This window comes from Eupeodes corollae, chromosome 2, assembly GCF_945859685.1.
Source record: "Eupeodes corollae chromosome 2, idEupCoro1.1, whole genome shotgun sequence".
Lineage (NCBI taxonomy): Eukaryota > Metazoa > Arthropoda > Insecta > Diptera > Syrphidae > Eupeodes > Eupeodes corollae.
Window position 1 is genome coordinate 34,386,730 of NC_079148.1, and position 263,712 is coordinate 34,650,441.

Genomic DNA, 263,712 nt, shown 5'->3' on the forward strand with positions numbered 1-263,712 from the left:
CTATGTTGAATGGATCATCCTGCCTGACTGAGGAATTCAGTTCGCCATTATACAGTCTGCAGAAGTGGTCCTCCCATATTCTCAGCATTGACTGCGGTTCCACTATGATATTTCCACTTTCGTCTTTGCAGCCTTCGGTTCTAGGTTTATGTACCTGTGGATTTCATTTCACCTGTTCGTAAAACTTTCGAACTTCATTCCTGCTTTTAAATCTCTCAACATCTTCGACCGCACGATTCTCATGCCCTCTCTTTTTCCTTCTGAGAAGTCGGCGTTCCTCTCACCTCTTCTGCTCATAGAGCTCATGAGCAGCTCTCGTCCTTTTATGCAGCTCCGCTTTGCGTGCCTGATGTTGTTTGGCTGTATTAGCCTGCCAACATTCCTCATCAAACCAGGGGTTCCTAGTTGGTGGGTGTTTGAAACCAAGCATATCAGAGGCTGCTTCTCTGATTGCATCTTGGCAAATGTTGCCACTGGTTTTCGAAACATTGTGTTGGCGGCAGAGAACTTCGAGAGAGGTTACTTGTAACCCGGTCGGAAAAGGATTTGGCGATCTCTGGCGATTGTAGCCGTTCGACGTTGTATCTTCTCCCAGCAACTCCCTGTTTTGCCTTGGGTCTGGAAATCCAAAGTGCTACCTTGGCTACAATGAGGTAGTGGTCCGAGTCGATGTTAGCTCCTCGGAAAGTTCGTACATCCATGATGCTGGAAGCGTGTCTGGCGTCGATCGCAATATGGTCAATCTGGTTGACTTTAGATTGATCTGGAGAAGTCTAAGTTCCTTTGTGGATGTTGAGGTGATGAAAACGCGTACTGGCTACCATGACGTTTCGCCCCGCAGCAAAATCTATGAGCCTGAATCCGTTGTCGGAAGTGTTGTCGTGTAGGCTGTTCTTCCCGATTATTCCACCAAACATGTCTTCCCGTCCTAACTTGGCATTAAAATCGCCCAGCACTACTTTAATACCGTACCTAGGACACTGCTCATATGTTTTGTTGTCGTCTTTCTCTTCTGTGGGACGTGTGCGCATATCAGGCTAATGTTGTCAAGTTTAGCCTTGATGCGTATGGTCACCAGGCGCTCAGTGATGCATTTATAGCTCAAGACTTCTTGCCTAAGTCTGGCTCCAATGACGAAGCCGCATCCAAATAAGCGCTGTTGGTTTTCGTGGTAGCAGTCATAGTAAATATCGTAGTTTTGCATCCTCTTTTTGCCGGCCCACCCCATCGTATTTCTTGGATGGCGGTGATGTCTTTTTTATAGCGGTCTAGAGCCTCCACTAATTTTTCGGCAGCTCGTGGTCTGTTAACGGACCAAACATTACACGTGCATATCCGAAGTTCGTTGTACCTAATCCGTTTGCGTTGGTTGCCAACAGTAAATCCGTCCGTATCCGAGGCTTGTTGGTGCTTCGCAACTATGAAAGCTTTTACGTGGCCAGGAAGTTACCCCGACGCACAACCCCCAACTTGGAGGGCCATTTCCTAAGTATAACTTCAAGGATGGGGAGCCGGATAAAACCGCTCCTTATAGGCCTGGGCTCCGAATAAGTCGAAGAAGCCCTATAAGGTGTTCACTAAGTAGTTCAACCTTACTGGAACTATAGACGCCACCGTTGATTCCATCTCGGGAATTCCTCCGCTGCCGTCTGGATAAGGAGAGGTGCCTTAGTGGAAACACCTCTCCCCACCTCTCTCGTTTGCTATAGCGCAATTATTTTGTGAAAAAGAATATACAAATTGTCTTTTAATCCAAGATCCAACCTTTTTTGTAATAAATATGTAAGTTTTCGATTTCGGGAAACAACCACCAAAAATATGAACTTTTTGTATTTTTTCACATTTTAGACGATTATATTAAATGCTTTAATCTGACTTCCTTAAAGAGGGCGAAACATGTAACCGCTTGAATTTTAACGGTTTTTAAAGATTTTTTTAATCGGGATGGAATGAATTAATAAAAAAATTTATTTTCTTATTGCTGTCATAAAAAAATATGCATAAACACTAACGGACAATTGCATCAAATTGTGGACATTCTCACTTTGCCACCGGTTATTTGAACAAATGAACAAAATTAATTTGTAAATGTTTAAAAATAATCTATCTTTTGGTTACACCAACAAAAAATCAAAACAGTCAATAAATCGTCAATTGACAAAACTCGGAACACTCGGATTTTTTCCCATTTTTCAATAGTCTTTTGGTAAAAATTTTTAATTTTTTAAATTTTGTTTGCAATGTTATAGACTTTACTAGAAGCTTATACTATGAAGTAGATGTGTTGTAAATTTCATTATATAATAGGTTCAGGAGTTATCCTGCCCGCTAATTCAAAAACAGTTAATTTGAGAAAAACTCGTTTAAGGTTTTGACAAACAGGAACTGTGTTAAGTACTTTACAATTGTTTATACCAAGAATTAAAAAAACAAAAAGTTTTCTGAGTATATGCTAACCTTGATCGATCATTCAATTGACCACGACAATGCCGCAAAAGCACCGATCTATACCGGATCACTTAAACACATTTTTGATCGAAAATTGTTGATAATCTGTAAATCGCATGTCTAGTTGCCAAACGCAATATAAACAAAAATAGATAGTCTTTCTTACCTTATACATCAATCTTTAAATACGTATGTATATAACTTCCGTAATCTATAAATAAGTATGTATACAACTTCCGTATAAATAAATAGATACACATAATATGGTATTCTTTTCAAAATTTATTGTATATTTTGTAAAATTTACTTACCAAAAGCTTACAAATTGCCTTGTTTTCCCAAAAGGACATAATATTCACAACCTTAAGTCCATCATTTGGAATATACTCTTCTTCTTATATTCTCCTCTTTTATCCTTTTTCTTTTTCTTGTATGCTATGTAATACTTTATAACATTATTAATTCACATCCCAGCACGTTTCGAAATATGATGATTGCCTTATTTGGGTTTAATTTTACCCTTCTCTTATGGCAGAAGAACAATATGTACTATAAAACAGTGCTGTGCTAGAAAATGTTGGTCAAATAATCAACTTGTCAACAGAGCTTGTATTTGATAAATTATAAACGTTTAAACATTGAAATATGGCATTCTGATCCCCTGCAACCTCCCTTTTTGAGTTCACTATAGCATTATATAAGCGTCTGCAAGCAACCACCCAAAATTTTGTGTAAATACAAATTTTTGAGCTTTATGATATTTCTAAATTTGGGCGTTTAGACATTGAAAGTTGGTTCGGGTGATTGACAATTTATTTGGGCTTTGTGACGTTTTCTTAGTGATATTATTACGACTTTCTCTTGTTGTGCTTTATGTCATTTTATGATTTGAGTTAAATGTCCTTGGGTGATAAGACATAAGAAACGATGGAAATTATAATCATCGTATTGCACAAAATAAAACCCCTATGTCATAAGACCCTAATTCAAAATTAAAAATTCTTGTGGGAAAAATGACAACTAGTTTGAAATTCATTTGGGCGTTACGACATTTGCTTTAACTTTATGGAGTTTTTTTAAGTTTGGGCTTTGTGATCCATTTTGGGTTTTATGACATTTTGGTTTTATGGTTCTGGGTAAAAAGGCCTTACGACTTTTACAATTGGAGCTACAACAATAAGTTTTTTCTTAATAAAGTGGAAAAAACTTTGAAAATTCCAGTTCTTTGAAAAAACTACAGGTTTTCATGTTTTATCTGGTTTGAAGTTTTTAAAAGCCCCTATAATTGTAGGCATAATATATTTTTTTTTAATTCTTTAGGTTCAAAAATGTTTCTGAAATTAATTTGTTTTTTTTTTACATATTTTTACTTTTTAAAAAGAACTAAAAAAAAAACCAATAAGTCTTTATAATAAGCATGCTGACTCTGAATTTTGGCACACGCTTCAAATTAATCAAAATTCTCCCTTATATCATTTATGAAACAACAAAGCAAATTGGCAGCAACGTCAACTGTTATTGTTTCTTCTTGAAGGCTCTTGCTGGTTTTATGAATTCTTTCTTATATTGTGCTAAAAATTTCTGTTAAAATGAGGATGAGGAACTACAGTTTTGACATCTGCTTGTATCTGGAGCTTGCTCTGGATCTCTAGAGATAGATGTCATGGCTTCAGTAATTTGTTGATAGCCAATCGCGTTAACTGCATCAGCTCATGCAGATCATCTTGTTTCGGAAAGGCTTTCCAGAACTCTATGTGAATCTAAACATACATTCAATTTTTTCCAGCTATGATGGGTAGAAGCAGAATAAAAGTTGTATATTTCTTGAACTACTTGAAAGAAACTTATTTCCTCCTGCACACAACCAGCCGCATGAAAGTTTACTAAGATGAGAGAATTTGCTACACAAGGTACAGAGGTAGCAAATTCACACTTCTCCTTTAATCTTGCTTGCAAACCAGGATATTTCTCGACATATCTTATGTCTTCTTTGAAATATCATGATATTTTAGAAATGTCAAGATTGTGTCAGCCAAATATTCAGATTTATATTTTGCCGATCTAGTTTCACCTAAAATTTTCATTAGGACTTGTTTTCCCATTATACCAAAGAATTCGCCAAACTTGCTCCCGGGAATGGAAAAATGTTTCCCATAGAATTCCCAATACGGCTGAATTGCTGATAAATAAAAAGTGTATCCTTTATCCGAGTTCTTACCCGCCCTGCCCTGCCTAAAGACGCCACTGTCAACAACCTTTTTGAAATCTTAAATTTGATAAAAATAACCACTGATAGTAAGTTAATTTTTTTTTGAAAAGCTTCTATTTTGGGAATAAATAAATAAATTATTTTGTGTCCTCTAACTTCAGTCTTATTTTAATATTTTTAATAAAAATGTACGAATTGTTTGCAACTTAAAGGCAAAAAGTTAGTTTCCACCTTCATCTTTTTACCAAGTTTTAAAAAATTGTGATTGTGATTTTCAAAAACCTAATTTTAATATATGTATTTTTATAGAAAATATTTTAACTCCGAATCAACAGAAAAAAGATTCTGTACGGAGACTTTTTGGACTATGTTTATTTATTATATATCTAAGCAAAGAAACAAAATTCACTCAAGCGTATCAAAATAGACACATGCATTTATGGGCCTTTTTGTCTCAAAAAAATTAAAAAGTAAGGCTTCGATCGGATTGCTCCTTCTCTGTAGTGCACAAACCGATTGCCTGGTGACTCAGTGGGCATTACGTGTAAAAATACCACCATTGAAAAATTACATGGTTTTGCAATGTTCTGCGCACAGTACTGTTTTAGTTTTCTACACCCAGCTTCAAACTCTTTCATATATAATGCGATACAGAAACCAGTTGCCTATAAAATGATTTCTTTTTTATTTTGTGGAGAGGGAAAAAGACCATCAAGACCTAGGATACTACGTATAAGAACCACAAAAAGAAGTGCGATAATACTGATGAGATATATATGGTATGCTCCTAAATTTACTCATACATTGTCCAACAAAAGCCTCCTTCAGAGCTGCAGTCAATTTCCTTTCGAAACGTAACCAACCCAGACAAAAACCCAAACATTCTCCAAAATATTATTTCACATTTTCAACGTCATAATTCCTTGCAAACGATCATGTGACATTGAATCTTTTATCATAATATTTATTCTTGGGTTTCCATATCCATTTCCCGGGATGGATGTTAATGTCGTTGTAGTCGTAGTGGTAGTCGGAGTCGGAGTAGTCCTTGTGGTTATATGAAAAAGGACCATCGTGTGCCATGTAAAATACTTCCGGTTCCCTTCTATAATACTCGAATATACTAGCTAAGCGGATGGAGATCCATTTTAGCCGACTTTACTCGTAGTTGAATAAACAATCACGTTCCTTTGTATATCAGTAATAAACTCTTTGTGTTCTTGTGTTGTCAAATCAAGGACAACAAAATAACAACAACAAAAATATAGGGTACAAGCCAAAAGACTAGCTGTCTTACTTTTTATACATCTTCTTCCTTTTTTTTAACGGTATTTTTGACGTATGTGTGCTGTGTACTGTTTTTTTTTTTGTCTTCTTACTTACTTTCCTTTTTTTGGAAAACGGGAAGGACGGGAACTTAATAGGGAAGGCTGATGGTGGAGTCATGGTTTCTGACATTTGTCAAAAAGATTAATGGCTTCTTCAACTCATATACGATATGAGCTCTGAGCACACTAAAAGAATGTGACTTTCGCAAACATCATACAACATACATTATACACATCCTTTTATTGAAGGCAATGCTAAAAGTAAAAGTTAGGAACACAAAAATTCCTTAGGTTTTAATGGGCTTTTGAAATTTTTCCACATCCACATCCATTCCTTGGTTTTCTCTTTTTTCGAGTTTTTTGTTTATGGGGAGGGGGCGGAGGTAAAAATGATGAATAGAAATTGCTATTTGGCACTGTGCTTTTATTTCTTTTCCTGTATAATGATGTGTGTAGAATTAACTGGAATGATATGGCTTGACGGAAACATTTATTATTGTTTATGCGCGCTAACGGTAATTCATATTCTGGACGTTGTTTTGCAATTTGTGTCAGATCATTGATTGAATTATTATTGCTATAGAGTAATTGACTTTGTTGGTATAATGTGTGTTTTTTGTTTTCTTTGTTGGCCCAGAAATTACTAACAAGAATCACTTACACGTGTAGCCGAGGTGTTAAAATCAATTTATTCAGAATATTTTAGTGATAAAAGAAAAATGTTTGAGAAAGCAATCTAACATCCCAAACAACTTGTCAAATCTGTTTTTATCTAGAAGCTGATTTTACTGATAGCTTTAACAATGAGACTGAACGTATAAAATCTGAATTGGAAAAGTCAATCAAGTCAAAACCAACGAAATCTCTCGGGAAAAAGTCATAAGATCAAAATTCTTTAAGAACGTGGTGCTTCAAACTGCTAGCACCAAAGATATGTAAACGATAACCGATATCCTTTGATCTACAATGAACGAAATAATAGACATAGACGAAAAGTAGTTTCGACAGGATTGTAATATTTTCCACATTGTGAAAAAAATAATAACAATTTTGCAAAAAAAATTAATTTATTAAGAGGATACAATAATTTTGTTAGAAATCTTGTGATTTTACAGCTATAAACTGATTTCTATCTATGGCATTGCTCCATAACCGATTCAAGACGTTAAAAATGGGAAGTTATGATGGACATGTGTTTCAAATGTGCGAATTTGTCATGTAACATTTATTAGAAAGGATATTGTCTGCAACTGTAGCCGTGGGTGATATTGTTGTCCACTATAAGGACATACATACCTATTTCTTACAATTGAATGAAAATAAATATTCGGTTACTATATGAAAATGAAATACTCTTATTGGAAAACAAGGAAAGGGTGGTTGAATTTTAAATACCGATGTTGAATGTGAATCACACCTAAACGTCAAGTTTTGTTTGTTGCACTTCATTTGACATTTCTCAATTTTAGACCAACTCATTTTGAATCATGGAAATATACACAATCGCCCAAACCGTTAAAGTTATGAAGGCAGAGCACTTCGTTATTTTTCTGTCATTTTAATCGCCAAAATGTGCGTACAATCCGAAAAATTGTACAATTTGAGCAAACCGTCCACCTCAACTCTTCGTCGTGCCCAACAATTGCACCTCTCGTGTTCTTTATTGATGAGCATTATGCATAAGGACTTTCATTTACACGCTTACAAGGAGCAACTGACTCAAGAAATAAAATCTCTTGACCATTTGAAGAGTCGCGTTGTCAATGGTCAGAATGATGGCAAGAAATGGCAATAGTTAATTTTCAAAGAAGATCATCTTTAGTGATGAGGCACATTTCCCTGTTTTGCTCCATAAACAATTGACCAAAACCAAAATTTTCATAATAAAAAGAGTAGACAGTAATTTCCTAAATAATGTGTGTTTTATTAGAAACTAATATCCGCCCTAAAAATTTAACCACCTTTTATATGGTTTACTTAAGTCAACGATCCCAGCTAGTAAGCTCAATGTTATGTTTTAAGACTTACTTACAGGGTTGAATGCTGTTGTGGAGAGATATCAACAATCTGCATTTGTATTTGAGCTTGCTAATTCCACTGAAGTCCAGGCAGTTTTGTCATCAACTAAACACTTAGCAGGAACACGGATTTACATTAACAAGGATCTCACTGCATATGAACAATTGTTTTAAATTACTTTCTATGAAGTAGCAAATTGGCCAAAATATACTTGACATTAAAAACCTTGGTGTTATTTTTGATGTAAAATTAATTTTCGTGACATTTGTTTTATATATTGTCTCTAAATCTACTTCTATGTTAGTTTTTTTAAAAATAGATTCTGCTAATTTTAAGTAACCTTTAATTTTGAAAGCAATTTATTGTTTAATGGATCGTACTCTGTTGCGAGTATTGTTCAGTTATTTAAAGTTCTGACACACAAAAACTAATTAATAGGATTAAAATTATTCAAACAAATTTTCTTCGATTTACTTTGATTTATAATAATAATAATTAGGTGGCGCTACAGTCCGTAGAGAAATAGAAATAAAAAAACTAATATTAAGATCTTTTTTTATTTTTACTTAAAACTACTTAAAATAAGGTCCTTAATTTAAAACTTAAAGTTAACTTAAGCTACCTATCCTACCTATAAACTACTTAAATCTAGAACAACCACAGCAGCAAATCTAACTATCTAACATTTTTGTTTTTCATATTTCTATGTCTTGTCTTGATGACACAGCCCTACTGAACCGAAGGAGCTCTGCTCCGCCTTGTGCCATTACGTCCCCATTGTACAGGAGTCGTCTATCCACGGTTCGTCGCCTGACGTGGTAGATTAGCAGAACTGCCAATCTATCCTTTATCAGACCGCATCTGTCTCAAAAGAGGAATGCCTCTGTTGGTCGAAGACATAGCTCTTGCAATGTGACCTCGAACGAGTTTTATCACGAAATTGTATATTCTGTTGATTCGAGCCCCGTTGTATAGGACCTCGTTCGAATAGTAATGCACGTAAGAAGATTCGGCTGATCGATACAAGCCAGTACCGCGTCGTAAACACTGCCGCTCGAACACCCAAAACTTCTCCATCTGGGAATGAACAACGTCGAACCACACAGGACAAACATAAACGGTCATTGGCCGTATGAGGGCTATGTAGCAAATTACCTTCACTCTGCGGTTAAGCTGACTGCTAAAAACCAGCCGTATCGTCAGAGTGAAAGCTCCTCTGGCCCTGGTCAGAGCAGCATTTATATGTCAGTCGAAATATAAATACTGATCTAACCAGATACCGCGGTACTTCACAACTTTTTTTTGGTCGCTAATGGCTGCCCGTGAAGATCAACGATGACCATCTTGCGCCAATTCTTGCACATATCCCTCGTGACCCCAGCCAACAGAGTCTGGAACAGAATTGTCTCCGACTTCTGGACATTTATTTTCAGTTTCCAGTCGTCGCAATATCGCTGAATCTTGTAGAAATTACGCTGCAAGAGAATTCTAATAACCTCAACCTTTCGGGCCGTTCTGTACGCAATTAGATCGTCGGCGTACGCAATTGCCTTTGTAAGACTACCTATCAGATCGCTGGTGTAAATGCTGAAGAGAATTGGCGAATTCACCGCTCCCCGTTGAAGACCATTTTTAATTGAGAATGTTGTGGTAGAAGTTACATTGCCACTTTTGACAGCAAACTTTCTACCGTTGAGCATACACAAAGTAAAAAGAACAACGACCTGCTTATGCCAAGCCTGCTACCAGAACAGCACCTGTGCATTGTTGTTTTGATTTATTCCATAGGATATCAGAAACGAGTTTAGACACAGCATGAATTGTGTCATGACCCGCCTGGAACCCGAACTGTTTATCTGGAATAATTTTGTTGTCCGCAGCCCACTTAGTTAGAGCCCTATTAATGATTTTTTCGAAAACTTTGCTGATGCTGGGAAGAAGACTTATCGACCAAAGATTTGACAGGTTGGAGTTGTCCTTTCCCTTTTTCGGGAGAGGATGAACCACAACGGTCACAGCATTATTCAGTGCATTGTTGAAGAGTATGGTGTAAATGTCAATTGTTCCCATCGGTAAATGTCTTAGTACAACGTTGGATATACCATCGACACCTGCTGACTTTTTGTATTTTATTGAATTGAAGATGAGCTGAAGCTCAACCTTCGCCACTTACAAGGGATTTGGTCCCGTTTGCTCGGCCATAATGGCATTTGCCAAGGAATCGTCATTGAAGCGCATGAAACCGCAGTTCTCAGAACCGCCGTTGTGTCATATCATTTTGAAGGTAAAAGTGATTAAATAGGGCTCTGTTTTCCAGGTCGTGGTTGGGGCGAATGCTAACATTCACCTTGTACACTTGCTGGAAAGCAGCTCCCACCGCCTCCACTTTTTCCTTCGGATCTTTAATTATATAAAAGTTATCGTCAAAAATGCTTCTTCTGGATGTATTGGCGCTGTCCTGAGTACGTCCCTGTTCTCTTCAGTTCTTTGGAGTTTAAGACTCGGAAGGTCATTATCGTTTTTTTTCCTGAATATCTTGTTGATTTTAGGGAACATACTAGGGTAACTTGAATTAACTGACCGGATCTTGCGGTCCCAGTACTTGTTATTTGATAACCTGTAGTTCTCCTTAATCAACAGATTGACATTTTTTATTGATGTCTTCAGTTTCCTAACCTCCAATTCGTGTGGGTATGTAAGTCGTCTGTACAAGTTTTTGAGTTTTATCAGTAAGACACTCTTGTGCCTTCGTAGTGCGACAATATTCGCGTTTGTGTAAGCTTCCATTTGGTCCCGTTCTTTGTTCTTTGGTATTGTCCGTCCCGTCGTTAGTTTTATTGTTTCGTCCATTTGTTGTAAATGTTAGTCAATTTCTGTAATTGTCAGGTTTCTGTTGTTTGGTGGGGCTATGTCACTCGAACGAAGTTCTCTCGCTAGGGCGTTGGTGAAATGAGGCCAACGCATGTAATTGTAAGAATGCGTTGCAACGTTTTCCTGCATTACGGCAGCAAGTCCGCAGTGATCACTGTCGTACACCAGTGTCTGTTTCGAGGGTGATTACCCAATTTGTCTGTAATTGTCAGTCTGGTGTCGTACAGCAAAAGGTCCAGAAAGGAGCTGCTTCTTGGATACGATGGCTTTTCCGTAACCAGCAGGTTGACGCCATATTCAACGCTGGAAAAATTCATCAAATTAAAAAGATGAAATTGTTTTTTTCCAAGCTCAGTTTCAGTTCCTTAAAAAGAATCTCGAGTTCTGAAGCAAAGTAAGTAAGCTGCGGAGCTCCAGCCGCATAAGCTGCAATCATATACATCCTCTTCCCTTGAGTGAGAAAGATTCATACAACGCAAACTTCTAGCGTCTTGATCTTTCGCAATTCATTGTTGTATATGACTTTATAATTAATGCCTTTTGGTATGAAGAGAGCGACACCGCCCCTTAAGTGGAGTCGGGCCGGTCTCTTCTTACATATTGTAATTTTTATGAGTCAGTTTGTGTTTGTGGTTTAGCTTAGTTTCGGTAGCCATAAACACATCGGGACTGTAGTCTGTCAACAATTGGAACATATTGGCTCGTCGTTTAATCCTAATCAGTGAATTTACATTCACAGCTAGGACTTTTAGGTGCGTCTCCGGCAGCGCCCCTATTATGGTCTAAATTGATCTACCATTTTGCCTCGCTCCTTTAGTAAATCCCACTAACCACTTCTTTCCTATAGCTTTTAAAAAGCACCCTTTATTTTTGCTCAAACTCATACATATCTATTTTAAATACTATTTTTATATTTTTATCAATATATTCCAAATGTATTGATCTTATGACCTTAAGACTACAATTTCGAATAAAGTTTTGCATTTTCAATAAAGAACCTTTTTGGCGCATAAATACTTTAACGTTCTTTTCTATTTTATGTATTCCAGATGAAGGCCTATAACTAATGAGGATTTTTGGAAAAATAAGTAAGATACTGAAAAGCCTCAAAAAGGCTAATGTATTATTTGTTTTGGAATTTGGAATTTGTATCACAGAAATTTGACATGATAGATCGATTTTGAAGTCGAACTCTAAGTAAAGCCACTAAAAACCTCAGAAAATAAATTCTTTACCATGTTGACCATTACAAAATACTGTCGATTATAAATAAAAACCTATTAGAAAAACTAAAAATTGTTTTTCTTTCATCTTGAGAAAAAAAAACAATGACTTTGCCTTTGGGTAATTTTTATTTCTAAAACAATTATTGCTTTAAAAATGCATGTCTTATGTGATTGTTTAGAAAATAATTTTTTAAGCATAGTAAATTAAATTAACTCGTTAACGCAGACAGAAAAAAGAATCGATGTCAGCTGTAATAGGTACTTTCCAATCCCTTTTGCAGAAAAACGTTGGAATAATCGAATCTCAACGTCATCAAAACTTTATTCAAATTAATTATTTCACAATCGGTAGACATTCCTATATTCACACAGTGCTGGACAGAGAATTACCACACATTTTTATACCTACTTTGGGGGCTTTAATAAAGGGCCAATACATTAGTCATTTATAAAATTGCGAGGCGTCTTGATACTTGTTCTTTTAGTATTATGTCTGCATAGTCTTGCTGTGTTATTGGGTCAAATTGGACCCTTAAACGATTCTTCCCGCTTATTTAAAGTCAATACACAATTGGGTATTAATGCTCTGTCCAATACTGTATATACAGAATAAGGTAAGGATAAAGAAAGAAAGATAGTTGAATGAATTCACTAATTCCAACACTACATCCTGGACAAAATACTTGTTACATTCTTAAAACAAAAGAAGAGGAAAAATGTAAATAAAAGACAATACCCTACCACATCATAGAATTAACATATAGTTCATATGAGAACCTTTTAAAGAAGTTGAAGGGTCGTTCTCCCCATATACTTAAAACATATGTACATACATATATTTATGTATGAAAAGAAATAAAGTGTACCCGCCTTTGACATCTAAATGTAAAATTATACTGCAGAATTTCTACCACATGTCACCGAATGGAAAATGGGTTTCCGTTGTAAAGTTTCATTTTCTTTCTTGTCTTTGTTTTTACAAATTTCTATTTAACAGTGGCATAGTATGAATTATTTTGAATGGAATGAATTTCTTAAGTTGGCACAAAAGTTCAACCAAACTTCTGTAGGAATAAAGATGTTTATTTTCCCAAAATGAAGTTGACATTTGCACAAAATTATGACGTCGTTTGATTGGTTGGTAGGAAACGTGGTGTTCCATAGAGCGATATGGATGGAGAAAATTGGGACGTTTAGTTGAACTTTATTTTACCAGAGTGGTAAGTAAGGCTCATGGTTTGGAAAATAAGTAAGGGTTAGGACTTATCAAGTACTTAATTTTGTAAGCATTCAAAAATTGTACTTCTTTGCGAAACTTGCATTTGGATAATCTCCATTTTGCTCACTTAAGTACCATATGTGAAATTTTTTTGGTGAAGATCATTCTCTACGCCACTGCCATCTACCCTATAAAATTATTCAAGGACGAAGTGTAAAAATTTTAAATTAAACCCGTTATTTGCCACATGCAACATTTATAAATGTCATAACTGGTTGAGTTAATCCAAATTCAGTTTCATAAGAAAGGACTGTGAAATGGCCATCACATACACAGAACACACTTATAATTACACAGGACCCTCACCCTCACCCTCTTTCCTCGCCCGCCCCCTCCTGAGTATTCTAAATGAGTGCGAATATTTAAACGTTTGTATTTACATGGTGGTGGTTACAGTACCCGCATTGTTTGTCATAGTGATGGTGTGGATTGCAACAAAAAAAAAGAGGGAAAGAAAATAAAAGTTTTTTGGCTGATTAGAATTTCATAAGTTTGACATGTACCTACAATTAATTTGGTTAAAAGCTGTAGTATGTGCAGTGCATTCATGTAATGTCCTTTTCACGTTTCAGGACATAATAACTTGTCACATATCTAACATTGAAAGTGTTGTTTTTTTTTTTTCAATTTTACATTGAAATTGGTTGTTCGAGAGGGTTTAAATAAATTATGGTATTTAGTTGGTGGAATTATTAAGAAGAAAATTACAAATAAACAGTCATATAATAAAAATTATTGCTACCCTCATTTGTTTCTGTTTTTTATTTTAATTTTATAGCTTTAGATTTAGAATTGATTTTATTCATAATTAATAAAATTAATATAACATTTTAATATAGAACAAAATCATTAGACATCGCTATGAGCCGTCTGCCGAATTGACTATTTATATACCATCCTGTTGCCTACATTACAGATGACTGGAAGATCTGCTCTGTGCTCTGTAAATAGTTCAGGTTTAGAATTTCAGCTTGTAGTCTGACCATCATAGATATTTCCCTGACATTAAGCTTATCACGGAAGTAGTTTAACTGCTGCAAATTGTGGTTAAGTTGGCAGTAGACAGTACGATGTAAGGAGTTTGAAGCTTCATCCCTGTACTTGGTTCTAGCTGCTTCATCTACCTTGAAAATATATTGGTACATGTCCATTTTTAATTTGGAAAGGTTCTCGACATTACAAATCAAATTAATTCCACAATTTTCTGCCAATTCAAGCCATTCGCGATACCATCCTTTCCTTGAATTGATAGCCTTAAAAGCTAATTATGTAATTCACTTGCAGTTTTAATGTTTTCGCAAAAAGTGGAGAAATTCCCGTTTCTAGCATTATGACATAGTTCGGTGTGTTGCCTTACAAATAGAATGCTCGTTAATGAAGAAGCAATAGCTTTTCAACCATCTCATAATATTTACTTCCCCAAGTTTGTACAACGTAAAGCTTAATGGATTCTGCTACCGTTTCAAAAATTTTGTATTTGCTACTATGAGCCACACATTCGTTCGTGAAACATCTTTTCTATGTGAGGTTTATCGCCATTTTCCCTTTATTAAGCTTTTTACTAAAGCATTGTATATATATTTCTTATAGTACTCCTATGGAACGAACATTTTTATTTCATCTCCACGCCGTTTATGGCGCTGCGTGTATCAAAATGCTTGGTAGGAAATCAAAAATGAGGAGAAAATTACTAAAGAAAGAATGAGAAAAGTAAATTTGTTTAGGTTCCATAAGCATTAATATGTTCGAGGGAGATAGCCAAAGTACAAATTTCAAACCAAAAAGGAATAATATTTGTTTACATTTTTGTTTTGCTTTCACGCGTGAATGTAGAGGAGATGTGCATATGTATTCATATGCTTGTAGCTATGTATACTTTAACGTTGTAGGTATTTTGAATTTAAAAATTGTCGTTAGATTTTAAATTTTCAATTTTCAATTTTTGTGAAAAATGAAATGTTGCCATATTTGGCATATGATGCATTGAAGATTTTAAATATATTCAGTTATTTTGTTGTTGTTATTCTTGCGTATTATTTGTTATTTGTACGCATCAAGTATAAACACAATCAAAAATTAAAATTTATTCAAAACTTGCATGATTTTTGTTTTTTAACGGCTAAATAGGGTGTACTGAATTGAATTTTAAAATTTTATATAAAAACATTCAAATAAATAAATACAATATAATATAAAACTAGGTTCAAAAATTAACCTTACAGATATCAATGCCTTAATTTGAAAGATATAAGCCTAATATATATAAGATATCGTGATTTTGACAGAATGGAAGTGTTTCTTGTGTGGCGATATCATTATGATAACATTAATTGCTTCTATGGAACTCTTCGATTCATATAGTAAAGAATATTTTACTTTTTTCGGTTTTAATCTTTTAAGAGATTTTCTTTTAAAAGATACAAACATACTTGTAAGTGCATTGTATGCCGAGTTTGCACCTTCTTTCAAGAGTTTTTTTTCGGCGGGCATTTTAATTAGCATGTCTAGGAATTTAGCAACAAAAACTTCTCAAAAATTGATATCTTATCAGAACAAATAGCCCATTTGACTCTAGTATATGGGATCTTACTAAAGAATTCGTAGATAGTTGGAGGTTTAACTGCAAGTACTGACGAAATCAAAATTATTACCGAAAAGCTAATCAAGAAAAAAAATCTTTTTGAAAACAAAAAAGTCCCTTTTAAAGTGAAGGGAGATTTTGTACCTGTTATCTTTTTGGCAACACTGGTTTAAACAGCTGACGCACGTTTCGTGTTTTGTTTCACTGTCAAACATCTTCAGTTTGGTCTATAATTGCACCATAAATCGTCTTACAAACGATCAACGCTTGCAATTTGTTGAATTAAAATATTGGAAATTGGACTAAGCGATTGGACCCCTTGAGGCGCGGTCAAGTTCAACATCTGCATGAAATAATATTCAAAAATTAAATTATATGGACCGTACTATCCATTCAAATAAAGATTTCATGCATTTTTCCGAATTGTATGTGTTTGTTTTTAACTTTCATTCTTTCATATGACTTAAAAATTCACCCTTTATAAATATAAACATATAGAATTATACATATAAAACGAACAAACTGAAGGAATTACGTGAAACTACATTTTTGGTATACAAAAGATAAAATATAATTTTTTTTTGATTTAAGAGTCATATCAAAAATAAAGACAATTATCAGGAACACCCTATTGAATTGGAAAACAAATATATTATATTCACTACCTACCCCAAAAAAATACTCTTGCAGTACTGTTTTGCGTTGTTATTGTTTCTCTTATAAATACTTTATTTCTATTTCTTGCCAAAGCATAACCGTAAAAACTTTCCTCTTCAAGTATAATATGCATACACACATATAATGTCAAAACATTGTTGCTATTATCTCCCTCGATCTCCTACTACATTTGGATATGTTCTTCTCTATTTTCTATTCTTTAATTAATGTTGAATTTTCTCTCATTCTCAACTATTGAGGGGTATAAAAAAAGGGATCAAATTCAATCATCTCCACGCCTCTCAGATGTCGCTTCGATCGTTCCTCTTCATGAGAGTACTATAGAAAATATATATACAATGACTAAAGTGTTTCTCCATACTTAAGTTCTTCGTGAAGGTAACTCCTAGGTACTTAAACTCTTAAACTCCACTTCAATCAATTCTCCATTGAATTTCCACATTTCGTTTGCGCAATTTCTCCCTTCATGTTTTTTGAAGTTCATCACTTTCGACTTCTTTAAATTGACAATTAATCACCAACGTTTGGAATATTCGTGTATCCGATTAATCATTAGTTGAAGTGATTCTGGAGTATATGCGAGCAGTACAATATCGTCTGCAAATAGCAGAGCTTTAATCAGCGTCCCCGCATAAACAATACCTCCGGGCAACCAGTCGATTAGATCCCATATGAAAATTGCAAATAAAAGCGGGCTTAGTGTGCAACTTTGCCTAACCCCTGATGTAAATTGGAACCAATCAGACGTTTCTTCACCATTCCACACAGCAGCTCGAGTGTCTTCATATATGTTTTCTATTAGTCTGCCAAACTTCAGAGACATTCCTTTTTCGAACAGCTTATAGATTAGCGATTTACGATCCACAGTATCGAACGCAGCTTTGAAGTCAATGAAGAACACGTTGAGTTTTTTGTCTTGGTCTAAGAATGAATCTACAATAATCCTCAGCACAAATAAATGATCAACAGTTGAATTCCCTTGTCTAAAGCCGGCTTGAAATTCTTTTAATTGTTTATTTTCTTTTATCCATGTTGACAGTCTTCGTTGCATTATTGCGGTTAATATTTTTTATAGGATGCATTAAGAAACGAAATTGACCGATAGTTTGCTGGATCCGATGCACATCCTTTTTTGTTTATAGGAAAAATCAGTGCTTCCTTGAACTGAAGCGATATCACCCCTGTGTCTAAAACATTATTGAACAAGAGAGCTCAACTTTCAAAAAGGACGCTATTCGAATATTTAAAGAAGTTTCCATGCCAATTGCCAAAATTCAGCCGCGAATTTCGCCAGTTTTTTGGCTTCCATTTCAAAATATTTTTAACTTCCCATAAGAAGTTAGATTTGTTAAATTGAAAATTTTGACATTTCTCGACGTTTGAAGGTCCCTAGAGTCGAAATAAAAGATTTTTAGAAACATGTCTGAGATGAAAAAAAGGTGAACATTTTGGTTAACCCTAAATATCTTACGAACCAAAAATGCTAGAGACTTGAATTAAATTTTATATGATATATTGTAACGTGATATCAAAGAAGTATATTATTTGAAAAATAATCCATTTAACGGTTTTTTTATGAATCAAAAAGGCTGAAAAAAAATGTATCACCTTCAAAATTTTACGACTGAAAAATGATTTCATCTCCAAACCAATTTTGTACAGCGAAAAATAATGTATTTGACATGTGATAAAATTTTGAGAAAAGTCGAAACATTACATTACTCAAAGTTGGTCAAAATTGAAAAATTGAAAATTCAAACATCTTTTCAAAAACTTGAAATTTAGGCTTCAAATTTATTTTACCTTATAAGAAACACTGTTTTTAACATTCTGAAAAATGTTGAGAAAATTCGAATTGACAGTTTTTGTACAAAAAATTAAAACCCCAAAAAAAAAAATTCAACAAAAGTTGGTAAAAATTGATTTCGACTCAAATATCTTTTCAAAAATTATAGATATTGGCTTTAGACTACTTTAATCTTTCATAAAATATTGTTGTTAACATTCAGTAAAATTTTGAAAAAAATCGAATTGACAGTTTTTGTACAAAAAATGAAAAACCTACAAAAAATTTAACAAAAGTTTGTAAAAATTGATTTTTGACTCATTTATCTTTTCATTGTAGATATTTTCTTGAAACTACTTTTGTCTTTTAAAAAATATTGTTGTTAACATACAGTATAATTTTGGAAAAAATCGAATTGACAGTTTTATACAAAAAATAAAACTCTAAAAAAACAATACTAAAAGTTGGTAAAAATTTACTTTCGACTCAAATAGCTTTTCAAAAATTAAAAATATTGGCTTCAAACTTATTTTATTTCACAGAAAATATTGTTTTCGATATTCAGTAATTTTTATATAAAAATCCAACAGTCCGTTTTTTCATAAAAATAAAATCTACAAAAAACAGTACGAAAATTTGGTAAAAATTGATACGAGTTCATATAGACAAACTTTTAAGCAAGACAAATCGACAGACGGGATGGGAAGTTATCAGTGTGGGTCGCATCCCAGCCTCTTTTTTTAACTAAATTTAGATTCGACTTTATTAACAAAAACCATAATGAAATATTAATGAACAAATAAAATTCAACGAAAGTGGATAAAAAGACACTGAAATCGTCCTACACAAACTCTTGTCACTTTTAATCAAATCACCATCATCGTCGTCGTCGCATCATCATCATCATCATAAGCAGCTCAACAAAATATAAAATATGATTGTGTATTCCCTCAGCAGCAGCAATAGAATTGAGCAAACCGTCAACTTATTGTCTTATTAATTAAGTTGAAACTTATATTCTTTTAAGTTCCAAGGGTTTTTTATTTTCAATCCAATTATGAATTAAAAAAAAAACAACCCCACCTGAAAAACAAACCTTTTTTTCTTGTTCTCACCTCACCACTTTCATCATAATACCAAATAAAATTCATTATTCCCATAAGAATAATAATTTATACGTTAACTAGATATATATGTATGAGTACCCATCATCACAATGTGCTAATAGATTCCTACACTTTTTTACACCTCTTGGCCATATTCATAGTTGCGGAGCGGCGGCGGCGGGTGGTGAGTTAGTTTTTTAAAATTTGTTTTTAGTGTTTCCGGTAAAAGGTAAAACTTTTATTTTTCTTATTCCTTTTTTTATAAAAGAGTCTCTCAGTCACGTATATCAAGGTAAGTTTTATTCAAAGCACTATGTATACTCCTTTAAGGCAAAGTCTAGAGAATAACTTTGAAAGTTTTCTTCTTTTGGTCTTAATGTTATGTATTTTTACTTGGAAGACAAATACTATTTTATCAGCATCATTTTAGAATTTAAGCAAAAGAAGAAATAGAAAAGAATCAAGAAAAAACAAAAGATACGAAAATAAACTTATTTATAGTAATTTAATATTATTCATAGAACATTTTTCAAGTAAGATATTCAACGAGGATATTCAGTAGTAAAGGATATTCCATTTCTTTGCTAGGATATATACTTTTAAAAACAGGAACAAAACCACAAGCATTTACTTTATATATGAGTGTATGTGTGGTTAAGTGTATTTTATATACGTACATATTACTTTCCGTTTGTCTGTTGGCTGTGGCGTTACCTACCCTTATTCTTATGCAGGAAAAGAAGCTACAAACAACTTTGTTCAGGTGCAGAGGAAAAGTTAACGGACTTTTTCAATATATAATGATGTTGACAAGAAACTTTTCATCAAGTTTCAAGTTCTGCATTCGTAAACATAAATTGAACTCACATTATACTCGTACATATTTTAATCAATCTTGATCGAAGGCGAAGAGACACAAAAATAATTTATCGAGACGGGAAACATCATTCAGGAGTTACTACGTAGTTTGCCTTATAGCTACAACTTTTCAGACATTAAAGCGAATTTATACAAACTTTAAGTTTTTTAGAGTTGTGATGGAGAATTAAGTTTATAGGGTAAATGGAGTTTTTTTTCACTGCGTAGAGAAAAGACAATAAATAAAATAAATCAATAAAAAGTTGAAACTATTTATAGAATATAATGACGTTCAAATCTCAATGACATTAGATTATTAAAATACGCTTGTTACTTGGAATATGAATAAGACACCAAGTTTCTAAAAAGTAAAACCACGCCATAAATAAAACTCAGGAATTTTTGTAACTCATGTTATTTTGTAACCAGGCTTATTTTTAAACCAAGAATATTTTGAAGCCAATTAAAGTTTTTGAAGCCGGTTATTTTAAAGCCCAGGCTATTTTTTGAGACACCACCTTTATAGTATACATACATAGCTTGTTTTTGAACCTAAGTTTTTTCTTAACCCAATAAACCTGGTTATTTTAAAACTCATGTTATTTTGTAACCCGGGATATTTTTTAACCCAGATTGTCTCATAACCCACTTTTATTTTGTCACGCAGTATATTTTTTTAGCTAGGTTTTTTGTTAAGTTAGATTGTCTTATAATACGAGCCAAGCTATTTTTTAACCAAGGATATTTTGTATCCCTATTAAATTTTCAATCCAAGTTTTTTTGTGACCCATGCACTTTCAATTGGCCAACTTGGTTTCCAAGAAAGGAGCAGCTGGAAATAAGAATCGCATTAAACAATGACCTAATAATACTGGTTGCATTATTGGATCTTACAAGTCTTTTTTTGTATATTCTGCGTGTAGTTAAGGGACTATGAATACCATTATAATGATTATACACAGTATGAGCAATCATAAAAGGAGGATAGGATTATAAAGGAGATATGCACGATGCACATTGGTTTTGAAGTCGGAACTTTTCAGTCTAGTAAAGCATTCCACATTCGTATAGTGCAGCTAAAGAAAGAATCCCTGTACTTTACAGAGAGCCCGAAATTGGGCAAAAGGGTACTAAACCGATGAGCACTCCTAGAAATACGGCTTTTACGTTTGAATTGTTTGAGGGAAGATTGCAACTGTTTATTTCACTAGACTAGAAATAAATATAACAAATTAAGAAAGTTAGATGCTTCAGACAAAAGATCATTTATAAGAATAAGAAAGAGAGCCGGAGACAAAATGGAACCCTGGGGCATACCAAGGCCATTGTGGCTTTTAAAATTAAACCCGTCCAATACTAGTTGAATTGAATGGGAATTGAAGAGATTCATCCACACAAAATGCATGCATTTCTGAAAAGAAAGCTTAATGCTAAATTCTATTAACTGCATGGCCCTTTGCAGTAAAATTGTATGCTCTGGAGATACCAAAGAATAAGTCAAAATTTTCCTTTCTCCATCTTGACACGAAAAATAGGCTTAGATCGCTATAACTTAGGAACTTATAATAATAGATATGTTTGTCAGTACTTTTTTGCAGTTAGCCTTTTTGACTGATGTCACTTTATTTATAAAGGAAACTATTAATAACTGCATTATTTTGCGTTGTGAGATTGTGGCGTGGTATCCAAGATCGTACGGTTTAACACCGATATATTGTTAACTTCTCATAGGAAGTTATTGTAATGGGTCCGATTTTTCAAATTGAAAATTTTTACATTTCTCGACTTTTCAAGGTCCCTAGGGTCGAAATAAAAGATTTTTAGAAAGATGTCTGTGCGTGCGTGTGTACGAACGTTCGTACGTCCATACGTCTGTAAGTCCGTACGTTCAAGACGTTTTTTTCGTCGTCCATCATAGCTCAAGAACCAGAAGAGATATCGATTTCAAATAAATTTTGTTATACAGATAACAAGGCTGAAAGATGCGGAAAGGGCTCTCAAGAAAATTGCGTGGGTGGTTTTTGTTTACCATAGCAGTTTGAAAAAAGGTGAAAATTTGGTTAACCCTAAATATCTTACGAACCGAAAACGCTAGAGACTTGAATTAAATTGTTTCTTATATATTGTAACGTGTTATCAAAGAAGTATGTTTTTTGAAAAAAATCCATTTAAAGTTTTTTTTTATAAATCAAAAAAACTGAAAAAAAAAATTTACGACTTAAAAATGATTTCATCTCCAAAACAATTTTGTGCAACGAAGAATAATGTATTTGACATCTGATAAAATTTTGAGAAAAAAAGTTTTTTTATAAAAAGTAAAAATCTAAAAAAAACATTACTCAAAGTTCGTAAAATTGAATATCGATTCAAATATCTTTTCAAAAACTTGAAATTTAGGCTTCAAACTTATTTTATCTTATAAGAAATATTGTTTTCAACATTCTGAAAAATGTTGAGAAAAATCGAATTGACAGTTTTTTTTTACAAAAAATAAAAACCTAAAAAAAATTAATAAAAGCTGGTAAAAATGTATTTTCGACTCAAATATCTTTTCAAAACTTTGAGATATTGGCTTTAATTTACTATTAGCTTTCAAAAAATATTGCTGTCAACATTCAGTAAAATTTTGAAAAAAAACGAAGTGTCAGTTTTTTTACAAAAAATTAAAAACCGACAAAAAAATAACAAAAGTTGGTAAAATATTTAAAATATTTTCTTCAAACTTTTTTTATTTCACAGAAAATATTGTTACCGATATTCGAAATCCAACAGCCCGTTTTTTCAAAAACTCAAGTATTAAAAGAATTAAGAAAGATATTGCCTTCAAATCTTTTTTATCTGACACTAAATGTTTTGTTATAAATATACTGATAAACAGTAAAAAAAATCCACCGACTGGAACGGATGGAAATTTATCAGTGTGGGTCCAGCTTTTGTTTAAGAAATGGATTAATTTATTATTTCTGGAAAATTAAAATTATATCGACGATTGTAAACGTACCTCCTGAACCATTCTTGACCAATTCAAAAATAGATTTTTACATTGAAGGAAGCCAAGTTAAGTTAATTTCATAAAAATCAATCGGGCCATTTTTGATCAACTTCAATTTCATAATTTTTAACCATTTTTTTTTGAACGAGACTACACTCTTGTTTTCACTTTAAAACCTTAATTTAAAATTTTTAGCTCAATAGACCCTTAGGCTGTAGAGGCGAGAATACGCGAATAAATAGAAGGAATTGCTGGACACACTTTTTTTTAGGCTTTTATATCATCTTAATGTCGCGTTTAATCAAAATCTCAAAGTCGAAAATTTGCAGAATCGTTTGAAAATCTTAATCTTATCTTAATCTTAATCTTATAATATAATATATATATATATATATATATATATATATATATATTTATATATATATATAGATATATATATATATATTATATATATACGTATATAATTCTTCTGTGAGTGTGTATGTCTCTGAACTTCTCTTAAACGGCTGGACCGATTTTGATGAAATTTTTTGTGTGTGTTCAAGGGGATCTGAGAATGGTTTAGATTCACAATTTTGTCCGTTGGACAATGTTTTTTTAATTTATTAGTAGTTGTTGTTTTAATCGAAAGTGAGAGATTACGATACATAAAGCTGAGGAGTACATTCATTACGTGACGCCGTAATCGGCAACGTAGATACAAGGAATGACATCAACAATATTGGTACCGCATATATCCTCCCGTCATCATACGCTGGTAGCCCGCGTCATATGCAGGAATATATTCAAGATGCCATGACTTACGTACGTGCATACGGCCGACCTGATCTTTTTATCACATTTACGAGTAATCCAAACTGGGAAGAAATCAAAAGTTTACTGTTGCCAGGTCAAACATCGATGCACCGTCATGATGTCACTGCACGTGTCTTTAAACAAAAATTAAAATCTGTGATGAATTTGATTACACATTACTCGGTATTTGGTGAAACGCGTTGTTGGCTTTACTCTGTTGAATGGCAAAAACGAGGTTTACCTCATGCGCATATTTTAATTTGATTGGTGGATAAAATACGCGAAGAAGAAATTGACAAAATTATTTCAGCGGAAATTCCAGATCCGAATGTTGATCCAGAATTGTTTAACATTGTTACTACAAATATGATCCATGGTCCATGTGGCACTCTAAACATGATGCCGCCATGTATGGATAATGGAAAATGTACAAAACGTTTTTCAAAACCATGTGAAACTGATACTATCGCCAATATGGACGGTTATCCATCTTATCGACGAAGAGACGTAGACAATGGCGGTCAATCATATGAATTGCGTCTGTCAAATGGTGGAAGAGTAGATATTGATAATAATCGATGGGTAGTTCCATATTCGCCATTGCTGTGCAAAACCTACAAAGCGCACATAAACGTTGAACTATGCTGTTCGGTGAAGTCTATCAAATACATTTGTAAGTATGTTCACAAGGGTAGTGATAATGCTATATTTGCTGTTCAAAATGTTAACGACAACGACGAAATAACACGTTATCAAATGGGTCGATACATAAGTAGCAACGAAGCTATTTGGCGCATTTTTACGTTCCCTATACATGAAAGGGATCCTACATACATTTGACTGTACATCTTGAAAACAGACAGCGTGTTTACTTTACAGAAGAAACTGCACTGCAACAGGCTTTGACGGCTCCAAAAACAACTCTTACTTAATTTTTTAACCTTTGTAGTCGAGAAGATGCTGTTGGTCAATTCGCTATTACGTTGATGTACACTGATGTTCCTAAATTTTTTACATGGAATAAACAATCAAAGAATTGGGAACCGCGGAAACGAGGCATTCCAGTACCAGGGTTCGCTGATATATTTATGACAAAAACTTTAGGTCGATTATATGCAGTTTATCCTAAGCAACGCGAATGTTTTTTTTTTGCGTTTATTACTGGTTAACGTCCCTGGACCGACGTCCTTCCAATATTTGCGAAAAGTCAATGGTACTTCATACGACTCTTTCTTCGATGCGTGTCGTGAGTAACATTTATTGGAGGATGATAACAATTGGGATATCACACTTGCAGATGCAGCACTGAGCTCATCTCCACAACAAATTCGTCAATTTCTTTCAATAATATTAACAACGTGTTCTCCGTCTGATGCATCTGCTCTGTGGAACAAATATAAAGACTCAATGAGTGAGGATATTTTGCATCGGACTAGAATTACTAATCAAAATCTTAATATTGAATTCCCCGCCGAAATATACAACGAGTCATTAATAATGATTGAGGATATTTGTATTCTTATTTCAAACATGCCGCTCATCCATTTTGGAATGCCAGCGCCAAATCGAACAGCAGTAGACATCATCAACAGCGATGTTCAACGTGAACACCAGTTCGATAAGACTTCTTTGGCTACTTTTGTTGCGGAAAATCAACAATTGCTTACTGCTGAACAACGAAATGTATATGATCAAATTAACGTTTCAACTGCTGATACTTGCGCGGATTCGATCTCAAAATCATATTGCATTTGCCATTGCTTCATCAGGCATTGCAGCAACGTTACTTGATTATGGACGGACTGCGCATTCAGCACTTAAATTACCTTTGAACGTTCATACAAATCCCGAAGCAATGTGTAACATAAAGAAGCATTCAGGCATGGCTGAATGGCATCTGGGATGAATGTTCAATGGCCCACAAGCATTCGCTTGAAGCTCTCGACACGTCTCTGAAAGATATCAAAAATAATGCTCGGCTTTTCAGTGGTGCTTTACTGCTGCTGTCAGGTGATTTCAGACAAACATTACCAGTCATTCCACGCGCAACATATGCAGACGAAATAAACGCATGTTTGAAAGAATCTTATCTATGGCCAAGTGTCACTAAATTATGCCCTACTATTAATATGCGCGTTCGACTTCAAAATGATCCATTAGCGTCAGGATTCTCTGAACAATTGTTAGACATTGGCAACGGTAAAATTCAATTGTATGAAGATATACAATACATTCGACTTCCAGAGAATTTTTGCAACATGGTGGCTATCAAAGATGAGTTAATAACAAGTAACTTTCAAGATTTAAGACATAATTATACTAATCATGAATGGCTGCGAGAGCGAGCTATTTTAGCCGCAAAAAATTTAGATGTTGACGCCATCAATTTTAAAATACAACAGTCATTGACTGGTGATGAAATTACATTTAAATCGATTGACACTGTTGTTGATCCTGACGAAGTTGTCAACTATCCTGTAGAGTATCTAAATTCACTAGATTTACCTGGAATGCCACCACATAATTTGCGACCGAAAATTGGCTCACCTATAATTTTGCTTCGAAATTTAAATGCCCCAAAATTGTGTAATGGCACTTGATTAGTTCTAAAAAAATCATGGGCAACATTCTTGAAGCCCCTATTTTGAGTGGAAAATTTCAAGGTAAAGTTGTACTTTTACCAAGGATCCCAATGATTCCTTCAGATTCACATATACCTTTCAAACGCTTACAATTTCCAATCCGCTTGGCATATGCTATGACTATAAATAAGTCACAAGGCCAAACAATGACAATTTTTGGCTTAGATTTAGAAAACCCATCGAATTTATTTATTTATTCACCTCAGGGTTTAACCAAAAATATTGTACATCCAATGGCATTACGATAAATAAGGTTTTTGTAAATAAAAACATATATTTTTAAAATAAAATAGTTTGAGTGTAAGCTTTTTTACCTTTAATTAAAACAAGTTGAAGATTTCATTATACATACTCACACGCTATCGATTAGTCTAATTGTAATAAATTTACATGTAATGATGTTAGATATTGTCATAACATTTGAATAATAATTTTCATCAAAATGATCCAGAATGTTTTAGCTTATTAAAAAATGTTTGAAATTTTCAAATTAAAGACGTGTAGACATGACAACGTCTGTCGGGTCCGCTAGTTTGTATATTAAAAAAATAGACTTACATGAATGTATTGACCGAAACGCAATTCCAATACTCATTCTTAAAGGAAAATCATAACTCACTGTCCCAGATACGTCAATTTTTTTCTATAACGTAGCCGCCGAGAAGATAATGCGAAATAATAAAATAATTGTCCAACTAAAGCTGCCTAAGCTTTGAAGCAGTAATTGAGTCCCATGAACTTTATCAGCAAATAATCCGAGATCATTGTGCATAGTTTTTGTCAGGCTAGTTCATGAACTTTTGAAATCGATGTCGATTTGATATTCGTGAATAGCTTACAACAGCAACTTTCTCGTCCATACATTCATAACTAATAACTTATTGGAAATAATGTTTTAATAGGGTTAAACATTGTTTAACGATTCAATTTGTCCCGCGAAAGGTATTCTGTCAATTACAATCAGGAAATAGCTGCCAGTGTAAAAATAAAAATGCAGATTGAATAAAAATCACCAATGATGTTCTTTCAAATTCTTAATAAATGGTTCCCTTCAACTTGTTTCTCAAAAACAAATGTATACAAACCAAACATTGGAAAAAACGTGAAATTGTTTACATTTTCCCCACATTAACCCAACCTGCTATTATTTACTTTCATTTATAATGAATCCATTATTTGTATAAGAAAAACAAAAAAAAGAAATATTAATCGAAAACAAACTACAAAATAAGAGTATATCCTTGTTTCACAAAGCATCAAGAAAGCTAATTGTCCCATTTTCTTGCTATCCCATAGTATTCTGATCCTCGACCATAATGAAATTTCTGCTTCACCGCGCGGGCCCATCCGATTATATTCATTACTATTTTAACATTGTATACAATAGTTCCTTGTTAACTTTTTGCAACGAAGAGACGACATCTTTGGTATCCTCTTGTCGTTGTCTTCGTCTTCGTCGGTGTCGTCGTCACCATCATCCTGATCCTCTTCATCGTCATCTTAACTTTAAAGTGGATTTTCTTGCATTAAATGAAAATATTCAAGGAAACCTCTATATTTTCCAAAGAGAATTTTATACTTTCTCAGGCGTAGTATTCGTCCTTCTGTACACATTGTTGGTATAGTTCTTGTCTGCTTCAAAAAAAGAATATAAAACATGAAAAAACTCAATTCTTAGAACTTAATCTCCTTCAAGGTGCAACGTTAAAAACTAATGCAACCTTGAGATGGCCATTGGATTGTATACCAGAGAAAAAAAAAGCAAAGAAAATATGTTGGTCTGGACTTTTTGGCTCATTTATAATGGAAAAAAATATCCCAGACAAGAAACATTTCTTAATGTGAACTAGAAACTGGTCCGAAAACTACAACGACAACAAGACCATAACAATGGCGGTGAAACTATATACTATATAAAATTGAAGGTACATTCATAGTTGCAAGTTACAAAATAGAAACAATTTTATTGGCAAATTTTTGGTTGGTTTCAATGAAAAGAAGGGAAAATAATAATTGGGATTTTTGTACAATCATAGAAATAATTGAATTTCATCATTTCTAAGTAGAACCTTATTCCAGTATAGATTTTGTAAATATTTTTAAAGAAGGTTAATGCAGGTAACACATTTACAAAAATTTAAAGAAGAAAACAAATTTTAATTTAGTTCTTTTTGGATGTAGAGGTTTCGCTGTGAGAAATTCCGAAAATGCTGAATTTCGGTATTTATACGTTTTTAATACTAACTGAAAAATCATGTCAATAGTAAAGAGTGTCTTTTTTATTTGTTCGGTTTTCAAAAAGAAATAACACGCATATATTACAATGTTTTGGCTAAGAATGTAACTTTATTATACAAATAAGGGTTTGAAATCATATTTAAAAAATATTCTCGGGCAAGCTGGCTCAAACAATTTCTAGTTCAGATTCACAATTTTTGAGCGCTTTTTGCATGGGGTCACTTTGATGATGTATGCTATAAATAAAGAGCTGAATATTCTTTTTCAAGGCTTCAATCGTCTCGGGCTTATTTTCCTATACAAGCAACTTCACATAATTCCGAAAAAAAGAGGCTGGGATGCGACCCACACTGATAACTTACGTATCAATTTTTACCAAATTTGCGTACAACTTTTTGTAGATTTAATTTTGTATGAAAAAACGGACTGTTGGATTTTTATATAAAAATTACTGAATATCGAAAACAATATTTTCTGTGAAATAAAATAAGTTTGAGGCCAATATTTTTAATTTTTGAAAAGCTATTTGAGTAGAAGTACCCGTGGCATGATGGTTGGACTGTCATGTCAGAGGTCTTGGGTTTGATCCCTGCCCATGCCATCTAAAGTCTTTTAACGGGTACTGCTTCTTGCGAGGAATTGACAAATTCTCCAAGAGTAATTCTTGTCTTGAAAAAGTGCTCAAAGTAGCCGTTCGGATTCGGCATATAAACTGTAGGTCCCCTCCATTCCTGACAACATTACTCGCACACATGAATGGTTGAGAGTTGTAAGTCACTATGCCCAAGTTCGCAAAGGACTGTTGCGCCACCTAATTTTTTTTTTTTTTTTATTTGAGTGGAAAGTAAATTTTTATCAAGTTTTAGTATTTTTTTTTTAGAGTTTTATTTTTTGTGAGAAATCTGTCAATTCGATTTTTTTCAAAATTTTATCGAATGTTGAAAACAATATTTCTTATAAGATAAAATTAGTTTGAAGCCAATATTTTAAAGTTTTGAAAAGATATTTAAGTCGAAAATCAATTTTTAAGAACTTTTGTTAAATTTTTTAGGTTTTTAATTTTTTGTACAAAAACTGTCAATTCGATTTTTTCATAATTTTACTCAATGTTTACAACAATATTTTTTGAAAGATAAAAGAAGTTTAAAGCCAATATCTACAATTTTTGAAAAGATATTTGAGTCGAAATTTTGTAAAAAAAACTTTCAATTCGATTTTTCTCAAACTTTGTCCTAATGTTAAAAAAAAAATATTTTTTATAAGTAAAAATTAGTACGAAGCTATTATCTTAAGTTTTTGAAAAGATATTTGTGTCGAAAATCATTTTTTACCAACTTTTGTTATTTTTTTTCGGTTTTTAATTTTTTGTAAAAAAACTGTCATTTCGATTTCTTTCAAAATTTTACTGAATGTTGACAATAATATTTTTTGAAAGATAAAAGTAAATTAAAGCCAATATCTCAAAGTTTTGAAAAGATATTTGAGTCGAAAATCAATTTATACCAACTTTTATACATTTTTTTTTAGGTTTTTATGTTTTGTATTAAAACTGTCAATTCGATTTTTCTCAAAATTTTTCCTTATTTTGAAAACAATATTTCGTATAAGTAAAAATTAGTTAGAAGCTATTATCTCAAATTTTGAAAAGATATTTGAGAAGAAATTCATTCGCATATATTACAATGTTTTGGCTAAGAATGTAACTTTATTATACAAATAAGGGTTTGAAATCATATTTAAAAAATATTCTCGGGCAAGCTGGCTCAAACAATTTCTAGTTCAGATTCACAATTTTTGAGCGCTTTTTGCATGGGGTCACTTTGATGATGTATGCTATAAATAAAGAGCTGAATATTCTTTTTCAAGGCTTCAATCGTCTCGGGCTTATTTTCCTATACAAGCAACTTCACATAATTCCGAAAAAAAGAGGCTGGGATGCGACCCACACTGATAACTTACGTATCAATTTTTACCAAATTTGCGTACAACTTTTTGTAGATTTAATTTTGTATGAAAAAACGGACTGTTGGATTTTTATATAAAAATTACTGAATATCGAAAACAATATTTTCTGTGAAATAAAATAAGTTTGAGGCCAATATTTTTAATTTTTGAAAAGCTATTTGAGTAGAAGTACCCGTGGCATGATGGTTGGACTGTCATGTCAGAGGTCTTGGGTTTGATCCCTGCCCATGCCATCTAAAGTCTTTTAACGGGTACTGCTTCTTGCGAGGAATTGACAAATTCTCCAAGAGTAATTCTTGTCTTGAAAAAGTGCTCAAAGTAGCCGTTCGGATTCGGCATATAAACTGTAGGTCCCCTCCATTCCTGACAACATTACTCGCACACATGAATGGTTGAGAGTTGTAAGTCACTATGCCCAAGTTCGCAAAGGACTGTTGCGCCACCTAATTTTTTTTTTTTTTTTATTTGAGTGGAAAGTAAATTTTTATCAAGTTTTAGTATTTTTTTTTTAGAGTTTTATTTTTTGTGAGAAATCTGTCAATTCGATTTTTTTCAAAATTTTATCGAATGTTGAAAACAATATTTCTTATAAGATAAAATTAGTTTGAAGCCAATATTTTAAAGTTTTGAAAAGATATTTAAGTCGAAAATCAATTTTTAAGAACTTTTGTTAAATTTTTTAGGTTTTTAATTTTTTGTACAAAAACTGTCAATTCGATTTTTTCATAATTTTACTCAATGTTTACAACAATATTTTTTGAAAGATAAAAGAAGTTTAAAGCCAATATCTACAATTTTTGAAAAGATATTTGAGTCGAAATTTTGTAAAAAAAACTTTCAATTCGATTTTTCTCAAACTTTGTCCTAATGTTAAAAAAAAAATATTTTTTATAAGTAAAAATTAGTACGAAGCTATTATCTTAAGTTTTTGAAAAGATATTTGTGTCGAAAATCATTTTTTACCAACTTTTGTTATTTTTTTTCGGTTTTTAATTTTTTGTAAAAAAACTGTCATTTCGATTTCTTTCAAAATTTTACTGAATGTTGACAATAATATTTTTTGAAAGATAAAAGTAAATTAAAGCCAATATCTCAAAGTTTTGAAAAGATATTTGAGTCGAAAATCAATTTATACCAACTTTTATACATTTTTTTTTAGGTTTTTATGTTTTGTATTAAAACTGTCAATTCGATTTTTCTCAAAATTTTTCCTTATTTTGAAAACAATATTTCGTATAAGTAAAAATTAGTTAGAAGCTATTATCTCAAATTTTGAAAAGATATTTGAGAAGAAATTCATTTTTACAAACTTTTGTTAATTTTTTTTTAGGTTTTTAATTTTTTGTAAAAAAACAGTCAATTCCATGTTTTTCAAAATTTACTGAATGTTGAAAACAATATTTTGTGAAATTAATAGTAAATTAAAGCCAATATTTCAAAGTTTTGAAAAGATATTTGAGTCGAAAATCAATTTTTACCAACTTTTATTAATTTTGTTTAGGTTTTTATTTTTTGTAAAAAAACTGTCAATTCGATTTTTCTCAAAATTTTATCAAGTGTCAAAAACATTATTCTTCGTTGCACAAAATTGTTTTGGAGATGAAATCATATTTTAGTCGTAAGATTTTGAAGGTGACACATTTTTTTCAAAAAAATATTCTTCTTTGATATTACGTTACAATATATTAAATAAAATTTAATTCAAATCTCAAGCGTTTTTGGTTCGGAAGATATTTAGGGTTAGCTAAAATTTTCACCTTTTTTCAAACTGCTATGGTAAAAAAACCACCCACACAATTTTCTTGAGAGCCCTTTCTGCATTTTTCTGCTTCATTATATGTATAACAAAGTTTATTTGAAATCGATATCTCTTCTGGTTCTTGAGCTATGGACGACGAAGAAAACGCGCACGCACAGACGTCTTTCTAAAAATCTTTTATTTCGACTCAAGGGACCTTGAAACGTCAAGAAATGTCAACATTTTCAATTTGACAATAACTTCCTCTGGGAAGTTAATAAATGATTTTAAGTTCCTGAGGTTATTGGTTCGAGAGATAATTGGGATCAAAGGCTGATTAAAAAAAAATGTGTAGAACGTATGGGCTTGCCTAAGTACAACTATACGTACACACGTGCACACAAACATATTTTTTAAAACCTCTCATTTAGGTTCTAGAGAGATTGTAACGTTGAGTAATGTCAACAGTTTAGATTCGACAAATCAGACCGATTACAATAACTTCTAATGGGAAGTGCATTAAATATGATGTATAAACTGTTTACTTATTAACTCTAAATAACTGCGTAGCAAAATTATTTCTAAAAAAATAAAAAAAATATGTGTAGAGAAAATAAATAAAAAGAACCGCTTTTTACTATTTTCGAAAAGAAATTAAGATACAAATTTTTCTTTTAAATTCAAAGACATTAGACATTTTCGTTTTTGAAAATAAACTTATTTTGCAGGTATTTTTGTAAATCTTAGAATTATTCTTAAACCATAGTTCCAAATCGTTTTTTTTTTAGTTGCATAATGACCCAATTATTACGGATTATTGTTTTGCCAACAATGCGGCGGAAACGTTCAAAGCTAATAAAAGCACAAACGTTTAAAAAATATAGGAACTAGAGCCCAAATCCATCGTAAAAAGTCTTGGAAAAATGGAGTGATAGAAAGAGCTACTGCAAGAAAGAAAATGTCAACTTTTTTTTTTTATCAAAACTATTGTTAACTTTACTGCACATTTAATATGGCTCCGTTTAATTACTCGACAAAAAATAAACCCCGAAAAAATTAAAAAGCCCACCAAATTTCGACTTTAATACATAATGAAATTAATATTAAAATTAGAAAATAAATAAATTCCCAAAAACCACAAAAATGAGTAACCAAAAAATAAAGAAATATTTCCTCAAAAAGGATTGACAACATGAAATAAGACTAACTTATTTTACCAAGGAAAAGCACCCAGCTTAACGGTGAGTACAACAGTAAGATTATTTCATCATAAATAACTCCTCAAATTATAAACGAAATTAATAACCAAAAAAGCATGAATGCTTGGGATTTATTTCATATGAAAGAACCCCTGCCTCCTGTATTTTGAGGAAATTGTTTTAAAAATTCTATATTTTGAACCTTATTTTTGTTCGAATAGAGTTCTTTATAGTCTAGTCTTTAACTTGTTGAAGATGTTTTTTAATATTATTAAATATCTTTATCTATTATAATTTTGTTTCATTAATAAGAATTACTTGAAAGAGCAATCGCCTTTTACTCAAGCAATTATTCTCTTAAGGAACTTAACATTTTGAAAATCTTAAGTCACTTTTTTTTTCAATCCGCTCAAAGTTTTATATTTATGACTTCTTAAAATATGTTTCATATTAAAATTAAATCATAATTCAAAACTTAAACATTATTTTTTTTTCATTTAAGTTTTTGTTAACTTAACTTAAATCAAACATCTTCGGGCTAGTAACTTTAATTTTGCAATTTTCGGTCTCATCAAGAAACAATTTCTTCCTTGACAGAACCCCTGTCTTGTCTCTTTGCCTTTTACCAAAATTATGAACTTTAAAACTCATTCGTACTAACTTCACAAAATAGGGTAAATAATCATTTTATTTTCCTTTAAAAAAATGTAAGAAGTGGTTGAAGATTCTGAAAATAAATTAGTGCAGCTGCAGTTAATTGGAATAAAGACGTTATCCTCTCAAAATCTACAATCCCATTAAGCTTAGAGTCAAATTGTCAATTATATGATTTGTTCTTAGCTCAATAAAAACCTTTAAAATTTGTCAAGTGTTATAACCACACATTGAAGAAATAGTCCTAAGTAAGATTGTAAGGTGTTGTAAGCCCTCAAACTTAAAACATGCGACTGTCTCCTTCAAATTCCTCATATAGATTTTGAAATAATAGGGTAAGTCGTTTTTCTTTAAAATGTGGAACTATGTTGTTTCTAATCATACCTTATGATAATCCAGTACATCGAAACAATTTGTGAGTTTCTATTTCTAAACGGTTTCAACAGACGACGCACCCGCATTTTCATACCAATGAATTGACCTACATTTTAAAATATAAGATCCAATGATACTCAAGAAACTAATAATAAATGTAAAGTCTACCCTATATTCATATATGAATGAATGCAAACGAATCTTTCTATACAGATGACACACCCGCATATAACTTTATTTATTGTTGCAGCAGCGTTGGTACATAGAAAGCAGATAGTTTCCCCCAAGGACCTTACACAGTCATCATCCGTCTGTCGTCCATTCCCCTAAATCTTACCCATACCCAACACCACCGTCATGTTCAAATTATCTGTTAGGAAAACTTTTCACACAAAACTAACGCAGCAGTACCCAACCTTCACTATTTGAAATTCAATCCCTAAAATGCAGGAACGTAAAACTTTCTCATTCGCTGTTTTGTAGCAGTTAAACACCATCAAGAAGTAAAAAATTCAAGGCAATGTAATTTCTAACCGTTTTTTTTTCTTTTAAATTAGTTTTTATAGTTTTAAAATAAATAAATTAACAGACACCGAAAAACCTTAACTTAATGCAATAGAGCTTTAAGGACCCATTCTTTCCCTGTTCTTTTTTTGTTCATACCTTCAATGAATGCGGATTTAAGTATAAGTATGTACTGTTTATGTGTATGTGCACTTCCGGTTACCTTACAAAAAAAAATCTCTAATTTTTTTATTTGACTTTTGCTTTTTATAATGAAATGTAACTAAAAAGCATACCACCCTTTCAGTTGAATCCACGCGGAAAAGTTTATATGTACTATGTACATACTCGTATATTTGAGTATTTAACTTCAACTTCAGAACACACCTATTTTAAATGGAAAACATCTGTGTGGGCACTGTATGTCTACGTACATATGTTACAAAGTACGTATGTGTACATATGTTTGTAGGTATGTAATAAGTTAGAATATGGGGCATGGTGGCCCATAATAAATTTTAGTAGCAACACATTCCCGGCAATATTGCAAAGTAAGGACTGTGTCAGTCGTGTGATTTTATATAAAGCAAGTAAGACGTTGTTTATGTGGCTGAGAGGGCATCAAACAGAGTTGACATTTTATAATTATTTTCTGCAAAATATTTTTAAATTTTTTAATTGTTAGAAATAATAGATATTGAAATCCAGCCTTCAATTGGGTATAAAATGTTTATAAACATTTTTTAAGGAACATGGAACAAATTTTAAAAGAGTGGATCAATAAGTCACAAGTCTGTCTAAACACCATCTTTGAAAAGACGGCACACACATTTCTTAGATAGATCTTTCGAAAAGGTTTGATGTGGCAGCCATTTTATAAAGACGAGAATTTAAGTTGGAATGGAAAAAAGTAAACTTCGAGTAAAACAAAAGCTTAAAAAGTAGTTTTAGGACTCTTCGCCATAAATTTGAAGCATTCATTTACTAGTTTACTTAGTTCCACTTAACCCTTAGATCATTCAATTGAGTTCATAACTTCAGAAAATGTTGATAAACTTCATTTTGTCATAAAATTTACATTAAACAAAAGGGTTATAACTGCCCTTAACATGTTTAAACACATTGCGAGCCTAAGCTAAACGGAATGATTTAAGAGGTGATACTGATATATATTTGGTCTCAAAGATTTGAATATCAAAATGGAAGGAAAGAACGGAGTTCGGTAAGTTATTCCATATTAATGTTGTGTGGCTAAAAAAGAATCTCTATACTTGGCAGTACGTCCGAAATTGATATCAGAATTTTTAGGAGTTTGGGTATTGAAAGAATTTATTTAAAGTGTGTAATGAACCTGGCTTTTTCATCGATAATAAATAGAAAAAGGTAAGAAACATTGCGGATGTGTTCAAAGGCTTAAATAGTTTCGCTTATAGTCGAATCGACTATCATTGATATTTTAGGAGTTACGATGTCTTTTTCTGCCATGTTTTTATGCCAAATGTGTTAGACCGATTGTTAGGTAGGTAGCTAGATATGGCAGTCGCAAGCAGTCCTTGCTGGGCGACTCAATTAGTCCTGGAAAATACTGTTTTGATTCTATAAGCACGTTAGACCTGAGGATTGAAAACAGATAATTCATAATGGATTTTATAATGACATTTTAGCAATGCTAGAGCCATTTCGTCCAATTCAGAAATTAAATCATATCTTTGATTTTTATTTTGGGAAGTTAGATAGTTAAGGAATGCCCTTCCGAGAGTTGACATTCTAGAACTGGTCAGGGTAGCATTTACATAGAGAGTGAATCATAGTTAAGCTTTCATGTTGGTTTCCGCAAGTACGGCAATGTGTATTGTTTGTTGCTGCATCTTCTTCTATCCGCCAAAGGTCAATACATATTGTAGTGGCTCTGACTTTTTCAAGCCTCACTCTTGGATTTTTTTAATAAGTAGGCCATATCTTAATAGATACTATCCGTTAGCCTCGCAGGTAGAACCACCTGCGGTGAGATTCTGTCAGAAAAATTAAAAAGATTTCGACCGTCATAAACTTAAAAAGAATGTTTACTCTTTACTAAAGTGATCCATTAGCCAGTTCATTTAAATCAATATTATTAAGCCCTGAAACCTAAATAAGGCATGAAGATTGATTTTTAGGCTGCGTAGCTCTTTTCGAAATTGTTGAAATAGTATAGAGCCAAATTGTGAAGCCCTAAATCCAAATAAATGCACATCATGATGAAACGAGATTAAAATTGTAGTTGATCCTGAATTTTGTTGAAAATGGGCTCCTTTGGTCTTTTTGGTTTGGAAATGCAAATCAAAAAATATTTCATTCTTTCTCCCAACGTTTCAAAAGAAACCCATGATAAGTGATTATTGAAAGCATAGAAGTACGATTTATTAACTTCCCATAGGAAGTTATTGTAATGGGTCCGATTTGTCAAATTGAAAATTTTGACATTTCTCGACGTTTCAAGGTCCCTAGAGTCGAAATTAAAGATTTTTAGAAAGATGTCTGTGCGTGCGTATGTACGCACGTTCGTACGTCCGTACGTCCGTACGTTCGCGACGTTTTTTTCGTTGTCCATAGCTCAAGAACCAGAAGAGATATCGACTCTAAATAAATTTTGTTATACAGACAATAAGGCAGAAAGATGCAGAAAGGGCTCTCAAGAAAATTGCGTGGGTGGTTTTTTTACCATAGCAGTTTAAAAAAAAGGTGAAAATTTTGGTTAACCCTAAATATCTTACGAACCAAAAACGCTAGACACTTAAATTAAATTTTATATAATATATTGTAACGTGATGTCAAAGAAGTATATTTTTTGAAAAAAATCTATCAAACAGTTTTTTTTTCTAAATCAAAAAAACTGAAACAAAAAAATTGTCACCTCCTAAATTTAACGACTAACATATGATTTCATCTCCAAAACAATTTTGAGCAACGGAGAATAATGTTTTAAAAATCTGATAAAATTTTGAGAAAAATCGAATTGACAGTTTTTTTTATAAAAAATAAAAATCTAAAAAAACATTACTCAAAGTTCGTAAAAATTAAATATCGATTCAAATATCTTTTAAAAAACTTAAAATTTAGGCTTCAATCTTATTTTATCTTATAAGAATTATTGTTTTCAACATTCAATAAAATTTTGAGAAAAATCGAATTGACAGTTTTTTTACAAAAAATAAAAACCTAAAAAAAAATTAATAAAAGTTGGTAAAATTTGATTTTCGACTCAAATATCTTTTCAAAAATTGTAGATATTGACTTTTTACTACTTTTATCTTTCAAAAAATATTGTTGTTAACATTAGTAAAATTTTGAAAAAAATCGAATTTACAATTTTTGTACAAAAAATTAAATACCTAAAGAAAAATTTAACAAAAGTTGGTAAAAATTGATTTTCGACTCAAATATCTTTTCAAATCTATAAAATATTGGCTTTAAACTAATTTTATCTTATAGAAAATATTGTTTTCAACATTCGATAGAATTTTGAAAAAAATCGAATTGACAGTTTTTGTACAAAAAATTAAATACCTAAAAAAAAATTTAACAAAAGTTGGTAAACATTGATTTTCGACTCAAATATATTTTCAAATCTATAAAATATTGGCTTCAAACTTATTTTATTTTACAGAAAATATTGTTTTCAATATTCAGTGATTTTTATATAAAAACAGTCCGTTTTTTCATAAAAAATAAAATCTATAAAAAATAGTACGCAAATTTGGTAAAATCGATACGAGTACATATATACAAACTTTTAAGCAAGACAAATCGACAGACTGGATGGGAAGTTATCAGTGTGGGTCGCATCCCAGCCTCTTTTTTAATAATAAATAATACATATACATTAAGCACATACAATGATTGACATAGTTAGAAATATGGTTGATATAAATCAGCCGTTCGGATTCGGCTTAAAATTGTAGGCCCCTCCATCAGTGATAAATGTACTCGAACACAGAAATTGTCGAGAGTTGTAAGTCACTAGGCCCTAGTTCTCAAAGGACTGTTGAGCAACCCAATTTATTAACTTCCCATAGGACGTTTGAAGGTCGCTAGAGTCGAAATAAAAGATTTGTGTGTGTACGTACGTTAGCGCCGTTTTTTCGTCGTCCATAGCCCAAGACCCAGAAGAGATATCGATTTCAAATAAATTTCGTTATGCAGATAATAAGGCAGGAAGATGCAAAAAGGGCTCTCAACAAAATTGCGTGAGTGGTTTTTTTTACCATAGCAGTTTGAAAAAAAGGTGAAAATTTTGGTTAACCCTAAATATCTTACGAACCAAAAACGCTAGAGACTTGACTTAAATTGTATATACTATATTGTAACGTGATACCAAACAGGTATATTTTCTGGAAAAAATCAATATAACGGTTTTTTTATAAATCAATAAAACTGAAAAAAAAATTGTCATCTCCAAAATTTTACGACTGAAATATGATTTCATCTCTAAAACAATTTTGTGCTACGAAGAATAATGTTTTTGACATATGATAAAATGTTGAGAAAAATCGAATTGACAGTTTTTTTACAAAAAATAAAAACCTAAAAAAAATGTATAAAAGTTGATAAAAATTGATTTTCGACTTAAATATCTCTTCAAAAATTTTTAATATTGGCTTCAAACTATAAATTTGGTAAAATTTAAAAAAAAAATCGAATTGACAGTTTTTTTTACAAAAAACAAAAACCAAAAAAAAATGTATAAAAGTTGGTAAAAATTGATTTTCGACTCAAATATCTTTTCAAAACTTTGAGATATTGGCTTTAATTTACTTTTATCTTTCAAAAAATCTTGTTGTGAACCTTCAGTTAAAGTTTGAAAAAATCGATTTGACATTTTTTGTACTAAAAATTAAAAACCGAAAAAAAAATTAACCAAAGTTGGTAAAAATTTATTTTCGACTCAAATATATTTTCAAAAATGTGAAATATTGGCTTCAAACTTATTTTATTTCACAGAAAATATTTTTTTCGATATTCAGTAATTTTTATATAAAAATCCAACAGTCCGTTTTTTCATAAAAAATAAAATCTACAAAAAATAGTACGCGAATTTTGGTAAAAATTGGTACGAGTACATATGTATAGACAAACTTTTAAGCAAGACAAATCGACAGACGGGATGGAAAGTTATCAGTGTGGGTCGCATCACAGCCTCTTTTTTTATTTAAATCAGAAACAATAAAGGTCCGAAATGGCTATCTTGGGAGATTCCAGAAATACGAACATAAATATACAAATTACAGGTCGTAGAGAAATAGGTCCTAGTGAGTTACAACTCTCAAGTACTTTTATGTGCGAGTAATTGCAGGGATGAAGGAGACCTACAATTTATATGCCGAATCCGAACGGCTAGTTTTAAGAAAGCACTTTTTCATGACAAGAATTATTCTTGGAGAATTTGTTAATTCCTCTCAAGAGGCAGTACCAGTGAATAAAACTTTTTGAATGCGTGATTTAGACTATGAAACGCTTTTGTGTAATCAGTGAAGACTCTCTCTAAGGAAAGAATTGTTGAAGTATATACAGGGCTTTTCAACAGGGACACTACAGAAGTAGAGCAACAACAACTTGAAAATGATTCTCATTTTTCATTGAAGAATCATCTTCAGCAAAGTGGCTCATTTCTGTCTGAAAACCTTTATTAATAAACAAAATATGCGGTATTGGTCATCATTGTATCTCGAACAAATTACGCCATTACGGTTTGCTGTGGTTTAAGGGCCGTCGGCGATGTCAATGGACCGATTTTATTCCGTGATGATCAAGACCGGCACGTTACTGTGAATGGGGATCGCTACAGTTTAATGATAACCGAATATTTTTATCCCCCGATTGGATGATATCGAGTTGGAGGACTTGTGGTTCCACAAAGACGGTGCGGCGGGCCCCACAAACCACACCACGAATGTCACAATCAATTTATTGGAAATCAATTTTGGAGAACGTGTTATCTTACGAAACGTTTCAGTCGCTTGGTTGCCTTGGTCGTACGATCTAACGCTGTTAGACTATGGGGATATGTCAAGTCTATGCCAACAAACCAGTGACGATCGATAAACTCCAAACGAATATCGGACGTAAATTTATAGAAGTATCGGCCGATTTATGCTTGAAAACCGTCGAAAATTGGGTTCAGCGTCTGGGCTTCCTATTTGGGTAACTTTCCATCAAATTACCTTCAATGTCATATACTCATACATAAGTTTCCACAAGTTCAAACCCACCATGGTTATCCTGAACAATAAATCGGGTTATGAGCTATAAACTTTCAACTCATCGAAGTGGGTCAAAAGTCCACGTCTAAGTGCGTTTCGCATTTTCATGTTTATACTTTAATATTCCAGAATTAATTGCGCATCTTGAGTTATTCTACCGATAACTTAACTATAGACAGAATAACAGCTTAAAAAATTAATTAAGGTAAATTGAAGGGTTTAAAAAGATTAAGTTAATTTTGTAATTTGTGAGGAAGCATAGTAAACAACATACATTTTAAAAGAATGTAACATGTGGTAAACTTGGTAATACAAAATCTTGCAAATTTTTGAACATTTATTTATTCCGTTTACTAAGTTTTTGAGTTAAAGTGTCATCTCTAAATCAACCCAAAAAAAAAACAACAAAAAACAAACGCAGAAGTATTTAAGTGCAGGGTGTAACCAAAGATATAAATTCGGGAATGAAAAGGCACCCTTTTTCGCGAAAATAAATATAAGTACATATGTGTGTATGTTTATGTGTGTTTGTGTGTGTGTATAAACGTTAATGATTATTTGTAATCTGCAGTCGTTGTCTGTTTATACCTCCTTTTGTTATACAGTTCTTGTTGTTGTTGTTGATTTTACTTAACTTTGTTTTTTTTGTTGTTTTGTTTTATTATTTAAAAGTGTAAAAGTGTATAGAAAAGTTTATTGTTGCCAGCAATAAACTTGTCATGAAGGACATTAACCTATACGAAGAGCGGAAACGGAAGTAATGTAGAGGTATGGAGTCTGCCAAGGCAGTGATGGTGTATAGTACAGTAAGTTGGTTGAAGAGCAGAGGAAATGCCCGCATGTGTTTCTGAAAAGATTTCGACAAACTGATAATTATTCTCTTGTATTTTGCATATGTGTATGTTTTTGTTGGGGGGGTAAAGCTTTTCTATTAAACACAGGGAGGGTAGGTATACTAGATACCCCCAAATTAAAGTTAGGGAGAGCAGCATGTCTCTATTCATTGTTTATGCAGTCACTTTAGACAGAGAGAAGGACTTTAGAGCTGCTGCTGCTGCTTCTGCTGTTGGTGCTCCTGCAATTGTTTGTTATAACAATTCTAAGGGTGTTTTTTGGAGGGGCACACAAAAGTACCTACACTACATCACTACTTATACCAACTTGTTTGCCTTGTGTGTGTCCTTAAAATTTTGAGAAATACTACGTAACAGTAAACAAAATAGAAATGGATATTAAATAGGGGCTTTCGGTATAAAGCAGACTCATTTACAGTTGTTGTTTGGCATTTAAATTAAATGCATTATACATACATTCATTTATTTTGTATGGCATAACGCATAATGTATGAGCACACACAAACAAGTATACCAAAAACCAACATACTTACATAGCTCTAGCATACATATGCACACTTATAGATAGATAGGAAGGAAAGCCTTTACTTGTCATGTTAGTTACACTTTCTGTGCATTGTTTTCAAAAATGTCATTAAGGATGCCCCTTGGAGAATCGAAAGTGGTCAACTGTGGTGTTTGCTTATAAAGTTGCACTTTAAAATGATTACTGCTGCATCAACCAACTTATAGTTTATGTAGGTATATGTAAGGATACCGTTCTTTGTGTGTGTTGAATACATATGAACAAACGACAATCTTTTATGAATTAAATTTGGGTTTTTTTGTTTTTTTTGTTGTTGTTTTTTTGTCATCGTAGAAGACTAAAGTTCCAATTATTACAGTTACATATAATGCTTCTGGAGGAGCTCTGATGGTAGACGAAGAAGAAATTTTAATTACTGTGGAATATGGATGCGCTTTTGTATCTTCCTAACCTAACCTTTGTACTAACAAGGTATTTATAAATACCAGTACCTGTCTTAATAGTTTTGAAAATATGGAAAATAATCTTTATGTGGGGTTAAAGATGTGAATTTTAAAAGAAAATATTTACTAAAATGGTTGTTGGGGATTTTGTTTTCATTTTACTGTCGCAAAATATTACGATGAGATTATTCTTTGAGAATTAATTTGAAATTTAAAAAATTACCTTGGTCATGTTCATTGTACACGATATTATATAATTTTTGATTTTTTTTATTGAAATTCCAAGAGAAGTTTTAGTTAATTTCAGTAATTAATGTAAAATCATAAAAATTTATGTTTTGACGGAAATTGGTTTTACCTTTAAATTGCCACAGAAATTTACTGTAATGGCTCACAATTGTCAAATTAAAACTTTTGACATTTTTCGACTACAAATGAAAGTTAATGATTATTAGAATTTTTATTACGTTTGGAATATCCTTTTAATTCCTTAATATCCCAAGAACCTGCAGGTAAATTGAGTTCAATTTGATTTTGAGAACTAGGGCCTAGTGACTTACAACTCTCAACCATTCCTGTGTGCGAGTACTACTGTCAGGGATGGAAGGGACCAACAGTTTTAAGCCGAATCCGAACGGCAAATTTGAGAAAGCACTTTTCATGACAAGAATTACTCTTGGAGAATTCGTCAATTCCTCGCAAGAGGCAGTACCCGTGAAAAAACTTTAGGTGGCATATGCAGGGATCGAACCTAAGACCTCTCGCATGACAGTCCAACGCACTAACCATCATGCCAAGGGTACTACAGTATGATTGTGTTAAAATGTGAAAAACCGAAAGATTTGGTTGAAATATCTCACAAATTAAGGTGAACTCAAAAAAATTTAACCAGCAGTTTTTTTACAGATCTAATTTTTGTTAAAAAGGATTATTATCGACAAAATGATTGATTACAAAAGAGAATTAGTTATTTTTTTACAAACAATTTGAATACTAGAAATAATAAATTGGTAAAAATTGATCATCGACTCAAATACATTGAGAGCAAATACGGGTGTTGACTTCACACGTATTGCATTTTATTCAAAAAAAAAATATATATAATGGCAAACAGCATAAGCCATTGGATCAGTTGAATTCAAATCTCAAAGTTAGGATAGTTTCTCGATAGATTTTTATAAAATTACTTGCTGACCCGACAAACGTTGATTTGTCATATAAAGAATTTCTAGAGGATATTTTGATAGAAATAAATAACTTATTGCAAGATTGTAAGGATGTGGTATATAAGTGGGAGAGCTATAGAGCACTGTAAACGGTGCAAAATATTAATATAACAAATCACCAAACAATTATTTTTAATTTATTAAAATTAATTCCTTAAAATTATATAGGTACATATCGCTAATTATGACTATACTACAAAAAACAGTATCAATCATCAATGCAACAGAGCCCAAAATATTTTTTGTGATCCCATCTTTCGCCAATACAAAAAAATGGATGGTTTTTAAAATCGAGAGTACACAGGCATCGTTTGGCCTTGAAGATTTTTGATAGTTATTGCAAGTGCCAATCTAATTGTTATTTGAAGGCGTTTGAATTGAATTGTCAAAGCTGTGGATATGATAGGGATTCGCAGTAATAATGTACTTTCGCCTCAGAATTTACCACTTAGCATTATGGTTTCGATAACTTTTTTCATTTATTTTTTAATTATTATTCGTGAGCCGTCGCACAACCGTAGTGGGTTCAAATTACGAAAAAAAAATGACTGAAGATCCAACCTTCACTTGTAAATTATGCGGTGGCATGCCTGAGTTCCAAAACTCAGTTGGATAATTTACAGCTTCGGTAAAATCACAAACTGTGTCAATATATTTGTCCTTAGTTAGGAGCAATCACCAATAACTTACCTATAAGATATAGTCGGAAGAAAGCATGCCCGATGAATGGAACCTCAGTATCGTTTGCCCGATCCTAAAAAAGGAGACCCTCTAAACTGCACCAACTATTAACATCGCCTATAAAATCGTCTCAGCCGTAATATGTGAACGTCTAAAGCCCATCGTCAACAACCTGATAGGTTGTGGATCAGTGTGGTTTTAGACCAGGAAAGTCCACAGTTGATCAAATATCTGCAAAAAAAACGGCAGATCCTGCAAAAAACCCAAGAACACCAAATCGATCAATGCTTAAAAGAATAGTGCAGAGCTCACACGTTAACACTAGAGACACTATCTTTCAAAAGTCTGTCCAATTACTGGCGTATTCTGATGACATTGACTTAATCGGAAGAACTCAGCGTGATGTCAATGTGGCTTTTGTGAATATTGAGGCAGAGGCGGCAAAAATGGGTTTAACGGGTAATGAGGGCAAAAAAAGTACATGCTGTCGTCAAGAAAGGACATACAACACCGACGTCTTGGTCAAAACGTCACCATCGACAGACGTAACTTTGAGGTAGTCAAGGACTTCGTCTACCTAGGCTCCGCTGTAAACGCAAAAAACAACACCAGCACTGAGATCAAACGCAGAATAACTCTTGCTAACCGCTGTTTCTTTGGAATAAGAAAGCAATTGAGTGGTAAAGTCCTCCCTCGAGGCACCAAAGTGTTGCTATTTAAGACTCGTATCATCCCCGTTCTGCAATACGGTGCAGAAGCAAGGACTATGACAAAAGAGGATGAAAGCACCTTGGGTCGCTTCCAGAGAAAAGTTCTTCGTGTGATCAACGGTCCCATATGTATCGAAGAGGAGTGGAGGAGAAGATGGAACGACAAGCTATACGGCTGTACAGCGACGTATAGACTTAGCCAGAAGGGTAAAAGTCCAACGACTAAGATGGATCACGTAGAGCACATGGAAACCAATGCTCCGAATCCACACCCACAGGACAGCGCAGTAGAGGAAGACCGCCGATCAGGTGGCGCGCATAAGTGGAAGGTGACCTCTCCCAACTTGGAGCGCGAAACTAGAGACATCCAGCTAGGGACCGAGCTAGATGGAGAAGATTGTTGGGTGAGGCCCTAGTTCACACAGGACTGTAGCGCCCCCTTACGTAAGTACGTCAGTCTCATCAGTCAGATTAACAGAGTGCCGTCAAATAGTCTGTCGTTTTTCCTTTATATCTTTCATTGTCCTGTTCAACCCCTCAAACGATTGTTTGTGTTCCATAGTGCATTCATCCCAGATAATAATTTTACACTGTTTCAGCATTTTGGCCATGGATGGTTTTTTGCTTATATTGCACTCGGCGTCTGGGTTATTTTGAATATTTAGTGGCAGTTTAAATACTGACTGAGCTGTTCTGCCTTCATCCAATAAAGTTGCTGCAATGCCAGAAGATGCAACAGCCAATGCAATACCATTATTTGATCGTAAATTCTAAGTTGGAACACAAATGAACACCTAAATCGTTAAATGTGGAGAAGCGATAGAGCTTTTGCTGTGATATATAATAATCAAAATAGTCAAATACGCTACTGATTAGTTTTTTTTAGTAAAAGTTATTATCTCGCATTTTAAAAGGTCCGTAAAGCTGGAAACACCACAATCGAATTCCGAAATTCTAATGATGAGGTGATTTAGGGCTCTTTTTGGGCTAATTTAGTGCTCTAATCACGACTTGGTTCAAAAATCCCTTCCTCCTCAAACTTGTGGTGTTCCCAGCTTGACATCAAGCTGGAAACACCACACCTTTAGGTTCATAATTTCAAAAAACTGATGATGAGGGAATTTAGGGCTCTTTTTGGGCTCCTAAGTTAACGAAACTCCAAATTAGTATCTCCACCCCTTACAACCTAAAATGAGTCGCAAAGTTGAAGTGTTTGGAGACTTTCTAAACCAAACAAAATTTAAAAAAACTAATGATGGGGTCATTAAGTGCTATTTTTGGGCTCCTTACTTCTCGGAACTCCATATTGTTTTTTTAAGCCCATATCCCCAAACTTAAGTTTTAAGGCTTAAACTTTTGGAGACTTTCTCAGCCAAACACAATATTCAAAATCTAATGATGGGGTAATTTAGGGCTCTTTTTGTGTTAATTTATTACTCTTATCCCGAGTTTATTCAAAAATCCCTTCGCCCTTAAAATTAATTTCAAAAGTTCAAACATTTTTTTAATGCATTACCCTGACAAAGTTTGAACAATTTTTAAAACTTAAAATTAAATTTCTGTGGGGAAATTCTATACCCGACGTTTTGAAAAAATGCAAAATGATACCAACTATTAAAGATAAGATAATTTGCAAGCAGAAATACCAGTTTTGTGTTTTTATTCCCACTGGTTTGTGTTTTACAAAGGAAAAATCAATTTGTGATGACATCACTCCCAGCAAACTGAACTCCACAGGCTTAACTCATTTATAGGTATTTACTCTTATTTTATTTTGGAGATTTGTATATCAACCAATTATATTTAAACAAAGCCTCAACAAAGATCAAGAATTTTTTTTGAAATCAAAGTAACCTTCATCGCAATTCAAAATTTAACTAATCAATTTAGAATTTACGCATATTGAGATATGCGTAAATATTATGCGTTTTGAGATATGCGTAAATTGTGCACAAAATTCCTATCACAATATGAGTAAATTCACAATTGATTAGTTAAATTTTGAATTGCGATTACGGTTACTTTGATTTCCAAAAGAAATTCTTGATCTGATTGGTTGAAAGGCTTTGTTTAAATATAATTGGTTGATATACAAATCTCCAAAATAAAATAAGAGTAAATACCTATAAATGAGTTAAGCCTTTGGTTCAGTTTGCTGGGAGTGACGTCATCACAAAGTGATTTTTCCTTTGTAAAAAACAAACCAGTGGGAATAAAAACACGAAACTGGTATTTTCGTTTGCAAAATATCTTATCTTTAACGGAATGTTATTATTTTAATTTTTTTTTCAAAACGTCGGGTACAGAATTTCCCCACAGAAATTTTATTTTGAGTCAGGGTAGTGCAATAAGAAATGTTTGAACTTTTGAAATTAATTTTAAGGGCGAAGGGATTTCTTAGACAAACCGGGATAGAAGCACTTAACTAGAATAAAATGAGTCCTAAATTACCCCATCCTTAGATTTTTAAAATTGTGTTTGGTTGAGAAAGTCTCCAAAAATTTTAGGTTTACGACTTAATTTTGGGGATATGGGCTTAAAAAAACAATTTACAGTTTCGCGAACTAAGGAGCCCAAAAATAGCACTTAATTACCCATCATTAGTTTTTTAAAATTTTGTTTGGTTTAGAAAGCCTCCAAAAACTTCAACTTTGTGACTCATTTTAGGGGATAAGGGGTGGAGAGACTAATTTAGAGTTTTGCTAACTTAGGAGTCCAAAAAGAGCCCTAAATTCACTCATCATCAGTTTTTTGAAATTATGAACCTAAAGGTGTGGTGTTTTCAGCTTGACGTCAAGCTGGGAACACCACAAGTTTGAGGGGGAAGGGACTTTTGAACCAAGTCGGGATTAGAGTACTAAATTAGCCCAAAAAGAGCCCTAAATCACCTCATCATTAGAATTTCGAAATTCGATTGTGGTGTTTCCAGCTTTACGGACCTCATTTAGGGTTGAGGGCAAGGCTATTTTTCCCACACCTAAAAGTGAAAGTATCAATGTCGGCTTGTAAAAGAATACGATCATGGGTGGACTTTATTATTTTAAAAATCTTCATGTTGTCAGCAAAAATGAGAAGTTAACTTAAGCGTACATCGTTAATAGACGAGATGAACAGAAAAGGGCCAAGAGGGTTTCCCTGGGGAACACCAGATTGAACAACAAAAGGTTCAGAATGACAATTTCTAAATTTTACCCCGTAGGATCTGTTTTCAAGGTATGATTTAATCCAAGCTAAGAAAAATGGTGGAAAACCAAGAGCTTTAAGTTTAAAGAAAACAATTCCGTGGTTAAGTTGGCCAAAAGCTTTAGAAAAGTCAGTGTATACACAGTCAACTTTATAGCCTTGTTCTCAATCGTTTGAACATATGTTTGAGAATGTGAGGAGATTAGTAACGATTGATCTTTTTTCACAAAACCAAGTTGCTGTTCGCAAATGAGATTCTTACTAAAAAATCTACACTTTCATAAACAATTTAGGAATGCAATAAAACTTTGCAATGGGCCTGTAGTTTGTTCTATCCGCCTTGTTACCTTTCTTGACAATTGGTGTTAGAAATGGCTTCTTTCATATACTGGGAAATTTTCCTGTTTTTAGAGAAATTTTAAACAATTTTGTAATACTATCGGAGGAATACCATCGGGACTGGCTGAACAGTCATCATTCAACGCAGATAAAAGATCAAGGACCGTACTCTGTATCACAGATATGTGACTACAGCTAGTTTGCGAAAAGGTGTAAAGATTATGAAAATATACTTCATCAACTTCTTGAGGGCTAGTTCCGAAAGCGTTACAGATATCAGCAGTTTTAACATCCACAAAAAGGTGTGATTGAACCTTCGAAAACGACGCACGATGAAACAACTGTCACCGTCAATACGCAGCGTTATGGACATATGATAACTGACTTTTTTTTACCTGCTATTAAAGAATACGACATAGAAAATATGTGCTTTCCACCACATGATACGCACCACAAAACTCGAGCGAATTCGGCTATATTGAAAGAGACATTTCATGGACCTGTTATTTCTCGTCGTGCAACAGTTCGCTTGGTGATCATTTAAATGATATTTATATATTTATTATGTATTTTATATACTTTTACTTCTGAAACCGCAAAATGTATAACCCTGTATTATATGATTATCTTAAGGACGCATTTTAGTCTAAGCCCGTGTGAAGATTGCTTAATTTTTTTTAAATATTCACTCGTTTAAAAAGTGTTAAAGTGATTGCCTATAAATGCTAATATTATTTTAAAAACAATTACCTTTTTGTGCGTATCCTTTTTATTAATTTTCTCTATTGACTCATCAATTTCTGAAAATAAAAATATATTCGTGTGTTAGAATTGAAAGAGGCACACATTAAAATGAATCTTTTAAAAAATCTATTAAAAATGTACAAAGCATGTACTTTTAAATGCGCTGTAATGCAACTCCTCAAAATAAATCTTCCGGGTTTTCTTTTCTTTTCTAAAATTTTACTCATAGATCAAGGAGAAAGAAGCAGACACTTCTCCTGCACTAGACTCATGTAGGTGAGTCTGATGGAATTTTTATATGTTCAGTGCAAATATATCAAAACTGTTTATATAGCTATTAAAACGCAACATTACATGCTTTTGTTCTCAAGCGACTCTCTATAAAACCATTAACCCCATTTTACTCCATTTCATTTTAAAAACAAAGAAAAGCCAAACGTACATATGTTCGTATGTACATATCACAAAATGTAATACAAACAGACACCTTAAATGATTCTTTGACCCTTTTGCACAAAAAATATTTTCACACATTATTTCTGTCTGAAAGGGTTGAAATTGAAAGTACGAGAAGGTACCACTACCAGTACATACATATATCTGCCATTAGAATCCTATTTCATTGACTCACATAAACGCCATTCACTTAGGAATCATTTCACCGTGAGAACAAACAATCTTTAAGGATCATCATATATTCATCTTGATGTGTGTGACGTGTGCTGTGGTTAAGCAGGGAATCTCTTTGATCTCGATCGTCATCATCATCGTCATCGTCGGTCGTCACCATCATCGTCAGAAGCATCTTTTGCTCAACTGAGTTACTTTTATACTAACTCAGCCGTTCCCAACAAGCAGCACATACTCTTTGGATTCCTTGGTACTTACTCTCTATGATTTAAAAATAAAAGGATTTTCTTTCTTATATTTTTATTTTCGGAAAATAGTTGACATTTCTGGAATTCCCTTTGCTCTATCAGTGTGCATGGAAAAATCAAAAAAAAAAAGGAAAAACACATTTGAAGAAAAGGAAATCCATTTAAGAAATCTTTTTACCTACAAAACAAACCAAATAATTCTAGAAAAATGAACACAAAAAAGAATAACACGAAAGATAACAAAGAAAAATAAAATTATAAAAAAATAAAATAAAAAAAAAAACAAAAAACCAGGAAGCGGTAAAGGAATGTAAGGATCAAACAAAAGCCAGAAAAGCAAACAAGAGAAAATTTCGTCCTGTGTGCCAAACCAAACCAAAACAAACCAAACGAAGGCAGTGCGATACATAAGTAATCCAAATAAAAATCTTTCGTTTTATGTCTTTTCTTTTCTTATTTTTTGGTTCGCATAAAATTCAGATAATACTTCTGGTGCTGGAGCCGTAACCATAGCCAGCCAACGGGCCACCCTCGTCGTCGTCGTCGGAGTATCATCATACTCCATCTTCTTCTCATCATCCATCTGCATAATACCAAACCAAACGAAACCTAACCAACACACAGAGTTGGATAAACTTAAAGGAAGTTGCAATGAGGAGTAAAGTCCGCTGTCCCGTTGTGCCATGTGCAGTTTTCTTCTATCATGATGCAGCTGGGATATGTATGCTTATGCATGCAGGCGGACAGACCAACAGAACGGAATGGAACAGACCAGACTAACGATTCTATGAATGGACGAACTGACACACGACACAGAGTCAGACTTTGTCCATTGACATTCACTAAGGAAGGGTTTAAGGCGCTTTATCATTTTGAAGGGAAACACGAGCTTATATTTGCTTTGCTTGTAAAACATTTGAGTGAGGGCATTATCAATGAGATTCTCATTACCGAAATACACGTCTCTTCCCTAAGTAGGTTGAAGCCTGAACTTATTAAAGTGAATTTCAAAAAATTCAGTTTTTCAAGGAAGTAAAGAAGGATTAGCTTTTAAAAAATTGTACCTTTTATGGTTATAGAGTTCACCCTTAACAGTCATAAAAACATGTTTCCAAAATAACATAATTGTAACAAATAAATGTTATGTAACCAAAATGGTTTTTTTTCAAGCTTGATTATTAAAAGTACACTGTGGCGTATGTGGAACATTTTTTTTTTTTAATTTTTCTAAGAACAAAATCTGTGTTATTTTGGAATTCGTAGTTTCGTATTGTTTTTTTTTCGTTGGAAAAATGGTTTCATTATTTAACATTTATTAATATTTGATGTGATACAAACATTTTTTGAATGAATATAAATTCTAGGAATCCAAAAACATAATTGAGAAAGGTATTATTTGCTTCCAGGTAAAAGAAGAAATTTGTTCATTGTTGTTGAATTAAAGTTAACAGTTATATCGTTACCGAATTATTTATGAGAAAATGTTACACATACGCCAAAGTATATTTTGTATAGTTTTTGGCTTCATAATAAGTTTTTGTGAATGTTTTTGGGGGTAAACTCAAATTTCAGGAAATGATAGTTGTTTTGTTTTTTTTTATTTTTTGAAGGAAATGGAATTCGGATGAAAAATCAGTCTGATTTTGTTTCTCTAAAATCTGATTATTTTAAGGAATACGGAGAAAAATTGAAACAGGATGTTTTGAATTGTCTTCTCGGTCTATAGTCATGTTGCGTGGAGAGATATAAAATGGAAACTTTAAATTCTGTTGGGATTTTCTAAAGTTACAGGTTTGTACGAATAAGCTAAGATCCATTTTTAACCAAAATAATGCGCTAATAGTCTTAAAAAATTATGTGTGTCGAATTTGTATCACCTAAAGAAGTCTTGAAGGTTACAATGATTTTCAAACTAATAAAAAGAAAGGTGTTGTTGGTTCTTTCTTGATGTCAGCATGTACTTTGTTTTAACCTCGTTAACAGCTCAACACAGGTGTAGTACCCGTGGCATGATGGTTAGTGCGTTGTACTGTCATGCAATTGGTCTTGGGTTCAATCCCTGCCTGTGCCACCTTACTTAAAAAAAAAAAAAAATAATTTTCGCGGGTACTGCCTCTTGCGAGGAATTGACAAATCCTTCAAGAGTAATCCTTGTCATGAAAAAGTGCTTTCTCAAACTAGCCGTTCGGATTCGGCCTAAAATTGTAGGTCCCTTCCATTCCTGACAACAGTGCTCGCACACAGGAATGGTTGAGAGTTGTAAGTCACTAGGCCCTGGTTCACAACGAACTGTTGCGCCACCCCATTTTGAACAGCTCAACAGATTTTTGACGCATCTGCTTCAAAGCTCACAAAAGCTCCATCGAACATCAGGCTGAGGTCTTTCTATCATGTCAATTTCATCAGCATATGTCAGTAACTTCAAAAACTTTTGAAATATAGTTGCTCTAATGCTGACAATGTTGCAAAAATCGCATGACGTCGCTTCATGATCGCATCATCGAAAGGTTGCTGTTGTTTCCAAGCTTATTGAGCTCGATTTCTGAACTTTCATCCTGCGTAAACGGACGAGTGGGGCAGTGATTCCAAAACTAGATATGACTCTTAACCGATCGTCAATGTAGATGCTGTCATATGTGGCCTTGAAATCGACGAAGAGATGGTGCGTCGATTTGATGTTTTTGTTTTTTTTTTCCCAAGATCTGCCGAAATTGATCGACTGGACTTCCCTGGTCTAAGACCACACCGATAAGGACCTATCAGGTTGTTGTCGATGAGCTTAAAACGAACACATATTATGGCGACGATGATTTTGTGACCTATGACAAGGAGACTGAATTATCTGTAGTTGGTGCAGTTTAGAGGGTGTCCCTTTTTCAGCATCAGGAAAACAATACTTAAGTTCTATTCATAGGGCAGGCTTTTTTTCGAACAAATTGTAAAGATAAGTTGGTGCATGTTCCTAACCAACTTATGTGCAGCTGATCCAGCGGCTTAGCTAGACTTTATCTCAGATATGACAATCTTCCCTTCTTTTTAGCCGGGAAGACGGATTTCGTTGATTTCATCCAGATCTTCAACTTTGATTGCGATAAACTATGATTCGCTCACTTGCGTCTTTGCAGCTTTCGTTTCAAGGTGTTTGCACTTGTGAGTTTTGTTTCTCCTGTGCTAGGATCCTACTAAGAATTACTCATGCGAACCGCTATTTCTTTGGGCCAAGAGAGCAATTGAATAGTAAAACCCTCTTTCGAGCAACACTCCGTCCGGGTCTCCCCGTCTCCGTCTCTGGGTCGTCTCGAAAAAAAAGTTATTGGCGTGATCTCTGGTTATGTAGTAAGTTTACTCAGGACTAAAGCGTCGAAGATGTTTACGCACAGTCATTTATTTAAATATGAAGGGCTTAAAGAGAGACCTTGTGTTATTTGTGGTTTAAGATCTCTAAGTCAACATTATATTTATTTTAATAGTTATGCATTCAGCTTTTCATTTAAATTGTTCGATCAACAATTGTTGTACATATGTCCAAACAGGTGCACACCTTATTAAAAGGGCGCCATTAATTCCATTGCCAGGGGTATTCGCTCAGGATCAAGACGGATCTGAATAAACGAGTACTCAAAAGCAAATATTCAGGAAGGCATATAAGTAAACGGAGGATAAGTTATTTCTTTTGGGAAATGGACTTGGCCACAGGCGATTTTTCCATTTTACATCTTATGTATGTCCTATCCTGTGTCCTGTTCTGACCCAAGTTCCCAGACCTACTTCATCGTTTATGCAAAAAGGACTAAGCTGAGACGTCCCCATCTCTTTACCTCTGCAACTATAAAACTTGCATAAAATGCATAAATAAACTTACCTACCTACTTGTAATAGTAAAAGGGTATGTGAAGGGGGGTGGGGTGGCAGGGGCTTAGGGATAATATACATACCATGCGCTAGATAGGTAGGTATTTCGTCTTAACTGCAGCCAATGCTGCATCCCTGCACTACTGCAACGAACCATTCGGATGAAAATTGGGGGGCGTTATGTCCGTGGTGCACCATCACCACCTTCACTGCCATCGCACAGCTCCGCACCGCACCAGACCGCCGTATACTGAATCAATCAATACAAAATTACAAGGATGTGGGTGGGTGGATAGTCTTTCCGGTCCAATAGATGGAAACATTCCACAAATAGCAATTGCAACAACAACTGCACCACTAAAAGAAGGAGCAACAAAAACAACAACAACAAGAACAACAAAAAAAGAAGATCGGAAATAAAAATTTAAATTACTTGAAAGAAATTTCTCTTTTGATTTCATCCTGACATTTGCTTGGTGCTCCGAGTCTGAGACCGACCCGACCACTCTTATCGTTCTTAACTTTGTTGTTCTTTTTATGTTGTTGTTTTCGTAAATCAAATAAGATAGGTAGAGGAACCGTTCATCGTCCTAGTCCTCGTCCTAGTCAACGACGCCATCTTCTCTGGTCGTTCATGTGTATATGAAATGCATATAAATATATACGTTAACACATACAAAAATCAATGAATCGATTTGTAAGGAGACGGAAAAAACTGCTGCGGATGCAGTGAAAGAAAGGAATCAAAGAATGTGCATCATTGGAGCAATGTATTAAAAAATCGTTTTCAGACATCACTTATTGCAATGTATGAATATTTTGTATAGGGTGTTCCACTAAAAGCTATTTTTGAGTTTTCTTATTTTGTATTGATTTGACATTCTGAGATGATTTTTGATGTGCAAAAAGAAATTTTTACAATTTTACATAAATATTGTTGACTTAAGTTAACCACATTAAAGCTCACAACTCTGATTTTCAAAAGATTCTATACAAGAAAAGATGACTTTTTATTTACATATTGCAATTTAACTTTCTTAGTTCTGAATTTACTTTGTTTTTGTTGTTGTGTGATTGAGGACAAATCGTAACATAACACATTGTATTTAAAAACACCCTGTACTGTATATTGTTACATTTGGAAATATTGGGATGTGAAGAAGGAAATCAATATATAAAAAAGAAAAACAATTTAAAGAACCAAGCGAGCAAGGTATTCATGTGGAAAATTCTAATAGATTTTATTTTGTTTCTTTTTTATTTTTTCATGCAATTTTACTAAATTAAGTTTTTTTCCATTTATTCTTGTGTTTTTTGTATTTTATGTTTTTATCTATTCAAGTGCATACAAATTGTCTACGGAATTGATATAAATAAAAAGAATTTTGCAGTGTGGGAATTAAGGATTTCTATTTTGCTCAGAGTCTTTAAAAGGTTTTTATTTTAAGCCACTTTAGAATTATTTAAAGATCTTTACAGTTTAGCTAAAAATTTTGATTTAAGATTGTTCTCTTTTGAAATGCAGTAAGCTGGTCAAAAGTAATACAAATAACTTAAAACTTGAAAATTGACAACTTTTTAGAACCTTAAAAAACTTACGTCTTGAAAGGAAATGTTTTTCAAAGTAGTGTTAATGAGAAATTGGTATGATACCTTAATTTTAAAAAAAATCATTTTAACAATTTAGATCATCAAAATGCTCTACACGGACTTAAAAGAAAAATCGTTTTACTATTCGAGTTCAAACCTTTTTAATTGAAATTGTTTTAAAATTAAGAGAAAATTTAACAAAAATCAAATATGAATTTTCAATATTAGATAAAATATTGCTAAAAATATGAATTTCAAATTATGGCCTTTTAGAGAAAGCTCAAAATAATACAATTTGTTTTAACTAAATTTGTTGGAGTCTATTTTAAGACAGGAATTTTTGTATACAAAGTAAAATACTATTTTTTCTCCCATGCAATACAAAATGCCAAAACGTAGATTTGAAAGAAACAAAAATCAGCAGGTGTTTTTTTTTTTTAAAAAATTGAAAAAAAAAATCAACATTTCGGTCAGTTGCAAATATCAGACGAACAAGTATTCATCTTTTGACTTCATTAGTTACTTAAATTATATATATAGTCAAACTTCTTTATAACGATTTTCCTTATAACGTAATTCTCTCTATAGCGAATTTTAGTTTGTTCCCCTTCCCCTTAAGAAATATCATATACGAATTAGGTTCTTTGTAACAAAATTCTCTATAGTGTAATTTTCTTTATAAGTAACTTATTTTGTGGCCCGAAAGCAAACTTGTTTCTTTATAACAAAATGTCAATTTTCAAATTTGAAAACAAAGTTTGCTAAGGTTTGTATCTTGTATGCCTTATTTTAAAACGAACTCCCCGTTTTGGAAAAAATGTTCTTAAAGTGAATGTGTTACGCATATCAACAGGACAGTTGTTTGAGTGCGCTTTTTAAATTCGAGAATTGTTGCCAAATGTCGAAGCACAAAGCTATTTCGCTATCAGAGAAGTTATCGATGATTGAAAAAGTTAAAAGGGAAAAAAGAAAAAAGGATTTTGCAGGCAAAACACTTGCAGGGTTAAAAATTTGTTAATACAGTTTACCTTCTCTGAGGACTTGTAGCAATCATATAATTCACAGTAGCTCTATGTAGCTCATATTATATGGATTCGCGATTTATTCGAGAAAATATGCGTCAAAACAATGGTCATCTTCTGATGAGCCCAACCATTACATCGGGGCGAAACGCATATATGAACACCATGCTGGTTTATTTTTGTATTCATTTTCATGATTCTAAATCATATTTATTAAATGAGCTTTGAGCTCCTGGGTCAGTTGAATATTGTACGGTCCAAGTCCTGACCCGAAATTCGCCAAGTTAAAGTCTGCGAAAGGCCGAGTTCTTGTGCACGGCGATGAATAGACTGCCTCGAGTTCTGCTGGTGCTGTTGCTGTACCGTGGCAATGTTCTCTGCCGATCTTGCGTTCTTTTAACGTGCCTTCTCAAATTGGACCACCAAACGTTGAAGAGTCGACTGTCAAGGGCCACCACGTCTACCGTAAATGTGCTCATTATTATTATTATTATTATTATTATTATTAAAACTTTATTGAAAACATAAATTAATTATATTAACAATAATTAAATAGATATAGCGCAAGCTACCAGGGCTTTTAGCTTTATGAAAAAAGTTAAGTTTAAATAAATTGATCTAGATTGAGTTTTATCAGAATTGTATGGACAAGTTTAATGTTGATTGGTGAGGATGATAAAAGTTGTTGTAGAGGTTTTCCGGAAACGTTTATGCAGGTTCTGTTTATGAATGCACATTTTAACATGTGTGTGACAGTGAATGTAGGTTTTTGTTCACAAAAAGTGCAGCAAGGGGCGGGTTGTTTGGTGATTAGATGCTCATGAGTGATCTGGGTGTGTCCCATTCTGAGTCTTATGAATTTTTTGAGCATTTTTATCAATGATGATGGGCGTGTTAAGTTTAACTGCGTCTCTGATAGCTTTTTGGAGGGCTGAAAGGTATTTTGGTGTTCTTTTTCGTTTTAATATTTTTGTAGTATCGTCATGAATCGGTGTAGGGAACGGAGAGTTGACCTTTTTAAGGATTTGCCAGGTGAGAAATTCGGTTTTTGCAGTTAGATTAGGAAGACCGGCTTCGACTAGGATGTTCTTTATGGGGTTTGTGCGGAAAGCTCCAATGCTGTTTCTTATGGCTGCATGATATGGTGTTGAAATGAGTTGCAAGGTTGATTTGGCGCATTTTCCATAAATTGGGAGGCCATAGTCGATTTTGGAAAGAATAATAGAACGAATAATAGAAATAATGGTATTTAAATTACAATTACTTTTTTTAGAGTTCAAGTACTTAATTATGTTTACTCTGGTAGTTAGGCTTTTTTTAATATAAGTACAGTGGTCCTTAAAACTATATTTGGAATTAAATAAAATACCTAATATTTTACAATTACTGACATTTTTTATAGGAATATTATTAAGGCTAACTCCTACTATACATTTTTGGCATTTATATTATCCACTTCACATTTTGAAGTGGATATTTTGGATCCAGATATATTACCCCAATTTGACAAGTTAGTAATTATTATTGAGAATATTGTTGCTAAAACTGTTAGATCTTTACATTTTGAAAACAATATAAGGTCATCTGCATATAGTACATGATTTATGTCTGAATAATTTTGAACAATTTTGTTTATCTCGTTAAAAGCAATTATAAAGTTTTTTAAACTGTGGATGCTGGAATAAATGTTGTTAGTTTTTATTCTGAATTTGCGATTTGAGAGAAAAGCCTTAACATAGTTTAAAATTTTTGGCCCAATTTTCCATTCGATTAATTGTTTTAGAATGACATGTAGGCCAATTCTATCAAAGGCCTGTTCAAAATCAGTTGCCAAGATCTAAGCGTGGTTTTTTTCAGAAAGGGTTGAGGATATGAAAAAGTCCAGGTGAATAAGTGAGTCGGTGGTACTTCTATCTTTTTTAAAAGCAAGTTGATTTTTGTCAATAAATTTGTTTTTTTCGATGAGCCAAAAGATTCGTTTCGAAACAATTTTTTCCAAAATCTTTGATGCAAAGGGAAGAAGGGATATGGGACGGTAACCTGATAAGGTGGAGTGGTCTTTGTTTGGTTTTGGTATAGGTATAATGGTTGCAACTTTCCATGCTTGAGGGATAGTACCATTGTTAAAGATGATATTGTACAAAGACAGAAGCTTAGATCTGAGACAAGAGGGCGATTTTTTAAGCATTTCATAAGAAATCTTGTCGAAGCCAGGAGTTTTTCCTTTTGCGGAGAACAAACAGCTTTCGAGTTCAACAATAGTAATAGAAGTTTCGATTAAACTAGCTGATTTTCTTAAAGCCTTGAATGCTGTTTGTTTTCTTTGTCGCAGGCTGTTGAGATTTAGATTCCACCAGGGGACTGTTTTATTATGTAGTTGTGGTGTGATTTGGGGAATACTGAGGTTAGCTGCGTAGCGGATTGACTTGGTGATAGAAGCAGCTTCTTTGTTTACCTCATTAATATAATCTAAGTGAATTTTGCCTTGTGATCTCGAAATTGGAACCGATCCCATTTTGCTAGCTCTGTCAAGAATTTAGGTTGGGCTTTTGGAAGTTTGGGATTAGTCTCCATTGATAGAGTTGTAAGAATATGGAAATGGTCGCTGCCGTACAAGTCATCGGAGACCTTCCAGACTAATTTTGGTATGAGATGTGGGGACGATAGGGTTAGGTCAACGTGAGTAAAAGAACCATGTGTAGAAAGACCATCATTAAGGATAGTGAGATTTTTGTTAGCTATAAAGTTTTCAACTAACTTACCTCGGCTATTTAGTGTCGGAGATCCTCAAGAAGGGCTCCAAGAATTGAAATCACCGGTTAGGATAATTGGTGTTGAGATGTTGGTTATAATGTTTTCAAGATCAGTGGAATCAAATTTTTGGTTAGGTGGAATATAAAGTGAAACGATTGTTAATTTATGCCTTTAGATAGGTTGAGGTTAGAATTCAGTTTAATATTAACGGGACAAACGCTATCTAAAACTTTCGAATTAATAAATTTATCCGCTATGTTTTGGTCTCTTGTTAGGATAAGGATGGAACCGTCTCTTAATTGGGATATTTTTTCGTAATGCGTGCTGATGGAGTCAATAAGTTTTTTAAGGATAAGCACACTGATTTTGGTTAAGGGCTTGGAATCATCTTTGGGAGTTATGTGTACAAAGCGGGGATTTTTAAAAATTAATTTAGTTGGTAAGGAGGGGAATTCTCTAAACAAGCTGTTCGATGGCTTATTTCTTTTTGGAGGAGGAGGCGGCGGGTCAGGAGGATCGAAAAGCGTAAGTTCATCGAGGAGACCGAACCGGTTACCCGGACGGAATGGCTTCGGTTACCGGTTACCCGGACGGAATGGTTTCGGAGCCATCCTTAGATGAGGTTAAATACTTTAGGAAATTTGTATTGTGGTTATCTATATGTGTAAAAAGTTTATGAATGGGAATGAAAAGGAAAGGATGTTAGTAACGAAAGCGCAAAAGTAAAAGAATCACGAGAGTTCGCTATTTACTCTGAAGAAAACAGGTCTGTACGGTTGGAAGGTCAGCCGATGACTGTAAAGGTGCTCAATTCGCGCAACATTTTCGTTAACGAACACTCAATTTGATAAAAAAAAACTTTTATCATTTGAACGTGCTGTTCAATTGTGTTACTTGCTTTTATGATTTGGCATAAACAACATAATATTTAAGAAAGGATTGAATAAATGTCACCAAAAAAATGGACGCCACGAGGCGCCAAAATCTACCCGTGCCAATTTAAAAACCCTATACATATTGCATACAAAATCGCCAAGAACGTAACAATCGAGGAAAGAAAGAACCCTTGAAAATAAATAAAACAATTTTTAGCTTTAAAAACATTTTTATTTCAAAGCCTCTGGTTCCCGAGAGGTATATTTTTTGATGGAAAAATTTGATGTTGGTTTGTAGGATTAATGTTACGGAAGTTTGCGAGCGCGCTTCATTTAACGCGCGCCTTTTATGCCTTCCGAAGTCTCCACGAAAATTCCCTTATGAATCCTGTAGTCGTCTTCTTTGCAATAAACAGGTGTCTCTTTCTATCTCAACTATTCGGCCGTTCCCCTTCATCTGACACTTCGTAGAAACGTTGTTTATGTTTCTGATAAGTTCAGAAAAAAAGATCTGTTTATGTTGTTTATTTTTATGGTGGACTAAGTCATTTTCGCAACAATATATTCGAGGTTCCGAATTTCTTCGAAATATAACAACTGTCATTGAATATATTTTTAAATTCTTACGAATTCTTTATAAGATCATAGCGAGTAGAATAAAATTTGTTTAAATTTAAATCAAGTATTTCAGAATTCATTTTATGCCAATGGACCTACATATATGCACATTTTTGTGTATGAAACAAGATTTTGAAACTTACATAAATGTCAAAATTATAGTTCTCAGAAATGTAAACAAAATTTCTCATTCAAATTTTCCAACTTCTGCTGTCATAAATCTGAGTAAAGAATATATGTATGATTCGATTTCTCAAGAATTGTACAACTCAGGAAAGATGAACAGAAATGTAAAATCTAATCTGATTGCTAAGTAAGAATGAATATTGAATTGTGTTTATGTTTCCGTTTTAGAAAATTCTCAGAATTCTTAGAGATATTAACTGGCTAAAGTAATCGAAATAGGAAGTTTAATATTAGAGATATTTTGTTTAAAAATTTCAGACTTTCATATTTGAAGACTGTACAAAGTTTTTAAATCGTAAAAGTTATAATTTAAAAACATTTTTTTGTGATTCACTTTAAAAGTTAACTTTCACTTTCAATACGTGTTAACTTAAATTAAGTCTTTAAGAATCAACTTTTGTTGATAATAATTTTAAAAAACTCTTTTTATTTTTATTGATATGTAGGAATCTTACGTCAAATTTCCTCAATTAATTAATTAAAATAATTTTATTCTACCTCAACTTTGAGAAGAAAAAACAGAGAAACAGACAAAACAATTCTGAAGTGTTATAAAAACTTCAGTATTGTTTATAATGTTATACATAATATTTATTATATTTATCTTTCATCAATGAAAGACTAATTTAAAAATCGGTAGGTTTTAACTTTTGTTTTAGAGATTAGGTAAAATTTAAAAAAATTTCGTTTCTTATGCATTTTCTGCCTTCTATTTACAACACCTTCTATTGAAAACACCTTGAGTTATTCATTAAAAAACTGCTGGTTATTGTTGTTTCAATGTTTTTATCTTTGAACACTCTCAGACTAAATCTGCATGGGTACCTTTAAGCCATTTCGCACCTCGACTCCATTCTTTATCTTACACACTTAACGCATTCAAACTTTTTTGATTAATTTATTTTATGTTGTTTCAAAGCATTTTATCTATTGAAAACCTAACCAACCTTCATAACGACACTATATATTTCGATTTCAACACTCTCACCTTCCCTAGCTGAACTGAATGAAGGTCTAGACAAAAAACCTTCCCTCCGTGACTCGCGGAAAAAAAATAAACCTATACAAAAATATAAAATCCCATCTTCCTACAACACAATCAAATTTTCACTCAAAATTTGAGTGCAAACTACCACCAACCCAACCCCACTACTACTAATAGATTGTCAGTTGTGCGTCGGTATGGCAGTGCACAGAAACCCTGAAAGCTCACTCAATTTTATTTTGATATTATAAAAGTTAACTGTATCTCTTCCTCAAATTTAGTCTAAACTCGCACGTCAAATCGAACGGTTCATATTCACGCAAGGATTCTCGAACTCGTATATGCGAATCCTTTGACACTCAAATAACAAAATCAAAGCTCAATTCACGGGATTTATCGGTTAAACAGGAACAGGATAACAAACACGAAACGAAACCGAAATACCGCATAACCTTCCTATCGGAGTTTTGTTGGTTTCCTTTTTTTTTTTTAAAAAAAAGAATCAACGCACGGAAACCGTTATACGGGTGGTGCCGTTTTTTTTTGTCAAAGTGGAGCACATACTCAAAACACAAATACCTTCTTAAGTGTGTAGTCGAATCATAATTAATAATAATGATAATAATCCTTAACTAACGGAATCGGGTTCCATTTGCTTTTGGCGGCATTGAATTATGGCCATAGATATCATATTGTCTTTCTTTCCGAAACCAACAAAGTGTTATTCTTTTGGCTCCGTAACCCTGTACGAGTGTGTGTGCACCTCCTACGCCCCTTCTTAGCCCCTATTTGGTATAATATTTAGTATGTTTATATACGACTCCTCTCATTAGGGCAAATAGTGCATTAAATAAGCAAAACAAAAGCAGTGAAGTGAATCTAAATGTGAATATGTTTTGTTCTCGGTATTCTCGGTGTTGTTGTTGTTTTCGTTTTCGTTATCTTTGTCATAGTCCATGGCGTTGTCATATCTGTGTTTAGTGGAGGTGAAATAAGTAGACCGGGCGGGTTGTAAGATTCAAGTACATACATACCTTCACATAAGCCCATAGAATAAGGGAAGAGCCTTAATTATAATCACAGAAAAGAATAAGAGTGCAAAGGCAACAACGGAGAAGGCCTAAAGTGTCTTTGTTCATCATATGAGTATCTATAAGAAAAAGAAGTGTGCGGGCCTAGATTGTTAGAGAAAGAAGCATCTAGTACAAGTGCAATTCTTTTAAGTGTGACCAAAGGTGCAGATTGTGTGTCTCGTCTCGTCGCGCCGTTCTGCTCTGTTATATACCATCCTACCTACTACCTTACCACCCTGGATAGCCCTCTATGCCAACTCCTATAACCTTTTCCTTCAGTTCGACTTCGATGCGAGCTATAATTACAGCTACAGCTACAATAGCTACATGGTCTTGAAGCTATACGGGCTTTAATTCGAACAACAACGATTCGTGTCTTGTCTTCCATGGATAGATAGATAGGCATACAGGGGTAGAACGTGGAAAGTGCTTGTGCTGTTTAGTGTGCCATTCGACGACAACGAGCTACGCTAGCGCCGACTATACGACGACGTGATTCGAATGTTGTTGTCTTGTGAATCTTTGAGTTTGCCTTGCCTTTGCCTTCGCCTTTGAGTTTGCCTTTGCCTTTGCCTTGTCTTGTCTTGGTTTGAATGAAATCAGTTTTAAGGATCAAATCTCATGAATTGTAATTGTGTTGTTGGGAATAATATTATTTGTGCGTTTGTTGTGTTGTTTGTTGCTATTTTTTTTTTTTGTAATATAGCCGCAGCAGCCGAGCCGTCTCGGGCTGCCATATTGATTAAGGATTAACCGAGGATTTATATTTGTTTGGATTTTCATCCCCCCTCTAAACCCTATATCATGTGTGTTGGAGTCGGATTCATCGGAGTTGTTGGTGTGGAAGAGAAAAGGGTAAGTGACATGTTATCATAAGGACGATAGACAGGTTATATTTTTTTTCGTAGAAGTTCCACCCCATGCGACCTTTTACCCTTCTTATTTTTGAAATCCTTACAATCCTGGTGATCTTTTTTTTTTTGTTCTTGCTAATTTGTGCCCTTTCTCTATGACATTATTGATAAGCTTTATTTATGGTGTGTCAATTATTGACTGTCATTAAGGGATTTAACGATAGTGTTGTGTTTCATTTGAATGATTTTCGAATAAATAATTCTATCACATATTCTACACATCAAACTTACATATTTGTGGATATTATTATGGGATATGCATGCGCGAATGTGATTGTATAGAAATGATAAAAGTGCCTTTGAGTCTATAATAAGTCCATTGGTAATTATACTAAATACCTAATACAATTTTTGATGAAGCTTTTTCACATAATAACTATGAAATAGTGTCACGGTTGATATTCATGGATATGTGTACATTTTGACTCTATGCATATTTTGAAAGGACTAACCTACGCTATGGTGACAAAACAAACCCAAGTACATATGTTTGACGTACTTATGGCAGTATTAAATTTGAAATTAAGTGGATTTATGGTTAAGTTGATTTCGATGTTTATGGGCGGATTATTTTATTGCACACTTATTAATGAGCTATATTTAGATAGATACGTTTGTATGACACATGAGGTTTATGAAATATTAGAGTTAGAAATGATAATTTGAAAAATTACTGACATGTAATAAAGTTTTAGAATTCGAATTGTTGTGTTTTGTAATTGACGTATTCAGGTGACACAACTAGAATTTTTAAATACGTATTTTTGTTGAATTGGTTGTTTTTTGAGTCATTAAGATGTTTTTTTTTGTTTTAATTTTTCGCCAACATAATTCATGCATTAAGAGAATTGAACATGTTATTTGAATATTAGATTTTCGAGTAAATGTATAATTAACAACTAAAATTCCATAGAAGTAAACACAAACTTTTACTATAAGTAAAGGTCCATCTTCCAGTATTAATGAAATGTCACATATCTATGCTTAAATCTAACATATTATTGAAGATACAATTAAGGTTGGAAACTTCTCAAAACAACTAAATTATTTAAGACAAAATAACCAAAACTTTGTTTAGGTTTTTTGGTGATAAATTGATTTAGGTCTACGTTACGTAGGTCTGTCTATATAAAGAAAATGACAGATAGGTGCGTTAAGGAAAAAGGAAGTGTTATGAAGGTATACATACGTAATTTCATTAAAACTAATGTAGTAAGTTTTTGAAATTTGATGAATAAGATTGTTAATTATTGAGGTAGTAGGTACTTATTAATACCTGTGGCAATGTTAATTAATGAGAAAATGGGTACTTATTAATGCCTGCCTGTGGCAATTAACTGGTCCCAGCCAAGCTCTAAAATGTTAATATATTTTATGAGCCAAGCTCTAAAATGTTAATATATTTTATGAGCTTTATACACAAGTTATATGCAAACTTTTTAATAGACTTAATTTTTAAAGGCGAAATAAGGTTTTTTTGTAAAATAATATTCAAAAGGGTTTATAAACAAATGTTATACCCCAACACAAATTTTAGATGATTAAGAAATTGTAAAAACCGATTTTCTACACACTATCTCACAATTCAGAATCGGATCAAATCTTCTACTTTGGGGAAACAATTGCAAAATTTAAAAATGCCAGAAAGTTCAGCAACAAAGAAAAATTAACTTGATTTTTTTTGGAATATTAGAAGTCTTAGAACTCGCCAAGCAAGTAATTGAAAGAAAGTTCAGGAGCATAACCAAAACTATTGTACAAGAAATCAAACATTGTATTTTGTTTCAAATTTCTGGAAACACCAGACAATAGTAAACTTCACGGCTTAAGCAGTATAAAGTTATGAAGGTGAGCTGCGCTGTTAAGTTCTTCTTGTTTCTAACCAAATCTAAAAAATTATGTTGAATTTTGATTTTGTTGAAGACAAATTAAACAAAATTATTGTTAAACATAGATTTATGTTTTTTCAGTAAGGAAATGAAAACTCCCTGATGTTTTGTTTTCCGGCAGACAATTTTATTTTCAAAACATTTTTTTTTTGAAATATTTAAAAGAAAACGAAAAATCTTCCTCACAAAACAAAATTTTGAGAAATTTATAATTTGGTTAAGACGCAGTGATTGAACATTTTTGAAAAAAGGCAGATGAAAAATATGTTCTTTTCGATAAATCATAAGTAGACTTCGAGGGGCAATTTTTAAGCTGAAAATATTTTATCTTTGAATGTTAAAAAATGCGATATGGAATTTTGATAAACAAAAACAAACCAAATTTAAAAATCAAGAAACGAAATAATTAAATTTATTATCAATTAATGTTATTCAAATGGATTAATAACTTCTTCGAAACTTAAAAACAAAGTAAAGTATGTTTTTTTGTCAAAGAAGTCAAATCAAGAAAACAATTTTTAGAGATAATAGATAACTTATCAAAAATCTATCGGTTCGTTTTTGAGCAAATTCAAATGTTTGATTTTTGACCAATCAGTTGTAAAGTGAGTTGTTGTTTTCAGTCTCTAAAAAAAATGAAAAGACACCTAACGTAAAACTTTGACTTTGACCAGCTATTTAGACTGTAGGAGCAAATACAGACAGACGGACAGAACCGGGGGACCCACTTTTCTACCATCGTAATGTCATGTTTGATTAAAATCTCGGTTAAGGTATTTTTTACGATTCCTATGTATCTCAAGTAAAAGGCCAACATTTTGGACGGCCCTAAATGTCAACAACGCTATCAAATTGAATTTAGTGGTCGGCTATTTTGACAGAGTGAATATTTTGTTATTTTGATATTTAAACATTTTTTTGGCAAAACTGAAATAGGAATTGTATATTAGGCAAAAAATGGATAATTTGATAATGGCATAATTATTTTGACAGCTTTATTTTAACTTAAAAAAAAAACTAAAACTAAATTATTAATAAATTAGTAGAAAATGAAGCCTTCTTTAGCATCTATGACTTTTTAAAGTCGTTTTGGAACTGATTCTACAAGTTTCTGGAGCATTTCTTAACAATGATAGTCTCATTCCTCCTGCGACTCATGATGATGGGATTTATATAATCCCATACATTTTCTATGACATTTAAGTCAGGGCTTTGGGGTGGCCAGTTGATTGTTTCCAACCAAATGTCATTCAGAAACTTAGTGAATATTTTGCCTTTGTGGCAAAGGGCATTATCTTGTTGAAAAATGAAAGAGTTTCCAATGAGTCTATCACCAAATGGAAATGGTGATCCATGAAACTCAAGGAACTTTCATCGGTCAATACAAATTTGTTCCAGAAGCTAAGAAGCTTATTTACATATTCCCTTGCGAATTTCAATCTTTTTAATTTGTTCTTAGGAGTTATAAATGGTATCTTTCTTACGGTATACGTCCCAAAATTATATTCTTTGAGACGTCTGCTGATTGTTCTTTCACTAACGGAACTTTTTTGGAGGGATTTCATTTCAAGCTTCAAGCTTTTAGGGGTTAATGCAGGATTTTTGGTGAATTCTCTCAAAATGAGCCTGCCTTCTTTTAGAGTAGTTTTTCCTTTTCTACTCTTCCGTGGTAGATTTTGTACATTTAGTTCTTTTATGTTTGTTTATTTGGTAGTGTACGGTTTGTCTTAATAAATTCAGTTCTCTGTTTATTTGTTTAATAGACATTAATTAAATTTAATTAAATTTTGCGACAATAGATGCTCTAACCTCAATACTTAGTTCTGCCGTTTTAACCATTTTTGCACAAATCGGACCTTTATTGAATTCAACTTTTTGACAAATGCTTTAAATTTGTAAAAAAAAATGTTTTAACTTACCAAGCCTACAGAAGAACATCCGTCAAAATAGTTTTGTCGCTCAGAAAATCGAACTTTAAATACAAAAAGAGCAGACTTGCAGTTTGACCATCACGTGATCTATTGTAACATACTTATTAACTTGTTATCGATTTGCTCACTTCAAACTTTAACCATCTGTCAAAATTGTTCTGCCGACCTCTGTAGAATAGTTGTAGAGGTAACAATATAAATATGGTTTTGAAATTTGGTAAAATGCTTAAAAAACTTCAAAATAAAGGGTGATTTTTTTGAGGTTAGGATTTTCATGCATTAGTATTTGACAGATCACGCGGGATTTCAGACATGGTGTCAAAGAGAAAGATTCTCAGTATGCTTTGACATTTCATCATGAATAGACTTACTAACGAGCAACGCTTGCAAATCATTGAATTTTATTACCAAAATCAGTGTTCGGTTCGAAATGTGTTTCGCGCTTTACGTCCGATTTATGGTCTACATAATCGACCAAGTGAGCAAACAATTAATGCGGTTGTAGCCAAGTTTCGCACTCAGTTTACTTTTTTGGACATTAAACAAACCACACGAATGCGTACAGTGCGTACAGAAGAGAATATTGCGTCTGTTTCTGAGAGTGTTGCTGAAGACCGTGAAATGTCGATTCGTCGCCGTTCGCAGCAATTGGGTTTGTGTTATTCGACCACATGGAAGATTTTACGCAAAGATCTTGGTGTAAAACCGTATAAAATACAGCTCGTGCAAGAACTGAAGCCGAACGATCTGCCACAACTTCGAATTTTCAGTGAATGGGCCCTAGAAAAGTTGGCAGAAAATCCGCTTTTTTATCGACAAATTTTGTTCAGCGATGAGGCTCATTTCTGGTTGAATGGCTACGTAAATAAGCAAAATTGCCGCATTTGGAATGAAGAGCAACCAGAAGCCGTTCAAGAACTGCCCATGCATCCCGAAAAATGCACTGTTTGGTGTGGTTTGTACGCTGGTGGAATCATTGGACCGTATTTTTTCAAAGATGCTGTTGGACGCAACGTTACGGTAAATGGCGATCGCTATCGTTCAATGCTAACAAACTTTTTCTTGCCAAAAATGGAAGAACTGAACTTGGTTGACATGTGGTTTCAACAAGATGGCGCTACATGCCACACAGCTCGCGACTCTATGGCCATTTTGAGGGAAAACTTCGGAGAACAATTCACCAAGCCACCAAGATCATGCGATTTGATGCCTTTAGACTATTTTTTTGTGGGGCTACGTCAAGTCTAAAGTATACACAAATAAGCCAGCAACTATTCCAGCTTTGGAAGACAACATTTCCGAAGAAATTCGGGCTATTCCGGCCGAAATGCTCGAAAAAGTTACCCAAAATTGGACTTTCCGAATGGACCACCTAAGACGCAGCCGCGGTCAACATTTAAATGAAATTATCTTCAAAAAGTAAATATCATGGACCAATCTAACGTTTCAAATAAAGAATCGATGAGATTTTGCAAATTTTATGGTTTTTTTTTTTTAAAGTTCTCAAGCTCTTAAAAAATCACCTTTTAGATATCCATACCCAATGTTTTTCTTTTGAAGTTTGCTTTAGAGCTATGCATCTAATTCTTAAGAGGTATTAAGTTCTTATTCAAAGAATATTATATTTTTATCGATTGTAAGTTTTTATCAATTGCAAAAAATGTAATCAATAAATTAAAACGACTAAGGAAGTTTTCTTTATAAGATGACAATGTTTATCTATCAATTAATTAATGACATAAGAAATCTTTAAATTTTCTCATAATGTTCCTTCAAATATACGAAGTGCTTTTAAGCAAAGTTCATGTACGTGGGGAGTATTTTCTTGGAAGTCATTATCTAGGTATAAATTGAGGGCTCCGGCATAAGCCAAATATTCAATATGTACATAAAAAGATGGATAATTCTGTTTAAATTACCTGAAGGGTTTTAAATTTACTTAGAACTAATTAGGATAATTGAAAGCTCTATTGCTTCAGTGGTATGTTAATATTCAAACAAAAAAATAAACATTTTGGTATGAATAATTTTAACTTGGAGTGGAATAAATTTTAGAAGGAAGTGAGGAAGTATATACCACTTAAGTAAGTTCCAATGAAAAAAAAAGTTAATACATTGATAATTTCAAAATCTAGGATTTCTAAAAATTTATTTGGCTCAAATTATGTTAGACTCAAATTTAGAAAAATGTTTCTAAATTGTGTTATTTGAAAAACTCTATTTGTAAGTTTTTTTTAAGGAATTTTGAAAATGGAAAATATTAGACTTTAGTAAAAATAAATTGTGTAGCTCTTTATGGATTTTTAAATACCTACAAAATTTTGTTGTCTATCAATTGGTCAGCAGTCTTAGTTGATGGGTTGATTTTATGATTTTCAAGACCAAAAGAAAAGTCTTGTTCTCAAGATTTCATTGGTTAGAAAAACGAAAAATAATTATATCTTAAATTTAATTCTATGTTCCTTAAAACATGTTTAAAAATACAATGTTTTTGATAATCAATACAACCGTGTTAATCGTTGAAATCAGCGTTAAAAAAAGAAGCGCTTTGAATAATATTTGAATTATACTTTATAATTTTTTGTTGTTTGGTGTAATAAAATAAAAGAAAATAAATATCGTTTCCCATTTATTTAAAATCTTACGTTTAAAACAAATTTCTTGTTGCTCATAGAAGTTCTAGACGGAGTCAAACATTTTCATTGAATTGAATTTTCAAATCGTTTTTATTAAAAGTTGAAGGCAAAATTGATTTGTTTCTTGCTCTTCTAAGTTCAAGCCAACAATTTGACTCGTATATTCACTTCAAGGTATATGTAAAGTTCAAAAGTTCAAATAAAGTTAATTTAAAATTCAAACATTTTTCTTCTGATAAAATTCTCAATTTAAAAAAAATAACTTTTTCATCTTATTCTTTACAAAAAACCACCAAAAATATTCACAACAAAATACAAAACTTGCCAAACTCAACCCAACCCCCAATAATTTCCAAACAAAAACGAAATGAACCAAAGTTAGTGGTTTGAGTAATTCCTTCGCCTCCGTACTGCGATTCACGAATTTCTTAAAGCCAGCCGCCACAAGTTGTAACACCACATCCGATTTCCATCTCTTCATCAAGCCTGTTTCCATAATTTGCAAAATAAAATGGTCGAGAATTTCCTTGAGGGGGGAATGACGTGGCATTAGGTAGATGAGAAAATATTCGGGAAATACTGCTTCGGGAGCAATACGAAACATGGGTTCATCAAATCTCGAATGAAACTCAAGGAACAACTTGGCTTCGTCGATGTTCAGAATGTAGGCAATGCTTTTGTTTTTCATTGGCAGGAGGTGGGCATAGAGGGTGTCATAGTCGACTGGCAGGATTATGTTCTCGAGACTTGCACTGTAGGGAACTTTGTCTCTTAGCCAGGTCCACTTCGATTGTGAAATCATCACACTTATATTGTTGTCTACCAAATCCTGAATGGTATCGTACTGTTTGATTGGAATGTAAGCTGTGAGGTAGGACGTAAAGTAGATGACGTAGATGTTTCCGACTATGAAGGCGAATAGTGAAACCTGTGCATGAAGTCGATAGGCAGAAGTTATCGGCCTCTCAGGGGATAGATTTAGAATGTTCAGAAATATCTGAGTGAAGCTATTCCATATGTCCACCTGCAACTTGGCGCCGAGTTTCCAGATGATATCGAAAGCAGTGATATAGATCAAAGTCAACCCAATGCATATCCAAACTATCCCATCAAATGGCCTGAGAAAGTATTCGTCCGGCTGGACAAACCCATTGATGGCCACCATGATCCTATACTCTTCAATTTTCCCAAAATAGCAACTGTACTCGGCCACAATGCTTTCGGTGTTATTAACTAAGGGTAGGATTAAACTGAAAACATTTATACTTAGGTCGATTTGACCTTTGGACACGGCTCTAATTAATTCCCAAAAATGGAATTTCGTTGTATTTTGCATGGGGATTTCTTTGTAAATTGCGTTATGTTTTCGAAGGAAGTGCATAAACATCTGTCCACTGAAGCCTCCTATTTGCTCGTGTCCTTTTGTGTCAGGATACACAAAAGTAAGTGGAAACATTCGTATCAAATTACTTCGGATGGTGAATCCATTAAAATCTCGCAAAACATTCGGCAAAGTTAACTTGGGTAAAAGCTGAATTTTGGTGTCAACCGATGCGTGAGGTGAGTAAAAGTAGGAAATGTCATCGTCTGATGTACTGCCGTAAATTCTTTTGAAACTTTTTTCATGCAAATAGGTAAACCATCGCTCCATGTTTGTATAGTTGTCTACGGAAACTATCACATGTTGTCGAGATTCTAAACTTTCAATAAATTTCTCAAAAAACGATAGAAGTCGGGTTTGGGAGTCATTGTGGAGACATTTCATTACCAAAATCACCTCGTCATACTTGACATTTTTATTTCTCACTGTCAAATCTGTCAAAATCATTAATGGTATAGAGGGATGAGTATTTGAAAATTCACTTATGAAATTGTCATTTTTCCCGATAAAGAAAACCGTTTTTGAATCGTTTCGATTGAACACCTTTTCTATTAACACGGTTAAACCGGAATCGATTGCAGACACTTTTAAATTTACAAAACTTAGAAGCACGAGATAATATTTCCAAAAAATCATTATTATGCGTCTCTCTTGGAGAGTTATTAACTTCAAACTAAGGCTTGAGACATAAGGCTTCTACGTTATATTAAGTAATTTACTGATGTTTTAATATGCATGATTGGATGTTTGCTTGGTTTTTAAATTATTTTTAAAACAATCAATTAAAATGGAAATTGTATCAACAAAAAAAGTGCACAGGATATAATTAAAAATATTTAAAAGCTTTTTTTCCGATTGAATAAACAGAGTATTATGAAAAGTTACATGGAAAAATAAACAAATCCCCATAAAATATATATACATATGCATGTATGTGCATTTAATAAATGTTCAATTAAATTTGATTCAATTAAAAAAAATCCAAGAAGAATGTAAGAGGCTTATCCAAATAAAATTATGTTTCCTTGAAATATTTTTAATTTAATAAAAAGTAACTTAAATTTTGTTTAGTTCTTAAATTATTTTTCTTCAAAATCAATAAATAAAACAAAAATAAAATCAAAATAATATTGAGATTCCCAGAGGAATTTATTGTATTCGGTGTGATTTTTTAATTTTTAATTAGTTTGAAAATAACAATATTGAAAGTATTAAGAAACTAAAACCTATATGATAAATACTACTCAAAACTTTAAAAAAAAATTGAGTTTATTCTACACAAAATATTATTCTCCGTGTAAAGTAATTTAAAAAAAATGCAAGTGTCATTTTTTTATAACAAATACTTTTTTCAAGCAAAATATTTTACTAAAAATTGGTTAAAATTGGTTTTCAAATAAAATATAAAATGTTGATGCTAACTTGTAGTTAAATTTTGAGAAAAATTCAATGGAGAACCATTTTTATAAAAACAAAAACATAAAAGAGGCTGGGATGCGCCCCACACTGATAACTTCCATCCCGTCTGTCGATTTGTCTTGCTTAAAAGTTTGTCTATATGTACTCGTACCAATTTTTACCAAATTTGCGTACTATTTTTTGTAGATTTAATTTATTATGAAAAAACAGACTGTTGGATTTTTATATACAAATTACTGAATATCGAAAACAATATTTTCTCTGAAATAAAATAAGTTTGAAGCCAATATGTTTAATTTTTGAAAAGCTATTTGAGTCGAAAATCAATTTTTACCAACTTTTGTTAATTTTTTTTTAGGTTTTTAATTTTTTATACAAAAACTGTCAATTCGATTTTTTTCAAAATTTTACTGAATGTTAACAACAATATTTTTTAAAGATGAAAGTAGTTTTAAGCCAATATCTACAATTTTTGAAAAGATATTTGAGTGGAAAATCAATTTTTACCAACTTTTATACATTTTTTTAGGTTTTATTTTTTTGTGGAAAAACTGTCAATTCGATTTTTCTCAAAATTTGTCCTAATGTTGAAAACAATATTTCTTATAAATAAAAATTAGTAAGAAGGTAGTATTTCAAATTTTTGAAAAGATATTTGAGTCAAAAATCATTTTTTACCAACTTTTGTTAATTTTTTTTTTGGTTTTTAAGTTTTTTGTAGAAAACTATAAGTTCGATTTTTTTCAAAATTTTACTGAATGTTGACAACAATATTTTTTTGAAAGATTAAAGTAAATTAAAGCCAATATCTCAAAGTTTTGAAAAGATATTTGAGTCGAAAATAAATTTTTATCAACTTTTATTAATTTTTCTTAGGTTTTTATTTTTTGTAAAAAAACTGTCAATTCGATTTTTCTCAAACTTTTATCAGATGTCAAAAACATTATTCTTCGTTGCACAAAATTGTTTTGTAGATGAAATCATATTTAAGTCGTAACATTTTTTAGGTAACAAATTTTTTTTTCAGTGTTTTTGATTTATAAACGAACCGTTAATGGATTTTTTTTTTCAAAAAATATACTTCTTTGGAACCACGTTACAGTTTATTATATAAAATTTAATTCAAGTCTTGCGTTTTTGGTTCGTAAGATATTTAGGGTTAACCAAAATGCTCACCTTTTTTCAAACTGCTATGGTAAAAAAACCACTCACGCAATTTTCTTGAAAGCCCTTTCGGCATCTTTCTGCCTTATTATCTGTATAACAAAATTTATTTGAAATCGATATCTTTTCTGGTTCTTAAGCTATGGACGTCGAAAAAAACGTAGCGAACGTACGGACGTACGAACGTACGTACACACGCATGCAATGACATCTTTCTAAAAATCTTTTATTACGACTCTAGGGACTTTGAAACGTCGAGAAATGTCAAAATTTTCAATTTGACAAATCGGACCCATTACAAAAACTTTCTATGGGAAGTTGAAAATGGCTTTCGACTCAAGTGTTTTAAGAACAAAACATTTTAAGATTTGACTTTGAATTGTTTGCATCTAACACAAATGTGGATATTAATGTTGGGTAAGACTTAGAAATATCGAGAACAAATGAAAAGTAATCAGGGTCGCATCCCAGCCTCTTTTTATTTTTTAAAATGTATGTTTACACAGAGTTATATTTCAATAATGTCATTTGTAATAAAAATTAAAATAAATAATTAATTTAGGTTTCAAAGCAGCACTTGATAAGGTCAACAGATATGCTTTGATGTATAAGCTCTCATTACTTTTGATTGCCAATTTTTGGAGTCATCAAACGCCTTTGTATAGGATTGATCTGAGTTTTCAGATTAGTTTGAAACAACTACGGGTGTTCCACAACCCTACACTTTGAGCCCAATAATGTTTGCTTTGTTTATCGACGTTACTTGTGATGAACATCCAGGAGGAATACTTTTTGCCGATTTCCAAGTGAGAGTTTTGTCATACGCGGATGATTTAATTGTAATAGCTGAAAATAATTTCACTCTGCAGCTACAAATAAAAAGATTGAACATTTATGAAAGAAATTACAATCAGCATCTCTCTAAAGCATTGTTAACATCCTCCAGGAACACCTATAAGAACCTTGATCACCAACTATTTCAATAATGAATTATCGATCAAAGCTAAAAAATATATCTTTAAAGCACGAGTTGAAATTTTAAATCTTAACTGTGTGCCTCTTCGAGCTGATCTTCCACAAATTTGTAATTTTTGTAACAAAAGAGAAATAGAAGATATTATTTTATTGCGGTATGCCCGTTATTACAGGAATTTGTCGATTATATTAAAATAAAAGCCATCTCACTGTAAACAGACTTCATGAGTCCACCCTACATAATTTTTGTAAGCACGCCCTTCATATCCGAAATAGTTTCCCAAAGTAAAGCCTAATCATTTGATTAGTTACCATTATTTAAAACTTTCTAATTTTATGTTTCAAATCACTTTAAAATTGTAAACTTTTTATGTTTCAAATCATACTAAAATTGACATCTTTTTTGTGTTCCAAATCATATCAAAATTGTTAATGACTGATTATCAAGTTATTTCTTTTCCTTAACTAATTTATTTACTTCCCATAGGAAGTTATTGTAATGGGTCCGATTTGTCAAATTGAAAATTTTGACATCTATCGACGTTTCAAGATCCCTAGAGTCGAAATAAAAAATTTTTAGAAAATTTGAAATATCTTACGAACCAAAAACGCTAGTGACTTGAGTTATATTTTATATAATATATTATATCGTGATATCAAAGAAGTACATTTTTTGAAAAAAAAAAATCCATTTAACGGTTTTTTTTATAAATAAAAAAAACTGAAAAAAAATTGTCACCTCCAACATTTTACTTAAAAATGATTTCATCTCCAAAACCATTTTGTGCAACGAAGAATAATGTTTTTGACATCTGATAAAATTTTGAGAAAAATCGAATTGACAGTTTTCTTACAAAATAAAGAACTCAAAAAAAAAAAAAACAATACTAAAACTTGGTAAAAATTTACTTTCGACTCAAATAGCTTTTCAAAAATTTAAAACATTGGCTTCAAACTTATTTTATTTCACAGAAAAAAATTGTTTTCGAAATTCAGTAATTTTTATTTAAAAATCCAACAGTCCGTTTTTCATAAAAAAATAAAATCCACAAAAAATAGTACGCAAATTTGTTAAAAATTGATACGAGTACATATAGACAAACTTTTAAGCAAGACAAATCGGCAGACGGGATATGAAGTTATCAGTGTGGGTCGCATCCCAGCCTCTTTTTTTGTGTTTCAAATCACTTTAAAATTGTTAACTTTTTATGTTTCAAATCATATTGAAATTGATATCTTTTTTGTGTTCCAAAGCATATCAAAATTGTTGATAATAGATTATCAAATTATTTCTCTTTCTTAACGAATTTGTTTTAGTATATGAATCCAACCAAATTGTTGTTTTATTACTATTGTTTTTTTTCTCAAATTTTTACATTTTTTAAATTATAAATTAATTATTTAGTTCAATAATTTTACATTTAATATTTTCCTTTTCAGGCAGAATTTCCAGGTCCTTATTTTTAAGTAAGAATTATTGTTAAACTTTAATAAGAAAAAATAAAGAATTTATCTATCTTTCTATTTAAAGAAATCGTTCAAAACTTAAAATAACATTATTTAAAATTATAAATACAATATAAATAGAAAATTTTGAAAAATTTTAGCAATTCTCTAAAATACATAATTTATCTTAATTCATGTTTCAAAGAAAGTATTTTCGTCCTTAAGTTTTCAAATTTTTTCAGTAAACAAATTTTCAGAATGACAAACTAAATTTGATTCCAATTGGTTGGTTGCATGCATTGGGTGGAATATCATTGTTATTCAGCTTAACTATTTGATTTGTACGACTTTTTTACGTTTTTATTGTTTTAATGTTTTCGGCCTTATCTGACAAATTTTTAGAAACAATTCCAAAGAATGTTTTTATAAATATAGCAGATTCCCGAAAAAAAAATCAATTTTTCGAAAAATTATTTGTGGTAGAATTTATTTCAAGAAATAAAATCGTTCCAAATGCAATAAGCCCAAAAATTTAAAAATATGGACTGTACCTTCCACTTGTGCTCTTATTCTGTGTCATTTAAGGATGCTATAAATTTTATATTGAAACTTAATAATTAAATATATGAATTTACATCTCAATTAAATCACCACAAATTAAAATAAAAAAAACAAATACTCTGCCTACATACATTACAATATGTTTGTGTATCTTTAATAAACCAAAAGATGTTTTATGGTCAATTATGGTAATTAAATATATTTACTCAAGATAAATTTAATCCTTTCGATAAGAGTTTGAGACCCACACATACAATTATATTTTTTGTATTATAATACCATACAAAAGGAGTTGAATAAAACCTTTGCACACATTGAATGACCCTTAACTCAAGAAGCATTTATATTTCAAAATTAATTACATAAGTACATTGCTTTTAAGTGCTATTAAAGGATACTGAAAAGTTGTGCATTCTATCTTATATATACATACATGCATTGTTTTATCTAGATTCTACCCAGGACTTTCTCTTTTAAATTGCAATGGCTTGAAAATTAAAGCTTAATATACTCTTACAATTTTCGGATTATTAAACTATTCCAAAATGTTTCAAGGTTTTTTAAAAGACATTAAAAAAAATGAAAAGAATTTAATAAAGAAAACATGACTCAATTTCTTATTGAGGTGGAAAAAACAAATATTGCGGTGCGGCCTTAAAAGAGAAATGCAAATATTTGTGTATACATATATTTTTTGTTAAAGCTTGTGGGATTCAAAAATAACGTTATTCAGATGAATGTCCTGATTTTTAATATATTGACAAAAGCTTAACAAAACATGTTTGTTGACTTTTCTTAACGTAACCGTTGAAATGTTGACAGAATATTGTAGAATAAAGGCTTTCAGCACTTCCAAGTCCGGGGGTTAAGTTTTATACCTTTTGAACTTCAAAACCGACATAAATCGACAATACAATTTAATTGGTTGCGTATAATTTGCTTAAATAAGAATTTCGGTGGAAGAATGCCAAGTCGTCTTGCTTTAAGCAAGTTCGTCTTAGTTTCATCCTTCGACCCAATTTCGGCCGCCGAACTTCGTTTTAATACTCCCTATGTATCGTTTGTCGTTAATTGTTCCATCCAAAAAAAAGAACCGATGACGCCCACACCACATTTGGTGAATATAAAGGCAGTGCTTGAATTACGTAGAGGTTCTCCTCACACCTATAACGAAGATGTAAAATAATTCTTTCGTTTTCTAAGCATTTATATTTAGTTATCGAACAAAAATTAAAGGTGTTAAATCACGATATTTCGGCCGTCAATTGTTATACACAAATAACAAAATCAGAAAATTTGTCTTCCAATAATGCAAACTGGACCCATGGCTGAAAATTTTGTACCATTTTTGTAGTGAATTTCAAAAATTAATTGAGATTTTAAAATGTCAAAAGTTGCAACTACTCAAATAGATGGCTGTTCAAAATGAAACCTTGGATTAAAAAACCCAAAAATATATAAAATATTGTTACTTTTAGCATGGTCAAACCTTAATTGACATTCAACTTTTATCCGTTTCCAATGTCAGAAGCTAAGGCCCTTCCATGGTAAAACTTAAATCTGGACATTTTTGGTGTAAGAACTCATTTTCGAAAATCAATTTTTATCAACTTTTATACATTTTTTTTAGGTTTTAACTTTTTGTAAGAAAAAATTTGTCCCAATGTTGAAAACAATATTTCTTATAAGTAAAAATTAATACGAAGCTATTATCTCAAATTTTTAAAAGATATTTGAGTCGAAAATCAATTTTTACCAACTTTTGTTAATTTTTTTTTAGGTTTTTAATTTTTTGTACAAAAACTGTCAATTCGATTTTTTTAAAAAATTTACTGAATGTTGAAAACAATATTTCTTATAAGATAAAATAAGATCTAAGCCTAAATTTCAAAATTTTGAAAAGATATTTGAATCGATATTCAATTTTTACCAACTTTGAGCAATTTTTTTTTAAGTTTTTATTTTTTATAAAAAAAAACTGTCAATTAGATTTTTTTCATAATTTAATCAGATGTCACAAACATTATTCTTCGTTGCAAAAAATGGTTTTGGAGATGAAATCATATTTTAGTCGTAAAATTTTGAAGGTGACACATTTTTTTTCAGTTTTTTTGATTTACAAAAAAACCGTTAGATGGATTTTCTTCAAAAAATATACTTTTTTTCATATACGATACAATATATATATAAAATTTAATTCAATTCTCTAGCGTTTTTGGTTCGTAAGATATTTAGGGTTAACCAAAATGTTCACCTTTGTAAAACAACCACGCACGCAATTTTCTTGAGAGCCCTTTCTTCATCTTTCTGCCTTATTATCTGTAAAACTAAATTTATTTGAAATCGATATCTCTTCTGGTTCTTGAGCTATGGACGAAAAAAAAACGTCGCGAACGTATGGACGTACGGACCTTCGAACGTACGTACACATGCACGCACAGACGTCTTTCTAAAAATCTTTTATTTCGACCCTAGGCACCTTGAAACGTCGAGAAATGTCAAAAGTTTCAATTTGACAAGTCGGACCCATTACAATAACTTCCTATATGAAGTTAATAATGAAATAAATAGCTCTTGAAATTAATTCAAAATAAAAGGTATTTTGACAATTGGATCTTAAAAAAACCATAGAGACTTTCGAGATGGACGTAGTGGTCAAAAATCAATCAAGTCTCAGTCTGAAATAAATTTTTAAGTGACCGAAGCCGTGAAAATAGTTTTGAATTTTCAAATAAGCTTTTTAACCTAGAAGTCGATCAAAAAATTGTACGCTTGCTTTTGGTCCCTTTATTTATTTTACAAAAGTTTTTGTCAAAAACTTAATCCAACCAGATTAAAATTTTTAATCATAAAAGCTGAAAAACAGTTATGGACATTTTTTTAATATACCAATTTTATATACATAAAAGTAGATTAAATGCACTAATTATTGGTCTGTTAAATTAATATTTCACTTTTTCCTTAAACTTTTAGCTATTTTATCCTAAGCTGCTTTACCAAGCCAAAAGCTTAACCAAAAAAGAAACGACACATTTATAATTTCAGCACAAAAAAATACGTGCAAATATTTTATAATCAATTTTTTAACTTTTTTGATTTTCAACCAAATTGTAAATATTGATTGGTTTTTCAACAACCTACATGTTTCAATTATCTGCTAAATTTAAACCAAAAAAAAGGTAAATGGAAAACATCATTATTTAACAAAAGCACCTTAAAATAACAAAGTTAACAATATACAATATAGTATTAACCCATATATTAAATATACTGAAATACCTACCCACACCTATATCTATACTCGTAAACAAAGCAATGTGGGCGTTGCAGATAAACTAAACCTAGGTTCTCGGTATATAGTTAAAGGCATAGGCACCTGTATTGAATATGAAAAACATCAAAAGCCCGTATGTGACATTTAACGACCATTCAAATTTCCTGTCATGCATTCAAATTAGTTTGGTAATCTACGAATTATTATTATTATTATAATATGGAATGTCTATACCTAGCTATACGCATGTATTACATCCCCTTTTCCCGCCTGCAAATAATATATGTAGGTTTACTTATACCCAATACTTACCTAACTTAAAAAGGGAAAAAAATCAAAGGAATAAATTGTTTATTCAGCTCTGACACCCTACAAAATACACATATTATGTTCATACCTACACCTTACCTATAGATACATAGGTTTATATCTTAACTTATGGTAGCATGTGTACACTTAGTTAAGATAGACATAGGTATAATATGCCTAAGGACAATGAATACCCTTTAGCAATTTAAAGCCACAAGTAAGGTTATGATTTATTTGTTTTGATTAAATTCAATATAGGGGCAAGGATGTGCTTTTGCTATAAATTTATCGTTCCCCTTAATACCTGATGCTGATGTACCTACCTACCTATCTACCTACCTACTTACATAAAATCAACAACAACAACAAAAACAAAAATAAACAGAAAAAGCACTTAAACTTTTGCAACTACAATATACCGATGCCAATGCCGAAGTTGAAGCTGAAGCTGAACCTAAAGCATTGATGCCGAGAGGAGGAAATTTTGAAGGGCTGCTGTGATTTATAGATTCTAAAATCCTCAATCCTCAATCCAAAGGAACATTATTTTGAAGGACATGCTCAAAAGGAAATCAACAAAGTACATGGGGTTGTAAGTATAGGTATATAGGAAGGTTAAAGGTATACTTACGAACCTACCTACTTCCTTTTGTTTTACCAACTTATTATATAGTGATGGAGTCCTTGAGAACATCAAGCCAGAGTCAAGATGTTTGTAAACTTTCTTCCTGGTTCTTTTTTCCCTTAACGCAGACCATAACCTATATTTGGCCGTTATATTATTCTGACACAAAGTAGATAGGTAGGTGTTGGTATATGTGTGTTCCCAATGGCATTGCATAACAAAAACAAAAACAAAATAAAAATAATAGCACCTACGTTGTTTATGTTTAATTTCGAACCTTTTTACACCTAACAAGACTGTATCATAGGAGTACAACCCATCACCACCTTCCACGACGACCATCACCATTACCATCCAGGACCAAAACGAGGGCCAGTACCAGTAAAACAAGAAGTTCCTATACAGTATGTGACCATTGGTTTTATGGCTTGAAGGGAATATTACTTACAGCCCTATATTTTGTGTCTTATTGTGAGCTCCAATTTTTATGGCGGCTTTTAACAATTCCATGCCCTTTGTGGGTTCAATTTAATTAAGTAACATTCACAGTCCAATTCTTACTTTCTTCCTATTTTTGTTATTTCTTGATATCCCTAACACATATTATATAGTCGTCCTGAGGCAGTGATGGTGATGATTCCCATAACACGCGCAGTTTATTATCACACATTTTCGGTCAGGTTTTGTGTGTGATATCCTAAAAAAAGACACAAAAACAACGACAAGAAAAGGTTATTCGCCTTTTGTTTTCATGTCCAAAGCAACAAAGCAACAAAGCAAAGCAAAAAAACAAGAAGAATTTCTTCCATCACGCTTAACTATTTCATAGCATGATAAGGCTTTGACGTTTGACCATGAAGTTAAATATGCGCCCTTAATTCATAGCCCCAAAATTGACCGACCCAATACACATAACAACACATAACACGAGTATGAATTGCTAAAACAAATATAATTAAAGCCCAAACTTTTGAATATTTCTGGAATGTTTTTTGGGTGCTTTTCTTTTTTATTTCCATTTTTATTTAGGTATTTGTCATCATCACCGTCATCAATAAATGAAATTAAATTCCATTTTCTTTTGATAGAAAACACAAAATAAAAACCCCATCATGAAATCATCCACCATCATTCTTGCCTACCCTTCCCTTCGTGTTGATGTCCCATGATTTCCGTTTTCCGATTAGGAAAATCAACTCTCAACAGACTTTCATTGACTATTAGATGTTTTTTTTTTTTTTGGAAAAATATAAAGTTAGGTAAGGACTACATATATATATTTATACAGATGTGACCAATAACGAAAATTCTACAGGAAATGAAGTCCTGGCGTTTTCCGTAGAATCTAGAATGACGAAGCCTGTTCGAGGTCCTGATGGTGCCAAAATTTTCAATGGGCACAAAAAGTATTTTAGTTAAAATAAATTAAAAATAGATTTGTGATATTCAAAAAATCTATTTATTTAGAATTTTCAAAATGAGATTTAAATTGTTTGATTTTAAATTTTAAATTTAAGCAAGGATATCAGATCCAGATTGGAAGAGAAATTTAATAGTTATCAGGATAATTTAATAATCTGATCGAAATTGGAGTAAATTATTCTTGGTATTAGTGATGTTTTCGAGAGAATCTATAGTTTGGAGTCGAAAATCCGCAGACATTTCGGCACGTAACCAAATTTAAACGAAATTTCGATTTATAGAAAAGATAGATAAACAGTGGATAATTTTGTTCATATTTGTTTTTGAGACAACAGCTATGATCCTTGTCCAAAGTATAACGTTGTTGTATGTAACCAAGTGATACAGTGTTGTATAGAATGATAGTGAGGGGATATTAGAATTTTGGGAAAATCACGATTGTTTCAGAATCCCTACGAGATGGTTTTCCATCTGCTGTCACACAACTAAATTTATTTATTTTATCTGTCAGGTCACGTTAGCCATTTAATGAAAAGTGGACGGAGTGGCTCCAAAGTTGTTTTGTTTTTGTTGGGTTTTGTCTTTTTGATAGCCAGATTGTTGGAATATGGTTAAAGGTTATATGGTTAATGTGTACTCAGTTCAAAGCTTTAAGGACATGACTTATTTCGTGAATTTAATATTATGTGGAAGAATATGCCAAAATAAATAATTTTCAAATTTTAAATTGTATATTTCTGAATCGAGAAAGAAGACAAAATAACGAGTTAATTGAAAAAAAAATACCTTTTATGTATTTGTTCCTATGATGGTTCTTGAAATTCTTGATTCCTCCTGAATTTAATTAATGATTAGTGGTCCTTGAAAACTTCCAGAAAAAACTAACAAAATAAATTTACCATCTTTTTTCACAGTATTGGCTTTATTAAGTTATTTTTTCACAACGATTTCATAAATAAATAAAAGAGGATGGCATGCGACCCACACAGACTTTTAGTCGAAAACCAATTTTAGTTGCATTTCTTGAAAGTTTTTATTTCTTATTATAAACAAATACAAATTGGATGAATGAAATGAATTTGAAGTCAATAATTTTGGTTCACGAGATATCGAAAACCGAACATCAATTATAACCTATTTTGCGTACTTCGTAGATTTTAAGATTTATAAAAAATGTAAACAACAATATTTTCTGTGAGATAAAAATAGTTTGAAGCCAATATTTTTAAATTTTGAACTGATATTTGAGTGAAAAGTACATTTTTACCCAGTGTAAAAAAAAATTGTTAATTCAATTTTTCTAAAAAAATTAACGAATGTTAAAAACAAATACTTCTTTTAAAATAAAATAAGTTTGAAGTCATAATTTAAAATTTTTGAAAAGATATTTGAATCGAAAATTACTTAAACCTCAATTTTTACTAACTTTTAGTAATGTTTTGTTAAGGTTCTTATTTTTTCTAAGACAAAAATATTTTTTTAAATTTTGGAAAATATATTTGAGTCGAAAAACAATTTTTCCAACTTTTATTAATTTTTTTTAGTTCTTTATTTTTTGGTACAAATACTTTCAATTTGACTTTTTTTAAAAGATAACATTTGTTGAAACCCATGATCTCAATTTTTTGAAAAGATATTTGAGTCGAAAATCTATTTTTAACAATTTTGAGTAAAGTTCTTTTAGGTTTTTATTTTTTATAAAAAAAATTGTCAAATCATTTTTTGTTCGTAAAATTTTCAACGTGACAATTTTTTTTTTAATTTTCTTAACTTTAAATTTGATTTTAATTCAACTCTTCAGTGTTATTAAGTTAACCAAATCGTTCACCTTTATTCTAAATTAGAAAAGAGGCTGGGATGCGACCCACACTGATAACTTCCAATCCCGTCTGTCGATTCGTCTTGCTTAAAAGTTTGTCTATATGTACTAGTATCAATTTTTACCAAAGTTGCGAACTATTTTTTGTAGATTGTATTTTTTATGAAAAAACGAACTGTTGGATTTTTATATAAAAATTACTGAATATCGAAAACAGTGTTTTCTGTGAAATAAAATAACCTTGAAGCCAATATTTTTAATTTTCGAATGTTGAAAACAATATTTCTCATAAGATAAAATTAGTTTAAAGCCAATATCTACAATTTTTAAAAAGATGTTTGAGTGGAAAATCAATTCTTACCAACTTTTGTTAATGTTGTTTCGATTTTTATTTTTTTGTTTTTTTTTTTTTTTGTAAGGGTACCAGCCACGAACAGAAGAAGCCTGTAAAGACGATCAGGGCAACATCGTAGTAGAACCGCAGTCGATGCTGAGAATATGGAAAGATTACTTCTCCAAATTATATAACGGCGATGACGAACCGAATTCCGCTGTAAGGGAGATAGAACCACTCAACCTCGGCGACGCAGATCAACAATTCCGCCTACCCGACCTTGACGAAGTGAAGATAGCTATATCTAAACTTAAGTCAAACAAAGCTGCTGGAGCTGACGGCATCACCGCCGAACTATTCAAAGCAGCAGGCGATGGCTTGGTAGGGAGCATGCACCAACTCATCTGCAAAATTTGGTCGGAAGCAAGCATGCCCGATGAGTGGAATCTCAGCATAGTGTGCCCGATACATAAGAAAGGAGACCCTCTAAACTGCGCCAACTACAGAGCCATCAGTCTCCTTAACATTGCGTATAAGATCCTCTCTGCCGTATTATGTGAACGTCTGAAGCCATTCGTCAACAACCTGATTGGTCCCTATCAGTGTGGCTTCAGACCAGGAAAGTCCACTATTGACCAAATATTCACACTACGACAGATCTTGGAAAAAACCCAGGAGCTTCAAATCGATACCCACCATCTCTTTATCGATTTCCCTTTATAGGGAAAAGCTCTACCGAGCAATGTCTAGTTTTGGCATCCCTGTCAAACTTATCCGTTTGTGCAGAATGACGATGAAGAATGCACGCTGCTCTATCAAGGTCGGAAAAGATCTCACCGATGCATTTGATGTCAAAAAAGGTTTTAGGCAAGGCGATGCACTGTCATGCGACTTCTTCAACATCGTTCTGGAAAGAATTGTGCAAAACTCTACCTTCAAGACTAGAGGCACAATGATCCAAAGATCCATCCAATTACTCGGATACGCAGATGATATTGACATAATTGGAAGATCAGAGCGTGATGTCAGTTTGAGCATTGCGACGGAAGCGAAGAAGATGGGTTTAGTGGTCAATGAGGGCAAGACCAAGTATATGCTGTCATCAAAAAAGGACATTGAACAACGACGTCTTGGACAAAACGTTACCATGGTCAGCTATAACTTCGAGGTAGTTAAGGAGTTTGACTACCTAGGCACCGCTATTAACACAGACAACGACACCAGCGCTGAAATCAAACGAAGAATAACTCTTGCAAATCGCTGCTTCTTTGGACTTAGAAGGCAATTGAAAAGTAAAGTCCTCTCTCTAGCATCTTAAACCACCATCTATAAGACACTCATCATCCCGGTTCTCATTTATGGCGCTGAGGCCTGAACCCTGTCAAAGGAAGATGAGAGCGTCTTAGGATGCTTCGAGAGAAAAATTCTTCGGGTGATTTTTGCTCCCTCACGCATAGATGGAGAATGGAGGAGAAGATATAACGACGAACTGTACGTTCTGTACAGCGACACTGACCTTGTTAGCAGAATTAAAGTCCAACGGCTTAGATGGCTAGGTCATGTAGAGCGGATGGACATCAACGCTCCAGCCCGGAAGGTCTTCTAATCCAATCCCGAGGGACGGCGCAGTAGAGGAAGACCGCGACTCAGGTGGCGCACGCAGGTGGGAGAGGACCTCAACCAACTTGGCGTGCGAAACTGGAGACAGCTAGCTAGGGACCGAGCTGGCTGGAGACGCTTGGTGGTTGAGGCCCAGGTCCGCCCCGGACTGTAGCGCCACCTTAAATCAAATCAAAAAAAAAAAATCATTTTTTTTTTTTTTTTGTAAAAAAACTGTCAATTCGATTTTTTTCAAAATTTAACTGAATGTTGACAACAATATTTTTTTAAAGATAAAAATAAATTTAATCCAATATCTCAAAGTTTTGAAAAGAGATTTGAGTCGAAAATCATTTTTTACCAACTTTTGCAAATTTGTTTTCGGTTTTTAATTTTTTGTAAAAAACTGTCAATTCGATTTTTCGCAACATTTTTCAGAATGTTTAAAACAATATTTCTTATAAGATGAAATAAGATTGAAGCCGAATTTCAAGTTTTTGAAAAGATATTTGAATCGATATTCAATTTTTACCTATTTTAAGTAATGTTTTTTTGGATTTTTATTTTTTATAAAAAAAATTGTCAATCCGCTTTTTCTCAAAATTTTATCAAATGTCAAAAACATTATTCTTCGTTCCAAAAAATTATTTTGGAGATGAAATCATATTTAAGTCGTAAAATTTTCTAGGTGACTTATTTTTTTTCTGTTTTTTTAATTTACAAGAAAACCGTTAAATGGATTTTTTTTTCAAAAAATATACTTCCTTGATTTCACATTACAATATATTATATAAAATTTAATTCAAGTCTCTAGCATTTTTGGTTCGTAATATATTTAGGGTTAGCCAAAATTTGCACCTTTTTTTCAAACTGCTATGGTAAAAAACCAACCACGAAATTTTCTCGAGAGCCCTTTCTGCTTAATTATCTGTATAGCAAAATTTATTTTAAATCGATATCTCTTTTGGTTCTTGAGCTATTAACACTACGGAAAAACGTTGCGAACGTTCGAAAGTACACACACATTTTGTATATGTCCTGTCGTACATTTTTTCAAGAAAATCATTTCGTATAAAACATTAACTTTAATTTTCCCCTATATAAAAATCTTTTAGACAATTCTAGAGACTTAATAACTAAAAATTTTGAATCGTAACTAAAGTTTTTAAACCTTAAATAAATATTTTGAAAATTTCGTAGTTGGAAGGAAAACAGCTAATATAAAGCCGTAACCAAAATTTAAAAAAAATGTAAGCTCCAACAAACACAGAAATTCTTTAGAAGTATTTTTTAAGATCCTAGTATTTATAGTTTTCCTAACAGAGAGTTATCAACTTAAAAAAAGTCATCAAACAAATAGCTTCACTTGATTTTTGTTCCTAATCATTTATTTTAAAAATTTTAGTTTCCTTAAAAATATTTGAGATGAGATATGGTACTGTTGATGTTAAACTTTATGTTTCAAAATTTGTGCCACTTTAAAAATTTAAATATTTTAAAAAAGAACCAAGTTTTCACAAGGAAGATTTTGTATAAAAACATTATGTTATGTATACTTTCTTTCCTAAGTCGTAAACAGAATTATCAAAGATATATATTTTCTAAAAATTATATCTTAAAATGTTTTTTGAAGCCTATAAGATCCATAAAACATACCAATGGTATAATATTATTATCAGTTCTATACCTTATTTCAACACTTATGTAGTTTAAACTTAAGCACCAATTGGTATACAAAACAGACAGAATTTTATATTGTTCATTCAACACTCATCTCTCATCCCAAAGCTTGAAGTGAAAACAGATGTTCCTATAATAAAAACATTTATTTATCTTAAAACAAAATAATAACGTTTTTTGTGAAATTGCTTATAAACTTAGTTGTTCGTTGAAATTCAAATTATAATAATTGCAAAACCATCAACTCAAAATAAAAACTCCTAATATGTTAGCAAACAAAGTTATAATATTTATCTTCAAATAAAAATTTCCTATTCATGTATGTAAATTTTGTCAAAGAAATTCCAAAAGTATGGATATTTTCAAAGTTTGAATTTATATACGAGTATATGCGACGCCATGCGATGTGTATTATATTCGATTGAATCACAAACACTCATATGAATGAATTAACTCATCGCCCAAATCTATATTTCGAGTGTATGTTATTATCCTTTTTGCATGCTTCAAAATGTTATATAAAACTCAAAGTAGGTATGTATGTATATGTATACAGGGGTGTAGTATAGTAAAAACCCCTTCGTTATATATTTTCTCCTTAAATCGTTGACAGAACATTCTTTGTGTCTGGAGTTTATAATATTATTTTTCCAACCGAAAGAGTCTTTCTGTTATATTTTTGTTGTTGTTGTTGTTGTTGTAAAAATTTGAACCATTTTATTTTCCATTTAAATAGAAATGTGTTCCTTGTTATACAAACATAAACACAAACAGTATAAAAGCCACATCATCATACTCATCTCACAGTCACACACAAAAAATGTGTCCATACAAAATATATCCTTTAAACTTATATCCTTTTACGTTTAGATATGTAGATTTTTCATACATATGTACATTTATATGTTTAGATAAATCGTCTATTTAAATTGAGTGTTTGTATTCAACTTAACTCTTTCCTTAAAATTTTCTTTTCATATTTTCTTTATCGATTTATCTTTCAAAAGGATCTCTTCTCTATCTTCTTCTTTGTATGTGTGTTTGTATATTGTGTCTCACCTGGCATTTTATTTTCTTTATTTTCCAATATAAACGGATCGTTTTTACATCAAGCTCTACAATGGAGGATGTGATTTTCTTATTTCTTATTTTCGTTTTTAAAATTTTTGTTTGTCACTTTTTTTTTTGCATGAAATCCAAGTCAAATTGATTTACCAAGAAAAATGTATTGAATTTGTTGGTTTTTTGCATTTTCTACTTGTTGAATCGAAATAAAAAGTCACACTGCAAGTATTGTCAATAAATTGCATATTTTACATCTCAAGAAACACGTAAAGGTTAACCAATTCAAGAAATGGAAACATTGATTGAGTACGTAAAACTAAGTGATAAAGTTTGGTACTCAAATGCAATAGCAAAATTTTGTTATCCAATTCTGGAAACGGACGAATTCGGGAATAAAATGCATCTCAATACGAAAACTGATTCCAATGTTTTTCTTTTTTAATATTACGTCTGGTAGAGATACAATAGATATAAAATGAAGTGTTCGTGACTTCATTAAACTAAGAACGTGGTTAAATGTGATAGTAGTCTTAATATTTGGAAGCCCTAATACGTTCGTACCCACAGAGGATCGTTTCATACTCAACTCCAAATATTTTAAGTTGGTGTATTTTTATAATACCACAATGGCCCACTTTCTAGAAAAGTGAAAGTAAGATAATTTTGTCTCAAACAATTTGGAAGTTATAGGGCACCGAGGGCATTATAATAACATTTTTGGTAAAAGTAACTACCAAGAAGTTAATTATATGGTAATAGTAGAAACAATTTTAATGCATGCTTGATTTTTTTAAAACAAAAAGGAAACAGTTTTAAAAAGATTTATACTTAAATATTTTTAATGCTATTATATAATTAATTCGACTGGAATAAATTAATTCAAACCTTACTCATTTAAGTTCATTTTTTTTTTAAACAATTGCAAAATGAAAATATAAAGATATCAAAGTGTAAAGATTTAACTTTATGAACAAATATTTTTACTTTAAGAAAATATCCTCTTTACATTCCGCATGAATTTTCATGATATATTTGTTTGACTTTGAAATTAAAAAATATGTGTTATGGATGAATTTGAGTATTTCGTATTCAAATCATCTAAATGGTGGTGGGGGTATTTTATGTACATAACTAATTATTCATATCACTCTTAAACACAAACCTTACTAATTGATGGACCGGTCACAATGAAACTCGATAAGTTTTTCAAAAATGAATTGACCTTGTTTTTCCCTAAGTTTAATTTAAACATTTCATTTGAGATACCCTTTATCTTATACAATTGTATATTTTAGACGTTAAAAAAATGCGTGTTGACATAGTTCTGTAATTTCGAAACTTTTTTTAACTCCCCATAGAAAGTTATTGTAATCGGTCCGATTTGTCAAATTGAAAATTTTGACATTTCTCGAAGTTTCAAGGTCCCTAGAGTCGAAATAAAAGATTTTTCTAAAGATGTCTGTGCGTGCGTGTGTACGTAGTTTCGTACGTTCGCGACGTTTTTTCGTAGTCTTAATAGAACCAGAAAAGGTATTGACTTCAAATAAATTTTTTATACAGAGAATAATACAAAAAGATGCAAAAAGGGCTCTCAAGAAAATTTCGTGGGTGTTTTTTTTACCATAGCAATTTGAAAAAAAGGTGAAAATTTTGGTTAACCCTAAATATCTCACGAACCAAAAACGTTAGAGACTTAAATGAAATTTAATATAATATATGGTAACGTGATTTCAAAGAAGTATATATTTTTTGTAAAAAAAAATCCTTTTAACGGTTTTTTTTATAAATCAAAAAAAAAACTGAAGAAAAAAATTTTGTCACCTCCAAAATTTAACGACTCCAAAGCAATTTTGTGCAACGAAGAGTATTGTTTTTGACATCTGACAACATTTTGAGAAAAATCGAATTGACAGTTTTTTTTTTTATAACAAATAAAAATCTAAAAAAAAACATTACTCAAAGTTGGTAAAAATTGAATATCGATTCAAATATCTTTGCAAAAAGTTGAAATTTAGGCTTCAAACTTATTTTATCTTATAAGAAATATTGTTTTCAACATTCTGAAAAATGTAGACAAAAATCGAATTGACAGTTTTTTTACAAAATATTAAAAACCGAACAAAAATTAACAAAAGTTTGTAGAAAATGATTTTCGACTCAAATATCTTTTCAAAACCTTAAGATATTTGCTTTAATTTACTTTTATCTTTCAAACAAATATTGTTGTCAACATTCAGTAAAATTTTGAAAAAAATCGAATTGACAGTTTTTCACAAAAAATTAAAAACCGAAAAAAATAACAAAAGTTGGTAAAAAATGTTTTTCGCCTAAAATATCTTTTCAAAAATTTGAGATAATAGCTTCTTACTAATTTTTACTTTTAAGAAATATTTTTTACAAAAAATAAAACTTTAAAAAAAAAACAATACTAAAACTTGGTAAAAATTTACTTTCGACTTAAATAGCTTTTCAAAAATTAAAAATATTGGCTTCAAACTTATTTTATTTCACAGAAAATATTGTTTTCGATATTCAGAAATTTGTATATAAAAATCCAACGGTCCGTTTTTCATAAAAATAGAATCTACAAAAAATAGTACGCAAATTTGGCAAAAATTGATACGAGTATATAAGACAAACTTTTAAGCAAGAGAAATCGACAGACGGGATGGGAAGTAATCAGTGTGGGTGGCATCCCGGACACTTTTTTAGATTTTTTCTTTGAAACAAATATTCAAGTTTTCCCATCGAACTGTTATATTTCCGATATTGAGTCACTCAAGCTGTTCTATCATTTAACTTAAAGATCAGGGTTTTTTGTGTTTTACTAAAATTATGAAAGCTTGATGGACAAAAGATCGGAAACTATAGTACTTCGTTGGTCAGCTTGAATTTTTGTAAGTTTTTGACTAAAATATCTCGGGAGACATACATAAAGTGAAATCAAACTTATTTTAGTATATGAGAAGTATTCTTTTAAAAGTTAAGTTATTTAAAAAAAAATGCAATTCCCAGCAATTTGTCCAAAAAAACTAAAACATATAGCAAAGAAAAATTTTGACATTATCTAATGCAAAATGTTGTTAATAATATATTGTAAAACTCTTAGAATATCGACGTAGGGAAAAGAGTGGCAAGTTAGCACTGTGAATCGCATTCTAGTCAATTTATTTTCTATATACCATTGTGAAACCTCTACTTCCTTGACTATGTTGTATAAGGCAATCTAAATTAGACGATTCATTTGTGATATGTTGCTATGAGGATTATTTTTTAGTCTTGTGTTTTAAGAAATCCCTTACGTCAAAGACGTCAAACGACATGTTAGCAGTTTCACATCTCTTCCATGTGAGATAACCATAATCTTCCATTTGTAAGAATTTTTTTTTTCGCTTTGTTTTGAAATTACTTGCCATTGTTATGATACCTGCATAATATGTTAATTAACTTATTCAGGATCAAATAAATAAATCGTTAGCAAACCTCATTGCTTACATTGTGTTTGAATACTTAAGTTATGACACAAAATTGATCGAGTTCATTTCTATGAAACAAGGGATTCCTACGATTTTTTTTTTTATAATAAGCGCACACTCAAGGGGATATATTACCCTTATTATATAGACACAGTGTGAGCACTAGGAAAAGGAGAGAGGGGTTGAAAGGAGATGTCGGTGCACATTGGTTTTGAATTCCTGAATATTGCAATAGCTGGGAAAGACAGAGTGTGGCAAGGCATTCCACATTCGCATAGTACGGTTAAATAATGAATCTCTGTACTTGACAGTACGACTGAAGATGGGCTCGAGGGTATATTGATGAGCATTCCTAGAAGCGCGAGTATTACGGTTGAACTGTTTATGGGAGAAATGCAGCTGGCTATTTGTCTAGAGCATAAACCATTAAAATAACGGTAAAACAGGGTGAGACAAGAAACATTTCGACGATGTTCAAGTGATGTAAATGATCGTATGATGGTAATATCACCAATCAATCTAAATGCTCTACGTTCAATACTATCCAAGAGGCTTAAGTAAGTTGCAGGAGCACCAGCCCAGATATGGGAGTTATACTCAAGCTTTGGACGTATAAAAGCCTTGTAAATAACAGCCAGATCAGACTTCTTGTACCGCCTTAGAAAACCCAAACATCTTTCTTTCCTGATCACTTTAACGGATAGTTTGTTATTACACTCAGACGTTTTTAGAAAGATGCAAATAAGTGCGAAACAAGAAATTTTCTGCCGGAAAAATTTAAGTGGAGCAAAGACCTTATATTTAAATTAAATGAAGGAATGATTGAATGAGTCTAGCTTGTTTTTTTAAGCTTTGGAATGTTTCCCCCGTTGAAACGAAGTCATAGCCAACTTTTCTGGCCCTCAAAATTGTATTATTTTATGTCGTTTTCAATAAAAAGCAGGTTAAAAGTTTCTTCATTCATGCTTTTATAATTTAAAGAGGATGGTTTATCATTTGATTTTAGTTATTTTGTCAAGAAAATGAAGGATTCTCTCCAGATTTTAATCCAATTCCTATTTTTACATTATTCGGAATTATTATGCGTATTCATGATGTCAATAATCATTGCTGTAGTAAAAAATGCAGTTTTCTTTAATTATTTTCACACTTTGACTTTGTGGATGAGAACAAAAAATTAAAGAGAAGTGTCAAAAACATGCAACCGAAAAAAATTCTAGTGTAATAATGCGGGATTGACGGGATGTGTGTTCACAAGAAAATATGCGAAACACGCAGCATGCAGGAAGTCTGAGTGTAATAACACACATAGTTGCCATGTTGGTGGCAACAAACCAGTATCTTGATTTTCCAATTCCGTCCATTAAAATTCCTTAATCATAACACTGCCGGGATTGTAATGCATTCGCAGTAACAATTGCACCAACCTTAACTTCGAAAAAGTAAAAGATCTAACCACACCCCCAGCCAAAAATTGCACTAAAAATTCATACATTGAAGATTTAACGACTTTTGAAAAATCAAGTCTCATATGCTATCTGATTATTAACGTAGTCTCTGAGGTGAAAATGAGCCTCATCACTGAAGACGGTTATTTGATAAAAATCCGGATCAGTATGATGCTTTTCTGGTACCCAATCAGCGAGGGTACAATATTGCTTGTGATCTACTGGCATGAGTTTTCATGTTACATGTAAGAGTCTTAAGTCCTTATGACAGAGAAGTTTGTGGATTGCTTTATTCCAAAAAATTGACTGCAGCAATATTCTCAGTTATTCTAGAGTTTCAGTTAAAAATTATCAATTTAAGGATCTGCTCTACAAATTCCAGTTACACCTTTTTTACAAAACACGAAAACCTACAAAAACTGACAACAATTGGGTTTTTAGTCAAGTATCTTGAAAACAAAGAGAAATATTAACTTCAAACTTTATTTTACACAAAATGTTGTTATTAATATTTTTTAAGACTTTTAGAAATATTGTCAGACAGGTAGCATCGTTTACTGTATTGTAATCTATACAACGTAACATTTACACAAAACTCCTTTTGAGTGAGGTCTTATTACACTGCCAGCCCAAGAACTGCACCACAACAATTTACATCCACACGTTGTTGATGGAAATAAATTTCAATAACTGCAAGTTCGAAATGCTACAATTCTGCTTATCAGCGTAGCCTCCAACTTGAAAATAGGACTCCTCGCTGAATATGATTTTAATGAAAATTAGCATCACTTTGATGCATTTAAGGACCCAATAAGATTATACTTGTGTATGATGTTAAGGATATTTAATTTCAAAAATCGAATGCAGCAATATTCTCATTTTTTCTTATTTAACGCAATGGTTTTGATTCCTGAGATTACTAACTTAGTCAAGCGGAGCAAAATAAATAAGGAGCTGCGTGATAACTTAAAAGTACAAAATGGCCACGTTCATCATTACATTTTTAATAAAAAAAAAATAATCAACAGTCCATTATTGAGGGCTAAAGCCTAGTGACTAAAAACTGTCAACCATTCTTGTGTGCGAGTAAAGTTGTCAGTTATGGAGGGGACTTAAAGTTTTAAGCCAACGGTTTATTTAAGAAAGCACTTTTAATGAAAAGAATTACTTATGGATTTGTCAATTCTTCGTAAGAGGCCGTACCCGTGATAAAAACTTTACATGGAATTGATAGGGACTGAACCCAAGAACTCTGCCACGACAGTCCTAAGCACTAACAAGTACGCTATGCGACACTTTTAGTTACGTTTTAGTTTTTACTTGAGAAATGTCTGAATGTAACAGCTACGAAAGAGACAATTGATAGCGGGTTATTCAAAGTGAAACATGTTATTGGAAACCCCTTTATAGTAAAACCTATTCCTAAATCATGGTTTTTTGAAGAAAAAAAAAGTTAAAAATTCAGGATCCTGAAATAACAATGCCACTTTTTCGTGGTAAAAAAGAAGATTCCCTAACACTATTTTTATTACTTTCAGATATTTAAACCCCAAGATCAAAATTATTTTCCAAAAGAATACAAAAATAAAATTCTCAAACTTACTTTTTCTCCAACAAGGTTATGTAGCTAGGTACTCAGTAGTGCAGCAGAAAAACTATTGAAATAATTAAAAGTAGAAAAATAAAAATAAAAACGAAAGCTACCTATCTGTTCCAATTTTTCTAAAAAAGAAAACTTAAAAAAATAACAACTCTCTCTAGAGATTTCTTCTCATATCTTTTTCTTTTTTCATACCAACAATTTATGTTTCAGAACCAACAAGCGCAGCAGAAAAAATGGCAAAAAAAATCTCAAGGATAACAAAAGTCTGCTCTGGCATTGTTTTAGCAGAGAAAGCTGCTCGAAGCAAAAAATTAGAGCAAAACTCTTCTGTTTAATAGGAGGAAAAACACTGGAAAAACTGAAAAACTGGAGACTACTCAAACAAAAAACTTAAAAAAATGGAAAAAAACACAACATCAAAACAAAAAAAACAAAAAACAATCTGAAAAATTAATATTGTATCTGGAGTACCTATAAGGTGGGAGGATATTTTAGTGTCCATGAACTTGCAGAGCAGAGCAGCAGCAGTCTCAGCTGATGATGTTATATACACTCTACTTTCATCCTTTGCCACTTTGATGTGAATCCTTTTTTGTTGATGTTGCTGTTGTTTTTGTTATGTTTATGTGATATTTATTTTTTTAGTCATTTCGTTTGTTTTCCATTTCCAATAGCTTTTCTGAATGAATTGTTTAAGCCGAACGATGATGACGAAGGTTGAATGATAAACATTAGTCTCGCTCTCTCTGGAGAGTGCTAGGGATCTGTGTCAACCAGAATATGTTGTGTATAAGTCGACTGTAGTCTGTACTCAGGAAAATTCACATACCTGTGAATTTTCATTTCATGCGGGTTATGAACTAGTTTTGAAATATCTACGAGTATATGTGCTATAGCTATGGGAGGAGAAGTTTTCTCTCAAAAACTCAAAGACATTTATATACATGTAGCGTGTTTTTTGACTGCGTTGAGATACATTTTTCCAGTAGAGATGACTTTTACACATGCCTTCATTTTTGACAGTTCTTTTTTGTTTGATGTTTGTGTTTTGGTTAAAATTCACAAAGTAAATACAAAAACATACAGTTCAGCCTTTGATTTTTGAAAGGGATTATCAACCTTTATCCTTGCTCGTTTGGTGATGTAAGAGCTTGCAAAGGATTAAGTTTAGCCTGACATTTACTGAACGAAAGGTATTGCTAAGGTATATGCAGTTTGGAAGATGAACAAGAATGAGTTAATACAAAAGAGTGATCCTTGGATGCGATGGACAATGATAATTTGCCTTTTTTAGTACTAATGAAAACTTGCACCTGGCATTGCCATTAAAAATAATTTAATTATGGTTTAATGTGTATGAAGTTAAAATTAGTGTTTAGTCAATGTCATTGTTTCTCCAAAAAATAACCAAATAGAAAACATTGTTTCAACAATTTTGAAAATAACTTAATTTTTGTTAAGAACTTGTCGATTGGATTATTAAAAAAATTTGAGCAATTATTTAAAACGAAAATATGTTCTGCTTCAAACTAATTTCAGTTTAAAGAAAGTATAGTTCTTGACACTCAGTAATATTTGTATAAAACTTCAACTGTCCTTTATTTTTTTATAAAAATTAAAATCTAAAAAAAATTGTACGCAAAATTGTCAGAAACTGATGTTCGATTCTTGATATCTCGGGAATAAAAAAGTATTGGCTTTAAAATGATTTTATTCTGTACTAAATTAACAACTTTTTTAAGAAATTGTTTCTCACTGAAGTATTAGAGAACGAAGAAAGGTATTGACTTCAAAGTGTTTATCTCAGACAAAATATTAGTATGACTATTTTGTTAAAGTTTAAAGCCAGACAAATTGACAGACGGGATGGGAAATTATCAGTGTGGTTTGTACCCCAGCTTCTTTTTATGTTTTAAAAGTTCTCAAGAACACATAAACCGATTTCAATAATTTGTTTTCGACACAAAAAAATCGGTCGAAAATTTTTCAAATATAAATTTTAAAAAATTATGATTCTTTTGAGGAACTAAATGGCATTTAATTTTTTTCAAACAAAAACAGGAAATATTTTTAAAAATACTCGTTACATAAATGAGAAAGTTTTTCTTTTATTCAGAATCGACTTATGTACATGTTGGAAAACGACACACAGTTTTGTAGCTGACAATTTGACCCGTGGCATGATGGTTAGTGCGTTGGACTGTCATGCTAGAGGTCTTGGGTTCGATCCCTGCCTATGCCATCTAAAGTCTTTTCACGGGTACTGCCTCTTGCGAGGAATTGACAAATTCTCCAAGAGTAACTATTGTCATGAAAAAGTGCTTTCTCAAAATTAGCCGTTCGGAGTCGGCATATAAACTGTAGGTCCCCTCCATTCCTGACAACATTACTCGCACACAGGAATGGTTGAGAGTTGTAAGTCACTAGGCCTTGGTTCTCAACGGACTGTCGCGCCACCCAATTTATTTATTTTATTTTTAATTTGACTATCACCTTATATGCATCAAATTCGTCCATTTTGATTCTCATTTATCAAAAACCCAGTACTGTAGAGTACAGAGATTTTTTTTTAGACGCACTTCACGAATGTGATACGCTTTACCAGGATTAATATTTCCTACTCATAACAATGTGCAGACATTCAGAACTAATATGCATGGGTATATTCTTTTAATCCTGTCCTATTTTGAGAAGCTCTTTTATTCTTTAAATTATAAGGATGTCAAAAACGCCCTTCTAGATAACACATAAATGTGTATCTGATGAAGACTTATAAAGTCATATAAAGTCGTCATCCACTTATGCACTTTGGTTGATACTTTGATCTTTCTGACGTCGAAATGCTATGTATTAAAATCAAATTGGAAACAGGTTGTCTCTTTATCATCTCAGTATGCATATCTCCAAGATCAAGATCTTACAGTTTTGTCTATGAAAATTGCGTACATTTAACTGAGAAGATCCACGACCAAATGGAACTTAATGATGAACTGCTGATCGTAGGTTATTTCAATCTTCCGAACCTCAACTGGACAAAATCATCAGATTTCAACTATCTTACACCTATCAGTCCAACGAGCACCAATGAATTCACAATTATTGATGGTTTAGATTCTTGTGGACTTGTTCAATTTAATGGGGTTGCCAATCAATACAACAAATATTTGGACCTAGTATATTTTTCTCCGATGTTAAACTAGTAGAAGAAGACCGTCACCATCCAGCTTGAAATATATCACTGAATATAAATGTGTGCAAAATCCCTAACACATCAAATGAAAAACTTGAATTCAATTTTGAAAAATGTTACTTTAATGAACTAACTAACTTATTGTGTAATGTTGACTGGAATCAACTGCTCCTAAATGGTAATATCGATGACATGTGTCTAAATTTTTATAGTATTGTTTTTAACTGTTTTTATGACACTACGCCATTACGGAAATCTCGCTATAAATCTAAAACTCCACCATGGTTTGACACTCAATTAAAAAACTTAAAAAATAAAAGAAATAAGGCATGGCTAAAATTTAGTAAAGCTAGAGCAGACTTCAGGATTTACTCCGAACTTAAAAATATTTTCATTGACTACTTCAATATTCTTTACTCTGACTATATTATAAAAAATGAAAATAAATTGAAACAGACGCCAAAAAACTTCTGGGATTTCTTGAAAAGTAAAAGAAAAACTGACGGTTACCCAAACTCTTTGTCTTTTAATAACACAACAAGTCATGACTCCCAAATAATTTCAAATATGTTTGCTAATTTCTTCAAAGATGCTTTCGACGTACCTCCTTCTTTTCAAATTCACGATTCGTTCTTTCCAGCCCAAAAATATCCACAACTTAACTTACTTGACTTGACAATATGTGAGGATCAATTGTTCGTTGTGTCTCAGAACTTGATGACTGTTTTCACCCTGGCCCTGATGGAGTATCATCATGTGTTTTAAAAAAATGTGTGTCTCATTTATCGTACCCTCTGTTTGTTTTGTTCAATGAGTCTCTTAGAAGCTCAATTTTCCCACTATTATGGAAAAGTGCATTTATAGCCCCGATTCATAAAAAAGGGTCTAAGAATGAAATAACAAATTACCGGCCGATTGCCAAACTTTCCGTTATTCCAAAACTATTTGAGTCCATTATCTGTAAGATGTTATCCTTTAATTGTAAATCAATTTTATGTGAAAATCAACATGGTTTCGTCAAGAATAAATCAACAATTACAAACCTACTTCACTTCACTTCTTTCTGCCTTGACTCCTTCGAAGATCGTAAGCAAGTAGATTGCGTATTCACAGATTTCAGTAAAGCTTTTTACAAATTGTGTCACAAGACTTTAGTAAATAAACTTAGGCCTTAGGGTTTAACGAAAATTCTTGACGTGGATCTCGTCTTATCTTAAGAACAGAAGTTATAGCGTTATATTCAGAAATGAATTCTCCGACCAATTTTACGTCAACTTTGGTGTTCCACATGGTAGCCATTTAGGTCCTATATTATTTATCTTATATATAAATGACATAACATCCGTTATAAAAAACTCATCCGTTTTAATATACGCTGATGACATTATATATATATATTGTAGTACCTGTGGCATGATGGTTAGTGCGTTGGACTGTCATGCAAGGGGTCTTGGGTTCAATCCCTGCCTGTGCCAGCTTAATTTAAAAAAAAAAAAAAAAAATAATTTTCGCGGGTACTGCCTCTTGCGAGCAATTGACAAATCCTTCAAGAGTAATTCTTGTCATGAAAAAGTGCTTTCTCAAAAACTAGCCGTTCGGATTCGGCCTTAAATTGTAGGTCCCTTCCATTCCTGACAACAGTACTCGCACACAGGAATGGTTGAGAGTTGTAAGTCACTAGGCCCTGGTTCACAACGGACTGTTGCGCCACCCCATTTGATTTGATTTGATGACATTCAAATTTTCAAATCTATTAGTTCAATTAATGACTGCTCACAGCTTCAAGAAGATCTTCATAGTTTTAGGGAATGGTGCAATACAAACCGACTTTAATTGAATATTGGCAAATGTAAAACTATTTATTTTACACGCAAAAAAAAACAATTATAGATTATAACTATTTATTAGATTCTTCCTCCCTTTGTAAGCTTTCCGTTTTCTCTGATTTGGTTGTTATTCTTGACAGTAAATTAACGTTCTGTGACCATTATAACTTTATAGTTAAAAAAGCTAACAAGATTCTAGGTTTTATTAAACGTTTTTCTTGGTTTTCGTGACCCCTACGTCTTAAAACTTTTTTTTATATATCATTTGTTAGGCCAATACTTGAATACGGCTGTGTTATATGGGCACCATACTATTCAGTCCATATTGACAGACTTGAAAGTATCCAAAAAAGATTTATGCGTTTTTGTCTTCGTTTTCTTCCGTTTTCCCAAATATTTACACCACCTCCTTATTCTCAGAGACTTTTGCTAATAAACCTCCCTACACTTTCACAACATAGACAATATCTCCAATTTTGTTTTATTTTAAAATTAATTAATGGTTCTATTATATCCGCAACAGCTCTGAATCGTCTAAATTTTAGCTATAGCCAAACTAGCATAGCAAGACAGATACCTTTATGTCCGATCTTTAGCAGAACTAACTATGGTGTGAATAGCCCTTTAAATCAATTGGTTTCAGTCTTCAATAAATTTTATAATTTAATTTCATCTGTTAATGACAATGTTAAAAGTAAACAATTTAAAGAAAACTTTTTTAATATGTTATAGTTTTAATTTATTTCTATGTTAATTAAAATTCTAAATTAAAAATTATGTAAATAGTCATAAGTTTATATCAATGTTAGATAATAATTAACAAATTAAATAAATAAATAAATAAATAAATAAATAGACTTTCAGAAGCTGGTGTGTACTATGTAGAAATCCATAACCCTTATTGACGGTGACTTTGAGCTTTTGTGGTCTTTTTGGTGTCAAGGAATCTCTGATCCTTCTTTCAAAAGTAGTAAAGTAGATTCCAAAAAATCTTTCACTTTTGAAATCTGACACTTTTAACATGTTTAACACAATTTTGATATCTTTCAGTTTTGACATATGTTACTTTTGATATCTGTCAATTGGTGACTTGACTATGGTGTTTGTTTGAACTGTAGCTTTCGCCGGCATACCTACTCGTCAAATGAAAATGTTCTAGCTATTATTCAAAATTAACATTTTCTTATTTGCATTAAACCAAAGTTGTTAATCTTTTTTGACAATTAAAACTATGCAGTTTTTTCTTCTTGAGAAAAAAGATGTTCATATAAGTTTTTTTATTTAAGAAGACCCTAGTCGCATGTCTAACCTTCTTTATCATATTAATTGATAAAATTAAAATTAATCAAATTAAAGAAAAACACCCTTTAACCATACATCAAGCAAACCTATACATTTGTAAGTCATATAACTTTAATACGAGCCCTCATCAAATGATCCTCTTTAGTGACATGTTACAGGGATAACAGGTTTATGCCCCAGCTACTCCCCTTTCATTGAGTTTGATGCTGCTATGGTTTGTTTGTTTAAAAATATACTCATTCAAAAACATAAATATTTAAATGCATTCACCACATAAGGTATTTGCCTTTGTTTTTTTAACTTTTTGTTCCATAAGAAATATCAGTGCATAACAAATTGAATTTTTGATTCTTAGAATGAAAGCAGACAAAAAATTAATTTTTCCCTAAGGACTTTCATAATAATTACACATCAAATGAATTTGTTAATTTTTGGTCTGAAAAAATTTATTATTTCATAATTCACCGAAAAATGTTTATAAAATTTTAAAAGGGATAAAAATACATATTTTGAGATGCAAACCAATGTTTAATTTTTTTGTTTTTTGAACTTGATGAGCAAGAATTTTTAATTGTTTTTTTTTCTGTCTGGCCTTAGGTATTTTGCATTCTAAGAAATACAAAAGTATATCCATTTTGGTTTTCACGTCCTTATACAGTTTTCACCAGGGCTCGAATCGAAAATTTAAAATGTACTAAAATATACAGAACAAATTCCTCAAAAAACCTTCATTTATTAATTTTTTCGCAAGTACAAAATTCTCAACCTAGCTTTATCGTTGATGGAACTTACTACTGGAATTAAAGTCCTAACACTTAAAAACTATCTGTTTCAATCGTGTCATTCAATTAACAATTCATGAAGTGTCATATAAAATTCATATGTACACCTTTGAAGAAAAGTGAAAACCTAGCTTAAGTCTTACCTTTGTGCTACTGCACCATTGGGCAAATAATATTAATTTATTATCATACTCATTCTTCAAATTACTAAATGTTTCTTCAATATGCTACTAGTATCTGTTTACGAAACATTATGATTACAAGCGGATTAATTGCTTTGCAGAAATAATAGATATTCAAAATAATTAAACCTTGCCCGAACCCAACCAAGCTCAAACCCAATTCAGCATTCATAATTAAGAACGGAAATATCAAATCTAATAATACAGTACGATAAATTCCATATAATAGTATTCTAACAAATGCCAAATAGTAGCTCATATAATTGCATCTGTCTGACCATTAATTATTATTATATATTAAATATGGGTAAGCCACCAACCCATTACATCAACAACATTCATATAATATAGAATCTTCTATTGAAATTCATTTGAACAATAAGCTTAAATAAATCTAATAAATCAAATACTGGAGTTCTAAGACTCCAATAACAACCGGATCAAAATTATACTGATTCAAGGCATTTATATTAAGTTACTCATCAGGAAAGTTCATTTTATGATCTGAAAAAGGTTTTTTTCTTTCATATTCTTGAACTTGTTTCTAAATAATTAAATTAATGTTTGTTTGTGTTAATTTAACACTTGATTTATAAGAAAATTGAATTTTCTTCTTTATTTAACAAGATTAATTAAATTCTATTCAAACAAAAATTGTATCACTTAAAGAATAATATGAAAGATTGGTTGAGTTCAGTCATGTGTCTGTATATTAGAGAGGACTCATCCATCACAATAACCAAACACACACACAGACACACAGAACGTCACGGAACCCAGTTGACGTTAAGATTTATATCGCAAAACTCGTGTAATACTTTTTGAGTTTTGTGGTGGAAAATTTAAAACTTTATGATTTATTGACGAAAATAAATTTTGTTGAAATCAGCGATTTTTGACTGAAGTAATTTTTCTTCTTAACCTTTTTGTTTTGAAACTTCGCACAACTTTCTTGCAAAGTATCAAATTTTAATGAAAAGTAATATTTTTACTGAGAAAACAGTTTTATTTTATTTTTACTCAAGGGGTTATGAATATATTTAACATGTTATTGTATATGATAAGTAGGATATAATTTTAAAGGAAACATCGATGCACATTGGCTGCTAAGGACACAACTTTTGTACTAAACAGTAGATATGTCATTAGGTGTGAAATGGTTCCAATTAGCAAATATTTTTAACTATTTGTTTGCTTGCTTAAAATATATAAAGTTTTCCTTAACCTTTGCGTACCGAATTTTGGAAAGAATATTGTATTGTACTTTTGTACAGATTTCAACAAAACTGCATCACAAGTTGCAAATGATGTTCAAATAGTAGACATGTGCATTCAAGAAGACACAAACGTCCACAGGTTTTTTTCAAAACCAACCTCTGTCTATCAACTTCTACTCACGCCTCCCCGTGGTGAAAATCGGGTGCCTAGTACCTCAACTGGAGATAAAGTTCCAACCCCAGTGGAAAGTAGTTGGTGGCAGCAAACGAGAGAGGTGGGGAGAGGTGTTTCCAATAAGGCACCTCTCCTTATCCACACGGCAGCGGAGGAATTCCCGAGATGGAATCAACGGTGGCGTCTACAGTTCCAGTAAGGTTGAACTCGTCGAATTATTCTGAGCCCAGGTCTATAAGGAGCTTTACTTATTATCTGCCCCTCCAGGTTGGAGGTTGTGCCGTCGGGGTGACTTCCTGGCCACGTTAAATCTTTAATAGTTGCGAAGCACCAACAAGCTTCAGATACGGACGGATTTACTGTTGACAACCAACGCAAACGAATTAAGGACAACGAACTTCGCATATGCACGTAGAATGTTAGGTCCTTTAACAGACCACGTGCGGCCGAAGAATTAGCGGAGGCAATAGACCGCTGTAAAGCAGACATCACCGCCATCCAGGAAATACGATGAGATGCGCCGATCAAAACGAGGATGAAAAACTGTGATATTTACAATGGTGACTGCTACCACAAAAACCATTAGCGCTTATTTGGATGCGGCTTCGTCATCGAAGCCAGACTTAGGCAAGAAGTCTTGAGCTATAGGTGCATCAATGAGCGCCTCATGACCATACGCATTAAGGCTGAATTCGGCAACATAAGCCTGATATGCGCGCACGCCCCCACAGAAGAAAAAGACGACAACACCAAAGATATGTTTTTCGAGCTCCTAGACATAACATATGAGCAGTGTTCTTGCTACGATATTAAAATAGTCCTGCGCGATTTTAATGCCAAGCTATGAAGGGAAGACATCTTTGGTGGAATAATCGGGAAAAACAGCCTGCACGACAACACTCATAGATTTTGCTGCGGGGCGAAACATCATGGTAGCCAGTACGCGTTTTCCACACCTCAACATCCACAAAGGAACTTGGACTTCTGCAGATGAATCTACCGTTAACCAGATTGACCATATTGCGATCGACGCCAGACACGCTTCCAGCATCATGGTTGTACGAACTTTCCGAGGAGCTAACATCGACTCAGACCACTACCTCGTTGTAGACAAGGTAGCACTTCGGATTTCCAGACCCAAGGTAAAAAAGGGAGGTGCTGGAAGAAGATACAACGTCGAACGCCTACAATCGCCAGAGATCGCCAAATCCTTTTCAGACCGAGTTACAAGAAACCTCTCCCGAAGTTCTCTGCCGCCAACACAATGTATCGAAAACCAGCGGCAACATTGCCAAGATGCAATCAGAGAAGCCGCTTCTGATGTGCTGGGTTTCAAACAGCTACCAACAAGGAAGCCCTTGTTTGATGAGGAATGTCGGCAGGCAAATGCAGCCAAAAAAGCGGCGCTGAATAAAAGGGCGAAAGCTGTTTACCCGATCCTCAAAAAAAGAAAAAAGGCCCCCTTAACTGGACCAACTATAGAGGAATCAGTATACTTAACAAATCTTCTCTGCTTTAATATGTGATCGTCTAAAGCTCATCGTCAACAGCCTGATAGGTCTTTATTAGTGTGGTTTTAGACCAGGTAAGTCCACAGTTGATCAAATATTCACATTACGACAGATCCTGGAAAAACTCAAGAACACCAAATCGACATCCACCATCTTTTCATCGATTTCAAGGCCGCATATGACAGCATCTACAGGGACGAGCTGTATAGAGCCATATGTCTAGTTTTGGCATCCCTGCCAAACTTATCTGTTTGTGCAGGATGACCGTTTAGAATTCACGCTACTCCATAAAGGTTGGAAACAACTTAACAGAACTTTTCGATGTCAAAAAAGGTTTTAGACAAGGTGATGCGCTGTCAAGTGATTTTTTTAACATCGTGCAGAGCTTACACGTCAACACGAGAGGCACTATCTTTCAAAAGTCTGTCCAATTACTGGCATATGCTGATGACATTGACATAATCGGAAGAATTCAGCGTGATGTCAATGGGGCTTTTGTGAGTATTGAGGCAGAGGTGGCAAAAATGGGTTTAATGATCAATGAGGGCAAAACAAAGTACATGCTGTCGTCAAGAAAGGACATACAACACCTACGCGACGTCTTGGTCAAAACGTCACCATCGACAGACGAAACTGTGAGGTAGTCAAGGACTTCACCAGCGCTAAGATCAAACGCATAATAACTCTTGCTAACCGCTGTTTCTTTGGGCTTAGAAACAAATTGAGTGGTAAAGTCCTCTCTCGAGGGACCAAAGTGTTGCTATATAAGATCCTTATCATCCCCGTCCTGCTATACGGTGCAGAAGCATGGACTATGACAAAAGACGATGAAAGCACCTTGGGTCGCTTCGAGAGAAAAGTTCTTCTTGTGATCTACGGTCCCGTATGCATCGAAGAGGAGTGGAGGAGAAGATTGAACGACGAACTGTACGGGCTGTACAGCGACGTAGACTTAGCCAGAAGAGTAAAAGCCCAATGACTAAGTTGGCTGGGTCACGTAGAGCGCATGGAAACCAATGCTCCGGCCCGGAAAGTCTTCGAATCCACAATCACAGGACGGCGCAGTAGAGGAAGACTGCGGATCAGGTGGAAGCTGACTTCACCCAACTTGGAGCGAGAAACTGGAGACATCTAGCTAGGGACCGAGCTAAATGGAGAAGTTTGTTGGGTGAGGCCCTAGTTCACACAGGACTGTAGAGCCTTAGGTAAGTAAGTAAGCATCACATTTATAAGAAGAAAAATAGAAACATCCCCAAAACCTTAAGCTATAGTTTTTATAGAGTTTCTTTCAATGTGTTCGTGATAGCAAAACAATCATTTTTGTTGGCCTCAAAAATATACAAAGGAATATAGAATGAATATTAGTTTAAAAAAATTAACTGACTCGAAACCTGAACAAATGTTTGCTTCGTCTTGTTGTCATCTCTAGCAAATTTCAATTTTTGAAATACCTTTGTTGTTGATTTGTTGCACTAACAAATCAAGAACTATCGAAGAATGGAACGATATCAAAAACATTGTAATTGTATTTTTTGTACAACCCATTATTAAGATACGTGAATTTCGACTGTTATTAGAATGTCTTTTGTTTTATTTTTTAGTTTTAGAACAATTTTATATTTCAAATGTGGCCATTCCTAATTTGTTGTTAAAAGAACATTGCATGCAACATTATTGCTGTTTTTGCTCACTCACTTTTAAAATGGGAAACAAATACTAAGTAGGCGCAATTATTTTAGACTGTATTGGCAAGAACAGACGGCCGGAAACCAAATTTCACGACTTCTCTACCACCGTATTGTAATTTTGCAGAAAAATGTCGAGGTAGCATTTTTTGTAACAAAAGTTCTTAAATTAAAAGCCTTTTCAAACAAATAAAAAAACTAGGTGCCATTGTACCATTAATTGTACTCCTTACCAACAAATGGGTCATACTTTTGCATTCGCGCCAATTAATCAGAGTCAAAAACCAGATTGTTCCACAACAATCAATGTCTCCATATTTTATTTCTTTCAATCATATACCATATACCTAATATCATGCATCCACATCTTTATTTTATTTTCAGATTTAATAAACAAAAACAAATTTCCCTCCCTTTCCCGCTTCCTCACACAAAATATACTCAAATCATATTCATCTAACTTTTAGTAATAATTTGCCACATGCGTGAAGTTATTTTCCGTGACGTGATTTCCTTACAAATGAAATGACATTAATTATTCTGATTGAATAAAAAAGTTTTGTTAAGATAAAACTTCTTTTATATTTCTTTCCTTCATGACGACTAAAATAAATTATACTAATTTTCAATATTTATATCCACAATCAACGTCAAATTAGACATTCTTTCTATATATGTGTCAAACCCTAAATAATGTAACAAAAAATCCATTAAGTGACTTTGTTAAACCAAATTAAAGCAATTATGTCACACAAGGGCAGACATTTCTCAGAAATTTAAGCTTAAAATTAAGAGTATAATAGGAAAAGGATACCTTTAGCAGCTTTCTTCTTCTTTTTTTTTTGTAATTACATCTAGAACATATCATTTCAATTTAATCTTCCTACTTAACCTTTTTGAATATATTCCCCAAAAAGCCATTCACTTTTCCAAGCTCACATACCCTCATCTACTCGAACATATGAAGGTAAACGTCGTCGTCGGTGTAAAGGTAAATTCTTGAAAATACTTTAAACTTCATATGCTTTTACAATTTCAAACTATACAACCTAACCTTAACTAACCTAACCTAAATAATTTTACTTAATTTATCCTTTTTATCTAAGTTGAAAAAAAAAAAATATAAAAACCATATAAACATTCCTTTCGGTACATTGCCTCACATAAAAGCTCTACTGAAGTAGAAGAAACAACTTTAACGCACGTCCTTCAGGTGGACTAATTCGACCACAAACTGCATTAGGGTAAGTGGATTTGTGGTCTCGCTTACCTTGCCGCAAAACATTACGAAATAACTTCATACACACCATATACACAAACACATATAACTTGAGTATATAGGTAGGTATAGGTATTTGCACGAGTTTAACGAAAGTTTCCTCTGATGGAATCTTGCAGATGGAAATTTTCCGTTCCCAGGCCCGACTGCCCCACTACCCACTGCAATATTGGTATGAAAAAGACACCTCGTTAACAAGTTTAATGTTGTCTTGATGTTTAAGAGGCAAGAAGAAAGTAGGTATAAGTATACGGCACATAGCCACACACAAACTTCATCAAACCGAGAAGTTTAAGTAAATCCTCTTTAACTTAACCTCTCGCTCGAAAAGTAAAAGTCCTTTGTGAAAATCCTTTTTTCGGATAGGACATGTAGCATGAGGTTGTTGTGTTAAGGTTTTCCCTCCTATAAAGACTTTGTGCCATTCAGCTCCATGCCCAACTTCACACCTAATATGACACAGTATGCTTAACTTTGGTATATCTATGGTTTATATATATGTATGTATTTTTATATTGCATATGTAACTAAACGAACACACGAAGATATGATATTGTGTTTGAACATATTTCTTTAATTAAACATTTCGCATAACGTTTTTCTAACGACTTGCACCCACACACACCCCTGTGAAAATTTGTCTCATTCTCATTCTAATTCCTGCTGTGCGCTCCTTTTGCTGGCTAGAGATAAGGATCAGAGATAAAAACCAGGTGTGACAAGCAAACAAACAAACCAAATGAGTGGCATATACCTGAATCCTGACACAACATATTATATTTGTGTACCTATGGTAGAATAACATGAAAAAAAAAACAGGCAGAAAACAGAAAAAAAAACAAGAAGAAGCAGCAGGAGCAGAAGCAGAGAAAAATATAATCTCTTCACCAAAATGTTTATAAAAAGCAAACAGGATGTCAGTGATATGAAGACACTTGCGACAAGGATAGAAATCCAGCAAGGACATTTGAACGAACCAAACGTACAAAAACAAAAATGGTTGCCACTTGCTGTCCTGGATTCTGAAATGGTAGGATAAAGTTGTTGCTTTTTCTCACATACCAAAGTTGAACCAAACGAAAAAAAAATGGTTAATATCTCAAGGGATTCATCAAACGTGAAAATATATTAACATACACAAAGCACAACACATTTGTACACATCATCATACAAAACAGAAAAAACACAATCATTTTATCAAAAAAAAACAAAAGTTTTCCAAATGTTTCTCAATTATATTATTGTTCATTCAGCATAGAGAAATATTTTCCAAGAAAATAAAATAATTTCTCAAAATGTGTCCCCACAAAATTTTGCATAATAATCTCTGAGGAGATCACCACATTCCATGAGATTAATCGTTTTAGATCTCGTGTTTAGAATAAGGTTTTTATTTTTATTCCCAAATGTATCTTTTATTCTAGTTAAACACCAATTTGGAAAATTATTAATGTCAATTTAAGTTTTCAAGAATTATTCTTCAGATTGTAAGTGACGTTTTTCTTGTCTTGTGTAAGTCTTATTTTCGTTTTTGTAAACAGTTTTAACTGTTCCATCAAAGCTTATAAAGAAGAGAAAAACAAAGGATTCTAGCAAGGACTAAATTAAATGAGTTATTAGTCCATGTCTAGCAACATCAATTATGATTTTCTTTTTAAAACTCAAGGTAAAGTGTTTTTAAGTGTCACTTTAGAGGGTTTTAGAACCTCTATATACTCTTGTTGTAAATGTTTTCTTAAAGAGTCCGAGGTCAAGGTGCCATCATAGTAAAGTTTAATCTTAATAATTTTATGATTATGATTAAAACAAAAATAAATTAACAGAAGTACACTGAGGCGTATACGTAACTTTTTTTTCTTACATTTATTCAAGGGAAAGAAATCTGAATTTTATGTTCTTAGAATTAAAATATTGTGTTTTAACATTATTTTTGAGATAATTTTCTTGGTTGGGCAAGAAAAAAATCGAATTGGCAGTTTTCTTTATAAAAAATAAAAATCTAAAAAAAACATTACTCAAAGTTCGTAAAAATTGAATATCGATTAAAATATCTTTTCAAAAACTAGAAATTTAGGTTTCAAGCTTATTTTATCTTTTAAAAAATGTTGATTTTAACTTTATGAAAAATGTTGAGAAAAAACGAATGGATAGTTTTTTTACAAAAAATAAAAACCTAAAAAAAATTAATAAGAGTTGGTAAAAATTGATTTTCGACTTAAATATCTTTTCAAAACTTTGAGATATTGGTTTTAATTAACTTTTATCTTTCAAAAAAATATTGTTGTCAACATTCAGTAAAATTTAGAAAATAATCAAATTGACAGTTTTTTTACAAAAAATTAAAAACCGAAAAAAAATTAACAAAAGTTGGCAAACATTTACTTTCGACGCAAATAGCTTTTCAAAAATTAAAAATATTGGCTTCAAACTTATTTTATTTCACAGAAAATATTGTTATTGATATTCAGTAATTTTTATATAAAAATCGATATTCAGTAATTTAAAATAAAATCTACAAAAAATAGTACGCAAATTTGTTAATTGATACCGATTAAATATAGACAAACTTTTAAGCAAGACAAATCGACTGAGGGATGGAAGTTATAAGTGTGGGTCGCATCCCAGCCTTTTTAATTTTAGTACAAATCAAGCAATTATTTGTGTTTTTGTTGTTGAAAGACAATTATACATACATTATGTACATTAAATCATTTAATGGTTAAGATTGACATAGCTTAAACATAATGAAAATGTTAATTTTTATGAATTTGTAGATTTTGTTTTAATTTGTATTTTCAATTTAAGCGAGAGTTCTAAATTAAAAAAAAAATAATTGGACTTAGATATGATATGTCTATTAAAAAGCTGTACATCAAGTACAAAAAAAACTTATAATTGTCACAAAAAGAAATAAAAGTCAGTACATTAAAAGTGTATTTCAGCTTAAGTTCTAAAAATGCTAAAATAAAAATATTTTGGAAGTATCCCTTTCCGATTTTAAACCGCATATGACTCAGAAGATTATTTCACAGTCCGACAGCGTGGACAAAATATTGTCTGGCCGCAATAAGATAAAACGGCTTGAGAAACAATAATTAAGTCCATAAGATAGATAACTTGGAGTCAAATTGAAAAGTAAGATACAACACCGATACTTGAAGAAATGTTATAGATTACAGCTAAAAGTTAAATAGTACCTTTAACTTCTAAACGCATTTAAAGTAAAGGTCTGGAAACTTAACTTACTTTAATAAACTATGAATAAGTAGGGTTAATCTACATAATAACAGATAGTCCTCTAAGAGAGGCATGAGGTTTTGACACAAAATTATCTATCTGGGTATCCCAAGTGAGTCTATTGTTAAAGATCAATTCTAAGTTTTTGAATTGTGTAGCACATTAATATATTAAATTATTTAATATAATGGAAGTTAAGTTCTTAGGTGTAGTAGCCGTGGCATGATGGTTAGTGCGTTGGACTTTCATAATAAAGGTCTTAGGTTCGATCTCTGCTTATGCCATCTAAAGTTTTTTCACTGGTACTGCCTCTTGCGAGGAATTGACAAATTTTTTCAAGAGTAAATCTTGTCATGAAAAGTGCTATCTCAAATTAGGCGTTCGGATCCGGCGTATAACTGTAGGTGCCCTCCATTCCTGTGTTTGAGTACTGTTGTCAGGAATGGAGGGGACCTACAGTTTTACGCCGGAGAGAGTTGTAATTCAATAGGTCCTAGATCGTAACGGACTGTTGCGCCATCCAATTTATTTTTTATTTATTAAAGTATTTAGGGTCGAGATTGTATTTTGATATTGGAAGAGCTTTAGTTTTTTTAGGATTAAGTTTAAGCCCGTTGCTGGTCTGTAGATGAATGTTCATTTTTGCTATTGCATCCTTAATTTTGTTCTCAAGAAAACTAATATTTAATTGAACAGAAGGCGGATTATTGATAAATAAAGAAAAAAGTAAGGGTCCAAGGATTGATCCTTGCGGAACACCAGTACGAACATTAAGGAACGAAGACAGCTTACAAATACAGTAAACGGTTTACATACGATTGGTCAAATATAAATAAATACGGTTTTCAGTTGTTTTAGAGAAGTTTAAATAAATAATCAGCTTATTACAGAAAAAATTAGAATTGACGCAATTAAATGACATGGGACACGTTAAGCAAAGCTGAAACGCAGCTATGTACAGACTAGAATCCTGACTGCAGAGGTGTCAAAAGTTGTTTATAATATTTATTTTTAATTGGTCACTTATAAGAGTTTCAAAAGTCTTACATAAAAAAGGAAGTATAGGTTCTGTATAGGATTTGTCATTTGTATATTAGGTCATTATAATTGTGTTTAAGATTCGAGTTATGTGAGGAAGTAGAAATGGTTGGAGAACTTAAACAAAAGTAAATTGCATTTTGATTTTATAGAAAAGATTGCTTTTTGCAACTACCGACAATACATCTACAATTATTTTGCTCTGCAATTCTTAAGGACATGAAACTTAAAAGAATTTATGATTCATATCTTCCAACTCAAACAAACCTCAACATCTTTTCTTGAGCCAATGTTCTTAATTCTTTAAAAAAAAAAACTTTGGGACCGATTTGAAGTAGACTCATTGTTATAAGAATTGTATTTTACAGACTTAATGAAGCTCGTTACAAGATTCCGTGATCGTTTATAAGAAAAGAAATCCAATTTTTCGGTATTATTTCTAAGGACTAAATTAAAACAATATTTACAAGTTCTTTTAGACTTAAGAAAGACCGTTACACATCAACCAAAAAAAAAATTACTTAAACTTAGACTAACGCCAAAGTATTTTTAATTAAAATTTTCCTGTAAGGCATTTTTCTAAGATCAAAATTATAAGACAAAAAAAACTATTTAAGTTTTCGAGTATTGTTTTGTAAAAACAGTTTTTGAATATTGGCTGTTTTTAAATTGAAAACAAGAGCCTGGGATGCGACCCACACTGATAACTTCCCATCCCGTCTGTCGATTTGTCTTGCTTAAAAGTGTGTCTATATGTACTCGTATCAATTTTTACCAAATTCGCGTACTATTTTTTGTAGATTTTATTTTTTATGAAAAAACGGACTGTTGGATTTTTATATAAAAATTACTGAATATCGAAAACAGTATTTTCTGTGAAATAAAATAAGTTTGAAGCCAATATTTTTAATTTTTGAAAAGCTATTTGAGTCGAAAGTAAATTTTTACCAAGTTTTAGTTATGTTTTTTTAAGAGTTTTATTTTTGTAGAAAAACTTTCAATTCGATTTTTCTCAACCTTTTTTCAGAATGTTGAAAACAATATTTCTTATAAGATAAAATAAGTTTGAAGCCAACATTTTAAATTTTTGAAAAGATATTTGAGTCGAAAATCATTTTTTACCAACTTTTGTTAATTTTTTTCGGTTTTTAATTTGTTGTAAAAAAACTGTCAATTCAATTTTTCTGAAAATTTTGCAGATTGTTGAAAAAAAAATATGTCTTATAAGATAAATCAAGTTTAAAGCCTTAATTTTAAGTTTTTGAAAAGATATTTGAATCGATATTCAATTTTTACCAACTTTGAGTAATATTTTTCTTAGATATTTATTTTTTATAAAAAAAACTGTCAATTCGATTTTTCTCAAAATTTTATCAGATGTCGTAAACATTGTCTTCGTTTCACATAATTGTTTTGGAGATAAAATCATATTTAAGTCGTAAAATTTTGGAGGTGACAATTTTTTTTTCAGTTTTTTTGGTTTATAAAAAAAACAGTTAAATAGATATTTTTCAAAAAATATACTTCTTTGATATCACGTTAAAATATATTATATTAAATTTAATTGAAGTCTCTAGCGTTCTTGGTTCGTAAGATATTTGGGGTTAACCAAAATTTTCACCTTTTTTTCAAACTGCTATGCTATGGTAAAAACCACCCACGCAATTTTCTTGGGAGCATCTATCTGCCTTATTATCTTTATAACAAAATTTATTTGAAATCGATATCTCTTCTGGTTCTTGAGCTATAGACGACGAAAAAAACGTCGACGGACGTACACACGCACGCACAGACATCTTTCTAAAAATCTTTTATTTCGACTCAAGGGATCTTGAAACGTCGAGAAATGTCAAAATTTTCAATTTAATAAATCGGACCCATTACAATAACTTCCTATGGGAAGTTAAAAAACCTTTTTAAAACACAATATTAGTTAAAAATGTGTTAATCTGAGGTTTTAGTTTTTTTTAATCTACTTTAGTATTGGGATGAATGCGAACAAAAAACATTTTCTTATATCGGTTTTAATAATATTTTCAACTTCAGAAATCAACATTATATTTTGCTCTGAAATTGTCAAACCACAAGAAAAACATCATGATAGTAAATTGTTTAAAAGATTGTTTACTAAACAAATTGAGGGGTTTATTACATAATTTTCAAAAACTCCATATTTTGACTCAAGAACCTACTTATTCTTAACTTTGCCTCTATTTGGAGTGATGTCCTCAATAAAAAAAAATCAATTCTTACAAGACTCAAATATTTTCTTAATTCAAGATCGACTTTCTTCAAAACTACCGGCTGCAGCGAAAACACGGTTTCGATTTTTCATACCTCTTCCTTGACTCAAAAAGGTCAAATTCGAATACTTGATATTTGATTAATAATAACCATTTTACACCAAATTAAAACAACTTTAATGCGCTGTTAACGACCACCTCATTCCATTTCTAGAAACGGACAAGTTTTTACATTTCAAATGCCAAAAAATATCAATTTCTTAGGTGGCAGTTGTCTAAATAGTGGGCTATTTAACATGAAACTTCTTTTTGGAAAATCATAAGTTAATACATTGTTTGAATTTCTCATAAAAAACTTTGAGAATTGAAAACCTTAAAAAACTTAAACTTAAACTTAATTATTTGTTGTAATGCTTGATTAATAATATTGACATTTAGCATTTTAAACAATTATTGAGTTTATCTTGACATTATAGTTTCTACCTCAAACTTTGAAAACAAAATTTATAACAATGATTTATAGATGAATTATTCCAACACGAAGAAAAAATCAAATCAATCAAACTAAACACGTTTTTTTTGATTTTATCCTTGACATTTGTGGAAACACTTCCTAGTATATATACTTTTCATATATAAATTAATTGACGACAATACTCAAACAATATCGAAAAAACTTCACGTGTCGAATTTCGTTTCGTCCCATATTAAAAATCAAAAATTCAATACCAAAAATTAATACGAATAATTGATTTACCCTTTTTGTCCAATTAAGTTGAGTATGTACACATGTTTGACAAGACATTGACACAGGTGTTTTTGGTGATAATAAAAGTAGACTGATCCAATATTTTATGCTAGCAAAACATAAGCTATTCAAGAAAACATGAAGGGGGAAAATCCTAAGGCTCTGACATTATGTTCCATGTAGGGCAATGAGAAGTACATTGCTTTAACTGGAAACACATGTTTACCACAGTTCTGGGTTTTATATGATTTGGAAATTTATCCAGCTTTAAGAAAAATGTAAAATTTTGTAAATTAGACAAAATATAATTATTGACTTAAAGAAAACTCTTCTGCATTTAAGCCTTCAAAAGTCTTCAAAATAACACAATATTCATCATAAAAATGACAACATTTTTAAAAGTCAATTATTATTTTTATTTTTATAACTCATCCTATTTCTCAAACGAAGTCACATCACTTCCGTCAGGGCTTACTTTCTTCTCGTTGAGTCTTATAAGAATAAGTACCTACCTACTTACGAACATACCTTAAATGACTTCAAATCCCAGAGCTTGTGTTAAAAATTTCACTTCAATAATTTTTTAAATTCTCAGAAAAAGTATTTTTATTTTTCACGTAGCTACTTTTATAGCTATACATATATATGTATTGTTATAACAAACTGCACTCGATGTCATATGCTTTTGCTTGCAACTTCTTATAGTAAGCTTATTTTTCATCACGTTCTTTTTCCCAGAATTGTTTGTATTAAAAAATTCATATTCAAATCTCAAGGGGCACACTAAGGAAAATATTATACCTAAGTGGTAACCGCGTCCTTAAGTTTATCTTTATGTTTTTGTTTGGACGACCAACCTTATCCTAAAGTCACATACATACATACATATACATAGATCAAATGGGAGAAGAGTAAAAAAAAAATGAATATAGAAGCTTTTGCGTTTTTACACCCGCACGACATTAAAAATGCTGTTCATTTCAGTGTCGCGAAGGGAAAGATGATATAAATAACATTTAAAATAAAAATATGTAAGAGTAAAAATACAACATAAAATAAGAATCAAAAATCCTAAATCAGGACGCAAGGATTGTGCTTTGTGGTTGTCCTTGTGGCCCGGCCCCAAAAGGCGAATGAAGATGACGACGACAGCGGCAAAACCAACAGCAACAGCAACGACGATGATGACGTCGAGGACAAAGGGAGAAATCCGTGTAAAACGTGAAGAAATGCAAATTTATTTACCCAATCAAGTTGTTTGCGGTGTATCATCATCATCATGAGCTCTGGTGGTGTTACATATTCCTGCTGCCGACGCCGCCTTTACCGCACACCGCCACTGGTATCCACCACAAAAGGGATGTAATTCATGCCAATTACATAACCCAGTTACACACATAGCGAGAGATGCCAGAAACCCAGCACCTACCATCAGCGCCATCGTATATATTTCGCTGGAGCTCTGGCTGTGGCTCTGGTGCTGTTATGTGCTGTGTCTGTAGCTGTCGCTGAGTTTACGAGTAGCGTGTGTTTGTTGTATCTCTTTGCACACAATCTGTGTCAGCACGGAGGCTTTACACCTGGTTGGCACTCCTGGTGATGGTTTGGAGCGTTTTGCTTTTTTTCGTGCGGAAGTTTTGCAATCGTGTGCAACGTGCTTCAAGGATAACACGAGCACTGAGCGTTAGAGCTCATAGAACCGAGCATCTAGAACCGAGCACCGAGCACTAAGCGCTGAGCACTGCACTCTGGTTGCTTCCTTCATCATGTCACCTACTTCTGTTCTATTGCTATCAATTACACACACTGCAACTACAAAAGCACCAAAGACATAGAGAGGAAGATTAAGAAAATGGGGCGATGTCCTTTGGCACTAGCAACAGCACCAGCACCAGAACCAGGTGTGTTTGGTTGGGTGTGTAAGCTGCCACTATACTGGTAGCTGATGTAGGTGGATGCTGAAAGCTGAAGGTGTGCCAGAGGGCAGGTCATCACTAGGCAGCAAGCAGACCTCCACCAGCAGGGCACGAAACTCGGACAAAGTTGAATGGATTCATAGCCACATATGATGTTCGTCTTCATAGAAATAGGTATAATGCACTCGATGCCACACTGCACGTCCGCCCTCTGCCACACCGCCGCCGTCATAAGTATGATAGCTCTGAGATTGCAGTTAGTGGTAGGTATTATCCCTGTGAATGAGATTTATACCACTGAGTCATGCTTTTCTCTTCGTTTTGGAGTAGTTGGACCAAGACTTATACCTCTCCCTCCTCCTCTCTATGTCTTCACCATCATCGTCATCATCATCATCTTCATGGTCCTTGTGTACAAAGGTACATATAGTACTTCTCATATGTAAGTCGTTCATTGTTCGCACTACTTCCTTTCTCTCTTTCCAAGAACTTAAGGAAGAACAAGGGGTTGCCTTGCCAGAGTTCTCATGAAGTACGGAATCCGTTGTAGCAAAGCAATACAGCGAAAATGAGTGTGAAATTAAAATGCACCAAAGCATGAACGTAATCATTTTTTCTCATGCAGAAAAGGTACCATACATATATCCAAGAGCACCAAACTTCCAACATACTTGCGAATTGGTAACGGTGAGCTGCACACCATTTCCGGGAACTATTTTTTGTATTTTTCCTGCTGTTGTTCTCAACTATAAATGGAATAACCAAGTGGAGTAGCAGAACTTGATGCTTGGTAAGGTACCATGCAGAATGACACATCTTTATGAAGTATGAAGAATGCAAGATTGCTTGCAATTTTCCAAGAGATGATTTTCATTTTTTTTTTTTAATTCTTCTTTTTACATATTTTTTGTATTCATTTTAATACAAAAATATTTTGTTGAAAGGAATTTCTACTTAAGTCTTTTTTTGTTTTTTGAAAATTAGGGAGGAATATGTAAAATGCATTCCTATATTCATTAAGAATTGGAATTCAACAGCTTTTTGGTTGAACTTTGAACTTACTCTCGTATTTTGAGCTGTAAGGGAATTATAATATTGTCAAGAACTTGAATTATAGCTTTGCCAGCATCAAAAGTTTAGTACAGGGAAATTGTAGTTATGGAAACAAAATTTAAATACGATTAAAGTTTTCTCCTGATGGCAATTAAATAATATTCTACGAACAAGATTAAAAACGTTAACAGTAATTTTATTTCAATTTGTCTTCCGTTATTTGATCGGCTTAAGATCTTTTGTTTTGTTTTAATAAAAAAACTTTCCATTTACATTTTGAACATAACTTTGCAAAATTTTAAGATATTACGAGTAATAATATATTTTTTATAAATGGTTCACTATGGCGTATAAGCACTTTTTGTGAAATGAAAGTTGTTCTCAAAAGTAATTTGTCAAGTTTTGTTTAAATAATTAAAAAAAGCTACCCAAACAATTTTGTAACCATTTTGTTAATATTAAAATTTCCTGTAAAATTAAATGAAACTTGCAGCTTGCAGCCAGTGGTCCTTAGAAAATTCACCTATGTTGTCATTATTAAACAAACCCTATTTTCAGCTTTATGTTGATACGGGTTTTTGTTTAGCATTTTTGTTATACAAAACTTTAAAGTGTATCCATTATATAACTTTGAAAAGAGAATCAAATACACTTTTTGGACTTAAATAAAGGCAACAATTTCAAAAACACCAAACATGAATGGATAATGGTTTACTTTATGAGGCGACCTGGGCCTCAACCAACATGCATCTGCAGCCAGCTCGGTCCCTAGCTAGCTGTCTCCAGTTTCGCACGACAAGTTGGTTGAGGTCTTGACCCACCTGAGTGCACCACCTGAGTCACAGTCTTACTCTTCTGAGCCGTCCCTCGGGATTGGATTCGAAGACTGGAGCATTGATGTCCATTCGCTCTACATGACGTTTCCATCTAAGCCGTTGGACTTTAATTCTTCTAACTAGGTCAGTGTCGCTGTACAGCCCATACAGTTTGTCGCTATGTCGTCTCCTCCATTCTCCATCTATGCGTACGGGACCAAAAATCACCCGAAGAATTTTTCTCTCGAAGCATCCTAAGACGCTCTCATCTTTCTTTGAGAGGATCCAGGCCTCAGCACCATAACTGAGAACCGGGATGATGAGTGTCTTATAGATGGTGATTTTAGATGCTCGAGAGAGGACTTTACTTCTCATTTGACTTCTAAGTCCAAGGAAGCAGCGATTTGCAAGAGTTATTAACTTCCCATAGGAAGTTATTGTAATGGGTCCGATTTGTCAAATTGAAATTTTCGTCCTCCATAGCTCAAGAACCAGAAGAGTTATCGACTTCAAATAAATTTTGTTTAACAGATAATAAGGCGGAAAGATGCAGAAAGGGCTCTCAAGAAAATTGCGTGGGTGGTTTTTTTACAATAGCAGTTTGAAAAAAAGGTGAATATTTTGGTCAACCCTAAATATCTTACGAACCAAAACCGATAGAAACTTCAATTAAATTTTATATAATATATTGTAATGTGATATCAAAGAAGTATGTTTTTTGAAAAAAAATCCATTAAACGGTTTTTTTTTATAAATAAAAAAAGCTGAACAAAAATTTGTCACCTACAAAATGTTTAGACTAAAATATGATTTCATCTGCAAAACAATTGTGTGCAACGAAGATTATGTTTTTGAAATCTGATAACATTTTGAGAAAAATTGAAAGTTTTTTTTATAAAAAAATAAAAATCTAAAAAAAACATTACTCAACGAATATCGATTCAAATATCTTTTCAAAAACAGCTTTTTACAAAAAAAAATACCTACAAAAATTAATAAAAGTTGGTAAAAAATGATTTTCGACTCAAATATCTTTTCAAAACTTTGAGACATTGGCTTAAATTTACTTTTATCTTCCAAAAAATATTATTGTCAACATTCAATAAAATTAAAAAACAAATCGAATTGAAAGTTTTTCTACAACAAATTAAAAACCGAAAAAAAAACAAAAGTTGGTAAAAAATGAATTTCGACTCAAATATATTATCAAAAATTTGAGATAATAGCTTTTAACTAAGTTTTACTTATAAGAAATATTGTTTTCAACATTAGGACCCTTTTGAGAAAATTTGAATTGACAGTTTTCTTACAAAAAATAAAAACCTAAAAAATATGTATAAAAGTTGGTAAAAATTGATTTTTGACTCAAATATCTTTTCAAAAATTGTAGATATTGGCTTTAAACTGCTTTTAACTTTCAAAACATATTGCTGTTAACATTCAGTAAAATTTCGAAAAAAATCGAATTGACATTTATTGTACAAAAAATTAAAAACCTAAAAAAACATTAACAAAAGTTGGTAAAAATTGATTTTCAACATAAATATCATTTCAAAAATTTTAAATATTGGCTTTAAACTAATTTTTTGTTATAAGAAATATTGTTTTCAACATTCGATAAAATTTTGAAAAAAAAAATGAATTGACAGTTTTTTTTACAAAAAATAAATTTCTAAAAAAAAATAAAACTAAAACTTGGTAAAAACTTACTTTCGACTCAAATAGCTTTTCAAAAATTAAAAATATTGGCTTCAAAAGTATTTTATTTCACAAAAAACATTGTTTTCGATATTCAGTAATTTTTATATAAAAATCCAACAGTCCCTTTTTTCATAAAAAAATATAATCTGCAAAAAATAGTACGCAAATTTGGTAAAAATTGATCCGAGTACATATAGATAAACTTTTAAGCAAGACAAGTCGACAGACGGGATGGGTAGTTATCAATGTGGGTCGCATCCAAGCCTCTTTTTTATTTTAAAATTTTTTCCCAAAAACTTTTTTTTTGTTCATCTTATTTCATTATTTAGAAATAATTGTTTCTTTTTTATTTAACGTTCCTGAACGTTTTTTGTATTGCTTTTATATGTCAAAGTATTAGCATTAGGAAAAGGAAGAAAGATTGGAAATCAGTTGTCAGTTTACATTGGATTTTAATGCTTGACAATGCATCCCAAATTCGTGTAGTACAGTTTAAAAATAAGTCTCTGTATTCTTACAGTACGGCCATGGTTCTATTTAAGGGCTAACTGATGGGCAATACTAATAAGCGTGACCATTAAGGTAAAATTGCGTGTTTGAATCTAAAAGCTGGCAAGACTCGAAAAATACAAATATTCATAAATTTCACTTTTCAATAAATAAGGCTCAAATATCAACTTTGTGCGGTACTACAACACTATATATAAAATACCGTTAAAAGGCTGTGAAGAGGTAGTAATTTTTAGTTTCGAAGCAACTTGGTAAAATGAAAAATTATTTAAGGTTATGACAAGAAAAGCGAACGAAGTAATAAATTAACCTCAAAGACGTTGGTTACTTTCAAAAATTGTGGTTTTGCTAACTATAAGTTCAAGACTGAACTAAGGATTTAATATATGTTGTTTAGATTACAGAGCTGTCAAAAAACAGCCCAACTCACACTGACAACTTTCCATCATAAAAATATTTAAAAAAAAGTTTGAAAACCATTTTTATCAGTTTTTAGTTGTTGTCAGTTGGTTTTTTCTACGACATTAAATATAAGTTAGCAAAATGTGAAAAATAAGTAAGTTTTTAACACCTTTTCATCGATTTTAGAAACCTAATATGAATAACAATAGTAGAGTCATTAGCTATAGCAAATGAAATATTTAGCTTAAAACCTCGAACGAGTTTGTAAGTAGAAAGAATTAAACTAAGTGGCCCCAAATTAGATCCTTGTGGCACTCCATATTCAACATTCTTTGCTTTACTGTTAACATATATCGGTTGTGATAATGGTCTGCAATCCAATCTGACGGCAAACTTTGAATCCCTATTCTTTCTAAAGCTTTCAACAGTTTTGAATGATTGAATGTATCAAACGCTTTGCCGAAATATATAAACAACACAAGTACATTATTTCTCTGATTTAAACTCTTGTTTACACAGTTAACAAATTCACCAAGTAGTTGTACTGTATTTCAATAAAACTCTATATGGAAAACAATTCCCTTTCAACACTTTGCAAAGACTGGTAGTATTGAAATCGGTCTATAATCGGGCCGATAACAAAAACTTCCTATAGGAACTTAATAAGTTGCTATGTGTTTTATTACTTCTTAGAAAAAGGAATTCTTCTTGAAATTCTTCAGGAAGATAAATATTATCTCAAATGAAATAAAGAGCTCTGCAATAACCATCTTAAATATTTTCGTATGTGGACTTGGTTCATAAACCAAAAAATATTTAACCTCATATAACCTCAAAAAAACCTGATGCTGAAATGTAAACTAAGAATGAATAATTGTAGCTACATGTGTTAAATATTTGTAAACAATTTAACCTATGCAATGAGACTGAATTATACAACAAAAGCTTATCAAAAAGTCAAACAATAAAATATCTTTACATTTGCTTCACACTTATAAACAATACATTCGATTCATGTTTATATGCAAATGTAAAGATGCATCCCAAAAAGTTCAACACCATCACCAACAACATCATCATCATCATCATCCATAAAGCGATAATCCCTCTTGTCATTTTATGTAATTCAACTGAAAACCATTTTGCTCAGAATAATAATCGTTAAGCTTTCAACAAATAATGCCATCAACAGCTTCAGCAGCAGCTCAAACAGCTCATATAGCTCAGCAGTTGTATAGCTACAGCAGAAGTGTGTCAGAAGTTTAACACGGATAATAAACTGACATTTCCTATTTACACAGTGTTATGCCAACAATTTGTTGAACTGTAAACTTATATAACAGTATACTCGTAATTGTATATCAACTACAAACAACACACATACTCTCATACAAAAGGACTATTTTAGCATAACTCTTCCATCATTCAGAGGATATAGAGTAACCTTTAATCCTGACAGTGAATTCAGTATATTGGTCAAAAATATTGGTCAATGGCGAATGCCTCGTAATAATAAATCATAAATTTGTACAACTTAAAGCTTCCCTATCCCTATATATGTATATATTCCTACCCAATCCTTCTATCTCTCTCTCTCAGAGAGGATGAACATAAATTTATTCATATTAAACGAATACACAATTAAATACAAAGGAAACAAAACACACACAAAAATTGCGTGTACGAGTATTTCATATTTAATGAAAACAAATTGCATATCCTTTTAGCGTGAAGGAGGAATATTTGTATTAATTTATTAGTTGGAGTCAGTTTGTTGGTTTGGGGTGGGGTTGATCTGGGTTTGGGGAGGTCCTGCTGATATAACTACGATTATAGATAGGAGTTAATGTTGTTGGAATAATGTTCTTTTCCTCTCGGTTCGCTTCCTTGAAACATTATAAATTACTATTCAATCAAATGGAAAACTCAAGGAGCGTCCTTAATCACAACAACGCAGTATGGGTCCTTGAAATGTGCGTGTTCAACTGCTCGCTGCCTAGAGCCTATGCCTATGTCTATGCCTACGCAGCTGCTATTCCATGATACAATAACAAATAAGATTTTCTCCTTGTTTTATATTTTTATTATACGAATACTTTGATACTATGGCAGCGTCATTGATTTAATTCTAAATCAAAGATATAAAGAGTACAATATACACATTTTTACCTATCTATAGTTTATACTTATGAGCGTAGCTATATAAGAGTTTTCATGGCTTACGAGTAGAATATTGCTTTGGCCAGCAGGGCACGAATTCCCTACATTCTTTTACAAACAGACAAATATACAAAAGCCTTAAGGAAAAGGGTTGGTGTAGTCTTCTACAAACTACAACATATTGATTTTTCTTCAAAGCAAGGTATTCAATTGTTTTTTCGTTTTTCCAACAAAAATTCCTTGGGATTATTCTAGCTTATTGCATTTGTCAGGTGTTTTTAATTCTTCCGCACAATCGAAGGTTTACAAAAGGTACACAAATATTTTAAATTTAAAATTAAATTTTTCAATGAATATCGAGGTAAAATATACAAATAATCTTGTATTGTACCCAGGTGTCTACGCTACTCCATTGAGCTTTGAATAGGACATACGAAACAAAAAAAAATAAGCTGAAGCTGATTGTAATGAAGAAGGTAAAACGATTTAAGTGGGAGAACTTGATAATATTTTATTGTACATAATACCCTTTATAATACTCTTTGAAGATAGTTTTGAAAATGAAGGAAACAATATCACAAAACAATAACAGAGTGAATTATTTCGAGGCTTAAATGGGATTATAAGCTACAAAATTTTAATACCTATATTCTAAAGTGTCGTTTGAAAGTGAGTCCACATCTTCAATGGAAGGTTTATATGAATGATGATAGTGGCGCGAGTGAAATGGGTTTGTCGTAAAATAGATAAATCATAACTTAAGACTGGGAAAAAAAAGTCTTTTACAAGAATTAGTAAATCCAAAAAGCATTTCGAAAAGAGGTTTATCAGTAAGAGTCAGTAAAGTAGTTAACAAAGGTACCTATACATAAACAAAAGTCCATCAAAAACATTTAACTACTATATTTTAAGTGTGTACATAAGAATATTAACGATAAGGCCTTTATTTTCAGCTATTGACGTAAAAAAATAATTTGTTTATAAAATTCTATAATACTTCAAAAGTCAAAAGTATTAAATTTAAGACGATATAGCTTATTAATAACTTTGATACGAACTTTGTCTAATTTTCTTCGTGTACCTGTTTGAGCATCTTTCGGAGGGGAATTCAATATGACAAAGATAAGGAAAATACTTAAAATGTTATCAAGGAACCAGGGCTTTAAGGATGAGTAAGATATTGTTATTTAAACATAAAATTTGAAGTATACAACATTTTGTGTTTTTAATAATTTTATACTCAGATTTATGTTAATCGGCCGTACCACAGGCCTCGTTGCGTCGGATGAAATTTATTCTACAAATAACAACTTAAAATTATCATAGCTTTAATGGAAAGAAAAATATTTGTCCAAAAACTTAGGGTTTTTGGAAAGCAGCACCTATAGTCTTAAATTTTGGTTTTTAAACTTAAGTTTTGACTTTGTATGGTTAGCAGGCCGAGTACATTAAATAAATTTAATATATGCAATACATTTTGTGATTCAGGTCATATAAAGGTCGACGATTATCTTATCCTGAGGAATAAGGTTTGTCGTTAAAACCAATCCAAGATATTCAAAAAAGAAACATCATTGCAAATGATTTATTGATGAAAAATCGAATCCTTTTGATGCATTTATAGGACACAATCAGCGAAACTACGATGAAGACGAGTCATTGACCGGCCTGAGTTCTTGTATAAGCGAATTTTTTAAGACTTATGCGCTGGTTTTTTATAATAAACGCTTGCTTAAGGTTTTTGTATACTTTTAATAACCCAGAGCGTGGAAAGGCATTCAGCATTCGCGTAGTGCGGCTTAAAAACGAATCTCAATAGTAAACTGGTACACATTTCTTTTGAAATGAAAACATAACAGTTGAATTGTTAAAGTGGAAGAATAGTTTACTAGAACATAAGGCAGAGTACGGTGTTATATCGTTTGCCAAATATTTTATATCAATGATGAGGAATCGACAATATTGTTTTTTGTATTACTCAGTTATTCTTGAACTAAGAAAAATGCTTTTTTTATTTTGTACCCGCACTCAAGGGGATATGAATACCCTTATAATGATTATACACAGTGCGAGTAATTAGGAAGGGAGGATAGGATTTGAAGGGAGATACCGATGTAAATTGGTTTTGAATGTCTGCATATTGTAATGAGTGGGAAATATTGAGTCTGGTAAAGCATTCGACATTCGTGTAGTGCGACTAAAAAAAGAATCTCTGTGCTTTACAGTACGACCGAAATTGGGCTCAATGGTAAACTGATGGGCATTCCTAAAAGAACGAGTATTACGGTTGAATTGTTTCAGGGGAGAAATGCAACTAGCTATTTCATTAAAGCATTGCTTATGGAAGTAGCGATAAAATAATGAGAGACATGAAACTTTACGACGGTGTTCGAGAGATGCAAAAGTTTCAGTTAGACAATTATCACCTATCATTTTTAGAGCTCTCTTATGAATTCTGTCCAAGAGACTGAAGTGGGTTATAGGAGCACCTGCCCAAATATGGGAATTTTACTCAAGTTTTAGACGAATGTAGGCTTTATAAATTATAGCCAGATCTGAAGGGGTAAACAACTTCTTGCAGCATTTTTGGCGATGTCAAATATGTGATCACTTCACAACAAGTGGTTTGTAATGCACATACCTAGGACTGATAGCTGTTCAGTCTCCTCGATGCAAGTACCACTCATGGATAGTGGCATTGGGGAAAGGTTACGCTTTTGCCACAGTAGAAAGCTTTGAGTTTTCGAAGCATTGTCCCCATTGGACAATGCTGTCAAGATCAGAATTTAAAGAGCTCATAATACGCTGCCATTGGAAGTCCACATCGGAAGAACAGGGATGAGAATCTAAGAACGAATATGAAAAGCTGAGGGTACTGTCATCCGGGACACAATTTAGTGGGTTAGAAGTTTCAGACAAAAGATCATTTATAAAAATGAGGAAGAGCGTTGGAGACAAAACGGAGCCCTGGGGCACACCAGCGTTTATTTTGTGAATATCAGATTTGAACCCGTCCAATACTACTTGAATTGAACTTTCCGAAAGGTAATTTCTAACCGAACGAAGAAGGGATTCTTCTATACCAAAAACACGCATTTTCGATAAGAGAGCTTGGTGCCAAACTCTATTAAATGCTTTTGAAATATCAAGTGCAATAATCTTACTTTCTCCGAAACGATGTAAAGGTTTTTTCCACTGTTCGAAGAGATAAACCATGAGATCACCTGTTTTAACTCTTCACCTCCCTAAGTTGGTGCTCAGATTTGTCAACTAGTTTTATTATAGACAGTCGAGAAGTGGCTTTAATACGACTTAAAAGTGTTTCAGTTTTGTGAACTCTGTCGGCAAGATTTAAAAAACATTGTAGTGAGTTTTACAAATGTCTAGGCCTTGTTGAATGGATTACAATTCTACGATTATTTTACGCATTCCATTGTCTGTAGCAAAACTTAAACCTTTTATCTTTTAGTGAATTTCAACTGACACAAGAACTGAAGTTTAACACCCATGTTCACTGAATGGGTTCTAGAGCTGTTGTAAACTGACACTTAATTTCATCTAAGCTTGATACGAGTATGCCTGGAAGCCCCCTTTTTAGATAAATAAACGGTGATTTTTTAAGAGCTTGAGAACTTTTTTTTAAAAAAAAAAAAACGCATAAAATTTGCAAAATCTCATCGATTCTTTATTTGAAATTTCACATGTCAACCAAGTTCAGTTCTTCCATTTTTGGCAACAAAAAGTTTGTTAGCACTGAACGATAGCGATCGCCATTCACCGTAACGTTGCGTCCAACAGCATCTTTGAAAAAATACGCTCCAATGATTCCACCAGCGTACAAACCACACCAAACAGTGCATTTTTCGGGATGCATGGGCAGTTCTTGAACGGCTTCTGGTTGCTCTTCACTCCAAGTGCGGCAATTTTGCTTATTTACGTAGCCATTCAACCAGAAATGAGCCTCATCGCTGAACAAAATTTGTCGATAAAAAAGCGGATTTTCTGCCAACTTCTCTAGGGCCCATTCACTGAAAATTCGACGTTGTGGCAGATCGTTCGGCTTCAGTTCTTGCACGAGCTGTATTTTATACGGTTTTACACCAAGATCTTTGCGTAAAATCTTCCATGTGGTCGAATAACACAAACCCAATTGCTGCGAACGGCGACGAATCGACATTTCACGGTCTTCAGCAACACTCTCAGAAACAGACGTAATATTCTCTTCTGTACGCACTGTACGCATTCGTGTGGTTGGTTTAATGTCCAAAAAAGTAAACTGAGTTCGAAACTTGGCCACAATGGCATTAATTGTTTGCTCACTTGGTCGATTATGTAGACCATAAATCGGACGTAAAGCGCGAAACACATCTTTCTAATTGACACCATGTCTGAAATCCCGCGTGATCTGTCAAATACTAATGCATGAAAAACCTAACCTCAAAAAAATCACCCTTTATGTAGGTAAGGTTAGGTTAACGTGGCTGCGGATTAAAATTCACACACTTAGGCTAAGAGAAAGGCCCATTGTGAAACCACATGAATCTAGAGAATTACTTCTTATTAGTCGAACTATTTTGAGCTTTTTATAAAGCGAAGAAGATATTTGATATCTTTTTATCAAAAGAGTAGTCCCCCAGATGAAGTTTGCGTCTTAGTGAAAGAGCAGGGCAAGTGCAGAGAAGAGTGAGAGATTGTTTCCTCTTCTTCTTCGTCATACAGTCATTTGAGGCGTGAGTATTGCGTGTTTGCCTATAAGACAGTGTCCCGTAAGGACACCTATTAGGGAGCTAATATGAAGTCTGCTTTGAGATAACAAGTTTTTAGAGCGCTTTAGGTCCAGTGAAGGCCATATAAGTTTTGTGGCTGCAAACAGCAAAAGCTGTTTCTTTTAGCATAACTTTACATGCAGCTATCGGTATACCTATCTCCTCCCTTTCAGGTGAAATAGGCATGACGGTTCCATTTTTAGCGAGTTCATCGGCTCTACAATTTCCCGTGATGTCTCTGTGGCCCGGTACCCAACATAGGTGAATGTTAAATATCTGCGCCATCTCCATAAGAGACGATCGACAATCGAGAGCTGTTTGAGATTTGGTTGAGACACCATAGCAGCCTGACTGTCACAGAAGATGGGGATATCAGAAGTTGATATCACGTTTTCTCTTAGCCAGGAAGTCACCCCATTCCGTCTGTCCGTCTATAAGGTTTATTGGGTTCAAAATTGGAAGTTAAGGTTCTTAGCAGATTTTTGCTGAAAAACAACGGTAGTCCCCATACAAATGTTTTACTCGAAAATCGAAAATTCGAATTTTCTTATTTTTGTATTGCTCCAAAAGGGTACTAGGGGTACCGTAATTTGTTTTTAAGTTTTCTGAACGAACTTATTTTTAGATTTCAATATTTTTTTTGCTCTAAAACTAATTTTATTGGTAAATGTTAATTTACAGGAGCAAGTTCGTGAAACCAAGTGTTGCACTTTTTTGTTTAAATATTAAAACAAATTTAAAAACAGGTATTTTTAAAACTTGAGCAAATAGTTGAAATTGAAGTTAATACTCAAAATCTGCACACAAAATTAATTCGGAAACTTATAACTAAAAACCACGAAAGCTTCCATTTCAAAATGTCTCAAAACCTCATATAGATTCAAATGAGAACAATGAAAAACTAAGTAAGATACTAAAATTATGAAAACTGTATTTAGAAGACAAAGATTTAAACTTTGCGAAACCACCATACAAATTATTGTCAAGCGATTATGTCTTGTTTTAACTTAGTTCTAGAAACATCGTTTTTTGTTGTCATTAGCATTTCTAAAGTAAAATATGATAGACGAACTTTAAGCCAAAATTTGTATTTAGGACAACCAACTCCTTTAAAAAATTATTGTTTTGTGACAGGAGAAAAGAGTTATTTTCATTTACCTGTTCCCACGCTCAGTTTTCTTGTGTTAGCCTGAATTTTCTTCGCATATTCGAGGTCTCAACGGGAAATAATCCTTTAAATGACTAAAAATAAAAGTTTATATCTAGGTAATGTTTTTTTATAACTTCCTTACTACTATCAGTTACATCTTCCACAGTGCAGGATAATAATAATAATAATAATTATCATCGTATAATTATCTGACATCAGCCGCAGACAAAATTTATTAAAAGTAAACCTCATTAGAAATAAGTTGTATACTTAATAAGTAAAAAGTGCAGAAAAGTGATAGGAATGGGAAAAAGTTTATATACATATGTATATTCACTTCATTTTCTCCGAACAGTCAGTAAGGAAAACATTGCAAAGTAAGGAAAAATTAAAGGAAAAAAAAAGTATTTAAATTTCATCATCAAACTCATGTTGACACTTTTCCTACTACGCGCTACGTAGGTACTTAAAATCTTTATTGCCAGCATTCGATAAATAACGACTTTTCATCGATTATTTGGTTTCAATTACTTTTTCGTCGCAACGCTCCTTGCTTCTTACTCATCCTCGTCCTCTCAACGCCGCGCCATCACAACGGTATCGTTATCAAAAGCTATTGATGCTTTCAATTTATGTAAGTATGTCTATGTATGTTTGTGTGTGTAGAAGTTTATGTATGGGTAAGTACTCATACCCTTATGCTTGAATATTAAATGAAAAACCCACTTCGCCAAAACGCTGATTCACAACCTCTTGGCAATCATTTAATGATGCATTTACCGTATACATACTTTCGGATATAATTACCGTCGCTGGTAATGGATCCATCATTATAAATGGCTCCACAAGGTATGGTGGGCGGGAGGAGGGTGAGGATAGAGTGGGCGTTCGGTGTTCTACCCGTACTGGAAGTTGTAACGGAACTCATGTAACTTTCTTTTCTAGAAGGATTGATTCAAGTTAAATTGAGTCCGCTGAGGCAAAGTTTTGCACTATCATTGAAGGAGCCGATGGGGGTAAGAGGTTTTTACATTATAGGTACAGTATATATGTATGTATGTATGAACGTACATATAGGTACTTCGCTTTTCCTCTGATGTGTAACTTTATATAGTTTCAGGTCTCTCTTGAATCTTTTGCATGAATAAGTTTATATTCACGTCAGACTCGTTAACATAGTTTCGGTTGTGCCACACGGTGCGGTGGTTGTGCAGCAATGGTGGCAGTGGTATTAACTTTCATCGAGGAGCATCACATCCTTTTGAATAAAGTTATATGCGATGCATTACGAATGTCAGAGGAAATATTGTCTTCTTTGACAATAAAATATCATATAAAGTATATTATTATGTATACCACTTACACGCTGAAGGAGTTTCAAACTTAAAAGTTTGACAAAAAGGGTATAAGCTACGGAACTAAAGAACATCTAGGATCGGTTGAGTCTTGTATTATTCTTCTTTTTTTTCTGCAAATCTTTAACAGAAATGGTGAATCTTCAAATGTGGTGAAATCATCTCAATTCCATCTAACAAAAGATTTGACATTAATTATGTATTGGGTTCTGCATTTGAGTTGTAGTTTAGGAGTCTGAAGGTTTAGACAAGAATAAATGAGTCTTATGTGTAATAACATCCAACAAATCCTTGACTATGAAAGCAAATTAGTGAGATTCTATGTGTACATTGCTACAATGTATAACATTCTCCATTTAGAGTTTTGCTTTAGTTAGGCAAAGAATTGATTCCTTCCAAGAATTATTAAAGAGTATTGTTTTCTAATTAGTTGCCAGGAGACTACTTTTCTATAATATTAAGATAAATTCTTAGGTTCGAGTGGATAAAACAGTTTGGAATTTAATATGTGTAAAAAGTGCTTAAGTGCTTTGTAGATGATTTGATTTGTTCATTGATAAATTTGAAGCAAAAAGAAAAACTTACATTTTAATTTAAACAATTAAAGTTAAAGTTTTCGTTGTAACTGTTGTGTTCTTCGAAAAAACTTGGCATGGAATCGGCTTATCTGATTTCCTGAAATGACAATAAAATTTAATAATTGAATCAGAATTAAGATCTAAATACCAAAATTTGTTTATAAAATAATATTAAATCGAGCTAGCGACATTATGACATCAATACGTTAAAAGTTTAAAGAAAACTGATAACTTTTATTTGAATAAAAAATTAACAAAAATAAATTTGAGGTTACAAATTATTAGCAAGCAAAATGTATTAGCTTAGGTTAATTTTATAATACGTAAAAAGACAATTATGACATTTAATAAAGTTTTTAGAATAATTCAAATTACAATGTATTAAACAGAAAACAAATAAATAAACGCCATTTTGTCAGTTGTCAAGTCATATATTATAAGTTTGGCCAGAAAAACGCTTCCACACGATGCAAATTTATTTTAAAACCTATGGCTATATTCTAAATACGTATGGCGCGAATTTTGCTAAGCCAAAAAGTTCACTTAAGGTTAAAATAATACGTTAATATAGAATATAATTGTATTGGGAGTGATGATAATCCTCAAGTGCATGTTGAGACACCGTTACTGACTGTGTAGCGTGCCTTATTCTTTGGTAAAAAATACGTCCGTCCTTAAGAATAATACTACCAATGGTTACTGAGTTTTTCGTTCATCAATTGGACAACCATGATGGTCAGAAGCTGTGCTTTCACCAAGACGGCACAGCACGTCGCACAGCTCCTATTAAAACTGATTTATTGAAGTAAACGTTTGTTAACAGCAGATTTTGACGTTATGGATCTGAGACTTGGCCTCTTAAATCTTGTGTTTTAACGTCACCGCTTGACTATTTTCTGTGAGAATTTGTGAAACCTCTTGTCTACGCATTTGAGTCTGAAACGAATAGTTTTCTAGATTATACTACGTCCGAGTAGTATAAGCAACATTGCGTCTGTGATCGCTCCACAAAAGGTGGTTGCTATTGCACATTCCGATGATGTCAAGATTTTCCGTTTCGTTAATGCAAGTGATTCTCATAGATAGTGGCAAAGAGGGTTTATCTCGCTTTAACGATACAAGACAGCGTTGCGTTTTCGAAGAATTTTTTTATTCCCCATTGTACAATGCTGTTTAGGTCGGAATTTAATGAGCTAATCATATTTAACCGTTGCAGTTCCACATCCGAAGAGGAGGGTTGTTAGTCTGGAAACGAATATGAAAAGCTAAGAGTGCTATCATCAGCAAAACAATGTATTGGATTAGAAGTATCAGACAAGAGATCTTTTATAAAAATGAGGAAGAGGGTCGGAGACAAAACGGAGCCCTGGGGTACACCAGAGTTTATTTTATGAGTTTCAGACTTGAATCCATCCAAAACAACTTGTATTGAACGGTTCGAAAGAAATTTTCTAATCCAACGAAGAAGAGATTCTCCGATACCGAAATCACGCATTTTTGAAAATAGAGTAAGATGCCGGACTTTATCAAATGCCTTTGAAATATAAAGTGCAATAATCTTACTTTCTCCTTCTTCTGTTCCACTGTTCGGTGAGATTAACCATGAGATCACCAGTGGACCTATTGCTACGAAAGCCGTATTTCCGGTTATTAAGAAGCTTCTGTTCCTCAAGATATTTCTTAAGCTGATAATTAATCAGCGTTTCCATGACCTTAGAAAGAAGGGACGTTAGTGCTATCGGTCGGTAATTTGTGGGAGAAGAGGATTCGCCTTTTTATGGGATTGGCTGAACAAATGCAGTTTTCCAACTACTCGGAACGAGCCCAGAAGAATAGGATAGATGGAAAAGCTTACGCAGTGGTTTTGCTAGCGTGGAAGAGCACCTCTTCAGAATAATAGCGGGGATACCATCTGGGCCAGCAGATTTATGAATGTTGAGATCTTTAAGAACTCTCGCCACAGTTCGAGTACGAAAAAAGTTGGTTCCATAGAATCATTTACGCGTTCAAGAACTGGGGAGTCATGACACTTTCTGGTAAGGTGGAATTTTCGGCAAACTGCCTTGCAAATAAGTTGGCTTTATCAATAGAGCTAACTAAAGGAGTGTCATTGCCAACAAGCGTAGGAACCAAGGAAGAGAAAGAATTCCTCATGTTTTTACAAATGACCAAACATTCGTACTACCTTTGGGACATTGCAGTATTTTTCGCCGTAATTTTTGGTCATGTAAAAATTAGGTCCTTCGAATATAGGTGTTGCAGGCCTTCCTGGCTTGCTTAAACTTTTCCGGTTTTCCTCAGTTGGGTTGGCTTTAAAACACCGGAAGCTCACCTTTTTCTCTTTGATAACCTCTTTGCAGCTCGAATCGAACCATGATTGAACCTTGGGTTTAATATTTTTAACCGTATTCGGGATAAACGTTTCCATTCCCAGATGAATCATACTAGAAATCATATCTGCACTGGAATCTACGACGCTACCTAGGAAGCATAGCGACCAGTTAAATATCCTGAAGAAATTATTACAGTTTGCTTTCTTGTACTGCCAAACCGTTCTCTTTGGAGCTTTTTCTTTAACTGGATTTGTATGGTGTGAAGATGTAAACGATATATATGCATATAAACTAAATTAAATGAACTACTGGACCGCACAAAATTATTCCTGTATCCAAATACTCTTTTTACAAAACGAACGTATTTTTATTAATATATTTTAAAACTTAGTAAAATAAGTTTGTATTTTAATCGATTAGATGCCGCCTACAGTCAATGGAGACGTTACCAATTGGAGTACTCCCACAAATTGTATTGCAGACTGCGTAATCAAGTTGTCGTAATTGTATAGAACGGCAAAAACACTTTATTATGAAAACAAACTTCGTTCTTCAACCTCTGGCAAAAATTTATGGAAAGACCTGAGTGAAATTGGTATTGGCAAACAATCTAAAAAGTCTGTTGGTGACGTCGATTGTGATGCACTCAACAAAAAGTTTACGTCCATGCCCTTAAACGTTGCTTCACCCGTTCATTCCCTTACTGAGGAGGAACCAACTGCTATCAACAGCTCTTTGAGTTTTATAAGAATACAAGAGGAAGACATTGTAGAGGCAATTATATTGATTTAATCTAATGCTACTGGCCTAGACCAAATGGACCCTAAGTTCTTGAGACTACTGTTTCCATATATACTGCACTATATAACCTACATATTTAACAGCATATTGACTACTTCCGAGTTTACTTTAGAATGGAAGAAGGCTAAGATTATTCCCATACCCAAAAAGCAAACAGGTACTGCTACAGAATTTCGGCCGATTGCCATTCTTCCGTTTCTTTCGATGGTGTTTGAAAAAACTATTCTGGGGCAGATACAAAAATATCTAACAATCAACAACCTGGTAAGTACCTGTTAGTCTGGTTTTCGACCTTAGCGCAGCTGCAAATCCGCCTTACATTTTGTAACTGATGAAATAAGAATGGCTATGGACAGTGATCAAGTTACATTGCTAACACTGTTAGATTATTCAAAGGCTTTTGATACTGTTAACCACTCAATTCTTTGTAGAAAGCTGCGAATTAACTTTGGGTTTTCTTTAGAGTACTGTAAGCTTGTTCTTTCGTATTTCAGCGGAAGGCAACACATTTCTCAATGTTTCGAGTGGAGTGCCACATGGATCTATCATTGGACCAATCCTCTTTTCACTTTACATGAATGAGTTACCACAAGTTGCTAAACATTGTTTTATTCATCTTTATGCTAATTATTTGCAGCTACTGATAAGTCAACCTTTTGGGGCTAAAAATGATGCCGTAGATTTAATGAATCAGGATCTGCTCCGCATTTCACAGTGGACAAAAAAGAACAATATCTGCCTTAACCCTGTTAAATCAAAATCCCTCCCCATCTATCGCAAAAACTTTGATCTATCGGGCTTAAACCTGTTGAAACTTGACGATGAAATCATTGAATATGTTAGCACTGCTAGAAACCTAGGAGTAGTGTTCAATCGCACTCTCACTTGGGATGTACACCTTAAAAGTGCCATTGGAAAAGTCTATGGAAGTCTTCACCTTCTTCAAGTCACTCGAAATTTCATCCCGATCAAAACTAAACTACTACTTGCTTAGGCCCTCATACTATCAATTGTGCTGTATGGGTGTGAAATCTTTTGTAAACTAGACTGTGTGGCTAGCCGCTAATTGAATGTGGCTTACAACAATATTGCCCGCTTTATTTATAATTTACGTCGTTATGATCACATATCCATTTTTGCGCTACGGATTTCTGGTTGTAGCCTAGACAGTTTAATAAACGTTCGCTCTCTGAGTTACCTGCATGAAATCATCCAAACACAACAACCTCATTATCTATACGGTAAGCTGAATTTCCCTCATTCAACAAGTCCCTTTGATATAATACCACCCCAATACAATTTTCTAAACACTGAGCGTCAATTTTTTATTCATATTATACGCCTTTGGAACTCTCTGCCCATCGCATCTATCGTTTCGTTTTTGAAAAAGTTCCAGTTTTCCATTTTCTACCAAACATTTTAAAACCTTAACTTTCACATTTGAACTAAATCGTACCAATATTTTAGGCTGTTTAGGTAAGTACAGACGGACGGAATCGGAATATCATGTTTGATATTTTAATTTAAAAAGACGAATATTATTTTGAACTAAGAAATTTCTGCTATGTTTTTCTCCATTGAAAAGTTTCATAACAACACAACGCCAAAAATCCTTTATTGATTAGAAAATGTTCGCTTTTAAAAAGACAGAATTTATTATTTTTAAAAGCACTTTTCATGTAGTCTTATTTAAAGCAAATGTTGAATCAGATAACTCCAAGAATAAATGTAACATCAGGTAGTGTCAAATGTCATCAAGTACTGTCGAATCACTCTGTTCTTACAGTTTTTCATAACAGGAATTGATTTTGTATCCAAAAACATAAAACCTTTCCTATAGTACCTGCTCATCACGCAAGTAAACATAATCATCCACATTTTTTTAAGCTTTGTTGAACAGGTATGAGGAACAAAATAAGTGTTTACCGGGTCACCTGTCAATTTCCTTTGATCAATCACTATCTCAAAATAAATGGTGTTACAATAATTATACTGAAAACTGTTTCAGTAATGCCAAATATATGTTTACACTCCCAGAAATATGAGATACTGACCTTAATATTCATTTAAGATATAAAATTAGGAGTTTCGTTTTTAATTCAACATTTTTCCATTAAAACAAATACGAAGAATTTAATTTGAAACTAAAGAAAAACATTTGTCAGCTCGATTGTTTAATAACAAAATATGTAATTTCATTTTTATAACAGAGAAGAATGACGTTCTTGTCATATGGTAACTTTTTTAGAACATCCAATCCAAAATCTTTTTAATTTTTTTTGAATAATTTAATACATAGTTTGAAGAGACCAAGTGTGAGAAGACCATTACACTTGGTCTCCACTTCAACGATGGCAACTACGCCTTACTTTATAAAACTGCAGCCAACTTCATTGTTAAAGTAAAATAACCGCAGCCAACTTCAGGCAAAAAAACGAAGATGAATTCATTCGAATTCTAGACGCCATTGACGCCATATTTTTTGTAAGATATTTTCCTAAGAAAAAGAAAACTAAATTATAAAAGAACCCAGTTTAATAAACGTGTGAAGCAACTAAACTTCTTTTGTTTTTATATATTATATAACTTTTTTTTACACAAACTAAAAGCCTTTCAAAAATGACCAAAAAGTGATTTAACGCCTCGAATATAAAAAGAAACTTATATATGTAATCATAAATTTGTATTGAAGTTATTTATGAAACACTAGGCGTCTTCTAAATTAACTTACAATTGAACTTCTACAGGAAATCAATAGATTTTTGAATTGGACTCAATTTATTTCCATGATTGAAATGGAATTGAATTCTTTCAAAACATCGTGTCATAAAATATAATTAGATGGAATTTATAAGGTCCAAAAACAATTTTTAGTCACAATATGCGTACAAAGTATAAATTGCAGATTTAATATTTCCAAAGTCTGGAAAGTATGCAAATGGCAACGCTGACTGTACTGTCCAATGGTCCATCCAATTATTATCCATTGATGTTGAGTTAACTTTGTTAAGCTTAACCGAAGTTCAAAAGTCATTTCAAAAATCCACATCACTTTTCTACTGAACTTATGGTTGTTTATCCAGGATTCATATGATTGACAATGATAATAGCATTATACTATCATATCTATCTTTACTGTCAAAAAAGCTTATCCACATTTGGTTAACTAATCCTATCAATTTTATAGTTTGGATAGAAATATGAAAAGTTACTTATTCTAATGCAAATATCCAATTAAAAGTCCTGCACTTAAAAAGTACACAAAACTTGCTTTATCCTGATGGATGACTCTTTTTTTTTATTTTATTTTCTATAATCTCTTGAAATTGAAAATGTTGTCTGTATTTCTGTGAGTTGATGTGGATCTATGTCTGTCTGTCTTTCTGTCAGTTTTTTTTTAATATCATATGTAATTAAGGATGCAAGTCAATTTTTCCAATGTGTTTATTTTGCGAATCAATCCCATCATAATTATTCATGCATGTTCTACAGTTTGTTCTTTCGGATTAAATATAAATTAAATATTATAATACTTTCCCTTATTTTTCACTGTCCTTTTTGGTGCACATTACACTCACATTATACGAGTGTATTTTTGAACATATACACGAAGTGTAATCTGATTATGATATTTTTCTTTTTTTTTAATATAATTGAATGCAAAAGAAAACAACAGCAACAACACATGTAAAAAAAACCGTTTTACAATGCAAACGACGTAATTTGCAAATGTATGTCCTTACGTGGTGTATACGGCTGTACGTGTCCTTAAAAAGTTTTCCTAGATCTGTGTCTTTTTTTTATGGTTTTGTGTATGCGGTTTGTATGTTCAACATTAGAGTTATTTTTTTATTTTTGTATAAAGTTAATGATGAAACCGTGAGATATTATGATGAATGACAGTGAATTAGAGAAATTAAATGCACAACTGCGTTACACGAAGTTGATGTTAATATTTAAAGTGCAAATGGTTGAGTTTAATATACCATAGAAGTAATGAGACCGCTAAATGCATTAAATTACCTTGGAACATATTCAAGTAACTGATTTAAGAGGATTTATTCCCGTAGTAACATTACGTAAGATTTCACTGCTACTTCTTAGGTCTATGCGTAAGAAAATGTGTGAAGAAATGTTTTTAAGAGATGATAATTTATAAGATATAAGATATAAGATATAAGATATAAGATATAAGATATAAGATATAAGATATAAGATATAAGATATAAGATATAAGATATAAGATATAAGATATAAGATATAAGATATAAGATATAAGATATAAGATATAAGATATAAGATATAAGATATAAGATATAAGATATAAGATATAAGATATAAGATATAAGATATAAGATATAAGATATAAGATATAAGATATAAGATATAAGATATAAGATATAAGATATAAGATATAAGATATAAGATATAAGATATAAGATATAAGATATAAGATATAAGATATAAGATATAAGATATAAGATATAAGATATAAGATATAAGATATAAGATATAAGATATAAGATATAAGATATAAGATATAAGATATAAGATATAAGATATAAGATATAAGATATAAGATATAAGATATAAGATATAAGATATAAGATATAAGATATAAGATATAAGATATAAGATATAAGATATAAGATATAAGATATAAGATATAAGATATAAGATATAAGATATAAGATATAAGATATAAGATATAAGATATAAGATATAAGATATAAGATATAAGATATAAGATATAAGATATAAGATATAAGATATAAGATATAAGATATAAGATATAAGATATAAGATATAAGATATAAGATATAAGATATAAGATATAAGATATAAGATATAAGATATAAGATATAAGATATAAGATATAAGATATAAGATATAAGATATAAGATATAAGATATAAGATATAAGATATAAGATATAAGATATAAGATATAAGATATAAGATATAAGATATAAGATATAAGATATAAGATATAAGATATAAGATATAAGATATAAGATATAAGATATAAGATATAAGATATAAGATATAAGATATAAGATATAAGATATAAGATATAAGATATAAGATATAAGATATAAGATATAAGATATAAGATATAAGATATAAGATATAAGATATAAGATATAAGATATAAGATATAAGATATAAGATATAAGTTTGTTTACTATGTTTACATATTTCAATGTAAAACCAATACCTGGTCTTTGGAGCTAGGAAAAAATACAGAGATAACAACCAACCTGCATTTAAGGACATTCATTAATGTAATAAAAACAGCTAATGACTTGCATACATAATGACGGTTTTAATTTGAGTAAAGTATTGTGGGGACTTGAGCTAACATGTGTGTGTTGTTGTAGTTGTTTTTTCTTTTTTTTTTTAATTTATGAGAAGGGAGTTGTTGTATATTTAAAAAGTCGTGTAATTAAATTAACTTATTTTATGTAACAATTATAAGTGTATAGATATGTTATGTTAAATTAAAACTATTTTAGTAACCAGTATAGGCCTTTATCAAGATCAACAATGTTTACTATTGGGATTCTATAGTTTTCGTTTTTCTTATTTTATATGAAAGACATTTTGCTTTTTTAATTAAGCTTGATACATACATGTGGTAAATTAATAAATTCGAATGATAAATTTTCATTTAGTTTTTGTTTATTAAGTAGTGCTTAAAGTCTATTGAAGTTATTATTCACGATTGAGTTATTTTAAGTATTTCATTAAAGTCAGCATTCAAATAAGATTTCTATGTTTGGTTTGAATTAATAAATAAATAAAACGTAACTTAAAGTAAAGTTTTGAGAAAATTTCAAAAAAAAAAACTTAAAAAGCATTTAAGGAGTTCTAGATTTTGCAGAGTCCTTAAGTCAAATGTGATTTTTATATTAGACCCTTCAACTTTCGGTAGGAGAAAGAAAATTCAAAAAATGTATTTTTAAAAGTATTCATACAAAAACCTACAAGAGTCTTATTTATACAAAAACTGGAAATAAAATTAAAAATGATTGTTACCTTCATAAGTCGTAAGAGCAAAAATATTCCAAAAATGCAAATTAAGACCGTAAAAATTAAATATGCTTATATACTAAGAAAGGAAAATTAAAACCAAAACCGTACTTATATGAATATTTTGTTATAAATAGAAAGATCCATTTTCTATCTTATTTACATACATATGTGTGTATTTATGCTAATACCTAAATTAAACCCTCTGTTTTAACTACGAATATGTAACTTAATATACATAACATAGAACTAATATAGCACATGCTATGTGTATATAGCTAACTCTAAAAATTATAACATTTAACCAAAAATACAAACCAGGACTTTCTGTTTTACTTTCTTTTGCCAAAATCATTGGGTGGGAGGCGTAGGTAATTCGTATGCCTTATTCTTATTCCTTTTCCTTCCAGCAATCAAAATTAATTGTCTTCATTCTAAGTCTCTTAATGTATTTCTCCTTTAGCACATAATTTGAAATCTAATTTAGGGGAAAAAGATTCTAATTCGAAATTTCTTTGCATATATTTAATTATTCTACAGGGTGATACAATTTAAAGTCTTTTGATTATTAACTGACTTGAATAGGAAAATGAATAAATGCAGTTAAAATTTGAAAAATACACAATGATATTAATTAAAAAAAATAAAGGAACCATCTTTGACATAAGATCATCAGATGGCGATGTTAAAAAACTTTATGCTTAATAAAGAATCATTTTTATTGAGAAATAGTTTTGATTAGGTAGGGTTTCGCTCTTAGAATTCGTTGTCTTCAGATGTTTTAACCTCTACCTGTACTTATTTTTGTTTTTACCAGGGGACTAGGTGTCATACAAATATATTGATAAAATTTGCGATGCTACCGAAGATGTAAATTATCCAGCTGAGTTTTTGAACGCCTTCAATTTCCAATTATATTGGCATTTGCAATGACTATCAATATGAAGCACAAGCAATCGATAAGTCTGAAGCCCAAACGATGTCAATTATACGTGGCGTGCTCTCGAGTGGGCAAAACCATCCAGTTTGTTTTTATTTTGGAAAGATGGGATCACAAAAAATATGGTATACTCTGTTGCATTAAGGGATTGATGTTGTATTTTTCTAGTATTGTTTTAATTTGCGATATGTTTATAATTTTAAAGAATTCATTTTAATAAACAAAACTAAAATTGGTGATTTGTTATTTTAATATATGGTGTAAACGGGTTACAGAGCTCTATACCTATCCCACTTATATACTACATCCAAACAGACTTACATTAAGTTATTTATTTCTAGCATAATATTCTCTAGAAATAATTTATATGACAAAGCAACATTTGTCGGGTCAACTAGTATTTATATAAGGAAAAGAAAATTTAACATCAATTATTTGCCAAATAGTTGAAGAGTAAACATTTAAACCTACTTATCCTTCTTATTCTTCTCATAGCGATGGGCAGAGAGTTCCAAAGGCGTACAATATGAATGAAAAATTGACGCTCAGTATTTAGAAAATTGTATTGGGGTAATATTAAAGCAAAGGACCTTGTTGTGTTTGGATGATTTCATGGAGGTAACTCAGCGAGCGAAAGTTTATCAAACTGTCTAGGCTACAACCAGAAATCCGTAGCTCAAAAATGGATATGTGATCATAACGACGTAGATTAAAAATAAAGCGGGCAATATTGTTGTAAGCCACATTCAATTTGCAGCTAGTCACACAGTCTAGTTTACAAAAGATTTCACACCCATACAGCACAATTGGTAGTATAAGGGCCTTAGCAAGTAGCAGTTAAGTTTTGATCGGGATGAAATTTCGAGTAACTTGAAGAAGGGGGAGACTTCCATAAACTTTACCAATGGTACTATTAAGGTGGTCATCCCAAGTGAGAGTGCAATTGAATACTCCTCCTAGGTTTCTAGCAGTGCTAACATATTCAATGGTTTCGTCGTCAAGTTTTAACAGGTTTAAACCCGATAGATCAAAGTTTTTGCATAGATGGGGAGGGATGTTAATTTGGCAGGGTTAAGGCGGAGAACGATCTTTTTTGACCACTGTGAAATACGGAGCAGATCCTCATTCATTAAAGCTACGGGATCATTTTTAGCCCCAAAAGGTCGACTGATCAGGAGCTGCACATCATCAGCATAAAGATGAATTAAACAATGTTTAGCAACTTGTGGTAACTCATTCATGTTAATTGAAAAGAGGATTGGTCTAATGATAGATCCATGTGGCACTCCACTCAAAACATTGAGAAATGTGGACGCGTATCCATTGGCCACCACGCATTGTTGCCTTCCGCTGAGATACGAAAGATCAAGCTTACAGTACTTTTAAGAAAACCCAAAGTTAATTCGCAGCTTTCTACAAAGAATTGAGTGGTTAACAGTATCAAAAGTCCTTGAATAATCTAACAGTGTTAGCAATGTAACCTGATCACTGTCCATAGCCATTCTTATTTCATCAGTTACAAAAAGTAAGGTGGACTTGCAGCTGCGCTAAGGTCGAAAACAAGACTGCCAGGTACTTAACGGGTTGTTGATTGTAAGATATTTTTGGATCTGCCCCAGAATAGTTTTTTCAAACACCATCGAAAGAAACGGAAGAATGGAAATTGGCCGAAATTCTGTAGCAGTACCTGTTTGCTTTTTGGGTATGGGAATAATCTTAGCCTTCTTCCATTCTAAAGGAAACTCGAAAGTAGTCAATATGCTGTAGGTTATATAGCGCAGTATATATGGAAGCAGTAGTCTCAAGAACTTGGGGTCCATTTGGTCCAGGCCAGTAGCATTAGATTTAATCGATACTATTGTCTTCCTCTTGAAATTTTATATTATTGTTATTATATATTATTTTTAATACAAAAAACAGTTATTTGTTTTTACCACCCTGTTTATCAATAAAAACCTACTTATAAGATTAATACGTTCCCTTTTGAAGGATTTACTCCCCGGAAAGAGTTTTACAGTCACCAACATGACAATAAATTCGATGAAATATAATCCTTAAAATAAAAAAAAAAAAAAACAGTTTTGATAAGCAAGCAAAATAGCAAATTATAACAACAACAAAAATATCCTTTAAGCTAAAATTGAGGAACAAAATAATAAAATTAAAAAAAAGAAAACAAAAAATGAGAAATACGAAATTAACATATCGCTTTAATTACCTCGTTTTTACAGCCAAAGGATATTATAAGTATACAAAAGAGAGCGAGAGTGAGTGAGTGAGACTTTGGCTTTATAGAGCCCCTCCAGCATCAAAGCCAAATGGCATGACGAAAAGCAGCTCATAGTCAGAAATTAAATTGCTTCTAATTAATTTCTCGTGACAGGTTAGTTTAGTGTTGGTGTCGCGTGCAGGATTAATTGCGTTTTGCTTTATAAAAGTTAGATGTTTTATCTTGGGGTATGTACATCTACATATACATATTTATGTATATATATTTAGATAGGAAGGTTACCTATAGACCTACTTATAACAGTTCGTGCTTCGATAAATTTGTTAATTAGTCAAATGAAGGAGAAAACCATTGCAAAACATTACAAGCAAAGTCGGTGTTGGTGTATTTTTTTGTTTTGGGTGTAAAATAACGAGAATAACAAGAACAAGGAGTTAAGGATTTAAAAATAAGAATTAAAAATACAACCAGATGTGGTATTTTTTTTTGTTGCTTTCAGAATAACTTGCTTTAATAATTATTAAAGTGTTTAGTTCTTAAGTTGAACTTGAAATTAAGCAAATTGTCAAAGAATTTGATTAATTTAAATTTAAAAATTAACATTTACGATATTTCCTGTCCAGATATTCTTTTTGATACAGTTACACCAATTAAGTAACATTTTTCAAATCAACCCATTCGATTTGTATGGAAACCTTATAACGTACATAAATATAAAGTTCAAGTTATTCGAGACGAAATTTAAAAAAAAATGGAGTCTTAAACGGATTTCAATTTAAGTTTGAAATCATTATTTATTATATACCGTCACCTACAAAAAAAATGAAAAAGAGGCTGGGATGCGACCCGCACTGATAACTTCCCATCCCGTCTGTTGATTTGTCTTGCTTTAAAGTTTTTCTATATGTACTAGTATCAATTTTTACCAAATTCGCGTACTATTTTTTGTAGATTTTATTTTTTATGAAAAAAACTGACTGTTGGATTTTTATATAAAAATTACTGAATATCGAAAACAATATTTTCTGTGAAATAAATTAAGTTTGAAGCCAATATTTAAAATTTTTGAAAAGATATTTGAGTCGAAAATCATTTTTCATCAACTTTTGTTAATTTTTTTCGGTTTTTAATTTTTTTGCAAATGTTGAAAACAATATCTCTTATAAGATAAAATAAGTTTAAAGCCTAAATTTCAAGTTTTTGAACAGATATTTGAATCGATATTCAACTTTTACCAACTTTGAGTAATGTTTTTTTTAGATTGTTATTTTTTATAAAAAAAACTGTCAATTCGATTTTTCCTTAAATTTTATCAGATATCAAAAACGTTATTCTCGTTGCACAAAATCGTTTCGGAGATGAAATCATAATTTAGTCGTAAAATTTTGGAGGTGAGACATTTTTTTTCGGTTTTTTGATTTATAAAAAAACCGTTTAATGGATTTTTTTCAAACAATATACTTCTTTGATATCACGTTACGATATATTATATAAAATTTTATTCAAGTCTTTAGCGTTTTTGGTTCGTAAAATATTTAGGGTTAACCAAAATAAAAAAAAACACCAACGCAATTTTCGTGAGAGTCCTTTCTGCATCTTTCTGCTTTATTATCTGTATAACAAAATTTATTTGAAAACGATATCTCTGCTGGTTCTTGAGCTATGGGTGACGAAAAAAACGTCGCGAACGTACGGACGTACGAACACACGCACGTACAGACATCTTTCTAAAAATCTTTTATTTTTACTCTAGGGACCTTGAAACGTCGAGAAATCTCAAAATTTTCAATTTGACAAATCGGACCCATTACAATAACTTTCTATGGGAAGTTAAAAATACAAAAAACATACATTATAAATTAAGAAAACGGAAGACAATTATTTGTTATTTCCAATAGTTTTTGTCCGTTATTATTGAAAGCAACGAAGAATAAAGTTTTTGACATCTGGTAAATCGAAGTGCCTGTTTTTAAGATGTCATTAATTGTTGCCAACACTTAATGACATCGCCTTTAAATAATTTGTATGTTATGAAAATCATTGTATATAACATTTAACAATATTTTTTACAAGAATCCAGTTGTCTTATAAGCTTCTAAAAATACTGTATACTAGAAATTGATGTTCGATTTGAATATTTCGAGAATAAATAAATAAATAAAAAGACAATTACTAACAAATTATTTAATTTTGAATTTTTGATAATTTTCTAACCAAAATGCAATCTGTATTTTTGTTTGTATAAGAAATAAAAACTTTAAAAAAATGCATACAGAATTGGTAAAAATTGGTTTTCGACTAAAAATCTCGGAACCGAAACCAGATATTGAAATAAAACATATTGTTGTTAGCTTTTTAAGTTCATTTTTTAAATAATCCAATTGACAAGTTTGTTTAAGACTCAATTTTCTTGAGAGCAAAGACAAATATTGACTCCAAACTTTTTTTTATCTTACACAAAATTTTGTTAATATTTTTTCGCAAGACTTCCAGAAATATAGATAAACGGGCTCGAATGTTAAGTTGTCAATGTGTGTTGGATCATAGCTTCTTTTTTGTATTGTATACAAACATTTTTTTACGTTTTGGAAAATTTGAAGACTGCTTTGTACTAAGAAATTTGTATGTGCTACTATGCGCATTGACTTTTAAATTAAAATTTTGCAATGTTTTCAAAAATATTTTGTAGAAATGTTTGTTTTTCTATTGTTCCTTATTCAAAAGGATGATTGTTTATTTTCAATTCATTAAATTTAATACTTGTTTGGTTTAATTTCAAGCTTCATTAACTTTGTTTTTGTCCTTAATTAAAAAAAAAAAACTGGTTTGCTTATAATATAATAGATGTGGATAGTCATCATAATATTAAGGAGTTACTAAAATAAGTTAAGTTAATTATATCATTAGCGTATACCACTACAATACGTGTGTATTGTATACTCAATCAAATCACATGTGCTTAGAAAACTGCTAACCACTTATCGTCTTGAAACTTGAAACTAACAACACCTGAATGATAATAATGATAATGATGATGTGTCATTCACATAATCATTCATACATAATTATGTACATACGAAATAACATAGTGCTTGTCAATCATTTCTTTGACTAATTAATTCAATAGATCATTAACTTCAAATAATAAAACTTGCATACTAAATAATATATTCCTAATTTGAAGCTCGATTCACACGAGCCTAGAGACTTTACGTTCAGAAATTAATCCTAGAAATTTGTGTGCAGGTACATTATTTTTTTATCCTTGGGTTTTCTTATTTAATTACTTCTTACAACTCGTCATAAGATAATTAATTTTATTCAACATACTAAAGGGTGTCCCAAAATGTACGCAAGATTTGAATTAAATAGAAAAAACCGTTTTTAGTCTTTTGATAGTTATATTTTTATTGTATGGAATAACACATAGGACAAATGGCCTCCACGGCTTTGCATGCAAATGCGCACTCTTTTGTTGAAATTTTCCATGACCATTCTGCATAAATGTGGCTGAATTTCGTTGATGCAGCGTTGAATCTCCTCCTTTAATGCACGGGTGGTTGTGGGCTTGTTGACATAGACTTGTGATTTCAAATAACCCCATAAAAAGAAGTCTAATGGTGTTCAATCACCCGATCTAGGGGACCAATTTTGATCACCGAAACGTAAGAGTGCACGACCTGAAAATGTCTCATGCAGTAATTGAATTGTTTCACGGGCTGTATGACATGTGGCACCGTCTTGTTGAAACCACATATTGGACACATCAATATCATCCAATTTTGGCAGAAAGAACTGTGTAATCATGTCGTGATATCGAGCACCAGTAACAGTACCTGCTTGACCAGCATCATTTTCAAAAAAATACGGCCCAATTATGCCTCCAGCCCAAAATCCACACCATACAGTCACGCGTTGTGGATGCATTTGTTTTTCGACAATCACATGTGGGTTCTCCGAACCCCAAATGCGGCAATTTTGGCGATTGACAAAGCCATCAAGATGAAAATGTGCTTCATCGCTTAGGATGATTTTGATCGAAAAAGCAGGGTCCATTTGTTGATGTTCAATAATCCATTCAACGAACTCTCTTCTCTGTCCATGGTCATTAGGCTTCAATTGTTGTGTTAATTGAATTTTGTAAGCATGAAGACAAAGATCTTTGGTGAGTATACGCTGTAGAGAGGTTCTTGAAATTTGCAATTCTTGTCCACAACGTCGAATTGAGGTTCCTGGATTTTCAGCAACACTCTCACGCACTGCTTCGACATTCACATTTGAACGGCTTGTTTTTAAACGACCAGTGTGTTTGTCGTCTCCAACGGATCCAGTCTCCATGAATTTTTCAATTAATCTTTTCACAGTTGACGAAGTTAAAACACTATTCCGACCATATTTTGTATGAAATTTTCGAACTGCAGCCGCCAAGCTTTTACTGTTTTTGAAATATTCTTTAATAATGATGGCACGTTGTTCTATCGTGTAACGCTCCATTTTTAATAACCCTGTACTGTTAGCTGTCAAATTGCTTTTTTTCAGGGTTGCCAACACTTCACTGCACAAATTCGGCGGCAAATTCAAATCTTGCGTTAATTTTGGGACACTCTTTATTAAGGACTTGTGTCTGAGAAACAGATAGTAGACCTTAAAATAATACAAATAAGCTAATCAAAAAAAGTGTAACATGAGACGTTTTTCACTATGAACATTTTGCTTAGTTGGTCTTTAACAAATCTCAATAAGGGAATTCTAAGCATTGACTTTTGATAGCGGCCGTATTATTGAAGTAACATCACGAATGACAAATATAAATTGTTCACAAAATTGCATACTATTGCTTTGACCGAAACGTTTGTTCCCAGCCTTGTTTTTGAAAAAAAAAAATAATGATCTATGAAATGATGATACCACTCCATCATCTGCACCATTCTTATATTGGATGCATTGATTTATTTAAAATAAGTTAAAGATTTCCGGGCCCTAGGCACCACAACTTTTTCCGAAAACGTATCTGCTTAATTGCAGAGTCAATTACACCTTTTAAGCGAATAATCCAAAATCGTTATGCAGAATTCTCGTCAGACTTGAAAGTAAATTTTTGAACTGTGTTTAATGCCTTAATTCTTCTTAAACTTCCGCGGAGTTATGATATTAACTTTCTTACAAGATTTCAAGTAGGAAACAGCTCCTTATGTGAAAATATATATGAATTAAAAAGTACAAACAAATTACCACTTAAATATCTATCTATTATCCCTAATTCTGAGCCAGTAAACCTACTTCGTATAAAATAATCAATGTCCAGTATTTAAAAATAGCTTCTTTAATAATAAACTTCTCAAAAAGGGGTAGCTTGTCCATCCTTCATAATAATTCGCATGAATGTTAAGACAACCAAAAGACTGGGTTCTTACTATTACATAATGCCATTTCCCTTTTCTGTAAAGTCTTTAATAATCCATAAGCTATACTTACGAACGATTAAAGTGCACAAGAAACCAATTGTGCATTTCTATTTCCTAGCTGACATTAATTTATAATATTAAATTAAAATCCTTATGCCTATGCATAATAATTACATTAATAATAAAATTCCTGGAATACACAAGGTGTACCTTAGACTCTAATAAGTTTTATATTTTTAACCTTAATCTTAATCCTCAACAGCACTTATCTTATAGTATAGTAATCCATTTAAATTCTATCCCTAGAAGCCATTCCTTATAAAACATACTTCATTAACAATATATCAACTTATATAACTATAAACATAGCTGTTTATAATTAAGTTGTTAATAAAAAGCGCACATGTTGTTTGCATCAAAAGTCCTTTGCATTCCTTATATGGACTAAAACTATGAGGCAAAAAAAGGATAAACTACGAAATTGAGTTTTGGAAAACCCAGGTACTTACCTCCTTCCTTATCGTTGGTTAAACATTGAAGACTGATGTTCTAGTTTTGAAATAAATTCAATTTTCTGCTAAAAAAATGTATATACAAATTTTCCTATGTCCTTTTAGATTAACCCAACTTCTGCAACTGACGAATGTTTAAAAATGAAAATCAATTAAAAATTTATAAGTTGAAATTGAAAAATCAAATTCAATGCCAAAATACAACTAGGAATGTAAAATTAAGCTACAAGCAATATGTTTAAATATCCTTAGTTTAATTTCTGACAGATTAAATGTGAGAAGTTTAAGGAACATATGTGCGGCAACATAAAATAAAGTTGTGCTGTTTTTCAAATATTGATAGAAAAAACTAGGACATTTCCAGTTCTCTGTTCAGAGTGGTGGAAACCTAGAATGGGGATAGATGTAACACACAAGTTATGTGTGGAAACGAACAGCCCTCACCCAGCTAATATTCCTTAGAGAGAAAGGAAATTTAACAAAAAAAGGAGCTTTGAAAAAGAAAACTATTACAACACACAATTTTTCTAATGGTCATGATCGTAAACACGAATTCACATATACCCCATCTATCGTTACCGCCTTCGTTCTAGCCGTCTTTGGCGTCTCAATCGTAGTCGTCGTTATTCGTTAGTCGTTAGTCGGTCGTCGTCATCATACTATTGTCCTTATACCAAATGTCCTTGTCCTCTACTAACATTTATACACATATAAATATACAAAACTAGATGGGTGGATAACAGCAAAGTGGTTTTAATACACATTGTGAACCTTTAACTGTTACTGTACACATTGTTATATGCCACTCTGGTCGCTCATCTGTCCTCAGCTCACACAGAGCAAAAAAAAAGTTGTATTTTTATCCTTCGAAAACAATAGAAAACCATTTCCGTTTCTTTTAATGGCTAAAATACTGCTATATTATATACAAACGAGGAAAGTATATATGTAGATTGTAGATACAACCTTTCAACCTTGCTCTTCCACACCTTCACACTCTTTTGAGTTTTGTTCATTAAAACTTCTACATCACGCCATTACATGGCAACATGAATTTTGTATCGTCTTCGTCTTACGATTATACCTACTCTACTATCATTATTATCCTTATTCAATCCAAGGCCAGATAAGACACTTAGAGAGAGAGAAGAAACCATAAACGCGAATAAGTTAATCCTTTCAGAAATAATTCGTTTTTAGATTGAAAATCGATTTAGGTTAGGTTAGTTGGTTGGCTATAATGTCCATATGGTTCCACTTAAAAGCCTAGAAATTATAGAACGGTCTATTTCACTCTAAAAATGTTTTTAGGATCACTCACGTAGAAACGTAAGAAGCTTTTATTATAATCAAATATTAACTGATTTGTAGCCATCATTCTACGTTTTTGAATTTTTGGGGTTTTTGTTGAAATTATTGCTCATCGAAAATTGGGGAAAGCTTCCTCGACTGAAAAGGCAACACATCTTAATTTGACTTGATATAATTTGATTTTTTATTTATGATGGTTTTGGAAAACATTTTCATTTTATATAATTTAAGAAAATCAAAAGGTAGGGTGATGCAAGGTAAATTGTCTTGAGACATCTTATAAACACATTTTGTTTAATCGTAACGTAAATGGTGTATTTTGCAATACAATTTGGGTCACCGAAAACTTGTATTTTACGGCTTTATACTCTTTCTTTAGTGATATTTAAAATAAAAGGCCTACCTTGATGTTCTAAAATCGATTCAAGACTATAAAGAAAGAATTAGTGATGTTATTGGGCAGAGGACTAAATTTTAAAAAATTTAGTAAAATTTGATGAGAAAGCTTTGACTTTTTCCACACTGATTAATTTTCTTACAATTAGCAGAAAAAGACGTTTTAAGATAGAGAAAAAAAAATAGGCCTTAGGTCTTTTCGCTCAAAAACATTTCGCCCAAATTAAATATGTCAGCACCAGGTTCTGATAGAATACCAGCTGAATTCTATAAATATGCGAATAGCGGCTTTTTGAAAGTTTAGCTCTCTTGTTCGACTATGTTTTTGAAGCAGGCGTGATACCGCTTCAGTTCAAGGAAGCATTGATTTTTCCTATATATAAGAAAGGATTTGCATCGAATCCAGCAAACTATCGGAGAATTTCGTTTCTTAATGCATCCTTTAAAATATTTACCGCAATAATGCAACGAAGACTGTCAACATGGATAAAAGAAAATAAATTAAAAGAATTTCAAGCCGACTAGTCCGTTGCACGCCAAGATGGTTGAGCTCCTCTCCCACCTGGGTGCCTGAGTCGCGGTCTTCCTCTACTGCGCCGTCCCTCGGGATTGGATACGAAGACCTTCCGGGCTGAAGCGTTGATGTCCATCCGCTCTACATGACCTAGCCATCTAAGCCGTTGGACTTTAATTCTGCTAACTAGGTCAGTGTCGCTGTACAGCTCGTACAGTTCGTCGTTATATCTTCTCCTCCATTCTCCATCTATGCGTACGGGACCAAAAATAACTCGAAGAATTTTTCTCTCGAAGCATCCTAAGACGCTCTCATCTTTCTTTGACAGGTTCCAGGCCTCAGCGCCATAAATGAGAACCGGGGTGATGGGTGTCTCATAGATGGTGATTTTAGATGCTCGAGAGAGGACTTTACTTCTAAATTGCCTTCTAAGTCCAAAGAAGCAGGGATTTGCAAGAGTTATTCTTCGTTTGACTTCAGCGTTGTCGTCGTTGTCTGTAGACAAAGTCCTTAACTACCTAAAAGTTATAGCTGTCCATGGTGACGTTTTGTAAAAGACATCGTTGTTCAGTGTCCTTTTTTGATGGCCCATCTTCTTCGCTTCCGTCGAAATGCTCAAAAATGCTCCACTGGCATAACGCTTTGATCTTCTAATTATGTCAACATCATCTGCGTATCCGAGTAAATGGATGGACATTTGGAAGATTGTGCCTCTAGTGTTGACGGTTGAGTTTTGCACAATTCTTTCCAGAACGATGTTGAAGAAGTCGCATGACAGTACATCGCCTTGTCTAAAACCTTTTTTGACATCAAATGCATCGGTGAGATCTTTTCTGACCTTGATAGAGCAGTGTGCATTCTCCATCTTCATTTTGCACAAACGGATAAATTTGACAGTGATGTTTAAACTAGACATTGCTCTGTAGAGCTCTTCCTTATGGATGCTGTCATACACGGCTTTAAAATTGATAAAGAGATGGTATATGGAGGGTATCGATTTGAAGTTCCTGGGTTTTTTCCAAGATCTGCCGTAGTGTGAATATTTGGTCGATATGCAATTTGAGGAGACTGATGCCTCTGTAGTTGGCGCAATTTAGAGGGTCTCCTTTCTTATGTATCGGGCATACCATGGTGAGATAGAATAGTTCGGCATCGATGCTGTCAGCTCCAGCAGCTATGTTTGACTTCAGTTTAGATATAGATATCTTCACTTTGTCAAGGTCGGGTAGGCGGAATTGTTGATCTGCGTCGCCAAGGTTGAGTGGTTCCATCTCCCTTACAGCGCAATTCGGTTCGTCATCGCCGTTATATAGTTTGGAGAAGTGATCTTTCCATATAATCAGCATCGACTGCGGTTCTACTACGATGTTCCCCTGATCGTCTTTACATTCTTCGGTTCGTGGCTGGTACCCTTTTACATTTTGGTAAAAATTAAGAACCTCATTACTGTTGTGACATCCCTCTATCTCCTCGATCGCGGGCTTCAAATGCTCTTTTTTTCCATCTAAGAAGCCAGTATTCCTCTCTCCTCTTCTGCTCGTAGAGCTCACGAGCAGCTCTAGTCCTTTTGTGCTGCGCCGTTTTGTATGCCTCTTGTTTCGCGGCATTTGTCGTCAAACCAGGGGTTTCGCTATGGTGGCCGTGTGAAACCTAGCACTTCAGAGGCAGCATCTCTGACAGCTGCAAGGCAATGTTGCCACTGGTTTTCAATGCTTAATGCAGGCAGCATAAGAGTCCTTAAGAGGTTATTAGAGACTCTATCGGAAAAGCACATAGCAGTGTCTTGCGATTCTAGCCGTCTAACGTCGAATCTTCTCACAGCACTTCCTTGTTTTAGCTTGGACCGGGATATCCGTAGACGTACCTTGGCTTTAACGAGGTAGTGGTCCGAGTCAATGTTGGCCTCTCGGAATGTGTTGGATATCATGTATACTGGAGAACTGTCGTACGTCGATCACAACGTGGTCAATCTGGTTGACGGTTGATTGATCAGGAGATTTCCATGTCACCTTGTGGATATTGAGATGTGTGAACTGCGTACTAGCTTCCGGAACGTCTCACTACGTAGCAAAATTGATCAGCCTGAATCCGTTTTCGGAGGTGGTGTCGTGCAGGCTGTATCTCCCGATTATGCCACCAAAGATGTCTTCTCTTCCTAGCTTGGCATTAAAATCTCCTAACACAATTTTAATGTCATAGCCAGGGCACTGCTTATATGTCTTGCCCAAGAGCTCGAAGAATATGTCTTTGGTGTGTTCATCTTTCTCCTCTGTTGGGATGAGCGCATATCAGGCTTATGTTGGTGAATTTAGCCTTGATGCGGATTGTCGTGATACGCTCGCTCACCTGTTGAAACTCAAGACTTTCTGCCTGAGTCTAGTTCCAACAACAAATCCGCACCCAAATAGACGCTGGCTTTGTTCTCGGTAGCAGTCGCCGTTGTATATATCGCTGTCTTTTAGTTTGCGTTTGCCCGGTCCATCTGATCACACTTCTTGGATGGTGTTAATATCTGCCTTGCAGCAGTTTAGGGCTTCCGCTAATTGTTCGGCTGCACGTGGTCTATTAAGGGACCTAACATTCCACGTACAGATCTGAAGTTCGTTGTCCTTGTTTCGTTTGCGTGGGTTGTCAACAGTGAATCCATCCGTATCGTAGGCTTTTTGGTGCTTCGCAACTAAAGGTATTTTTTACGTGGATAGGAAGTCGCCCCAACGCACAGTGGGTCCTCTCCATATAAAACAGTGCTCAAAATACAGTTTTTAATTTTTGAGAATAAAAATAAAATAAAAGTTCCAGATCAATATTAACGGTGTAACACAGGTCATACGTAAGAATTACCTTCTCTCTTGGCCTGGCGGCCAAGTTACGGTACTTCAAAGTCGACACTTTTTAATTGTTTTTGATTCACATATACAGTGTCTTGATCTAGTGGTAGAAGTTTTTATTTTTAAAACTTAAATTCTTAAGTTTAAACAAAATAAAATATATGTCGATTGTTGATTAAGGTATGTAGATTACAAATTATATTTTTTTATTATTAAAAGTGTTTTTATGTATATAAAGTACATCAACGAAAAAGGCTTTTACTCGGAAGCAATACAATTTTTAGAACGGTTTTTTTTTTTAATTTGCGCAGAGAACTTTTAAATCTAATGATACAGACTGAAAGACCAAACTCTCTTTATTATAAATCCGAAGAGAGAAGTGAGAAGTAAAGTGATTTGAGTTAAAGACTCAGTAAAATTATAGTAAAAGCATCGACATAAATTGTAGGTAATGGAGGTATAGCCGAAAAGCTAAGTACGTGGGCTTATAGGTTTTTGTGCCGTGGTATCGAACACAAAAGTTTGGTACTTTTTTAATAGCTCAAGGTGGGTGAGGGGTAGGTTTTGTTTAAAATTAGCGATTTTTCTGCTTTTTTTCTCAGGTGTGTAACCGCTTGAAATCATATAGATATTTATTAAGAAAAATGGTTCTCCGTAATTTTTCCAAAGTTCCAATACCTTTATCTCGATGATCCAATTAATACAACTCAAAATAAAATCTTATCAAGCGAACCCCATCGGCGAAAAATAAAAAAAAAATCTTCCAACAAAGAGGTTCGGTTAAAAATCATATTTTTTCAGTTCTATTAATCAGATGGTCAAAGTTAAGCTTTTGTGACTTAGGATAAATAAGGGTTCGTTTTTATCAAACATTTAATGGTTTTCATGATTAGGCTTTCCTTAAAGAAAAAAGTCATAAAACAATGAACAAATTATGAGCAATTTTTAAAATAATAAAAATTTTTATGTTTTGCGAGACACAATAATTCATAATGAACATTTTCTTCAAATAATAAACTGTTCATTATACTAATGAACGGATGGTCACTGTAACTATATCCCTCCCTAGTATTACATGAGCACAAGTGTTCATAAAATCCTTATCCATGGAAGTGAAATAACAACCCATGCTCTATTTCCAATCACAGTAAGTGAAGAAGCTCAGGAGGCTAGGAACAAAGATTTCAAAGTATACAGTTCTTCTCTATTCAACATGCAGTTTAAGTATTTTCTACAATATCGAACACTTCTTCTTCTCTTCAGTATTAAACAGACGCATCAACCACATAACCTTTATTATAGATTACAATATCCTACTTCAAATAGATCAAACAAGCTTAACATCCCACGACATACATGCCTAACATCTGAGCGGCAACTCTTTGTCAACTCCATTCGCTTATGGAACTCTTTGCCAAGTGATATAAGAAGGCTTGGAAATGTTAAAATATTCCAGAGCAAACTCATTTACTACTTTTCTTTGCTTTAAATGTGCGGTTTTACCTTTAATAAATTTATAATTTAAACTTAACTTAACTTGATTTCTATAGCGTCATTAATTTGTAATCTACTCAGTTTTGCCTTTTAACTTAATTTTAATTATTGTTTTAATTATTTTGATCTTGCTTTTGTATTCCAACTAATGTTAGCTTTTTTCTTACTCATGTATACATTATAAAGCTATCACTTTTTAATAAGATATTATATCTTAATGTGTATAGCATATCGATAAATTGAATAAACTAAACTAAACTAAAAACTAAACTAAATTAAGCAGGAAAACATCACGAAAGGATATTATGACGGATGTTTTTAATAGATTGCTTATCTCTTCTGATACCCTAATAACTTATACACGCGATATGCCAGTGATCAACCGGAAAATTTTTCACCCTGAAGTCATTGAAATGTTAATTGAAGAACCATTCATTTCTTAAAAGTAAAATACTCAAAAACTTTAAAAATTGTTGTGAATTCTTTTTTATTTTAACATATTATTTACTAAATTTCATTGCTATAGCAGTGAGTGTCAATAATTAACAGTAGTGATGATTTAAAATAGGATACTGGATTTTGAGCAATGCTTAATATGAAGTGAACCCACTGTGCAACGGCACAACCCCCAATCTGGAGGGCCAGATCCTTAGCATAATTCCAAGAAAGGGGAGCCGGATAAACCACTACTTACAGGCCTGGGCTCCGAATATGTCGAAGAAGCCCTATAAGGTGATCACTAAGTAGTTCAACTTGGTTGGTTCTGGGATCTTTTCTTAGTCCCTAAATGTAGCTAAATCCTTTAGGCTTCCTGTCTTTGCTGGCGTTTTTCAGGCTGAACTGCTGGCAATATGGGAGGCTCGTAAGATACTTAAACAAAGCCCAAACCAAAACTAAAATTTGGCTATCTTTACAGACAGTCAGGCAGCTGTCAAAGCCATTAACTCGGCCATATCCTCATCTAAATTGGTCCAGCAATGTCGCGATGAGCTTGTGAGCCTGAATGTTTATATTGGTTTCACCCTGATCTGGGTTCCGGGCCATAGTGGTATCGTAGGAAATGAACGGGCTGACGAGCTAGCCAGGCAAATATCCGGCAATTCATAGCTCACTTGCGGAAATGGTTAACATTCCTCTTGGTGCTATGAAGGGGAAAATATTTTCTATCTACCAAACTGAATCAAACCGAAAGTTGAACAATTTACCCAACTGCATTATATCTAAGAAGATATGGAACACCTATAATATATCCCGTACAAACGATCTTCTATGCAGGCCAAGGCAAGACAGAGCCAGGATTGTTGTGGTTTGTACCGGACATTGGCCTATAAGAGTTTATGCAGAGAAGTTGGGTATCTCTTACAACACCTTTTGCCGTAGTTGTAGTGACCAAAGAGAAAGTGAAACGATAATCTATTTCCTCTGCAAATGTCCTGCTTTGGCAAACATTAGAATGAAATACTTTGAAAAAGCATTCTTTCAAGAACTTGATGAGCTATGTGAGACAAAGATTACAGACCTAATCTTTTTTCTCAATGCGACAATATGGCTCTAACATAATCCCTATGAAACTTCTCTATAAATCTTTCCCTTTCTATCACATGTCAAACGAGTTTTTGGTATCAAAACGGCGGCGCACTACAGCGCTAATTGGATCTCAGGCTACAGCGCTAATTAGATCTCAGGCTAGGTTGCCTTGAGATCGCCATTTCTGCCTACCCCAAGCTAGACGGTAAAATTTCCTCATATAATTTATTGTTATATTCCTTTGATGTTGTTTAACTTAGCCATATTATTGACATGTAATTTTAAAAGACCATATTTAAAAAAAAAACTTTATGTGATTGAAGCATTCTAACATTAGATTCTGAACAAAATATTTCTTTAAGAAAGTGTTGTTTCTTTAAGTCGCATAAAAAAAGGTAATTTTATTCCAATTTCAATTAGCTAGTACAAAATACAAATACAATTTATAACACAAATTTAACTTTTAAAAAGGTTCCATAGAGTTTAGCACCATTGATTTAATTTATTTTTAAATTTTGATTCAATAATTTGACTGACTTTTTTACTAAATAATGAGAAATCTTTACCTAGAACGTAATTTGTTGTAGCCCCCTTCAACAACCTTCACCAAAATGTTTTTTGAAATCCTAAAAATTAATTTTACTGCCCAAAAATTAATTAAAATTCAACCACAGGTAAAAAAGTTAAAACATAGTAAACATTTTTTTTTTCTTAGAATTCTAAAATACTAAGAGAGTCTTACAGCATATTTTGAATCCTTGCGACAGTTTATTTTATTAATAAAACTTCTGTATCCAACTGTGTTTTTGCCAATTTTGTAAACACAATTATACAATTTTTCCAGTCGTTTACCTGGCATAAACAGTAAACACACCTTCATGGTGGATAAAGAAAGAAAAAAGATATTCATATAAATAAATTGTTTTGTTATGAAATTTTTAGTAATTTTTGTTTTGCCTTTGAATTAAATCTTTTCTCCACAAAAAAAGGAAGAAATCAATTATGCCCGACCTGGAAATTGGCTCGTTTAATATTTTACATTGGCTTAAGTTTAGCTTTTTCTTATTTTTCATCCTTCATATCCCTCCAAATTTCTAAGAAAACCCATCTGTCTGTCTATAGAAATTTCGTTCCCTCCTTTTGAAAGAGTATTATATTATGAACGTAGAAAAATTTAAGTGTATATCTGTGTATATGTTTACCTATCTAATATATATATTTTTCTTCTTCTTTGTTTTTCAGAATTAAAATTAACAAAATAAAAACAACGGGCGAATATTGCAGAGGAAAGCCATAAAACTGAACGATAGAGACATCAAAAATATAGCTTGAAACACAACAACATAAGCAACAACAAAATACAATATATCCTTCACACACACATACATATTTATATTATTACTACATTGTAAAAGAAAGAACAACAAGGAAAAATTCAAGGCCGGAAGGACATTGGAAAAACGAAGAAAAAAAGGAAACGGAAGTGTAAATATTCCGGAAGGAAAACTTTTATCCGAAGGCTCCTAGGAATATGACGGCAACCAAAACGAATCACTTCATAGTGTGAGAGTCTGAAAAAAGGAGAAGAAAAACAAACGAAAAATAAAATTACGCAAAACAAAACCAAATACAAAAATAAATAGGAATAGAAATAATAACCATGAAACCATCAGCAAATTGCGGCTAAGCCAACATCACGTCTAAAGAATGAATACAAAGATGCGTGTCTCGGGGGAACTATTCGTTCCGATAGCAACATTCCATATCCTTATGATTCTAACAACCAAAATGGCCTACGTGAGTGGTGATTGGCTTATGAACTGTGGCGACTGCAAATGTAAATGGAATTCCGGCAAGAAAACGGCCGATTGCAAGAACCTTAGCATATCCAGTGTCCCGGAGAATCTTAGCTCTGAGCTACAGGTCCTTGATTTGTCACTGAATAAAATCTCCTATCTGGAGGAGAATGCCTTTTTAACAGCTGACCTGCAGAACCTACATAAGCTCTTTGTGCGAAACTGCTCCCTGGAGAATTTGGATCCGCTGGCGTTGAGATCGCTTGAGATTCTCATCGAACTCGATTTGTCCAATAATCTGTTGAGGCGATTGCAGGCCAACATTTTTGGAAGTTTGGTGAAGGTGCGTGCCCTAGTCCTCAATGGAAACCTCCTCGAAGTGCTGGACGACGGAATCTTCCAGAACCTGAAATATCTCCATAAGGTCGAACTAAAGGACAATAGAATAACTACGGTGGGGACGGACGTGTTCGTGAATGTGCCGCTGCTGTCGCAGATCTACTTGAGCGGTAACCGGTTAAATGTCCTGCGAAAGGAGTCATTTGAGAGGCTGCAGCGACTCACCAGCCTCTCGCTGGAGCTGAATCCCTGGAATTGCACCTGCGAACTGCAGATATTCCGAGACTTTGCCTTTCGACGGAATCTCTACACCCCACCGACAGCCTGCTACTATCCCAGTCACCTGCGTGGGATGCTCTGGATAGAGGACCAGCCAGAGGCATTTGCCTGCAAGCCCAAGATAATCTATCCCTCGCGAGGTGCCTCCATTAATACTTCCAAAGAGAATGTGACACTGATTTGTCGAGTGCACGCTTCACCCAACACTGTTATCGCCTGGGACTACAACAAACAGTCCCACTTACTCGGCAGCACCAGTAGTGGTGGTGGTAGTGGTGGAAATAGTGGCACAAACAACGCCGGTCGGGTGCACATTCAATTGCTCCGCGAGGAACAGAATTCTGGCAAGGAATTCGGTCGCGATATCTTCATTTCACGTCTCACCATCCTCGGCGCCGAAAAGAGTGATGAAGGCATTTATACCTGCCTGGCTGAAAATGCCGGCGGCAAGGACGCCGTTCAGATGAGTCTGCTCGTGCAGAAGCAATCGCCAAAGGATTTGCTCTTGCAGAGCAATTTAATCATCGTGATTTGCTTAATGGCACTTGGGCTACTGTCCGCTTCCGTGTTCCTCGCCATGGTCACGTGTTGCATTTACAAGCGTTTCAAGGCGATAAATTTACAACAACAGCACTTCCATACCCATGGCGGTGGGGCGCTGGGCATGACAACGACAACAACAACCACTGCAGCAGGCAGCGAGACGTCAGTGGGTCAGCATCATCTTCACCATCACCATTTGCATGGAGGCGATGGCCACTTGATTCACCAGAAAAAGGGTGAGGGCTATGTTGTTGGTGGGGGTTCGGCCTTAAGTCAACATCAAGTGACAAATGGGGATAAATATGCGGCAATTAAAATTATGGAAAACGGTGTGGGTGGCAATAATGTCGGTGGGGTTGGCGGCGGCGGGGGACTCCATCATCATCAGCAGCTCAAGCATCACATGATGGGCGATGAGATGACAGACACGAAATTGGCTCATTCCGAAAAGATTTATCTGGAGAAAAGCATTGAAGGTAAGAGCTATAACAGCGATGGGTTGGTTGGGTAGGGTATGCTGATGGTCCTTGATTCCATGGTCTTGGCTATAGGTACACTTATATCCTTATGTACATAAATATTTTCATAGTTGGGGTTGTGTTTGTTTTTTGTTGTTTGTGATTTTATGATTTTTATTTTATCCTCCTCCCAAACGGAGTTTTCTGTGCGTGCTTGAAATTCCACGCTAGGAATTAATTAAAATTTGAAGAGACGTGGATTTTGTCATGGCCATCAGCGCAGGAGTGAGAGGGGCAGTGAATTCCGGCAAAAGCTCAAACCAGAGGGTACTCCATATACACACATTCAGTCGTCAAAATATACCCGAAATAATTTATATTTTATGCTGGAATATATTGGTCTGGTTATGATGACACTGCTGATGCTGGTTGAAGTGGATGTTAGCCATGATGGTCGGTATCGGTATGGGTTTGAAATGTTTTTCATTTTTGGCAGGATTATGAGACATTTGAGTGTAAAATCCTTCAAAAGAAGATTATGATCTTTTGTGTGCGAGGTATTCCCTGCAAAAGTACTGCGAAAATGGTTCCGTATGTGTTTTGAGTTAGATTTGATATGGAAATAGAATAGTTGCATTGAGGTTTAGCTGGGGCGGTGGGGGGTTGATGACAAATTTCTTTTGTATGTTTTCATAGACCAACTGATGAATACATGTGCGGAAATGACGATGCGGGATAATTATAAGTTTAACATGAACTTAACATACAAAATAGAGAGAAATTAATAAATTTCGACACAATTATAGAATTTTGTCCCAAAACTCAAATTAACTCATTCGTTGTTCTTTGTCAAAGTTTTCAGTAAAGAAGCCATAAACTTGAAATGTATGATAATTAGGAAATTTGCATTCAAACATCAGATGGTATTAGGAAATTAAACATTAACTTGGTTTCTCTTTAATAGAGAACAGTTTTGGAAAAACAAAAGAAATGCCAAATTTGAGGGCAATATCAACACATTTTCGTTTGCTTTTTTGATTTCAGCATCTTTAAATGAGTCTTAAATATATATTTGGAATGATTACTTAAATTTAGTTAAATTTTTAAAAGTGTAAAAAAATTATGTATTCGCTTCAAAAAAAACTAGGAAAAAAATTGAGTTTAATAAAAAGTTAATTCATAAACGTACTTACTTATTAATTGGAATATAAATTTAAAAGGGGTAGAGGGCGATAGGGAATATATTGTATTTTTGTAGAAATTACTAAAACATGTCACGTTTTTTTGGAAAAGATTAAAAACGTACATCACCAAGTTAAAACTGAGTTTAAGGAGTCCAAAGCCCTTTTTTTCCATCAAGTTCGGCATTAAAGGCTCAGACTTTTTTGTGGCATCATAAATACTATAATGCAATAATGAGATTATAATTGCAATAACTGCTTCACATAGGTAAAAAATTAGTTCTGGCGAAATTTTCTTGTTTTAAAAACCCCTGGGAACCGCAATAATGTTTGGGAACCGGATTTTCTGCCAGTTTGCTATGTCTTTAAGAATAAATGACAGTCCAAAAATAAGGCTTCAGTAAGCTGCCCACATTTGTATATACTCATAAAAGCAGTACGGGAACGGTTATTCCTTAAAAGATATTGTCCAGAGAGTTAAATGTATTTTCAAAACCAATTCAATACTGGTTGAGGAGCATTTACACATTTAGGTCTATCGAAGCTACACAGATCATTTGTTAATACCTTGATTCGAAAACATTACTCAAAGTTGGTAAAAACTGCATTTCGTCTCAAATATCTTTTAAAAAACTTAAGATTGAGGCTTTAAACTTATTTATCTCTCAAAAAATATTGTTGCCAACATTCAGTTCAGAATTTAGAATTGACAGTTTTTGTACAAAAAATTAACAAAAGTTGGAATAAATTGTTTTTTTTTGACGTAAATTTCTATGCAAAAATTTGAGATTATGGCTTTTTTACTAGTTTTGTCTAATAAGAAATATTGTTTTCAATATTCAGACAAATTTTGAGAAAAATCGAATTGACAGTTTTTTTTTACAAAAAATAAAAACCTAAAAAAACAAATTCATAGAAGTTGATAAAAATCGATTTTCGACACAAATATCTCTTCAAAAATTAAAAATAATTCGTTCAAACTGTTTTTATCTCAAAGAACATATTGTTTTCGACATTCAGTAAATTTCTTATAAAAATCCAATAGTCAGTTTTTTCACACAAAAATCGGTTTTCGACTAAATATCTCGTTAACTAAAATAGATTTTGAAATCAAACTATTTAATCATAAATACAAAAAAAGAGGCTGGGATGCGACCCACACTGATAACTTCCCATCCCGTCTGTCGATTTGTCTTCCATAAAAGTTTGCCTATATGTATTTTTATCAAATTTGCGCACTATTTTTTATGAAAAAACGGACTGTTGGATTTTTACATACAAATTACTGAATATTAAAAACAATATTTTCTCTTAAATAAAATATGTTTGAAGCCAATATTTTTAATTTTTGAAAAGCTATTTGTGCCGAAAGTAAATTTTTACCAAGTTTTAGTATTGTTTTTTTAGAGTTTTATTTTTTGTAAAAAAAATGTCAATTCGAATTTTTTTAAATTTGTCCTAATGTTGAAAACAATATTTCTTATAAGAAAAAATTAGTAAGAACCTATTATCTCAAAGTTTATAAAAGATATTTGAGTCGAAAATCATTTTTTACGAACTTTGGTTAATTTTTTTTCGGTTTTTAATTTTTTGTACAAAAACTGTCAAATCGATTTTTTTCAAACTTTAACTGAATGTTGACAACAAGATTTTTTTAAAGATAAAAGTAAATTAAAGCCAAAATCTCAAAGTTTTGAAAAGATATTTGTGTCGAAAATCAATTTTTACGAACTTTTATACATTTTTTTAGGTTTTTATTTTTTGTAATAAAAACTGTCAATTCAATTTTTCTCAAAATTTTATCAGATGTCAAAAACATTATTCTTCGTTGCACACAATTGTTTTAGAGATAAAATCGTATTTCAGTCGTAAAATTTTGGAGGTGACAAATTTTTTTTTTCAGTTTTATTGATTTATAAAAAAAACCGTTATATTGATTTTGTTCAAAAAATATACCTGTTTGGTATTACGTTACAATATATTATATAAAATTTTATTCAAGTCTCTAGCGCTTTTGGTTCGTAAGATATTTAGGGTTAACCAAAATTTTTACCTTTTTTTCAAACTGCTATGGTGAAAAAACCGCCCACGCAATTTTCTTGAGAGCCCTTTCTGCATCTTTCTGCCTTATTATCTGTATAACAAAATTTATTTGAAGTCGATATCTCTTCTGGTTCTTGAGCTATGGACGACGAAAAAAACGTCACGAACGTACGGACGTACGGACGTACAGACGTACGGATGTACGGACGTACGAACGTACGTACACACGCACGCAATTTTTCAATTTGACAAATCGGACCCATTACAATAACTTCCTATGGGAAGTTAATATTGTTGATAATTTTTAATTTCTTTAAAATGATTCAACAAACAACTATTTTAACAAAACACGAAAACGTACAAACTTTTGAACAAGACAAATCGACAGGCGGGATGGGGAAGTTATCAGATTGGGTCGCATCTCAGGCTCTTTTTTTCGAATGAAAAGACTAAAAGCTTCTATAAAGCTTGGTGAAAAAACAAAGCCAAGGCAACAGAAAAATGCCTTAGGGTCAACATCGTAGGTTTTAAAGAAACTTAAGATTGACTCTTAAAGACTCCATATTTTAATCCAATTATTTTTTAAGACCAGAATTTGAGAGTATGCCAGAAAAACTCAAAGAAATTTTAAAATTCTTTAGATAGAGTTACTTGAAGCAATGTCAAAAATATCAATAGAAACAGTGTGTGCCACTTATGATCGGCTTGCCTTAAAACTGAGGTCGGACTTTGGAAGTAAGACTTAATTTTTAAATATAATGAATGGCCAAATAAATGAAACAACAATGAATGCAAAATATTATGTAGCTTTCGTAGTAAGTTGTTTTATGATTGTAACAGAACTTATGGCACGACTAGGTGGTTTGAATTTTAACTGAAAGAAAAGGCTTTTAAGAACTAAAACAGGTAGTTTTTTTTTTTTTAAATACCACAATGTTTATCCTTAGGTTTAGTTTAATCCTAGGACAAATTCATAAAATTCCGTGGTTTTTCTTCAAACACCATAATACTGGCGCAAAGTTCAGTAGCCGGTAGTGACTACCAGGACTTCAATTTGGGAAGTTAGTACGAAATTAAAGCACTAAAATTTTGGTCTAACGGTAACGCTGGTTATGATGTTTAAGGGAAAACTAATTTCGTATTTTTTAAAGTTTCTACTTTTTAAATTAAGATTTTAGTTGCCAAATGTTTTTGTTATTAGAAAAGTTTATTTATTCTGTTGGCTGTTTAACAATATGTTGGCAAATAAAGATATCACATCGTTTTTGGGCATACATTTTAAAACTTCCCTTTTTTTGAATTTTCACATGACAATTGAATAATTCTGTTTTGTAATTCTAATTTATTGGCCTTTTTAAAATTAAATTGGGTAGCGCTGAAAACTAGGGTCTAGTGACTTACAACTCTCAACCAGTTCGAGTAATGTTGTCAGGAATGGAGGGGACCTACAGTTTATATGCTGAATCCGAACGGCTAATTTGAGAAAGCACTTTTTCATGAAAAGAGTTACTCTTGGAGAATTTGTCAATTCCTCGCAATAGGCAGTTCCCGTGAAAAGACTTAAGATGGCATAGGCAGGGATCGAACCTAAGAGCTCTGGCATGACAGTCCAATACACTTGTTTTTTAATTTAATCCTAAACCTATCTTAGAGTTAGACAAAAATTCATAAAACAAGACTAAATAACCTTAACTTACAACTAACTTAATGATCCGATACGGGCACTCTAAATTAAACTATAACACTTAAAACTAATGCGTTTTGGCCCTAAGGTCTATTTTACTTCATTTAAATTTTATTAATTTTTGTATTCATTAGAAAATTTGAAAAAAAAAAAACTAATATCAATATCCTTTTTTATTTTTACTTACAAACTACTGAACCGAAGGAGCTCTGTTCCGCCTTGTGCCATGACGTACCGATTGTACAGGAGTCGCCTATCCTCGGTTCGTCGTCTGACGTGGTAGGTTAGCGGAACTGCCAATCTATCCTATATCAGACCGCATCTATCTAAAAAGAGGAATGCCTCTGGTGGAATGAACCCGCTCAAGCGTGCACTGTCAAAATGCTCGTCGTTCGGATAGAACGCCCCGAAAATTAAATTGTTGGTCGTAAGACATAGCTCTTGCAATGTGACCTCGAACGAGTTTTATCACGAAATTGTCAATTCTGTTGATTCGAGCCCCCGTTGTATAGGACCTCGTTGGAATAGTAATGCACATAAGAAGATTCGGCTGTTCGATATAAGCCGGTACAGCGTCGTAAACACTGCCGCTCGAACACCCGAAACTTCTCCATCTGGGAAGGGTTAACGTTGAACCACACATGACAACCATAAACGATCATTGGCCGTATGAGGGCCATGTAGCAATTTACCTTCACTCTGGGGTCAAGCTGACTGCTAAAAAACAGCCGTTTCGTCATAGCGAAGTCTCCTCTGGCCCTGGTCAGAGCAGCATTTATATGTCAGTCGAAATATAAATACTGATCTAACCAGATACCGAGGTACTTCACTACACTTTTGCTCCCTAATGGCTGCCCGTGAAGATCAACGATGACCATCTTGCGCCAATTCTTGCACGTATCCCTCGTGGCATTAGCCAACGGAGTCTGGAAGAGTCACCGACTTCTGAACATTTATTTTCAGTTTCCAGTCGTCGCAATATCGCTGAATCTTGTCGAAATCATTCTGCAAGAGAATTCTAGTAACCTCAACCTTTCGGGCCGTTCTGTACGCAATAAGATCGTCGGTGTATGCGTTGCCTTTGTAAGACTACCTATCAGATCGCTGGTGTAAATGCTGAAGAGAATCGGCGAATTCACAGCTCCCTGTTGAAGACCATTTTTAATTGAGAATGTTGTGGTAGACGTTACTTTGCCACTTCTGACAACAAACTTTCTACCGTTAAGCATATCATAAAGTGTATACAACAATGGCTTGCTTATGCCAAGCCTGCTCAGTTTTATTTAAAGCCCCTCTAACGATACGGTGTCAAAGGGCTTTTCCAAATCCACCAGGACAGCACCTGTGCATTGTTGTTTTGATTTATTCCATTGGATATCAGAAACGAGTTTAGACCCAGCATGAATTGTGTCATGACCCGCCTTGAACCCGAATTGTTTATCCGGAATTATTTTGTTGTCCGCAGCCCACTTAGTCAGAGCCCTATTAATGATTTCTTCGAAAACTTTGATGATGCTCGGAAGAAGGCTTATCGACTAAAGATTTACGGGTTGCTGTTGTCCTTTCGCTTTTTCGGGGGAGGATGACCCACAGCGGTCTTGCAATGCACTGGATAATATGCATTATTCAGTGCATTATTGAAGAGCGTGGTGTAAATGTCAATTGCTTCCATCGGTAAATGTCTTAGTTCAACGTTCGATATATCATCGACACCTGCTGACTTTTTATTTTGTATTTGATTGAAGATGAGCTGAAGCTCAACCTTCGTCACTAACAAGGGACTTGGTCCCGTTTGCTCGGCGATTTTGCCAAGGAATTGTCATTGAACCACATGAAACCGCGGTTCTCAGATCGTCTTTGTCTGATATCATTTTGAAGATAAAAGTGATTAAGTAGGGCTTTGTTTTCCAGGTCGTGGTTGAGGTGAACGTTAACATTCACCTTGTACACTTGCTGGAAAGCAGCTCCCACCGCCTCCACTTTTTTTTCGGATCTTCAATTATGTAAAAGTCATCGTCAAAGATGGCTTCTTCTGGATCTATTTGCGCTGTCCTGAGTACGTCTCTGTTCTTATCGGTTCTTTGGAGTTTCAGACTTGAAAGGTCATTGTCGTTCTTTTTCCTGATTATCTTGTTAATTTAAGGGAACATACTAGGGTCACTCGAATTAACTGACCGGATCTTGCGTTCCCAGTACTTATTTATTGATAGCCTGTAGTTCTTCTTAATCAACAGATTGACATTTTTTATTGACGACTTCAGTGTCCTAACCTCCAAGTCGTGTGGGTCTGTAAGTCGTCTGTAAAAGTTTTTGAGTCTTGTCAGTAAGCCACTCTTGTGCCTTCGCAGTGCGTCAATAGTCGAGTTTCTGTAAGCGTCTATTTGGTCCCGTTCTTTGTACTTTGGAATTGTCCGTTCCATCGTTCGTTTTATTGTTTCGTCCATCTGTTGTAAATGTTTGTCAATTTCTGTATTTGTCAGGTTTCTGTTGTTTGGTGGGGCTATGTCACTCGCATGAAGTTCTCTCTCTAGGTCGTTGGTGAAACGAGGTCAACGCATCTTACTGGACTTGTAGGAGTGCGTTGCAACGTATTCCTCCAACTGCACGCGTTCGATCGGAATCTGCACTAAAGCAGCCAATCCGCAGTGATCACTGTCGTAAGCAGTTTCGAGGGTGATAACCCACTTTGTCTGTTACTGTCAGTTTGGTGTCGTACAGCAAAAGATCCAGAAAGGAGTTGCTTCTTGGGTTCGATGGCTCTTCAGTAGCCAGCAGGTCGACGCCATATTCAACGCTGTCAATTAAAAGATAGGTACTTCTTTCTAGCCTTTCTACCAAGCTCTGAAAAAGTTTAAGAAATACATACATTATGTACATAGGTTCTTGAGTTATTTTTCTAAATGTTCTGATGCTGTTTATTAGTATAATTTCTTCCAAGTAAATTTAAGTTTTAACGTTTGCGTTTATGTTCAAACTACCATTGGTTTTCATCATTGCAAATTTTGTCTTGAAATTTAAAAACGAATAACAGAGTCAGATTTCTACTTTTTGCTGTCGAAATGAAGCTAATCAGTTGTGAATTTTGTGTACTAAAAAAATACATTACTTAAAGAATCAGAACATTCCTTTTATTTAATTTTTAGTTTTTCAATGCTGAAATCATTCCCAATGAATAGCTGATTTTTGATTTCACATTTCGGGTCATCATTCTATACTGATTCCATTTACTTTGTATTCAAAGCTGTCAGTTTCACTATCAGTGATTAATACTAACCTCAAATGTTTGATACAAATCTGGAAATTCTGTTCTTGTAACAGAAATTTTCACTGATAGCTTTAGACAACCTGTCCAAAAATTCAAATGATTGCTTTCAATGTTGAAAAACAATGATTGCTATAACTAGCCACTAATCAAACTAATACATTTAAAAAAAAAACTTATGTTAAAGAGTTGAAATTTAGAAACACAACCACTCTTTTAGAGATTCAGTTTTTAAAAAATACTACATTTTTTCAAATGTTCAAAATGTATTGTTCAAAACTGATAGTACATTGAAATATGTTCACTATGAAGAGTGAAGTTTTTCTCATCTTGTCAACTTTTCAGAAAAAATGTCAATTAACAATAATTTTCTCAAAAACAGAAATTTCTTTTCATCCTCTTTCTTACTCTTGCTCTCATCTGGTTTTTGATTTGATTATTATTGAAGACTCAATCTTGTCCTCTTATCCATTTATAAAAAAAAATGTAAGGTATTTATTAACAGAGGGAGATTTGTAAAGCTCTTATATCCTCTCCTTCCTTTCATCCTTATACACAAAAAACTCAGTGACCGAATTTTGGAATAAAATTTGTATATTAACGTAAACATTGTCGACCCTAAGTGACATTCTTTTTCATACCCCTTACTCAATTCATGCTTTCAAAGAAGTATTAAAGTATGACCAAAATTGCGTGACAAACCATCACTTAAAATGTTCATACTATCAGCAAAAGAATGTCACTGTTTACCTGTGGTGTGACCTCGGACCTTTTAATTTATATTCATAAAAATAATAACTAAAGGTACTGTTCTTTTGTAAGAAGTTAACAACTAACTACCATCTATCATGCCACAATATCATCATTTTTAAATCCTTTTTTTTTTAATCAAAAACTGTTTTCAAGCTAAATGCAAGTGAAAACTTCAATCCCAGTGCTTAATATTGATTGTTACAAAGATCCCTATTTGACAATATTCTCCAAGTTCTGGCAACACTGCTCGTCTAAGCAATGAACTTATTTCTCTTTAACACCCAGGTGACATTTTCCCAGGCACGTATAGAGAAGAAATTATTTGGAAGCACGTGTGGCACTTATTCGAATGGCAAAAGTTATAAACATCATAATTAAATTTCTGATAAAAAAGCTACACCAACTCAAACTTTACTCCTTACTGCTAAAATACCTACAAATTTCTTAAGATAGCTGTCAAGTCAACAAGTAGTATAGTATTAGGTGGCAAAGTGGATGGCGCCTGGTGCTGCCTGCCTGCCTAACCCACAACTCTCCTAAAAGATATCACTAAGCAAATGTTTTATGAAACAAAAAACCTATTATCAAAATTCCTTAACTTAACCTGGTCTGGCATGATATCAGTTTTTGGGCATCTCTTTAGGGGAATTCCTTAAGGAAAACACAAAAAATAAAATCAAAATAAAAACAAAAATAAAAAAAAAAACTACAAATAAAATAAATACAAAAACAACAATACAACAAAATACGAAAAAAAAATATTTTATAAAATGAAAACATTCTAATAAATCTTTACTTTTTCGTGCGGCACCATGAAATATTTACAAGCGTTGAACCATGGGGAGAATTTATTAATAAATTTTGTTCCTTAATTTTTTTTGTTTTTTGGATTTTGTATCCTTGCGTTCCAAAGAACCATGCACAGGTTTCGACAGTCATAATTCACGTAGGGTCCGCCTAAAATGGCAATAAATCAAAAAATAAATGAGCCATAAAGAAACAATTGGGACGCTCTCCGCTCCTTGCACCTCATGCCCCATGCCCCCGCCCGCCCCCTGCATATCCAATGCCTCATGCCTCGTGCCTTATGTATGCCAAATCAAGGTACAAAAAGTGCTAAAAGGTATGCTCTGAAATCCGACCTGGTGTATTGTATTTATGAATGTTAGAGAACTTAGAAAACCTTCCTTCATCTCTCAACTCCAAAACCAACCCAAAATCTTGAACTTTTACACAAGAAAAGATGAAATTTCAGAAAGGAAAAGAAAAAGAAACGAAAAAAGGACTTAGACTATTCGAGGTGATAGGTAGAATTTATGGGTAATTGAAGAGCGCTATCAATTGTCAAAAAAGAGAAATAAGGTGAGTTTTATTGGGGGAATTTTAATTGATCGACTTATATTCGCAATGGCTTTTGACAACACGGGACATGTATTTAATGGGGCTAATCTAGTAGCTGATGGTTGTGGAATTCCGGGGGTAGCTTTTAGATGCGAAGCCGCCACAGCGCCGCACATCACCGCACCGGCAGGGCTTTGAAATAAGTGATTATGTGCTGGCATACGAAATGACGTGACAAATTTATAAAATTTATTACTGACATAAGAGAGGTGTTTGAGGCGCTTAAATGTGGCAACAAATCAGTTGGAAATCCTTTCGTATCGTTGCGTTGCGTTAGCAGAAGTGTACGTTTTTGGACGTATTCGTAGCCTAACGTGTGTATTATGGTGAAAAACTATATAAAGTGGTAAGAGTTCCGATGCCAATAAGCTACTTATTATAGCTAACCTTAAGGGAGAGTGTGTGGTGTTTTGATTGTAATTAATTATTTCAGAAGGTTGGTTAATGGTTTGGAAAAAAGACAAAATTGGTATTGCCCTAATTGAGATAAAGGCTATACCTACAGCAACAGCAAACAAAAAAAAAAACCACCAACAAATAAATATTAGGAATGGATTTTTGAAAATTAATGAAGGGGAAAACACATTTTTGATAGGTATAAATTCCAACCTTAAGCTTTAATGTTTTTTTTTTTATAAATGGGTCTTTCTGATTTTGAACGGAACTCTGGGTCGCAAAAAATCTATACATAATAGAATCATTTCATTTCTCGTGGAAACTAGTGACTAGGAGGATCACCACTCTCTTAGCAGAAACGATTTATAGTTAATTCCTCAAACTAATGGCTGTTTTTTAATGGTTTTTTTTTTTTTGGACTCTTATTTAAAAATAATTTGTTTACACCTTGACAACAATTGTGTGTTGTTCAATCTTGCCATTTAAAATCGCACTTTTTAAAATATCCTCTGTGATAAAGCTCATTTCTGCTTGAATGGCTAGTTAAGCAAAAATGTATAAGCATTTGTTTTAAGAAGTACTCAATGATCCTATAAAAGAGCTATAAATGTCGTTTTAGTTTTATTTTTGCAACTTGCGCACAATCAAAGGGTTTTGAATAACCTTAATTATTCAAAGAGAAATGGATGCTTAGAAAGGAGATGCCAGTGAGCATTGGTTCTAAACTCTTGAATATTGCAAGAAAGAGAAAGAACAGGTGTGGTAAGGCATTCCACATTTGCGTAATACGGCTAAAGAACCAATACCTGTACTCCAAAGTATTCGAACGAAGTTGAACACAAAGGTAAACTAATAGACATTTCTAGAAGTACTTGTATTACGGTTGAAGTATTTATAGGTGAAAAAGATAAAGCAAAAGCATTGGAGATGTTTTTTAGAGGAAGTTCTAAACTGCTGCAAGGCAGATATTACCGCCATCCAAGAAGTGCGATGGGATGGACCGGGCAAACGCAAACTAAATAACTGCGATATATACTACGGCGACTTCTACCGAGAACAAAGACAGGGTCTATTTGGGTGTGGATTTGTTGTTGGAACTAGACTCAGGCAAAAAGTCTTGAGCTTCAACAGTGTGAGCGAGCGCATCACAATAATCCGCATCAAGGCTGAATTCGCCAACACAAGCCTAATATGCGCGTATGCTCCAACAGAGAAGAAAAATGAAGACACAAAAGACATATTCTTCGAGCTCTTGGACAAGACATATGAGCAGTGCCCTTGCTATGACATTAAAATTGTCTTAGGAGATTTTAATGCCAAGCTATGAAAAGAAGACATCTTTGGTGGCATAATCGGGACATACAACCTGCACGACATCACCTCCGACAACGGATTCAGGCTGATCGATTTCGCTGCGGGGCGAGACGTTCTGGTAGCTATAGTACGCAGTTCACACATCTCAATATCCACAAGGGGACATGGAATTCTTCTAATCAATCAACCAGATTGACCACATTGCGATCGACGCGCGACACTTCTCCAGTATACAGGATGTTTGAACATTGCAAGGGGCCAAAATTGACTCGGACCACTACCTCGTTGTAGCCAAGGTACGTCTACGGATATCCCGATCCAAGCCAAAGCAAGGAAGTACTGTGAGAAGATTTTACGTTAGACTACAATCGCAAGAGACTGCCATGTCCTTTTCCGATCGGTTCTCTAATAACCTCTTAATGCTGCCTGCATTAAGCATTGAAAACCAGTGGCAACATTGCCTTGCAGCCATCAGAGATGCCGCCTCTGAAGTGCTAGGTTTCACACGGCCACCACAGTGTAACCCCTAATTTGACGACGAATGGCGGCAAACGCAAGCAACAAAACAAGAGGCATACAAAACGGCGCTGCACAAAAGGACTAAAGCTACTCGCGAGCTCTACGAGCAGAAGAGGAGAGAGGAACATAGGCTTCTTAGATGTAAAAAAGAGAGCATGAGAAGAGCATGATCGAGGAGATAGAGGGATGTTACAACAAGAATGAGGTTCGTAAATTTTACCAAAAAGTAAAAAAAACCTTCCAAGGGTACCAGCCACGAACTGAAATCTGTAAAGACGATCAGGGGAACATCGTAGTAGAACCGCAATCGATGCTCAGAATATGGAAAGATCACTTCTCCAATAATATAACGGCGAGGACGAACCGAGTTCCGGTGTAAGGGAGATAGAACCACTCAACCTTGGCGACGCAGATCAACAATTTCGCCTACCCGACCTTGACGAAGTAAAGATAGCTATACCTAAACTTAAGTAAAAAAAAGCTACTGGAGCTGACGGCATCGCTGCCGAACTATTCAATGCAGCAAGCGATGACTTGGTAGGGAGCATGCACCAACTCATCTGCAAAATATGGTCGGAAGAAAGCATGCCCGATGAGTGGAATCTCAGCATAGTTTGCCCAATGCATAAAAAGTAGACCCTCTAAATTGCGCCAACTACAGAGGCATTAATCTCCTTAACATTGCATATAAGATCCTCTCTGCAGTAATATGTGAACGTCTGAAGCCATTCGTCAACAACCTGATTGGTCCTTATCAGTGTGGCTTCAGACCAGGAAAGTCCACTATCGACCAAATATTCACACTACGGCAAATCTTGGAAAAAACCCAGGATTTTAAAGCCGCGTATGACAGCATCTATAGGGAAGAGTTATACCGAGCAATGTCTAGTTTTGGCATCCCTGTTTATCCGTTTGTGCAGAATGACGATATAGAATACCGATGCATTTGATGTCAAAAAAGGTTTAAGACAAAACGACTCATGCGACTTCTTCAACATCATTCTGGAAAGAAATGTGTTGAAAACTCAACCGTCAACACTAGAGGCACAATCTTCCAATAATCCATCCAATTTCTCGGATACGCAGATGATATTGACATAATTGGAAGATCAAAGCGTTATGTCAGTGGAGCGTTTTTGAGCATTGCGACGGAAGTGAAGAAGATAGGTTTAGTGGTCAATGAGGGCAAGACCAAGTTTATGCTGTCATCAGAAAAGGATACTGAACAACGACGTCTTGGACAAAACGTCATCATGGACAGCTATAAGTTTGAGGTAGTAGGCACCGCTATAAATACAGACAACGACACCAGCGCTGAAATCAAACGAAGAATAACCCTTGCAAATAGCTGCTTCTTTGGACTTAGAAGGGAATTGAGAAGTAAAGTCCGCTCTTGAGCATCTAAAAGCACCATCTATAAGACACTTATCATCCCGGTTCTGATTTATGGCGCTGAGACCTGGACTTTGTCAGAGAAAGACGAGAGCGTCTTAGGATACTTCGAGAGAAAAATTCTGCGGGTGATTATTGGTCTCGTACGTATAGATGGAGAATGGAGGAAAAGATATAACAACGAACTGTACGGGTTGTACAGTGCCACTGACCTAGTTCGCAGAATTAAAGTCCAACGGCTTAGATGGCTGGGTCATTTAGAGCGAATGGACATCAACGATCCAGCCCGGAAGGTCTTTGAATCCAATCCCGAGGGACGGCGCAGTAGAGGAAGACCGCGACTCAGGTGGCACACCCAGGAGGGAGAAGAACTTAACCAACTTGGCGTGCGAAACTGGAGACAGCTAGCTAGGGACCGAGCTGGCTGGAGATGCATGTTTGGTGAGGCCCAGGTCCGCCCCGGACTGTAGCGCCACTTTAAGTTAGTAAGTAAGTTTTCGAGATGTTTGATTAACGCAATTTAGTTAGTGATGTTATTATCAGCAATCAACTTGAAAGCTTTTCATTGAATACTGTTCTAGAGGCTTAAGTAAGTAACCGACGCAATAGCTCAGAGTAAGAAGTTATACTCAATCCTTACGGCGATATATGTCTTATAGATTGTAAATGGATCAGTCGGAGAGGCATTTCTTGCAGTGCTCAGAAAACCCAAAAATATTGCCGTACCTTTGTCAAAATAGCGTATGTTATTCACATGCCAAGAATGTCGATATGTTCACTTTCATTCATAACCACTCGGCTTCTTATTCACATATTTTGTCTTAGAAGTTCCACATTCAATACTAGTAGTATTAAACGGTCTTAAATTGTATTTTTCAATCCAAAGAACTAGGGATTTATTTAAACGAATATGACGATAATCTTTAAAGGGCATTGTCTGAACTGGAAGTTTGAAGTTCGATGAATTTTTTTCTAAAAATGTGTAGCTGTTTACGAAAAAGAAGTGGAGAATGTTAGCCTCCATGTTCTCAATTGTTTCAATCTTTTTGGCTTAGACTAGCGACTTTACATATAACCAGCGACAGGGAAATGTTAAATCACGGCCAAATAACGGGTCTTAACGTTTACATAAACAAATATTTTCTTCAAAAAACCAATTGTTGCATAAACTATGAAACATGTTATGACGATGATTTTTAAAAAAAATACATCTCGAGCACATCCTGTTTGTTCAATTGATGATCGAAAAAGTCAGTAAAAATGGCCTTATGGTTTTTTTTCATACATTTAATTGGATTTTTATATAAAAATTACTGAATATCGAAAACAATATTTTCTGTGAAATAAAATAAGTTTGAAGTCAATATTTTTAATTTTTGAAAAGCTATTTGAGTCCAAAGTAAATTTTTACCAAGTTTTAGTATTGTTTTTTTTTTTTTTGAGTTTTATTTTTTTGTAAAAAACTGTCAATTCTATTTTTCTCAAAATTTGTCCTAATGTTGAAAACAATATTTCTTATAAGTAAAAATTAGTAAGAAGCTATTATCTTAAATTTTTGAAAAGATATTTGAGTCGAAAATCTTTTCTTACCAACTTTTGTTAATTTTTTTTTTGTTTTTTAATTTTTTGTATAAAAAGTGTCAGTTCGATTTTTTTCCAAATTTTACTGAATGTTGACAACAATATTTTTTGAAAGATAAAAGTAAATTGAAGCCAATATCTCAAGGTTTTGAAAAGATATTTGACGCGAAAATCAATTTTTACCAACATTTATTAATTTTGTTTAGGTTTTTATTTTTTGTAAAAAAATTGTCATTTTCATTTTTCTCAACATTTTTCAGAATGTTAAAAACAATATTTCTTATAGGATAAAATAAGTTTTAAGCTTAAATTTAAAACAAGGTTTTGAAAAGATATTTGAATGGATATTCAATTTTTACCAACTTTATTTTTTATAAAAAAAATTGTCAATTCGATTTTGCTCAAAATTTCATCAGATTTCAAAAACATTATTCTTCGTTGAACAAATTTATTTTGGAGATGAAATCATATTTAAGTCGTAAATTGTTGGAGGTGACAAATTTTTTTTTTCATTTATATTATTTATAAAAAACCGTTAAATGGATTTTTTTCAAAAAATATACTCCTTTGATATCACGTTACAATATATTTTACAAAATTTAATTCAAGTCTCTAGCGTTATCGGTTCGTAAGATATTTAGGGTTAACCAAAATTGTCACCTTTTTTCAAACTGCTATGGTAATAAAATAACCCACGCAATTTTCTTGAGAGCCCTTTCTGCATATTATCTGCATAACAAAATTTAATTGAAATCCATATCTCTTCTGTTTCTTGAGCTATGGACGACGAAAAAACGTCCCGAACGTACGGACATAAGGACGTACAAACGTAGGTACACACGCACGCGCAGACATCTTTCTAAAAAATCTTTTATTTCGACTCTAGGGACCTTGAAACGTCGAGAAATGTCAAAATTTTCAATTTGACAAATCGGACCCATTACAATAACTTCCTATGTGAAGTAAACAAGTACAATGTGTTCCATTTTTAGTAGAAGTAATTTTTAATTGTAAAATATCAAAAGATTTTCACTTCAAAGCTGACAGCTACCCAATCAGGTGGCTATTTAAAATTAAAACCATTATAATTTAAAATAATTAATAACCCTTACAGAGTTCGAACAGTTTTATTTAAACCTTGTTTCTATATTTCTGTGATATAACTTATGAGACCTTTCCATTTTTATTTTCAAATATAGTGCCAAACATTGCTTTAATGTTTCTAAAATAAATTCTGTGATGTAATTTTTGTTATGAATAAAATTAACTAAATTATATAAAATGTAAATAAACAAATTAATTTCAACGAATATTACTTTAGCAAGTAAATTTGACGCTCCTTATAGAAACCGATTTTTGCCACAAAAAACATTGAATTTTATTCAATTATTAAAAACTAGCTCAATGTCAGACCTCAAGGATTAATTTTGTGTTCATGATCATTACCATTTTTTTCACAATCAATCAAACGACACATAACGAAAGTAAAACAATTTAACTTGACTAACAAATGTTTGTATATATGACCTTTAAAAACCATCTCTTTATTTAACCTCAAAAATAACCAGAACTACAAAACCAGGCCAATATTAAAATGTTACGCATAATTTTCATTTATTTTGAAAATCAAAAATAAAAATATCTTCCATGAAAAGAAAATAAGGAAAAAAAATATTATTGTGTCCTGATTTTACACACATTTGTACATGTATACAATTTAATATTTCTTTTATTCTCATTTCAGATTCTCTCCACATACCCTCGCACACCGTTTACCTTCCACATGGCCCAAATATGTCCGAAATCAATCGAATAACACCTTTGAAACGTCATCATCAAAATGCAGATGGTACCATCACAGCTGAATACCAACCCGATTTGTTACCGAACACAACGCAGCATTCATTCGGCAATAAAAACAAAAGCCACAGCAACAGCAGCCTCTACAGTCCAACATCGGCTACAACAACAACAGTAAATCACCAGAATTCATATGCTGACCAAATTCAGGATCATTACTCCCACAACCACCACCAGCTTCAGCTCCAGAACCATCACCAGCAACAGCAGCATCATCATCAGAACTCTAGCATTTATGGTCCACAATCCCCCACCGCTCCATCCTTGACACCGTCATCTGCAGTTACAACAATAAAACACCCAACTACCACTCAAGATGCCAATCCAACCACCACCACTACCATCGCCGCCCATTATGCAAATAGCAGTAACAGTGGCAATTTGGCCAAAAGTAAATACGACCATGTCAGTAGGTCCACAACGGACTATTTACAGTCCAGATATATGGACCTGATGCGAGAGATGTCGTGTATTCCGGCACCGGCATCGTCGTCGCCAAATGGAGGCTCAGACTCACCTCCGCCGCCTCCAGCGCCACCCAACGACAAGTTGGCGAAACAACTGCTGCGTTATCCTTCAACTGGATCCTACCAGCGCCCACCCACCGTTAAAAAGAATTCCAGCGTTCTAGACTATCGGAAACCCCCACCACCTCCGCCATACTCAGCCAGCCATGCCGGAACAACCACCGGATCCACAACTGTGCCGTTAAGACGAACTAGTGCAACACTGGGGGGAGCCCATCACAATAACGATGACACCAACACCGAAACGGGGTCAGAACTGAGTTGTGGCGAAACGACAACGACGGCGATGACGACGAACATCTCCCGCCAGACAATTGTCACAACGTCACCTTCCCTCAACTTTTTGGCCAACTACACCCCAAGGCGGCAATTACTCTGATAGGAGGAGGCCGGTCGCAGAGAGTTCCATCATTCTACCACATGGTTGATATAGAAGGACCTCCGCAACCCATAAACGGCAACGGAACAAGAATTACCAAACATACCTACCTTCCTACCTATATTGCAACGTAATAGCAGAAGTAGAGTCCTCTCTTTCCAGACAAAGACAACAATATGAGGTTAACACTTGGGGCATCACCATATGGCATATGGAAGGACGACGACGACGATGATGACGATGACGACGTAGACGTGACCTCAACCGAATGGCGTACATCTCTTGGCTAATCAATCAAAACCACCTCTGAATTTAGGAAATATATTCGTACTCCTATACTCGTAGCTCACAAACAACGTATAAGGACATGTATATTCTTTTGGGCAAGTGTCCTGCGGTCATCACATTCGAAAGTTCGACTTACCGGAGATGATACACATGCCATCCATGCAAAAACCTCCTATAACTTCCATCAGGTGTTCCCATTGCATCGGAATCCTCCAAGTCATTTACCATCAATGTCAGACCGGAGTTAGGATCCTCCAGAGGCAGGTTACTGCCTCTTCCTCATATAGAAACAACTAACAAGGATAAAACGGGTCATCACGGAGTTTTCTTCTTTTGTATCTCTGTACGAGCACATGCAAGAAAAATGATGGTCGACCGCATCGATGAATAATAATGAATCAAATTCCAGAACTACCACGTTGCAGTAGTATCAAGATATCTCCTTTCCGAAAATACCAAAAATACAAGAAGAAGCAGTGGAAAAAAAAGGACGAACCAAAAATATAGGACGAAGGGTCATAATATGAATGCAAATCGGTTTGAATAAAAGTCAAGTCCAAAAAAAGAAGAAAAAAAAAGCATAAAACAGGTCGAGATAAGTCAGGGAGAGGTTGGTAAGGTAAAGTAGGGTATGGTAGGGAAGAACAGGACTGGGCAGGGCAGGGCAGAGCAGGGCAGGTGGTATAACAATTTATCGAGGTGAGATTTCATATTCCTCATTCGAGTGAGGTCGATGATGTAAATCAAACAAAAAGTCCTTAATATGAAGAACGACGAATCAAGGACCCCCCATAGTCTTTCTCTTATTCCCTCCCTCTTTCTCACTCTGTGTTCGATGTGTATTTTATATGTATGCCAGGTATGTGACGTATAACGAAAAGGTGAGAGGAATTTTTGAATTTTTGTGATAACGGGCTGGTTATGTTTTGAATTGAAATACCATTTATGGATCACCATTTTCAGCATCACTATGATAGACAGGTAGTGTCTGTGGTGGTGAAGTAGAATGCGGCAAAGGGGCAGAGAATCATGCTAATGTGGCATGAAAATTGTTTTCCAAGTCAAGAATTCAATAGACGAGGTAGAGGTAGAGAATTTAAGACAAGCGAATTGAGTGGAAGTGGTTGGTACTTTGAGAAAAATAAAATAAATACTATCAGGGACAAATGAGCTGGAAGGGATTTTGGAAAGAAAAAAGGTTTGATTGTTTAAATCAATTTGGAAATCTACCTTTTTTTAATATTTTAAATTTATTATTGGTTTTTGTTTTTTTGGATGTAAGTTTATGATTTTTCAGGTATGTACAAGTAAAAGTGGATAAATTATGTAGATTTATGTAATATTTTATTCAACATGAAAAAGATTAAGTTGAAAAAGTCATTCAAGCTCAAGTTAAGTTCGGAAATGTTTTCATATAAGTATAAATTCTTTTGCTAAATAAGCATAAGCAATTAATTTTCATGGATTCTCAAAAAACATCGTAACTGATATTTTGTTCTAACATGTATTTTATCGAACTTATAAAAGCTAATGTGGATAAATGTCAGTTTTTCTAATAAGGACTTAACAACTATGATCAAAACACTTATTATCAAAATTTTATTGAAAATTTGGTTTAGTAAACTCAACATCTTCATCACGGTAAAATACATGACCAAGCATCGCTGACCGCAATTTTAAGGGAATTAATTTTGATCAGCGAGGATCAAAGCCTTAACATATAGACGATAACGTACCGCTTACAAATGTTCTTTAACGTTCCGTAAAAAAGGCTATCAAAATTTATCTTAGCCCTCCATTTGCATACTTCAAGTGCTAAAGTGACAATTTTATTTGTTGATTTTTAATAACTGTTTCGCTGACGACAGTAACCTCAGCTTTTTCACATTTGTTTCTAGATTCACATACTTGTCCTTCGAATGTGGAACTTCAACGGCAGCGTATGATAAGCTCATAAAATTCTGATCTCGACAGCATTGTACAATGGGGAATTGAGTGTAGAACTAAATGCTTCTAAAACTCAATGCTGTCTCCTGTCGTTAAAGAGTAACACACCCCCGATTCCGATATCCATGAGCAGCACTTGCATCCAGGAAACTAATCAACTTTAAGCACTCGGTATGTGCATCACAGATCGCCTCTTATGGAATGATCTCATATTTGATATCGCTAAAAACACTGCAAGATGCTTATAGGATTTCTCCGAAGACGGTGCAAGAAATTTGTCAGCTCTTCTGATCTGGCTGCAATTTACAAAGCCTTCATTCGTCCAAAACTTGAATACAACTCACATATTTAGGCAGATGCATCTAAAACAAGTTTAAGAGCTTTGAAAATGATAAGTGATAGAACTAATATAACCGAAACATTTGCCTCACTTGAACATCGCCGCAATGCTTTATGCCTTTCATAGTCTTACATATATTTTTACAAAAAATGTTCTGTCGAATAAGCCAGTTGAATTCCCCCCTCACACAATTCAGCCGTAATACTCGCACTTCCAGGAATACTCATCAGTTTACCCTCAAGCTCAATTTCGGACGTTATGTTAAGAAAAGAGATTCTTTCTTTGACCACTCACCTAACATTTGGAATGCTTTACCCAACTCTCTTTTTCCCTCCCGTTTTAATATTCAACACCAATGTGCACCGATATCTCCTCTTGAATCCTTCCCTATTTTCCTAACACTCGCACTGTGTTTAAACGTTAAAATTTTAAGGGTATTATTATCCCCTTGATTGAAAACACTATTTTCCAGCAAGGTATGGTGTAACTATAAAATTTGAACGCTTCCCCACACACAAAAGCCTTAAAAGATTCCAACAGTTTCCAAAATATGAACAACTTAAGAGCATTGCATTTCTTGCAGAAATTTTGTTAAAACGTACCTTTTTTTAAAAACTAATAATAATATTTTTTATGAATGCGAAGAGCGCTTCAAAAATATGGATGCCAAAGCCAGAAACTGCGAAGGTTTCCAAGAAAAATCTTTCTTTGACGTAATTTCTTCTGATGCAATTTCCGGAATTCTATTATTGTTACCATTTTCAATCTGCTTACACATATATTGGGGCTGATGTTAGAAGACAAATTCTAAGAAAAATACTGTTTTGCATAAACCTTTTTCAAAAATTTTAGCTAGATAGATTGTAGACTTCTTTAATTTTTGTATATCTTAAAATTTGAGGTATTAAAAAGATGATCAATATTAAACAAACAAAAACTTTCAGAAAGCATAAAACTATTAATGTGCGTCAACTAACTAAGAAGAAGAGTTTCAAGAATTTTCAAGGTACTTAAGTTTGTGTTCGAAATAAAAAATCTTATTTCTCAGAATACAGTATTAAACTGACGATTTCTTATTCAAGGTTTCTTCTTAAGAATCTGAATATTATTAAAATATTTTAAGCATTACTAAAGCATAATAAATTTAAATTGACCCCATTTTCAAATATTTTGTAATTAAAGCTAATATTAACTAAGTTCATAAATTATTTTCCAACTTCGATTTTATATAATCGAAAACGACTTAATTCTCAAGGTAGCCAATTTTTGAATAGTTTTCATCTTTTTTAATTGCTTCTAGAAATGGAAGGTTTTTCTAAAAGAGTTTTCAGCAACAAATAAACCGAAGAAATACGAACTTGGTTATTTCATTCATTGAAAAAGATATTAGCGAATCAGCCACCACGGCTGCTGATGCCCCTACCCTTTCCATAAAATTGTCCATTGCCAATTCGCTGATTTACATCTACGTACGTCCTCGATTACTTTACAAATTTCATCTCCAAAGCCTTGAATCGTTTGTGAAGCCCTGCTGGCATATTCAATCACGGAAAATTACGAATAAAAAAGGTCCATAACACCGAACCAATCAGTCCAAAACCCATTTCAAACATTGACAATGCGAGGATAGAGCGGTTTTTGTCGAATAATTCTTGAATTTTTAGATTACCAAGTATGACATGTATGCTATTTAATGTAGGCTCTGGGGAAATGTCGAATCTTCATTTCGTGATTGCTCATCAATTTACTTGTACTCAGTTCTTGCAACATCAAACGATGATTATCAAATTGAATGTCTTACAGTTGCAATTACTTATCTTTTTTTAAAAAACGTTCCCATTAAAATTCGCCAAATTAGATCGCGTAGTTGTCCCTGGTTTTCTCTTGAGATCATTAATGCTTTGAAAACAAGAGACGTTTCATACCGACGTTGGAAACGATTTGGTTGCCTAGAAATGCTTCGGCAATTCAAAACATCTCGTAACTTTGTAACTTAATTAATCAAATCAGCTTAATATAATTTTTGTAACAACAGGTTCAACTCAAATCGTTCCTCCAAGTATTTTTGGAAAGAAGTCAAGGGTATTGGTTTAAGAGGAGATTCCTCGATTTCCAATGACAACATTGATTTTAGAGGACTTGAATCGAAAGTTCTCTACTCCCCCAACCCGATTACCAACTGGGCAATCTGGTGTTTCGGAAAACGATAGAGTCGATGCTTTTTCTGTTTGTTCAGCAGATGGATATCAAGTAGTTAAAGCAACATTTTTTATTAAACCTAAATCAACTGGACTTGACAACATACACCCAGACTTTTTAAAAATTATTTTTCCTTTCATACTTCCTCACATAACCCACATTTCCAACACCATCATAATGACCTCCATCTACCCCACCTTCAGGAAAAAATCTAAAGTTATACCCATCCCTAAACGAGGGAAGAAAATGGAATATAGACCAATTGGTATCCCTTTTTTATCTAAAGCTTTTGAAACTATCTTAAGTAACCAGATCAAAAATTATATTGAAGATACACGTCTTCTTAACCCTCTCCAGTCGGGATTTAGATCTGGATACAGCTGCATCTCAGCCTTTTTAAAAGTTTTTGAAGATATAAGACAACATTTAGACTATATATACAACTGTGATAACCCTACTTGATTTTTCCAAAGCATTTTATTGCATTAATTTTAGCCTTCTTTCTGATAAACTGACGACCAATTTCAATTTTTCTGATACAACCAAAAATCTTATTTATTCGTACTTGACTAATCGCATGCAAGCCGTATCGTGTAACGGTAAAATGTCTTCGTTTCTTCCTGTCAATATAGGTGTTCCTCAAGGATCTGTCCTTGGTCCTTTACTGTTCTCTATGTTTATTTTTGAAATCTGTTTTTTCCTACTGCCAATTTCACATCTACGCTGGTGATTTAAAATTATATATTTATAAGCTTTCCTATCGGTATGATATATAAACCCCACCTTGAAAATTGTCCACCCCTTAACTTGAACGCCTGCCAAATCGAATATGTCACAAATGCAAAAAACCTAGGTATAACTTTCAACAGTAGGCTAACGTGAGACACCCATATCGATACTGTTATCTCCAAAAAGTATGCTTCACTCCGAGGCCTATCTGTTACTATATCAATTCTGCCTACTCAAGTTAAATTAAAGCTGGTTAATTCACTTATCATACCAATAGTAACGAATGGGTGTGAGATATTTGCAGATCCTGACTCCAACTCGCTTCGTAAGTTAAAGGTATCATTCAATGCCTTAAAATCATAAACAGTTTCAAAAACACATGTAAAATAGTGCTAGGTAGGTAGAAATGGCGATCTCAAGGCAACCTAGCCTGAGATCCAATTAGCGCTGTAGTGCGCCGTTTTGATACCAAAAACTCGTTTGACATGTGATAGAAAGGGAAAGATTTATAGAGAAGTTTCATAGGGATTATGTAAGAGCCATTTTGTCGCATTGAGAAATAAGATTAGGTCTCTAATCTTTGTCTCAGATAGCTCATCAAGTTCGTGAAAGAATGATTTTCCAAAGTATTTCATTCTAGTGTTTGCCAAAGCAGGACACTTGCAGAGGAAATGAATTATGGTTTCACTTTTTCTTTGGTCACTACAAGTACGGCAAAAGGTGTTATAAGAGGTACATGCCAATGTATAGTACAAACCGCAACAATCCTGGCTATGTCTTGCCTTGGCCTTCATAGAAGATCGTTTGTACGGGTTTTACTATTGGTGGGCCATATCTTCCTAGATATAATGCAGTTGTGTAAATTGCTCCACCTTCGGTTTGATTCAGTTTGGTAGATAGAAAATATTGTACCCTTCATAGAGGAATGTTAACCATTTTCGCAAGCGAGCTATGAAGCGCCGATCCTTGTCTGGCTAGCTCGTCAGCCCGTTCATTTCCCACAATACCACTACGGCCCGGAACCCAGATCAGGGTGACACCGAGGTTAATATTCAGGCTCGCAATGATGAGGATGTGACCGAGTGAATGGCTTTGACAGCTGCCTGACTGTCTGTAAAGATAGCCGCATTTCGGTTTTGGTTTGGGCTTTGTTTAAGTATCTTACATGCCTCCCTTATTGCCAGCAGTTCAGCCTGTAAAACTCTAGCAAAGTCAGGAAGCCTAAAGGATTTAGCTACATTAAGGAACTTCGAAAAGATCCCAGAACCAACTCCGCACTCCATCTTTGAGCCGTCAGTAAAGATGGTTGTGTCGAAACCTATCGACACGATGTCATCCTCCCAATCTTCTCTGGATGGGAAAATAACTTTAAAAACCTTATGACTGAATCACAAATACGCTTCAACTTCGGCTTCATCTGACGTTTAAGAGTTCACCCATAGGAATTCAATGCATGCTATCACAATGGAGCTACGACCTTACGTTTCGTTAGAAAAAGAACGTAATGTAACGAAATGTGAGTATGTGACTCCAAACGGAAGCTCTAGTTCAATTATCTGAACATTTGCTTTGTCTGACAGCTCAACAGCTGTAAAAAAATTTTCAACAAACAAAATATTTGCTCTTTGGAGGGATGAAATAATATAAATGTCATTCAAAGCAACCTCAAAGCAGGCCCACCGTTACGTAGTCAAAGCCGAAGCTGAAACGTGTTTGTGATTCAGCCATTACTAAGGCTCAAAGTAGGAGTGCAGTAGTCAGTATCTACCGAGATAATATCTGAGGGAATCAATTTCGTTGTGTAGCTGTGACTATAAGGTTTTTACAACCAACTGTTTGATTCCTTCAGCCTAATAGCGCTGCAGTAAACTATGTATTTAATAAAAAGTTCGATTGGTAGAAGATCCAAAATAACTTTTAAGGCGTTCGTTGGGCAAGTACGCATGGCCCCTGTTGTGCCCACGCAAGCTGTTCTCTGAACCTTCTACAGCTTGTCAATATTATAGGCTTTGCTCTATGTTAAGATTGGACGTACTACGGCTGTGTACGTCCATAAAACCATCTTCGACTGAAGTCCCCACTTTTTGCCGAAAGTTTTGCTGCAGGCGTAGAAGGCAACACAGGCCTTCTTAACCCGTACTTCAATATTTAGTTTCCAGTTTAGTTTAGGGTCGAGTATAACTCCCAAATATTTTGCACTGGAAGATAATGATAGGATTTGACCGTTGAGTCGAGGTAGCGTGACGGGCGGTACTTTAGTTTTGGTGGTAAAGAGCATCAGTTCAGTTTTACTTTGGTTAACTCCTAGTCTACAACTCGTGGCCCAGCTGCTAACTTTCTTTAAAGCTGACTCCGTGATTTCACTAATCACAGAGGTGTACTTTCCTGACACCAATATCACCAAATCATCCGCATAGGCTACCGCCTGTAAAATAGTGCTAAAATTCAATTTTATATCCACGGGTATTTGTAGGGTTTTGAAATTCCTTTGAAATTGTCTGTTTTATTAATAATAACTAATAACAACAAACAAAGAAGTTAGAGTGCCAAAGGCTCTAAAAGCAATTTTGAACCATGAATTGCATTTTCATTGTAATTCTCTTCAATTCAAAATTGTATACAACATTATAAACGATGTGATGACTATTTTATTTGAATCATATTAACAACATTATTCTGCCGGCTATAATAATGTCTACTTATAAATATAAAGCACTTTTCATTCCAGTCAAAAATAATAACATTATTGAAAAACATTAAATTAATATTATTTGATTACCCACGAAATGTCGCACTTCATTTGCTAAAACATAACCAAACAAGTGCTACTAATATATTGAGTTTATTAATTTTCCCAATTGAAAAATAAGCCTTGATATCAACTAAAATTAAAAAAAAAACTTTGTATACAAAATTATATCCAGACACCGCATATATCTCTTTTAATATGCTTAAGCCCATAGTCACGTCAAAATACAAACCAATTGCATTAAATCCGGCTACACGCAAAAATTTCAAACATACATTCGAACACAATTTTATTTAATTGATTTAAACCAACATACAGACTTAAATAAAACAAAATTTAATAAAATAAAAAAGAAAATCCAAAAATATAAAAAAAGAAAACAATTTAGGTGGAATAGAGCAAACATATGCATTATTTATATTTTGTTGATTCGGATTGGGATTGGGTTTTCGAGAACTATGTAGTCTGGGAAAATGAATTTAACAGAATTGTGGTTCTCGAAATTAAATTTAATCCAACACAATGGCAACCGACCGCGACACCGAGGACGTCAAAATTAATGGTAGTGGTTGGTGGTCTCGCGGCGACGGATCGTCCTTATCGCATTGCATCGCATCGCAACGTGTCATCAGTCATCGTCCTTGCATTTTGGGTATCGGTATCGGTTTCTATTCTAGCACTACCAGGGCCTGATGGCTCAGTTTAAAAATATCAGATGTTAGACGTTATATGCCATCGGCAGAAATGGTTTTATTCAAGCTCAAAAGCAAAACTGACATATTTTTTCTCTCCATCTCACACCTGGCGTGAGTTTCTTTTCATATTCATTGATGGACCTTTTTTGTCAGAAAATAGGGAAGCAAAAAGGTAAAATAAATAAATGTGGATAACAATGTCATACCACTTAGCAGGGTTCCCTTTAAAAAAATACTAAACAAAATAGGAATACAAATTTAAGCGTCAAAATTCAATTAGCGTTAAAAAATGTATTCAATTATTCCAACGACACGACGACATCAGCCCCCCCTTTTCTGAAAATACGGCCCGTTCTTGCAATTTACTCTGAGACTTATATTATTATTGTGAATATAATTTACATAATAAGTAGGAGACATAAAAAAAAAAGAATAAAAATAGAAAATAATTAAAAAACAAAAAAATATAAATCAATTTATTAAATTAAATTTTAAATATTTTAAAGAAATGTATCAATTTTGTAATCAAATCAGCAATCAATTGATGTTTGCAAATATACATATAGACGATTTATAAGAAAACTCGAACGAATCCCGGTAGTTAAATGGAAGGTTAAAGAAAACAAAATTATTATATTATTTATTCATATATAGATACATTATAATATTATTAAAAAGAAAGAAACAAAAAATATTCATAGAATAATAAATATATACATAAATAGTAAAGTATTCAAAAAACAAAACAAAAATTAAATAATGTAAAATTGAAGACTTTTTTAAATAAATTTAAAATTAAGTTTATATAACATTAATTTATTATTAAATGAAAAAAATAACTATTTATTATTATTAAAAAATAAAAATAGAATGAAAAACAAAAAATAATACTTATGTACGAAAAAAGAAACAAAATGTAATTTAAAATTGAAACTTATAATAAGGAAATTGTAAAATTCCAGTGCAATATACAAGACATCAGTATATTTTATGAAATTGTTGTTTTTGTTCATTAGTTTGGAAACTTTGAGGAAATGATAATTTGGAAGTTTACATAAATGACTACGGTGAGCATGTGGCGTAAATTAAATACATGAGACTTCTTAGCAGAATACGTTTTAAAATTGGCTTAATTCTACTTAGAGGTAAGTATTTAGGGTTTAAATCCAAAAAATTGGTAGTATTTGAAAAAATTCATTGGATAGATAGTGGTAATAGTTCTTGGAAGATATTTGATCTGTCAGTTTACAAAATAATATTTTATGACTTTTGGTATCAGAAAAAAAATCATAGGGTAGGGTGGGACACTTTCGAAGGTGGGGCACATTCGACTTTTACAATTGTGAGAAGAGAGTTGATTTTTAAATCAAAATTTTAATGGTATTGTTGGTCAAATTGTTCTCTCCTATCATATACGTATTTTTACAGTTCTCTTTCGACTGCTGTGGTGTCTAGAGTCTTTTTTCATATGATTTTGTGCAACTTTGCTCAGACACTAGGTAAGCGATATTTTACTTTGTGATTTAATTTATGTTTAGAAGTTTTCAAAAATATGTAATTCAAACAAAAAAAAAAGTAAGTGTGGGGCACTAGAGTCGAAATAAAACATTTTTAGAAAGATTTCTGTGCGTGCGTGTGTACGTACGTTCGTACGTCCGTAGTTCGGCACGTTTTTTCGTAGTCCATAGCTCAAGAACCAGAAGAGATATCGATTTCAAATAAATTTTGTTATACAGATAATAAGGCAGAAAGATGCAGAAAGGGCTCTCAAGAAAATTGCGTGGGTGGTTTTTTTTACCATAGCAGTTTGAAAAAATCGGTGAAAATTTTGGATAACCCTAACGAAGAATAATGTTTTTGACATCTAATAACATTTTGAGGAAAATCGAATTGACAGTTTTTTTTATAAAAAATAAAAACCTAAAGAAAATAACAAAAATTGGTAAAAATTGATTTTCAACTCAAATATCTTTTCAATACTTTGTGGTATTGGCTTTAAATATACTTCTATCTTTCAAAAATTTTGAAAAATAATCGAATTGACAGTTTTTTTACAAAAAAACTAAAAACCGAAAAAAATTAACAAAAATTGGTAAAAAATGATTTTCGACTCAAATATCTTTTCAAAAATTTGAAATAATAGATTCTTACTAATTTTATCTTAAAAGAAATATTGTTTTCAAAATTAGGACAAATTTTGAGAAAAATCGAATTGACAGGTAAGACAATCTTTTAAAATCAATATTTTAAAATTGTTGACCCAAACTAAAATAAATAAAAAGGTGTCATCCGCAGAGAGGGGGACTCTTGTTACTGTTGTGGGGATTGTTAATGCTGCTGGTTGGGCTCTACCTCCAGTGTATTTCTTCTCCAGGATCAGATTTAAGGACGAATTTATTAAAGACGGTCTCAGCTACTGTATTGGCCTTCTGAGCAAAAATGGATGGATAGTTTGGAGAACTGTTTATTCACGTATTTAAGCACATCCAGAATTTTACCAACTGCTGCAAAGAGAAACCTATTCTTATTATTTTGGACAACCATTCAACACACTATGGACTGGAAGGTATAGACTTTTGTCGAGAAAATGGAATTGAGCTCTTGTCTTTTCCACTTCATTGCTCTCATAAGCTGCAACCACTGCACGTTTCCATATTTGGCCCATTCAAAAAGTTTTTGCAAAACATTTTTTAATGAGTTTCAAGTGAATAACCCAGGTAAACGATATCAATTTACGATATTGCTCGGCTGACAAAAGTTCCTTTTCAAAGAGCTTTTTGTCCTGAAAATATTGAAAAGAGATTTAAGGCCACAGGGATATACCCTTTTCAAGACTTTGAATACTGCACGTCTACAGTTCCTTCTGAACACCAAAATGATCCACCAATTATACAAGAAGACATTCAAAGCACTCACCAAGAGATAAGAACGGTTCAAATCACTCTCCATGAGATAAGGCCAGTTCCAACAATTCCACCACCAAAATCCATAAATAGAATAAATAAAGGAAAATCCAGAGTCTACACTGAGACCCCTGAAAAGAACAGAATCATCAAATTAAAGCGTAAACAGGAAGAAAAAAAATCATATAAGAAAAAGAGGATTACAAAAATCGAAAAAAAAATTAAAAAAAAAAACTGAAAGCGTAGATACAAGCGATTCGGATGAGTTAAGTGTTGCAGATTCAGATAAATCTGTTGATATATAAGATATATCTCTTGTCTTCAGAAGTGATATTAAGTTGAAGCTGCCGTTGCCAGAACACCCAGCTGGATCAAGATATTCTTATCCCTATGCCCCTGGGGCTCTTTCGACATTTTGAAGTAGTTGTTTAACATATCTTTTTTAAACTCCTGGGTTTGAGTAAAGTCTTCAAGCTTTGTGAATTTAATAATTAAAATTGTTAAAGTTTCAAATAAAAAAAAATCTCGTTCAAAAATGCATTTTTAAAAAAGTTATAAAAGTTGCTTTTCTAGATAAACATTTTTAACTGATAAATACCAATCATAAAAACGGTCATCTTTAATATTTTTCTACGATATTTTTCTCAGTTGGCATTAGTATCATTTATTTTTGTATTAAAGAACTTTATATTTTGAGGAATATGACGTGAAAAAAATAGTAAACGATAGTTTATAAGATTGTATTGACATCTTATCACAATTCGGATTAACATTTTGCAAGGAAAAAACACTAAAGATGTCCAAACAATATAGACCTTTCCTCGGGATGATTCAATTATAAATGGTAAAGACAATGAGAACGTCAATATTTGTAGGTGACAAAAAGTTTCCAAAAATTCCCTTGTCTGCATAAAAAGTAAATAATATTTTTTTGTCGAAAATTCTCATTTTTAAGTTATGCTTTCTAAATACCTTAGAAAATTTTATTGATATCCGTTTAAAAGTAGGTATTGTCTAATTCTCAACTTAACCTTTAAATATTAAAAATGTTTTTACACAAGGTGATGCGCTGTCATACGACTTTTTTAATATCGTACTGGAAAGAAATGTAGTACCCGTGGAATGATGGTTAGTGCGTTGGACTGTCTACGAGAGGTCTTGGGTTCGCTCCCTGCCTATGCCATCTAAAGTTTTTTCACAGGTACTGCCTCTTGCGAGGAATTGACAAATTCTCCAAGAGTAATTCTTGTCATGAAAAGTCCTTTCTTAAACGTGCCGTTCGGATTAGGCTTAAAAACTGTAGGTCCCCTCCATCCCTGACAACAGATCTCGCACACAGTTGAGAGTTGTCAGTCACTAGGCTCTAGTTTTCAAACGGACTGTTGCGCCACCCAATTTATTTATTTTACTAGAAAGAATAGTGCAGAGCTATCACGTCAACTCTAGAGGGACTATGTTTCAAAAGTCTGTCCAATAACAAATATATGCTGATGATATTAACAAAATTGGAAGAACTTAGCGTGATGTCAATGGGGCTTTTGTGAGCATTGACGGACGAAACTTTGAGGTAGATAAACTTTGTCTTCATAGGCTCCGTTATGAATGCAAAAAACAACACCAGCGCTGAGATCAAACGAAGAATAACTCGTGTTAGCCGCTGTTTCTTTTGGCTAAGAAAGCGATTAATAGCAAATCTCTCTCTCGAGGACCAAAGTGTATCTACATAAGACTTTTATCATCCCAGTGCTGCTAAACGGTGCAGAAGCATGGACTATGACAAAAACGGATGGAACACCTTGGGTCGTTTCGGGATAAAAGTTCTTCGTGTGAACTACGGTCCCGTATGCATCGAAGGGGAGTGGAGGAGAAGATGGAACGACTAGTTGTACGGGTTGTATAGACTTAGCTAGAAGAGTAAAAGGTGGTGCCCAAAAGTGGAAACTTACCTCACCCAACTTGGAGAGCGAAACTAGAGGCATCAGACTAGGGACCGAGCTAGAAGTTTGTTGGGTGAGGCCCCTTGTTCACAGATTACTGTAGCGCAACCTTAACCAAGTAAGTAAGCACAATAATTAACTTAAAGCTGGGAACTTTTCAGCTGGAAGATTCGTTAGTAGAGCGATACCGCAAGGTGCTGTTTTAGTCCCTCCTCAAAAAAAAATTGTAAATTAAATCCTAAAATGTATGGATAAGGGGTGCTTCAGAGCAATTGCCTATGCGGATTGTGTTGCTATAGTGGTTTCAGGAAATCGTCTTAACACCCTTAAGGAACTCTTACAAAATGCCTCACACAAACTTATAACTTGGGCTGATCGATGTCAATTGGACCCACACAAAACCGAATTATTCCTTTTTTCGAGGAAATAAAAAATCCCATATGTAAACTCTCATTATATTAAAGGTTTCTAATTAAAGTTCTCAGATGAGGCTAAGTACCTGAGTCTTATTGTAGACAAAAAAATTAAATTGGAAACGAAATGTACAAGAAAGTGTCAAAAGAGCTACTGTAGCTCTCTTTTTTTGAAAGTTAAGAAAGAAAGAATTAAAAGAAAGAAACAACGAAGTTTAAATTTCTGAATTTAATTAAAATTAAAATCTCTTAGTATATCTAACAAAAATTTGAAAAATTGCGCATTCGCCTGCGTGATTACCATTTTACATATTTTTTATAGTTTTTTGATTAAGTCAACGTGGGAATTGTTTTTCTTCACATCTGGTCATCAGATTGTGCTATATTCCTATACAATTCTGACAACTTAAGTTTGAATAATTTATTTAAGTATAATAATTAACAGACTGGAAGGAATTGCTTAAACATTGGTAGACATCATTGGATGCACGCGAATCATGCAAATATAATTTTCCTTGTAATTTATTATCACTTACTTACGTACTTAAGGTGGGGCTACAGTCCGGGGCGGACCTGGGCCTCAACCAACATGAGTCTCCAGACAGCTCGGTTCCTAACTAGCTCCATTATCCATCTATGCGTACGGGACCGAAAATCACCCGAAGAATTTTTCCCTCGAAGCATCCTAAGACGCTCTTATCTTTCTTTGATAGGGTCGAGGCCTCAGCACCATAAATGAGAACCTAGATGATGAGTGTCTTATTGGTGGTGATTTTAGATGCTCAAGAGAGGACTTTACTTCTCTCAATTTCCTTCTAAGTCCAAAGATGTAGCGAATTGCAGGAGTTATTCTTCGTTTGAATTCAGCGGTGTCGTTGCCTGTATTAATAGCGGTGCCTAGGTAGACAAAGTTCTTAACTTCCTCGAAGTGATAGCTGTCCATTTAGACGTTTTGTCAAAGACAAAATGATGACAGCATATAGATACTTGGTTTTGCCCTCAAGGACCTCTAAATACATCTTCTTCGCTTCCGTCACAATGTTCAAAAACGATCCACTGACATCACGCTTTGATCTTCCAATTATGTCAATATCATCCGCATACGCGAATATTTGGATGGACCTTTGGGAGATTGTACCTCTAGTGTTGACGGTTGAGTTTTGCATAATTCTTTCCAGAACGATGTTGAACAAGTCGCATGACAGTGCATCGCTTTAACTAAACCATTTTTGACATCAAATGCATCGGTTAGATCTTTTTTGACCTTGAAAGAGCAGCGTGCATTCTGCATCGTCATTCTGCACAAATGGATAAGTTTGACAGGGATACCAAAACTAGAAATTGCTCTGTAGAGCTCTTCCCTATTCATGCTGTCATACGCGGCTTTAAAATTGATAAAGAGATGGTGGGTATCGATTTAAAGCTCCTGGGTTTTTTCCAAGATCTGCCATAGTGTGAAAATTTGGTCGATAGTAGACTTTCCTGGTCTGAAGTCACTTAAGCAACAATAATCTGTTTCTATTCTTCACATCGCTGACTTATCCATCAAATTTTTTCCATAGTTTTCACTATTTCGGACCTCGATAACCCAAAAAGTTCTATACTTCAAAAGATTATTGAAACAAATATTTTTTAATGCAAGTACATTGAATTTGTTTAGTAAAATCACGATCAATCAATTAGGTGTTAAAACAAAACAGTTTCACGCTGCTGTTTATTATTCTGAAAATATGGAAACTGTGAAACCTTTTAACTTGAAAGCCCCTTATATCTTATATTATTAACAGAGTTTACATACATATGTCAGTTCGTGTGATTCAATCTTCGTTTTCGTACGAAAATATGATGGAAAAGGTAAAACATTGATTTTGACATCACCAGAAACCACAGAAAAAATTAAATAACAAAAATTTGAGCTTCTAATTAATGATCCAACTTGTTGATGTGGTTTCATATTTTTCGTATACGAGTATGATATGGTATCGCGTGCGGTATTATTACATGAAAGATGAGAATTTTAATTAAAAATACGAATTTTTGTTTTTATTTGGAAATTGAAAATTAAATTCATTGATAAGAAGAGTTTTGAAGTTGTATAGTGTGTTGGTTGTTGTAAAATTTGTATTCCCATGCACCAAATTTTATTAATGAACCGAAAATTCCCAAGAATTTATCTAATCATTTTTCTAAAACCGGTTTGTTTGGTATTTCATGCTTATAAATATACAATCTATTCCTTCTCTGGAATTTTCTTATAATTCTTATATAGAAACCTTGAATGTTAATTTTTGTGTTATTTTTCATTTTTCAAATTAGAACTTTAACTCGTCCAGCTGTTTCCGTTTCCCTTTTTCATTCTCTCTCTCTCTGTCTTTTTCTCTTTCACTTTTCATTGAATTTTATTTTATAGCTAATTAAGTATTCTCTTGTGAATTCGTTGCAAAAAACAAGACTGTAATTTATATTCCACCACAATTGTCTATAATTATTATTAAAAGAGAAATAAAATTTGTGTAATTTTCATTGCGCGATGCGGTGTGATACTGATGAGTTAGGGCTTGAAAGAGGGGTTGAGTTAGCGGTAGGTGGTATTTAAGTTTTCATTTTTATGACATTTGCAGCAAGTTTTTAAATATTTTTATAGTATGTATACGAATACCACCAACATTTCAATTTCCATCCAACTGCCATTAAAATTAAAAGGACGAATGAATGACGGATAATTTATGTTTTACTGTCGATGGCGCCAGTAACAAGAAAATATATGTATTTTTCTATCGAAGCAATAAAAATATAAAGAAAAAAAGTGTAAAGAGATCACGTGTGCAATTAAGGTTAGATAGGAGTTGTATTTCTACGTGTGGGTATTTTTATGACGGGGTTTATAATAAACTTATAGATATTTAAAAAAAAAACTACCACCTTCCTATTAACAAAAAAAACACGATGAAATTATTTTAAATTTAATAAATGTGCGTATTTTTAAATTTAATAGGTTCTATAGGAATTTTGTGACGATTACTTTAAGAAGTGATTAAGTAGCAATGAACATTTGAATTTGATGTTTATTTTAAAGGATCCTAAAGATATCTATTTCAACACTAATTTTAAATAAAACATTTAAGACCATGTTAGTAGCTGCTTTCACGCAGCTTGCTGTAAGATACCTACTTACATGGAAGAAAGTATGGGGACAGCTTTGGTTGTTAAAACTAAATTAATTATAAAAGAAATTTTCGATTTTAATAAAAATATATAAGTTAATTTCAAACTAATACCATTTTTGAAAACGCGTTGTGAAAATATATTCGAAAATATAAGAGGCTTTCAATCTAAATTTCAAACTGCGGTACTAATAATTTTTTAGCAAATTAACCGCGAGCAAAACATAACCGAAATTTCACCAGAACACAACACCACTAACAAAAAAGCTCTATAAACACAACAATGGGATTAGGAAATTTATCTGTTGACGATCTAAAAATCCTTCTGGATGATAAGCTTAAGGAACTAGTCAAAAAAAAAAAGATTTATTATCACTTTCAAATGAGTTAACTTCCATGAAAGCACTCAACACCCAACTGACTAAACAACTAACCGAAATGTCAGAGAGATGTGAACTTCTAGAAACTCAATTGGAAATACTGTCTCGCAAACCAAACGAAAAATCTATTGTGGTTCACCTCCCTTTAGGACCAGAAACCAATGCAATCAAATTCGCTAAACAGACTTGCGAGGGGCTTCTGATGGTTAAAGAAGGTAAAGAACTGCAAGTTAAAAGTAGCCGGCAAATAAAAAACAACAGCGGAGGACGCCGAAAAATTATCGCGTCCCCGCACAAACTAAAATGCTCTGGAATAAGTATATTTCGCGAGCAATCACTAATATTCAGGAAAAATCGACAATCTTTAGTTTCTACTAAACACAAACTGCTGCAAATTAACCCGAAAGTTAAAATTTTAATCAAAGGAGTTAGACAAATGTACCCCGTGGCATGATGGTTAGTGCGTTGAAAGCTTGGGTTCGATCCCTGCCTATGCCATCTAAAGTCTTTTCACGGGTACTGCCTCTTGCGAGAAATTGACAAATTCTCCAAGAGTAACTCTTGTCAAGAAAAAGTGCTTTCTCAAATTAGCCGTTCGAATTCGGCATATAAACTGTAGGTCCCCTCTATTCCTGACAACATTACTCGCACACAGGAATGGTTAAGAGTTGTAAGTCACTAGGCCCTGGTTCACAACGGACTGTTGCCCCACCGAATTTATTTTTATAATTGTTGAAAAAATGCCAAGGAACGTTAAAAAAACTACCAATAGGAAAAGAAAAATTATTTTAAATCTGCACTCGAAATTAAAATCATTTTATGGGATCGAGGGTATTCTCAACAGAAGCCGTTATACGGTTGGCAGTATTTAAAACTGGTTTGAAGTTGGAGACAGCTAAGAAAATAACAAAAGAAGCGGCCGACCCAGAAAGTTAACAAGAACTGTTGTTAATTGTTTAAAAACAAAATCCGAAAGTCAAGTCCACTGAATTAGCGGTACTTATTTCCGAACAATTTGGTTACTTTTCCCGAATTTCAAGGCCAAAGCCATTTATTAGTAAAGTGAACAAGATAAAGTGTATCGAATTCGCAGAAGCTTACGTGAATAAGGAACAAGACTGATAAAAACAGCCGTTTCGTCATAGCGAAGGCTCCTCTGGCCCTGGTCAGAGCAGCATTTATATGTTTGTCGAAATATAATTACTGATCTAACCAGATACTGAGGTACTTCACTACACTTTTGCTCGCTAATGGCTGCCCGTGAAGATCAACGATGACCATCTTGCGCCAATTCTTCCACGTATCCCTCCTGGCCCCAGCCAACGGAGTTCGGAACAGAATTGTGTCGGACTTCTGGATATATATCGCTGCAATCTTGTCGAAATCGCGCTGCAAGAGAATTCTAATAACATCAACCTTTCGGGCTACGGCGTACGCAATTGCCTTTGTAAGACTACCTATCCGATCGCTATTGTAAATTGTGAATTCACCGCTCACTGTTGAAGACCATTTTTAATTGAGAATGTTGTGGTAGAAGTTACATGCCACTTTGACAACAAACTTTCTACCGTTAAGCATATCATAAAGTATATACAACAATGGCTTGCTTATGCCAAGCCTGCTCAGTTTTAGGTAAAGACCCTCTAACCATACGGTGTCAAAGACCTTTTCCAAATCAACCAGAACAGCACCTGTGCATTGTAATTTTGATTTATTCCATTGGATATCAGAAACGAGTTTAGACGCAGCATGAATTGTGTCATGATCCGCCTTGAACCCGAACTGTTTATCCGAAATTATTTTGTTGTCCGCAGCCCACTTAGTCAGAGGCCTATTAATGATTTTTTCGAAAACTTTGCTGATGCTCGGAAGAAGACTTATCGACCGAAGATTTGACGGGTTGGAGTTTTCCTTTCACTTTTTCGAGAGTGGATGAACCACAGCGGTTTTTCAATGCATTGGATAATATGCATTATTCAGTGCATTGTTGAAGAGTTTGGTGTAAATGTAAATTGCTTCCATCGGTAAATGCCTTAGTACAACGTTGCATATATCATCGACACCTGCTGACTTTTTGTTTTTTATTGAATTGAAGATGAGCTAAAGCCAACCTTCGTCTCTAACAAGGGATTTGGTCCCGTTTGCTCGGCGATTATGGCATTTGCCAAGGAATCGTCATTGAACCGCATGAAACCGCGGTTCTCAGATCGCCATTTTGTCTTATCATTTCGAAGATAAAAGTGATTAAGTAGGGCTGTTTTCCAGGTATTGGTTGGGGTGAACGCTAACATTCACCTTGTAAACTTGCTGGAAGGCAGCTCCCACCACCTTCACTTTTTCCTTCGGATCTTCAATTATATAAAAGTTATCGTCAAAGATGCCTTCTTCTGGATCTATTTGCTCTGTCCTGAGTACGTCTCTGTTCTCTTCAGTTCTTTGGAGTTTCAGACTCGGAAGGTCACTGTTGTTCTTTTTCCTGAATATCTTGTTGATTTTAGGGAACATACAAGGGTCAATCGAATTAACTGACCGGATCTTTCGGTCCCAGTACTTGTTAATTGATAACCTGTACATCTCCTTAATCAACAGATTGACATTTTTTATTGACGACTTCAGTGTCCTAACCTCCAAGTCGTGTGGGTCTGTTAGTCGTCTCTACAAGTTTTTGAGTCTTGTCAGTAAGCCACTCTTGTGCCTACGTAGTCCGTCAATAGTCTACTACTACTCAATACTCAATAGTTTTTAATAAAAAATAAGTTAAGTTTTAAAAATACAGTTGTGCCAATACTTTTTTAAATGTCTGTAAGTCTTCTAAAGTAACAATAACAACTAGTAAATTAGCCTGAAGAACATTTGCATTCGTATGAAAGTTCCAGCAACTTTTTGATATGGTTGCAGGCAAGTACGGACCGTTAAACACTAGAACTTCTTTGAGTAGACGTTTAATCAACTGTTGTACTAAAAATAACACCGGCTTTGATTTTCTTTATTCGAACTTTCACTTGGAAGAATATACAAATTAATTAACGTTGGGAGCAGATATAAATTTGCATGTTGTTTCTAATTAGATGTTCACTACAAAAGGCTTCTTTAAGTGATAAAAGTGCTATTAAAAGAAAAATATTACGTTCTTAAAAACTGAAAACGTTCAAAAGTTACACTCTTAAAACGGGAGTTTTCTACAAAATCGCTTGAGATATCGACGTTCTTATGTAGTGTACTTATTGTCATGCGGATAATTATTCCAAGTTGTAAAGAATCTTATGTTCTATTTCGACAAAAGTATACATAGATCTTAAGAATTTTGTAATTTAGTCAATATAAGAAGTCAATCTAGTCGATAACCAGCAATATGATCTGGACCTTTTGTAGAAAAAACAATCAGCGGTGATAAATTAGGGTGGCTTTGTGTTTGGACCTAAAATTTTCGAACACGAGGCTGCTGCTTCTGTTTCGTTGCATGGATAGCAATACCGAGCTGTGATTATTTTCTAGTTCAAATTTGATATATTGGTGTGTAAGGCACGATGTTTATTTTGAGCAAGGAAGTGCTGCAATTTTGAAAGAAAAGTTTTCTTACAGTATGCTCAGCTCAATTGAACATCCAGATCTTTTGATACAACACATTCAGACTTTTTTTAGTTCAAAACCTTCCTTCCTTATTACAATGTTACAAACATTCAGTAATTTAGTTTAGAAAACACTCCTTTCCTTTATTAAAATAAAACCTCTTATTAAAAGACCCTGTTCCATCTGCAGAGTTCAATTTGAGTATATATCAATATTTGATTTTATTGACTGTATTAAGAAAAAGCACTTAACGATTTTTGTTTAAAGTCCTTTCAACTTAATTCAATGTAATTATCTATGAGGTCATTCAATAACTCTCTTGAATCTCTTGGACATAATCAAAACAGACCTCTTAAAAGGTTAAACGATCGTTGTCTAACTAAAGCATTAACACCACTTTACAACCGTCTTGCAGTATGGTTTTTTGTCTATCATTATTTTCTCGCTATTTTAATTTACAATGCTTTAGTGTAATAGCCAATTGCATTCTTCCCTTCGAACAATTCAACCTTAATAACCATTCTTTAAGGAATGCTCATCAGTAAAGGTTTCAACCCAATTTTGTACGTACTATTTGAAACAGACTTCCATTTGTTAGCCTCACTTAACGAATGTGAAATGCTTTACCAGGTAAAACATTTCTCACACATTGCAATAGGTAGACATACAAAATCGATGTGCATCGGTATCTCCTTTTTGACCTTTTCCTCCTTTTATAGTTGCTAGAACAATATTAAATCATAATATGGGCATTATTTATAACCATTTAATAACATAACAGTCAAAAAATGAGACAATATTAATTTTTGGGTCGATATTGCTGCTTCTGATATATGAAGGGCGGAAAAAGTATTCCGAACTTACATGTATATTAGCTCTCTAAAATCAAGATAGATTCTAAGAACCTCAAAAAGTCGAAAAAAGTCAAAATTATCAATTCAAAAAACAGGACTGATAACAATAATTTATATTTTACGTTCCTTAATTTCTGTACGTCAAATAATTTTCCACAAGATAAAATTATTTATATTCAGAGCCTTTAAAAAAAATAGACTTTAATTCCTTCAAATAGTGCCTCATTTATTTTCTTATAAATAAAAACTATAAAATATTAAAATGTCCACATCTTCTGTTTTCCAAAATCTAAATCCATGAATTATTTAAAGTAAAAGTGAAATTTATTGAAGAAAAAAAGCATCCTTTCTGTATGCAACTTCTGTGTCAAGGCTTCTTGTGTTTCTGTTTGTGATGATAAGTGATACATATGGTATATGGCCAGGCCACAAACTAGCCCAAGAAGATAACCATACGATGATGTACTCCCGCTCCCAGTTTCTACTGAAAACCAAAAACCAATCGACTTGAGCAATCTTCATACATAAGTTAAGAATTTGCATCCAGTGGCAGTCATACTCGTATCAAGGTAAGTCTTAGATACCAAGACTTGTGCATGTGCAACTCATCTTTTATGAATTCAGAAAATCTATTTCAAACTGATTATGCAAGCAGTTAACTTTCATCTTGCCCCAAATACGGTATGGAATGTCTTATAGAATATAATGTTTGTATACAACAAAAGGTGTATGGTTCTATAGTGATGCAGCAATTGACATATTGTGTATTTGCGTAGGTTTCATTGAAAGATCGCTTTCCCAAGGATTATTGTGTATAGTGTGTTGTGTTGTGTATGTATGTATGTATTTTATTTTCACTTTTGCACTTGAAATAACATTTTTCATTCTCAATCGATTCTCAAATTTTGTAGCAAATCTACGAACAATGACTACGACGAGGACGACGGGAATCCTGTTTATGCATACGAGTGTATGTAGATAGTTTTTTTAACATTCTAGGATGTGGTGCTGTTCTATAGCCTAGTATAATGTACACACATACATTTGTGTTATACAGCGAAATTCTCTGTGCTTTTTGCATTCGGTTAATCCTTGAAGTGCTCAGTGCTCAGCTGCCACAATTGCATATAAAATTATTACAGGATGAATAAATGCAGAGAATTGTGTGTTGGTTAGTATGTTGTGCATCAATGTTTTCCTTACCCTGATTACTATGATGGCCTTGGCAGAAATGCATACAAATGCAAAACCTAGGCCACAAAATCCTTTTCGCCCATATACCATATCCCTATCATCATCATCATCATCATCGTCGTCGTCGTTATCGTCCTTTATACTGTGTAAAAAAAATGCCACCCTCCTTTCATTAGTATGGGTGAGATAGTGTGTACACAAGTTTGTGTTTTAAATGCAGACTAGTTTTGTTTTCTGAACGCTTCGTTGGATACAAATGAGCGAGGCGTAGCAAAATAAAAACACATCACAGTGCCTACGTGGTGTAGGGTTTTATAAACCTACCTTCCTACACATTTGAGTCGTCCTTAAAGCGAGTACAGGGGAGTATATTAGTGAGACAGAGAGAGAAAGAGAGTTATACGTGCGGCAGAATATGGACTGCAATTATTATTTTGCCTACATGCAAATTTAATACTTACTGCCACCTCATTAGTTTAGGACCACAAACACAAAAAACAGATGAAGTAGACAACGAGGAAGATGATTATGAAGATGTAATAGAAGATGGCGATAGATATGGATAAGGATATGGAAATGCAATATGACGATAACGACTACAAAAACAATAACGATGATGAAGATGTGAGAAATTAAGCAGATGACTTGAAAAAAATTAATGTTAAGGAAAAATAAATAAAGGCTATAGTACATTGGAGAGTTGTGTTTAGTTTTCATACTACATGTTAGACTGGTTCAAAAAAGACTTAAATGTCCTTAAGTTCAACGATACCAGCGATCTTAAAAATTCTGACATTATTTGTCTCCTACGCTTCTTTCGGAGCTCCAATTGGTTCGACGAGTTAAGCTGATCAACTGATCCATGTGGTATCACAACGGACCATACTTTGGTCTTGGTGTGTTGGACTTCCCAACCAACAGCCACTTTAACCTAACCTAACCTTAAGTTCTTTGCAACTAGGTTCTTGGTAAGAACCTTATGAATTAATGCTTTTGTCCAAATTTCAGCTTTTAAGACTGTTTTATGATTGTTTTTTTTTTTAAAAGAGGTATAAGTCCATTTTTGGAGAAAATGACTTTATTGCCTTTTGTTGATTTTGGAAAAAGGTAATATTGTATTATTATTTTTATTTGGGATTTCAAAATTATGTCCAATTTCAAGCAAGTTGTCGAAGTGAAGAATCGAAACAGTGGTATGGAAAATTTTAGATATTTTTAACGTCCCATAGGAATTTATTAATATTGGGTCCGATTTGACAAATTGAAAATTTTGACATTTATCGACGTTTCAAGGTCCCTAGAGTCGGAATAAGTGCGTGTGTACGTACGTTGGCGACGTTTTTTTCGTCGTCCATAGCTCAAGAACCAGAAGAGATATCGATTTCAAATAAATTTTGTTATACAGATAATAAGGCAGAAAGATGCAGAAAGGGCTCTTAAGAAAATTGCGTTTGTGGTTTTTTTACCATAGCAGTTTGAAAAAAAGGTGAACATTTTGGTTAACCCTAAATGTTTTACGAACAAAAAACGCTTGAGACTTGAATTTAATTTTATGTAATATATTGTAACGCGATTTCAAAAAAATATATTTTTTGAAAAAAATCCATTTAACGGTTTTTTTATAAATCAAAAAACTGAACAAAAATTAGGTTACCTCCAAAATTTTACGATTTAAATATGATTTCATCTCCAAAACAATTTTGTGCAACGAAGATTAATGTTTTTGACATCTGATAAAATTTTGAGGAAAATCGAATTGACTGTTTTCTTACAAAAAATAAAAACCTAAAGAAAAATTAATAAAAGATGGTAAAAACTGATTTTCGACTCAAACATCTTTTCAAAATTTTGAGATATTGGCTTTAATTTACTTTTATATCTCAAAAACTATTGTTATCAACACTTAGTAAAATTCTGAAATAATCAAATAGACAGCTTTTTTTATAAAAAATAAAAATCTAAAAAAAAATTACTCAAAGTTGGTAAAAATTGAATAACGATTCAAATATCTTTTCAAAAACTTGAAATTTAGGCTTCAAACTTATTTTATCTTACAAGAAATATTGTTTTCAACAGTCTGAAAAATGTTGAAAAAAATCGAATTGAAAATCGAAATTAATAAAAGTTGGTAAAAAATGATTTTCGACTCAAATATCTTTTCAAAAATTGGCTTTAAACTACTTTATCTTTCAAAAAATATTGTTGTTAACATTCAGTGAAATTTAAAAAAAAAACGAATTGACAGTTTTTATACAAAAAATTAAAAACCTAAAAAAAAATTTCTAAAAGGTGGTAAAACTTGATTTTCGACTCAAATATTTTTTTAAAAAATTTGAAATATTGGCTTAAAACTTATTTTATTTCACAGAAATATTGTTTTCGATATTCAGTAATTTTTATATAAAAATCCAACAGTCCCTTTTTTTATAAAAAATAAAATCTACAAAAAATAGTACGCAAATTTTGTAAAAATTGATACGAGTGCATATAGACAAACTTTTAAGGAAGACAATTTGACAGACGGGTTGGGAAGTTATCAGTGTGGGTCGCATCCCAGCCTCTTTTTTTGTTTTTGAATCAGTCTAATCCTTTTGGAAGTATGTATGTATATGTGTGGTGGGTTGTTTACTTAGATACACATTATGTCAACGCATTTGGTCCTTGTCATCATCGGCATGTAATTTGGCCAAGAATCTTGTATACCTAACGCAGTTTTCTAAAAAAAAAAGATTACAACGTTAAAGCATTCATAATAAATAATAATAATACAACAACACTGGTATACAATATGTTTTGAAATGAAATAAAATATAACATTCTTCATTATACACACTTTGGTAATATTGATATATGTTATGTATGTATGTTTTTTTTTCCTCATAAAACTTGAAATGACTTTGTGAATATGCATATAAGTATTTCCCATCACCTACCTTCATACTCGTATATAATTTTATAGCAGCACAAAGGCTATCAGTCCCGGCTGTCATATTGTGTCATTATATGAATTGAAGAGTTAACTTTTAGTGTTGACACTCAAATTTTGAAAAATTCAAATGCACTAAAGCTAATTTAGATTTTAAGAAGTGGATTAAAACAAGAAAGTATAGAAAAGCAGAACTGAAACATAGAATAAGGGTTTGAAGATTAACAACCAAAGGCCTCTTAAGAGAAACGACGAATTTTGACAAAAAAGGATAAAAGCAGGATCAAGATTAGTGGAACTAATTGATGGGTAAAATTGTAGGTGATCTTAGATGTAAAAGTCTTACTAATAGAAAAAGAACGGTTTTGATTGCGTTTTTTTTTGTAAGTCCACATTAAGCAAATTATATTATTATTAACTTACCATTGGATGTTATTGTAATCGGTAGAATTTGTCGAATTGAAATTTTTGACATTTCTCAACATTTCAAGTTCAAAAGTGGAAGCTTTTTTCATCGTTTATATCTCAAGAACCAGTAGAGATATCAACTTCAAATTTTGTTAAACATGTATTGATTATACAGAAAGATGCGAAAACTACTCTCAACAAAATTGTGTGTTTTTTTATATACCAATTTAAAAAAAAGGTGAAAACATTGGTTAATACTAAATATCTAACGAACCAGCAACGATAGCGAGTTATATTAAATTTTGTATTATGTATGGTAACGCGATACGAAACAAATACATTTTTGGAAAAAATTCCAATCAACAATTTTATTTGTTAACCAAAAAAACTAAAAAAAAATGTTTCTTACATACTTACTTAAGTACTCTACGTGACCCAGCCATCTTAGTGGTTGGACTTTTACCCTTCTGGCTAAGTCTACGTTGCCCGTACAGCTCATCGTTCCATCTTTTCCTCCAATCCCTTTCGATGAATACGGAACCGTAGATCACACGAAGAACTTTTCTCTGGAAGCGACCCAAGGTGCTTTCATCCGCTTTTGTCATAGTCCATGCTACTGCACCGTATAGCACGACGGGGAGGATAAGGGTCTTATATAGCAACACTTTGGTCCGTAAGAGAGGACTTTAACACTCAATTGCTTTCTTAGTCCAAAGAAACAGCGGTTAGCAAGAGTTATTCTGCGTTTGATCTCAGCGCTGGTGTTGTTCTGTGCGTTTACAGCGGAGCCTAGGTAGACGAAGTCCTTGACTTGAAGTTACGTCTGTCGATGGTGACGATTTGATTAAGACGTCGGTGTTGTATGTCCTTTCTAGACGACAGCATGTACTTTGTTTTGCCCTCATTAACCGTTAAACCCATTTTTGCCGCCTCTGCCTCAATACTCACAAAAGCCCCATTGACATCACGCTCAGTTCTTCCGATTTTGTCAATGTCATCAGCATATGCTAGTAATTGGACAGACTTTTAAAAGATAGTGCCTGTAGTGTTGACGTGTGAGCTCTGCACTATTCTTTCAAGCACGATGGTACAAAAATCCCATGGCAGCGCATCATCTTGTTTAAAACTTTTTTTTGACATCGAAAGGTTCTGTTAAGTTGTTTCCAACTTTTATGGGGCAGCGTGAATTCTCCACGGTCATCCTGCACAAACGGACGAGTTTGGCAGGGATGCCAAAACTCGATATGGCTTTATATAGCTCGTCCTCTATATGCTCTCATATGCGGCCTTGAAATCGATGAAAAGATGGTTGGTGTCGATTTGATGTTCTTTGTTTTTTTTTTTTGTCCAGGATCTTTCGTAATGTGATTATTTGACCGACTGTGGACCTTCCTGGTCTAAAACCACACTGATAAGGACCTATCAGGTTGTTGACGATGGGCTTTAGACGTTCACATATTACGGCAGAGAAGATTTTATAGGCGATGTTAAGTAGACTGATTCCTCTTTATTTTATTCAGTTTAATGGGTCTCCCTTTTTCAGGATCGGGCAAACAATACTGAGGTTCCATTCATCGGGCATGCTTTCTTTCGACAATATCTAACAGATGAGTTAGTGCATGCTCCTAACCAACTTATCTCCAGCTGCTTAAAAGAGCTCGACATTCAAAGCCATCCGCTCCAGCTACTTTATTAGACTTCAGCTTAGTTATAGCAATCTTAACTTCGTCTAAGTCGGGAGGACGGAATTGTTGGCTTTCGTCGTCTATGTTGAATGGATCATCATGCCTGACAGCGGAATTCAGTTCGTCATCGCCGTTATACAGTCTGCAGAAGTGGTCCTTCCATATCCTCAGCATTGACTGCGTTCAACTATGATGTTTAAACTTTCGTCTTTGCAGCTTCGGTTCTAGGTTTATGTACCAGTGAATTTCGTTTCACCTGTTCATAAAACTTTCAAACTTCATTCCTGCTTTTAAACATCTATACATCTTCGATCGCACGCTTCTCATGCCCTCTCTTTTTCCTTCTGAGAAGTCGGCGTTTCTCTCGCCTCTTCTGCTCAGAGAGCTCATGAGCAGCTCTCGTAATTTTATGCAGTTCCGCTTTGCGTGCCTGTTGTTTGACTGCATTTGCCTTCAAAATTCCTCATCAAACCAGGTGTTCCTTGTAGGTGGCTGCTTGAAACCCAGAACATCAGAGGCGGCTTCTCTTGGCAATAGTGCCACTGGTTTTCGATACATTGTGTTGGCGGCAGAGAACTTCGAGCGACGTTACTTGTAACTCGGTTGGAAAAGGATTTGGCGATCTCTTGCGATTGTAGCCTTTCGAGGTTGTACCTTCTCCCAGCACCTCAATGTTTTGGTTTGGGTCTGGAAATCCGAAGTGCTCCAAGTCGATGTTAGCTGGATGCTGGAAACGTGTTTGGCGTCAATCGCAATATGGTCAATCTGGTTGACCACAAGTTCCTTTGTGGATGTTGAGGTGTGGAAAACGCTACCATGACGTTTCGCCCCGCAGCAAAATCGAAGAACATATCTTTGGTGTCGTTGTCTTTCTCTTCTGTGGGGGCGTGCGCGCATATCAGGCTGTTGTTGCCGAATTTAGCCTTGATACGTATCATTGCTCATTGATGCACCTATAGCTCAAGACTTCTTGCCTAAGTCTGTCTCCAATGACGAAGTCGCATCCAAATAAGTGCTGTTGGTTTTTGTGGGAGCAGTCACCATAGTAAATATCGCAGTTTTTCATCCTCTTATTGCCCGGCCCATCCCATCGTATTTCCTGGATAATAGCGGCCTAGGGCCTCCGCTAATTCTTCTGCCGCACGTGGTCTGTTAAGGGACCTAACATTCCACGTGCATATCCGAAGTTCGTTGTCCTTAAAATGTTTCACCTCGAAAAATTTACGAACAAAATATGATTTTATCTCCAAAACAATTTTGTACAACGAAAAATAATGTTTTTAACACCTGGTAAAAGTTTGATAAAAATCAAATTGACAATGTTTTTATAAAAAAAAAACATTATTCAAAGTTGGTAAACATTGATTTTCGACTCGAATATCTTTTCACAGTTTTTTTCCTTTTTAAATAAAAACCTTAAAGAAAATTATTGAAAGTTGGTATATATTGATATTCGATTCAAATATCTTTTTAAAAAGTTGAAATTATGGCTTTAAACTAATTTTGTCTTATAAGAAACACAGAAAAGCTAAAAAAAACTTCAGAAATATAAACTGAAATCAAACACTGTGCTCAGTTGCTCAAATGTGACAAATGTCATAAGTGATAGATGTCAAAAGTGACAGATATTTGACATCATAAAAATGGATCACTTAACTATCGCACAGCGCATCATCGGTGGGTATGTTAATAGACACAATTTAAGAGACCTTTAAACGTTAAAATTTTGAAAAATTTGTCAATTTTACTAAAACCGTAATAAGAAAAATAGAAAAGTAAAAAAGTGTCATCACTGTTTACTAATTGAATAGCAGAGTGGCACCCATCGTGTCTATATTCATATAATATTCTTCTTCGTCCTGTCATGTTCCCATCTCCAACTTCAGCGTACACACAAGGAAAACACAAAAATTTAACAAATCTCCTGGAAATATAAAAAATGCATATTTAAATTAAAACCCACCAGAACATAGCTACACACACTTATGTATAAAAGGATATAGCGTTTGGCAATGGCAAAGAGTCTATACTATGCTGGTAGAGGGTTTTATGCAATTGCTGCATAGTAAAACTAAAAAATGTGTAAAAAGTAAAAAATAACCTAGCTCCAAATTGCTATCGCTGTGGCACTGCAGAAATAATGATACGTCAAAACCTGCAACGCATATCGTATGACTTTACTTTACTCCAAACTATGTGCTGCTGCTGCTAGTGCTGGGATAGGTAAGGTTATGTATAAAATATCCTGTTCTGCAGCTACAATTCTTGTAGCCTTAATGATACTGTGACGAATTTACCAGCTGCACCGCCCGCCAAGTAATCTGCCCGTGAGGGACTCGCCAAACACCAATGCAGGGCACCGCACCGTGGTGTATAAAATTTGCACCTGCGCACTATTAATTAATTAATAAACCGAATTAACTAGAACACTAGAGTAGGGAGTGTTGTGGTTATGTGCGAAAATGAATAAAGAAAACAAAAATGACATTTGACATTCGGTACCACCTGGCTCGATTGTGTTCCACAATCCACACACCGGAACTAAAGAGTCGACTGAACGGTTAAATGAAACCGTTCAGAAGATCCGGTAACTTATAAAAAATCTCTTATAAAGAAATTCATTTCAGGCGAATTTCCTTAGGAAATTTAGATCTGGACGAACTAAGGAGTATGGCACATCAATCGAAAGGGAATTTAATGCCGAATACGAAGAACAAATTATCTAGTCGATTTATTGCGACCTGCGGAAAATTAATTTGGTGACAGCTGGACAGAAATGGCGGGAAATGGAAAACTTCCAGGAGCTCGACAGTGGAGAGTGGAAAAAACGAAAAATCACTGGAAGACAGTGGATGCCCTATAAAAGAACACCGCATCTTTGAGGAAGTTGCAGTTGATTTGGCTTCTTCTAAAAATTCTGGCGACTTAACTTAAAAAGAAAACTTAAATAAAAGAAAACTTAAATAAAACAAAAACCTTAAATAAATCCTCTCGGGAACCGCAATTAAACTTATTGTCTTCTTTTTTTTTTTTTTGTTGTCGTTTGCCTAAGGTTCGCTTTTGTTTCACTGGTGTCAGGTGTGGGGTTCTATCAAATAGATTTTGATATCTCGTACGAACCAAACAAAAAAAAAAAAAAAAGCAACCATGGACATTGAAGAGATGAAGAGGCTATTGCAGGAGCAAACTATCAACCAAACTTTATTCTGGGAAACTAAACTAGCTCAGTGGAAGTCCGAAATTTTGCTACGACAGAATACCATGGAAAAAAAATTAGAGGAATTGGAGAAGACCGTTAGTAACGGGGCATTTGCAGCCGCAGTGCCTTCCCATTCCTCCCCTCATCCATCGTCGTCTTCTAATCCTTTTCTCCAGGACGATTTCGAAGAAACATCCCGTGGCATTCACATAAATGAAAATGCGTCGAGCAGCTTTTTTTGGCAACTCCCAAGCTTGTCAAAACCATTGAATTGTCCTCAACATGAAGTTCAACCACACTTACCTGTAGAAGAGGTTAGATGTGTCACTATAACCTCAACTGGAGACCAAGCTACAAATGATAAGGCTACGCTTAACCTACATAGGAATAGTTTTCCATCAACAGAACCACAGAAAAGAAGTTTTCATTCAAACCAGCCGCCTGTAGGACAACATTTTATTCCTCCAATCCAGTCCTATACTCCAACGACTTCACTGGTGAATACCCCTGCCTTTAATCCTAAACTTATCCAACCATACGATGGAACCGTGTCATGGACAGACTATGAGACTCAGTTTGAGATCGTAGCCAGCTTCCATGGTTGGACCGATTCCGTAAAAGCTCATGGGCTAGCAATGCAACTTCGAGGAGAAGCTCTTTCTGTCCTCAGCGCAATGCCAAGGGGTAAACCTCTTCTATACGACGTTTTACGGGGTCTACTCCGACAGCGTTTCAGTCTAGATGATCAAACTAGTTATACGCTTCTTCGAAACCGCCTTCAGCGCCCTAAAGAATCGTTAGCTGAGTTTGCGATCCATTTGCAGCGGCTGGCGACGTCCGCTTTTCCAGGGGGAGCTGAAAAGGTAGTGGGAGAGATAGTGTTAAGCCAATTCATTGATGGTATCCGAGACGAACAAATCCAGAACTTTGTTGCTGTTGGACGACCCAAGAACTTACAAGAAGCTCTGCGTACCGCCCAAGAAATGACGTCCCGTTTTGAACGCCGAGGCCACCGAAATGTGTTTACTGTACCCGGTTCGTCTTCAGAAAAGCAAAGTGATCCAAAACAAGGTCACACAACAGCAGCTCTAAATCCATCACAAGCGGAAAACTAAAATCTGCCGGTGTGAAGAAGCGAACACCAGCAGAAACTAACCAATTCGCTTCCAAAACCCCTCCTTTTCCTCAATCAATCTCGCCAACACCATCTTGTTCTAAATCAAATTCTGTCTTTGCAGGAGTAGCTAATGGAGCAGGACTTTCACTAGAAGGTTATATCGATAGAAAGAAACATCTTTTTCTCATCGACTCTGGGGCAGACGTTTCTATCATCAGCGAGAAATATCTTCCAATCACAGTAAGACCAGCAGGACGCACGCTTCGCATAGAAGGAATCTCGGGAGGAACCATATGGTCCCTAGGTATGGCAGATATCATACTTGTGCTCGACCACAAGGAGTATAATCAAACTTTTGTTGTGGTGAGTCAAGAAGTACCTACAATCTTGGGCGTGGATTTTCTTCAGGAGAATCTTTGCATCCTAGATTTCTCAGAACTGTCGTTGGAAGTCCAAGGAAAAAAGCTCCCACTTCAGCTACCAGCTACTGCACTTAACACTTTACTAGTGACAAAATGCCCACAAATTCTTCCAGCCCGCTCAGAAATAGTATTTCCTTTATCACAAATGACAGACCTTGGAGGTGGTACAGCTTTAGTTGAACCCTGTGCCGTAAACCAACTACCAAAGGGTGTATTCTTAGCTCGTACTTTTGTCAATGTGACTCAGTCACAACTTTTTGTTAGAATGGTCAACATTTCTGAGGAAGAAATAACATTACCAAAGGACATAGTTATCGGTCGAGCATGCACAGCTGAAGTTTGTGAACCTTCTTTTCCCGAAAAATCAAGCACAAAACATCTACGTGACCTTCTTACCGCCACACCAGAGGGCCTTAACCAAGAACAGGTAATTCACTACAAAGAGCTTCTTCTGTCGTATCGAGATGTTTTTTCAGCTGGCCCAAAGGATCAAGGACGGACGGGTTTAACAAAACATAAAATTGATACTGGAACATCTAAGCCAGTTAGAGTACCGCCTCGAAGAATTCCCCTAGCGAAACGAGAGGAGGTGGCTGAACTAGTCCGAGATATGAAGGATCGTAAGATCATAGAACCTTCTAAGGGCCCTTGGGCCTCCCCAATTGTCTTAGTTCGCAAAAAGGATGGGTCTTATCGTTTTTGCATCGATTACCGACTATTAAACGATGAGACAAGAAAAGACTCATACCCTTTACCGAGAATGGACGACATTTTTTCAACGTTAGCGGGGGCAAAATGGTTCTCAACAATGGATCTCCAGAGCGGATATTGGCAGGTTGAGATGGACGACCAGGACAAAGAGAAAACGGCATTTTCAACAGGAGATGGGTTGTGGCAGTTTAACGTGATGCCCTTTGGTCTATGCAATGCCCCAGCAACTTTTGAACGACTGATGGACAAGGTATTCCAAGGAATGTCTTGGCAGACCGTACTAATCTACCTTGATGACATCATCGCTTACGCCGGTACTTTTGACGAACATCTCCGTATCCTTGAAGAAATCTTCCAACGTCTTCGTAATGCTAACCTTAAGCTTAACCCTGCCAAATGTCATTTTTTTGCCAAAAGTGTACACTATTTGGGACACGTCGTATCAGAAGATGGGCTAGTCACAGATCCAGAAAAGATAAAGGCTGTCCAAGAATGGCCGATTCCTCAAAATAAGAAACAAGTCCGAAGTTTTTTAGGATTGTGCTCTTACTACCGACGATTTATTGCCGGTTTCTCTACCATTGCTAAGCCTCTGTCTGAGTTGACTGAAGAAAATCGTCGCTTTGCATGGAATGTCAATTGTGATATGGCCTTTAACGAACTTAAAGCTAAATTAACGACAGCACCAATTTTGGCATTTCCCACTACTACTGATGATTTCATCTTGGACACCGATGCGTCCAATTTTGGAATAGGCGCCGTTCTCAGCCAACGGCAAGGCAATCAAGAAGTTGTCATTGAGTATTTCAGCAAAACCCTAAGTGGCCCAGAACGAAATTACTGCGTAACAAGAAGAGAACTCTTAGCCGTCGTTCTCGCTACTCACCATTTTCACCATTATCTTTTTGGCCGCACCTTTACTCTGCGCACAGACCATGCTTCGTTACGGTGGCTGTGCAATTTTAAGCATCCAGAAGGACAAATGGCAAGATGGTTAGAGCGCCTCCAACAATACAGCTTCAACATCCAACATCGACCAGGTTCACGCCATGGGAATGCAGATGCATTGTCCAGAAGAACATGTGGCAATTGCAAACATTGCAACAGGGTAGAAGAGCTGGAGGAAGAATCTTCAAGGCGTGCCCTTATTACTTTCGTTTCAGGTAGCATTGACCAGGAGCAGAGAAAAGATCCAACCCTGGGGAAGGTTATCAAATGGAAAGAAGATGGTAAACGTCCGGATAAAGCTAATATTTCGGGTCAAAGCGAGGAACTTAAATCATATTGGGCTTTGTACGATCAGCTCTGTTTAGATAAAGGCACCCTCGTAAGAGTGTGGGAGGAGAAACCAGGTCAAAGTAACAAACTCATAGTGGTCCCAAAAGCTTGCGTTCCAGAAATACTCACTTCACTACACGACAGCCCCAGTGGTGGCCACTTAGGTCAAAAGAAGACACTGTCAAAAGTCAAATCACGGTATTTTTGGGTTGGACGAACGGTAGATGTTAAAGTGTGGTGCCTGACTTGTCACACCTGTGCCTCTCGGCGTGGCCCCCAACGAAAAACGCGTGGAGCCCTTCAGCCAAGCCGACCAGGATGCCCCTTCGAACGCATTGCTATCGATATTCTGGGTCCATTGCCCAAAACAGATGCAGGTAATCGTTACATAGTCGTCGTTATGGACTACTTCACTAAATGGCCAGAATGCTTTGCCATTCCCAACCAGACAGCAGAAACAGTACTGGGGCCGTTAGTAGATCAGGTATTCTGTCGTTTTGGAGTTCCTCAGGTTATACACTCCGATCAAGGACGCAATTTTGAATCTGAAGTATTCCAAGCCTCGCTTAAGGTGCTGGGTGTAGAGAAGACCAGGACGACGCCCCTACACCCACAATCGGATGGTATGGTGGAGAGGTTTAATCGAACACTGTTAGACTATCTTGCTAAGTACGTCGATAGCCAGCAAAGAAATTGGGACCTTCATCTTCAAACAGCCCTCCTTGCTTATCGCTCGGCAGAACATGAAGCAACAGGTTTCTCACCGGCATACCTTAACCTTGGACGAGAAGTTAAGCTTCCAGTAGATCTTGCCTTCGGCTCTCCTAACACCACAGACTTGGACCCTCCTATTTATGCACTAGAATTGAGACAACGTTTGCAAAAATCACATGCAATTGCTCGCAATAATCTAAACTTAGCGGCAGACTCAATGAAAACTAGGTACGATATTAAAAAACACCCAATTCACTTTCTTGCAGGTGAAGAAGCATGGTTCTACAATCCAAAACGCAGAAGAGGGATATCGCCTAAGCTACAGAGTGACTGGGAGGGCCCAGTTCGAATCATATCGCGGCTATCTGAATTGGTGTACCGGATCCAGTGCAAGGGCAGTAAGAAAACAAGAGTCATCCACGTGGACCGTTTGGCCCCTTTTAAACATAGACCAGAACTCAGCAGGAGCCAGAGTCCTAAGGAGGGGGCAATGTGACGAATTTACCAGCTGCACCGCCCGCCAAGTAATCTGCCCGTGAGGGACTCGCCAAACACCAATGCAGGGCACCGCACCGTGGTGTATAAAATTTGCACCTGCGCACTATTAATTAATTAATAAACCGAATTAACTAGAACACTAGAGTAGGGAGTGTTGTGGTTATGTGCGAAAATGAATAAAGAAAACAAAAATGACATTTGACATTCGGTACCACCTGGCTCGATTGTGTTCCACAATCCACACACCGGAACTAAAGAGTCGACTGAACGGTTAAATGAAACCGTTCAGAAGATCCGGTAACTTATAAAAAATCTCTTATAAAGAAATTCATTTCAGGCGAATTTCCTTAGGAAATTTAGATCTGGACGAACTAAGGAGTATGGCACATCAATCGAAAGGGAATTTAATGCCGAATACGAAGAACAAATTATCTAGTCGATTTATTGCGACCTGCGGAAAATTAATTTGGTGACAGCTGGACAGAAATGGCGGGAAATGGAAAACTTCCAGGAGCTCGACAGTGGAGAGTGGAAAAAACGAAAAATCACTGGAAGACAGTGGATGCCCTATAAAAGAACACCGCATCTTTGAGGAAGTTGCAGTTGATTTGGCTTCTTCTAAAAATTCTGGCGACTTAACTTAAAAAGAAAACTTAAATAAAAGAAAACTTAAATAAAACAAAAACCTTAAATAAATCCTCTCGGGAACCGCAATTAAACTTATTGTCTTCTTTTTTTTTTTTTTGTTGTCGTTTGCCTAAGGTTCGCTTTTGTTTCAATACTGTATATGTCTTCTGTCGTCTACATGGCAGTGAAATGGGTCAAGAATAGAGAAAAGACCAACAAAAATAAAATTATATTTTTTAAGAACGTTGATGAATGAATTTCGAATTCATTTTGTTGTTTTTATTTCGTTTCATCAAACATATTTTATTATACATTCTCCTTTTGAAAATCCTTTTAGGAGATTTTTTATGAATTTAGTTGTAACTCATTTTTGAACGGTTAGCAGAGGGAAAAGGTTAAAATAGCAAAATTCGTTCTGCTTTGCAGTCTGTTCTTTAAAAAGTTTAAATTTTTAGTTTGGACCTAAAGTTTGACAAACTTCTTCTACTCCTGTCTTTCTGTCAAAATGGCATTTTCCCAAATCAACACTGGATATAACCAAAATACCCCCACATTTTTCAATCAACTACATTTTGAAGTTTATTGGTAATATTATTATTTAAGACAACACAAGGCTAAGATATTTACATATAGGTACATAAAATACATTAAGATAGACAATTTGAAGTTAAGGTATTAGTATTTCATCACTTATTGAACATAGTTGTTTATTTAACAGAATATAATTAACTCTCAGAATAGATTCAATATTAAATTTTAAGCTTAAATATTACCTGCCTAACTTCTCATACACACAATCTTATGAGTTTAGGTATCTTAGGTTACTATGATATTGCAATTTGTTTTGCAAGTAGGTGTTTTAGAAATATAACACTCATAGTATATTACAAATCGAAAGTTAGCCTGAAAGGCAATAACCTATATAATGTCACAATCAAAATATATTTCAGTTTAATGAGATTAATTGAAATGGAAACTAGAAACTTTATGTAACCAAAGAGATGATATTGGCTTTTGCTGTAAATCAAATAAAGAATTTTAAAAAGCAAAGGTCAAACTAATGAAACGTTCAAAACTAATCAAAGAGTAATTTTGAACTTGAGTTGCAAACCTTTTCCTTTGGAATATTCTTAGATATTCTTGAACGACATTTATGTACGAGGTTTCAATTGTTCACATCACTAACTTATCCCAATAGACACAATTTGAACCTGAGTCTGACAATATTGCCAGGCGAGAAGGTGCTTAAGAACGGCATAAGATGCTTCAGTTTTGTGAAATATGACTACAAAACCTTCACCATTTTGTAGTGAATTTTAACAATTTCAATACGTTTAAGAGAGTATTGCTCGATTTTTTAGAAATGATGTAGTTTGTTACTTTTCAACAATCAAAATATGATATATTTAAATTCTTTTTTTAAAAAATAATATTATTTATCAAAAACAATTAATTAAATAGTTTTTAATAGTCGCTAATCAACAAAAATTGATGGTAGACACGTAAAATTTCTCGCTGTAAAATAATCTCAAAAGAATCTAGCAATAAATTTTAAAAACTGTCTGGGATGCTAAAAACTTTAAATAATAAGTCAATTTTCAAAAACATAGGAAAAGTGTAATCAATATAGTAGTTTTTTAATATTACGAAATATCAAAAAGAGTATTTACATGGAATAAAGAAGCTTTGAATATAAAATCAATGTTTGCCTTTTTTAGTAGATTTTTGTTTTTAAAACTAACTGAATGTAAAGAACCTTGTTGGCTCGTTCCCAAGATATTTCAGTCATCATCCAATTTGTACCAATTTTTAAAAAGTTTTAAAAAAACAAAAATCGGTTTTGTAAAAAGTTACCAAATGTTAAGAAAAATATTTTGCGTAGAATGCAATCATTTTGAACTCAATAATATTTTTTTATTCTCAAGATATTCAAGTCAAAAATAAATGTTTAGCAGTTTTTAGTCGACTATTTTTGTAGGTTTATATTTTGAAAATAAAAAAGTTGAATTGGATTTTTGTGAACATTTTACCAAAAACTAATAACAATGATTTTTATGGCGTTAGTTTTTTTCGCCCAAAACCATATCGTTTAAATTAAAAATTTCATAGCGCCCACAACAAATTACAAATAATTAATAAACATTTTCTTTTTGTACAATTTCAGGAATATAACCGAACCCAAAGACAAAGTTTCAGGGGGCAGAATCCCCTCCAAACAAACCTCACTGTTTCTACGGCTTCTTGGTGCTATTTATATATCGTTTCTCTTTTTGGACCTAACATCATTTTATGATTTGGGTTATGTGTCGTTGGGTGATAAGAAATAAGAAATGATATTAATCGTAATCTAGTAAAGCCAGAATTAAATGTCATCCAAATTCAAAAATAAAAAGAGGCTGGGATGCGACCGACACTGATAACTTCCCATCCCGTCTGTCGATTTGTCTTGCTTTAAAGTTTGTCTATATGTACTCGTATTAATTTTTACCAAATTTGTGTACTATTTTTTATGAAAAAACGGACTGTCGGATTTTTATATAAAAATTACTGAATATCGAAAGCAATATTTTCTGTGAAATAAAATAAGCTTGAAGCCAATATTTTAATTTTTGAAAAACTATTTGAGTCGATAATCAATTTTTACCATGTTTTAGTATTGTTTTTTTTTTTTTGAGTTTTATTTTTTTGTAAACTGTCAAAATTTGTTAAACATTGACAACAATATTTTTTTATAAGTAAAAATTAGTAAGAAGCTATTATCTCAAATTTTTGAAAAGATATTTGAGTCGAAAATAATTTTTTACCAACTTTTGTTAATTTTTTTCAGTTTTTAATTTAAAAAAAAAAAACTGTCAATTTCATTTCTCTAAAAATTTTTCCTAATGTTGAAAACAATATTTCTTATAAGATAAAATTAATTTGAAGTCTATAGTTCAAAATTTTGAAAAGATATTTGTACTGAAAATCAATTTTTACCAACTTTTGTTAATTTTTTTAGGTTTTTAATTTTTTGTACAAAAACTGTCTCTTCGATTTTTTCACTATTTTACTGAATGTTAACAACAATGTTTTTTGAAAGATAAAAGTAGTTTCAAGCTAATATCTAAAATTTTTGAAAAGACATTTAAGTCCAAAATCAATTTTTAGCAGCTTTTGTTAATTTGTTTAGGTTTTTATTTTTTGTAAAAAAAAAACTGTCAATTCGATTTTTCTCAACATTTTTCAGACTGTTGAAAACAATATTTCTTATAAGTTTGAAGCCTGAATTTTAAGTTTTTGAAAAGATATTTGAATCGATATGCAATTTTACCGACTTTGAGTATTGTTTTTTTAGATTTTTATTTTTTATAAAAAAAAATATCAATTCGATTTTTCTCAAAATTTTATCAGATGTCAAAAATATTATCCTTCGTTGCACAAAATTGTTTTGGAGATGAAATCATATTTTAGTCGTAAAATTTTTTTGTCAGTTTTTTTTTGATGTATAAAAAATACCGTTTAATGGATTTTTTTCAAAAAATATACTTCTTTGATATCACGTTACAATATATTATATTAAATTTAATGCAAGTCTCTAGCGGTTTTGGTTCGTAAGATATTTAGGGTTAACCAAAATGTTCCCCTTTTTTTCAAACTGCTATGGTAAAAAAACCACCCACGCAATTTTCTTGAGAGCCCTTTCTGCATCTTTTTGCCTTATTATCTGTATAACAAAATTTGTTTGAAGTCGATATCTCTTCTTGTCTTTGAGCTATGGACGACGAAAAAACTTCGCGAAGCACGCACTGACATCTCTCTAAAAATCTAAGAAATGTCAAAATTTTCAATTCGACAAATCGGGCCGATTACAATATATTTCTATGGGAAGTTAAAAATTCTGATAACAAAAAATTGTATTGGTTTTTATTGAAAACACTCATTTCGGCGTTGCGGCATTCGTTTTGGGTTTTTGGGATTTGTTAAAAATATTGGACCTTATGACATTTTAGGATTTGGGCGTCATGGTTTTGGGTGAAATTATAATAAAAAAATAGTTTGAAGCTGTTTTCTATTCTATTTGGGGTCAATATACTCAAATGTCAATTTTTACCAACGTTAAATAAATAGACTATTTGTATTTTTCAAGAATAAAAACATGTTCACAATTTTACTGTCAGAATTTGGCTTTATTACAAAGATAAGTGCCTGAAGCCTAATTTTTGACCACTTTATTCAACAGTTGAGTATGTCATTAATAATGCTTCGAATATTCTTTTCTAGCACTTCAATCCTCTCGAGCTTAACTACGTAGATTGTATTTTTTTTTGTACTTAATGTACAAAATTTGCAAACGTTTTTTAATAGTAACATTAAACACTCTTTTCATTATGAAATGGAATACCAAACTGAAAACAAAGCAAGTAACAGCTGTCAAAAAGTAACTTAAAAAAGTATTGCCAGATTGAAATTTTGTAAGTTTCTTAAGGTTTTGAAAAACAATTGCCATTTCCATTTTTCACAAAATTTTGTTGATATATATTTGTTAACAACTAATTTTTTGTCTCTCCTTCTTTCCTTTCTGCATCCATTGATATTATTATATGTAGGACAAAATGTATTGTTAAATAGACTTAAGAACGTTTGTATACACTCAAAACTTTGATATATACACTGAGAATCTTGAAACAAATCGAAAATTTTCATAATTTTTAAATTTAAAAAATTGCACCGATTACACTTATTTGCTTTGTTAAGTTAAAAATTCGAAGTTATAAGCTCATGCGAAATTTTGTGCTGAAAAGTACTTTTGCAGTTTTAAAGTTTATAAGGCTTTTAAGAAAAAGAAATTGAAAGTTACAGTAAAACATCTTATTTTTTTAAATAGGAATCGGTGATAAAATTCTTTCATCCATTTTTAAAACTCTAATCTTATCAGTAATAAGTCGATGTATAGTAGTTCGATAAAGGTAAGGTATATTTATGTTCAAAGAATCATAATTCTATAAAAACTAAAATGTATCTTAGCGCACCATATTCAAACCCTTATAGCAAATGCAATTTACACTTCTAGCTTCGATTTTAAGTCACTTATATTCTCTCATAATAAAAGCAACTAAGTATAACTTGTTCGTGCATTTATTTTCACACAACATCTTTGGAATTTAGAAAAGTATCTATGTTTTTAACTATTAATATCTTATGTTTAAAGAAGACTTGTGTTTCAATACACAATTCCAATATGAATTAACTCGAACATCTTCAAACGAGAATTTTCATTTGCATAAAACAAAAATAATAAGAAACTAGAAATAGAAAGGTATCTACACAAAATACTAAAACATAAAATTCCCAATGGAATTTTTGTGAGAATACTCACATGTTAAATAATATTCTTAAAATATTATAAATGAAGAAATATCTTCCTGCAGAAAGAACATAACATTTTTGAAGAATCTAAATGTAGGAATCCTTATCATACCATCACATATACTAAATTCTATATACTCGTATTCCTAATGTATTTAGAAGGTATAAATAGATACTTACATACCTAAAGATATGTACGATTTAAGGTCGAATCGTTAACTGTATGTAGTATGTAAGTTGTATGTTGTTGAGGTATGATATGTATTACCAAACTTACGAAAGTATCCCCAAGTGAATGCAGTTTAATGTGCTTAACACTAACCCAGAAGTAATTTTATATAAATTTATTATCATGTTGCAGCAATTTATGTCCTTGGATTAGATACCAAAATTCTTATCTTGATACCTTCTACTATGTTAGTTCATTCCTTTAGTTTTGTAGGAGAGAAGGGGGTAAGAATGAGTGGGAAGTATTTGTATCTTCCGATAGGATGTTATTGTAATCGGTCTGAATTGTTGAATTAAAAATGATGCCGTTTCAAGGTTTCTATAGAATCTGAATCAAAAATATTTAGAGGATTATCTGAGGGGGCGTTTCAAAGGTCCATATGTACGGAATGACTTTTCGATTTTTAATAAATTTTGTCTTGCAGATAATAAAATGAATCGATGTAAAAAGGACCTTACAAAAAATTGAGTTGGATTTTTAGCATAAGAAAAATAAATTAAGTGGCTCAACAGCTCGAATAGAAACAGAGCTTACTGGCATACAACTCTCAACGATTCTTATTTCCGAGTAATGTCAAGGATGGAGGTGACCTACAGTTTTTATGCCGTATCCGAACGACTTATTCGAGAAAGCACTTTTCATGACAAGAATTACACTGGAAACATTTGTCAATTTCCCGAAAGCTACCACCAAGCTTTAAATTTTTTGTAACCTTAAGAAACCGAATTTACCTTCGATACCCTTTTTTTAAAGGTTCCTTACTTCAATACGCTTGCATGTCATCATGACGTTCAAGAAGAGAATTTGCATTATGAGCATAAAACTGGTACCTACGTAGATATAAGTAAAGCCTATTAGACTGATATATGGCTTACACAAGAAACAAGAGAGACACGAAGAGGAAGGAAACACAACACAGGATCTATAAGAGCAAGACAGAGAGTCGTTAGATTCGTTGGGTTGTGTCAAATTCTGGTATTGGTACATATCCAAGCAAGTCCTATCTCCTACTCCTTTAAATATATGTGAAAATGTAAATCTCTGCAACAAGATATTTTCATATAGCCAATACCTCTTAATACTCCCCCAACCCAATTCCCCTAACAGTTCTTAGCCTATACCATGCTAACATCCATTATTTGATGAGATGTTTATTCAGGAACATGAAAAGGGTTTGACGATGAGTCCGCTCTGCACTGTATCAGTTCGGAATAAATATGTCATGTGTTCGAGAGAGAGAGCACGTCACGTTAAGCGATCCTTAAACAGGATACACAGTTTGCAATTATAAACTTGGCTCTTTCTCTCCCTTTTTTTTCTATCCTCTTTATTCGATAAGTCAGACCATAGGACAATTTAATATGACTGAATTAGGATCCAACAATTGTGAATGGTTCAAGTATGCCTAATGGGAGTACAGATAACTCCCGCTTAACGTACACACACTTCAAACAACACGAACTAGGGCATTTTGTGACGACGACTTGAAGCTGGGAAGAGGACCGAAATTAAATACTCTTCTTAATTGGAATGCAGCTACACCGCTCATCAACGCACGTACGCAAAAGGGGGAGAAAATCTTCTATCATCGCCCAAAGGAAATGCGGACAAATTGCCAGCATCCGCATTCGTACAAAAGGTGTTGTTAGTGACGTTCTCGACCAAACTCCTAGTTCATGAGGGAAACAGATTTCTACAGTCTAGTCCATCAATGACTAACGACTGATGACCGACTGAACAACAACAATATTAGAGTTTGTAGAAGATGTTTGAGGCAAATAATTGTTAGCTAGAAGGGCGGATTAGAAACACTGCAGATAGCATAACGACGGCATACATAGTAGATAGTAGAATTTAAATTCCAAAGTGGACACAAGATGGCTTGTGACACAGCCAAGAGGTATTAGAAGGCCGGGACATAAAGCAGACTGCAATCTATTGATGAAACGAGCAAAATAGTTTCATTTTGTCTATGTGTCTGTTTGGTAGGGAGTTTAAAAGAAAAGTGAAAACTATAGAACAGTGAAGGAAACCTGTTGTGACTTATATTGATGGCTATCAAACTTCATAGCCTAGGTTCTTTGTAGCTGTTCATAGTACTTTGGAGCTATCAAAATAATTGAAGTTACATCTTTTAACTTTCACCTTTGAAGTACGGCAGTAGGAGAAAGTCAACTAGGATGGTATTAATAATGTTTTTTTCCGGCTCTTTAACTGGTCAATTTGCTTTGAGGGTAGACTTCGGAGCAGATATCATAAATAATATGATTCTTTTGGGAATGAAAACTTTTAACCGAAAAGGGTAAAAAGTATAAGACTTTAGGCATCTCCTTTTTTCTTAGAATCAAACCAGGAATGAATACCCAAAAAAAAGCTTAAACAAACTAGGATACAACAGTAAAAATACTGCAATTAAATTTGTTGCTAGTTGGTTGAGAAATGTTTCCTCCATCCGTAGGCTTGTGTCAATGACACTCTTTTAAGCACGTTAATGATAAAAAGAGTTTTTTGTTTATACTCGCACTATAGTGGGAGGATGAAAAATTGCGATATTTACTATGGTCACTGCTAACACGAAAACCAACAGCGCTTATTTGGATGTGGCTTCGTCATTGGAGCCAGACTTACGCAAGAAGTCATGAGCTATAGGTGCATCAATGAGCGCCTCATGACCAGACGCATCAATGCTAAATTCGGCAACATTAAACTGATATGCGCACACGCCATCACAGAAGAGAAAGACCATATGTTCTTCGAGCTCCTAGACAAAACATATGAGCAGTGTCCTAGCTACGATATTAAAATAGTCCTGGGCGATTTTAATGCCAAGCTAGGAAGGGAAGACATCTTTGGTGGAATAAAACACTTCCGACAACGAATTCAGAACTCATAGTTTTGCTGCTGCGTGAAACGTTATGTACGCGTTTTCCACACCTCAACATCCACAAAGGAACTTGGACTTCTCCAGATCAATCTACCGTCAGATTGACCATGTTGCGATCGACGCCAGACACGCTTCCAGCATCATGGATATACGAACTTTCCGAGGAGCTAACATCGACTCGGACCACTAACTCGTTGTAGCCAAGGTAGCACTTCGGATTTCCAGACCCAAGGCAAAACAGGAAGGTGTTGGGAGAAGATACAACGTCGAACGGCTACTATCGCCAGAGACCGCCAAATCCTTTTCCGACCGAGTTTCAAGTAACCTCACTCGAAGTTCTCTGCCGCCAACACAATGTATCGAAAACAAGTGGCAACATTTCCAAGAAGCAATCAGAGAAGCCGCCTCTGATGTGCTTGGTTTCAATCATCAAACAACAACCCCTGGTTTGATGAGGAGTGTCGGCAGGCAAAAGCGGCTAAACAACAGGCATGCAAAGCGGCTCTGAATAAAAGGACAAGAGCTGCTCATGAGCTCTATGAGCAGAAGAGGCGAGAGGAACGCCGCAGACTTCTCAGAAGGAAAGAGAGAGGGCATGAGAAGCGTGCGGTAGAAGGTGTTAAGAGGTTTATAAGCAGGAATGGAGTTCGAAAGTTTTATGAACAGGTGAAACGAAATTCACAGGTACATAAACCTAGAACCGAAGGCTTAAAAGACGAAAGTGGGAACATCATAGTGAAACCGCAGTCATTGCTGAGGATTTGAATGGACCACTTCTGCAGACTGTATATTGTCGATGACGAACTCAATTCCGCTGTCAGGCATGATGATCCATTCAACATAGACGACGAAAGCCAAAAATCCCGTACTCCCGACTAAGACAAAGTAAAGATTGCCATACCTAAGCTGAATTCTAATAAAGCCCGATGAATGGAACCTCTGTATTGTTTGCCCGATCCTAAAAAAAGGAGATCTTTGTAAATTGCACCAACTATAGAGGAATCAGTCTACTTAGCATCGCCTACAAAATCTTCTCTGCCATAATATGTGAACGTCTATTGCCCATCGTCAACAACCTGAAAGGTCCGTATCAATGTGGTTTTAGACCAGGAAAGTCAACAGGCGATCAAATATTCACAGTACGGCAGATCCTGGAAAAAAAACAAGAACACCTAATCGATACCTACCATCTTTTTTTCGATTTCAAGGCCGCATATGACAGTATCTACAGGGACGAGCTGTATAGGGCCATGTCTAGTTTTGGTATCCCTGCCAAACTCGTCCGTTTGTGCAAGATGACCATGGAGAATTTACGCTGCTCAGAAAAGGTTGGAAACAACTTAACAGAACCTTTCGATGTCAAAAAAGGTTTTAGACAAGGTGATGCGCTGTCATGTGATTTTGTTAAGATCGTGCTTGAAAGAATAGTGCAGAGCTCACACGTCAACACTAGAGGCAATATCTTTCAAAAGCCTGTCCAATTACTGGCATATGCTGATGACATTGACATAGTCGGAAGAACTCAGCGTGATGTCAATTGGGCTTTTGTGAATATTGAGGCAGATGTGGCAAAAATGTGTTTAACGGATAATGAGGGCAAAACCAAGTACAAGCTGTCGTCAAGAAAGGACATACAACACCGACTTCTTGGTCAAAACGTCACCATCAACGGACGTAACTTTGAGGTAGTCAAGGACTTCGTCTACCTAGGCTCCGCTGTAAACTCAGAAAGCAACACCAGCGCTGAGATCAAACGCAGAATAACTCTTGCTAACCGCTGTTTCTTAGGACTAAGAAAGCAATTGAGTGGTAAAGTCCTCTCTCGAGGGACCAAAGAGTTGCTATATAAAACCCTTATCATCCCCGTCCTGCTATAAGGCGGAGAAACATGGGCTATGACAAAAGCGGATGAAAGCACCTTGGGTCGGTTCGAGAGAAAAGTTCTTCGTGTTATATACATTACCGTATGCATCGAAAGGGAGTGGAGGAGAAGATGGAACGACGAGCTGTACGGGCTGTACAGCGACGTAGACTTAGCCAGAAGGGTAAAAGTCCTACGACTAAGATGGCTGGGTCACGTAGAGCGCATGGAAACCAATGCTATGGCCCGGAAAGTCTTCGAATCCACACCCACAGGACAGGGCAGTAGAGAAAGACCGTAGATCAGGTGGCGCGCACAAGTGGAAGGTGACCTCACCCAACTTGGAGCGCGAAACTGGAGACATCTAGCTAGGGACCGAGCTAGATGGAGAAGTTCGTTGGGTGAGGCCCTAGTTCACACAGGACTGTAGCGCCACTTTATATAAGTAAGTAAAGTAGTGGGAGCCCTTAAGATCTCAATATTCATATGTGTTCTAGCACGGCTAGTTTCCCTGCTAGCAAAATGCTTCTTCTCCCTCAAACTATCAATCGATTGTACTCACTTTCCTTCTTTCTAAGGATTAATAAAAAACATCATAGAACAAAATTCTCCTTACTTGCAACAGCAACCACATTTTGAGGAACTATCAAATACATGATGTTGTCAAAAATTATGCAAAATGTTTTGGGTTGTTTCTTTTAAACAATGACCTTAGTATATTCTAACAATAATAATTTTTTTATCTAGGCTGGTACTCAAGCAGAACATTTAAGGACGATTTATTAAATGAAAAGAGACAATAACATCATTAACTCGTTTATTTCTTTATAGAAGTACCCCTATAATGCTACCTTTGGCGTACCACATGGTAGCCACTTTGGCCCTCTCATTTTTATACACACTATTAATGATATGGAGGTGATTTTTAAATATTCTGCATATATTGTAAAATTTTACCATTACATCGATGTTTGATATCAATAAAAAAAATTGTTCACGAAAGCGAATAAGATTTTCACACCATCCATACTTTCGCAATCTTGGGCTCTTAGGTAACCGAGAAAAAAGTGTTCGTGCTTATATAGATAATGAAATCCTGAAAGCTAGTTGGCGATCGGTTTTTTAAAACGATGGTCAAAGGAATTTCCCAACCCGAACATTACCCGATATTTCTACACCAACGTTGTCCGTGCCTCTTCAACTTACCGAGATGGACATATTTCAAGCGCTGAATACGTTCAAAGATGTTTCCTTCGATTTATTCTTCCTAACCTACCTTGTCATGATTCTATGATCCTTCCTTCGTATCAAAACCGTTTAAATTAATTAACCTCAAGACTTTGAAAGAACTTAGATTGATATCTGACATCTTGTTCCTTTATCGTCTGCTTTCTGGGTATATTATCTAGGTTAATATTAACCCCAGTAATTTTAGAAATTCTCACTTCTTTTGTACTCCCACCAAGCACACCTCGCATGGAATGTCAATTTAAATGATAACTTTTACCTAAGAAATTAAGTTAAAAGCTTGAATTGAAACGAAATGTGGGTATTCTTCCTTCAGCTTTTTTACCCGTATTGCAAAAGAATATTTTCTATTGAAATAGCTAGCTCCATTTGTAGCTTTCAGAGTTTAAGGGCATTGCTAGAACTTCTAGGAATTCTTCTCAGCCCAACTTTTACCATACTGTGAATTCAAAGATTTCTTCTTAAGTCGTACTACATGAATGTTGAATACCCTACTGCGCTTTTACTTTCTCTTGCAGTTGCAATGTTCAAAATTCAACAGTAATTTTCATCGACACCTAATTTCAAAACCCTTCCCTTTTCACAGTGGAGACCTTGATATATTTTCTTATGAAATTGAAGATTTTAGTTTACCAAATTATAACTTTTTAGCCAATACAAATAATTCGTGTGCTGCTGGTGGAGTTGGAGTATTTGTGCTTGATTCGTATGAATGTGAGCTTAAGATTTATAGTTTGACAAGTGCAGATATTATGAAAATTACTGTTTTTATTTGTGATGAAATGTTTAGTTTTATTTGCATTTATAGACTTCACTCTAAAACTATGCAAGTGTTTATTGAAGAATTCTCTGTTTTTTTAAAAAGTGAGCGAGCAGCTAATCTAATAATCTTAGGTGATTTTAATTTTGACCTATTTTCTTACAACCCTAACCTAGATGCATATAATTTATTAATTTCTGAGCATAGACTTACGTCATTTGTCAATGAACCTACAAGACCTGTTTAAGGTACCTGTCTTGACCACATCTTCGGTCGGTTTTCAAAAATTGATCTTAACGATTGTGCCGGAGTAGTCTATGATCCTGGTATTACTGACCATTGCATGACGGGTATCGTCTTCAAGGTTTTAAAAAATGTTCAGCAAACAAACGTTAAACGTAATTAAAGGCAATCTAAAATCTATTTTGGAAAGTTAATTTAGTATTTAAAGTTGGTGAGTTGCGAAGGTGTTTATATGGAGAGAACCCTTCAAAAGCTTATATTTATTCTTGAATCGTTTTAAAAAGCTAATCAACAATTCGTTCTATTTCATCAAAAAAACAACTAATATAAAATTAAAATCATGGATAAATAATTTGCTCTACATTTCAAAAATAAATTCTAAAAAAATGTCGAAAACATCCGCTTTATACAAATTTAAAATTACGCTTTAAACAAATTAGTAAGGAAGTTAATAGTAAAATTCATCAGAGTGGCGATAGTTATTATAACAACAAAATAGTAAATGCCAAGAATAATCCAAGAGAAGAATGGAAAGTCGTAAATGAAATTATAAACAGAAAAGAAAATAGTCAGTCTAATTCTATGACAGTTGAATATGGAGATACATGTATCTCAAATCCAAAAGAAATTGCAAATCGATTTAACAATTATTTTCCTAATGTTGGTAAAACTTCTTTTCCTCGTGATATCACAAACTCTTGTGAATTTTGTAACAGCTTCAGTTCTTCAAATTTGGTACATAGTGAAAATAGTTTCTTCTTCGAAACAATAAATACACTGAATAAATCGACCTCAGTTGCCGTTTATGGCGTTTCTAATACAATGTTAAAAAACACTGCTTTATATTTAGTGGATGTTTTGACGCATATTTTTAATATAAATGTTTTATCGGGTGTCTTCCAAAATGACTTTCAAAAAAGAGAGCAAAAAGGATATAAAGAACTACAGATCTATTTCATTATTACCATCAATTTCAAAAATGTTTGAAAAAATTATAAAAAGTAGAATCTTACAATATCTCACAAGCAAGAATTACTTTAACCCCTCACAGTTTGGATTCAGATCGGGAATGTCAAGAATTTAATAAAGAAGGTGCTTTATTAAATTTCTACTGTTCAATACAACAAGGAGTGGACAAAAAAATGAAATGAGCTGCGCTTTTTGTTGACATTACATGGTCAGTCACTCTATCCTTTTGAAAAAATTGCATGATGTTGGTTTCCGAGGATTCATCTACAATTGGTTTGAATCCTACCTGTGTAAAAGGTCTCAGATAGTCAAAGTAAGTTTTGTTCTAAGTGATTCCATGGATATCAACTTGGGTGTCCCACAAGGGTCAGTTCTTGGGCCCATTCTTTTCTTGGTTTATATAAATTCCATCTTCAATCTGCCATTTTTAGGGAAAGTTAACGAATTTGCTGATATATAGCAATTGGATACAATTCACTTAGTTCATTAAATTTGGTTTCGGATATAAACCATGATGTAGATTTATTAAGGCTATAGTTTGCGGATCATAAACTTTTATCCAGTAACAAATCCAAACTTATGATGTTCAGCAATGGCCTAAATTGGCCAACATTTAAAATGGTCTGAGCACATTATGGATTTAAAGCAATATCTTCTTTCAACCGTAAGATGCCTTTATGATTTAAAAAAATATTGTTCATTCCCAACATAAAAAAAGGTTTACTATGGTATTTTTCACTCGAAGTTACAATATGGTATCAGTTGTTGGGGAGATGCATACTTACACAAAATCCAACAATTAACAGTTCTTCAAAATCTAGGGTTCTTGGATGAGGACGACATCTACGTCTTGCGGCACAGCTTCGGAAGAAGATCATCGGTAGATCATCATCAAGATCCAAGGATGGGAAGATGATAGCATCAATGGGACCCCCTACGTCTGGTGACACAGCCTTCGAAGGGTGTTGTGGAGGCTCGCATGAAGCGTCTACCTCATCTTTTTTATAAACGCGGAGCGTAACTGACTAGAAGCCGTATCTTATCACGCCCTTATCTCGCACCAGAGAAGCCACAGAGTTTTTATTGATCAATCGCACTTCGATAAAGACTCTTTAGCTCCTCCAGTTTTGCGACCTTAAAGTCGTGACAAGGGAGGTTCGGGTTGCTGACCCTGATCATTTCACTAATGGGATTACTTCCATCCCCCAATGTTGAACCAGGGGATTTTAGAATCCTCATCGCATAGCGCCGTTGTTTATAGGAGGTTCTAGGAGCATTCTGGAGAGGTTTACTCTCTTTGGAAGTGGAAAAATCATTATTCACGAACTTTCCACTACTGACCTGAGAAAGCGTTTTCGTCAGTGATACATCCTTTACCGTACCAGAAGATAGGCAGTGACTTGGCACAATCACTTTTCCGATGTTTGGCATGGGTGCAACGACAGCCGACGTTGCCGCCGAACTGCCGCCTGGTGTAGCTGGAGTACCTACCGGTACCGGTTTGACGTTTTTGCTTCGGGTTTTGGTTTTGGTTTTGTTTATACATTTGGATTCCCACTATTAGGCGAAGTAAAGGCGGGGTCCATCTGTGCAGAGATTCAGCCAGCATAATAGCACAAAGCTGGTGTAGGAGGCGGTAAGAATTGGGAAGGGGAGAGGCGAGCGACCTTTAGTTTCAGTACCAGTAAGACACTTGTTTTATTTTAAGGTTTTGAAGATATTTTTTATGAGGAGTGGTTATTTGGAAAGTAATACCTATAACATGAGAAATTCTAACTCGGTACGATCAAACATTTTCCGAACTACACTTTTTAGGAATTCTTACACTATCGTGTCTCGCAAATAATACAACATTCTTCCAGCTGAATAACGAATCATTAGAAACCGTCCACAGTTCTTAAAATCAGTTAAATTATGGCTTCTTAATTTTGATACTTATAACATTGAACCTTTATTCAACTACGTCATTTACTAATATTTATTCCCTTTATTTATTTGAGTATATAATAATTAAAATATTGGTTATGCAGTTCAAATCAATCAAAGTGATCAATTCAATTCTCTGTTTTTGTTCTTTTATCATATACGTTATTTAGAATATGTCCACCCCCAATATACAAATTTGTAAATGTGGCATTAATTCAATTTTAACTTAAGATTCAAATGCTTCAACCTATTCCCTCTAATTAGTTGTACAAAAAACATATATTATTAAATTAGAAATAAGATATCTAAAAATTGTTAGGAGAATATGATATTAATAAATAATAATAATAATAATAAAGGTATAAATAAAACCTTTATATGCTTCGTCAAAGACAATTTAGATTTCCAGTACTTTTGACCGATTGATAACAACAAAAATTCTTTAATATACAGCCAACACATCTTTGGCCTTAATTTCCCTGATTCAATAATATGAGTGCATGTTTTTCAAACTTGATTCATTAATTTAAAAAAAATCCTTGCAATTAATATGAAATTTTTGTCAAAAGGAATATTCTTTGAAATAAAGTATTCAATTTATGACAATGTTAATAAATAAAATAGCATCTCATTCATTTTAAAAGTAAAACACAAACAAAAAAAAAAAACAATAAATAAAATGAAATCTGCAACAGCGTCCATAACTTTTGACAAGATATTGACTACACAGCAATAACATTGTCCACTAACAATTAAACAAGTTTTACTTGGAATCATTCACACCCACTAGACCATGGTTATCATTGAATATAGACGACTACAACGACGGCAACGAATGGTTGGCACTCGGTCAATAGTGGGATAGAAGGGGGAGGAGGAGGAGCTGTAGGAGCATAAGGATATGCACCATCAGTACGGTCCATTCAACATTTATATCCATTTTAACTCAAAGTTTGGCCGGCTTTTTCACTCGTCCAATGCCAACAAAACGCCAACGCCAATGCCAACATGCCACACAAGCAATTCAACTGGCCATGAATTTACCATAAACTTGCCGCGTTTGCTTCCAACAACAACTGATGATTTTAATGAACACTCTCTCCAAGAGTGTTGCATCTACAGGACACAGTAGAGACGAGCACAACGACGACGCTACGACGCGACGACTGTCCGTTTGGTCAATACCTCTATAGGTTAGGGCATATGTACCCTTATAAATATTTTTTCAAAGTAAATAAAATTGTAAATATTCATATGAAATTTAATATGATTTTTTATCTTGTTGTATTTCTTTTGGTTGCCTGATAAAAATACATTCAAACGAAAAATTTATTAATAGAGACAGAGAGTGTTTTATAAAAGGGTTCCGTATTTAGTACATCGGATTCATGGTAGAAATCAATATTTTAACAAATAAAAAAATATTAATCCTGTGAAAGATTAGCATTTGAAAGTACGGTCTTAAAATAGTTTTCTGATTTGTTTAATAAAAGGCAAACATTTGTATGTCATCCTGAAGGGGATTTTGATGAAATTCAATCAGTTATATTCAGAAAGGACTTTTAAACCGTAACTTTTTGAAGGTTTTAAAGGACCATTGATGCAATGATGTATACTCACATTGAAAACTTAGGCTTACGTTGATGCTTTTCATGGGTACATTAATCAGACTGATGTTGTTGACCAATGATAGTAGTGGTTTTTTCACAGTCGTATTTTTTAAGAAAAATCAATGAATGTTTATTTCAATGTAAAGATAAACGTTTGTTAAAAATGGTAAAGCTAAGTGGCCAAAACACAGCAATGGTGCAGCACTATACCGCCTTCATGAAATTTTTCAACAGGACATCAGGCCATGAGGAATAATCTTTTGCAGCTTGATAGTGCTTAACATTCACCATACTTACTTACTTATCCGGCTCACAATCTATGAAGGGTCTCAGCCTGAGATACTGCAGTCTTCCATCGTGAACGATCCCTCGCATGCACTCTTCAGTCACCGAGACCAACTGGCATCCGCAGTCACTTGGTCCTTGTACTTGTCATCTTGAACCTGAGGTTGGGCTGAGAAGACTTTCTTGGCTGGATCGTTGTCGTCCATTCGCTCGATCTGGCCTAGCCAATGTAGTCGTCTTTTCTTGGCCTTCTGTACTACATCCACATCTTGGTACAGCTCATGCTTAGGTTAGGTTATAGTGGCTGTCCAAGAAACGGACACACTTAGGCCAGTTTAATGGCCCATTGTGATACCACATGAATCTTGAGGCTTGCTCCTAAGCTCAATGGAACCAGTTAGAGTCCCTTACGAAACGTGAGAGGCTGATTATACCGATATGATCGTTTAGATCGTTAAAGAAGAATTCTCCTAGGTAATTCTTGCGTTTTCGAGCTAGAGCAGGGCATGTGCAGAGAAGATGAAGAACCGTTTCTTCCTCTTCCTCGTCCGTACAGCTCATATAGTTCTCGGTTGTATCTTCTTCTCCATTCGCCATCGTCGGGTATGGGACTAAAAATCCGTCGAAGAATTTTTCTTTTGAAAGTGCCCAGTATCAATTCCCCTTTTTTACTTATCGTCCAGCACTCGACCCCGTAGAGTAGGACTGGTAAAATCAAAGTTTTGTAGAGCAGACACTTTGTCTTTCGAGTGAGGAGTTTTGAACCCAGTTGTTTGGCCAAACCGATGCAGCAGCGGTTCGCTAGGGTAATTCTTCTTCGGATCTCCACTAAGGTGTTGTTCGTGGGATTAATGTTTGTTCCAAGGTTTGAGAGCATGCCAGAACTCCTTAGCTATCTCGAAATTGCTGCTACCAACAGTGACATTTTGTCCTAGGCGGTCGACAGATGTTGCTTTGTTAATTGATAACATGTACTTTGTTTTGTCCTCATTCACTTCAAGACCAACTAGTTTCGCCTGTTCTTCAATCGCTGTGAAGGCCTCCATTACAGCTCTCTTGGATCCCGATTATGTATATGTCGTCCACATAGCCTATTAGCTGGGTGGATTTGTTGAAGATAGTGCCCTCCGTGCTCACACCTTCCTTACACACTATCTGCTCCAGGACTATGTTGAAGAAGTCACATGACAACGCATCTCCTTGTCTTAACCCTGGGCAAGTTTGGAATAACTCGGAAGGGCTGTTACCCATTTGCACACTGCACTGCGTATTGTTTAGCGTTTTGCGGCACAGCTGGATCAGTTTGTTCGGGATCCCGAATTTAGACATCGCAATCATAAGCTCTTGGCGGTGGATGCTATCATAAGCAGCTTTAAGGTCGATGAAAAGATGGTGGGTTTCGACTTTAAATTCGTTGGCCTTTTCCAGGATCTGCCTCAGTGTGAATATTTGGTCTATCGTTGTTCTGCCTGGCCACACTGGTACGTGTCGATATTTGTGTTGCAGAAAGGTTTCAGACGCTCACAAAGTACGTTGGAAGGAATTTTGTATGCAACATTAAGCAATGAATATGCCACGGTAGTTTTTGCATAAAATCGGATCGCCTTTTTTGTAGATGGGGCATGTGGAGCTTATCGGCTAGTCAGTGGATATGCATTCTTCCTCCCAAACTTTGGCGATGAACTGGTGAATGTGGTTTATGAAAGTACTTCCTCCATGTTTAAAAAGTTCCACGGGTATGCCATCCGACCCGACGGACTTGTTATTTTTTAGCTTTTGGATGGCTCTTTCTACCTCTTCTCTGCTGGGGGCTGGGACTGGGTCTTCATTAACTGGTCTTGATTCTCTTTCGTCATTATCTTGTTTGACTTTTTGCGTATTCAGCAGCTTTTGGAAGTGCTGCTTGAAAACATCTAGAATTCCCTGTGCTTCGGTGACTAGGTTTCCTTCACTGTTTCGAAGAGCTTGTGTCCCGGTTCGGAAATCATAAGCTTATTGCTTCGACCTTTTAAAGAAACGTTGGCTGTTGTTCTTGGCCGGAGACTCCTCTAGATCTTTGAGCTGAGAATCGACGGATGCTCTTTTCTTCATTCTTCATTTTCGTGCGGTACTCTTCCCTTGTTGCTCTTGTTTTAAGTTGCAGCATCTGCGCACGTGCATTTTCCGTCTCACTTTTCAATATCACGCACTCATCATCATACCACAGTTTCTTTTTCAGAAATGGCTGGTAACCTTTGGTGGTCTCGGCTACAATTTGTATCATTTCGCGATATTGGTGCCACAATGTGTTGACGTCTGTAGTATTTGGGAAGACGGCGGCGAGAGTCACTCGCTCTGGCGCTTACTGTAGTCTCTGGCATTCTCCAATGTGCTAAGGCAACCGATGTTGAACTTCTTTCTTTGGGCCGCAAGTGTTTTTTTGTCGTTTGATATTCGAGCTCTAAACTTAGCCACTATCAGAAAGTGGTCAGAGCCGACATTTGCTCCTCAGATGTTGGATGCGTACCTTGCGCCGATTAGAACATGGTTGACCATCCGGAGATCGCCAGGTTGCTGTGTTGATCTTCCATCTTGGAAACCTTAACATTCACCAGCCATTTTGAAATCACACTGCCCGCGCAAACACCACATTAAAAAGTAACACATTGTGAATGGAGAGACTTTTTTTACATAACTTTTGATTTTTGAGGTTTTAACTTAACTACTAACCTAAAGTGGCACTTTAGTATTATGTGACATAGGCCCTCAACCTTCAAACTTCTCCATCTAGCTGTGGAAGGTGAAGTCACTTTCCGGGCCCCAATATTGGTTGGCTCCACCATTGCCATCGAACTGGGTTCTTCTGATTATGTCATAGTAACAACTATAGCGAGTTATTGGAAACCCATTTATGATCTTTTTTGCTAACAGTAATTGCGAAACTTTCAGTATTTTTAGTGGATTATACAAATTTCAAAGCGTTTTCAATTTCAATTTTCAGTAGTAGAAGTTGTCAAATGTCATAAAACGACAACTCGGAAGGGCAACTGCCCAACTATAGTATGCTATACAAAATGAGACCTCTTATTGGAAAACCATTAATAATCATTCCATGAGAGGTATTCTCTGATACACTTGCTGATTAACTTAAGGCTAGTTTATTCGAAGTGAGTACCGCTTATTCAAAGTGACAAGAAAAAGTTTAGCGGATTCAAGTCGCACGATATTTGTGGCTAATTCATATCACCCTTGCGAGAGATAACTTTACCCTCAAATCGTTTATGCAAAATGTCATCACGTAGCGTCGTCCTGCTGGAACCACGTCTAGGTCCATACGATTCAAAGAAAATAAGAAATTAGTTATCATCGTAATGTGGCCCTCGGTGTTGACGGTGGCCTTCTCATTTTCAAAAAAGTATGGACCAATTACGCCACCAAACCGGCCCAAAATCTACAGAAAACAGAGTACTTTTTGAGGATGCATTATCACCTCGAGAACCTCGCGTGGGTTCGTGTAGTCTCATAACACAGCCAATCCTCCAAAACTTCGCTTCATCACTAAAGACGATTTTTTGGATAAAATTAAGATCCTCCTCCAAACGATTTGAAGCTCAGTCAGTGAGCAAACGGCGTTATCTATGGTCATAAACTTTTAGCTCCTGGGTCATGTTGTACCGGTGGAGGCCCAAGTCCCGAGGCAAAATATGCTAAGTTAAAGTCTGCGAAAGGCCAAATTCTTGTGCATGACGCGGAATAGATTGCCTAGGATTCTGCTTCACTTTCACGGATTGCAGCGATGTTCTCGGCCGATTTTGAGTTCCTTGAACGTACGGCTGATTGTTTATTGCCACTAATCGTGGAAGAGTCAAATATGAAGGGCCCCCACGTCTGCCGTAAAGTAGGCGCAATGCGCGCAACGTTTGCATCAATTAACACTCATTTTGATAATAAAGTTGTATCATTTGAAAAGATTTGACAGATGTCACCAAACCATTTTGGAGATTGCAATAATATACGACAAAGCAGTATCCTTAACCGTCATGATAAAATAATATTGTTTTTATTAAGGAATCTGTTATATACATACGTATATATTTATATTTATAAAATGGAAACGGTCTAGTGAAAACTGGATGCAACGAGACGCAAAAGTGCGCATTTAATATTTTACTTTTAGACTGACATGACATTGTAGTGAGAGCAAATTGAACGGATGAATGCACCCAAAAAAAGAAAAATGATGTTTTGCGGCTTTTTTAATATGAGAGGCTATCTCTGAAGTCCACCAGGACTCTAAAAAACCAACAAAAAAAAGTTTTTGGTTTTGTGTTTCTGAACTAAAATTGTAAGCTTTTTGTTCACTATGTTGTTGTTAACAAAATATTTATGCCTATGAAACAGAAAAATATAGTTTTATGCCTATGATATTATGATGAACAACACTGTGAAGGACTATTTTTCTAAAACAAACAAAATAAAACTTGAAATTGAATGAAAGGCAGTTTTTTTTTAATTTTTGTTAAATAAAAAGAGTAAAAAAACAAGGATACAAATAAAACCGGTGTGGGTTGAAATAAAAGGAACCCGCCAAAGTAATGAATGATAGACGTAAAAATGGTGATGCATTGTGCACACAACCTTACAAAAACGTAAAATGATCTTCTAGTCCAGTCAGACGTAACTTGTTGAATTTGTTAACGCCAATTAGTCCACAAAAATAGAACTACAAAATATCAAAGAAAAAGGGTTTTTTCTAAAAACTGTACGAAAAAAGTAAATATTTTGGATGGAATTTATAATGTTCACATAATCATAACTGTGAAATAATGATGATTTAAAATTTCTTCATAGTTCAATCAAACTAAGAAGTACAAACATAAATAATTTATAAATAATGTGAGAAGTCCCAAGTACCTAATCAAAGTAATTGATTACTTACTCGAGTAACGATTACCAGTCGAATCGATTACTTCTAGTGACTTTTGGATTTGATTACTTTTAGTTACTTTTGGATTGGAAATTTATTTTGAACATTTTTTGACAGTGTTAAATACGAATATTGGGACTTTGTCCTTAAAGTACTTTAAGATGTAATAGGTAGTTTTTACTCTTAATTTATTTCGTATAAATATTAATATATAAAAGAGATGCTATTGTTGGAAACATCGATGGAAACTTAAACACCAATGAAATCGGCAGTGCAGTTATTTTACCTTCAAGCTACATCGGTAGTCCACGATACATGCAAGAATACATTCAGGATGCGATGACTTATGTGCGTCATTACGGGCGTCCAGATTTGTTTATAACATTTACGTGCAATCTAAATTGGGAGGAAATATAAACTTTATTATTACCAGCTCAACAGTCGATACATCGTCACGACATTACTGCACGAGTGTTTAAACAATAATTAAAATCCTTAATTGATTTTATTGTAAAATATTCAGTCTTTAGTAAAACGTGTTGTTGGTTGTATTCAATTGAGTGGCAAAAGCGAGGCTTACCTCATGCTCACATTTTCATTTGGCTTGATGTTAAAATTCGTCCAGAAGAATCAAATTATTTCAGCCGAAATTCCAGATTCATCAATTGATCAAGAATTATTTGGCATTATGACACGTCACATGATTCACGGGTCGTGTGGTGCTTTTAATATGACATCACCATGCATGGGAAATGTAAAAAAAAATTCCTAATAAATTCACGAATGATACTATTACTGATGTCGATGGTTATCTGTTGTATCGCCGTAGAAACGCCGATAACGGTGGTCACACATTTATAATAAGAACGTTAAATTCTAACCAATTAGAAATTGACAATCAATGGGTGGTACCGTACTCACCACTGCTCTCAAAAACACACAAGGCTCATATTAATGTTGAGCTTTGTAGTTCAATTAAATGCATTAAGTACATTTGCAAGTACGTCAATAACGGCAGTGATTTAGCCATGTTTGGAGTACAAAACATAAATGAAAATGACGAAATAGCACTATACCAAATAGGCAGATACATTAAAAGCAACGAAGCTATCAAGCGTATACTTAGTTTTCCCATACACCACAGAGAACCATCTATCCAACATCTTGCAGTGCATCTTGAAAATGGTCAACGTGTATATTTCACTGAAGAGAATGTTTTTCAAAGAACATTTGAACCACCAAAAACGACGTTAACTGGATTTTTCTCACTTTGTCAAAAAATTGATGCCTTTGGCCAATTCGAAGGAACATTATTGTATACCGATATTCCATGCTATTTTACATGGAACATGTCAACTAAAAAATGGGAGCCACGTAAAAAAGGAGAACTAAATCCTTCTATAGCAGGTATATTTAAATCTAAGACACAGTACATCCAAAACAACGTGAATGCTTCTTTTTGCGTTTGTTGTTGGTTAATGTTCCTGGACCAATAATCTCTTCCCAATTTTTACGAAAAGTTAATGGTCGTGTGTTCAGTACGTATCAAGATGCATGTCGTGAGTTGCAACTTTTAGAAGATGACAATCATTGGGATCTGACACTTGCTGATGCAGCTTTAACGTCCTCGCCAAGTTGTATTCGTCAACTATTTGCCATCATCTTGACGACATGTTCTCCAACACAGTCATCTATACTGTGGGAAAAATATAAAAACTACATGACTGAAGATACTATACCGACTTAAACAATCAAACCAATGTCCAAATCTAAATTTCTCACCAGATATGTATAATGAAGCATTGATATTGATTGAAAACTTATGTATTATGATCTCAAGTTCATCACTTAGTCATAATAGTATGCCACCTAATCGTCCAGCTATAGACAATTTAATAATCTTGATTTAGCTACAATTGTTGCTAATAATGAACCATTATTAACTGACGAACATGTTGGCTATTGATGCTCAACATTTTTGATATCGTTGATCCTTATGAAAGTACGGTCACCAAAGGAAATTGCATTAGCAATTGCATCATCAGGCATAGCTGCTACTTTGTTAGATGGTGGTCGAACAGCATAATCTGCTTTTAAGTTACCGCTAGATGTCCATAAAAATCCAAATGCTATGTGTAACATTCAGAAAAGGAGTGGAATGGCTACAGTGTTACAAAGGAGTTCAATCATAATTTGGGATGAGTGTACCATGGCTCATAAACATTCACTCGAAGCATTAAATAGAACTTTGCAGGATTTAAACAGTAATGACAGACTTTTTGGTGGAGCTATTCTACTATTATCTGGTGATTTTCGGCAAACTTTGCCAGTGATTCCTCGCTCTACTTTTGCTGATGATGAATCCAAAATGATCCAACAGCACGAGTATTTTCTCAGCAACTTATTAGATATTGGAATCGGTGAAGTGGAATTTAATCAAGATACCCAATGCATAAGATTGCCAGACAATTTCTGTACTGTTGTTGAAACTAAAAATGATCTGATCGAGAGTGTCTTCCCAGATATAATAAATAACTATATAAATCACAATTGGCTCAGTAATCGTGCTATTTTGGCAGCAAAAAATGTTGATGTAGATCTAATTAGCTACCAGATACAACAATTATTACCCGGCGATATAATGTCGTTTAAGTCAATCGACGCTACTGTCGATGAAGACGAGGCAGTGAATTTTCCAATTGAATTCTTTAGACAAATCAGGAACGCCACCACACAATCTTCGGTTAAAAATCGGATCACCGATTATTCTTGTAAGTAATTTGAACCCCCCTAAACTATGCGGTACACGTTTGGTAATCAAAAAAATCTCCGGAAATGTTCTCGAAGCAACTATTTTGGCAGGAAATATTAAAAGAGAAATCGTTCTGTTACCACGCATTCCAATGATACCGTCAAATTCTCAATACCTTTCAAAAGACTGCAATCTCCTATCCGTTTAGCTTTAGCGATGACTATTAACAAATCACAAGGACAAACAAACTTTAACAGTGATTTTATTTAATTTATGTTAATCATAGTAGTTTTTAATAAAATAAAATTAAAGATGTTATAAAAATTAGTGTTCAATTTTGTCTATTAAGTTCTTCCTTAATTACACAGTCACAGCAACGCGTGGTCGGGTCTGCTAGTTTATTTATATTGACTATCTAGCGACAGGATGCACCATTTAGTGGTTCAAGTTAAATCATAAGTCATTTTGAAACTAATATCTATTTCCCGTTCGAAAGCTTGATAGAAAGTTATTTACATACCGCCAGGGAACGAAATGAGTAAAGAATTACGCTTGAATGACTTTTCGTTTTATTGAAACTAATTGAGTGCTTTGAAGTCCTAACAGTGTGTTTATTTGAAAAGAAGCGTTGGCTTTAATTAAGCACCAGTGCACATACTGTAGGCAAGACGCAATACACGATCATCAAAATTAGCGAAAACCTAATTATAATAGAATGTGTCATTGACGCGAAAAATTATCTAATATTTCTTTTGTACCTGAATTTCAGTAATTGGAAAAGTGACTTTGAAAATTCGCAAGACTTTCTACTAAACCAAAATAATGACAAAATTTTAATAATTGGAGATTAAAAAAGTCGGATATGGGATTTCCAAAACTCTCCTTTTTTAAACGTGGACAAGTTTTCATTCAAAAGGGGAAGCAACAGATTTGATATTGAGCACTATTAGAAAGTTAGCAGTTACCTATTCAAAAAAGAGGCTGGAATGCGACCCACACTGATAACTTCCCATCCCGTCTGTCGATTCGCCTTGCTTAAAAGTTTGTCTAGATTTTATTTTTTATGAAAAAACGGACTGTTGGATTTTTGAATATCGAAAACAACATTTTCTGTGAAATAAAATAAGTTCGAAGCGAATATTTTTAATTTTTGAAAAGCTATTTGAGTCGAAAGTAAATTTTTACCAAGTTTTAGTATATTGTTTTTTTAAGAGTTTTATTCTTTGTAAAAAAAACTGTCTATTCGATTTTCTTCAAAATTTTCTGTGAAATAAAATAAGTTTGAGGCCAATATTTCAATGTTTTGAAAAGATATTTGAGTCGAAAATCAATTTTTACCAACTTTTGTTAATTTTTTTTTCGGTTTTTAATTTTTTGTAAAAAAAACTGTCAATTCGTTTTTTCTCAACATTTTTCAGAATGTTGAAAACAATATTTCGGACAAACGGACGTACATAGGTACGAAGCGAGTGTACTCGCACGTACAGACATCTTTCTAAAAATCTTTTATTTCGACTCTAGGGACCCTGAAACGTCGAGAAATGTCAAAATTTTCATTTTGACAAATCGGATCCATTACAATAGGTTCCTTTGGGAAAATTATAATAGAGGAAGCGTTTTTAAATCTACTTGGTATGACGAGGAATGTGGTAGAAGTAGAGACAAATCTTTCAAGTTTTTGAAACTTTTTACGAAAACAAATAATTTGGCTTTCAAGTCCTTGCATTTGGAGTCAAATTTAATTTAAAAATCTATGCAGCCGTAAAAAACATTTTTTTATCAACAACTCTGCTATTTATTTTAAGTGGGCGCAATAAGTCGCCTGTTATTTGCATTAGTGCCGATCAAATGGAATCGTATTTCAAAACACTTCTACTTTCGGATCCAAATCAAATATCTTTAAGCTTTGTGTTACCGTTCGTTCACATTTAAGAGTTAGATGCTCCATTCTCCATGCAAGAACTGCTTATTGCATTAAATCAAATGAAAGACAGCAAAGCTTCGATGGCATCCCGGCTGAGTTTTACAAAAATGCCAGCTCACAATTTCTTGAACATATTTTAGTTTTGTTTAACAGAATTTTTGATAAGGAAGATATCCCAAATTCTCTCCGGTCTTCATCCATCTCTGCAATTTTTAAAAACGGTGACCCAAACCTTCCTTGAAACTACAGGGCAATTTCTGTTCTTAGTTCACTGCGGAAGCTATTCACTCAAATTCCTTACTTAAGACTTACTAGTTGGGCTGAAAGAAATAATAAAATAAGCTGTTTTCAGGCTGGGTTTCATGCTAATCTCTCCACAGTGGACCAAATCTTTACTCTCACTAGTGTTTCTAGACGCTTTATAGAGAAGAAAACAAATTTGTATGCATTTTTTGTTGATTTTAAAGCAGCCTTCGATACCATCAACCGAAGCTCATTATTATTTAAAATTTCATGTATCGGTTTATCTACAAACTTTATAAAAATTTATGAGTAACTTTTCTCAAATACGACTGCTGTGGTTAAAAATGGCATGAACACGTCGAAAAAGGTGTCCCACAGGGTTGCATTTTGAGTCCCTAGGTTTTATCGCTTTTTATAAATGACATTGAAGATAATATATCAGGTGGTGTTGTTTTTGGTGATCTAGTTATCAAGGTGCTCCTTTATGCGGATGGCCTTGTTATTTTAACTGATAATCCTGTGACGCTTCAGCTCCAAATTAACAAGTTAAAACAATATTGTGATTTGTAGGACCTTCAAATAAATACTGCTAAGTCTAAGATCATGATACTCAGACACCATTATCGCAGTGCACGTAATGACCGTTCTTGGAACTTGAGCGGTTCAAATATAGAAGTAGTGAAGGACTTCAAATATCTGGGTTTCACAATAACAAACAATCTGAACTTTCGAAAGCAGCTATTAACTGTATGTGGTCAAATTTTTTCAATAACAAAAATATAGATCCGGCTTCGAAATTTAAAGTGTTTGATTCAACCGTTAAAAGCTGCCTTTGCTATGGAAATGAAGTTTATGGCTACATGCAATTAGACGAAATAGAAACTTTCCAAAGATATTTCTTCAAGCGAATCTTTAGACTCCCATCTAATACCCCCAATTATGCCATACACGTTGAGTCGGGACTACCACCCATTTGTTTAAAGAATCTAAAAGCGAATGCAAACTTATAATGAAAGTCATGCAAAGATCTAACAACAATTTGCAGAAAAGGATTCTCCTAACAGCGTTACGCTACAGATACACACCTTTTAAAGATTGTAGTGAGTTGGCCTCAGAACATAACTTTCCTTTGACGTTTTGATGGATAATCTAGATTCGTGGAGGAATGAACTTTACGATTGTATATCTGTTATAGATGACAACATTTTTCAGACATTTCTCAATCGGGCAAGGGAGTCCGAATCTAGATCATTATACAGTAAACTTAATTTTTCTTTTGGGGAAGCAAATTATTTTCGAACCAAGTACACTTTTGTTGAGATAAGTTTGATATTTAAGGTTCGCACGGAGATGCTTGAGCTTAACTATAGACTTCACAAAAATGATATAAATCCTAACTGTACATTATGCAACCTCAATCGAATTGAAAATGATCCTAGCGTTATGTCCGATCTTACAAGAGATCCGGCGTTTCTATTACAATAAGAGCTTCCTTTCGTTTGAGGACTGTCTTGGAGTTTTGAATGGTGACGGTGGTTGGAAACTTCTTATCCGTTTTTTCTCTGAAGCTGTTGCGTATAGAAATTCATTCGTGGACAAACTGTCATCCATGCAGACATCTCAATATTTATGCATCATATAAATTGGGTGGCGCAACAGTCCGTTTGTGAACTAGGGCCTAGTGACTGACAACTCTCAACCATTTCTGTGTGCGAGTAATGTTTTCAGAGATGGAGAGGACCTACTTTTCATGACAAGAATTACTCTTATAGAATTTTTCAATTCCTCGCAAGAGGCAGTACCCGTGAAGAAAACTTTAGGTGGCATAGGCTGGTATCGAACCCAAGACCTCTCGCATGACAGTCCATCGCACTAACCATCATGCCACGGGTACTACTATTTAACGAATCAGCTTTAAGAAAATTCTAAAAGATCTCGAAATATTGGCTTCCAATTGACTCAGCAATTGAGGCGTGGAACAATTTCGGGCAATAAATCATCTTTTCTGACCGAGCGTATTTTTATTATCTTTGCGGATGCAACTGTGGTTCGAAAAAGCCGCAATTTCTGGTCGGATTGTAGAGTTTATGTATTCTTGGATCATTTTTCTTCGAAAACAGGATCAATGTTAAAGTCAACTGTTTCAAGACTGTCAAGACTGTTTCTTTTTTAATGAAGTGAAATAATGGGCTTCTGCAATATATTTTGGGCAAAAAAGTGTTGTCAGTGGTCTTGAATATGCCGCTGCTGAAATACCATTTGAACTTATTTTTGTGAAAAAGAATTTTAAAGAACCTACGTTATCATTAACACTATCCAAACAAGGCGATAGGTAAAGGCGGAAACCATCCACAGAGTCTTGGAATATAGAAGTGATAAAATGCGCAAATACTGTGCCAGTGAAAGTATCAACTTGACCGGTATTTAATTCCATAAAATAATCGATATGTTCATAAAAGAAAATTACAGAAACTTAACATTGATGTTTCTAATATCAAAAATATAGAAGGAAATGAGGTAGTGCAACAGTCCGTAGACGCCTTGTGGCTTACAATTCGAAACTAATCTTGTGTGCGAGTCATGTCAGGAATGGAGGCGACCTACAGGAGGATTTTTAAGAGGAAATTTAAGGTGGCACATGCAGTTTCTGTCGTGTCAGTCCTACGCACTAACCATTACACCAAGTGTACACTTTTGATTTGATTTAAAAACAAACATTATTTTTTAAAAATTCCATATTTAAAAATCTTATAGATAGGTGAAAACAAAAATTTTGAAATTTGAAACTTTGGACGTACATACTCTAAAACCAATAAATACTGAATTCCGGACACCCTCGAAAAAGTGTTTGAAATTTATTGTAAACAAAGCTAAGGACCTGTTTTTCAAAAATCTTAAAGTCTTCAGTTACTGACTTCTTGTGTCCAAAGTATTTGATCTGTTTAAAGTAAAAACAATTGAATTATTTTTAAAGCTACATTTCAAAACAAACAATTATAAATTCTATCCTTGAGATTGAAACTAAATGACAAAGCAAATACGAGTATAGTTCAAACAAACATTACATAACCATCTATCTGTTCTTGTTCTAGTCAGGATAACCACATAAAGTACCTTACCTTCGACCTTGACATCTCATACACACCTAAACATAAACACATCACATCAACAACAACAACCACGAGGAGCAAAATTAAATCTAATCACCTCGCTTCGCCTCGCCCTTGATGTGCTTTTATATAAATGGCATTATAAATAGTTAGTTTATTTGAATTCACTAGATGGGAAAGACCGAGCCTATACTGACACCCCAAGTCACATAAGAGCTGGAGTAGTAGTAAAGTATATTCAGGCTCTACGCAATAGACCAACCATATCATCAGACCAAGAGAGAATAGGTAAGATATGATAAATCTATATACACCTTCACTACACAGGTATACAACAGTTGGTTTAAGGGTTTGAAAGGAGAGAGAAACCCTTATTCGACTTTTGAATGACGCTATGATGAAAGCTAAAATGTTGAAAGCTCCCTTTTCTGACATTCAACACGCAACAAAGAATATCCTTTTTAATATGCAAGTATGTATATATATATTTATACTCTTGCTATAAGGATAGAACGCCTACCTACAATCTTACATATATCAGAAGTCAGAACACCGTCGTCGTCGTCGACCGTCGTAGGATGTGTTCGGTGATGTTGTTTTTTTTTGCTCTCTCTCTTTCCCTCTGTTTATTTTTGAATTGTAATTATTACAAAACACAAAAAAACAGATATACATATACAAATATGTGTCTGCCATGTTTCATAATAAATGTGAAGGAAAAGCAGAGAGTTGTTGGTGTTTTGGTTGATGTAACGCTTGTTGATTGCTGATGTTCAGTTTCCTTGACAGTATATTTTATTTCAGGTGTCACTCGCTCATCATTTTTAATAATCTATTACATTACTCGTATAACGGTAGTCCAGAAAAAGAATCACACTAATGGCTTTTACATCAACACTATAAATATTATCAGCTAGATAACGGATATGAGGGCATAACGTAGTAAATTAACGGCAAAAACTATGTTTCCAAACAAACACAAATTGACTAATCAAATAGCATATTTGAATTTTGTAAACTAGTCGGGTCTACCACGATATCTAGAAATTAATTATCTAGAAAGTAAAAATCTCGAATATGAAAATCTCGAAAACAGAAATCTAGAATGGAAAAAATCTCGAAAACAAAAATCTGGAAAATAAAACCTCGAAATGCCAAAATCTAGAAAAAAAAAATCTCGAACGCAAAAATCCAGAATGCATGTTTGAATTTTTAAGGCAATGTTTATAATTCGCGCGAATTTCAAACAATGCCTCAAAAATTCAAACATTCATTCTGGATAACTTACTTCGGGGCGACTTTCCATTACCGCAGCACGAATTTCCTTCTGATTTTTTTACAGTTAGGTAGGGGTCTCAATGGAACATGTTTTAAATATTAGGGCGAGGAAACAACTTTAAGTCTTAAAAAAAAAATATTTTCTTTTTCGGACTTAACCCTACTTTTTTTGTATTGCATTTTTTGAGCCTAAAACAAGTTTTTTTAATTGATAACACGACGTACTAACAGCTTGGGGTCACTATAGGATTTGGGGTGGGTGCGAGTTTGGGTATATGCAAAGTATTTTTTCATTTGAGCACTAAAATAAAAGAAATCACCAAAAAAAAAACAAGTATGGCAACACTGAACAAAAAACAACGAAGAAATGTCAAAATCAAACATTTTTGTATGTTTTGTGTGTAAAAAGTGAACTTTAAAAATTAATTAAAAATAGAAATAAATGTTTCCTCGCTCTAAAATTGGTAGTTATTAATTATTTGCACATATCTATCGAAATTCGTGCTGCGGTAATGGAAAGTTGAGCCCTTACTTCTCCTTAACAAACTTAAAGTTGACAAGTAAAGTTATCAATCATACAATTGCACATTGCTACACGTGCACCTTTCTTATTGTTTGCAAAAATTTTTGTTCTTGCTCAGAAAATAAAATATTGGGTAAACTGATGGATTTGTGTTTTATTGACTTTTAACTGTTAAAAATACAAAAACAAAAAATCTCGAATTTATATTTTTTTCGAGATTTTTTTCTAGATAGAATCTTTCGAGATTTTTGTTAATTCTGGATTTTTGTGGATTCGAGATTTTTGCGTTCTAGATCATTTTTTTTATTTTCGAGATTTTCGGCATTCTAGAATTTTGGCATTCTAGATTTCGTCATGATCCCAAACTAGTCCTTAAATGACTCAGACAATATAAGAAATGTTAAAATAGGCTTAAATCTGAAAGAATAAAAAGATCTATTTTTTCTGAATCATAAAAATAAAAATTGAGGGTTAAACGATTTTGTCATTTTTTAGAGTTTTAACTTCCCATAGGAAGTTATTGTAATGGGTCCAATTTGTCAAATTGAAAATTTTGATGATGTCTGTGCGTGCGTGTATACTTACTTTCGTACGTCCCCGACATTTTTTTCGTCGTCCATATCTCAAGAACCAGAAGAGATATCGATTTCAAATAAATTTTGTTATACAGATAATAAGGCAGAAAGGAAAAATTGCGTGGATCGTTTTTTACCATAGCAGTTTAAAAAAAGGTGAAAATTTTGGTTAATTCTAAATATCCTACGAACCAAAAACGCTAGAGACTTGAATTAAATGTATATACTATATTGTAACGTGATATCAAAATACCCATTTAACGGGTTTTTTTATAAATAAAAAAAAACTGAAAAAAAAATTGTCACCTCCAAAATTTTACGACTAAAATATGATTTCATCTCCAAAATAATTGTGTGCAACGAAGAACAATGTTTTTGACATCTGATAAAATTAAATTAACAAAAGTTGATAAAAATTGATTTTCGACTCAAATATCTTTTCAAAACTTTGAGATATTGACTTTAATTTACTTTTATCTTTCAAAAAAATTCGAATTGACAGTTTTTTTACAAAAAATTAAAAACCAAAACAAAATTTACAAAAGTTGGTAAAAATTAATTTTATACTCAAATATCTTTTCAAAAGTTTGAAATATTGGCTTCAAACTAAAATTAAAAAAAAAAATTGACAGTTTTTTTACAAAAAAAACTATAAAAAAAGCAATACTAAAACTTGGTAAAAATTTACTTTCGACTCAAATAGCTTTTTAAAAATTAAAAATATTGGCTTAAAACTTATTTTATTTCACAGAAAATATTGTTTTCGATATTCAGTAATTTTTATATAATAATCCAACGGTCCGTTTTTTCATAAAAAATAAAATCTACAAAAATTGGAACGCAAATTTGATAAAAATTGATACGAGTACATATAGACAAATTTTTAAGCAAGACAAATCGACAGACGGGATGGGAAGTTATCAGTGTGGTCGCATCCCAACCTCTTTTTTCAATTTATTTCTTGACACGTCATCAAAAAAATCTTTATTTATTACTTTTGTTTCTGAAAACTGTAAGAGCGGTTTTTTTAAATTAATTTTGTAAGCTTCAAATTTATTCAATTTTCTGAAGAACTTGTTTGTCATTCCGATATTTAAGGCTTACAAATGTAAGTTTTGAGAAATAGATTTGTTGGAAAAAAAACAATATTTTTTTAAAAATGCAAAAAATAAATATAAAAGATGAAATGAATAACAATATTTTTCTAAGATAACAAAAGATTGAAGTCGATACCATTCTTCTTTGTTCTCAGGATAGTTTTGTCGAAAATTATTTTTGGCAGTTTTCTGTAGCTTTTTAAGGTTTTTACTCTGTCAGTTGACATTAATTTTTTTGAAAAGTCACAATTAGTCTGAAGCCAATGTCTTCAAATTTCACAAAGGCATTTAAATCGAAAGTCAATTTTTACCAATTTTTAGTAGTATTTTGTTTAGGATTTTTCAGTTATGTTTTTTTCTTTATTTTTATTTTGGAAAATTACAGTCAGTTCGATTTTTCGCAAGGTTTTTTTTAAAAAAATGTCAAAAAACGTTAATTCCCGACGCATAAAAGTATTTCAGAGATAATAATTAAAACATCAAATAAATTAGGTGGCGCAACAGTCCGTAAATTACCAGGGCCTAATGACTTACAATTCTCAACAATTCCTTTTTTGCGAATAATTGCAAGAATAGAGGGGACCTACAGTTTATATGCTGAGTCGGAACGGAAAGATTGAGAAAACACTTTTCATGACAAGAATCGCTCATGGAGAATTTGTTAATTCCTCGCAAGAGGCAATACCAGTAAAAAAAATGCTAGCGTTAAAGGCAGGGATCCAACCCAAGAACTATCGCATGACAGTCCAACACACTTATTATCATGACATGGGTGCTATAGAGAGGTAATAATTATCCTCGAACTCATTTTTATATTATTTATATTTTTTGAAAAAAAAATCCAAGTAACTTTTTTTTTATAAATCAAAAAAACTGAAAAAAAATGTGTAACCTCCAAAATTTTAAGACTAAAATATGATTTCACCTCCAAAACAATTTTGTGCAACGATGATTAATGTTTTTGAAATTAGGCATACATTTTTGAGAAAAATCGAATTGACAGTTTTTTTTTATAAAAAATAAAAATAAAAAAAAAACATTACTCAAAATTGGTAAAAATTGAATATCGATTCAAATATCTTTTCAAAACTTGGGCTTTAATCTTATTTCATCTTATGAGAAATATTGTTTTTAACATTCTGAAAAATGTTGAGAACAATCGAATTGACAGTTTTTTTTACAAAAAATAAAAACCTAACAAAAAAATTTATTAAATTTGGTAAAAATTGATTTTCGACTCAAATATCTTTTCAAAAATTGTAGATATTGGCTTTAAACTTATTTAATTTCACAGAAAATATTGTTTTCGATATTCAGTAATTTTTATATAAAAATCCAACAATCTTTTTTTTCATAAAAAAATAAAATCTACAAGACAGACGGGATGGTAAGTTAACAGTTCCCAGCCTCTTTTTTTCAGATGGACGCGACTGTGGCATTTTTTTTATCTAATTCACAGCCTTCTTATACCAACAGCTAAACTTATCACTGGCAGTGGATCACAGAAGGCCTGTTGAGAAAAATAACGAACCGAATATTACGATGGCGGATTGATTATCCGCAAACTCAAAAGATTGTAATAAGAAAACGAAAACGAATTAAAATTGAATAAAATAGGTAGCCGACGCGCACGAGTAGTACCTATTTGTGATTTATCTAAATCAAAGACAACTGTCAGACGCGAAAAGGTTTGTTCGTCAATTTCCTCACAGACAGCAAAAGCAGTGCTGTCGCCCGATAGCTCAGTTTTGGGGTGGGTTTAATTAATTGGGAACAAGGTTAATTTTATTAATCGAAATTATCAAATTAATTTGATAGTGGGTTGCGAATAGGGTGTTCTTGAAATATGTATAAAATCAAATTTAGAAGGAACAAGATGGGCGCCAGTAATTTTTTTTGTAAAAAAAGGAAATTACAAACCTTTTGGAGCGGAACCGACCAGAACAATTTGTGAACAAATAAAAAAATGTTTTAAATGGATGGAATATTTTTAATTGTTTTCGATTTTGCTTGGGAAACCTTACAAGTAGGATTAAAACCCAAGATCTTTTAAGAATTTTTAAGAACAAAGAGTTGGTGTATGACACCGAAGATGGACCGTTAACCTTTTGTCCCTACTGGACAAAGAAAATTTCTAATTACGGGACGCGAGTTCCGCTTTCTCGGAATTGCCTTTTGTCCCTACTGGACAAAGAAAATTTCTAATTACGGGACGCGAGTTCCGCTTTCTCGGAATTGCCTTTTTTTTCTTTTTCGAAACGAAAGTCCAACGATTATAACACGATTCTCAATAGTTATTACCACGACAAATAAAAGGAATTCTACTTTTTTAACACCAATTAAATACTTATCTTTTCTGGATATCCTGCCAAAGTGCCAACTTCCCTCTCCTAGCTGTTTTATTTTTCAATCCTTTTTTTTTCTCTTCTTCTTCTTAATCAAAATTTTTAAAATTTTTCACTTCCAACAACACTTGAATTTCTTAACTTCTCAAAGTTTTTCCTTTTTTTTTTTTCTTTCTTTCAATTTCTTGAACCTCCGGTTCAGATTCTATCTCGCAAAAAAGTGATCTTCCAGGCTTTCACCTTGCCTTGATGACCTCTCCTTTTTCTTCCATTCCCACATGCTTTCGGCCAATCAGAAAGTGTGGGTCTCTATCGCGTTTTAATTCAGCTTCACCTAGCTTATTTGCAAGAGTGAGCGAACGCAGTTGAGACACCACTACTTTTCCTACTCGCACGTTTCACCCCAGCTTTATGCACTACCACTGTCATTGAATTCGCCGACCTCTAGTACTTCTTCCAGTGAGCGGGAATTCAATGGTTGCATTCAGCCACCCTATTAACACCCCCATAATTTTGGAGAAACTTTGATAAGTCGCACGAAACTCAAGTGTTTAACGCGTTCTTTTTTTTTTGTACGAAATTACAATTATGTAAAAATGTTTATTTTAACTATAGGAGGGTGGAAGTTGGCAGTGGTTTTTGATCTCGCGATTTTACTCTATTTGTCGTTGGACTTTCGCGCAGACTAGGGGATTAGGGACTCGTGTTAACGTTCCATCTTTTACATAACGAAATTGATTTATGTTGGGCATGCAGCCATTCTCATATGAGTAACATCAGCAATCGAGGACCAAGTGTCACTCGTGCCCCTTTTTGTTTGTTGGTTTTGGTGTGACCAGACCACTTGTCTGTCACCTTGGTTGGTATTCGTGCAGACCGTCTGTCTTTCCAGCAATCACTTTGTGGACCGCCCGTCGCACAAATGTACCATTTTGTCCACACCTAATTTTGGTTGCTTTTCCATTATATATTAAGAGCAGGACACTGACTGATGGAAGACAGGATTCAACTGAACTCTTAGAATATATTGGAGCCACAACGAAAAACGGAAGGTTAAAAGGGAACGGGATATAGAGTAGGTGAGTGAAACTTGTTGTGGTAAATTTTACCGCAACAAATCCCACCCTTACCTCCTAGAAAATGTGTTAACAATTCTGTAACACATTTTCTAAAGGATACCCAGGTAATGGAAAAGAAGATAAAGGATGTTCCATCAAAAAAAAAATATCAAAAGACAAAAATGTTACATTAGAGATAATTACAAAAAAAACTACTTTAAACTACTCTCTTCGGATGCATCGGTATACGATTTCAGATCCTTAACGTGCCATGTTCCGCGTTCTTTACATTAATATCTTTTAACACGTACGTCCAAGGTGACACACGTTTTTTAATTTCAAACGGACCGACAAACTTCGGTGCTAATTTGGCAGCATAGTAATTCGCGGCATCCGATAACGTAAAGTTTCTACGCCATACCAGGTCGCCGGGGTGATACTGAACATCACGCCGTCGAAGATTGTAGGCCTCAGCAGCTCTTTTTGATGCTGCTTGTAATTTGTTTTCAATATCGATTCGGAGTTCTTTGAATCTTTTTTCGATCTCCCCAGGATCTTGAAAGTTCTCAGTATTTTCTCGTAAAGATGGTTCTTCTCGACCTGAAGTCACCATATCCCTCCCAAAATTCGCGTAGTAAGGTGAAACACCTAAAACCTCATGTTGTGACGTGCGAATAGCACACGCCACCTTGCTGAGCTGTAAATCCCACACTCTGTGGTTTTCTGCGACGTATGCCCTTAACGTCGTCTTTAGGATCTGATTGATCCTCTCCGCAGGATTCGCCTGCGGGTGATAATGGGCTGTAAATTTTAATTGTGACGCGTACGCCTGGCAAAGCGTTTTCAGTTCCTTTGATCGGAACTGAGGACCGTTGTCACTCACGATCACTTTAGGGATGCCAAATAAAAGAAATACGTTGTCTTCCAATTCCCTAACTATGGCCTTTGCAGTGGCCGACCTCAAAGCGCAAAGCGAACAGCAGTGGAAATTTAGTAAAGTAATCTACCACCGTCAGGATATAGATAAAACCCCTACTCGACTTCGGAGTGGACCTACCAAATCAATGCAAATCATTTCCCACGGTGCTTTAAATACCTATCCTCTCCGTCATTAATCCAGCTGGTTTCTCATTCAACGGCTTTACTTGTTGGCAAACTTTGCAACTCCTAACATATTTAGTATATCGGCCCTCATTTTGGCCAATAAAACTTAGCCCCAATTCTGGCAAAGGTTTCCTAACGCCCATGTGTCCTGCTAATGGACTATCGTGGTTCTCTTGTAAAACAGCTAGCCTATCATTTTTTCCCTATAACTCTCTTCCATTCTTGATTGTTTTCGTGAACTACCACATGATTCGCCTTCACGAGTTGAACAACTGGCCTTGTTCAACTCGCCAGGCTGGGTATCTAAGGGGATTTGTATTTACCGCTAAAATCATTTTCTTCACCCAAGGGTCTGAATCCTCATCTGAGATACCACCCAACTGTGGCACTCCCCGAGAGAGCATATCCGGGACTACATGCTCCTTGCCCTTACGGTGAATGATTTCAAAGTCGAATTGTTGAAGCCTAATTGCCCATCGGGCCAACCTACCCTGCGGATCTTTAAGATTGCTTAACCATACCAAGGAGTAATGATCCGTCACAACCGTAAATCGAACTCCTTCAATGTACGGTCGCAACTTCTCAACGGCCCAAAGTACAGCCAAGCATTCTTTCTCTGTTGTACTATAGTTTTCTCGTTCCTATTTAGAGACCTACTAAGGTAACAGACAACCTTTTCTCCCTCATCGAAGTTTTGTGAAGTACTGCACCGATACCGAAATCTGACGCGTCTGTTTGAACGACAAAAGGTCGTTTAAAAATCTGGGCAAGTGAGTATAGGTGCTGTCACCAGACACTCTTTTGCCTTCCTAAAGCTACCCTCACATTCCTGAGTCCAAATAAACTTTTTATTTTTTCTTTAATAAGTCTGATAAAGGCCGGAGTAATTCGGCAAAATTTGGTACAAAACGACGGTACCACATGAAACAGTCCCTATAAACTCCTAACCTCTTTTACATTCCTCGGTGCTGGGATCCTAACCATGCTTTCCACTTCTCTGGATCTACATGTAAACCATTCCGATCCACTATATACCCTAAAAATTTTAAAGATGGCATGCAAAAAATTGCATTTTTCCCTACTGACTTTTAACCCCGCTCCACTCAACCTTTTCATCACCTCATTAAGAATTTCCAGATGTTTTTCGAAATTATCTGCAATGATGATGATGTCGTCTAAATAGACGAAAACGAATGGTTCAAGATCGGCACCCAAAACTGTGTCGATAAATCTTTGCCAAGTCGCAGGTGAATTATGAGCCCGAAAGGCATTCTTTAAACTGGAAAAGGCCCCTCCCTGGTACCGTAAAGGCAGTATAGGGCTTCGATTCCTCTTCCATAGGAATCTGCCAATACGCGGATTTAATATCGAGCGAGGACAAGAACCTCGCACCTCTTAGTCTATCTAAAATCGCGTTAATATATGGTAGTGGATAAGCATCCCTCTCTGTATTCTTATTTAGCTTCCTATAGTCCACACAGAACCTATAGGAGCCATCCTTCTTTTTAACTAATAGTATTGGAGATGACCAAGCACTTGTCGATCTCTCAATAACTCCTGCCTCTAACATTTCATTTAATTCCCTATCTATATGTCCCTGCATTGCCGGAGAAACCGGATAATACCGTTGTTTAATCGGTTCCGCCGACGTTCTAATTTTGTGTTGCACCATTGTTGTACACCCTAAGCCTTCCGGCATTTTCCTGAACGATTCTTCGATAAGTTCATCTAACAGTTTAATTTCCCTATCACTCAATTCAGTACGTTCTGTAATAGAACAAATCGAAACCGGCTGTTCCGAAAAATTCCATTCACGCGATCTTAAATCCGGGACAATTCCCGATAAAGCCCAAAAATCGGCACCCAAAATCAACGTGAGTGGTAGAGTTGGTATCACTAGACAGTCCATAAATACCGCTTTGTCTTCTACTACAATTGGAAGAGAAATTGTCCCTAAAACCTCAACACCTTTTCCGTCAGCTAAACGTACGCTGCGGACCATATCTGTCTTTACTGAAAGATCTAAATTCTGTAATATCTTCCAAGAGTCCCTACCTATTATGGTTCTAGAAGCTCCTGAGTCTAATAAACCTAAAAAACTAGTACCATAAATCTAACACTCAAAATGGTCTCCTATCACTACCGTTTGCCTCCAAAGTAAAACCTAAGTGAATTTGATCGCCAGCTGGTTCTCAGCAGGCAACCTATTCACTTTCTGCGGACTTCCCGCCCTGCTTTCGCAAGAGCCCGTTGCCCGTTTCCCGAGCAGCGACGACAATTCTGTCTCTTAACCCCTAACTGCCCACAACCAAAGCAACGCCTAGGAGCGGACACCTATTTGCAAAATGGCCTGATCCATTGCAATTGTAACATCTCAGCGAAGAGTTTTGACTTGAAGAACTGGCCTGATTTTTGGTTTGGTCATTCCCCACAACACCGAAACCATTGGAGTTTCCATACCTACATATGCTAGATCCGGTCTAGCAGATTCCTATTATCCCTAACACTAGGTGGTGGAAGATACGATTCCACGTTTGCCCTTACCGCTTCTAGATTTCTTCCTAATGCAACCAAGTCGGGAACACAACTTGGTTTAGCCAAACCAAGCTGGGTTTGGTAGAAAGGTGTCAAGTTCCTTTGGATCATTGACAACTTCCTACTTTCCGATATTGGTTCAGTTAGCCTGCCAAACAGATTTTGCATTGTCGCCACATAGACTCCGATGGATTCATCTTTGCCTTGTGTGCGACGCCTAATCTCATCTAAGAGTGAATCATCATATTCGGTGGGAGGAATTCCAGCTTCAACTCCCTGACTAATTCTGGCCACGAATTAACCGACAACCTAATAGCTCTATACCAAATAAGAGCTCTTGCCCACAAAAAGCTCAACTGCTGCCTTAAAAAGTTGGGTTTCTGAAACCCCTCTAGCTGAACGTATTTTCCTGAACTCTTTCTAAAAACGAGTTCACTGAGGCACCACAGCGCTCTCCAGTGAACTTCACATCCCATTTCGAAATATTTTGAAATTTGTCCCTACTCTCTATGACCTGTTCTAAAATCGTATTATCCTGACTAATAACGTTGCTCTTATTCCCTTCGCTACTAATGGCATTTCCTAATCCCCTCGTTGTATTGGTCTTCATCGAATCCTTTAGGCATTTTCCTTCATTGATTTTCTCATCATCTTTATCGGTCTCCTCATCCCCTTCCAATTCTGCCATAGCCATTATCAAGCTGTTTTTCAATGCTGCCCTACTCTTCTCCTGTGTTTCATTTTCTGGTAAGGCCCTATCAATCCTGCGTAAACCCCATTCTATCTTTGTTAGATCTTTAAGTATTCTTTAGAAGGGTTTTCCAAAAGTTTCCCTATTTCTCCTAGTTTCTTTTCCACGGCTTGGGAATCCTCTTCGAATTTGAAAGGGTAACCAGGAAGTGTAAAAGAATTCTGCGTTCTAATTTCAATGCTGCTCTAAGCGTCTTGCGCATCTCTTCTACCGTCCTACTGTCAATCCACGACATTGTATTTCGTAGATTATCTCGTCTTGCGATAATCTATTTACTTGACTACTCTCCATTTTAAGTTAAAAAAAAAACTAAAAAGTTAGATAAATCAATTACACAACCCTTAAATAATCCCTCCAACGTTACAGTAAAATAAACAAAATTTATCAAACACACAATTCCAAGTAAAAAAAAAGTCGTCACTAAAATTACCACTGAATTGCCCTGTTCCAAAATAAAAGAGAAAATCGGTCCGATTATTGTTACCTAATTTCAAACTAAATTATCTTACAAAAAAAACTAATCGAAAATAAAACTTAAAAAAGTACTTAAAATTTTCTAAAAGTTGGAACCCCAGAAAAAGGTACTATATCGATACGGCAACTCTGATCGATAGTTCACCACACTGCAAAATAATTGCCCACACCTGTCAGAAATATGTTCTTTCAAAACAAAATGGATGCCCCGAATAAATTAGAAATAAAATATAAAAGTATATACATATATATAATAAAATGTAAATATTGAAAAAGTAAATATCACACAGCACAATAACTACAGTAAAATGAAAATATAGATAAAAACCTTATTCCATAGAAAATCCTCAATTTCCTTTTTTCTTTTTGTCTTCGTGACGTAAACAAATCTTCAAGCCCAGGCTATTTACTCCACTAGCAACTTTTAATATGTTTGGGATTCCTTTCCAACCCAAATACTTTTCATACAATGTAGATACCTATATAAAAGAAAAACAAAACACCAAGTAAAAAGTCTTATATAATTATTATAAATATAAACACTTCCCTAGGGATTCACAAACACAAACTATGAAGTGCAATTTAAACACTTTTCTATGCACACAAAGGATACAGACATGCCCCACGTTTGGACGCCAATTGTTGTGAAAAATAACGAACCGAATATTACGATGGCGGATTGATTATCCGCAAACTCAAAAGATTGTAATAAGAAAACGAAAACGAATTAAAATTGAATAAAATAGGTAGCCGACGCGCACGAGTAGTACCTATTTGTGATTTATCTAAATCAAAGACAACTGTCAGACGCGAAAAGGTTTGTTCGTCAATTTCCTCACAGACAGCAAAAGCAGTGCTGTCGCCCGATAGCTCAGTTTTGGGGTGGGTTTAATTAATTGGGAACAAGGTTAATTTTATTAATCGAAATTATCAAATTAATTTGATAGTGGGTTGCGAATAGGGTGTTCTTGAAATATGTATAAAATCAAATTTAGAAGGAACAAGATGGGCGCCAGTAATTTTTTTTTGTAAAAAAAAAGGAAATTACAAACCTTTTGGAGCGGAACCGACCAGAACAATTTGTGAACAAATAAAAAAAAATGTTTTAAATGGATGGAATATTTTTAATTGTTTTCGATTTTGCTTGGGAAACCTTACAAGTAGGATTAAAACCCAAGATCTTTTAAGAATTTTTAAGAACAAAGAGTTGGTGTATGACACCGAAGATGGACCGTTAACCTTTTGTCCCTACTGGACAAAGAAAATTTCTAATTACGGGACGCGAGTTCCGCTTTCTCGGAATTGCCTTTTTTTTCTTTTTCGAAACGAAAGTCCAACGATTATAACACGATTCTCAATAGTTATTACCACGACAAATAAAAGGAATTCTACTTTTTTAACACCAATTAAATACTTATCTTTTCTGGATATCCTGCCAAAGTGCCAACTTCCCTCTCCTAGCTGTTTTTTTTTTTCAATCCTTTTTTTTTCTCTTCTTCTTCTTAATCAAAATTTTTAAAATTTTTCACTTCCAACAACACTTGAATTTCTTAACTTCTCAAAGTTTTTCCTTTTTTTTTTTTTTTCTTTCAATTTCTTGAACCTCCGGTTCAGATTCTATCTCGCAAAAAAAGTGATCTTCCAGGCTTTCACCTTGCCTTGATGACCTCTCCTTTTTCTTCCATTCCCACATGCTTTCGGCCAATCAGAAAGTGTGGGTCTCTATCGCGTTTTAATTCAGCTTCACCTAGCTTATTTGCAAGAGTGAGCGAACGCAGTTGAGACACCACTACTTTTCCTACTCGCACGTTTCACCCCAGCTTTATGCACTACCACTGTCATTGAATTCGCCGACCTCTAGTACTTCTTCCAGTGAGCGGGAATTCAATGGTTGCATTCAGCCACCCTATTAACACCCCCATAATTTTGGAGAAACTTTGATAAGTCGCACGAAACTCAAGTGTTTAACGCGTTCTTTTTTTTTTGTACGAAATTACAATTATGTAAAAATGTTTATTTTAACTATCGGAGGGTGGAAGTTGGCAGTGGTTTTTGATCTCGCGATTTTACTCTATTTGTCGTTGGACTTTCGCGCAGACTAGGGGATTAGGGACTCGTGTTAACGTTCCATCTTTTACATAACGAAATTGATTTATGTTGGGCATGCAGCCATTCTCATATGAGTAACATCAGCAATCGAGGACCAAGTGTCACTCGTGCCCCTTTTTGTTTGTTGGTTTTGGTGTGACCAGACCACTTGTCTGTCACCTTGGTTGGTATTCGTGCAGACCGTCTGTCTTTCCAGCAATCACTTTGTGGACCGCCCGTCGCACAAATGTACCATTTTGTCCACACCTAATTTTGGTTGCTTTTCCATTATATATTAAGAGCAGGACACTGACTGATGGAAGACAGGATTCAACTGAACTCTTAGAATATATTGGAGCCACAACGAAAAACGGAAGGTTAAAAGGGAACGGGATATAGAGTAGGTGAGTGAAACTTGTTGTGGTAAATTTTACCGCAACAATGTTAAAACTATTAATATGCGTTCTCAGACCAAATTTTTCTAGATTTAAAACTTACTTCATATGTATTCTAGATAACATTAGAAACTATTATTTAGAAAGCTTTTATTCG

At 33.8% G+C, this 263,712-nt stretch overlaps 2 protein-coding genes across 2 annotated transcripts; one reads left to right on the forward strand and one right to left on the reverse strand.

The window, feature by feature from the left end:
- Nucleotides 1–42,769: 42,769 nt before the first annotated feature.
- On the reverse strand, nt 42,770–73,290 carry LOC129944837 (uncharacterized). Its single transcript, XM_056054498.1, has 2 exons — nt 72,013–73,290; nt 42,770–42,805 (listed from the first exon to the last, which is right to left on the reverse strand). Exons 1-2 carry the CDS (start codon nt 73,288–73,290, stop codon nt 42,770–42,772), a joined length of 1,314 nt encoding a protein of 437 aa, XP_055910473.1.
- Nucleotides 63,708–183,776, forward strand: LOC129947296 (uncharacterized). Its single transcript, XM_056057807.1, has 3 exons — nt 63,708–65,124; nt 161,625–163,815; nt 181,068–183,776. The coding sequence occupies exons 2-3, from the start codon at nt 162,090–162,092 to the stop codon at nt 182,087–182,089; spliced, it is 2,748 nt and encodes a 915-aa protein (XP_055913782.1). The 5' UTR covers nt 63,708–65,124; nt 161,625–162,089; the 3' UTR covers nt 182,090–183,776.
- Nucleotides 183,777–263,712: the final 79,936 nt, after the last annotated feature.

What these genes read in the sequence shown, in the direction of transcription:
- LOC129947296 (XM_056057807.1), top strand. Translation starts at nt 162,090, where the DNA reads ATGAATACAAAGATGCGTGTCTCGGGGGAACTATTCGTTCCGATAGCA. An exon ending in TCTGGAGAAAAGCATTGAAG is followed by an intron (nt 163,816 to 181,067) that starts GTAAGAGCTATA and finishes TTCTCATTTCAG; the next exon opens with ATTCTCTCCACATACCCTCG.
- LOC129944837 (XM_056054498.1), bottom strand. Translation starts at nt 73,290, where the DNA reads ATGGAGCGATGGTTTACCTATTTGCATGAAAAAAGTTTCAAAAGAATT. An exon ending in TACTCAAACCACTAACTTTG is followed by an intron (nt 42,806 to 72,012) that starts GTTCATTTCGTT and finishes AAACAATTGCAG; the next exon opens with GAGCACCAACAGCAGAAGCA.